The sequence below is a fragment of the Phaseolus vulgaris genome, chromosome 10 (assembly GCF_051622355.1).
Source record: "Phaseolus vulgaris cultivar YP4 chromosome 10, ASM5162235v1, whole genome shotgun sequence".
NCBI lineage: Eukaryota > Viridiplantae > Streptophyta > Magnoliopsida > Fabales > Fabaceae > Phaseolus > Phaseolus vulgaris.
In genome coordinates, this window is record NC_143507.1 from 5,739,932 (window position 1) to 6,019,380 (window position 279,449).

Genomic DNA, 279,449 nt, shown 5'->3' on the forward strand with positions numbered 1-279,449 from the left:
AATTTATTAATGATAATATTAGTACTTTTATTACTATTGTTAATATTGTAACTAATATTAATAATATTTTTAATATTTTATTAATATTTTTAATAATTTATTAATATTATTGAGATCACCTTTTTGAATCTCTTCGTGAATGTTTGGAGTGATTCATCTTTCTCTTGACAGAAGTTAACTAATGCAGTGTAGGTCAGGTGATGGGGTTGGCTTGTCACGAATTAGGTCTCAAACTTGGTTGTCTACGTGTTGAAACAATCAATTGATAACACTCGCAAGAGAGAGTGCCCCACCCTTCAAAAGATTTGGATAATACTTACTCATCATATAACATTATTTTGTGGTACAAATTCATTTGCGTCATATAAACGTCGATGAGTTCGTCGGGGTTAGCGATTTCGTTGTACCTATATATGATTAATCTCTTTCCGCTTGAGGCTAGTTGAACTTCCACTTTACTATCAACAAAGGAGGTTGTCGCAGACTCCTCCAACTTTTCCAAAGGTATGGGCTAAAGTGTTCAGCCCGAACTCGACCTTATGACTGTCGACCTATAGTGGTTTACGGGAAAAGCACAGGGAGTACTTTGGGATGGGGGTACCCTGGTCTGATTTGTTCTCGGGGTGCTTGTGTCCCCTCAGCCAGCTTCCTTTTTATTACTTCACTCTTGTCTAAGAGCTTGGTTTTCTTCCTTGTTCCACCATTTCATCTTTGTCATCTCACTCTGAAGAGCCAAAAGTAGAGTCACGTGATCAATCTCAACTACTATTGAATTTGTTGTTCTTTGTCCGCTAGTCATGTTTCTTGTAGATACCATAAAGTCTTCGACATCCTTCTCGATCCTATGTAAATTGTTCATGTATGGACCGGAAACTCAGGGATCATGTTCACCTACGTCTTCTCGTCTCTTCTTCGAATAGGTTTTGATAGTCGACACGCATGGGAGGTACTGCAAAAGATCATCAAATGCTCAAGTAAGGATTCCATGATTGTAGAAAATAAATGTTATTAAATGCGTTTTTGACTTGGATATGGTCAACCTATTTATAATGTCGAGTTGGGTTAATGAGATGTGGCATCTAATTAACACAAATATTGTGGAAAAGTCTTGTATTGATCTGACGTATAATACTTAATTGTGTTAAATTGATGATTAAGTCAAAAAGTACTTTCAAGAAATCGAGATATACTCGATCACATAACCAGAACGTCCTTAACATTGATGTAAACTGACACATCTCTAGAACATCCTTAACATTGATGTAGACCAACACATATGTAAAATTTACTTCTTTTATGTTTTGTTAACACTTTGAATCATTTAACTGTTAGTTTAAACATGAATAAACGTAAATTGAACACATACAATTATAATCACAAATAGATCTTATCATATCATGATTCTCACACAATCATACAATCAAGAAGGAATAGACACTTACCTTGATCCATGAGTGATCCTAATTGAGCAATTACTTTATTTTCTTTATCCCAATCTATCTCTTAGCAATTCCGTACTTGTCACACACTTTCGTGATGGTTAACAGTGAGACAACTATTATTTGCAGAGACAGAACCCTATAGCCTTTAGTTTCCAATCTCCATCATATGTAGGTTTTCATTAGGTATATCATCAGATATATATTTCTCATGTTAACCAATGGGCCCTTTATTCTATTATTATTATTAAATCATATTTGGGCCCAAAGCCCAAACTCTAAGTCATGTGAGTCACTTTATAGAAATTAATTTACATAATTTCTTACATTCTCCCACTTGACTCATATGAGTTATAATACTTTCATGATTTAATAATGACATAAATGCGCATTTAAAAGGCCTTACATAAATTGGTTCTATCATTAATCATAATCAAGGATACAGAAATAATAAGAGTCATGGCGGTTATATGTCATTTCAATCGACACATTTCCTTCCATGTACTACTATATCATCCTTTCTCCTTAATATGACTTTATAGTGAGAAATTCATAATAGGTTCAAACATAATGTCATTGTCATCAATAACATAATTTGTTTTCCACAACATAATAACATAATTTGCATGCATATACATAAAGTAGAAAACAACATAAATTTCAGAAACTTTATTTATCAATGAGCTCAAAGTGTCAAATAAGCATTAATAACAACATTCATAATTCACTAGTAACATAATGCCCATATTTACAACATGACCAGTAAATGTTTTGGGCGGTAACCCTTTTGTTAAAGGGTCAGCAATCATAAGATCAGTGTTAATACGTTCTATTGACACTTTATGTTTCTGAACTTCTTCTTTAACAGTAAAGTATTTCAATTCCATATGTTTAGCACCTTTGGAATACTTGTCATTTTTAGAAAAGAAGACTGCTGCGGAGTTATCATAATAAATTTTCAGCGGCTTGGCAATACTGTCAACAATTCCAAGTCCTGAAATAAAATTCTGCAACCAATTAGCCTGAACTGTGGCCTCAAAGCATGCCACAAATTCAGCTTCCATAGTGGACGCAGTAATGACTGACTGCTTCGCACTTTTCCATGAAATCGCTCCTCTGGCTAAAAGATACACATAACCAAAAGTAGACTTTCGTGTATCCACACAGCCAGCAAAATCTGAATCTGTATATCCAATCACGTCAAGATGATTAGATCTTTTATAAGTAAGCATGTGATCCTTCGTTCCTTGCAAGTATCTTAAAACTTTCTTTGCAGCTTTCCAATGATCCAATCCTGGATTACCCTGGTATCTTCCAAGCATATCAACTGCAAAACTAATATCTGGTCGTGTACAAGTTTGAGCATACATTAAACTCTCATCAATAGATGCATAAGGTATATTCTCCATTTCTTTCCATTCCAAGTCATTCTTTGGACATTGCATGAGACTAAATTTGTTTCCTTTCTGTATTGGAACAGAAGATGTCGAACATTTATCCATTCAGAATCTCTCTAAAACTTTATTAATATATGATTTCTGAGACAAACCTAACAATCCTTGTGATCTGTCACGGAATATTTCAATTCCTATCACATAGTATGCCTCACCCATATCTTTCATCTCAAATTTATTAGAGAGAAACTTCTTAGTCTCACTTAATAGACCAAGATCATTAGTTGCCATGAGAGTCACATATAGTCTTAAAGACCCATTTACACCCGACTCTCTTGCATCCTTCTGGCAATTCTATAAGGCCCCATATATCATTCTATGTCATTGATTTAAGCTCATATTTCATAGCATCTAACCACTTATCATAATTATCATCATTGATGGCGTCTGAAAATGAAACTGGATCATTATCAATACTTAAGTCATTTTCTGACTCTTGTAGATAAACCACATAATCATTCGAAACAACAGACTTTCTTTCTCTTTGAGATCTTCTTAATATTATTTCTTGTGGTTGTTCTACTACAGGTTCATTGTTTTCTTCATGATCATTAATTTGTTGTTCTTCTTCATTGTTGAGTGACTCAACTACATTAGGAACAACAATACTTGAAGTAAAGGTACTTGTACTCTAACTTCCTTAATCTCCACATTTTGCAAAGTATTACTCCCACTGGTTTCACCATTTTCAATGAACCGTGCATTTCCAGATTCAACAATTCTTGTGTTATGGGTAGGACAGTAAAACATATACCCTTTTGACTTTGCTGGATAACCAATGAAATATCCACTGATTGTTCTTGCATCCAATTTCTTCTCTTGCGGATTGTATATTCTGACTTCTGCCTGACATCCCCAAACATGCAAGTGTCTCAAACTAGGTTTCCTTCCTGTCCATAATTCAAAAGGTGTCTTTTGAACTGCCTTACTAGGAACCCTGTTCAACAGATGCTTGACAGTTTTTAAAGCATACATCCACAATGAAACGGGTGTCCCAAAAGTTTGTGCCACAAGAAAGCAGAACAATAATTCACTAAACTACATTTAGTGTCAACATTATGATGCAAGGTCATAAGAGTTTTAGCATATAGATTATCGAGATTCAATTTATATAATTCATCATAAAGAGTACCAAACCCTATCAAACAGGTACGTTGATATAAACTGAAACATTCCCAAATATAAAAGAGTATCCGGCATCATTAAGTTTAGACAATAAAACTAAATTCCTAGATATCCTAGGTACATAAAAAAGCATCCATCAAGTCTAAATAAAATCCAATGTCGAGGATTAAACGATAAGTCCCGACTGCTTCCATTGGAACCTTCTCTCTTTTCCCCATGAAGACAAACTTTTCATTTGGCTTTATGGTTCGGGTTAAAAGGAATCCTTGCATCATGTTAGAAACATGAGTTGTGCATCCAGAATCAATCCACCAAGAATTATGTCAAACTTCAGTTAAGTTTGATTCAAAACATACATAATAAGCATTATGCTTACCCTTCTTTTCGAACCAAGCCTTACGTTTCAGACAATCCTTTTGGAAATGTCCAGATTTCTTGCATAAATGACATTTGCCATTCTTCTTCTGGAGCTTAGTAGAGGACTCATTTATCTTCAGTGGTCCTTTACCCTTTCCATGTTTCTTGAAGACCTTCTTTCCAGCTCCCTGATTGTTCACATAATGTATAGAGTGGTTTCCTCGATTTTTCAATCTAGTCTCTTCCTGAACTAACATGTTATAGTTCTCATCCACTGCCATTCCAATAGACTTAAGTCTTGCCGCAATATTAGTCATTTCAATGACATGTTCGTGCATAGTACGAGAACCATCAAATTCCATGGTGGTTAATGTACTCATTAATGTCCCAACAAGAGACTTATCAGTAGTTTGGGAGCGCTCTTCCACAAATTCATAAATTCTTTTGCACTATCAGTTTTGGGAAGAGCCGACTTAATATTACTTGTTATGCTCATTCGCATAAAGATACAGGAACATATACTTGACCACACATGCTTAACATTAATACTTTGAGTCATAAACTAAACATACAATACAGATTCAGAAAACATTATATGTATACTAATGTTCTCCTTTGGGAGATTCATTAATACACAAAACATAATGATGCTAATAGTATTAACTTTATTTGGTAAGATATATGCATTAACTAGAAACACTTGTTATCTTTGGATATACAAGCAAAACTAATAACACATACTCACTACCAACAATCATATCCATTAATTATAAGGACAACTAATCAACCTTTGGGTGATCCATAATGCCCTATAATAATGAATTTCCATTTACCCATATATATAAATAATTTAGCATCCATTGTATAGGTAATTGGAATAAAATTTATCAGTAATCTGGAATTAAATAAAACTTAAAGATTTGATCACTTTGGTGATTAACAAATCTATCATACAAATAATTCCAGAAATTATATCATTAATTGAAATAAAAATTCATCCATAATTTGGAATTAAATAAAACTTAAAGATTTGATCACTTAGGTGATTACAAATCTATCATACAAATAATTCCATAAATAATATCATTATATGAAATAAAATTTCATCCATAATTTGAAATTAAATAAAACTTAAAGATTTGATCACTTTGGTGATTACAAATCCATCATACAAGTAATTCCAAAATTTCAATTTAAAATTAAATACATAAAGCGGAAATATAATTTTTCATTCCTCACTTTCAATCAATTAATTAAACTTTAATTTAATGTAAATTAAATTACATTATGACATAATAAAATTTCATTAAAACTTTAATTAAACTTTAATTTAATGCAAATAAAATTACATTAAAACATAATAAAATTTCATTAAATTTTAATTTAATGCAAATAAAATTACATTAAAACATAATAAAATTTCATTAAAACTTTAATTAAGCATTAATTTAATTCAAATAAAAGTACATTGTAACATAACAAAATTTCTTTAAAATTACATTACAAATATAATAAAATAAAATAAAAATAAAAAATTCATACATGATACTATTTTATTTTCCCGTAACACAAATGCAACCAAATTAGTTGATACTATTCACAATAATAGGTGCATCCAAAAGGATAGGTGCATCCAAAAGGGACGTAAGGTGCAGGGAAGAATATAACAAACACTTAAAATAAATTTTGATGAATAATGGGTCATTCCATACGGGTCAACTATTATTGTGAATTCAATAGGTGCAGGAACGAATTCACATGTGCAGTTTCATCCCTTACCTAGGCACCAAACGGTAGTTGATGTAAACCTTAATACATAAACCCTAATTTTAAAATTAGGGTTTTTCAATTGGGATTATTTTAAAATTAGGGCTCTTTGATTTTGATGGTTTAGGACAATTAGGGATCTATTATAGAGGAATGAAAACCTTAATCTATAAATCCTAATTTTAAAATTAGAGTTCTTAAATTGAGAATATTTTAAAATTAGGGTTCTTTGATTTTAGAGAAGCATTAATGGAGAATCACAACATGAGCAACGAGGCTCTGATACCACATGTAAGTTTAAACATGAACACATTCAATTATGTTCACAAATAGATCTTATCATATCATGATTCTCACACAATCATACAATCAAGAAGGAATAGACACTTACCTTGATCCATGAGTGATCCTAATTGAGCAATTACTTTATCTCTTTTATCTCAATCTATCTCTTAGCAATTCCGTACTTGTCACACACTTTCGTGATGGTTAACACTGAGACAACTATTATTTGCAGAGACAGAACCCTATAGCCTTTAGTTCCCAATCTCCATCAGATGTAGGTTTTCATTAGGTATATCATCATATATATATTTCTCATGTTAACCAATGGGCTCTTTATTCTATTATTATTATTAAATCATATTTGGACCCAAAGCAACTCTAAGTCATGTGAGTCACTTTATAGAAATTAATTTACATAATTTCTTACATTAATATCTCTAAAATAGTCTCTAAAATTGAAATCACTCCAGCAACAACAACCCATCAACCAATAACTAACCAACAAACTAAATCGAATATAGACATACTAAAGGATCAAGACACCAATCTGAAAACAAGAAGCAAGCTAATGGAACTTTAGAAGTGACCCAAGACCAAGTCTTCAGTTGAGACAAAAAGAAAATTTAAGAGTGATCCACCACACCGCCTTTGAAGATGACCTTATTCTTATGGCACCAAATCTCCCTCACCACCACCATCCACACACTTTCCAAAACTAAATTAACAGATTCAGATGCATTATAAATATTGAACTATAGGAGATGTGAGTAAAAACTTGGGGAGCAACCGACACCAACCTTAACCATGCAAAGCAAAGATTCCAAACAAGCCAAGAAAATCTACACCCAAAAAACAAGTGGTTAGTAGACTCCTCTTTTATCCCAAAAAAAAACAACAAAAAATACTATCAACCACAATTCCGCGTCTAGCCAAATTAACTTTAGAAGCAATCTTGTTTTCCAACACCCTCCAAGCTATAACGTGGGTCGAGGGTAAAGCCTTAATCCTCCAAAAGAATTTGAACCTACGTGATCTTTCCTCTTCCATCTCTCCCCTAGTTTGATTTGTTCTCGAGGGTGCCTGTGTCCCCTTGGCCAACTTCCTTTTTATTTCTTCATTCTCTTGTATAAGAGCTTGGTTTTCTTCTTTGTTCCACGATTTCATCTCTGTCATCTCCCTCTAAAGGGCCAAAAATAGGGTCACGCAATCATTCTCAACTACTATTGAATTTGTTATTCTTTGCTCGCTAGTCATGTGTCTTGTAGTTACCATAAAGTCTTCTACGCCCTTCTCAGTCCCAGGATATGCGTCAATCGTTCTTGTATGGACCGGAAAGGTCTCATCTCAGGGATCATGTTCACCTACGTCTTCTCGATCTCTTCTTTGAACAGGTTTCGATAGTCAACACGCATGGGAGATACCTACAAAAGATCATCAAACACTCAAATCAGTATTTAATATGCAGTGATTGTAAAAAATAAATGTTATTAAATACGTTCTTGACTTGAATATGTTGAACTTATTTATAGAATCAAATCAATGAGATGTGAAATCTAATTAACACAAATATCCCAACAAAATCTTGTATTAATCTAACATAAATACTTAATTAAATATGTTAAACTGATAATTAGATAAAAATATTTTTAAGAAACCGTGATATACTCGATCACATAATCCTTGAGTGACACATCTCTGACATGTAATTCTTTTATTTTTTGTTAACACTTTCAATCCTTTATATTATTCGATTATTCATTACATTTAATCGTTTTTAAACTTAAATTCAGTTTACTTTTATGTTTATTTATTTTTTTAAAATTTTGTTTTCATTAATTCACCTGTAATTATATATCGTAATCCTTGTACATTTACTTTTAATATCTTCTACATTGCTCTAAATATATGTGGTTTACAATTATTATTTTTCAATTAATCTTTACTATTTCTAACCATTCTTCCTGTTTTTTCGGCTGAATTTTCATTTTCGAATTCTAACATTTTTTATCATAAAATTTTAAAATAAAAAAATAGTTAAATTTTACTTACATCTTTTTAAATCCAAATGCTGAATTTCTAATAATCTTAAATATAAATTTTGACTCGTATACTAATGAATTAATTACTTCCTTTAAATTTATAAAAAAAAAATTAACTACAAATCAATTTTTTTTTAAAAAAAATTGTAATATATTATAAGCCTAAAAATGAATCGTTGATTTTTGGTTAAAATATATTATAACCGAAAACAGTAACTAAGAATTTTCCATTTTCTTCCGGGAATTTCATTTTTTATGTAAATTAATTCTACACAGTATTGTCTCAAAAAGTTGAAATTAAAAGTTAAAGTGCTTGAACCTTTTAGCTTCAAGTTAAATAGCACATAATAAAGATTAAAAAAGTGGTTTTCATAGCACGTTTTATGTTCTTTAATATTTTTATTCAATAGAATAAAAAAGTAACAAGGATTTAGAAAGACAGGTGGCTAGGATCTTTGTGATTTGTGAGTTGGCCCAAATTTCTTATTCTTATAAACCTGCATTTTCCTACTAGCTTTATATCCAAACTTAAAAACAACCATAAACATACTCATCCATCATCATCCACATGCTATATTCATTCCCAAAAAAGATAACCCTACTTCTCAAATCCTTCCTTGTGTTCAACATTTATCCATAAAATACATATAACTTTACCTTGCAAATTTCATAATTTATAAAAATAAATACATTCAAATATCTTACTTTAAATTATTTTAACTTTTAAATATTTATTTTGGATGATATAATTTTAAATAAAATATTTAATCATTAAAATATTATTTATATATTAGATATTAATAATTAAAAAATATTAATATTAATGACATTAATATTGACAAAATAATTTTAATTAATTTTTGTCAAAATTATCTTTAGTTAAATTTGATTATAACTATTTAATTAATTGGAGTTATTTTTATGGTATTGTTGGTTGAGGTGTTCTTACGCTGAATTTATAACCATTGCCAAAATAATATTGATGTAAATGGTAAAAAGATAATTGTAATCGACATGCAAAAGGTCAGGATTAACGTAAAAAAAAAGTAATTATTATAAACATGACACACAAGAAAAATACTAACTTTTATAAAGAAGTAATTCCAACTGAAATCAAACTGACTAAAGAATACCAAAAAAAAACATTAATTTAAAAATGTACAAAAAAATCATTTTTTATGAAATATAAAATTATCTAATTTTATGTAATATCACTATTTAGAATTATAAAAAAATTGAAAATCCCTTTCTTAAACAAAATATTTATCATAAACATTTTAAATTCTCTATAAAATTAAATTATTTTATTAAATTTTTTTTATTGAAACTCATTATTAATTAAACTGAAATTTTAAATGAAGGATTAACACAACAAAAAATACACACAAAATGTTAATATTTTTATTTAATATCATCATTTATATATTTATTATGAGTATATGAGCATTTAACATAATTCTTTTAATCAATAACTTTTTATTTTTATCTTTATCTTATATTCTCTTTGTTTTTAATTATAAATATTTAAAACAAATTTATAGTCAGACTATTTTAATTGCTTTTGGAATCACTGATTTTTTTTTCAAAAAGCTCTTCATCACTTCAGTTAATAGTTAATAAATTTTCAATTTTTTTGCTGTATGAAGATTTTATTAAAATAAGTTATGAATAATCAAATAATCCTACATTAATTATACTAGTCATTATAAATATAAAATATAATTTATATACATAAATATGTATTTTATTTTAAAATATAATTAATTTATATATTAAAAATATATTAATTACAAATAATAATTATACACAAATAAATACTATCAATAAGGTAGAGATACAGCAAATGTTACTTCAACTAATAGTTATATTACAGATGATATTTATTAGTTTCATATTAATTATAATAATTTTTTTAGAAAAAATAATATATTTAAATTTTGTGTTAAGAATATTAATGATTAATAATAAACATAATGAAAAGAAGTCCACAAGTTGTGTCTGATGACCTTCCGGTTCACTAAACGGCAACCCTATCCCCTCAAACGACCCCACCCTTCCTTCCCGTTACTACCTTATCCAACTACTGTCTCAATCAACTCACCACGTGCCACGCTCATGCAAGCTCACCTATAACTCGTGCACACATGGTGGAATCACGCTCTCACACGTCACGGGTGCAAGACTTGACCCGAATATAAGTGGATATGCCAAGCATCTCACAACAACCCCACATTCCCGTCATTCGGATCCTACCCGCATATCCCCATTTTAACTTCGCCAAACTTCAAATGAGTCAAATCACACACAACATTGAATCAAGATCACAGCAATCATTTTAAATCTGAAACTGTTTTCCACGAATATTCTCCAGAAAATTCCAGCGTTTTGTTCGTCTTTATAAGTAACTTCCACAGACACAAACCATTCTCAACCCAATCCATCACCAAATCTAGCAATTCATTATTAATTGATCCAAAAAATTTCAGAAAAATACGAATCAATGGTGGTTTTAGCAAGAAAGAAACGAGTTACTGACCCGTTCAACGACGAAGCCAAAGCTCGTCTCGTCGGAGGCGACCGCCGGCTACTAAGCTACATCAGCAGCGGGAGCGAACATTCCGGTGACGGCGACTCGCCGTGCCTCTCCGAACTCGTGCATGATTTCCTCGAGGACAATGACAACTCGGACGATAGCTCAGCGAAGAACGATATTGACTCGGACCGAGTCGACTCGGTCGCCGATTGCATCGACTCGGTGGATGAACTTCTAATGCTAAGCGAATCCAACGCTTCCGACTCATACAAAAACTTGCTTCTCGCGCACGCTTCGGAGGCCGCGGAGAAATTCGCGCTTTTGAAGGAACAAAACATTTCGACGTATCTGCGAAACGCGATGTCGTTTTTGCGGCAGAACGGACACAATGCCGCGATCTGCAAAACGCGGTGGGACTCTTCCGGTGGCAGCACAGCGGGTAGCTATGACTTTATCGACGTGGTGCGATCGGAACAGTCCACGTGGCATAAGAGGTACTTCGTGGACCTTGATTTCGTCGGCCAGTTCGAGATCGCACGGCCAACGAGTGAGTACCTAGAGTTTCTGACCTACGTTCCGAGAATATTCGTTGGAACCGCAGAGGAGTTGAAACGCACCGTTCGGATCTTGTGCGGTGTTGCTAAGCGTTGTTTTAGGAAACGAGGGTTAACTGTGCCTCCGTGGAGAAAAAACCGGTACATGCAGAACAAGTGGTTTGCTCCGTATCGGAGAACAACGAACCCTGTTCAGGGAAATCCGGTTCCCACCGTCGTCTCTGCGTTGAGTGGTGCAAAATGTAGGTTTGTGGGCTTCGACGACTCCGTTTCGGAGGCCAGACGCGGCAGTGTGGTTGTCCTTACGAGATGATTAATGATTTTTTTAAGTTTTTTTTTTTTTTTTAGTTTAGTTTAGTGTTGCATGTAAGATTTTGTAAAAAAGAAATAATAGTTTAAATTCACTGAAAATTATGGTTGTTGAGATATATTATTGCGTCTACTTTTTTTATATTATTGCGCATAAATACATTGAATTTATATGCGGCAAATGAACGTTGTTGTTTATTCTAAGCGGCGAATAGGATGTTATTTTAGAGGCGCATCTGACCATCCAGAGTGTAAAGAAACTTTTGTATAATTGAAAAAAAAACAATGTTTTGGATAATGAATTCGGAAGGGGACAAACACGTGAATGTTTTGGATTTTTAAAAGTCAGATTCCTAGGGGAAAAAACCTTCGTTGGAATAATAATAAAATAATGAGCAAAATACATTTTAAAATTAATAAATTAAATTAGAGATAAGTACATTTTGTTCATGATATTAATAAATTGAACAAAAGATTGAATTATTTGGTCCATGAAATTAATATAATGTTGACTCAAATCTTTCCTTTTTAAAGCGCAGATAATGTGGTCCTGCGTTTAGACAATGGTAGACATCGAATTGATTGCTGGTGTGATAGGTGTGAGCATATGGTGTTTCTTGCTATAATAAAGGGACAGTTGGCTTGAGAGAACAGGTTGTCGTGGAATCAAATATTTTTAGTTATTTGTTTTTCTATGGTGAAAAATTAGGATAGCGGGTCATCTCATTACTAGTTCATGATAGAAAGGTCACGTGATAACATGTGACTGATCTATTGACCAAGTCAGCAAGATTAACTCATAATTAAGAGTTGTTTAGCGTAATCTTAAACACAAACAAACATCCTAATCTGGCCCACCAACAAAGGTCCATTAAGGTAATATAAATAGCGCAGATTCTAAGAATCAAGTACATTATCTACAATACTCTGACAATCGAGTGTCGACATCCTTACTGACTTGATCGTCGGAGTGCCTTCTGCAGGTACCATCCGAGCCTGGGTCACCAGACGATCAAGAGGAGGAAGGCGAAGCAAGAAGCTGAGTGTAGAAGCGAGCGACCGAGTGGAGGAGCAAAGCAATCGTTCTCTAGGCCCCAACACCCGTTCGAGAACAATTTGTAAAATGTAGGTTGAGTTGGTCCATTTCGCGTAATGAACACAGGTTGTACTCTTTGTCCCGTCCTACATAAGGGTTAGCCCATGGGTTTGTGGGCTAGTTCGCATTCGTTTTTTTTAAAAAAAAAAATCAATAAAAATATTTTTTACTTTTTGCTCTTAAAAAATTGTCAAATTGAACCTATATTTGATAGTATCAAACATCAATATTTTTTCTTCCATTTCAAACATAGTCAAACATCAATAATTCAATTAAAATAAAAATCAAATATTAATATTCTTCCATTTCAAAAACATTAAAAATAGTTAATTCAAAAACATTAAACATAAACATCATTACAATAAACATAGTTGCAGCGTTGGAATGAAGGAATATGAATGGAAAAGGAAAACTTATTTTTTTCAGTTCAATTTGCCTTGTCATTGCTAAGTCAACACACAAACTTTTCTTTTTATGCTACCCAACAGGCCAGTCTGCCCTGCCCTGTAGTTGGCCCGCGCGGGATATGGATTATGTGGAGCGAGCTAAAGCGGGTCGATGAGTTGAAAAACTGAGTTTGTCCCGCATCTTTTACTAGTGAGACGCGGGATGGCCCGTATGACCTGTCCGGCTTTATCATCCTTGTGTAAAAGGAAGTGTGAAATGGAAGAAAAAGAATAAATAAAAAATGACATTATTTGTTATACAAAGGGATGAGAGAATCTTTTCCTAATTGAACAATTACTTTTCATCGAACTTTGTTTTCTATCTTTATTTTTTATTTTCAATATTGGGAGAACACTTGCTAAGGATGCTATGATACTTGAATAAATGTTTAATATTTCATACAAAATATACCTAATAATGACATATTTTTGTTTTTGTTGTTGCACTTATTTATATGACTCTAATGATGAGTTATGTTATTGTGTTGAGTTGAGATTCACATGCAAATCATGATTAAAAATATATTATCTAATTTTTTTTATGATTTAATTTTATTAATTATTTTTTTTTTTATTTTAATACATTTAAATATATCGATCTATACCAGATATTGAATAATCATCCACTCCAACTAGTACACGGTTAAAATAAGTAGAATAGAAAAGAAAATATTACAAACTTTGAATGAACTTGCTTGATTCTTTGATTATAAAAAAGAAAATGAGAATTATTATGGAATTACTATTATATTTTAAGTGACTTATTTTTAATTTTAAAATCAATTAATAATTGACTTTTCTAAAATTATCTTTGTATAATCATTATAGCATGTTTATATTTGATTATTTATATTTCTTCGTGTAAAATGTATATTACAACACCTATATAGTTATCATGATTTATGTATAATTAATTATGTTTTTGTATATAATTAATTATGCAGGTCTTTAGATTAATGTGGTTTTAGATTACTTGCATAATCAATTACGTGGGTATCTTACATCTTAAAATCAACATTTTATAATCATTTAAGTAGCTCATTCAAGATTAAAGGGCAATTAATTATATATAACCTTTAAAATTAAAAAGTGACGGAATAAAGGTATATAGTTTGTTTTTTTTATGAACTTTTTATGTGTAGTGGAGTAGAATACTTCAATAATTATTAATAATTATTAAGAAGTTTAAGTCTAATTTAATTTTATACTATTGATGTATAAGATGAGGTTTACATTCTGATAGTGTTCGATAGTCGGTGTAATAATAGGTTCAATAAATTCTCTTTATGATAAGTTCTAAATGAAACCGATATCGAATCGTTCATAAACATAGTCAAATACACAAATTGACAGTTTCGACATGATGGGATGTGATGAAAATCTCATATCAACTAAAAATAAAAACATTTTATAATATATAAATATGTACAAACCTAATTTATAAGGTTGAGTTAACTTAAAATTCATTTCATAATAATAAGTTAATAAATACATATATTAAAACAAAATCCATAAGAATAAAAATTTTGTTGCCCCGGATTGATTGACGTAACACTGAAGAATTTTGCAACCTATGCGATTAGGAAAAATTACTAGTCAACACATAAATATGACTTATTTTTTAATTTTTTTATCATATGTATAAATATATCTGTTTATTAATTTTTTTGAATTTATAGTATTTTAATAAATATTCATTTTAATTTTGAATAATTTATTTTGGAGATGAAATTTAAATTTTTATATAAGTTAATTAAATATAATTAAAATAATTTAATAATTTAGTTAGTTAAAGAGCTAAAAGTGAATTAATATTAAAACCTTTTAAAGAAAATATTTTGAAAAGGTCAAGAAAGAAATAAAAAAATAGAAAAATAATAATTGAGCAAAGAAAGTAATATGTATTTAAAAGTAAGTATAAATGAATGAGGAAAGAAAATTTGACAAAATTTATATGTCATTAAATTAAAATGAAATACAATTTTTTTTGGGTAAGTATACAATTGAAAGAGAAAATTATAACTCTGCAAATGTTATATAAAATATAAAATATTATACATATTTTAGAGATATAAATTTGACCTAAACTATTTAATGTAAAATTTAATGGATGTATTTAAAAATAAGAAAATAATTATTGTGGTAAGATGTGAATGCAAACTTAAGAAAAGAAAAATGCAAGCTAAAACCTTGTTTCGGTAACTTTAACAAAATATTGATCTCATAATATCTCTAGTCTATTGATCTCATAATATCTCTAGTCTATAATGGAACAACTTATTTTGAACCAAGATTTCCCTCTGATGTGCATGGTGGTTCAAAAAGAGGTGACTTCTTAGAAATGAAACACAAGTCCATTTTAAATATTTATCTACAAAGTATATAATACAAGCATTAATAGTGAGTGTAAGTCCATAGTTTATTCTTAATTACCCAAGTGTCCTAAGCTTCACCACATGTTCTATACATGCAAATTGAATATATAGCAGAATAATTCTTTAATTATGGGGCCTCTTTTTATTCTCTTATACAGGAACATGTGACTAATTCAAGAACAAGTGTGTTTTACCAGTCACCATGTTATACATAACATGCAATAATTGAAAATTTTCTCCTTTATATTAATAGTAATAAAAGAAATAAACAAAAAGAAAACATGAATTCTTATACTCATTGAATCTTACCTCCAAATGAATCACAAAATAGTTTAGTAAGTTTTGAGTCACGAAATGGCACATGTGCATTATTTCCTACAAGTACGTTAATCCATTTCCCTAATGCATTCAAGGACAAATTGATATATTTAGCTTCTTTTAATGTATGTCCTTCACTTCCTATTAAGTCAACAAAAAATGAAACGATCTTATTAAGCAACATAGATGGTATAGCACGTAAAATAATCCTGATTGCATGAATAATAGGTCTTTGCCATCTGGTGATTTTATCAAGCCTACCTCTTAAATATGCTATTGTTTTTATTTTGACTACTTAGAATATTTTTCTCCAAATTCTAAGAAGAAACATAATTGCATATCTTTTCATCTTGTGTAATCAACATTTACCTTGAGTGTGAATTACATCAATCAACACTTAGATTTCATATTTTTTTCAAAGTATTTATATATCAAGATATAAAATGTAAAGGAAAAAAAGGGAAGACAAATATGGATTGTTTCATTAAGTAAAGTCTTTGATAATTTGAAGTCACTAAAAATAAATGGATATAAAGAGATCACAAAATCACTTTATTAAATGTACAAACCTCACTTGTTAATTTGCTCTGAACCAACAAGATTAACCAGAATCAACTTGCCTTCCGAACAAGAATAAATATAGTGTCTTAAATATAAATTTAATAATTTTGGTTCCCAATTTTTCTCTCACTATTTTCATTTATGATATATTTGTAATTATTTGTAACTTTAAATTGTGAAATAAATTATGCTAAATATTTTTTTTTTATATAAAAGTTTTCATGTTAGACATCACTATGCAACTTGACATCTCAGCTAGGCTGACATCTCAGTTAACAACAATCATCTGCCATCACATGAAAAAAGATACATAGGTAGACCAAAACCCACATGTTAACAAAAACAATACATAGGTAGACTATACCTATTCATAAAGAATTCTAAGAACAGACTAGATGAAAGTCTATTATACCAATGAAATGATTCTCTATGAATGAACCCTAAATTAGCCAACTTATCAGCACATGCATTCCCCTCACGAAAAATATGAGTAACCCTAAACCTGATTGTCCCACAAAAATTAAGACAAGTATTCCATCGATTACGAAGCATCCACGGAACATTAGTCCTAACAGTAAACACAACACAAACCAAGGCAGAATCACATTTAAGCCTAACATTAGTAAGTCTCATCTTTTGAGCTTCCTCCATAGCATGTATAATTCCATAAAACTCAGCAACCAAAGCAGTCTAAACTTCAAGAAACACTGAAAAAGCACCAATAAATTCTCTCATACTCCCACGAAAAATACCTCCACAAGTAGCAAGACCAGGATACCCCCTAGCAGCCCCATCAATATTAATTTTAACCCAGCCTGGTGAAGGAAATTCCCATCTAACAGGAAGAGGACGAAGAACTTTCCCACTACGAGTCTTAATACAAAAAAAACTTAATCACGTTTAAATCCAACATATCATTCTTCATCGAAGCTTTAGACGAATTTCCCACTAGACAAGTTAAATCTTTAATTACCGAAATAGCCTTAGAAACCTCAATCTTATCCTGAAATCTAGCATAATTCCTCATACGCCATATCATCCATATAGAAAAGGTTGTCACAGCAAGCTTAATCAATTTAACCAAATGACTACCATCACTCTTAATAAAAGAAAGAAGATCATCCTTATTAGAGAAATGAGAAGTAAGAAAAATCTGTCGAACTTAACTCCAAATATGTAATGCATTAGAACATTCAAAAAATAGATGTTGAATAGATTCTTCATGCTTTTCACAAAGCGTACACATAAAACATATATGCAAACCCTTATTCTGAATATGCTGATCTGTAGGAAGTCGCCCATGAAAAATTTTCCAGAGTACTAGAGTTTTGGAAGGCAGAATAGATGAAGACCAAATGAGCTTACCCCAACCACATGGAACTCTTGGTTCCAAGAAAAAGTCCTAGCCGATTTAAGAGTGAAACAACCAGACTCATCTAGAATCTAATTAGGAATATTTTGTTCCTCTCTAACCATGATATGATTAAAAAAATGTGGCATCTGCTGTAAAGATAAGGGAATATTCCAATCATAGCCTAACAAAAATTGAGAGACTGTATCTGGAATGTTAGCCCCACCAGATAACCCTACAATATTTGCTAAAGAAGTAGTAGAGCACCATTTATCATTCCAGAAATTAATAAAAGAACCTGTACCAACAGTCCAAGAAGTATAATCAAGTATGATAGAATAAAATTGCTTAATTCCAAGCCAAAGAGAGGATGATCTATAAACCATTCTAAACTCGTATTTTGATTTAAGAAATCTAGCTTTCAAGAGTAAAGACCAAGGTTTGTTGCTATAAGCAAAGTTCCAAGTAAGCTTAAGAAGATATGCATTGTATTTTCATGATGAAGATTAATAATATTCAAGCTTCCATCCTCAAGAGGTGAACAAATTTTCGCCCAATTAACGATAGCGATACCTTTTTCATAATATCACCAATCCAAATTCCGGCACCACTGTTCAACTTGCTTAATAAGTGAAACAGGCCATTTATACATATTAAAACTATAAGCTAGAAATCCAGTAATCACTGTATTGACCATCTGGATCCGACCCATCATGCTAAGAGATTTACTTTTCCAAGATGCTAGCTTCAATTTGACTTTATCAGCCAAAAGTTGAAGAAATCGACACTTTGGAGCACCAACAAAGATAGACATTCCTAAATAATTGAAAGACAAACAACCATGACTACAAGAAAGAATATTTTGAATTTTGGTGACAAATCTTGGAGAATTATCCATGGTGAAGAAACTACTTTTAGAATTATTAATATATTGACTAGAAAAATCACCATATGTTTTAAGAAAAGTATTCAAATTTCGAAGAGACTTAATATCCCCTAAAAAAAATAAAAAATCTTAGTAAGTTTTATTTTCCACTCCAATGTTTAGTTTTATTTATTTATTTATTTATTTTGGTTGTATGAATTAAATATTTTTTTCTTAGACTTATAGTTGGTTTTATCAATATTTAAATAAATGTTCAAAATATTATGAAAATGATGAATTAAATATCCAATAAATTTTACTGATTTATTTAATTTAAAAGAATTTATAAAAATATTAATGTTAATGTAGTAAAACTATTAAATTATTATTTATTATATATTATTAATATTAATGATAATGTAGTAAAAATATTTATTAATTATATTTATTATGAAATTTTAGTTAATAAATTAAATAAAAGTAGTGATATGTGTTGGCTTAGCCGAGCTATAGACGCTGCTGGGAATGTGTTGGCTTGGCCGACATAAGTTTTATGTCAGGTTTTACGTTGTTTGCATCGGTATGAGCCGACACAAACTTATTAATAAATTTCAACTTCGTCTCCGTGCTTTCACTTTCCCCCAAAATAAAAATTGAAAACCTAGTTTTTTCTCTACGTAGCTCCCTCCTTCCATCTATCGCTTCCTCTCTCTGTCGCTACCTGCCTTCGCCGCTCTCTCCCTTCACTTCCTTACTTTGTCGCTCACTCTCTGCGACATGTTCTCCTCTCTCGTCACTTCCATCTTTCTCTTCTCTTCATTTCTTCTTGTATTTTTGTTTTATTTCAGCTCCATCTTCCTAGTGCATAGGTCGTCGCAAGCTTCCTCTTCGTGCGCGTATTGTCTCAAGCAAAGCTTGACGAAGTTCCGACAAAGCTTCAGTTTATACGTACTTTGATTTTGGTACTTTGATTTTGGATTACCAAGTAACTAATTCGATACCAATTTAGAAACTAATTTATAAATTTTTATTAATAATAGAAAATATTTTAAATACCAATAATTTTTTACTTTATAAAATAATATCTAATTAGCCAATATAGTAACTATAATTATTTTTTATCTATAAAATTAATTTTTATTTAGTATACTTACCAAAAACATATAAACTATTCATTTAGAGGACAACACTTTTATAACTTGCCATAATTGTTAGCTCCAAGATCATTTAACTTTTTCTTTCTTATATTTATCATCAGATTCCTCCTTTACTATCCACGTCCAATTTTGTTTGAGCAACCAAAAGAATTATTGAATAAAATAGAGTAAAATTTATTAAAAATAAATAAAAAGTATTAACATAAAATGTCACTGCTAAGTGCAAATTTGTTATAACACACTGTCAATAATTTTTTTTTTCTTTGACATGTGACTTCCAATCCTTTTTTCTTTGCTTCTACACAATTGTATTTTCTCAATATTGTCTTAATCTCTAGATTCCATAATAATAAATTAGTCCCATTAAACTTCTCTGTCTCATAATTTTTTCCATGACTTTAAAACCGGTAATAAATAGTATTGTCGAACTAATACATTATATAAGTTTAAAAGAAAAAGACGTGGATCACTAATATATACACTTAAATACCTATTTTTCTTCTTCTTTTATTAGATGCACTTTCACATTACCACATTCATAATTAAGCCCTAATATGGTAGACTTATCTTCTCACATGTTAGAGATTAAAAGAATGTGAGATTTGTTCTGGCTAAGATTTGAGAAAAATAACTCACATGTTAGAGATTAAAAGAACTTGAGATTTGTTTTGGCTAAAATTTGAGAAAAATAATAAACTTGATAAAAGATATATAGAATAGAGAATACATGATATTAATAGCATACTTTTTATTTATTTATAAAGATAAAAACATTTTTTTAAACATATTTTTCTATTTCAATTTTATTGAAAAGTTTAAATTCGTTACATAAACATTAATTAAGGTAAAATTAATATACTTTTGTTTATAAAAGATAAACAAGTTTTTTAAACATATTTTTTCTATATGAATTTTATTGAAAATTTAAATTCGTTAGATAAACATTAATTAAGACAATTTTTTTTTATATTTTTTCTCGATTTTTAATAAATTTTATTTTAAAAAAGAGAATGAGTTAAAAAGATTTGATTGTCATTATTTTCCCTGCAGCAGAGGACTCACCGTTCACACCATAACAGTGACATTAGAGTGTTCTTTCCATTTACATGTCCCTTCGCACTGTGGCAGCGTTCATGGGTCCTTCAACTTCTTCAATCAAACACACTTTGCTATGTAACTGTTACTCTCCAAGTCACTGAAATCTAGTTCACTCTTTACCCTCCTCTTCTGACTGTTTCAAAACGAAAAAAAATCGAAAAAAAAATTAAGGAAAACCCAAAATTTCAGCCCTGTTCTTGTTCCTCGTCTTCAACATTTTTCAACCGAAGCATTTACGGTCTCACTCTCATGCTTCGGTTTCTCGCAACTGGATCAAATATTTCTCATCCTTTTCCACACACAGCAGTTATAAAAGCTCTGCGAGTGTTCACATCCACCACCTGTTCGAGCATTTGCGTCACCCAAACCAAGGTTGAAGTTGAAGATGATAAAGGCAAATGGAGTGATGCTACTGAACTTTTGAGAAAATGGGGTTGCAGTGATGATGATTTGGTGAGAATATTCTCGCGCTGTCCCTCGTTGCGCAATGCTGATCCCACGCAGGTCCAATCTAAACTGTGCCTGCTTAGTGATTTGGGCTTGCGTGCTTCTGAACTTGTGAAGATTGTCAATTGTAGACCACGGTTTTTCCAGTCTCGGATTAACTCTTATTTAGAAGAGAGGATTGGACATCTCACATCATTGTTTGAGTCCAGGGAAGTGCTTCAGAAGGCCATTGTAAGGAACCCTTCATTGCTGCTATCGGATGGTCGCTATAATGTTAAGGCCACAGTTGAGCTCTATGAGAAGTTGGGTGTTAAGAAAGGGGACTTGGTTCAGATGCTGCTTTTGCGGCCCACGGTTATTTCAAGGACTTCCTTTGATGCTGAGAAGCTGGAATATTTAAGCAGGACTGGGCTTACTGTGGATTCAAAGATGTATAAATATGTGGTGACTTTAATTGGAATCTCTCGCGTGGAAACTATCCGGGAGAAGGTGGCCAATTTCGAAAAGTTTGGGTTTTCTGAAGAGGAGATATTTGGTCTTGTGGGGAGGTCTCCTAATGTTTTGACATTGTCGACAGACAAGGTTCAGAGGAACATGACTTTCATTTTGGGCACGATGAAGCTTGATGCTAAGATGGTTCTAAAGCAGCCGTATCTATTGTATGCCAATGTGGATACTGTTTTGAAGCCAAGAGTTCTACTAGCATTGAAGATTCAAGATATGGATTCAAAGTGGCAGATCATAGGACCAACGATAGTTAGTGTACTTAGGATGCAAGAGACGAGATTTTTGGACTTGTTTGTCAAATGCCATGGGGAGGATGTTGCCAATGAATTGATGGATTTCTATAAAAGGACAAAAGAGGTTAAGAGATTAGGAGAGTCATCAAAGAAGTGCAGTAGGAGAGGATTCCCTTTCTGAAATCTGAACTACTTATATGCTATAAAGTGATTTAGAGCTGAGATCCATATCCACTTTTTTGGTTATCTTGTTATTGGAAATTATTTTTGTGAAATTTACTATGCTTATTTCTCTCTATTTGATTTTTAATGAAGATTTTTCCTATCTAGAACAATTTTGTAATACAGGTGAGCGGCAAAGCTTCAAAATCAAGAAATAATGTAGGTAATTGATTTGCGTATACTATGTTTTAAAGAGTAACCTTACAGATATATTATTGATCCTCAGTGCCCTCATTTTTCATCAGGGTTCGGCCTTGGCCCTAAACAACATTCCTGATTTTTAGTTTAGAACTTTAGATTAATTTTCACATCAAAATAGCTTTCCCAGCTAGGAACTCACTGTGACTTTTCAATTACAATCTGTAAACTATTTTCACTTAAAATAAGTTTATCGAAACATTAAAATTTTCAGAGAATTTGCTTTCAATCCTTGACAAATACCATTAAAAAGATATCAAGAAGGACAATAACATTGCAGTAAAAACAATTTTGTTTCCCCCCCTGTTTTCAACATCTACTTCAACAATAAATTTCTGTTGCTTGATACTTCTGTCTGTTTTGTGCTGCTATCTGTTAACTTCTAATGCTTTCTATTCAAATTGAATTTCAGGTAAAATTTTGGTTGCTGTAAAGGAACTGAAATATGTCATTAACTTTGTTATTATTGGCTGTTGTATTCATTTTATGACTACATTAAGTGAAAACTAATTATCTCTCTTAATTTACCACAGATAAAACAATTATGTTTTTAGTTCACTTCAGTTCCGAATATCCCCAATTAAAACTAAAAGAAAATTTGATGGTTGAAAAAAAGACTTCGAGCAATCAAATGAAAAAAAAAATACATTCCTTAATCTACATTCATTTTCTCTTGGAAAAGGCAATGACAGAAGAATGTTTTTAATTATCTAAACATGAAATATTACGTAAAAAATATATAGATAGTAGAAATGTGAAAGCTCAAAGAATCAACCTTCTGCTACTACTGCACTCGTTGCTTGCTTGCTTGCTTCTAATTTCTAAGCCCTTACACTCTATGCATGACACTGTTGTATGATGAAGAGGAGAGTAGGCTCAATGACTCAAAATGAAGAGTATATGTCCAATATATAGAGCTCCAATCCAAAATGCATGTACATTATGAGATAATTGAATTAAATCTTTATTAAAAGTTGGACCATATTCATTAAAAATACTAAGATATATCTATTAACCCTAAACATATGATATGATTATTTATTAAATAAAGTTTATTTAAATCAAATTAATCACACAAAACACAAAATCCCTCACATTAACATCTACTATTCACAAATTAATTTGACATTACACTTACTTTCTAATAATCAATATAACATTAAGTTATAAAGTTCCCGGATCAATTTGTATTTCTTTTACAAGTAAATCATATTTTTTTTATAAATTATTAATTACAAATTTCGGTTTAGGTATGAAATGTATCATTTATCATCAAGGGAAAGAGACATATTTGAGTTTGACTATCTCATCATCGAAATAAATATTCATCTTCAATTTTATCCTTATACTTAATGGGTATGAAACTTTTGTTTGAACTTGACTATCTCATTTTGAAGTAAATATTCAACCTTATTTCTGTCCTCATACTCAACGGCATAAATTTTTTATCTCATGGCCATCTCCATTGAGAATGGGTATACTCGTACTATTTTAAATATTAATTAAATATTTTTTTATAACAAATAAAAATCGTAACAAAAGAATCATAATATTATCAAGTATTTAATGTTAAAAGAATACACAATTTCTTTCTCTCTAATGTCAAATATAAAGAATAGAAATTATAACTACATAACTGCATAAATAACAAATGAGAGTATCAAATAAAAATTTGATAAAAGTTAAATAATTACATAAAAGAGTAAAACTAATCAAATATATGACCTATAAATAAGTTACAAAACTAAGGACCAATTAAAAGTTAATATAAATTATTTAGATTACTTAATAAATTAAAGATATTTTAGTAATTTAAAATAGAAATGAGTATGGAAACAAGATATGTATTGGGACTAGTATGAGATATGACGAATATGCACATACCAATATGCATTCTCATACTTAATTAAAAAATCAAATATTACTTATACTCCTACTTCACTGATACGAAAATTTCTCATAAAAAATGTGACATATTCAATCAATATCCGTAGATGAATTCATTTGCCTAGCTAATCCTAAAAGTTACCCAGAGCCAATTTCTTAATGATTTGAAGAAAAATACAATTTATCATCTCCTATAATACGTGAAAATGAAATGGGTTAATTACATATTATTTCAGAAATTAATTATTTAAATATTTAGTGAAACAATAATTATAGGTATAATTCTTTTGCAATTAGTTGTAGTATTTATCGAAATCAATACCTAAGCGAGCTGAGTTTGACTGGCGAACATCTACCCTAAACAGGTAGTTTGGAAGCAACTTTTAATCATGCAATTTTTATAGTTTAATCCTTCAGATTTTTAATGTTTTATAGTTTATTAATTATATGTTTAGTTCTAGAATCTTATATGAGGCACATTTCCTTTGTTCTTCTTTTTATGGCATTATAATCTCTATAAGCATGTAAGACAAACACGTGTTGTGCATATGAAAGTTGAATAAGAGAGAGATTTTGTTTTTTTTTTCATTCCGACTCAGTTTTCTCAGTGTTTATTTTTCTTCCTCTGTTTTCTCAGTAAATCTTCTTCTTTAGTCATGAAAATCGTTATGGTAATAGAGCGGACATGTGTCACTCTGATAAATTTTTTTTTTCATTAGTACAAAATATCAAAATTACGATCCTATATTCAAGGCGTTTTTATGGTCAGATTCAAAACAAAATAACATTTTTTAAATTAACTTCCGGTAAGAGGGTGGTTATTTGGTATAGCAGCATTCTTAAACAAAGCGCTTTGTTTAAGAATGTGACTATATCAAATAGTCACCCTCTATACCATTTTTTTACTCTAATACTTCCTTTCTCTGACGCTTCATTTTCTCTTCTCTTTTACTCTGGTGCTTCCTCTCGTCTTCCTCGAGCCTGCATTGTCTTTTTCGTGCCATTAGTAAGTTTGTTTTGAGCTCTCTACTTCTTCTTCACCCTTAGTTTTTGTATTTTCTTCATTTCTCTTATTTGTTACTTTTCTGTCATTGCTCGAAGGCCACCACTGTTTCATTGCCACGCTGGTGTTTGAGTTTAAACTGTGCCCTATTTGCTCCGTCGCTGCTTGTGCTGCCGCTATTGCCGTTGTCGTGCCGCTCTTTACCACCATCGTTACCTTCACGCACAAGGTTGGTGGTGTTTTATTTTTTTTTTAATTTTTTCAATTTCTTTAATGTTATTAATTTGTTTACTTTTTTTTATTATAATTTTTATTTTTTTTAGGTTAAAATATAATTATTAAATTATTTGACGGTAGATAGATTTATTTTATTTAATATTTAAAATTAATTTAATAATTTTTAATTTGATATTTAGTATGTATTATAATTTGTATTTATTATTTAATTTATATAATGTTAGTTGTTAGATTATAATAGAATTATCGTGTTGGTATTGAGTTCGAGGATGTTCGACCTTCGACAATTGATACGTTTTGGTATTGAGTCTGAAAGTGTTTGATCCTCAGCAATTGATACGTGCTGGTATTGAGTCCGAAGGTGTTTCACCCTCGGCAAACATGAGATTTCACACTCATTAGTAAACACCTGAATGACTATTATAGAATATAATGGATCGAAATTGGATTAATTATGTTTGCATAAGCGATGAGTACAAAAGAGGAGTAGAAGAAGTTATACAATTTACACTACATAACGCGAATAATAGTGGTCATGATGGAGCAAAGATTAGGTGTCCGTGCGTTAACTGTTTGAATGGAAGGATACTGGATGTTAAGAAAATCAGGGAGCACCTTCTATGTGATGGGTTTCTTCGATCTTATACAACTTGGACATGGCGTGGTGAATCATTAAATTTACAATGGAGTCTCTGCATCGCTTGACATACTTCCATATTCATGCACTTCTGCAAAAGACTCAGCTCCCACATCACGAATCATGTCCTCCAATAGATCATCATCTACTTCACCATGTACTGCATCATTCATGGTGGACCCCACATATTCTTCATAGTTCACAACCTGTTTTACTAGTTATGTACAACTTACCTCCTAGATTGTGCATGAAGCAAAAATACATGGTGTTGTCTATGATGATATCTGATTCGTAAAAACCAGGAAATGTCATAGATGTTTATCTAAGTCCCCTAATTGAAGATTTACTTTATGTTAAATTATTATTGATTATGCTTTAACTAATAACTTGCAGGTTTTGCATGGAGTTTCTATCAATGATGGGAATGAAGATGTGTATGGATTCTTAGATCCCTCATATACTAATCCCATTGGAACAAAGAAAAGTGAAACTCAATCATACGCATCACTAACACCCTGGAAAAAGAGGGAAAACAAATTTATTTATGCTCTTATATTAATGAGTAAGTTTAATTATAAGTCATCAATTATTACTATTTCATGTTTTAAATATTTACTAACTCTTTTCATGGATGATATAAGGGTCATTGGCAGTTACTTGTCTTATTCACGGTTGATAAAACTGTTGTGTGGTTCTGTTCCCTACACAAGAAGCCATCCACACATATGAAGAATATGATTGATAAGTAAGTACACCATAAACTTAACTCCGTATGTTACTAATTAAGCATCTACTAACGCAATTTTTTGTATTAATGAGTTCATGGCGTGAATATAACATCCTAAAAGGTCAATCAAATTCAAATTTTCAAAATCTGAAGTGGATGACACTAAAGGTTTGTAATTTTTGTCTTTCTCTTTTTATTGTTTATCAATATTAACTTTTACTTTTTATTGGATTATAGTGTAATTGACAACCAGGAAGCTATGAGTGTGGCTATTGTGTTATGCAATGGATGGTTAACATTGTAAGACTAGGCCTTAAAAGTGATTGGGATCAGGTAACATATGATGGTAAATTATTTTTATAACTATTTAACATATATGTATCTTAACACTAATTTACGTGAACCTTATTTTGTAATGCAGTTCTTCACGGATGAGCAACCAATGTCTTCAGCCGCCATATAGTATGTGAGACATTCTTGGTCCACATATTTTCTAAATTTTTATAACTCTAGGATAGCTAATGAATAGTGTAGGAATTAGATAGATAGATATGAATATAGGTAAAGATATATTATTAGTGTTTGTAATACATTTTTATCAATATATATAAATTGAATCTATGAATTTATGTATTTGTCTGGCTAGATTATAATTGAACAGGTTAATTTAAATGAGAATTAGCATTAAACAAAATGTACTAAAAAAAGAACCATATACAACGACGAATATTTACCATAGCCGCATTCTTATATGCAGCACAAAGATTTGTACACCTCCCTTTTATAAATCATTCTAAAGCATATAAGAAGGCGACTATTTACCATAGCCGTCCTTATAAACCTGAATTTAAAAAGATGACTAGAAAGTCACCGTTTTACAATGAAAATAGCCGCCCTCTTTAAACCTTTATGCATCAGTGTCTTGTCTTTCTCTTCTTGCATTTCTTATTTTCTTTGTTCACCCTCACCATGTTTAGTGAGGACCCCTCACTGAATTCGACGAACCCTTACTATCTTCACACTGGAGAGAATTCAGGAATGGTACTGGTCACACTGCAACTTGGTAGCAATTATCACCATTAGAGTCGAGCAATGAAAATGGAACTACTCTCAAAGAAAAACTCAAGTTCATCATTGGGGAGATTCCAGAACCCACATAAGAGTCAACAATATGAAGCATGGGAGCGTTGTAACGTGATCGTGATTTTCTTGGATAACACGAAGCTTGACATCGCAGATAACGCAAATCACAATTTACATCGACAACATAAAAGATTTATGGGAAGACTTGTGGGAAAGATTCTCCAAAAGTAATCACTTCCGCATCTCAAATCTCCTTCAAGAAATGAATTTGATTAACCAAGGAGAAAGAAGCATCTTAGACTATTATAATGATTCCAAGATTTTGAGGGAGGAGCTGCATTCTCTCGGACCTATAGCCGTTTGTGTTTGTAGCGTGAAATGCGAATGCAAATTATCCAAAATCATTATTGAGTACACATAATCAAAAAGAGTAATGTAAACCTATAATAATGTGAAAACCCAGATTCTTCTTATGGAGCCTTTGCATGATATAAACAAAGTCTTCTCTCTCTCACTTTACAACAAGAAAGTCAAGAAAGGCACTTCAATGAGACAAAAACCATGGAGTCAAAGATCTTGATAAACAACACAAGTCAATCCAACCAAAACACAACTCAATTCCACCAAATGCACTACAACAAAAATGTTGATGGATGGAAAGGAACTGGAAGAGGCAGAGGAAAGAATTTTGGGAAGCAATGCTCATATTGCAACAAGATGAATCATACTGCAGATAAATGCTACTCCAAACATGGACATCCTCCCTAGATAAAGCAGAGAATTAGCCATGATGTAAATGTTGTTGAAAGCTTAGAAGATTAGATCAATGAAAGGAGTTCACCTCAAAATACGTCCTTAAATGATTATGCTTTATCTACTGAACAATTGCAAAAAATAGTTGATATCCTTCAAATGAATAATGACAAAGGAAAAACGAATAATGATATGACGGATCAACCACATGAGAAAGGTAAAACTCATAAAAAATCTTGGATTCTTGATACCGGGACAACTAATCATGTTGCTCGTTATATTTTCCTTTTTCTAAGTCATTATGAAATAAAACCTATGAGGGTGAGGCTTCCAAATAATGCTTAAATCATTGTTAGACATTGATAAATGCCATAACTTAGTAAGATTTATGCAAAAAAAGCTATCACTTATGGATTTAATTGTTAATAAAGTTATAATTCGACCTTAATTTGAGAAATTTGAATCTAATAACATATTTTTGATTATGATATGAATAAGAACTATTTATTCTCAATTTTGTGCTAATTTCAGGAATCTAAGAGAAGATGAAGACAAAGGGCTAGAGTAAGAATAGAAAAGTTAGAGATGAGGAGAAAAGACAAAGCTGAGCACCCAAGACTCGCTTAGACTTGCCCAACGAGATCACTGCAAAGGAAAACTTGCCCTCTGGACCAAACTCGCCCAAGCGAGATCACTCTAGAAGCAAACTTGCTCTTTGGACTCAACTCGAACAGAACTCAATCAGACTCACCCAAGCAAGAACGCTATAGAGGCAAACTTGCTCTTTGGGCCAAACTCGCCAAAGACTCGCCCTGACTCACCCAATACTCACCCAGGACTCGCTTAGGCTCGCTTGAGCGAGTTTGTTCTAGTGAAGTTGGTTTTTATTTTCTCTAAACTCGCTTGAGCAAGTAATATTTTGCTTGAGCGATATGTCACTTAACCTACACCCAATTAGGTTAAATAAGGGTGTGAGGCAGAGGAAAAGGGATACCAGGATGAAAATCAGAGATAGAAAACCCTAAAGGAGGTAGTCGTCAATGATAAATGCTCTGGATCTTCTTTTCTTACTTTCAATGCTTGTAATGGCCACCATGAGAGGCTAGTTCTTCCCTTTGGGTTTGAGAGTAATCTGTTCAAACTCTGATATATTGAGGTGATATTTATTTTAATATTTCTTTCTTGATTGATATTGGTATTATCATTTTATTCTCAAACCTTGAATTTTTATTCATGATTATGATTCTTGGATTTGACTGTAAAGTACTTCTGAGGATCTGACCTAAATGATAATGCTTGGCATATTTGAATGCTAGCAATATATTTGAAATGTTAATTTCTCTATAACATCTGCTTTTAATGATAAGAATGTTTTTCTAAATATGTGAGGAATCAATATTTAGGAGACAATCTTAATAATTTTATATGCGAGGAATCGATATAAATGACTTTATATGTGCACCAATGTCAATTACGTTAGAATATTGTATGCTTTTGTTCATCCAAAATACAAAAGAGTGAGAAAGATTAACCCCGTTTCCAGTTTTCTCAATTGAATTATTTTAATCATTTACGATGTTTTAAGTTAATTTCTCACGTAACTTTATAATGCAAATGACTTTTCAATCAAACTTTTGCACATCTTTTAATATTTAGTGAATATTGTACATTGAGATTTTAAAAGAATTGTTCCTTGTGGATTCGATATCTGTCCTTAGGAACAATTTATTTCTTTTGACTAAGTCACCAGACATGCAGAGACTGTGATCTTAACTTAAAGATTAATCATACATAGAGTTTTGTACATTCCTAAGTTTTCTTTAAATATTCTATCAGTCCAAAAACTTACCACTTCACTAAACTATAATTTTTGTTTCTCATGATGATGAGTGTCAGATTCAAGAAGCACTTACATCTAAGACGATTGGACAAGCTAAGCTTCTTGTAGAACTCTACAATCTCAACTTCTCAACAGAAAGAAGTGCAATTCTCTTCACTCAAACAAAAGACTATTTTCAATGCGACAAAAGCCTTGATGTATGGCATTGTAGGCTATGGCATCCTTCGAGTAAGGTGTTAGAATGCATGAATAAAACTTATCCCAATATACATTTTGATAAACATTTGTGCTCCTTGTCATTTTTCTAAAGAACATAGATTACCGTTTCTTATATGCAAAAGCACTTCTGATAACCCTTTTGATCTTGAGCATATTGATATTTGGGAACCCTTTGGTGTTCCATCTATACATGGGCATATATACTTTCTTACTGTTGTTGATGATCATACTAGATTCACTTGGATATATCTGATGAGAAGTAAAAATGAAACCAAAAATCTTTTATGTAGTTTTGTTGTTTTAGTTAAAAATATCAAAGCATAAGAAATGATAACAAACAAGAGTTTTATTGGAAAGACTTATATGAAAAATATGAAATTATTCACCAAACAACATGCTTTGAAATACCTCAACAAAACTTTGTGGTTGAACAAAAACATCAACACATCTTGAATGTGACTAGATGTCTCATGTTTAAATCCAAACACTCTCAAGTTTCCTTGTAATATGTTGTGGTGATTTTTTCTATTTCATTAACAAAATTCCTTCACTGGTCATTTTGAATAAAAGCCCGTATGAAAAAAATTATTCCACTGTGCCTAACCTTTATAATCTCATAATTTTTGGATGTTTGTGTTTTGCTTCTACTTTAGAAATGGAAGGAACAAACTTGATCCTAGAGCCAAAAAGTGCATATTTATGGGATTCAAGGCAGGGTGAAAAGGATACACTGTCATTGACACACAAACCAGAGAAATTTGTATCTTCAGAAATGTTCTTTTCTATGAGCGAACCTTCTACCAAGAGAGTAACAAGAACGAGCATATATGAAGTCAGTTATGATCAAGACTTCCTTGAATGCATATATGAAGTTCCACAAAACAGATAGGACTAATTCCAATGAAGAAGAAACTGAAGAATCAAGTGAAACTGGAAATCCTAGAAGATCTATAAGATCACGCAAAGCTCCTGCATACCTTGAAAGTCAACTTCTTTGTCTTTACAAACTGAACCACACACTTATGAGGATGCAATTCAATATAATGAATATAGAGTAGCCATAGACAATGAGATCAAAGCCCTTGAACAAGACTTGGAATTTAGTTGATCTTCCAACAGACAAAACACCCATTAGTGCAAGTGTGTATACAAAATCAAGAGAAGAGCAGATGGCAACATCGAGAAATACAAAGCATGCCAGTGGCAAAATGTTACATACAACGGGAAGGCATTGATTCTACTAATACCTACTCGCCCGTGGCAAAGTCAACTACGATTCGCATGATCCTTGTTGTTGTCGTTATCAAAGACTGGTATCTAGAACAACTTGACATAGACAATGCTTTCCTACATGGAGCCTCTCTGAAGAAGTTTATATGGAGGTTTTCCCTAGAGTCATCAATGAAAAACCAAGCCAGTCGACAGTGGTATGAGAAGCTTACTTCATATATTTTGACTATAGGTTTTATCCAATCATTAGTTGATAGTTCTTTGTTTATTAAGAAAACTAAAAATTCTTTTGTTGCCTTGTTATTATACGTGGACGTGGATGATATAATTTTAGTTAAGGATAATATATATGAAATAATATCTGTCAATAAATCCCTGAATTCTGTCCTCAAAATCAAGGACCTCAGAAAGCTAAAATAATTCCTCGATCTAGAGATTGCTCGAACAAAGAAAGGGATTCACATCTTCCAAAAGAAGTATGCTCTCGAAACTCTTGAAGATACAGGAATGCTGGGTGCTAAGCTTGCGTCTAATCCCATGCAGAAAAAAGCTGAGAACATGTTCGATCAAGAAGCTGATGTGCATGATCCTTCAAGTTTTAGAAGAGTTACTGGGCGGCTTTTATATCTGGTAAACACTAGATGTGATGTATGTTTTGCAGTGCAATTCGTCAATCAATTCATACAAAGGAAAACCATCCATCATCATCATCATCATGTTGTTCAACGTATATTACAGTACATAAAAGTTGCACCTGCACAAGGTTTGTCTTACTCTAGAATAAAAAGCCTGTAGTGATTCTGACTGGCGTCTTGTTCTATAACACGACACTCCACAACTGGATTTTGCATCTTTCTGGAAGAATCATTGGTTTCATGGAAAAGTAAAAAACAAAGTACAGTCTCAAGGTCATCCTCAAAAGTTAAATATCGTGCCTTAGCCTCTACATCTTGTGAACTACAATGGTTAACTTTCTTGTTAAAAGATCTCCACACCATCATCCCCAACATAACATGTCTCTATTGTGACTCACAATCTGCTAGACATATTGCTCTTAATAATAACTTTTATGAACGGTCCAAACATATTGACAACTGTCATGTCGTTCGAGACTCAAAACAAAATCTTTTTTACCTTTTCTCTATTTGCTCTTTAGAACAACCAGCTGATGTTCTAAACCGCTTGATCGAGAAGTTTTACAGAAATTCATCACCTAGCTTGGAGTACTCTGTATTCACACTCCACCTTGATAGGAGGGTTTTACAGTTTATTAATTATATACTTAGTTCTATAGAATATTATCTGAAACCTAATTATATCTGAAACCCATTTTCTTTTTTCTTCTTTTTATGGCTCTATGTAAGCATGTAAGACCAACACATGTTGTGCATATGAAAGTTGAATCATAGAGAAGTTTTTTCATTCTGGGTGTGTTTTCTTCTTCCTCTGTTTTCTCTATTATTTTCAAGCAATTTCAAATCAAAATATTTCTTCTTTTGTAATTTAGAGGCTCAATGGTTATTCTTTTTTTTTTAATTTGAAAATAATTTAAGCTGCATATTAAGTAGTTTAATCATTATTAAATAAGAAGTGTGGGTCTTACATATTATAAAAGACATATAAGAGTAGTGTGCAAGGCAAAGGTGGTTAGCACTAAGGATCATCATCATCATCTCTCAGTGTTTTCTGCATTATTGCTTTCTCTTCTAACCGTTGACCTCAACTCCTTTGATGGCATCCGCGTCTTCTTCTTCTTCTTCGTTTTTCTCAAAATCCAGAAATCGAGAGGAAGTGTTCATCCAATTTTTTGGAGAAGACATCCGTAAGAATTTCATTTCTCATCTCAGTTCTGCCCTTTTACAGGCTGGAGTAAAACCTTCCTTCCTTGCCGAGGGAATGATGCCGAGAATACTTTTGTCATCAATTGAAAGCTTTCAGATTGGAATAGTTGTTTTCGCCAAAGCATACAGTGAATCTTCTCGGTGTGTTCAAGAGCTTGTGAAAATCGTTGAATGTCACGAGACTCACGGCCTAATGGTTATGCCCGTGTTTTATGAAATTGACCCATCCGATGTAAGACATCAGAAGCCTTATATTCCAAAAACGGCAATTACACAAAACAATTTTTCAGGAAAACACCAGACCATTTGGCCCCTGAGGTGGAGACGTGCACTCACCAAAGCTGCAAATTTGCCTACTTGGTGGGATGGCAGCAAACACAGGTAAACCAATCCATACTTTGGAAACTTTTTCTTAAAACATTTTAAGCATAGAAAATAAAAAAAAATTTCTACACAATTATTTTTAATAAATACATAAAAAATTATCTGAACAAATTTTCTATACTATTTGGCGCTCATTTATTTGACATTTGTGTCTTTTGTATTTATTGAACGGGAAGGAATGATGCTGAACTAGTAGAGGAAATTGTTAAGTTTGTTCTCGCTAAACTTGTGCACCTTGAACACCCCTTGTCTATAACTAAATTTCCTGTTGGATTAGAACCCCATGTGGAAAAAGTGATGGGATTGTTTGAAAATCAACCCACCAAAGTTTGTATTATAGGGATATCAGGAATGGGAGGATCGGGTAAAACTACCGTAGCCAAAGCCATCTACAATCAAATTCCTCATACATTTGGTGATAAAAGTTTCATTCAAGATATTAGACAAGTTTGTGAAACAGATGGCATAGGCCTTGTTCATTTACAAGAACAACTTCTATCAGATGTCCTAAAAGCAAATGTGAAGATAGAGAGTGGTAGGATGGGAAAAACTATGATCGAGAACAGACTTTCTGAAAAAAAGTTATTCATTGTGCTTGACGATGTGAATGAGATAGACCAATCGAAACACCTATGTGGAAATGGTAAATGGTTTGGTCAAGGAAGTATAATAATCATTACAACTAGAGATTTAGACCTGCTTTGTCAACTTAATGTTGATTATGTTTATGAGATGGATAAAATGGACCAAACTGACTCCCTTGAACTTTTTAGTTGGCATGCTTTTAGAGAAGCAAAACCAAGGGAAGACTTCAATGAACTTGCAAGAGATGCAGTTGCTTATTGTGGTGGACTACCACTAGCTCTTGAAGTCCTTGGTTCTTATTTATGTAAAAGGTCAGAGAATGAATGGAGAAGTGTATTGTCGAAACTAAAAGTAATTCCCAATACTCAAGTTCAGAACAAACTAAGAATAAGCTTTGACGGTTTACGCGATGACATGGAAAAGGATATATTTCTAGATGTATGTTGTTTCTTTATTGGTAAGGAGAGAGGCTATGTCACAGAGATACTAAATGGGTGTGGACTACATGCTGATATTGGAATAACAATTCTCATAGAGCGTGGTCTTATAAAAATTGAAAAGAACAATAAACTTGGAATGCATCATTTGCTCCGGGATATGGGACGAGAGATTGTGCGCCAAAGTTCAACAATGCAACCTGGGAAGCGCAGTCGATTGTGGCTTTCCAAGGATGTAATTGATGTATTGACAAAGAATACTGTAAGTACATTCTTCATATAACATTTTGAAACTTCAAACTGTTTTCCTTTATGTTTCCTTTTCTAGTGAGCTAACAATAGTGATTTCCTAATTTGTTTATTTTCTCTTATCATTACAGGGGACAGAAGCTATTGAGGGATTGTCTCTGAACTGTCGGTCAACGAGCAAAGATTTCTTCGAAGCTTATGCTTTTGACAAAATGAAGAGGTTGAGATTCTTGCAACTTGATCATGTACAACTCACTGGAGATTATGGATATCTTTCTAAGCAACTGAGATGGATCTATTGGCAAGGATTTCCATTAAAGTACATACCTAACAACTTCTATTTGGAAGGTGCAATTGTGATGGATTTCCAACACAGTAATCTTAGACTATTGTGGGAAGAACCCAAGGTATATATTAAATCCAATTTTCTTTTCAGACTCGTAGGGTAATTAAAATTTTAAGAATTGCCTCTTATCACGGTTTCCTTTATTTTGTAAAAATACTATATTTTTTTGTAGGTTTTGCCGTTGCTAAAAATCCTCAATCTTAGTCATTCCAAGAACTTGATAGAAACCCCTGACTTTTCAAAATTACCAAGTCTTGAAAAGCTCATTCTCAAGCATTGTCCAAGTTTGCGCAAGGTACACCAATCCATTGGAGATCTCCACAATCTTCTACTTATAAATCTGAAAGGTTGTACAAACCTAAGCAATCTCCCAAGTGAGACATATAAGTTGAAATCTTTGAAAACTCTCATCCTATCAGGTTGTCTGAAGATTGACATCTTTAAAGAAGATATATTGCTCATGGAATCCCTGACAACTCTAATTTCTGAAAATATTGCTGTGAAACAAGTTCCCATTTCAGTAGTAAGCTCAAAAAGCATTGGATATATACTTCTAGACGGAAATAAAGGATTGTCACTTACTGTTTTTCGTTCTATCATTTGGTCTTGGATGTCACATACTATTAATCCCCTGTCTCGTATTCGTCCGTTTCGTGGCATTTCATCATCTCTAGTTTCCATGAATATCAAGAATAATGATTTGGGGGATCTAGCACCAATCCTAAGCAGCATTTTAAATCTGCGTAACGTTTTGGTGCAATGTGTCACGGAGAATGAAACAGCGACACAAGTAATAACAATTTTGGAGGAAGTTCGTGGTGTAAGTTTGAGTACATTAAAAATAAGACCATCTACACCAGAAATTTCAAAGCATCCCTTAAGACCATATTGGATTGAACTTGGAAGTTATCAAGAAGAAGTCTTCAATACTCTCCGCAAGAGCATATTTGAGGTTCCTTCTCTTTTTCTCATTATCTACTTACTTTTATTATTCATTTTAGCTGTTAATTTTAAGACCATGAAACATTCCCGTAAAAATAATTCAAAGTAACTTCAATCCTAACATTCCTTTAGCACCTTCCCCTTCTATAACCACCTGGCTTTATTTAAAAAATACCTTTTTCTAATACTCAACAAGGCGAGTGACGATGCTAAGCACTAGGAAGTTGATTTCCATTTTGGGCTTGCATTGCTTGCTTCATACTGGTCATATTCTCATAGATCATAAAAAATTATTTATGCGTTGAAAGCACATTATTATACACAACAAAACTATTAAAGCAAATTTGTCTAGATATGTTGGAAATTTTATATCAAATAGAGGTATGACCAAATTATGGTATATAAGTAAATTCAAAACTTCTATTACAAGTTGTTATTATAAAATTGAGTTAAGCCTGTTGGGCCCATAGGACCATCTGCTATTATATTTAGTGTCATGTTTGAAATATGCAGTCAGTGAGTTTGTTGGAAATTTCATATTAGTGAGAGATATGATTAAATTGTAATATATAAGTAGATAGAAGTTTTTCTAAGATTGAATTGGGTCTGAATCCACCTTTTAAGAGAAATAATTACGGGAACTATGTTCTAATTTATTCAATATGTAGTTATTCTCTTAAATTGTTTGTTTTGTACTTTGAAATGATAAAATGATTGAAGATGTCCATATGAACAGAACCAATACAAAATGACTAAGCTATTTTTCTCATTCTACAGGGATTGGAAACCAGTGAGTCTTGTGATGTTTTTCTCCCCAGTGACAATTATCCTTATTGGTTGGCTTATATGTCTGAGGAAGACTCAGTCTTTTTCACTGTGCCTGAAAATTTTAACATTGATGGAATGATTTTGTGTGTTGTGTATTTATCAACCCTTGAAAACACAACAACTGAATGTCTTATTAGTGTCTTAATGGTTAATTACACAAAGTGCACAATCCAGTTACTCAAGGGAGACCCGACAATTTCCTTTAATGATGTAGATTGGCAGGGCTTGATATCACATTTGGTATGTGGAGACAAGGTGGGGATTTTTGTTATTTTTGCAGATGGATTTGTAGTCGAGAAGACAGCTGTCTATCTAATGTGTGATGGATCAATTGACAAGGAATGATACGAAGGTAAAAACGAATAATGATCTGGAAAAAGTAAGAGTGGGAGGTCCCGTCGGACAAATAGACGACAAATAATTAGTTAGAGGTGGGGAACCGATGCCCTAGAGATCCATATGTGGGACTACGTAGGAGTGAAAGGTAAAGAAAATGAGATCTTACAGAGTATTGGCCAAATTAAGATATAATTGAGGAGAGTGAAGGCTTCTGGTCAAGATTGTACTCATCCTCTCTTATTGGCAGTTTCATCCTTTTCCTTAACATATTCTGTTTCTTTATACTCAATATGGTCATTTAAGAATATAACTTCCTTTCTTATTGTATGAAATCCACTTTTATTTATAACAAAGTACAAATAGTTTATTTTCATGGAGTTCTATTATTCCAATTCCGGTCCCTTACATATAGTGCTTTCATTGCTACCATTGCTCATAATACAAGATTGAAGGAATTACAACATGGCATGAGACAGATGATGGAAAGGATCAAGCATAAGTGTTCTAACCAAGAAGATGTCTCCCAAATAAAGCATTTAGTTTATTTAGAAATAGAAGTTTTCAGCCAAGTTGTTGTTCCTGTAGGGATATTGTGTGCGGAAGCGTGGAAAACCCCGTTAAATAGAGGTAAAAAAACACCGGCGAGAGAGCAAAAACTTCCACTATAATGGTATTGGGAGTACAATAAATTCCTCTCAGGCTAATAGATAAATAGCCCCAAAACAAATTCTCTCTATATGGGTTAAACACTTACATCCAAAAGCAGAAATAGAGAGTATGGAAAAGAGAGAGGAAGCAAGTGTGCGTATGTTGTGTCTTACATATATATAGTGGTTCTAGGAGACAACAATAATAAATACAATTAATGGTAATTAACCTCCCATTGATTGCAATTGATTGTGGCAATTAACCTCCATTTAATAACAATTAATTGTCAACGGTAAGTAACCTCCCATTTATGCCAAGATAACAGTAAAAGTGAGTCATAACCCACAAATCTCCACCTTGACTTGCCTTTGACTGGAACACTCTCTCGCCATGAAGCCTTGATTAAGTATGGATAATACCAGCTAAGTTCAGGCAATGATCGAACTTAGTCGATGGAAGTGGCTTGGTCAACATGTCTGTAGGATTTTCGGTCGTATGAATTTTTTCAACAATTATATCTCCTGTATCAACAATGTCTCGGATAAAATGGTGTTTAATTTCAATGTGCTTGGTCCTTGAGTGATACTTACTGTTCCTGGTCAAGTGGACAACACTCTGACTATCACAAAATATAACAAGAACATCTTGTTGAAGACCAAGTTCACTTATAGCCTCTTTCATACCTTCTGTAGCAGCGATATATTCTGCTTCAGTGGAGGACAAAAGCGCAATGGCTTGAACTGAAGAATACCAGCTGATAGCAGACCCACATAGGGTAAAGATGTAAGCTGAAAGTGACCTTCTCCGATCTAAATCACCACCATAGTTAGCATCAACATAGCCAACTACTCCTCCGGGATCGGCTCTATGTTGATCAAATACCAAACCAAGATCTGGAGAACCTTTCAGATAACGAAGTATCCATTTAACGGCTTCCCAGTGTGCCTTGCCTGGATTATGCATGAACCTGCTAACAATGCTAACAACATAAGCTAAATCAGGTCTAGTACATACCATTGGATACATGAGACTTCCAATTGCATTTGAATACGGGACATGTGACATGCGTCTTTTGTCCTCGTCTGATTTTGGACACTGATCTGATGACAACTTGAAGTGGGCGGCAATTGGAGTATTAACAACTTTGCAATCTCGCATTCCAAATTTGTCAAGCATTTTAAGAACATACTTCTTTTGTGATAGAAAAAGTTTTCCAGCTTGACGATCTTTGTTGATCTCCATTCCTAAAATTTTCTTGGTAGGACCTAAGTCCTTCATATCAAATTCACTGCTAAGCTGAGCCTTTAACTTGTTAACTAAAAATTTATCTCTTGCAGTAATCAACATGTCATCAACATATAGCAACAAGTATATAAATGACCCATCAGATGTCTTTTGAAAATAAACACAATTATCATAGCTACTTTTGGAGTATCCATGTCCAACCATGAAAGAATCAAACCTCTTATACCATTGTCTTGGTGATTGCTTCAAGCCGTAAAGAGATTTCTTCAAATGACATATATGGTCCTCCTTTCCAGAAACAACAAAGCCCTCAGGCTGCTGGATGTAAATCTCTTCCTCAAGATTACCATGAAGAAAAGCAGTTTTCACATCTAACTGTTCCAGCTCCAAATCATACAAGGCAACTAAAGCAAGTAATATACGTATTGAAGTATGACGAACAACAGGAGAAAATACTTCATTAAAGTCAATACCTTTCTCTTGATCAAAACCTCTTACAACAAATCTTGCTTTATTCCTTGTACTCTCAACACCAGGGATCCCTTCTTTTCTCTTAAAGATCCACTTGCAACTAATGACTCATTTTTCTTCTGGTAACTTCACCAATTCCCTTGTTTCGTTTTTGAGAAGACTCTCAACTTCTTCTTGCATAACAGCAATCCACTTTGTTGAGTTATCACTAGAGATAGCTTCTGAGTAATTCTTGGGTTCACCTTCTTCACCCATCTCTTGTGCAATAGTTAAAGCATAAGCAATGTTGGTAGATTCTGCAATTAATCTTTGAGTCGGTTTTCTTGGTCTCTGTTGTGGAAGTTCTTGAGCCATAGACCACGGCTGTGGTAATCCTTGTCGTTTAGGTGGACATTGTTCATGTGGACTCAAATGTTCACTTGTACCATCAATAGCAGTGACTTGATCATCTTGAGTACTGGAGGAATTGGGAACGTCTTCCTCATGAGCGGGTGTTTTAATCTCAAACTCCACCTTCTCTCGAGCCTCTTTCTGGCCACCTGTATCAATTGAGGAAATGACAGTATCTTCTACAGAAGAGAGCATAGCATTTTCATTAAAGGTCACATTCCGACTGTGAATTATTTTGTGAGATTCTGGGTCATACAAATGATAACCTTTAACCTCTGAGCCATAACCCAAGAAAATGCACTTCTTAGCACGAGGTTCTAATTTTCCCTTGTTTACATGAGAATAAGCAGGGCAACCAAATATTTTAAGATTAGAATAATCAACATGGTTACCTGACCAAACTTCTTCTGGAATATTGCAATCAATAGATCTGTTAAGAGAGCAGTTTATCAGATAACATGTCGTTGAAGCTGCTTTAGCCCAAAACGATTTGCTCAAACCAGAATGGGAGAACATGCAACGAACTCTCTCCAGGATAGTTCTATTCATTCTTTCCGCAACCCCGTTCTGTTGTGGAGTACTTGGGATGGTGAAGTGTCTGGAAATGCCTTCCTTCTTGCAGAAATCATTGAATTCATTCGAACAGAACTCAAGGCCATTGTCTGTCCTTAACCTCTTTATCTTCTTGCCAGTCTGATTCTCAATCAATAATTTCCACTCTTTAAAAGTGGAAAATGCTTCATTCTTATGTTTGAGAAAATACACCCACAGTTTTCGTGAGAAGTCATCAATAATTGTCATCATATAACGACATTTACCTCTGGAGGGAACTTTTGACGGACCCCAAAGATCCGAATGAATATAATCCAAAGTACCTTTGGTTATGTGTATGGCTTTAGAAAAACTAACCTTTTTCTGCTTACCAAAAATGCAATGTTCACAGAAATCAACCTTTCCAGTACAGTGGTTACCAAGGTGACCCTTCTTCTTGAGGATTAGAATTCCCTTCTCACTCATGTGGCCTAATCTCATATGCCACAACTTGGTGTTATCTTTGTTGGGTGAGGCAACAGCTGTAGAACCTGTAACTGTTGAACCCTGTAGCACATACAAACTATCACATCGAATTGCCTTTAGTAACACAAGAGCTCCTTTAGACACTTTTAAAACTCCACCTTCAGCTGAGTATCTACACCCATGAGATTCAAGGGTGCCTAAGGAAATAAGATTCCGTTTCAACTCAGGGACATATCTGACACCTGTTAAAGTTCTAACAATTCCATCATGTGTCTTGATTTTGATTGTTCCTTCACCAACAACTTTGCATTGAGCATCGTTTCCCATCAAAACAAGACCATTATAAACTGGTTCATATGTGGTAAACCAATCTCTATTGTAAGACATGTGAAAAGTACAACCAGAATTAAGAATCCATTCATTTTTAGACCTTTGTTCAGTGTTGGAAGCTACAAAACAATCCCCATCAGATTCAGTTTCAACAATACTAGCTTCGGCAAATTTTTCTGGTTGTTTACCATTTCCCTTATCTTCTCTATCTTGCTTATTTTTCAATTTATAGCATTCAGAGATCTCGTGTCCCTTTTTCTTGCAATAACGACAATATTTGGAGTTCTTGCCTCTAGATTTTGACCTAGATTTATACTTATTGTTCCTACCTTTCTCTTGATTTCTCCCTCTAACTACTAATCCTTCACCAGAACTTTCAGAATGAATTTGAGTATCAAATTTTTCTTTGGCTAGTAAATTAGTCTTGACATCATCAAAACTTAAGGTAAGATAATTACAGTATAACATAATTTTTTTGAATTGTCAATGCGAGGGTGGTAGAGAAATAATAAGTAGAACGACTTTATCCTCATCATCAATTTTAACATCCAAATTTTCCAAATCAATTATGATGGAATTAAATTCATCAAGGTGAGATTGGATGGGAGTACCTTCAGACATTCAGAGTGTAAAGAGTCGCTCCTTTAACCGGAGTTTGTTTGCAAGACTTTTGGTCATGTATAGAGACTCCAATTTACTCCATATGCCTGCTGTACTTTTCTCGTTGATGACCTCACGCAACACCTCACGGGACAAGCATAACTGGATTGCAGACAGTGCCTTTTCATCCATCTCATCCCACTGTTCCTCCGTCATAGTGGTTGGTCTCATCATTTTACCTTCCAGAACTTTCTTTAAACCATTATGGGTGAGAACAGCTAGCATCTGGGCTCGCCAGATAGCAAAGCTGATTTTACCATCAAATTTCTCAATATCCAATTTTGACATTATTGAACAACAGATCCTGGTTGAATTATCGAAAAGCTCTGATGCCAATTTGTAGGGATATTGTGTGCGGAAGCGTAATAATTTCAACCAAAGATTATGAGAAATTAAAGTAACAAGTAAAGTGAGAATGATACCAGAATTTTTTAGGTGGAAAACCCCTTTAAATAGAGGTAAAGAACCACCGGCGAGAGAGCCAAAACTTCCACTATAATGGTACTGGGAGTACAATAAATTCCTCTCAGGCTAATAGATAAATAGCCCCAAAACAAATTCTCTCTATATGGGTTAAACACTTACACCCAAAAGCAGAAATAGAGAGTATAGGAAAAGAGAGAGGAAGCAAGTGTTGTGTGTTACATTGCTTGAAGGAAGCCACTATATATAGTGGTTCTAGGAGACAACAATAATAAATACAATTAATGGTAATTAACCTCCCATTGATTGCAATTGATTGCGGTAATTATCTCATTGATTGCAATTGATTGTAGCAATTAACCTCCCTCCCTTTAATAACAATTAATTGTCAACGGTAAGTAACCTCCCTTTAAAGAAGATATATTGCTCATGGAATCCCTGACAACTCTAATTTCTGAAAATATTGCTGTGAAACAAGTTCCCATTTCAGTAGTAAGCTCAAAAAGCATTGGATATATACATCTACACGGAAATAAAGGATTATCATTTGCTGTTTTACGTTCTATCATTTCGTCTTGGATGTCACATACTGTTGATCCCCTGTCTCGTATTCGTCCGTTTCGTGGCATTTCATCATCTGAAGTTTTCATGAATATCAAGAATAATAATTTGGGTGATCTAGCACCAATCGTTAGCAGCATTTTAAATCTGCGTAATGTTTCGGTGCAATGTGTCACGGAGTGTCAAACATCGGAACAATTAAGAACAATTTTGGAGGAAGTTCGTGTTGTAAGTTTGACTACATTGAAAATAAGACCATCTACACCAGAAATTTCAAAGCATCCCTCAAGACCATATTGGATTGGACTTGGAAGTTATCAAGAAGAAGTCTTCGATACTCTCCGCAAGAGCACATTTGAGGTTCCTTCTCTTTTTCTCTTTGTCTACTTACTTTTACTGTTCATTTTAGCTGTTAATTTTAAGACCATGAAACATTCCCGTAAAAAAAATTCAAAGTAACTTCAATCCTAACATTCTTTTAGCACCTTCCCCTTCTATAACCACCTTGCTTTATTTAAAAAATACCTTTTTCTAATTCTCAACAAGCCGAGTGATGATGCTAAGCACTAGGAAGTTGATTTCCATTTTGGGCTTGCAATGCTTGCTTCATACTGGTTACATTCTCAAAGATCATAAATAATTATTTATGTGTTGAAAGATCTGTATGTAAACATAATGGGCTGATTTATACACAACAAAACTATTAAACCAAATTTATCGTTGAAAATCTTATATAAAATAGAGGTATGACAAAATTATAGTATATAAGTAAATTCAAAACTTATATTACAAGTTGATATTATAAGATTGAGTTAAGTCTGCTGGACTTGCTATCATATAATTATCGAATCATCTATAAATATTCAGCTTTATACTTGAGATAAGTGGTCATCGATGTAAATGAGTGTGTTGGAAATCTCATATTGATTAGAAATATGATTAAATTGTAATATATAAGTAGATATAAGTTTGAATTGAGTTCCTTCTAAGAGAACTAATTACGGGAGCTATGTTCTAATTTATTCAAGTTATTTTCTTAAATTGTTTGTTTGTACTTTGAAATGATAAAATGATTGAAGAAGTCCATATGAACAGAACCAATACAAAATGACTAAGCTATTTTTCTCCTGCTACAGGGATTGGAAACCAGCGAGTCTTGTGATGTTTTTCTCCCTAGTGACAACTATCCTTATTGGTCGGCTTATATGGCTGAGGGAGACTCAGTCTGTTTCACTGTGCCTGAAAATTTTAACTTTGAGGGAATGATTTTGTGTGCTATGTATTTATCAACCCTTGAAAAGACAACAACTGAATGTCTTACTAGTGTCTTAATGGTTAATTACACAAAGTGCACAATCCAGTTATTCAGAGGAGACACAATAATTTCCTTTAATGATGTAGATTGGCAGGGCTTGATATCACATTTGGTATGTGGAGACAAGGTGGGGATTTTTGTTATTTTTGCTGATGGATTTGTAGTCCAGAAGACAGCTGTCTATCTAATGCCTGATAGATCAATTGACAAGGAAATGGAAATGGGTGTAACGAGTCTCAATCATATATTGGAACGACTGAATTATTGACAACCCTATTTATTTTAATATTTTTTTATATCATTTTATTATAATTTTATTTTTTATTATATATATTTATATTTAAATTAATTACATTAAAAATTATAATTGTAATTTTTAAACCTGTCAAAATATCATTTTTAAAACGAATAATGATCTGAAAAAAGTAAAAGTGGGAGGTCACGTCGGACAAATAGATGACAAAGATTTAAGTGACGTGTACTTAGTGTACTCATCTTAAATTAATGTAATGGTGTTAAGTGACGTGTACTTAGTGTACTCATCTTAAATTAATGTAATGGTGTTAAGTGACGTGTACTATTTTAAATTTAAATTAATGTAATGGTGTTAAATGATATTAACTCATTTTATATAGAATTTGAAAATTGATAACTTTAAAAATTGTACGATTACATTAAAAAAATTATAAATATTAAGATAACAAATTATATTTAAAAAAAATTAATCTCATTGTTAAAAATTCCATAATATTTCCATTAACATTAATGGATAAATATGTATGGGACACATCTCGTCATCCTTTTACAAATATTTTTGTGGATATTTGTAAAATTTATTTATTCTTTATCATATATCATTTTTAGAGAGTAGTGAGGAGACTTTAATATTTTAAAGTAGTAAGGAGAGTTCAATCTAATTTCATATTTGATGTAAAAAAAATTATAATTTATCATGTATTAATCTAATCCAATAAAGTGAAAGTTATATTAATGATTGAATTTATATGACGAAATTTATTTTAGGATTAACAAAGTATGAACTTCACAAAACTTTGGTATATTTTAAAATTGAGTTTGTATTAATTTTTTTATCTATTAAGTACTTGAAATTTTATATTTTTCATCTTGAATTTATGTTTTTTAATTTTTTTTATTAATTAGATGACTTAATTATTATATCTCCGACATGATTGCTATCTTATCCCATCATTTTGCTTTTTATGAGTTAAGAAATCTGAGATTTTGTGATTAATATAAAATGATATTGATTTAACGTAGAACACCAAGTAATTTTTATGTTTTATTTTATGAAAAACATTTTAGATAACGAATGGTGACACTGATTATTACAGTACTGATGATATGAAAATCATAGAGAAGTTTGACTACTTCATTCGTCTTATATTAAACATAAAAGTTCACATTTTTAACATTATACTAATCAAGATGAAAGACAAAATAATAATCATATCCTTTAATTAATGAAAAAAATTAAATAATAGAAACTTAATGAAAAAATATAAAAATCATCCGGACTTAATAGACAAAATTGTTTTGTAAAAATCTTGAGAAGTTAATAACAACTTTTTGTAGGAACTCAGTTAAAATACTCAAATTTATGAGAAATTTGAAATTTAATTAAAAATTTATGAGAAATTTGAAATTTAATTAAAAATTTATTTTAAAGTTATTTATTTAAATATTTAATTAAAAATTAACAATTTAAGTATTTTTTTTCCATGGCAAAGGATGTAAGTATTTATTGAAATATATATTAAGACACTAGTTGAGCTGGAAGAGGGAGTCATCTTGTTTTCCAGTTCATTAAACTTTAAATATTTTAGTAAGCCTCAAAACTAATTTTATTTAAGTGAATTATTAACCATAAGGTTTTAAAATTATAATAATTCTTCGTTTCACTTTGGAAAAAATGTATTTAAAAATTTCAAAATAATTTAAGTTTTCCTAAATCAAAAAGTTGGGTAAAAATTATGTAAGGGTAAGGGTGGTAGAACTATCATTTCTCTCTGTATTCTGAATTATTGCTTTCTCTCCAAAGCGTTGACCCTAATTTCATTGATGGAAACGGAATCGTCTTCGCCATCATCCAAATCCGAATGGAAATACGACGTGTTCATCAATTTCAGGGGAGTAGACACCCGCCGGAAGTTCGTTTCTCATCTCCATTCTGCTCTCTCAAAAGCTGGAGTCAAAACGTTCCTTGACGAGGAGAATCTGCTGAAGGGAATGGAGCAGCAAGAACTATTGCGAGCAATACAAGTGTCTCAGATAGCAATAGTTGTTTTCTCCAAAAGATACGCTGAATCTAGTTGGTGTCTTGATGAGCTTGAAAAAATCTTTGAATGTCGCCAAACTTGTTGCCAAAAAGTTTTACCTGTATTTTACTATGTTCAACCATCCGAGGTACGAGAGCAGACGGGTGATTTTGGAGATGTGTTGAGAGCAGCTGCAGAAAATAGGTATGAAGATACGTTGTTGAGGTGGAGCCTTACACTCACCAAAGCTGCAAATTTGGCGGGGTGGGATGTCAGGAAAAGCAGGTAAATCAACCATTTAGAATTTATATGGAGAAAACTTCCTAACAATTATTTTAATTTTAAAAATAAACTAAATTTAATTTATAATAAGTTAAAAATCAGATTTAATAAAAAGTAATTTCAATTAATTAGTTTAAGGTTTAATTAAAGGTGTAGATCTGCTATTTCTGGCTTGATCTAATTTGAAGATTTTTTCCCCAAATATGAGTCTTGACCTAGTTTCTGGTACTAGTTTGAATTCTTTTAATAATACTTCGTTTATGTGATGAGATGATAGTTGAAATTTAGGATGCAGTCTAACTCAGATGTTAGTTTTCTATATCTAATTAAAACCTTTCATTAAAAAAATTAAGGCTTAATTTATATACACAGCAAGCTACTTTTATTTTTTTATAATTTTCTTAATGAAACATATATTTGAACTTCTTATGATTTAATTTGGTAATAAGTGGCATTCTGTTTTATCTCAAATTATTATTGCACTTGAAGGTCTGAAGCTGAGCTAGTGGGTGACATTGTTAAAGACGTTATTAACAAACTTGATTACAATGTCTTGTCTATCACGGAATATCCTGTTGGATTAGATCATCGAGTGCAAGAAGTGATTAGATTTATTGAAAGAACCAAAAATTCTTGTAGGATAGGGATATGGGGAATGGGAGGATCTGGTAAAACTACCATTGCTAAAGCCATCTACAATAAACTTCATCGTTTATTCGACAATAAAAGTTGCATTGAAGATATTAGAGAAGTTTGTCAAACAGAGAGAAGAGGGCTCGTTCGTTTGCAGGAAAAACTTCTTTCAGATGTCCTGAAAGCAAAGGTGGAGATTCAAAGCGTTGGAATCGGACAAAGTATGATTGACAACCGATTTATTGGAAAAAGGGCGCTTATTGTTCTTGATGATGTGAATGAGTTTGACCAACTAGAAGCTCTATGTGGAAATACTCAGTGGATTGGTGAAGCAAGTGTAATAATCATTACAACTAGCGATCTGCATCTGCTGAAGAGATTTGAAGTTGATTATGTTTATGAAATGAAGGAAATGGAAGCAAATGAGTCACTTGAGCTTTTTAGTTGGCATGCTTTCAGAGAAGCAAAACCAAGAGAAGATTTCAATGAACTTGCAAAAAAAGCAGTTGATTATTGTGGAGGACTACCACTAGCTCTTGAAGTCCTTGGTTCTTATTTGAGAAAGAGGACAGTGACTGAGTGGAGAAGTGTGTTGTCAAAGCTAAAAATAAGTCTCAATGCCCAAGTCCAAGCGAAACTAAGAATAAGCTTTGAGAATTTATTGGATCAAATGGAAAAGGATATATTTCTTGATGTGTGTTGTGTCTTTATAGGTAAGGACAGAGGCTGTGTGACCGAGGTACTAAACGGCTGTGGACTATATGCTGATATTGGAATAACAGTCCTCTTAGAGCGTAGCCTCATAAAAGTCGAAAAGAACAACAAACTCATAATGCATCCTTTGTTACGAGACATGGGAAGAGAGATTATTCGTGAAGGTTCAAGAAAAGAACCTGGGAAGTGCAGTAGATTGTGGTTTCAAGAGGATGTACGTGATGTATTGACAAATAGTACTGTAAGTACATTATTTACATACATTTTTAAACTTGAAAGAGTTTGCCTAAACATGTGAGCTAACAATAGTGTTTTCTCAATTATTCTCTGGTTTTTTCATCGCAGGGGACAGATGCTGTTGAGGGATTGGCTCTGAAATTGAATTTAACCAACAGAGAATGCTTTAAAGCAGATACTTTTGAGGAAATGAGGAGTTTGAGACTGTTGCAACTTCATCATGTAGAACTCACGGGAGATTATGGCTATCTTTCTAAGCAATTGAGATGGATCTATTGGCAAGGGTTTCCTTCAACATACATACCTAACAACTTCTATCTGGGAGATGCAATTGCAATTAATTTGAAACACAGTAATCTTAGACAAGTATGGAAAGAACCCAAGGTATGTAGTACATGCAATTTTCTCTTAAACTAAGGTTAATTAAAATTGTAACTGTTGTCACTTAAAATTATTTCCGTTTTTATTTTTTTTCCTTAATTTTTCTAAATATTATCTTTTTGTAGGCTTTACACATGTTAAAGTTCCTCAATCTTAGTCATTCCAAGAACTTGACAGAAACCCCTGACTTTTCTGGACTACCAAATCTTGAAAAGCTCGTTCTCAAATATTGTCCAAGTTTGTGCTGTGTACACAAATCCATTGGAGATCTCAGTAATATTGTGTTGATAAATTTGAAGGAGTGTACAAGCCTAAGCAATCTTCCGAGAGAGATATATAAGTTGAAATCTTTGAAAACTCTCATCCTATCTGGTTGTTCGAAGATTGACAAATTCGAAGAAGATATAGGGCAGATGGAATCCTTGACAACTCTAATTGCTGAAAATGCTGTTGTGAAACAAGTGCCCTTTTCAATAGTAAGCTCAAAAAGCATTGGATTTCTATTCCTACGTGGGAATGAAGGATTGTCGCATGATATTTTACGTCCTATTATTTGGTCCTTGATGTCACCGACAATGAATCCCCTGTCTCGTATTCTTCCGTTATGTGGCATATCAGCATCTCTAGATTCAATGAATATGCAGAATATTGATTTGGGTGACCTAGCACCGATCCTTACCAACCTTTTAAATCTTCGAAGTGTTTTGGTGCAATGTGACACGGAGTTTCAAATAACTAAAGTAAGAAAGTTTTTGAACGACGTACATGGGATACATTTCACTGAGTTAGAAATAGCACCAGGTACATTAGAAACTTCAGACAATTCCTTGAGATCTTATTTGATTGGAATGGGAAGCTACCGAGAAGAAGACTTCAATACTCTTAACAAGAGCATATCTAAGGTTCCTTCCTTTTCTATTTGTATGCTTACCTTCGCTATTACTTTTAGATATTAATTAAGAGAACATGAAAAAATCATAAGTATCTAAAGAAAACTTCAATGCTTAACAAGATACTAACTTGTTGGAGATCTCACATCAATTATAAAGATAAGAACATTTCATAGTATATAAGTGAGTACAAATTTTATCTTATAAGCCGGTTTTATGAGGTTGAATTAGGTTTAAAGTCCAGTTTATAATATGATATCAAAGTCATTTAAAGTCATAGTGAGAGTTTGTTGGTCGGTATTAAATACTTTATAAGGTTGAATTCAGCTTAAAGTCCACTTCTTATTATAATTGAAGTACATTTGAATAACACAATTGCATTAATGACTAATTAAGCTATTCTGCTAATAATGCTGCAGGAATTGGGAACTGGTGGATCTTGTAATGTTTTTCTGCCAAGAGACAATCATCCTTTTTGGATGGCCCATATGGGCGAGGAACATTCAGTGCATTTCACTGTGCCTCAGGATTGGGACAGGATGGGAATGGTTTTGTGTGTTGTGTATTTATCAACACCTGAAACCGTGGCAACTGACTGTCTTATTAGTGTCTTAATGGTTAATTACACAAAGTGTACCATACATATATACAAGCGAGACACAGTAATTTCCTTTAATGATGCAGATTGGCAGAGCATAATATCTCATTTGGGAGCTGGAGACAAGGTGGAGATTTTTCTGTCTTTCAGGAATGAATTGGTGATGAAAAGGGGAATTGTCTATCTCACGAATTATGAATTCATTGACATGGAAATGAAAGCTGTTAGTAAACCACCTGTTATGGAGATTTATAGTTTGAAGAGGAATCTTAAGGGTCAAGAAAGCAGCCGGAAGAGAAAATGGTAACAGAGTATTAGAGACAAAGATTTATTTATAATGACACTTATAAATTATAATAATCAGTAATTATCCGTTGATTCTTTACCAAATAAATTGTTTATGGTAGGCAAGGTATACACAACCTATATAATGCATTTTAATGGTTTGTTGAATTTCTAAATCATCTCTTCACATAAAAAACTTGACATTTTGAATAAGAGATTAAAAAAATTGAATTAGACCTAAACTCACTTATCATCAAAACTTATCTTAATGTAATTTATAAGATTTATCATTCAACCATCTACATATATCTAGTTTCATATTTATATGTCCAACCTCAACATAAAGATATCTGTCCAAGACTTCACCATGGGATAAATATATGACTAAATTGTATTAGATAAATAGAAATTCACTTTGTAACAACAAAAATGATTATGTGGAGAAATATCTGACATCTGATCTGAAGCTTATTTTTGGGAATAATATATAGTTTGACACTATAACCAATTGCTTAATCATAAATGTAATACAATGTCTGAGATAATTGAACAAAGAAGCCCTTGCAGTTTTGCTAACCCAGTGCTCACAACTGAACTCTAAGAAGGTGTTGAAAGTTGATTTTGCATTCCATGGCTAGATTTTCCCTCCACAAAATTCCCCCGACACCCTTTTCCGTTTTAAAAAATTTCAAAAAGATATCCTGGCAAATATATTATAGTCTCGAATTTATATATGATTCATTTAATAACTCTTTATAATATTGAATAATTAAGTCAATAACAACTTCCACAAATATTAAATAACCTTTTTAAATATTTAGAGTCATAAAAATAATTTTTAGCATAATAGTAAGCTGTCGTGATTGCCTTATTTTAAAATAGTATTAATATGTTGATAAGTATCTTAAAAGCATTGATTAAACAAACATTCATGATTGTATTTTTTTACTAGATAAGTGAAAGCGAAGTCCGTGATAGAAGTACAATCCCTTGGACGAGTTGTGCAAGGAGTAAAGTGTTTTCACTTTATGTCAAAGTTTTTTAAATCAATAAATTATTAATTAAATAAAGAAACATGGAACAAAGATAGTTATTATCTCAAGTATTGAATTAAGTTTTATTTGCAAAAGGTTGTCTTAACGTCAAGTTGAGAGTTTTAATTAAGAATAGTATAATGAAGAGAATTAAGAATGGTTGGGAAAATCAAGCTTTTGAAGGAAATGATATATGAAAAATAAAAGAAAAACTGAAATATTTAAAAAAGAGTATTAATACTTGGAATAAGGAGGTGTTTGGCTCACTGCACACAAAATTAATTGATCTTGACCAAATGATCAACCGCTTAGACACAAAAGACGAGCAAGGTGGATTAAATGAGGATGAAAGAAAAAGAAGGAATTTATTTGCTGATCTGAAATGTTTAATAGGAAGAAATCAAGAATTAAATAACTATAAGAAGGAGATTTAAATTGACAATTTTTTCATAACATTATAAAGTGGAGGTCAAATAAAAACATATTTAATGGGGTGTTTGTAGGGAATGAGTGGTGTGAGGAACTATCAAGGGTCAGGTGGAACTAAGGTTCTATAGAGAAAGATTCACGGGCTCAAGAGATAATTGTTGTTAGATAATGTTTCTTTTCAAAAAAATTAGCAGTGATGATAGGTTTTGATAAAGGCATCTATGGAAGAAGTGAAACAGATAGTGTGAGACTATGATAATAATAAATACCCCGAACCAGATGCATTTAATTTTAACTTTTTAAAGAATTTTGGAAGATTGTAAATACATAATTATATAATTATATAAAGTTGTATGTTGTTTTTATAAATGGGGAGATGACCAAAAGGATGTAATGTCTCTTTCATCACAATTATCCCCAAAATTGCTAACCCGGTGAGATTAGAGGACTTTAGACTAATCTCCTTAGTTGGCAGTTTTTACAAAATTATAGCAAAATTTTTAGCTAGAAGACTACAGAAAATCATGCATATAATCATTGATCATAAACAATCGACTTTAATTCAAGGAAAGGGTATCCTTTATAGTAATTGTGGAAAATGAAGTTATGAAGGAGGTAAGAAAAAAGAAGAGTAAGTGTATCATTGTTAAGGATGACTTTGAGAAAGCTTACGACTCTGTGGACTGGAATTTTCTATTTTATATGTTACAGAGGATGAGGTTTGGAAACACATGGATTAAATGGACCAAGAGTTACTTAGAATCATCATCTATATCCATACTTGTTAATGGTAGTCCTTCTGAGCAATTCCAACCTACAAAGGGTCTAAGGCAGGGTGACCCTCTAGCACCATCTCTATTTCTAATGCTGGCCGAAGGATTGGCTAGAGTCATGAGAGTGTCCCAACAAAAAAGACTCTATGATGGGATCAAAGTGGGAAATGATTAGATTGATGTTAGTATGTTACAGTTTGTTGATGATAGTATTTTTTTGTGAGGATAATGTGAAAAACATCACAACAATTAAATGTACTATGAGATGTTTTGAACTTGTGTCTAGGTTGAAGGTGACCTTTAGAAAAATTAAAATTGCAGGCATAGGTGTACAAAGAAAAATGTTTATTTGACACTCATACTCCACCCTACACCCCAATAAATATTAATATTGTTAATCATTTATAAAAATTTATATTTTTTTTAAAAATTTTGAAACATTTTCTATTCTACTTATATTTTCATTGAGAAGGTTTTTGCTTTTTTCTAATTTTTTTTATTATAAATATTAATATTTATTGTGGATGTAGGATGGAGTAAGGGTGTCAAAATATCATTACTCGTGTACAAAACACTGAAATTCTAAGAGACTTTGTGATTTTAAATTGTAATCAAATGCAAGTTCCTTTAAAATATCTAGGGATTCATGTGGGTGATAATAATAGGGAAAAAGTGTTTTGGAATGACATGATCTTAGAAATTAAAAGTAAGCTTACTAATTGGAAAGGAAAACATTTATCTTTTGCTCGAAGAGTTATTTTGATAAAATATGTCATCTTTGTTGTCCCTCTATATTACCTGTCTCTATTCAAAATGCCCACAACAATTGGGAAATTAATCACAAGATTACAAAGAGATCTTTTTATGGGGATGGGGAAGCGATAGAAAGAAAATAGCTTGGACCAAATGGGAATTCCTATGTCAATCCAAATCGGATGGAGGACTAGGAATTAAGGATGTAAACCTTTTTAATATGAATCTTCTTGGGAAATGGAAATGGAGACTTAGTTGTGAAAAGTCAGGACTTTGGAAATAGGTACTGGAATCTAAATATGGTTCTTGGAGAGGGTTGGATGATAGTGTTGTGTCAAATACTGAATGTTATTGGTGGAGAGATATCAAGAAGGTGTGTGAAGGAAACTCAAATTCCTATGTTTGATAATAAAAGAAGGTGGAAGGTAGGTGCAGGGAGTAATATTCTACTTTTGGCAGATTGTTGGGTAGGAATGACTCTTAAAAATAGATATCCCAGACTCTTTTCAAATTTAGTACTTAAAGAGGGATCTATAGATAAATATGGGGTATGACATGAAAACTAGTGGGTATGGCAAATAGAATGGAGAAGAGACTGGTTTTTATTGGAAACTGAAATTATAAATGCCTTTATGGATGAATTGAAGATTGTTAAAATAGATGCTTGTAGAAATGATGAGTGGATGTGGCTAGGTGATATATCAAATTCTTTTACTGTTAACTATGCTTATAAAATTCTTTTGCACCAAAATATTTTGCAGCCACATTTATTCTCTGCATTTAATTTTGATTATTTTAGGAGTCTAAAAGCTCTTCCATCAACACATTATTGCAAAATCGCAACCTATGATAATTTAATACATAGAGGAATTTAGGCTGGAGGGTGTTGGATATCTTGAAGATCCTACTCAACTTTTATGCTTGATGAATAAGTGTTTGATGAAGAAAATAAGCTTGGAGATGTATAAGTATGGATGCTCTCATAGGGAGTGTGTTTTATTGTCTTAGTTAGGATAGAGTTGCTTAAGTAACTTTTGCATTTTGACTCAGCTCCATATCACATAGCCGTGGTAATGATCTCAAGCACAAGGGCTTTTTAAAAGATGTTTAAAAACTATTACAGGTCTTTTTTAAAATCTGTTCAAGCTTTTCCAAATTGCTTGTACTGCACTAAAATTTTCAATTTGTTTTTTAGTGAAACAATTGATTTAATCTTACTGCACCAAAATTGTTTTGGTTTTTCAAAAATTTGTTTTGTTTCCAAAATTCAGTTTTTTTCCCACATACTCAAAGGTTGGTTATGTTTCCATCAAGTGCATTTTCAAAATATAATCTGTTCTTTAAGCTTTTAATCAACTATTTTTTAACAGTTTTTTAAACTGTTTTGGGAAATTTGTTATGATTTGAGTCCTATAGAAGGATTTTATCACAAAACAAATCATCCCTTGCAATACAAATTGTTTACTGTTATCAAGAGTTTTTTTTAGGTTCTCAAGTGAGTTTAGTTTTTAGAAAGTTTTTTTTGAAATTTTTTTGAAGTTCTTGTGCTATTTTTCACATTGGCTTGAGATTAGAAGTTTCATCAAAGTGCTGCAACTGTGGAGATCCAATTTGAGTCTCTAAAGTCTACATACACGGTGTTTTCTTTCCTAAAATCATTTTCTCTATAAAGGTGTATTCATTTGCTTCTTGATAGAGTTTCTTGAAGTAGGAAGTTGCTGAAATAGTGTTTTTCATATTGTAGTTTTTTGTTCTTGAAGGGTTCAAGAACTGGTCTTTTGTAGTTTTGTGAAAAAGATTAATTGTGTCTTAGTGGAATCCATCTTAGTGTGAGATGGGACTGAATGTAGCTCAATATTGAGTGAACCAGTATAAATGCTTGTGTGTTATTCTTCTTTCATAATCACTGCTTCTAAAATTGAAAAATCTGTAGAACTGTAATAAATTGAATATGTTCCTTTGAAATTGAACCTAATGTTTTACTGCCGTATTGATTTGGACTATATTCTGTTTTCAAGATTCTGAAACGAATTTAATCAAACTTAAAAATTGTAAGGCTCCCTTGATCTTTCACAGGTTCATACTTAAATTAAAGTCATTAATAAACAATCTTGGAATTGTTTTTAAATCTCATCATATTAAATATGGTTTTAAAATGGAATTCTGAAAAAAAATGTTTTACTATTTTTAATAGACTGTTATTGAAAGCTGATTTGAATCTTGGTTAACAATTTAAAAATCAAGCCTCTTATCAAAACACAATGTTGTAGAACTTATTTGAATCTAGTTTTTTTTTTTTTTATAGAAAACTATCTTTTTAATACAATGTGAAGCTTCTGAAAGATTCAAATTAAATCTGTTAAAGATTAACTCTCTGTTATGGCTTAAACTATTTCTGCTAATGTAAAGTCACTGTGAAATTAGAATATGTTGTTTTAAATTCTAATATGTTATTTTTATGTGATTGCACTTTGTTAAACAATTTTGAATCTATTATCTGTTGAAATAATCTATTCTTTATTGTCAAGTCTTGCTTAAAGATTGCATTTGCGAAAATTATCCTAAGTATAATTCACCCCCCTCTTGAATTTAGACTCCCATAAATTCAACGGAGGGGGGATGTGTGTTATGTGTGGGTATGAGTTTGAAACTGTAAATCATATTTTCTTCACATGTAAAGTGACTTCTAAAGTGTGGTATATGTCTGATGTTTGGGGATATAGAGTTTTTGTACATTGTGATAATGCTATTCAACCCTTTGAATAAATAAGTTTTACTGATCTAAACTACTTAAGAAATTGTATTTGGAAATGTATATGGATTGCCATTATTTGGAGAATTTGGAACCATAGGAATAGGATAATTTTAATAATGCAATGGTGGATCCTTTTGAAATTTTTGCTATGGCCCAAGTAAAGGCGTGGACATGGGTAACTTATAAACTCCCAACATCAAATTTCTCTTATTCTGATTGGTGTATTAATGTATATGAATGTTTAAAATTACAACATTGATGACTGATGATTTTTCTCTGCTTTTTCTCTGGTTTTTGTTTTGGATGAGAGGACTTTCCTTTGGGTACAACTATAGCCACAAGTGATGCGTGAGAAACTACAGTAGATAACAAGGAAGCAAATTTTTCCTTTGAGTACCATGCTTTATATCCTGGAATTGGACAAAGTTGATGGGTTTTTTGATAGATGTAGCTTGATATATATGTACCGATGTCTTGTTAAGAGGTTTAAGCTTACCAGATTTATATGTACAAAATATGACCATGTTTTAGCCATTTTTCTCTAGAAACCTCACCTCTCTAGCTTTGAGGATTTTTGTACATGAGTTAGAGTATTCTGAGTATTCCCATTTATTAATTTTTATTGTTGATTAAAAAAAGGAAGTGAATTAAAAATGAGTCACTTTGCTCAATTTCTACTTCCAATGCGATTTAGACTTGCAATGTGAGTTCAATTGATTTGGAGTGCGAATTGAAGTGAAATTTGAATTTTCCTTGTGCCGTTAGATTTTGTAGAGCTGGGTTTTGATTTGTTTGTTTGATTATGTTTTTGTTTCGATGTTGGGGTTTTTTAGGGTTAGAGTGTGGAAATGTTTGATTTGATGTTTTGATTGTTATATGTTGACTGAAGATGATTTTGTTTTTAAGGGTTTAACGTTTTTTTTTTCATTTTGGGTTTACAGGGTTGTACTGTCGTGGGTTTGTTTATTTTGAAATGTGTTTGTGCTCTTTGAATTTAGAATTTTTGTAGTTTTGGTTTTTGATTTGCATTTTGCAGTTATGGGTGTTTTAGGATTTAGGGTTGTACAATTGGTGATATGGTGTTTGTTTGTATTTGTTATTTATTGTGTTTTTTTTACCGTGTGTTTGTTCACTTTTTAAAGTGTGCAAAGATAATGATTTTTGTGTTGTTGTAGACTTGAACTGTGATATTCTTATATATTTGGTTTTAGAACAAGGAAAGAGAACCCAAACTTTATGCATGACAGAAAATTAAAAAGAAACAATTTTTATAAATAACAACAATAAAGCGGTTAAGTTTGGTTAAGACTTGTAGTAAAGTTTAGAAAACAATTAATGTTTTCTTAATAAACAATTGTCGAATTAATAAATTTTTCAGGATATATTGACAACTAAGGGAAGTGAAGATGTTGAAGTGGTTATGGAGCCAAATGTTTGATTGAAAACATTATTTCATTTTGAAGGCACACATGATTATATATTTGTTTTGTTATAAGTTTATATATTAAATTTATATGTATTTTATATGTAGGTGTTCAGGCATTATTGTAGGACAAAGTTTTTTGCTATTGTCAACAAGAACTTAAGTGTTGAACAAAAGTCTTATGTTCAGTCAACCCCGTTTGAATGACTTATGTTTTTGCGTAAGGAGGTAAAATTGAGTTGTGGACTTTTAAGTTAATAATGTAGTAGTTGGTTGGAGAGGAAACAAGGTTTTGCAATTAGGTGCGAAGTTTTCCCGTTCATGTTGTTAAATGTTTTTGTTTAGGTATAGGTCTAAGATTTGTGGATAAAAAAAGTTAATTTAACGAAAACAGGAAATAAATCTCGCAATAGGAGAGTATTTTTTAATAAAGTGATGTAAATGTGGAGATGATTTTTGATGAAATGTTCAAGCATCACAATGATGGTTGCGTCGAGAAATTTTGTAGGTTGTACATTTTGTAAGGATTTTCGGAGTTTTTATTGCTTAATAGAATTTGTTCAGTTCATTTTAAGTTATTTAGCGTTGTCGATGATGTAAGTCAACTGGGTAGGTATAATTAGAGGGGTTTAGTTTATGAGTTTTTGTTTGATAGTTTGTGTTTGGCTTCAATGTGTATGAGCAACGAAAGTAATTCGTCATCTATCCATGTGGGTGGTTCTGTGTACTTGTTGCAGGAAATATGAAATATTTTAACCTCATTGGTAACATATTTGTGTTTTGTCATTTGAAAAATCAATATTTTTTTAAACCTATCGTCATTACAACCCTGCATAAGACCTTATGCTTCATGTTTCTGATGTGATTTTGATATGAGAAAAATGAAAGGTAACTATGATTTGTTAGGATTCAATGGAAATTGAGAGAAAACACTTACTTGAGAAGAAATTCCTTAATAAAATTGTCATTTCATTGTTACATATGTTTATCTTAGAAAATTGATTATATTTATATCTTGCTACATTTGGAATAGGAAGCACCATAATTTTCTAATTATATTTGTTGTTTAATGAATGAAGTTGTTTAGAGAATTGAACCAGGGTTCGATTTGTCAGGATTTAGTTACTTTGCTTGAGGACAAGCAAGGTTCTAGGTTGGGGGAGTTGATAAGCGTCATTATTTAGTAATATTTGATACACAAAGGCTTGAGATATATGGATTTTAATTGTGATTAAGCTATGACTCAACCCTAATTTAAGAAGTTATAATTCAATACTATATTTTTTGAGTTATGTGATTAATGGAACTACTTAATCCCAATTTTATGATATTTTCAAGAATTTAAGAGAAGATGGAGCAAAGGGTTAGATGATGAATACAAAAGAGTTAGAAAAGAAAAGGATTGGACATTCAAGATTCACCTAAATTCTTTTAAGCAAGCCAAATTCGCCCAAGCGAAATTGTTCTAGAGACAAACTAACTCATTGGTCTAAATTCGCCTAAGTTCGCTCGTATCTCGCTTGTGTCTCACCCGTATCTCGCCAGGCTCGCTTGAGTGATATTGTTCTAGAGAAGAAGGCTTTTCTATTTTATTATCTCGCTTGAGTGAGATGTCACTTAAACCTAAGCCGAAATAGGTTAAATAAAGGTGTAGGGAAGACAAAAAAGGGATGAAAGATCCCTAGAGAGCATCTATCAAGGAGAAACGGTCTGAATCTTCTTATTTTGCTTTTCCACTATCTTTTGGTGCATGTAATGGTTACCATAAGTGTCTGGTTCCTTTCCTTTGGAATTGAATGTAATCATTTCAAACTCCTATGTATTAAGGTGATATTTATCTATAATATCATGTTCTTATTTGATATTGTTATTTTCATTTTATGCTTAAAGCTTGAATTTTTATTCTTGATTTAAATCTTTGGAAGTGACTAGAAGTATTTTTGATGATCTAACCTTAATGAAAATAGTTGATGTGTTTTAATACTAGGAATAGATTATAATATATATCAAATGTTTTGTAACATCTTTTCTTAATGATAAGAATGTTTCTAAATAGTTGAGGAATCAATGTTTAGGAGATAATCTAAATAATTTCATATTTAAGAAATCAATGTGAATGACTCTTTTTATTGTATTAATATCAAATAAGTAAGAATGTTGTATGATTTTATTTACTAAAATATAAATGAGTGAGAAAGATTAATTTCAATACCAATTTTATCAATCAAATTCTCATAATAATTTATTTTGCTTTTTATTTAAATTACAAGCACATTTTATTCAAACAATGTTCACATATCTTGAATAAGTTCATTGCACATATTTCAATATTTAGTGAGTTTTACACATTAAAATTTTAAGAGAACTATTCCTTATGGGTTCGATGTATGTCTTTTAAGACAAATTATTACTTCTGACTCAGTACACTTGCCGAGTTAGGCCAATAATACACTTCCTCAAATCCTCACACACCACCTCCCTAATCCAAACACACACTGAGAGATCATGATCTTTAATGCTACCCTCCATTTCCTTACACACTACTCTTATATGTAAGACGTAAACTTCTTATTTAATAATGATTAAACTACTTAATGTTCAACTTAAATTATTTTCCATTTTTCCATCAACCTCCTAATTAAACAAAAATAACCATTGAGCCTGTAAAATAATTTGACGCATTAAAAATCTTAAGGACTAAACTATAAAAATTGTATGACAAATTCTCCCTACACCTCTATATCTTCCTCTTACACCTCTATACTTTTTAAAATCCAACAATATCCTTTTAAGTATGTTGGAGAGTGTAGTGTCTTCTTTTTCATTTTCAAGTGGTGATAGTGGTTGCTTGTGGTGGCTGGTCGTTGATGGTTAAGGTAAGTTTTCTGATATGTTTACTTGTGGTGGTTGTGTTTCATTATCTTATATTTTTACATTTTTTCGGAAGCCACAAAACCCAAAAAAAAAAGAGTAAAGTAAAAAAAATGGAAGTACAAAAGTAAAAAAAAATATTTCGCAATGAGAAAAGTCAAATACAACAAATTTTCTTAACAACCCTTTTACACATTTAAATAATAAAATTGTTTCTCAAACATTACGACCGAAAAAGAATGAGAGTGATACATTGAAAAGAATATATGCATAAGAAAAATATGAAATTGTGGAGGTGCAACTGAAATTTTAAAAAATATAAAGTTATATTTTAAAATTGACTTTTTATAATTAGTATGAAAATAAAGAGAAGATGAATAGAGATGGTGGCAGAATTTGCCTTAGTCTTATCACACTCTATAGATGACTATTATCTTGCCCAGAGTTGAATGCGGTTATTATTACCGGCGGTACACTAAAAAATGGTGAAATCCAATCCTTTTCATAATTAAAACACTTATCAGACTGCTTTTATCTTGCACAAATTTTGACGACTTAATTATAGCCATACCTACTGCCAGCTTCATCTTACTTTTAGTTTTACTAAGAATATTCTTGTTCTTTGTTCATATTTTAAAGTTCGTTTTTTTTTTTCATTAAATTCACAAGTTTCTTTCAATACTTTCTTTATATTTGTTTTCTCTTTCCACGGTACCAAATAATAAAATATTCAATTTTATTCTGATGTATTTTTATTTTCCCATCATAGTTCTTTCTAATAGTAGCGATTCACTAGAAGACTGAAGTAAGAAGTGGCTCTGGGTCGTCATCTCTCAGTCTTTCTGCATTATTGCTTTCCCTTCTGGAACCGTTGACCTGAGTTTGTTTGATGGAGTCCGCATCTTCTGCGCCATCGTTCGCAAAATCGAAACACCAGCGGATACACGACGTCTTCATCAACTTCAGGGGAGAAGACACACGCAGGAAGTTCGTTTCTCATCTTCACTATGCCCTCTCAAATGCTGGAGTCAACACCTTCTTTGACGAGGCCAATCTTGTCAAGGGAATGCAGCTTCAAGAACTCATGCGAGCAGTGGAAGGATCTCAGATAGCGATTGTGGTTTTCTCCCAAACCTACACTGAATCAACTTGGTGTCTTGATGAGCTTGAGCAAATCATCAAATGCAACCAAACTCAAGGCCAGAGTGTTCTCCCTGTGTTTTACGAGATTGACCCTTCCGACGTGCGTCATCAGAAGGGTGATTTTGGAAAATCGTTGGAGGAAGCCGCGCAGAGAAGCTTTTCAGGAGAGCAACTGGAGCAGGCGTTGTCCAGGTGGAAGGGTGCGCTGAACAAAGCTGCGGGTATCAGTGGTTGGGATGTCAGAAATTTCAGGTAAACCAATGACTCCTTCATGCTTTGTTTGATTTGAGACTGAATGAAGCATATTTTTAGTGACAATTTTGTAATTGCTGTTGTTGACCTTGAAGGAATGAAGCTGAACTAGTGAAACAAATTGTTAACCGCGTTCAGACATTACTGGACTACGAAGTCTTGTCTATTACAGAATATCCTGTTGGACTAGAATCCCGTGCGCGAGAAGTGATTGGACGCATTGAAAAGCGTTCTACCCAAGTCTGCATGATAGGGATTTGGGGTATGGGGGGGTCGGGGAAAACTACCGTTGCCAAGGCCATCTACAATCAGATTCATCGTAGATTCATGGATAAAAGTTTCATTGAGAATATCAGAGAAACTTGTGAAATGCATGGTAGAGGGTATGTACCTTTGCAAGAACAGCTTCTTTCAAATATCCTAAAAACAAAGGTGGAGATACATAGTGTTGGGATGGGGACGACTATGATTGAGAAAAGACTTGCTGGAAAAACGGCACTCATTGTACTTGATGATGTTGATGAGTACAGCCAATTAAAAGCTCTGTGTGGAAATCGTAAATGGATTGGTCAAGGAAGTGTAATAATCGTTACAACTAGAGATTTTGGCCTCCTTAATAGACTAGAAGTTGATTATGTTTATCAGATGGATAAAATGGATGAAAACGAGTCCCTTCAGCTTTTCAGTTTTCATTGTTTTGGAGATGCAAAACCAAGAGCAGACTTTAGTGAACTTGCCAGTAACGTTGCTGCTTATTGTGGAGGACTACCTCTGGCTCTTGAAGTGCTCGGTTCTTATTTATTTGACAAGACGTCAACGAGAGTGTGGGAAAGTGTATTGTCGAAACTAGAAAAAATTCCCAATGATCAGGTTCAACGGAAATTAAGAATAAGCTTTGATAGTTTAAGCAATGACATGGAGAAGGATATATTTCTTGATGTATGTTGCTTCTTTATTGGTAAAGACAGAGGCTATGTCACGGAGATACTAAATGGTTGTGAACTATATGCTGATGATGGGATACCAGCTCTCATAGAACGTAGCCTCATAAAAGTAGAAAAGAACAACAAACTTGGAATGCATCCTTTGCTACAAGAAATGGGAAGAGAGATAATACGTGAAAACTCAAGAAAGGAACCTGGCAAGCACAGTCGATTGTGGTTTCAAAAGGATGTAGTTGAAGTATTAACAAAGAATGCTGTAAGTACATTTTCTATGGACGGTTTTCATTTTCTTTTGCAAGTGTCTTCTTTTTCCATGTGAAATATATAAGTTGAGTTAGGCTCAACTGAGCCAACAAAAAATACTTCTCAATTTATTTCCCTCTGCTCTTTTCATCACAGGGGACAGAAGCTATTGAGGGATTGGTTTTGAAATTGCATTTAACCAGCAGAGATTGTTTCGAAGCCGATTCTTTCCAGAAAATGGAGAGATTGAGACTCTTGCAACTTCATCATGTACAACTTGCTGGAAATTATGGGTTCCTTTCTAAGCAACTGAGATGGATCTCTTGGCAAGGCTTTCCTTCAAGTTGTCTGCCAATCAACTTTTGTATGGATGATGTAATTGCGATTGATTTAAAACACAGTCATCTTCGATTCGTCTGGAAACAATCCCAGGTATTTATAACATGCCTTTTTCTTGTAAAATTTATAGGTTGGTTCAAATAGAAATAGTACTTGTTTCCATTTACTACTAATTTAATTTTTTTATTTTATTCTCTAATATTTATCAAAAGAAAAAAAACTATCTTGTTGTAGGTTTTGAGGTGGCTAAAAGTCCTTAATCTCAGTCACTCCATGTACTTGACAGAAACCCCTGTCTTTTCGAGATTACCAAGTCTTGAGCAGCTCATTCTCAAAGACTGTCCCAGTTTATTAGAGATAGATAAATCCATTGGAGATCTGTGTAATATTTTATTGATAAATTTGAAGGATTGTACAGGCCTAAGAAATCTCCCCAAAGAGATATATAAGTTGAAATCTGTGAAAACATTCATTATATCTGGTTGTTCAAAGATTGACAAATTAGAAGAAGATATAGCACAGATGGAATCCCTGACAACTTTAATTGCTGATCATACTGCTGTGAAACAAGTCCCCTTTTCAATAGTAAGCTCCAAAAGCATTGGATATATATCCTTATGCGGATTTGAAGGACTGGCACGAAATGTTTTTCCTTCTATCATCCAGTCTTGGATGTCACCAACAATGAATCCTCTCCTTTATATTAGTCCGTTTTCTGGCACATCATGTTCTCTGGTTTCCATGAATACACAAAATAATACTTTGGGTGAGCTTGTACCAATTCTTAGAAGGCTTCCAGATCTTCGAAGTGTTTTGGTGCAATGTGAGACAGAGTTTCAACTGTCTAAACATGTTAAAACAATTATGGTTGAAGATGTTGTAAATTTTACAGAATTAGGAATTTCAAGGCATCACTTGAGGTCTTCTTTGATTGGAGTTGGAAGTTACAAAGAATTCTTCGATATTCTCAGCGATAGGATATCTGAGGTTAATTCCTTCTCTAGTTTTTACCTTTCTCTACTTTACCTTCACTGTTTATTTTAGCTACTAATTAAGAGAACTTGAAATAATCTTTATGATGTGTCTAAAAGAAAATTCAATAACCATATTCTAATTTAAAAGTACATGTTAAGCTGCAGCAATTTAATTTCCACTTTTTTCCACCCACACTTGTTTCGTGTTTGTTAGATTCCCATTGAACATAAAAAAAAGTTGAAAGATCTCTGAGACATAAACAGAAATGCATTTAAATTCATATTGATCTGCTGTTATATATACAGAACAAAACTATTAACCAAATTTATTTGAATTAGTTATCATTGCTGTGTTTCAATTTATGCAATAAGTGGTCAAGGATTCGATCTCCAGGCTTGTGTGTATAGAAAAATATTTGTTAAAAGATGCTAGTCTGATAAATGAATATCTTTCATTATTTAAAAAACTTAGTCCTGATTCTGTGATGACAAAACGGAAGTTTGGGGAAGGAGATGTAATTTAGGTTCTTTTAACTCAAAACTCTATAAATTCTTATAAAAAGAAAACTTAATTTTCTTTCTAAATTGGTGTATTCATGTTTTACAAATACATCCTTCTGTAGGGTTAAATTATGTGTCACTCTAGACAATCATAATAAGTCTCTCTAAATTCCACACTAATACCTAAGTAGTCTTTAAAGTCCACTAAGAATCTTTAATGTCTAATAGTAAGTAACTCCTACTAATCTAGCCTTAAATTCTCAGTATATGGGTCATTATTTTGCATTATGAGAACAAAAATGGTTCAGCTTTCTCTTGTGGTTTTTAATATTCCTATACGACAATTCAACCTCTTAATTAAAAATATAATAAAATTTACAAAGAAAAAATGCAAAATTATACTGACACTCTTGAAATCATAACAGTTTGCCTCCCCGAAGTTATACAATTCACTTTATTTTATTAAAAATGCTCATTTTGTAATTTTGGAATGATAAAAAAATTATTGTAGGGGTGACTAAGCTTGTTTTGTCATGTTGCAGGGATTGAAAACCAATGAGGCTTGTGAAGTTTTACTTCCAGGTGACAATGATCCTTATTGGTTGGCCCATACAGGTGAGGGACATTCAGTGTATTTCACTGTGCCAGAGGACTGCAGCATGAAGGGAATGGCTTTGTGTATTGTTTATTTATCAAACCCTGAAATCACGGCAACCGAAAGTCTTACTAGTATCTTAATAGCTAATTACACAAAGCGCACCCTGCAGATACACAAGCAAGACACAGTGATTTCCTTTAATGATGAAGATTGGCAGGAGATAATATCACATTTGGGAGGTGGAGACAATGTGGAGATTTTTGTGACTTTTGGTCATCACTTGGTGGTCAAGAAAACAGCTGTCTATCTGATGTATGGTGAATCAAATGATATAGAAATTGAGCCGCCTCAATGCGAATCGGATGATGTAGAAATTGAGACGAGGCCTTGTGAATCAAATGGTTTGGAAAGTAAGCCGAAGCATGGTGAATCAAAGGATATCGGAATTGTGTCCACGAACTGTGAATCAAATGATATCAAAATTGAGCCCAAGCCTTGTGAATCAAATGTCTTGGAAAAGAAGTCTGATGATCCTAAGCCAAATGGAAATGCTTTCACTAGATTATTGAAGAAATTTGCAATGTGTGACTGGTAAGTCATATTCATATCCCTTTTATGAGAACAATTCAGAATTGTGTTGTGGAATTAAATCCTAGTGTCCTTGATTGTATTTAATTTCCTTCCATCATTTTATTGTTTTTATTTTGAGTAGCTTGTAGTTGGAAAATTCACTTTATTTTCCCTTGTTTCTCAGTCTAAGCTTATGCCTCTTTGGTTGTCCTTGACCTGTTCATTGTATTTTCTTGGTGTTATTTATGAGAATATTTTTCGTGTAAATTGATTTTAATACTCAACAAGCCAGTGGTCATGCTCACCCACACGACTTCATGAATTGATGTCCACTTTTTTCCTTCTACCTTTTTCTAGAAAGAATGGGGTGAAGTAAAAGTTACCTTCATTTTATAAATTGTCAAACTGAATCTACCAAAAAAATAAAAAAACTTCATCTATAGGGTCTTGATTAAGATTATGTATATAACTATGTACATACACCCATATAAATCCTAATATAAATACTCATGAATGAACTTTACTACATGTTTGACCTACAGACATAAACTCAAAGAGAGTGAATTAGAGAATGTGGGACGCACAAACCTACAAAAACATTAATATAAAATTCATAAAAATATAACACAAATGTATCATAAAATGATGAAATTTCCAAAGAATATGTGTCCCACTTTTTTATATACTTATGAGATTATGTTTGTTCTTTTATTGATAAAAGTTCACCAAAAACATCTAGAAAATCAAGAAATTTAAATTTAATGAGATGTACCCTATAGGTTACAATGTTCTTGTTTAGTTGTTAGTTTGGCTGTGATTTGACCACTCCCTAGCTTAACCAATTAGAGAAAATGGGAACAATTACTTCATGTATGTAACTTCTTGTTGCACTCAATTCATAAAAAGTATCTAAAAGAGCATAAGGATCTGATCCTTTCTTGAAAACAAGTGCACTGAAACCATATTGAGAATGCTAGTTTAATTTCTGTTCCTCTTGCCTATAGTGGAATGACAAGTCTAGACGAATGTCTTGGATGTTCTCCTTGGAGATTAATTACTCTATCATCTCCTTGATTTGCCTCCACCATGGTCAACCATGTCACTTAATGTTCTCATAGTATGAGATGCTTGTGAATGTGAAAGAGAAGAATCCTTGATGCAATCCTATCTTGCATTGCTATGATTCTTTTGTTTTGTATTTTGAGGGTGCGGAATTTGGTGGGATTGGGTGGCTAAAATGAGTAAAAGAAATTGTGAAGTATTGGTGTATGGAGAATGATAATAAAGCTTAAGAGAGGTTAGGCCAACTCCTAAGAGGTTCCTTGCTAAAACACTTAGAAATAAGGCTAACAAAGAGTGAGCTAAGAGACTATTCAAAGCTAATTTACAAGGGGCCTAACACTTGTATTTATAGTGCTATGGGTAGCCAAGGTGCAAACTTTAACCCTAAAAACTCACCACTCATAGAAAGACAAATGACTGTCTCTAATTGGAGCAAATCCTCTCAAATTAGAGGTTGACAAGTGTCCTCCTCTAATTGGAGAGAGTGCTCTCCATTCCCATGAAGACAAATGTCCTTTTGGCATTGGTGAGAATTCTCTCCATTAAGGAAATGATATGTGGACCTTCATACCTTCCTTGCCACTTCATGAAGCACAATTGTAACTCTAGCTAGACCCTTTTTTCTATGAAAATTGGCCCAAATATGGCCCAAGAAAATGACCCAAATATTATTAATATTAATAATATTTTTAGTTATTTTTTAATTAAATTTGAAATAATTTACACACGGATTTTATCCGTATGTAATATTTTTAATTATTTTTTAATTAAATTTAAAATAAGTACATATGAATTTTATCCGTATGTAATAGTTTTTTTAATATTATAAATATTAATAATATTTTTAGTTATTTTTAAATAAATTTAAAATAAGTTACATACAGATTTTATTCATACTATTTATAGTTATTTTTTAATTAAATTTGAAATAAGTTACATACGAATGTAACAGTTTTTTTTTAATTAAATTTTTAATGTATTACATACGGACATAATCCGTATGTAATGCTTTTTATTATTTTTAATTAAATTTGAAATAAATACATATGGATTATATCATTATGTAGTAATTTATATTTTTTGAATTAAATTTTAAATATCTTACATACGAATTAGAATCCGTATGTAACATTAATTTTACATACGAATTTTTATTGGTATGTAATTCGAAATTTCCGTGTAGTCCCTGTACAAAGTTTATAAAACTAGCTAAAAATGGAAGAGCAGACAACAATTAATTTTCCTTGAGATTAGAATCTTTTGAGATCCTTTTCTTGCTTCCAATCTTTTTAGCCAAATGTTTCGAGGTTGGATGAGTTTTCATCAATGAGACTTGAAAACTAATTTGCATTTCTTGTTCACAGAGGCAGTAAATTATAAGTTCCCTTATTCCTTAAAGTCAAACCAAGTTGATTCCTTAATCTTGGTTATCAATAAATCTAATCATAATAATCAATTCCTCGACTCATGCATTAAAAGAATAACAATGATAGCTAAATACAACTACTCTATTCCCAACAGTTCAAAATCTTTGGTTGATTTAGTTTATTTTAAAAAAAGAAAATTTCCCAATAATATTCAAGCTCTTGGAGATCAAGTAAACGAATTCCTATATTGTCAAACATTAAGCTCAAAATTAAATCAATTAAGAACAAAATGTACTTGCATATGTAAATCAAGGAATCACATAAAAGTTATAATGAGATTCAATCCCAATAACATAGGATGTTAGCTACTCATTATGAGTAGGTTGATTCAATAAATACAATGATAACCTACAACTAAGGATATTACATTCTAAACTAACTTTAGTTCTCTTCCTCACCTGGACTAGTCCTTTCCTTTCTATTTATATTGCAACAAATTGGCCTCAAGTTTACTTCCCATACTCATGGGACCACCTTTCTTCATTTTGAGGGCTTCCCATGTTCTGAGTGCAACTATGTCTTGTTAAGCATATTTTGAGCTCAAATTGCACCCTTTTCTGTGGAATATGGTCGTTCTATTAGAATAGTGATAAATACCATAATTCAGTAACATTTCATACAAATACATAGGTACTTATGAACTTTATTTGATAAAATAGTTATAATTCAACCTCTAAATTAGGAATTTGAACACTTTTACATATTTTTGGATTATAAGATGAATATGAACGATTTATTCCCAAATTTGTGTTAATTTCAGGAATCTAGAAGAAAATGGAGAAAAAAGGACTAAAGGAGAATGAAAAAGTTAAAGACAAGATGAAAAGACAAAGCTGGAACTTTGAAAACTCGCCCAAGTAAGATCACTCCAGAGCAAATCGCCCAAGGCTCGCTTTAGCGAGTTAATTAACTCCAGTGAAGTTGGGATTTTTCTCATAAAACTCGCTTAAGTAAAGTAATAACTTGCTTAAGTGAGATGTCACTTAGCCCAAGCCCAATTAGGTTAAATCAAATTCGTGACGCATAACCCTAGACATCATTGGGAGGATATGGATAGATAGAAAATCCTAGAGGAGGAATCGTCAAGGAGAAACACTGAATCTTCTTTTCTTGTTTTCCATACTTGTAATTGCCAATATGAGAGACTAATTCTTTCCTTTGGTATTGAGAATAATTTGTTCAAACTCTTATGTATTGAGGTGATATTTAATTGTAATATTCATTTCTTGATTGATGATTGATATTATCATTTTATTCTCAAAACTTGAGACTATTAATGATTTTGATCCTTAGATTTGACTGGAAAGTACTTCTAAGTATCTGACCTAAATAATAATGCTTAACATATTTATATGTTAGGAAAACTCAATTAAATAAACTAATTGATTTACTAGTTCAATTTATTGTAAAAAGCACAAGAGCAATTTTATCAAAATATAAACTAGTTGTTTCGAGAATTCAATCAATTGATTTACATGCAAAACACTGTAAAGTAGACCATATACCAGATATCAGAGTAAGATAGATAGATAATGCACAAAAGATTTATATTGGTTCACTCTTAACCAAGAGCTACATCCAATCCTCAGCACACAACTGCAAATTCACTAAAAACAATTAAACAAGATTACACGAGAACAACAAAAAGTGTTGATTTTGAACCCCAAGAACATGAAACACTCTTAACCACACACAAAATTCAGAAACTCTATCTGAATCTGTTTACAACATAAAACAAGGAGAAAAAATAAAGTTCGAATACACTTGGGTTCAATACAAATGAAGAACAAAAGAATTGATAACCTTAAAACCTTCTTCACATCACAACAATGATCCAAGATACAAATGTAATCTCCCCACTTTCCTTCACCACCCAATGCAGTCAACCCAATTCACATCCAACAAACCTATTCTCAATCTCTCAGTGTAGCAATTGTTGTTTTCACCCAAACCTATTCTCAATTTGCTTGGTGTCTTCATCAACTTCAACAAATAATCAAATGACACCAAACTTATTTTCTTTTTCAGCAAAGAATAAAATTAATCCCAACCCGTATTAAAAAAGCAAGATATTTTCACCATGAATGGACAAAGGATTCCCACAAAAAAGCCCCAAAAACCAAAAGAGTTGCTGCCATAACAACACCTATAAAAAACACTTACAGCAGAACAAAAAACTGCACCTATATTCCTAAAAAAAACAGCTACATTCCTACATAAAACAACACCCAAAGAAGCATTTTACACTAGAAAAGGTTTTACCAACACCTCCAAGATCAACATCTGCGTGGTTCGGTTCAATTGTTCCCAGCTCCTACAAAGTTACCATTCATCATTATTTAGTGTTTGTAACAAAAACATGATCTTGGGACCATTCCAGTGATAGAGAAAGTAACATGGCATCTTCCTTTAAACCTGAATATTCCTTCAATTCTTACACTAAATAGAGTCTCGTAACCTTGGCAACACCAACATCATCAATCCTCCCCCAGCCAGCAACAAAACCAAACATAAAAAATCGGCCGCTGGACCTGTATTCTCTGTAAGAAATTATGTAAATTAATTTCTATAAAGTGACTCACATGACTTAGAGTTTGGGCTTTGGGCCCAAATATGATTTAATAATAATAATAGAATAAAGGCCCATTGGTTAATGTGAGAAATATATATCTGATGATATACCTAATGGAAAACCTACATCTGATGGAGATTGGGTACTAAAGGCTATAGGGTTCTGTCTCTGCAAATAATAGTTGTCTCACGGTTAACCATCACGAAAGTGTGTGACAAGTACGGAATTGCTAAGAGATAATTTGGGATAAGGAGATAAAGTAACTACTCAATTAGGATCACTCATGGATCAAGGTAAGTGCCTATTCCTTCTTCATTATATGTTTAATGTTTTGTGTGAGAATCATGATATGATAAGATCTATTTGTGAACATAATTGTATGTGTTCAATTTACGTTTATTCATGTTTTGACTTACATGTGGTATCAGAGCCTCGTTGCTCATTTTTTGTGATTCTCCATTAACGCTTTTCCAAAATTTAAAGAACCCTAGGATTTATAAATTAAGGTTTTCATTCCTCTATAATAATTCCCTAATTGTCCTAAGCCATCAATATTAGAGAACCCTAATTTTAATTAATCCCAATTGAAGAACCCTAATTTTAAAATTAGGGTTTATGCATGTCGTTAACGGCGTAAAACCCTATGAACCTATAAGTGGGATCGCAAGCCTTCGCCGCTGTCATCCTGCGTTTTTCCGTCACCACCCATAACTGCAGCGGTGCTAGTGGCACACGCGGTGCGGTGGCGGCATGGTGGCACACGCGGTGCCGTTGCGCTTGCGGCGTATCTTCGTTTTCTGACCTCCGCGCCCAGCGATGGTTCACGCGGTGGTTGCGCAGCGCGAGCGGTGGTCGCTGGACCTTGTTCGCGCGCAATGGCGTCGGGGTTGGAGAGAAAGAGCGACTGCGTCGCGCGGTGGTTCGGCGCGAGATAAAGGCTGGCAACGCGCGGTGGTCCTTGGCTGGTAGTTGCCGCATGATGCGTGGTAACTGTGATTGGATTTCATGATAAAGTGAAAGGTGGTGGCTGTGATTGGTTTTTAGGGTTTCATGAAAGGGAATTGTATTATAATATAAAATAATGATAATTGTATTATAATATAAAATAATGAAATAATATATAAATAAATAAAAAATAGTGGACCGTGTACGAGTAATTCTCTGCACATCATGTTTCTTTATTTCTATTTTATTTATTTTATTTTGATTAATGTTTAATTAAAATTTTAATTAAAATTTTTTTATGTTATTATTCTTAATTAATTCAATTTGAATTATATTAAAGTTTAATTAAAGTTTTAATGAAATTTTATTATGTTTTAATGTAATTTTATTTGTATTAAATTAAAGTTTAATTAAAGTTTTAATGAAATTTTATTATGTTTTAATGTAATTTTATTTGCATTAAATTAAAGTTTAATTAAAGTTTTAATGAAATTTTATTATGTTGATTAAATTAAAGTTTAATTAATTGATTGAAAGTGAGGAATGAAAAATTATTTTTCCGCTTTATGTATTATTTTTTTAAATTAAAATTTTGGAATTATTTGTATGATAGATTTGTAATCACCAAAGTGATCAAATCTTTAAGTTTTATTTAATTCCAAATTATGGATGATGAAATTTTATTTCAATTAATGATATTATTTATGGAATTATTTGTATGATAGATTTGTAATCACCAAAGTGATCAAATCTTTAAGTTTTATTTAATTCCAGATTACTGATAAATTTTATTCCAATTACCTATAGAATGGATGCTAAATTATTTATATATATGGGTAAATGGAAATTCATTATTATAGGGCATTATGGATCACCCAAAGGTTGATTAGTTGTCCTTATAATTAATATGATTGTTGGTAGTGAGTATGTGTTATTAGTTTTGCTTGTATATCCAAAGATAACAAGTGTTTCTAGTTAATGCATACATCTTGCCAAATAAAGTTAATACTATTAGCATCATTATGTTTTGTGTATTAATGGATCTCCCAAAGGAGAACATTAGTATACATAGAATGTTTTCTGAATCTGTATAGTATGTTTAGTTTATGACTCAAAGTATTAATGTTAAGCATGTGTGATTGCAGTATCTGTTCCTGTAGCCTTACATTCGCAGGTTACGTCTGTTCCAGACTTTAATGCTTATTATGTATGTTTTGAATCAAACTTAACTGAAGTTCCACATAATTCTTGGTGGATTGATTCTGGAAGCACAACTCATGTTTCTAACATGATGCAAGGATTCCTTTCAACCCGAACCATAAAGCCAAATGAAAAGTTTGTCTTCATGGGGAATAGAGAGAAGGTTCCAGTGGAAGCAGTCGGGACTTATCGTTTAATCCTCGACACTGGATTTTATTTAGACCTGATGGATACTTTTTACGTACCTAGTATATCTAGGAGTTTAGTGTCATTGTCTAAACTTGATGTTGCCGGATACTCTTTTAAATTTGGGAATGGATGTTTCAGTTTATATCAGCGTACCTATTTGATTGGATCTGGTACTCTTTATGATGGATTATATAGATTGAATCTCGATAATCTATACGCTGAAACTCTTATGACCTCGCATCATAATGTTGGCATTAAACGTAGTTTAGTGAATGAATGTTCTGCTTTCTTGTGGCACAAACGTTTGGGACATATTTCTAAAGAAAGGATGGAGAGATTGGTAAAGAATGAAATACTTCCAAGTTTGGATTTTACTGATCTAAATGTATGTGTGGATTGTATTAAAGGCAAACAAACAAAACACACAAAGAAGGGAGCCACAAGAAGTACTCAGCTTCTTGAAATTATACACACTGATATATGTGGACCTTTTGATGCAAGTTCTTTCAATAAAGAAAGGTATTTTATCACCTTCATTGATGATTTTTCACGTTATGGTTATGTCTATTTACTGCATGAAAAATCGCAAGCGGTGAATGCCTTGGAAGTTTATATAAATGAAGTGGAAAGGCAATTAGACAGAAAGGTGAAAATTGTCAGGTCAGATAGAGGTGGTGAATATTATGGAAAATATGATGAAAGTGGACAACACCCTGGTCCGTTTGCTAAGTTCCTTGAGAGACGTGGTATTTGTGCTCAATACACAATGCCAGGTACACCACAACAAAATGGTGTTTCAGAAAGGCGTAATCGAACCTTAATGGATATGGTTAGGAGCATGTTAAGTAAGTCAACTTTACCTGTTTCATTGTGGATGTATGCTTTAAAAACTGCCATGTATCTGTTGAACAGGGTTCCTAGTAAGGCAGTTCAAAAGACGCCTTTTGAATTATGGACAGGAAGGAAACCCAGTTTGAGACACCTGCATGTTTGGGGATGTCAGGCAAAAGTCAGAATATACAATCCGCAAGAGAAGAAATTGGATGCAAGAACAATCAGTGGATATTTCATTGGTTATCCAGCAAAGTCAAAAGGGTATATGTTTTACTGTCCTACCCATAACACAAGAATTGTTGAATCTGGAAATGCACGGTTCATTGAAAATGGTGAAACCAGTGGGAGTAATACTTCACAAAATGTGGAGATTAAGGAAGTTAGAGTACAAGTTCCTTTAACTAGTACCTTTACTTCAAGTATTGTTGTTCCTAATGTAGTTGAGTCACTCAACGATGAAGAAGAACAACAAATTAATGATCATGAAGAAAACAATGAACCTGTAGTAGAACAACCACAAGAAATATTATTAAGAAGATCTCAAAGAGAAAGAAAGTCTGCCGTTTCGAATGATTATGTGGTTTATCTACAAGAGTCAGAAAATGACTTAAGTATTGATAATGATCCAGTTTCATTTTCAGACGCCGTCAATGATGATAATTCTGATAAGTGGTTAGATGCCATGAAAGATGAGCTTAAATCAATGGCACATAATGATGTTTGGGACCTTATAGAATTGCCAGAAGGATGCAAGAGAGTCGGGTGTAAATGGGTCTTTAAGACTAAACGTGACTCTCATGGTAATATCGAACGTTACAAGGCCTGACTTGTTGCCAAAGGTTTTACTCAAAAGGAAGGCATTGATTATAAGGAGACATTTTCACCTGTTTCTAAGAAAGATTCCTTTAGAATTATCATGGCATTAGTAGCTCATTATGATCTTGAGTTGCATCAGATGGATGTCAAAACTGCTTTTCTGAATGGGGATTTAGAAGAGGATGTTTATATGGACCAACCAGTGGGGTTCATTGAAGAAGGAAAGGAACACATGGTGTGTAAACTTAAGAAATCAATATACGGGCTTAAACAGGCTTCTAGGCAATGGTATCTTAAGTTCAATGATACTATTGTGTCCTTTGGGTTTAAGGAAAACATTGTTGATCGGTGTATATACCTGAAGATCAGTGGGAGCAAGTTTATATTCCTGATTCTATATGTTGATGATATCTTGCTTGCAACTAATGATCTTGGTCTATTAAGTGAGACTAAGAAGTTTCTCTCTAATAACTTTGAGATGAAATATATGGGTGAGGCATACTATGTGATAGGAATTGAAATATTCCGTGACAGATCACAAGGACTGTTAGGTTTGTCTCAGAAAGCATATATTAATAAAGTTTTAGAGAGATTCAGAATGGATAAATGTTCGACATCTCCTGTTCCAATACAGAAAGGAGACAAATTTAGCCTCATACAATGTCCAAAGAATGATTTGGAACGGAAACAGATGGAGAATATACCTTATGCCTCTATTGTTGGGAGTTTAATGTATGCTCAAACTTGTACACGACCAGATATTAGTTTTGCAGTTGGTATGCTTGGTAGATACCAGAGTAATCCAGGATTGGATCATTGGAAAGCTGCAAAGAAAGTTTTAAGATACTTGCAAGGAACGAAGGATCACATGCTTACTTATAAAAGATCTGATCACCTTGAGGTGATTGGATATACAGATTCAGATTTTGCTGGCTGTGTGGATACACGAAAGTCTACATTTGGTTAAGTGTATCTTTTAGCTGGAGGAGCGATTTCATGGAAAAGTGCGAAGCAGTCAGTCATCGCTGCGTCCACTATGGAGGCTGAATTTGTGGCATGCTTTGAGGCCACAGTTCAGGCTAATTGGTTGCGGAATTTTATTTCAGGACTTGGAATTGTTGACAGTATTGCCAAGTCGCTGAAAATTTATTGTGATAACTCCGCAGCAGTCTTCTTTTCTAAAAACGACAAGTATTCCAAAGGTGCTAAACATATGGAATTGAAATACTTTGCCGTTAAAGAAGAAGTTCAGAAACATAAAGTGTCAATAGAACATATTAGCACTGATCTTATGATTGTTGACCCTTTAACAAAAGGGTTACCGCCCAAAACATTTACTGGTCATGTTGTAAATATGGGCATTATGTCTACTAGTGAATTATGAATGTTGTTAATGCTTATTTGACACTCTGAGCTCATTGATAAATAAAGTTTCTGAAATTTATGTTGTTTTCTACTTTATGTATATGCATGCAAATTATGTTATTATGGTGTGGAAAACAAATTATGTTGTTATTGATGACAATGACATTATGTTTGAACCTATTATGGATTTCTCACTATAAAGTCATATTAAGGAGAAAGAATGATATAGTAGTACATGGAAGGAAATGTGTTGATTCAAATGACATGTAACCACCATGACTCTTATTATTTCTGTATTCTTGATTATAAATAATGACAGAACCAATTTATGTAAGGCCTTTTAAATGCGCATTTATGTAATTATTAAATCATGAAAGTATTATAACTCATATGAGTCAAGTGGGAGAATGTAAGAAATTATGTAAATTAATTTTTATAAAGTGATTCACATGACTTAGAGTTTGGGCTTTGGGCCCAAATATGATTTAATAATAATAATAGAATAAAGGCCCATTGGTTAATGTGAGAAATATATATCTGATGATATACCTAATGGAAAACCTACATCTGATGGAGATTGGTACTAAAGGCTATAGGGTTCTGTCTCTGCAAATAATAGTTGTCTCACGGTTAACCATCACGAAAGTGTGTGACAAGTACGGAATTGCTAAGAGATAGATTGAGATAAGGAGATAAAGTAACTGCTCAATTAGGATCACTCATGGATCAAGGTAAGTGCCTATTCCTTCTTCATTATATGTTTAATGTTTTGTGTGAGAATCATGATATGATAAGATCTATTTGTGAACATAATTGTATGTGTTCAATTTACGTTTATTCATGTTTTGACTTACATTCTCTTCAACGCATGCACCTTTGTGATTCCTTTACATAGACTCATCCATCCTTCCTTCCATCAAGAGTGGCTTCCCATGGACTTTCCACACTCTTTCCCTCTGAATCAAGATTAGACAAATTCTTTGGTCATATTATCATTTTTATTATACTTATTATTATTAAGATAATTTATACATATTAATATAATTATTAATAATAATAAAAAAATAAATTATATTCATATTATTAATATTATTCATATTATTAATATTATTCCTATTATTAATATTTATTAATATTATATTCATATTATTCATATTATTAATATTTATTAATATTATTCATATTATTACTAATATTATTCATATTATTAATATTATTACTAATATTATTAATATTATTACTAATATTATTAATATTATTACTAATATTATTAATATTATTACTAATATTATTAATATTATATTCATATTATTCATATTATTAATATTATATTCATATTATTAATATTGTTAATATTATTAATAATTATAAGTATAATAATAATAATCATAATAATACTAAAGAATTTGCTTGGTGTGCATCATCTCTCATATCAAGCTCTTGTATAACTTCTCCATTTATTTTTAACAAAGTTGTCAAACTCCTTATCTTCCTGCCAAATGTCAAGAAACCTGAATGGTTTTGGTCCCCAATCTGTCATGTTTGATTTTAACACCAATGCACAGTGATGAAATATTTGTCTATCCAAGACATATTGTTTGCTGCCCGATCAATGTTGCAGCCATTCAAAGGTGGTTAAAAACCTATCAAGCCTGCTTTTAGCCTTGCCATTAGGTCTATACCAGGTATATTTCCTTTCAATACAGGGTATATCAACCATCTCCACACTATCAATGAAATTATTAAAACCTTGCATTTCTCTCTTATTATCACTGGCTTGACTCATCCCTCTTCGTTCCCCTTCACTTCTTATAGAATTGAAATCCCCCAATATGCACCATGAGTTACAAGGTTCCCTTTGTCTGATTTCTTTTAATTCCTCCCACATTTACAATTTCGTTTGAAGATTACATGAAGAATACACATTTGCAATGACAACAGGAATATTACTGTCCCTAAAAATCCCAAGAAACACTATGAACCATCTATTAATAATATGATTAGAACACTGGAAATTTTTTTTGTGCCATATTGTAAGAATACCACCTGCTCCATTAACTGGTTCACTGTATAGATAATCTATATCATTATCCCCCATAACTGACAACAATTGTTTAAACTGACATTTACCATTTTCACTTCTTGCAAGCATACCATTATGACACCTTCCTTCCTGATGATATCTTTAATATATCTCCACTTCACACGACTCCCGAATCCTCTCATATTTATAGAAAAGATTCTCATTGATAACCCATATTTTTCCCCCCTTCCCTTATTGCCGACATGTTTTGGCCATTTATTATAAAATTTAGCCATCTTATGTACGTCTTCAGAAAGGTGATTTTGAAAAAGCCTTCAAAGCAACTGCACACTAAACATTTTCAGGACAACTGGAGCATGGCATGTCCAGATGGAGCCACGCACTCACGAAAGTTGCAAATTTCTTTGAAGGAGTGATCTCGAACTAGTGGAAAAAATTGTTAAGGGCGTTCTTAGTTTACCAGTCTTGTCTGCTACTAAATTTCCAGTTGGATTACAATCCCGTGTGGAAGATGTGATTCGAACCATCAAAAATAAATTCACCCAATTTTTTACTATAGCGATATGTGGAATAGGAGGATAGGGTAAAATCACCCTTGCCAAAGTCATTTACAATCAAATTCATGGTACATTAACAGAGAAAAGTTTTATTGAAGATATTGCACAAGTTAGTCTAATAAGAGGGCATGCTCATTCACAAGAACATCTTCTTTCAGATGTCATAAAAGCAAAGGTGGATATACGAAGCATTGAGATGGTAAGAAGTATGATTTGGGAAAGACTTTATGGGAAAAGGGTGCTCGTGGTCTTGACGATGTGAAAGAGTTGGTCCATTACACCTATGGGTTAGTAGTTCATGGTTCAGTGAAGGAACTATAATGATCATTACAACAAGAGATGAATTTTTTTTGGATAAATCCAATGAACGCAAATGAGTCCCTTGAGCTTCTTAGTTGGTACACTAAGAATTTTTTTTGAATAAATCCAATGAACGGAAAATATTTGTTACTTGATGTATGTTGTTTCTTTGTTGGTAAAAGTAGATCCTGTCATAGAGCGTAGCCTCATAAAAGTTAAAAAACAACAACAAATTTGGAATGCATTATTTGCTAAGAGAAATGGGAAGAGAAATTATTCGTGAAATTTCAAGAAATGAACCTACCTGGGATTAACAGTCCATTGTGGCTTCAACAAAACATGCTCTGTCAGAGAATACTGTAAGAACATTCTTACTCCATGGTTTTGAAAACTTTTTTTGGATGTGTTTGCTTTCTCATGAGCAATATATTTGTTTTTCTTAGTTCTTTTCATCACAGGGGACAACACTCATTCAGAGATTTCTTCGAACGTTATCCTTTAAAGGTAAGAAACCCATCAAGACTGCTGAAACTAGCTGGAGATTCTGAGTACCATTATAAGAAACAGAGATGGGTCAGTTTGCAAAGGTTTTTTTCAAAATACCTACCTAACAACTTTTATCTGCATGATGCAATAGCGATTGATTTAAATCACAGTCTTCTTCTATTAGTCTGGAAAGAACCCCAGGTTTTTATTACGTGCCATTTTCTTTTAAAACTCAACTTAAAATAAAAATAAAAATAGTATTTGTTTCCACTAATAACTATTTTTTTCTTCATTTTCATTTCTAATACTTCTTGAAGGTTTTGGCGTGTCTAAAAGTCCTGGATTTAGTTACTCTAAGTACTTAGAAAAACCCCAGACATTTCGAGACTACTAAGTCTTGAACAGCTCATTCTCAACTATTATCATGAATTATGCGAAGTACACCAATCAATTGGATGTCTCTGCAATCTTATGCTGCTAAATTTGAAGGACTATACAAGTCTAAGCAATCTCCCCAGAGAAATATGTAAGTTGAAATCTTTGAAAACTCTCATTCTTTCTGATTGTTCGAAAATTGACCTATTGGAAAAGGATACAGAACAAGTGCAATCTTGAGAACTCTAATTGCTGAAAATACAGCTATGAAACAAGTGCCATTTTCAATTGTAAGCTCAAAAGGAATTGGATACTTATCCCTAAGTGGATTTGAGGGATCATCACATAATCTTTTGCCTTCTGTCATTCGGTCTCAGATGTCGCCACCAATGAATCCCCTATCTTATATTAATTCCTTCATGCACATGAAGGATAATAGTTGGGATGATATTGCACCATTGCTTAACAGCCTTGCAAATCTTCAAAGTGTTTTGGTGCAATGTGACGCCGAGTTTCAACTATCCGAGCAAGTAAAAACTATGTTAGTCGAATGTGGTGGAAACATTACAGAATCAGGAATTTCAAAGCAGCAGGTCTTCTCTAACTGGTGTCGGAAGATACAAAGAATTCTTCTATACGTGACTTGTACATAAATGAAAACTGTAAAGAAACTTATAAATGTAAATGAAAAAGAATTGATATATTTAAATAAAACAAATAGGATCAGTATAAATAACGAGAAATGAAATTAAACTTTGTTTATTTAGTCTTAAAGGAGTGAGGCTACGGTGCTTCTTATGTTGAAACAAAAACAGAGACTACAAAGCAGATAGCAAGGCAAAACACATAACAAATCATCGAACTGCAGCTATCTTTATTTCATAATGTAATATTTTTTACGAGAATTTCTAAAAGCAATATTATATGCTAAAAAGGGAAAAGAATTGAAAAAAGTAACAACCAGAAAGAGAATAAAATAAACAGCTCAAGTAAAGCCAAGGAAGCACAATGTATAGAAACAAGTAAGATAAACATGAATTTCTTATCTGTAAGTTATACTCAAAGAAAAACATGGAACGGAAGAGAAAAAATAAATTGCAATAAAGGGACACAAGGATTAATTCCATACCTCAAGGATCCTGCTGTTCTCAAAGAAGATAAATGAGCTACTAGAGAAGTCAAATTACAAATTTCTTTAGAAATCTAATGAGAGAATTTTTCTTTGGTGCAGGCTCCTTTTCTAAGTCATTTAATTCACTACATATTAGATACAGTTGTGTTCTTGACTACCAATCCATGACCGAAAGTCACAAAAATTTCCACCTTGTCTCCTGATCCTAAATTTGACTTTATGTCATGCCAATCTTCATCATTAAAGGAAATTAAAGTGCCATGGTTGTGTATCTGACATGTGCACTTTGTGTAATTAACAATTAACACACTTCTAAGACATTCAGTTTCCAGGCTTTCAGGGGTTGATGAATAAACGACACACAAAGCCATTCCCTTCACCTCATGATCTCGAGGTATTGTGAAAGAAACAGAATGTCCCTCACCCATATGGGTCAAACAATAAGGATCATTGTCACCTGGGAGAGAAACATCACACGACTCACTGCTTTCAAATACCTGTATCATGTCATAAACAAGGGCATGTTTAGTTAAACAAAAATGTTATACTTGATTAAAATGTATCATATGTAGTTTCTACTAGATATTTCATTAGGATTATTCTATTTTCTCTCAAATAATAGCTAAAATGATGACAAAGGTAATAAACAAAGGGAAAGTTAGAGAAGAACCTTAGGTATTCTATCGATCACAGTATTGAAGGATTCTTTGTATCTTCCAACACCAGTCAGAGAAGACCTGAGATCATGCTTTGTATTCTTGATTTTGTAATATTTGCACCATATTCGACCAGTATAGTTTTTACTTTCTCGGATAGTTGAAACTCGGCCTCACATTGCACCAAAACACTTCGAATATTTGCAAGGCTGGCAAGTAATGGTGCAATATCATCCCAACTATCATCCTCCATATCCATGTAGGAATGAATATAAGATAAGGGATTCATTTTTGGCGACATCCGAGACAGAATGATAGAAGGAAACAGATTATGTGACAATCCCTCACATTCACGCAGGGATATATATCCAATGCTTTTTGAGTATGCAATTGAAAAAGGCACTTGTTTCACAACTGTATTTTCAGCAATTAGTGTTATCAAAGATTCCATTTGCAATATATCTTTTTCCAATATGTCAATTTTTGGACAACCACAAAGAATTAGAGTTTTTAAAGATTTCAACATATATATCTCACTCGGGAGATTGCTTAGACCTGTACAGTCCTTCAAATTTAGCACTATAAGATAGCATAGACTTCCAATAGATTGGTGTACTTCGTGCAATCTTGGACAATCTTTGAGAATGAGCTGCTGAAGACTTGGTAGTCTAGAAAAGTCGGGGTTTCTATCAAGTACTTGGAGTGACTAAGATTAAGGACTTTTAGCCACGTCAAAAGCTTCATGAAGACAGTTTTCAATAAAATATTAGAGAAGAAAATGAGAAAACGAAATAGTTATAAGTGGAAACAAATACTAACTTAAAAAGAAAATGGTACGTAATAAAAACCTGGGGTTCTTTCCAAACACATCGAAGAAGACTGTGTTGTAAGTCAATCGCTACTGCATCATGCAGATAAAAGTTGTTAGGTAGGCATTCTGAAGAAAACCCTTGCAATTGGATCCATGTCAGTTTCTTAGAAAGATACTCAGAATCTCCAGCTAGTATCAGCAATCTTGATGGGTCTCTAACCTCTAAAGGATAAGGTTTGAAGAAATCTCTTCTACTAAAAAACATTTTCCCAGGCGATCTCTGAATGACATTTGTCCCCTGTGATGATAAGAGTAAGAAACAAATATATTCCACATGAGAAAGCAACCACTTCCAAAAGAAGTTTAAAAACCATAGATTAAGAATGTTCTTACAGTATTCTCTGACAGTACATATTCAAACCACAGTTCACTGTTCTCAGATTCCTTTCCTGAAATTTGACGAATAATTTCTCTTCCCATTTCTCGTAGGAACGGATGCATTTCTAATTTGTTGTTCTTATTAACTTGTATGAGGTTACGCTCTATGAGAAGTCTTATTCCACTATCGGCGGCGTCTATTCCACAGCCCTTTAGGATCTTCATAACTTTGGCTCTGCCCTTGCCAACAAAAGAAGAACATACATCAAGGAATAAATCTTTTTCCATTATTTGATTGCGTAAACCGTCGAAGCTTAGTCTCAATATATGATAAAATTCAAGCTTGGGAATTTTCTCTAATTTTAAGAATATTGTATTCCATTCTTCTTTCGTCCTTTCATATAAATAACTTCCAATGACTTCAAGAGCTAGAGGTAGTCCTCCGCAAACAGTAACTAGTGTTTTTGCAAGGTCATTGTATTCTTTTTTTGGTTTTGCTTCTCTAAATGCGTGCCAACTAAGAAGCTCAAGGGACTCGTTTGCGTTCATTGGATCTATGCGAAAAACAGAATCAACTATACTCTGTAGGTCTTCGTCTCTTGTTGTAATGATTATTACAGTTCCAGCACCGAACCATCCACGATTTTTCCTTAGGTCTAATAATGGATAGTACTCATGGATCATATCGTCAAGTACAATGAGCATCCTTTTCAGAGAAAGTCTTTCCCGAATCATACTTCTTCCCATCTCAACACTACTTATCTCCACCTTTGTTTTTAGGACATCCGAAAGAAGTTGTTCTTGTAAATGGACATGCCCTCTTGTTTGACTAACTCGTGTCATATCTTCAAAGAAACTTTTTTCCATGAATGTACCGTGAATTTGATTGTAGATGGCTTTGGCAAGGGTGGTTTTACCCGATCCTCCCTTTCCACATATCTCTATTGTAACATCTTGGGTGGATTTTTTTTTTTATGGTTCGAATCACATCTTCCACACGGGATTGTAATCCAACTGGAAATTCAGTAGCAGACAAGACTGGTAAATTAAGAACGGTCTTAACAATTTTGTCCACTAGTTCAGCATCACTCCTTCAAGGTCAATAACAATTATAGAACAAGTCATGTATTACAAAAGTTGAAGTACAAGCTTAGTGAATGAGTGATTTACCTGTAATTGCTCTCATCCCATCCAAAGAAATTTGCAGCTTTGGTGAGTGCGTGGCTCCACCTAGACATACCATGCTCCACTTGTTCTGCTGAAAACGTTTGGTGTGCAGTTGCTTTGAAGGCTTCACCAAAATCACCCATTTGAAGACGTACATCAGATGGCTGAATTTCGTAATAAACTGGCAGAACATGCCGGCAATAAGTTTCGTGCCATTTGATGATTTGTTGAAGCTGATGAAGACACCAAGCAGACTGAGAATAGGATTTGGTGAAAACAACAATGGCTACACGAGAGAGATTGAGAATAGGTTGTTGGATGTGAATTGGGTTGAGTGCATTGGGGTGGTGAAGCAAAGTGGTGAAGCCAAAGGCAGAGAGGGCAGAATCGAGGTGAGAAACAAATTTTCTTTGGATGTCTTCTCCATTAAAGTTTATGAGAACATCGTACATCTGCGGGAGTTTGGACGATGAAGACTCCAATTCCATGGAAGAAATTGATGACGTCATGAAGTGTTAGAAGAGAAAGCAAGCAATAATGGAACACAGTCAAAAAGATTATCTGTAGAGACACAAAACCATTCAAAGTAGCCAAAGATTAATGCATTTTTTTTTAGTCGTGGAAGCGCGTGAATCGCAGCACCCATTTTACTTTAGCCACTTAAGAAGTTCGACCAATCCACTCTGAACCACTGAAAAAATATTACACTAATAAGTATATTATTGTTCTAATTATATTCTGTTTTTTTTTTTTTTACTTTAGGCACGTATCTCTTTAAATATTAAAAGAATAAAAAATAAAGTTTTTTTCCACTTTACCTTGATGTATTTACACTAGTCGGTCAGATGACATTCGATACTGGTGTTATATGATCGTTTGGCCTCGATCGGTACATTTGCCTCCCAAGCTCAAGGGAAATCTTTCCAGAAGAGTCTAGATGTGCTCATTTTGTCCTTCGAGGTTGGAGGGAACAAGGCTAAACGTTTGTCTTTGCAAATTCGACGTTGATGGAACACTTTTCATGATGTTTCTTAAAAGTGAGAATTGTAATTGCCCCATGTGAATAGATCTGACGGTTCTACTATGTTTCAAGTCGGTACGGTTAGACCCATTAGATGTGAGTAGATCTAACGATTCTGAGGGGTACGACACTTCACGTTCCCGTGGTAGGACATCAATAAATAGTTGTTCCCTTCATGTGTGTATCTTTGTTAATTCTCTTTGACTCCAAATACCAAGTTATATTCCGAGTATTGAATTGTGGAGAGGTGTTTTACACTCTATTCAAAAGGTTAGTGATTTCTTCTTCTGAGTCTTCGTATTTGTCTTCCTCTTCATCTGGGGGGATTTGGTCGTGAAGGGGAACGACTTGAAACGGTTGTTTAGCCCAAGTGGGGCTATTGACCTTGATGGAAGAGGGCCCAAGCTCACCACACTATGAAAGCCAAAAGACTAAGACTAGCTTCACAAAGGAGCGTCTAGCCTCTCAAAGGAGCGTCTAGTCTTCCAAATGGAGCGTCTAGCTTCACAAGGGAGCGTCTAGCCATGGCTACATAAGGAGCATCTATGAAGAAGTCCTAGACCGTCTAGCTTCACACACACATGAGCCAAGCTACGGTTTAGGAAAAGAAGGCTTTGTTGCATAAAGGCCCATTAGGGGTACTTAGTAGATAGGATAGTGTAGAAAGCACTTTGTGAAGGAAACATTCTAGAAACTAGGTTAGTGTGGCCGGTCATTGCACATGGCACATGGCTTAGGTTTTACATTTAATTTTTGTTTTCTTTTCATTAGAAAGTAGCTTACCTTTTACGTCCAAGATGGCCTATAAATAGGAAGGCTATCTCATTGTATTTGACAAGTTTAATTGAGTATTGTTATGCTGCCAATTTTGTGCACTAGCTTTACTTCTCCTAGAAATCTAGGCTATAAACTTCAATCCTTCACCTTTCTCCCTTGAGCTGGCCGAACCTCTCAAACCCATACTCATCATGCACCTTCAAAGCCAACACAACTCCTAGGAGGGCTTTGTTTCACTCACCCATTGCTTCCGCATCACTTTCACTACTTTGATTCAAGAAGAACACATGAAAATGCCATCAGACCTTCTAGCCGATTGCCTCGTCGGGTTGGTTACGACTAGGTAGATCCTTGTGTAGTCGAGCATATCACATAGTACCGGGGCTTATCCTTGGTCGACTCCTTCGTGTCAAAAGTGTCTATGTTAAAGTCGGACACACCTTTAAACTTTGTTACAACCGACTGCTGCAACACCTCTAAAAGTGTTTGTCATGGTTGGAAGGGACGAGTCAAGAGTTTATTTATGTTTATTCTTGTCTTTTTGCCGACCTCCTGATAACTTTTGACGAGTTTACAATGGAGGCCTTAGGATTCTCAACGTGGTTCTGACCCAATTTTATTGTAATTTGTGGGACGCATTGCAAGCCTTTCGATTTATTTGTGATTTATTTAGACTGAAGTCGTCCCCTTAGTCTTTTCTCTTTTATTACAACTTCCATTCGGCCAATCCCTTGGGCCGGTTTTCTTTATCTAGTCGACGGGGCAATATTTTTTTTTGCCCCTTTTACCTCATCTTACAAAACTTTAAAGGTAGATTTTTTAAATTATTCATTGAACCGGAAGGGAAGCCGTATTCTTATATTGTTGATGGAAAACTAAAATTTCCATTTTATGGACTCGGTTTCCCATTTGGTATGAGTCTTGGTCGAGGTCATCTATGACTCCCCTAGACAAAGAAATTTTCTACGTTTTTGATTAACTACTGAAGAGTCTACCTAGAAGATTCTTGTGGTGTATTAATTCTCACACCGTTGGGTGAAATTTTCCGGTATGTAGAAATTTCTTTGAGTCTTATTTTCCTAAGATTTTTAATTGTGCTAAATTTAATTTTTTTCATAGGTATCATGGATGAAACAAATCCCATGGCTGGCAACATGATTAAGCAGCTCTGTCAGCAGGCTACATATTAACAGAAGAGCTCACTTGAGCTTGTAGCCAGGGGTTCGGCCACCCTTGTGATTGACTTACTTCCTTTGTCTAGCGGTGAAGGTAGAACAGAAAGGTCCCTCAAGAGGTTCTCTCGCCAGGCATCATCGGGTGTTGGTGCTAGTTCTTTCTCTCTATTTTAGAGAGAATCTTCAAGTTTCAAGGGGAGTGCAGGTTGCACTTACCCCTTTCGAGGAGGAGGTAATGAACTATCAGCGTCGATCAAATATATGATATCAGTTTGCATCGAGATGTTGAGCGGGTCCCTAGTTCTGACTAGGGTGATCAGAACCGAGGTGCAAAAGTCCTCCTTTGCTACGACTAAAAACTTAAAGGCAGAGTTAACTGACTTAACCAGCTCATTGGAGGCGAATACCTCTTTGGAAGAGGAGTCTCATCGGGCGAAGGCTGAGCTAGAAAATGCCTGATCATAAACTTCGATAGTTCAATTGACCATCCAATCATTCGTCATACTAAGTCAAGTTTAGCCATAATTTTCATGATAGGGTAATCCGATCATACAATTATCTTGTGATTTTAAATCCTTATTTGTCGGGAGATGATTACGAGTGCCAAGGCGATATTTTCTATCATATGATATCTAGTCTCGACACCATGTAAGATTCAATTAATGAAGTACATTGGCCATTTTTCTTTATTTACATCTTGGACAAGTGCATCATTGATGGCTTCGTCTCATACCAACAAATACATAATGATTTTTTGTTGGGGATCCAACTTTTGTATTACCGGGGGTGGTGCGAGGAATGTTTTGAGTTGAAGAAATATTTCTTAACATTTCGGATTCCACTTGAACTTGGCGGCCTTCCAGTAGCTGGACGATAGGTTTGGTTTTCTATGGATGTCTCGGGATAAATCTGGACAACGCCGTTAACCAATCGATCAGTTTGTGCCCCTCTTTTATATTTAGGGGCTTTTGATTGCTCTGCATTTTTTAGATTGGCTTCAATGCCACATTCGACCCCGAAGACACATTTTTCGAGGTCTACCCTCATTTCATGACTTCTCAATGCTTTAAAGACTTCTTGCAAGTCCTCTACATGTTGTACATAGGAGTTGGATTTGACACAATGTCATCTACACATACCTCGATATTCTAACCTAGCATCCCCTTGAAGAGTGGCCCCATGGTTTTTCAAACCCAATGACATGACTTCATAGTAGAAGTTAGCATAGTCAATCATAAAGTTTTTTTTCCTTGTCCCTTCGATGCATTTGAATCTGATTATACCCTAAATACGCATATAAGAAACTTAACACATGGTGGTCGGTCGCACCATCTACCAAGCGATCAATGCTCGACAACGAGTAAGCTTCCTTTGGGCAAGCTTTGTTCATGTCTATATAGTCCGTGCACATCCTCCACTACCCATTTTCCTTCTTCACCATCACCACATTGGCCAACCAAGTGGTGTACTGTAATTCACATATGAACCGTGCATTTAGCAACTTGTTGGTCTCGTCTTTCGCCACGTTACATTTTTTTCACCCATTTTCCTCCTTTTCTAGGAAACTAGTCGGGCTTCCTCGTACATCAATAACCCGTGTCTAATGATTTTAGGGCTCACCCTAGGCATGTCCGATGGAGTCCAGGAAAAGATATCATTATTCTTTACCAGTGTTCGACTTAAGATGTTAACATCTTTTGCGGACAACAACATTCGTACGTAAGTGGAGTGTTCAACATCTCGAAATGGGACAACCTTGATGTCTTCCCTTGGTTCCAATAGAACATCATTCATCTGGGGATCAAGGTCCACAAAGGTGATTGTATGCTCCCTCCTTAGAGCATGGGTTCAGAGTCCATCCTCCATTTGTTGGTTCTACCTTTATGCTAGTTGCATAACACTTCCTTACCACCTTCTAGTACATATGCACCATGGTCGATGGGAACTTCTTGGCTAAATGCTAAAACTATAGATCCATAATGGTTGAGAGATGGTCTTCCTAACAATGTGTTATAAGAGGTATTGCTTAAAATGGTAGAAATCTTATCTTGATAGTCCGACTCATATTTTTTCCCTCCCCGAGCGTGATGTAGAGGTTGATGTAACCCCGTGTGTCCACCCACTCTCCAAAAAATCCAATGATTTGGGCATCGTACAACTGAATTTTCGCCTCCGTTATCCTCATCTTTTTGAATGTTTTCTAGTAGAGTATATCTACCAAACTCCCTTGATCAACCAATATTTTCATGATTGCAAAGTTGTCGATGTCCACTGTGATGACCATAGAGTCATCCTGTCCTAGATCAATTGTTTTGAAATTCTTATCTGTGAAGGTGATGGGAGGCATCCTCGGTCGAGTTGTAGCAGAAGCCTAGTTCACAGGTTGCATGACAAAAAGGTGTTTCTTCTGGCGAAGCTTGAACATACTCTTCCGTGGAGCCACCTACTATTGTGTTAATGACTTCTTTGTTACTTCATTATGTTGATTCGTCCCTTCTTAGAGGTTACTCATCTAATGACGTTGTTCTTAGGGATAGAAATGCATGATGGGCCATGTGGGCCGGCCCGCAACCCGCTAGTGAAAAGTGCGAGGCGGACTCAGTAATTCAATCCGCCGACCCGTTTAAGCCCACCCCATAAAAACCGCAACCCACACGGGCCAACAGCGGGGTTGGACGGGTTGTCCCGCTAATCAACACAAAAAAAAGGCAAAGTTGAGCACTTATGTCAAACACATATGTTTGAATACATTCAAAATATAGAAAGAGAAGTATGCCAATAATGTTTTTTCAAATTAGACTGAACTAGTTGAACCATCATTTCTTTCTCCTTATTTATTGTGGGAGTAAGATCATATTTTATTTTTTAAGATGACCATACTGGTTGAACCATTAATTTTAATTATATGTTTATTCTATATTTTCTCATAGGATCTTAATTTGCAAATTTGATTGGAATGGATGAGGAATGTACTAACATGCATTCAATGTTATTGAAATGAAAGAATATTGATGTTTTTGAATTGACTATATTTAATGTAGTGGTGTAGTTGTTTGATGTTAGGGTATGTTTTGAAATAGAAGAATATTGATGCTTGATGTTTTATATCACTAACAAGCATAGGTTCAACTTTTTAATAAATTATAATCGATATATATTCAATTTTTTTATAATTATTGAATTTATTATTCAATTTTTTAGTAGCAATGCAAAAAGTAGCAAATATTTTGATTGAATTCTTTTATATTCAATTTTTCAGTAACCAACATTTTTATTGAATTTCCTTAAAAAAAATATTGTACACGGGCTGGCTCACAAACCCGCAGGTTGACCCTTTTGCGGGATGGGGTAGAGAAACCAACCCGCGTTAACTACGCAAGGCGGGCCAACTTGGCCCACATTTTGCGGACGAAACACGACAGGCCTATGTGGGGCGGGCCAACCGCATTGCCATTCCTAGTTGTTTTGGTTGCCTTTCTTCATGACTTTATTTGGGATCATAATCCCTATGCCCTTTATCTCTTTTTTATGACTCTTCAAGATGTTGGGGCGAATGGTTTGAACTACAGTTGTCTTCTTAAAGGAATCTGCGCAAGTGTCTGGCCTGGATAAGTTTCTCAATCTTGCTTTTTTCCCTTCCAATTATTCCCTTTCCTTTTTTCCTTTTCCTTATTTGCCCCAATCATGGTCCGAACTTGATTCCATTAGTCTCGAAGTTCTTTGCATGAACTTTGTTGCTCGTTGTCGCAATTCATCCATATTAGACACCGACTTCTTGCATAGGTGGTTAACAAAAGGTGTTAGCCGCAATGTCGTTATCATATGGTGCATAGCCACCTCTGGAATTAGATTCCGTATATTTAGTGATCTATAGCTAAACCTCTCCATGAACACCCTAAGTGGTTCTCCTTTATCTTGACGTACTTTCACGAGTGTTATGGAGGTTAGGTGATGTGGTTGACTGGTTGCGCACTACATCCCAAACTTGGACGTTAAGGTTTCAAAGTAATCGATGGAATATGGAGGAAGCGTTGTTAACCAGCTAGGGGCTCCTCCCTTGAGTGATGTAGTGAACACTCGACATAAGAATGAATCTTCGAATGTAAACAAACTCATATCAGTAGTGTAGATGTCCATATATTCGCCCGGATATGTGGTTCTGTTCTACTGATCCACATTCAGTCCCTTCTAGGAAGAAGGTAGTTGCCTCCTTGATCTCATCAGTAAAAGGATGTCTCCTAGGTTCACCCATAGTGTCAAACGTGTGAACAGATTTGTTTAATAGTGTGAGCGATAACATACTTAAAGTTCTTCTCTACCTTTCCCTTTGTTTATTACCTTCACTATTATTTTAGCTATTATTTGAGACAACATAAAATAATCCTAATCAAGTATCTAGTAAAAACTACAATACTGAACTTTTAGCACCCTTCGTTTCTATAGCCTCACGACTTCATATCTAAAAGTATCTGATTTTAATAATTAACCAACCAAGTCATTGTGCTTATACTCTGTAGCAGATTGATGATTGTTTTATTCCCAATGATCGGAGAAATATACATTATGAGAGAAAAAAACAGAAATGAATTCTAAATCCCTAAAGAAATGATGGTGATATATACACAACAAAACTATTAACAAGATTTGTTTTAACCACGTATAGCATTTGTTTTAACAAGATTTGTAGTTGGGAATATGGAGGAAGCGTTGTTAACCAGCTAGGGGCTCCTCCCTTGAGTGATGTAGTGAACACTCGACATAAGAATGAATCTTCGAATGTAAACAAACTCATATCAGTAGTGTAGATGTCCATATATTCGCCCGGATATGTGGTTCTGTTCTACTGATCCACATTCAGTCCCTTCTAGGAAGAAGGTAGTTGCCTCCTTGATCTCATCAGTAAAAGGATGTCTCCTAGGTTCACCCATAGTGTCAAACGTGTGAACAAATTGATTGAGTTGTGACTCACCGTTTTGGCTTTTTTTCCTAGTTGGACGGGTCGTGGTTGACGATTCCTCTGGGCTTTCCTTTTGTTGAGTACCCTCAGTCTCACTTGGTTGCTTCTCAGTTGACCTATATGTGACCAACTACTGCTTCTTCTCTTCGTTATCCCTTTGGAGGACACGTATCTCCTCCTCATTCTTTTGTCTTATCTCCACCATCTCCTTTTGTGGAGATAGAAGCAATACCATATGCTCAGCTTCAATCATCCGCTCGTTAGTCATGTTTCTTGTTGATACCATTTGCTTCTGTTACTTGTGCTACTCTCCCAGTCCCATGGTAAACGCCAATTGTACTTGTAAGGGGCTAAGACAGTACCTACTACCGACTGGACAACTGATTCCTCTCCCTCGACCGCACTTTCCTTTCCGTCTTCTCACGTTTGGGCTCTGGCTCTGGGTGGGAGTGCACCTAGAAAAGGTTCTCCGATGCTAAAATGAATATTCAGGATTTAGGTGCTATTAATGGTGTAATAGTGATGTATCTTTGCTTTGTCTAATGTGCTTATTTATACCGTTGTAAGAGACTCTATCATTGATGGGTCGTATTTAATGTATAATCATAAAGATAGAATTACCTGATTTATCACGTATTCCTTTTTACCTTGATGTTTTTACACTAGCCGGTTGTACGACATTCGATACCGAGTGTTTTAGGGTCGTCCAACCTCGACTGATACAGGTTTGATCCATCAAGAAGAGGTACAAGTCAGGACCCTAAATATAATCTTGTGGATATTCAAATGAGTTCAAGATACCAACCATTTGATCCATTTATTTTGGAACACAATGTCTGACAAGTGTATTATGTCCTATATCCAACATTTCGAGTAGACAAACATGGTAGGTGTATTGCAATTAAAACAAAACCTAAGGTCACGTTGACTCAAATGACATGGAAGAAAACGTTCCTTACCAAGTAGATCAAATGTCACATGCCAATAAAGTCATTAGAGTGGAAGGTATATTTTGATTACAGAGGAAGAAGAGAAAGCAAGAAGTTGATGATGATGATGATTGCGGAGGAGTAAGAAACAGGGTAAAATAAATGCTTGCGGCTATTATTAGATGATATACAGGCATCGTCTATGACTTATATATATATATATATATATATATTAAATTATATTTTTAAATTATACATAAAACAAATAGAATCAGTGTAAATAACGAGAAATGAAATCAAACTTTCTTTAATTTAATCTTTAAATAAAGGGATGAGGCTACGGTGCTTCTTATGTTGAAACAAAAACAGAGGGTACATAGCATATAGCAAGGCGAAACACATAACAAATTATCGAACCGCAGCTACCTTTATTTCATAATGCAATATTTTTTACGAGAATTCCTGAATGCAATATTATATGTTAAAAGGGAAAAGAATTGACAAAAGTAACAACGAGAAAGCAAATCCAATAAACAGCTAGAGTAAAGGCAAGGAAGCACAATGTGAGAAATGAGAAACAGGGTAAAATAAATATGAATCTCGTAACTATGAGCTCTACTCAAAAGAAAAACAAGGAAAGGATCAGAACAAATAAATTGCAATAAGGACACAATGATTAATTCCAGAAGTCACATTACAATTTTCTTTATAAATCTAATAAAGGAATTTTTCTTTGGCACAAGCTCCTTTTCTAAGTCATTTGATTCACTACATATTAGATAGACAGCTGTGTTCTTGACGACCAATCCATGACCAAAACTCACAAAAATCTCCACCTTGTCTTCTGATCCTAAATTTGACATTATGCCAGGCCAATCATCATCATTAAAGGAAATTAGTGTGCCATGGTTGTGTATCTGGCATGTGCACTTCGTGTAATTAACAATTAAGACAGTACTAAGTTCAGGTTCAATGATTTCGGAGGTTGATAAATAAACCACACACAAAGCCATTCCCTTCACGACACGATCTTGTGGCACAGTGAAAGAAACAGAATGTCCATCACCCATATGGGCCAACCAATAAGGATCATTGTCACCTGGGAGAGAAACATCACATGACTCACTGCTTCCAAATACCTGTATCATGTCATAAACAAGGGCATGTTTGGTGAAACAAAAATGCTATACGTGATTAAAACAAATCTTGTTAATAGTTTTGTTGTGTATATATCACCATCATTTCTTTAGGGATTTAGAATTCATTTCTGTTTCTTTCTCTCATAGTGTATATTTCTCCGATCATTGGGAATAAAACAATCATCAATCTGCTACAGAGTATAAGCACAATGACTTGGTTGGTTAATTATTAAAATCAGATACTTTTAGATATGAAGTCGTGAGGCTATAGAAACGAAGGGTGCTAAAAGTTTAGTATTGTAGTTTTTACTAGATACTTGATTAGGATTATTTCATGTTGTCTCAAATAATAACTAAAATAATGGTTAAGGTAATAAACAAAGGGAAAGCTAGAGAAGAACTTTAAAGTATGTTATCGCTCACACTATTGAAGAATTTTTTGTATCTTCCGACACCAGTGAGAGAAGACCTGAAATCATGCTTTGAAATTCCTGATTCGGTAATATTTCCACCATATTCTGCCAGTATGGTTTTTACTTGCTCAGATAGTTGAAACTCCGAGTCACATTGCACCAAAATACTCCGAAGATTTGCAAGGCTCTTGAGCAATGGTGCAATATCATCCCAACTATTATCCTCCATATCCATGAACGAATTAATATAAGATAGGGGATTAATTGTTGGCGGCATCCGAGACCGAACTATAGAAGGAAAAAGATTATGTGATAATCCCTCAGATCGAGGTAGGGATAAATATCCAATGCTTTTTGAGCATACAATTGTAAATGGCAGTTGTTTCACAGCAGTATTTTCAGCGATTAGAATTCTCAAGGATTCCATTTGCACCATATCTTTTTCTAATATGTCAATTTTTGAACAACCAGAAAGGATGAGAGTTTTCAAAGATTTCAAGTTACATATCTGTACGGGGAGATTGCATAGACTTGTACAGTCCTTCAAATTTAGCAGCATAAGATTGCAGAGATATCCAATAGAAGGGTGTACTTTGCGTAATCTTGGGCAATCTTTGAGAATGAGCTGTTCAAGACTTGGTAGTCCGGAGAAGTCAGGGGTTTCTATCAAGTACTTGGAGTGACTAAGATTCAGGACTTTTAGATACGCCAAAACCTTCAAGAAGAGTATTATAAAGAAAATGAAAAAATAAAATAGTTATATGTGAAAACAAATACTATTTCTATTTTAAGCATGAGTTTTAAAAGAAAATGGTACGTAATAAAAACCTTGGGTTCTTTCCAGACGAACCGAAGAAAACTGTGTTTTAAATCAATCACTATTGCATCATGCACATAAAAGTCGTCAGGAAGGTATTCCGAAGAAAACCCTTGCAAACTGATCCATCTCAGTTTCAGCGGTTCTCTTACCTCTACAGGATATTTTCTTGTGAGAGACAATCTCTCAATGACTTTTCTCTCCTGTGATCAAAAGAGATAAGAAAAACAAATACATTGCAAATGACAAAGCAACCACTTCCAAAAGAAGTTTCAAAACCATGGAGTAAGAATGTTCTTACAGTATTCTCTGACAGTGCATGTTTTCCATCGCTATCAAGCCGCAGTGGACTGCTCTTCCCATGTTCAAGAATAATTTCTCTTCTCATTTCTCGTAGCAAATTATGCATTCCAAATTTGTTGTTTTTTTTAATTTGTATGAGGCTACGCTCTATGAGAACTCTTATTCCACTATCAGCGTCTATTCCACAGCCATTTAGGATCTTCGTAACATAGCCTCTGTCTTTATCAACAAAGAAACGACCTACATCAAGAAATAAATCTTTTTCCATTTGATTACCTAAACGGTCGTAACTTATTTTCAATATCTGCGGGACTTCATGCGAGGGAATATTGTCTAATCTCAACAATACTCTATTCCATTCTTCTCTCGTCCTTTCATACAAATAACTTCCAATGACTTCAAGAGCTAGAGGTAGTCCTCCACAATAAGAAACTACTTTTTTTGCAAAGAATTGGTATTGTTCTTTTGGTTTTGCTTCTCTAAATGCGTGCCAACTAAGAAGCTCAAGGGACTCATTGGAATTCATTAGATTTATCTCAAAAACAGAATCAGCATGATGTAACCTAGGTAGATCTTCATCCCTTGTTGTAATGATCATTACACTTCCTTCACCGAACCATGGACTGATTTCCCATAGGTCTAATGGATCATACTTTTTCACATCGTCAAGTACAACGAGCACCCTTTTCCCATAAAGTCTTTCCCAAATCATACTTCTTCCCATCTCAGCGCTACTTATCTTCACCTTCGTTTTTAGGACATCTGAAAGAAGTTGTTCTTGTAAATGAACAAGCCCTCTTGTTTGACTAACTTCTGCAATATCTTCAATGAAACTTTTCTTCGTGAATGTACCATGAATTTGATTATAGATGGCTTTGGCAAGGGTGGTTTTACCCGATCCTCCCATTCCACATATCACTATCGTAAAAACTTGGGTGGATTTTTTTTTTATGGTTCGAATCACATCTTCCACACGGGAATGTAATCCAACTGGAAATTTAGTAGCGGATAAGACTGGTAAACTAAGAACGCTCTTAACAATTTTTTCCACTAGTTCAGCATCATTCCTTCAATACAAGAAGTCATTTTTTAACAAAATTGAATCACAAGCTTAAAATATGGTTGATTGAGTCAGTGATTTACCTGTGATTTCTCTCATCCCATCCAAAGAAATTTGCAGCTTTGGTGAGTGCGTGGCTCCACCTGGACATGCCATGCTCCAGTTGTTGTCCTGAGAATGTTTGTTCTGCAGTTGCTTTGAAGGCTTTTCCAAAATCACCCTTTTGAAGACGTACATCAGATGGCTCAATTTCGTAATAAACAGGCAGAACGTGTCGGCAATAAGTTTGGTGCCATTTAATGATTTGTTGGAGTTGATGAAGACACCAAGAAGATTGAGAATAGGATTTGGTGAAAACAACAATTGCTACATGAGAGAGATTGAGAATAGGTTGTTGGATGTGAATTGGGTTGAGTGCATTGGGGTGGTGAAGGAAAGTGGTGAAGCCAACAGCAGAGAGGGCAGAATCGAGATGAGAAACAAATCTCCTTTGGATGTCTTCTCCATTAAAGTTGATGAGCACATCGTACATCCGTGGAAGTTTGGATGTTGAAGAAGCCAATGCCATGGAAGGAATTGATGAAGTCAAGAAGTGTTAGAATAGAATCAATGATCAAACACCCGTTATGACCCGCACTGGGAAAAGAATTGAATTAGTGGTAGAATGAAGAATCAAAGAGATTGAAGATTGGAGAATATATAACAGTAAAAGGTAATGCATGATAGAGAATTAGATGCCTCAGTGATTGAACGAATCTGCGTAAGAATAACGCTTAATAGGGCAAAGATTTTACTGCAATGTGTGCATCTATATATATAACTTTGGCATGTGAACATCTAACCAGGCAAACCACACCCAAGGAAGTAAGGAAGGCTGGTTAGTATGTTGGCGGAAGTAAGGGGTGCAGGAAGGTATATGTCTTTTCTGCTGCAGTCACATTCTGTATTAGAAGGCACCAATGCTGTCTTATGTATTTTTGCTGCATAATTGATGCAGAAACGCTACAGTTCTGGTGCATAAACGGTGCAAATTTGTGGAGCCTAGACTTTGGTGTTTCTTGTCTAGCAGCTGTTTTGGCTTAGCTCTTTAGGTGCAGATTTATGCCTCTTGTTTTGTAGGAACACAATTTAGCTTTAAGATACAATTGTGTTATGTTAATGCAATTACCAAAGAAGCTTAGGCCTTTGTGCTTGTTAATTCTTTGGATTGTATTTGTAAAGATGAGTTTTTTTAATAAGGATTGAGAAGTGTCTCTTTTTAATTTATATAGTTCTTCCTGATAAAAAAATAATGAAGCAACACAGTCAAATAGATAAGTAGCCAGAGATTAATATTATTTCTATAGTATTGGAAGCGCGTTAAGACCATTGAAGAACCCTTTTTACTTTAACATTTAAGAAATTAGACCAACACCCACTTTGAACTACAGATAACACAATTAAACTAATAAGTATGAATATCTTTCTAATTATATATTTTTTTAATTTACATTAAGTTTACTTTTAATTTCAAAAACATTATATGATCTCTCGCATTTTATGTTAGGCACGTATCTCGTTAAATTTTAAAAGAATAAAATTAAAACATTTTGGGTTCTGCAAAGATCTCGATTGGTGATCTCAACCATGTGTTAATTTTTTCTTTATTACTTTTTTCATCATAATTATTATTAATTAGAAACAAACTACTGTGGGAGGGAGTCAAACCAAAGTCTCTTTTGAACTCAAGAAGCTTCGATCATTATACCATATAAATTTTGTTGTCATATTATAATTATTATTACACTAATTATGATTATACTTGTTATTATAATTATCAATATTATCAATACTAACATTATTAATATGATTTATATTACTTATATTTTTATATTAATAATGTTATAATATTATGAATACTTACCAATATCAATCCGTAGATAATATTGATGACTATTTTACGGCAAGTGTACCATATCATAAGTAATAATTTGTCTCTAAAGATGGATATTGAACTCATAAAGAATAGTTGAATTCTCAAGTATAATATTCACTAAATATAAGATAATTTGTAAAAGTTTGATGGAAAGTTGTTTGTATTATGAATTTGCAAGAAATTAAATAAAGCAAAGTAAAATATTTGTATGAGTCAATTGAAAAAATTGGGATTGGGGTTCATCCTTCTCACTCTTTAGTATTTTTTAAAAGACTATAATATTTAGTCTTGATTGGTATTAATGCATATATAAAAATAATTCATATCGATTCCGTGCATACAAAATTATTAAGAGAGTCTCCTAAATATTGATTCTTCGCATATTTATAAAAACTTCTTATCATTATGGATAGATGTTATAAAACAATTAACATTTCAAATCTATTCCTAGCACAAAAATATGTTAATCACTATCATTTAGGTCAGATGCTTAGTACTTTCTAATCAAATCTAGGAATCAAAATCATGAATAATTCAAGCTTTGAGGATAAAATAATAATAACAATCATCAATCAACAACTGAAATATTATAGATAAATATCATCTCAATACATAAGAGTTTGAACAAATTGCTCTCAATCCCAAAGAGAAAAATTAGTCACTTATGTTATCCATTACAAGCGTGGAAAAAAAAAGAAAAGAAAATCTAGGATGTTTCTCCTAGACGGTTGTCTCCTCTAGGGTTGCCTATCTCTCTTTATTCTCTAAATGATGTATAGGGTTATGTTGAAGATGGTTACTGCCCCTTCAAGATTGTGTTTGATGAAGGCTTATATGTAGTGTTTGATGAAGACTTATATGTACATTTCATTTGTTTTTTGCTTTGCTTTAAGTATGTCTTAGGTAGTGCTTAGAGGTTGTCTAAGAGTGGGCTTTTTGCTGAGTAACTCACCTCATAACCACTGGCCATGTGATAAGAACAAGCATAAGTTTTCTTAAACTGTTTTTCACATGTTTTACAAAAAACACGTTTACTGCATAAAAATAAATCTGTTCTTTTCTAAATAAACAGATTCATTTTTTACACTGATGCCTTGGCTTTGTCTTGTGAAAATTAGATTTTGTGCATCAGGTATTTTGACTAAGTCGTCTACCTTTCAAAACGACTGAGTTTTAAATGGTTAAACTTTCTCTGTTTTCGTTTTGAAAAATAAATCTGTTCATCTGTAAATGAATAGATTCTTTTTGTCTCTGGTGCCATGTCAAGCTTAAACGTTTTCAGTTTTATCTCTGCACCAGAATGGTTGACTAAGTCTCCTCACTTAACAGATTCTCTAACTGCTTTTTGAAAATAAATCTGTTCATTTTATTTTCTATCTGTTCATTTTATAACAGCTTTAACTGTTTTTCAAATATCTGTTATAAGTTGGTTCTCTATAAAATGCAAACTTGTTTTCTGAGTTCATTATCAATTCATCAATTCATACATTTGCAAAAACAAGTTTTGACAACAGAGAGTTAAGTGTTTACAAAGGATTAGCATTTGTTCTTCAAAGATTTCGAAAATCACAAAGTGCTTGTTCTTGGTTTGGTTCCAAAAGCTTGGTGTGAGGTGCAGCTACTGTTCTAGCAATCTTGCCTACTGGTTTAAGGCTGATCTTTGTATCCTCAATCAGGTGTAGTCGTTTCACTTCTTATTACTTGTAATAGTTTGGTTGAACACTCTTCTTGATAGGTGTTCTTGGAGAGTGGGTGTGTATGTGCTGAAATAGGTTTTTTTAGCAAGAGTACCTAAGTTCTTGTAGGTTTCAAGAACAGTGGGAATTGTACTTGCTTGTACTGTGTTTTAGTGATTTCCACCTGTTGTTGGTGAAGACTGGATGTAGCTCAGGTTGAGTGAACCAGTATAACTGCTTGTGTTCATTCTCTCTCACTCTCTGCAATTTCGTTTCTGCATAATTGATAAAACAGCAAAGAAATAAATCTGTTCAATTGAAAATAAATCTGTTCTTTCTGGGCACTGTGCATACTGTTCTTGATTTCTGAAAAAGTTGTTTGAATCTGATAAGAACATATACAATCTGCTAAAAGCCATTGGAACACAGTGACTGTGATAGGCTGCTCAAGAAACTGTCAAAGCTATTAATTGAACCTTAAACAAATTGCTGAAAGTTGAAGCTTGCTGTTCTGTGATTAATTGTTCTTAATTTCTGGAAAATTGCTTGACATAAAGAAGAACACTCATAGTCTGTTAAAAGCCACTGGAACAGGTTGTTTGCAAAGGTCACTCAATCAATTAGCATGCTATCAATTGAACCTTAATCACTTGCTTGAAATTGAAGTGTGCTGGTTTGTGTTTTACTGTTTTTTAATCTGATAACTGTGTGTGTGCATCTGGAAAATCTATCTGCATAGTCTAGTGATTAACCTTGCTGTATTAAAAGCGTTTCAAACAAAAACAGTGCTGAAATAAATCTGTTCATTTTCACATAAATCGATTTATTTTCTGTAAAACTGGGTTAAACACTGTTTCTGCGAGAAAGTTTTAAAAGGTTAATTCACCCCCCCTCTTGAACTTTGGCACTATTAAACCCTACAGGTTATACCTCACACCTTCTCTTTAACCTAGTTGGGCTTGGGCTAAGTGACATCTCACCGAAGCGAGTTATTACTTGCTTGAGCGAGTTCCTTTAGAGTGATTTTTCCTTGGCGAGTTTGGGCGAGTTTTGAGCGAGTTTCCAATGTTTTAACTTTTTCTTTTCATCTTGTCCATTCTCCTTTAACCCTTTCATATCCATTTTACCATAGAATCCTGAAATCTATACATAATACAAGTAGAACGCACAAAAAAAATGAAAAAGATTTTATATACCACAAATAGAAACTTGAGGTAACATGCGTGGCCCACTAAAACACTCCACATAGTGTTTTTTAAGCCTTTTCCTTCTCCTTTCTCATCCCCACTTTGCGTTGTCCTCTCTCATCCTCACTCTTTTGTTTTCCTCTCTCATTCGCACTTTGAAACACTCTCTGAAACCTTAATCTATCAATTTTTTTTCACAAGTTTGGCAACTGTGCACATCTCGTATACTAAAGATGTTTTTTTCTAATACTCCATTAAACATCTATTTCATTAATTGGCTTGTACTTTTGATATTTGAAATGGCAATGGCGATGGTATTTCACTATATATAGGGTGTTGTCTTCAACCATTCATTCATTCATTTCATTTTTTTTCTTTTCATTCTCCAAGGACTTGGTTACAGAAGCATTACCACGTAATCTTTGAACACCATGCCTGTTACAAATTTTTCTGTATGGTGTTATTATGTTCCAGTAATTTGTTCTCTATTTTTCGTTTTTTTATTCCCTTTCGCAAGACTCAATGGTGTTTTCACTACAAGAAAAAATGGTTTTAACCGAGGTTTATTTTTACATTATCTAGGGTTAAAACCTTTACTAAGTCATTTACCCAAGATTGCAAATTCCCCACTAAACCATCCCAGGGAACGTGTTCCTCGAGGTTTTTTTTAAACCTCAGGAAAATCCTTTCAGTACCCCTGTTAATTACCATGGGTTAACCTTCGTAAAATACCATGGGTTTCAAAACCTCTGTAAAATACTATGGGTATCAAAATATTTGCATGGGTTTAAAAACCTCTGTAAAATACCATGGTTTCAATAACCACCGTATAATACCATGAGCTTCAAAATTTATGTAAAATGACTTGCCGTTTGAAATATCCTTCAACCCCATTTCCACTATCTCTAACGATCCTTCTAACTTCTCTCTTCCACTGTAGACACATTGCTCTCTGGCACAGACTCAATGGCCGCTGACAACAGTCCTAGCTAGGAATCACAATTCAACCACACGTATGTCTATTATATCTAAGGAGAAGAAATACTAAATAAGTCACTTTCTTATTCTCACTCCAATATTGCTTCTTCCATCACCTTATTACTGCCCCAACTTAGGTCACAAGCCCTGTTACCTAGCTCGACAACAACTGATGTTTATCACTACTTTATATATCCTAAATAATTGGACTATCTGTCAGATGTGGGCTTTGGCTAAAGATTGCAAGAACATATTGTGAAGATAAATTAACTTTATTACTTCTCACTTTCACAGTGAATTAATTATTATATGCATTTTAAATTAAGGCCTTAATTTAAAATATTTCAAAATTATGAAAAATTAAATATTAACAACTATAACTAAAACTAGAACTGCACATAAAAATATATGTACATCAAAAGCTAAAACAAAATAAGTCATGTTTTTTGAAGTATGAGCTCGTAACAAAAGAAACTAGGAATTATATAAACCAACTATCATAAATGATAAGAAATATTCAAATAATGTTGAACTACTTATTATCCAATGTTATTTTACTGAGATTTTAGAATAAACCTTGGAACTTAACGGAAGTGAAAAAAACCTCTGTTAATAAAATCAATTCCCAGGGTTATATTAACCTTCGCTATATAACCTTCATTAAAACCCTTTTTCTTGTAGTGTTTAAACCGTGTTTTCGTTTTTCCTCCGCACCTAATGGTGTAAAACTGCAATACGTTATTAGTGTAATATTTGTCATTTTTGGAGATTTATTTTGATTTTCTCATCTAATTTCTGTTCAGTTTGTAATCCATATTTTAACTCCAATTTTGTATGTTATTCTTTGAGATTTATATTGTTTGCATCTGATATAGTGACTTATTGATCTCAATTTTATCACTTGGTATTCGAGTTTTTTAAGGTCATTTGTTCATCTCATTTTTGTTGAGTTTGTATTCCAATTGTTAACTCCATTTTTTGATCTTATTGTTTGGAGATGTATTTTGGTTGCATCTATTACTCTGATTTGAAGATGAACCTTGCATTTAGCAGCTTGTTGGTCTCGTCTTTCTCTGCATTATGTTTTTTCACCCATTTTCCTTTTTTTAGGCAACTAGTCAGGCTTCCTCGTACACCGATAACCTGTGTCTAATGCCTTCGGGGCTCACCCCGGGCATGTTCGATGCGGTCCAGACAAGAAATCAGTATTCTTTACTAGTGTTTGGCTTAAATGCTAACATCTTTTGTAGACAACGATGTTCCCATCTTAGTGGAGTGTTCGACATATTGTAATGGGACAACTTTGATGTCTTCTGCTGGTTCAAAGCGAACGTCATTCATCCGGGGATCAAGGTTCACAGAGGCGACAATATGCTCCCTCCTTGGAGCAATGGGTTTGAAACTGTTTTCCATTTGTTGGTTCTACCTTTAAGCTAGCCGCATAACGCTCACTTACCACCTTCTAGTCCACATGCACCATGATGATATCTCCAGAGGTCAATGGGAACTTCATGGTCAAATGTGGTGTTGAAACTATGGCTCCCTAATGGTTGAGAGATGGTCTTCCTAACAATATGTTATAGAAGGTATTGACTTGAACTATACTTATCTTGAGATTCTTTCCCTCCCCGTACGTAGTGTAGAGATCGGTGTAACCTCGTGTGTCCACCCATTCTCCATAAAATCCCCTGATTTTGGCATCATACAACTTGATTTATGCCTCTGTTATCCTCATCTTTTTTAATGTTTTCTAGTAGAGTATGTTTTCTATTTTGGAAGGTCCCAGAATAGAGAGATATTCTCGCTCAAGCGAGAATGCTCCAAGACTGTTTCAGAAATCGACGTCTTTCTCGCTCAAGCAAGAATTCCTCGCTCGAGCGCAAATGCATCAGACAGATTGGGCCTTTTTTATGTTTTATCACTTAGCCCATCAGCGTGACACAGGAAGTTACCTAATCCTAGTAAATTAGGTTAAATAGGGGGGCTAGAGGCACAACCCTTGTGTACCAAATTGAGAGGAAAACACCATAGAGTGAATTGTAACCCAATTGAGAGAATGGAAGGTGCTAGAAGTATGCATGGCTAATTCTACCCTTTGGGATTGGGAGTAATCTGCTTGAACTCTTATGTATTGAGGTGATATTTATATTATAATATTCAGTTCTTTATTGATTATTGGTATTATTGTTTTGTTTCTAAATTTTTGTGACAAATTGAGAATCTTAAATCTGACCGGAAAGTATTTTTAGGTTTATGACCTAAAAAATAATACTTAACATATTTGAGTGCTAGGAATAGACTTGAAATGTTAATTTCCATTAACATCTATGCTTGATTCTAAGTTGTTCTTATGCGAGGGATCGATAGTTAGGGAACATTCTTAAGGATTTTATATGCGAGGAATCGATATAAATGACTTTTATACGAGCATGAATTTCAATCAAAGAACTTAGTATTAACATGCTAATCAATAAAATACATGAGAGTGAGAGAGATGAAACCTAATCCCTATTTTTCCAACTTAAAGCAACTAATTCTTTGTCTTTTTTCGTATTGATCATTGCCAACACAATCACTTCAACACTTTTTTTAATTGTTCTGTTTTATATTTAGCGATTATTGTACTCGATAATTCATTGTTCCTTGTGGGATCGATATCCATCCTTAAGGACAATTATTATTTCTAACAACGCAGTGCACTTGCCGTAGAAAGTCAACACTGCCCCCTTGATCTAATTAGAAAAAGGGTGTCTCCTAGGTCAATCCATAATTTCAGACATGTGAATAGATTGATTGAGTTGCGACTCACTGTTCTGGCTTTTGTTCCTAGTCAAACGGGTCGTGGTTGACGGTTCCTCTGGTTTCTCCTTTTGTTGAGTACCTTCAGTCTCACTTGGTTGCTTCTCATTTGAGTTACCTACGACCAACTGCCGCTTCATCTCTTCGTTCTCCCTTTGGAAGATTATCTCGGCCATCTCCCTTTTTAAGGGATAAAAGCAAGACCACCTACTCAGCTTCAGTCATCCTCTCGTTAGTCATGTTTCTTATTGACACCATTTGCTTTTGTGACTTATACTACTCTCTCGGCCCCACAGTAGGCGCCGTTTGTATTTGTAAGGGGCTAAGACTGTACCTGCTAACGAATGGACAACTGATTCCTATCGCTCGGTCACGCTCTCATTCCTTTCCTTCTTCTCACGTTTGGGCTTTGGCTCTTGGCGAGAGTGCACTTGCAAAAGGTTCTCCGACTCTCAAGTGAGTAATCGGTACTTAGGTGCTATTAATGTTGTAATAGTAAAGTATATTTGCTTTGTCTAATGTGCTTATTTATATAAATGTAATGGACTCTATCAATGATAGGTTGTATCTAATGTTTATAATCATAAAAATGAAATTACCTGATTTATGATGTATTCCTTTTTACCTTGGTGTATTTACATTAGTCGGTTGGACGGCATTTGATATCGGGTGTTATAGGATCGTCCAACCTCGACCGATACAGGTTTGATCCATCAAGAAGAGATACAGAAGTGGACCCTAAATATAATATTATGGATACTGAAATGAGTTCAAGATACCAACCATATGATCCATTTATTTTGGCACACAATGTCTGGCAAGTGTACTATGTCCTATATCCAGCATTTTGAGTAAACAAACATGGTTGGTGTATTACAATTAAAACAAAGCCTAAAAGTCGCATTGACTCAAACTACATGAAGGAGAACGTTATAAATGTAAGAAAAAGTAAATGAAATATTTTTAAATAACGAGAAATGAAATCAAACTTTGTTTAATTTAGTCTTAAATAAAGGGATGAAGCTATGGTGCTTCTTATGCTGAAACAAAAACAGAGACTGCATAGCATATAGCAAGGCAAATACATAACAAATTATCGAACCACAGCTGTCTTTATTTCATAATGCAATATTTTTTACGAGAATTTCTGAATGAAATATTATATGCTAAAAGGGAAAAGAATTGACAAAAGTAACAACGAGAAAGCAAATCCAATAAACAGCTCCAGTAAAGCCAAGGAAGCACAATGTGATAAATAAGAAACAGGGTAAAATAAATATGAATCTCGTAACTATGAGCTCTACCCAAAGAAAAACAAGGAAAGGATCAGAAAAAACGAATTGCAATAAGGACACCAGGATTCATTCCATAACTCAAGGGATCCGGCTGTTCTCACATTACAATTTTCTTTATAAATGTAATAAAGGAATTTTTCTTTGGCACAGGCTCCTTTTCTAAGTCATTTGATTCACTACATATTAGATAGACAGCTGTTTTCTTGACTACCAATCCATTACCAAAACTCACAAAAATCTCCACCTTGTCTTCTGATCCTAAATTTGACATTATGCCAGGCCAATCATCATCATTAAAGGAAATTAGTGTGCCATGGTTGTGTATCTGGCATGTGCACTTCGTGTAATTAACAATTAAGACAGTACTAAGTTCAGGTTCAATGATTTCGGAGGTTGATAAATAAACCACACACAAAGCCATTCCCTTCACCACACGATCTTGAGGCACAGTGAAAGAAACAGAATGTCCCTCACCCATATGGGCCAACCAATAAGGATCATTGTCACCTGGGAGATAAGCATCACATAACTCACTGCTTGCAAATACCTGTATCATGTGATAAACAAGGACATCTTTAGTTAAACAAAAATGTTATACATGATTAAAACAGATCTGGTTAATAGTTTTGTTGTGTATATATCACTATCATGTCTTTAGGGTTTTAGAATTCCTTTCTGTTTTTTGTCTCTCTTAGTTTATATTTCTACGATCATTGGGAATAAAGCAATCATGAAGCTAGTAAAGCAAGAAATGGAAATCAATTTGGTAGTACTTAGTATAAGCCTAATCACTTGGTTAGTTGATTATTAAAATAAGATACTTTTACATGATAGTGAAGGGAAGATAGCTAAAAGTTCAGTATTTTAGTTTTTACTCTATACTTGATTAGGATTATTTTCTGTTCTCTCAAATAATACCTAAAATGATGTTGAAGGTAATACAAAAGGGAAAGCTAGAGAAGAACCTTAGGTATGCTATTTCGCACAGTATTGAAGAATTCATTGTATCTTCCAACACCAGTCAGAGAATACCTGAGGTGATGCTTTGAAGGTACTGATTCTATAATATTTTCACCATATTCAACCAGTACGGTTTTTAATTGCTCAGATAGTTGAAACTCGGCGTCACATTGCACCAAAACACTTCGAAGATTTGCGAGGCTGCTAAGCAAGGGTGCAATATCATCCCAACTATTATCTTCCATATGCATGAAGGAATGAATATAAGATAGGGGATTCATTGTTGGTGACATCCGAGACCGAATGATAGACGGAAAAAGATTATGTGACAATACCTCACACCCACTCAAGGATATATATCCAATGCTTTTTGGGCTTACAATTGTAAAAGGCAATTGTTTCATAAATCTATTTTCAGCAATTATAGTTATGAAGGATTTTATTAGCACTATATCTTTTTCCATTAAGGCAATCATCGAACAACCAGATAGAATCAGAGTTTTTAAGCATTTCAGCTTATATATCTCTCTGGGAAGATTGCTTAGACTTGTACAATCCTTCAAATTTAGCAGTATAAGATTGCAGAGACATGCAATAGAAGAGTGTATTTCACGCAATCTTGGACAATCTTTGAGAATGAGCTGTTCAAGACTTGGTAGTCTCGAAAAGTCAGGGGTTTCTATCAAGTGCTTGGAGTGACTAAGATTAAGGACTTTTAGCCACGTCAAAACCTTCAAGAAAAAAGTTTTTGATAAAATATTAGTGAAGAAAATGAAAAAACGAAATAGTTATAATTGGAAACAAATAATAATTTTAAAATAAAATGACAAGTAATAAAAACCTGGGGTTCTTTCCAAACGAATCGAAGAAGACTGTGTTTTAAATCAATCACTGTTGCATCATGCAGATAAAAGTCGTTAGGTAGGTATTCTGAAGAAAACCCTCGCAAACTGATCCATCTCAATTTCGCAGAAAGGTATTCTGAATCTGCAACCAGTTTCTGAAGTCTTGATGAGTCTCTTACACCTACAAGAGGAGAATCACTTCTGGAAGACCATCCCTAAATGAATCTTGTCCCCGGTGATGAAAAGAGCTAAGAGAAACAAATATATTCCACATAAGAAAGCAACCACTTCCAAAAGAAGTTTCAAAACCATAGATTAAGAATGTTCTTACAGTTGCATGCTTCATATCCTCATCAATAATTTCACCAATAATATTTCTTCCCATTTCTCGTAGCAACGGATGCATTCCTAATTTGTTGTTCTTATTAACTCGTATGAGACTACGCTCAATCAAAACTCTTATTCCACTATCAGCGTCTATTCCACAGCCGTTTAGGATCTTCGTAACACAGGCTCTGCCTTTACCAACAAAGGAACAACATAGATCAAGGAATAAATCTTTTTCCATTTGATTGCATAAACCGTCAAAGCTTATTTTCAATATCTGATCAAATTTAATAAACTCGGGAATTTTCTTTAGTTTTAAGAGTACTCTATTCCATTCTTTTTTCGTCCTTTGATATAAATAACTTCCAATGACTTCAAGAGCTAGAGGTAGTCCTCCACAATAAGCAACTACTCTTTCTGCGAGGAAAAGATAATCTTCTTTTGGTTTTGCTTCTCTAAATGCGTGCCAACTAAGAAGCTCAAGGGACTCATCTGTGTTCATTATTAGCTCTACCTGAAAAACAGAATCAGTTCGATATAGCATCGGTAGGTTTTTAGATGCTGTTGTAATGATTATTACACTTCCTCCTCTGAACCAATGACTGCATTTCCATAGTAATGTCGCATGAAACGTAGGCATATCGTCAAGTACAATGAGCACCCTTTTCCCAGAAAGTCTTTCCCGAATCATACGCCTTCGCATCTCAAAGGTACCTATCTCTACCTTTGCTTTTAGGACATCTGAAAGGATTTGTTCTAGTAAACCAAGATTCCCTCTTATTCTGCTAACTTGTCCAATATCTTCAATGAAACTTTTCTCCGTGAATGTACCGTGAATTTGATGGTAGATAGCTGTAGCAAGGGTGGTTTTACCAGATCCTTCCTCTCCACATATAGCTATCCAACAAACTTCCGTGGATTTATTTTTGATAGCTCGAATCAGATCCTCCATGTGCGATTGTAAGCCAACTGGAAATTTAGTGGCAGACAATAGTGGTAAATTAAGAACGGTCTTAACAATTTTGTCCACTAGTTCAGCATCACTCCTTCAAGTTCAATAGCAATTATGGAATAAGTCATGTCATGTATTACCAAAATTAAATGAGAAGCTTAAAAATTATGGTCACTGAGTGAGTGATTTACCTGTAATTGCTCTCATCCCATCCAAAGAAATTTGCAGCTTTGGTGAGTGCGTGGCTCCATTTGGACATGGCATGTTCCAGTTGTTGTCCTGAAAATGTTTGGTGTGCAGTTTCTTTGAAGGCTTTTCCAAAATCACCCTTCTGAAGACGTACATCAGATGGCTCAATTTCGTAATAAACTGGCAGAACATTTCGACAATAAGTTTCTTGCCATCTAATGATTTGTTGAAGCTGTTGAAGACACCAAGCAGATTGAGAATAGGTTTTGGTGAAAACAACAATTGCTACACGAGAGAGATTGAGAATAGGTTGTTCGATGTGAATTGGGTTGAGTGCATTAGGGTGGTGAAGGAAAGTGGTGAAGCCAACAGTAGAGAGGACAGAATCTAGATGAGAGACAAATTTCCTTTGGATGTCTTCTCCATTGAAGTTGATGAGCACATCATACATCGGTGAGATTTTGGATGTTGAAGAGGCCAATTTCATGGAAGGAATTGATGAAGTCATGAACTGTTAGCAGAAGAGAAATCAATGATGCAACACAGTCAAATAATATGCATAGACATAACCGTTAAGGACCCCAAAGATGAATAATACATTTTTTTTAGTCAAATAATATCACAGAACCCCTTTTACTTTAGCCTTTTAAAAAGTTAGACCAACGCACGCCAACTTTGAATCACTGAAAAAATAAATAATATACTAATTCCTATGAAATTTTCTCCAATATATTCCTTTTTTTTTATATTATGCGTCCATTTTTTTAAGTTTTAAAATATAACACAAGCATCTTTGTTTACATTACCCATTCACCTCGTTAACATAAATCATTGTAACAAAATAAAAGAAGTATAAATTAATATAATTTGAAAAAAATTACGACAGGTCATTTTTTATAAACAAGTAAAGGAATTGTGTGTCTCTTTATTAAAATATAAGATTTATTAAAAATATTAGTTAAATGAATGTCTGTTCGAAAATTACAGAACTTATAGTGTCATTTTATTAGAAAAAATGTTTTAATATTAGAGGAAATGTTCGCCTATAACTTGGGAAAAAAATACATGTAATTTTCTCTTTTATTTACAATACAGATTGTAAAAAAATAATGAAAGTGATAAATTTAATATAATTGTATTTATTACACTTTTTACACTATAAAATTGTATCCTTATATCCTTAGTGAAAAATCCATTCTTGATACCACTCTCTTCACCTTAAAAGCCATTTCTCGCATATGAGGAGGGTTTCAAAAGTATTTCATTTTAATCCAAACAACTTAAATTGGGTCTCCAAACATGGAATAGGGTAAGTACTTTCTTGGAAACCTCATACACACTCATGTAAAGTAAGTCAATTAAGTCAACTTTTTTTATGTTGAACTCCTACGTAAAAAAATATGGTAATATTTTCGTAAATATTTCAAACATGTTCATGTTCAGATGTTCTAGGGTCTCGTGTAAATATTCGTATATTTACGTCAGACTCTTAACTGTCTGACATAAAGTTGTTTAAATAAGAACACAATGCATCTTCTTCCTTGCATTTTGAACGCACATGAATCCCTCTTCTTCTCTGGCGAAGGCGACTACAACGCGAGTCTACATGTGGTCCATCACAACCAAACACACATGTTTTTTCCTCTATTTTTTCCTTTGTTTAGTGTGTTACGCAACTTTATCTTGTTGACGGTTTTGATCAAGGTGTAGCAACTGTTTTCTCATCTGCTGAACCTGCAGCAGGTCCAGTTTTCTTAGGACCGAGCCAGGTGCCTGAGAAGTTGCTGTATTGCTTTGTGGTGTAGAGTGTAGAGCGTTAGTGGCTTGCTTGGTGGTCCCTAGAGTGCAGGTAGCAAGTTATGCCTCTATGTAGTAGTAGGTTTTGTTTGTTGGTTTGAACCTGGTTTTGGGATTCTAAGGGCAGGGAAGGCTCCTTACATAGCTTTTTTGGAACTAAGTGGTGTGTCTCTTAATCTGCAAGTGGTGTGTCTCTTAATCTGCATATATTTGTAGGTAGCTTTATTAGGAGTTCTTTGTATACGGGTTAAGACACTCTTAAAGTGTTATTTTTTAATTAATTCATTGCTGATAAAAAAAATGACACGAGTCTGCACTTGTTGTTGGTCATCTCTAATTTCTACTTCCGTCTTTATATCTCATTTGTGGCAGCAGACGTTTCTCTATTGCATTGGAGCATTTGTGGTGAATATTTGTCATTAATGTTAGTTCTTTACATTTTCATTTTACTATTGAAATTGAAACTCTGGTTGTTTTTAGGATCTCAATCATGATAATATATGAATGTTTCCATTAGATTGTTGTTGGCTATCGTTGATATTGAAATTTTTGTTAAATTAAATGTGTTATTTAGTTGTTTAAATTTCAAATCTTGAAATTAATGTTTGTGTAATTTTGAATATTATAAGATGTTTAAAATTGTATTTTACACTTTAGAAATAGTCAAAATTATAAGGACTAATTATAGAAAATTTATAACATGTTTTGTAATTATAAGGAAAAATGTAATTTAGATTGATTGCAAAAGTAAGATATGCATTGTAGTATGTTTGAGTGATATATTTTGTTTTTGTTGTAATCAGCATACACAATAAATAAAAATAGTTCATAAGTTAGATTGTTTCAACTGCTTCAAATGTTATGAGTTACACGAAGGGTGCTACTCTTCCATGAATTGCCCATCAACCACGGTCTTGCCCAGACCAAGCTTAGAGAAGTCCATCTCATGATAAACACCTGAGGCTTGTGCAACAGCGTCCTCAAAGCCCACAGGATAGTACGTAGCGTCGTTGGTGAAGGCCTCTTTCTCTTTAGCCACCTCCTCATTTTTCCGCGTCAGTTCATCTCCTTGAGCCTCTCCACCTCAGCCAAGAGCTTTGCTCTCTCCTCAAATAAGCCTAAGGCCTCCTTGGATTTCTCAGTCAGGAGGGCCTCTGCTTCCTGTTGCCTAGTGTTTTGACTGTTGGAGTTCCTCTTGGAGTTTCGCCGTCTCTTGTTGAAGTTCTCCTTAAAGGTTCTCCACTCATTGATGGAGCTTAGCAGCCTCCTGAGACTTCTTGTCAGCTGATCCTCTCCAATCTTTCAGCTTAGTGACAACCAAACAGCTTGCAACAAGAGCTTGCCTCAGTTGTCTCATGGTCTCTTAAACAACACGGTCCTCCTCGAGGCGTATAAGATTCTCCTTCGCCTTGTTGGGCAGGAGAGCCTTCTCGAGAAAGGAGGGGACGTCCAGGCCTTGGTCCCATATCCCCTCTTCTTGGAAGCTCGTGCCCTTATCTTCTCGCACCACTATCATGTCGCGTGGCGGGGTTGGGCTTGGCGGAGGGGCATGGTTGGAAGGAGCGCACCCATTTGATTCGGAGTGCTCGGTAGGAGCAGCTGTTGTTTTCCTTCTCCTTTTGAAGATTGGCCTAGAGAAGGTCTCCTCGTTGTCCTCAGTAAAGGTTGGAACTATTATAGCAGGAGCTTTAAGTAAGAGATTTTGGGGCGCCTGGGCAGCCGCCCTCATGCTCTTGGCCCTCTCTGCCAGATCCTTCTTGTCAATCCGGGCCAACATGCTATCTACGAAAGAGGGTAAGAGTAAATTAGCAACAATATTAAAGTTAACACCATCAAGAGTAGAGAATGAAAAGTACTGATGTAAGCTTAGCCCCCTCTGCGGAGAACTCTTTGCTTATGAGAGTGGCAGTGTCGAAGACCACCTTTAAGCTTGAGAGGAACTGACAGACCTCCAGGTCACACTGGGGCATGTCTTCCAGGTGTCGAACACCTTGGAAGCGTGACTTTTTGGTCCAATACAGAGGAAACCCATCCAGGAGAGTTTGATCCCTCTTATTGCATCGTACCTTCAAGAATTTGCCTTTAAATCCCTTATAGGATTGTTGGAAAAGCGATAGCAATGCTCTCTCAACCACCCCATTGAAAGAGACCCAGAGTTGGCAGCGTAGGTGTTTGGCCTCAAAGAAATACATAAAGACTTCCACAGATGGTAAAAGGCCAAACTGCGTGCAAAGAATGGAGAAACCCCAAACAAAAGCCCAACTATTTGGATGTATCTAGGCAAGGGAAACATTGATCTCGGTAAGGAGCACTTTCTCAAAGTTGAACAGGGGAAGGCGAAGAAGGATTCTTTTGAATAAGGTGGCATAGAAGTAGCAAAAGGGACCCTCAGGGTCCGATGACTCTTCACAACATATGGGTTCATCTTCTCTACATGGGACTAACCTAAGGGCTATATCGTTTTCTCTGCCAAAATGGAACTTATTTTGGCACTTGTTTTTCCTAAGGGCCACTATTTGGTCACGAGAGGTATATATGGAAACTTCTTCTAATAGGTTCTAGGGTGCCCAGGGGTATAGAGCTTTGTAATCCATTGCAAGAGTATCTAAAAATACAAACACAAGCAAATACAAACACACATTCAGGCAAGGCAAACCACATGCAACGATGCCTTTTAGATTCAAGCAAAGCAATATAACTAGTAGAAATAGTGATAAGCATAAGCAGGAAAGAATAAATTCAGAACAGACCCAAATTAGGCAATATGATCGTAACAAATGTTTCAAACAGATAATGATGCAAATACAGAGTAATGATTTGAACGAAAGGAAGTACCTTGTTTCAGGGAGCGATTAAGGACGAGGAAGTTTCCTAGGTTTGTGAAGGAGACGTAGTGAAAATGAGAAAGGCGTGAAGGGTTTGCAACCAATAGGGAAATGAAACAGTGAATGGTAGGAGGGTTTTGAAATGGCAAGTGACAACACCTTTCCATCGTTGATGAGGATGCCAAGTGTGCGTCTAGGATTAGGTGTGTGGTGGGATGTCACCTCAGAAATGCTTCGTGCGCTGTGCCACACCTGTCCGTTGCGAGACTGACACGTAAACCGCCAGAGCACGCGAATAGTCTCTTTGCTTAGGCAAGCTCAGCTCAAGCCTGGAGGCCTTATGTACTGGACAAAGCGCTCGAGGCTCAGTACTTTGTGGTCAGATCTTGGTGCATGACACAGGCAGGTCAACTCGGTTGTTGGGCCAGTAAAGTGGGCCATGTGATTGGGCCATGTTTAGTTGGTAAACCCGTTGGGGCATAATTTAATATTTTATACAGCCACTAATAAAGGGTATTTTTGAACCTAGGGGTACATGTAGTACATGTGATGCCTAAATCAAGTAAGTGTTTCTTTTAACTTAAGTATGTATGTTCTAGGGCACATAGTAGTTAAGTTGCATACATGACAAAAGATAACGTTGCACCATGAGTAAGGTTTCCACCTAAGAGAAATATTCCCTTGATGTTGGTGCATGAGTTGGTGCCCTGCTAGCAGGTGATTGTTCTGTTATTATTTTATGCACTTCTTAGAGATAAGATTTCCTTCTATTGCAGTACCTTGAGAGGGCGCCCCTAAACAGAATGTTTTCCTAGTGATTACGCTTTTAGTTGAGATTAGATTCTTGTGAGAGAAAAATGTTACAAAAGATAAGCTATAAAAGGAGCTTGAGACCCCAAGTAAAGGTACGTTGTTTCTAAGACTAAAACTGAATACTTCTTAAATTTGAGTAAGCCCTTTACTGACTTGATCGTCGGAGTTTAATCAACAGGTAGGATTCTCTTTATTTCAATGGAGTCGTGTTCCAGTATAACACGACGTAGAACAAATTCCAGAAGAGACAGACCCGAGCTAGAGCTTGTCACCAGAGTCAACCGACGACAAAGTCAACTAGCAAGAACAATAAGCTTCGACGATTTACGTAATCAAATAGAAAAAGATTTATTCCTTGATGTGTTTTGTTTCTTTGATGGTAAAAGCAGAGCCTATGTTACCAAGATCCTAAATGGTTGTGGAGTAGACCCTGATAGTTGAATAAGAGTTTTCATAAAGCGTAACCTCATAAAAGTGAAAGAAAACAAAAAATTTGGAATGCATCATTTACGACGAGAAATGGGAAGAGAAATTATTCGTGAAATTTCAAGAAAGGAATCTGGAAAGAAAAGTCGACTGAGACTGGATGAGGATCTAAAACATGCATTGTCATATAGTACTGTAAGAACATTCTTAATTTATAGTTTTGAAACTTCTTTTGGAAGTGGTTGATTTCTCATGTGCAATACAATTGTTTTTCTTAGCTCTTTTCATCACCGGATAAAAAAGTCATTCAGAGATTGCCCACCGAAAGACATTTCTTTGAACGTAATCCTTTAGAAAGAGACCCATCAGGACTGCTAACACTTTTTGCAGATTTTGAGGACCATTCTAAGAAACGGAAATGGATCAGTTTGCAAGGGTTTCCTTCAGAATACCTACCTAACGACTTTTATGTGCATGATGCAATAGCCATTGATTTATAATACTCTCTTCTTCGATTTGTTAACAGATTTAACCAATTTTGTTATGTTTTCAAAAAATCAATCGATTGAAAGTGTGAATCAATCGATGAAAATGGCTTTGATTGTGAGGTCAACCAATTTCAAGTTTTTCAAATGCTTTCCAAAACTACCAAGTGTAAAACAACCGATTGAAACGACAAATCAACAAGTTGTTTTTTCACTTGCTTTGAAAAACACTTCTTCTTTATAGATCATGATTGATTTAGTTTTGGATCAAGTTAAGAGTGGATTGAAAAATTCTAATCTACCCAAAACCCATGCCCACAAGCAACAACCTAGTCCTCAAGCAAACTTCATAGATTTGGAGACATCAAAGCTTCATGTTCAACAATCTCCCCCTATTTGATGAAGAGAAATCCTTGGTTTTCTTGGGATGTTCTGTTTGAGTTTGACAATATCTGCTAAACACAAAATTTTCAAATACAAGAGGTAATCCCTTCCAGATTTCATCAACACCAAAGAACCATTTTTCACTTAGTGATTTCCATAAGGGAAACAAAATCAGTGTGAAAAGATAGTTAAAGAGAGGTGCAAATCAGAATTTTATGCAACAGAGGTTTATGCAGTAGTTTTAATCAAAGTAAGCAACATATAAACCAAGTTAAAACAAAATTTAAGCACACAATACAAACATACAAACCACAAAAACTTCTCCCCCTATTTTTCTTCACAAATAGACTTAAAGGAGAGATAAAAATAACACTTAAAATAGAGTTTGTAAGTCAAGAATTCCTAACTCATTTCTGAGAAAGAAAAACTTGTCCTTTGACAAAAGTTTAGTAAAAAAAATCTTCCAATTGCCTTTCCGTTGCACTGAACTTCACCTCACAGTCTCCATTACTCACATGATCTCTAATGAAATTGTGTCAGATCTCAATATGTTTTGTCCTAGAGTGCTGAACTTGATTTTTTGTGAGATTGATGGCACTTGTGTTGTCACATAGTAGGGGTACTTTGCTGACTTTTAATCTAAAGTCTTCAAGCTGTTGTTTAATCCACAAAATCTGAGCACAACAGATTCCTACAACAATGTATGTGATGAAAATATATTTATTAACCCACAATAGCATTAATCATAGATTATTGGACTATAATAATAAATAAATCCATTTTTTTAATTAATATTAATATAATTGGGTTTATTTGGGCCTTAACTATTATCTTTGGTAATTTTGTGTTTTTAGGGTAAATGATCTAAAGCATCTACCTTTATGAATGGGCCAAACATGCAAAAGTCCAAGTTGCTTCTTTGAATCAAAACAGAAAACAAATTCTGAGGAGAAGAAAGAGAAAATAAAAGCTACAAGATCCCAGAAACAGAATTGGAAGCAAATCTTCTGCAATAATAAAAAGAATTATGGAAAGTGGAAATTGTTTACAAAATCTAAACTGCAATATTTTCCCAAGATCCTTGGAGCAGAAAAGCCTATAAAAGAACACAAGCATCAAGGAGAAAAGAGAGAGTTTCATAGGGTTTTCTTAGTTTATTTTCTTCTTAGTAATTCTTTTGTTTTGCCTCCGCATGGAAGGCTAAACCTTTTTGGTTGATTCCTTTGTAATTTCCCATTGAGTTATGAGGTTTTGTTCAATAAAAGTTTCGATTTTTAATTCTCTATAGCAGTTGTTTTTATTGTCTAATCTCCTGGAAAACTAGATTTTGTGAGAGGTTGTACTTGAACGCATGATTGAGAGTCTTCCTTGTCTTAAACTTTGGTTTCTTAGTTAGTTCACATCGTTCTAATTAATTTCATGGGCGCATGATTCAAGAGAGAGGAGGTAAGCATTCCCATGGAGTATACGCATGGAACAAAGTGAGTATTGATTAAACCAGTAGACGCATGTTTTACTGGTGAGTTTCAGTTGAATTAGATTGGCGCATGTTCAATCTGGTTTAACTCTGTTGGAGGATTGAGAAAAGATTAATCTTTAGAGAACCTGTGAAGAATTCAATGGTGGAAGAACTTAGGGATCAATTTCTTTTTATTTTCTATTTCAATCTCTTTTATATTTTCTGCATAACTATCTTAACCCCCTTTTTATTATTATTGTTATTACTAACTTTTCATTACTTGTAGATAGATTTTGAATTCGGTTAACTGAATCACTATTGGATTCGTTGGGAGACGACTTGGGGTCATCTGACCACAATTATACTATCATCTCTCTAGTGTTAGACAAGTCTACGCTAGATTCATATTAATTTGACAGCAAAACGGCAGCTATCAGTATGTTACTTAAGTAGTGAAGAGTGTTACGCAGGCTTGCTTCTTGCTATGCCAAGAGATAAGGCTGGAGCCAAGACAAGTTCCACTTGTGCTTTTCCTATCTAGTTTGCATCCTGCAAAATTCGAATCAGAGTATCCAACTAAATGTACAGGAGAATGAGAGGGATACCATAACTGATAAGTGCCAATGTGTAGTTTTTATGATTGAGAAAATTGAACACTTTGGAACTTAATTGTTGCTTAATGTAAGAAAATTACCCTAATCTGAGAATTATTGAATCTGATTATATATTTTTTGAACCAAGAAACAAATGAAGAAATTTAATCTCAATTTTTGTGTAAATTGCAGATGAATATGAAGCATTGAAAGAATTATTCAAGCTGGCTTTGAAAGAAAAAAAAAAGTAAAAACTTAATTGGATCACAAGAAGATTTAGCTCAAGCTAGAGGATTTAGCTCAAGCTAAAACTATCCAGAATTGATTAAAGGTGCAGTAGAATTCTAGCCCAGGCTAGAATTGCTAGCTCAAGCTAAAACTGTCCAGAGCTGATTAAAGGTGCAGTACTGATCTAGCTCAGGCTAGAATCGCTAGCTCAAGCTAAAAATGCACCGAAAGATCTAGCTCAAGCTAAAACGGGCTAGCTTGAGCTAAAATTGATTATATAAATTCTGAAACATAACTCAAAACGAGCGGTGGAAAACAGATTAGGTTTTTTAGAAAGAGACTAGTGAGAGAAAGAGAAGAAACCTCTGTTCTTAGGAAAAGAACTTGCTCAAATAAGCCCTTCTTATGCAATCCAGATCAAGAATGAAGATTGGAGGAGCTGTCATGAGTGGCTAAGTTCTTTCTAACTTGGGATTGAATGTAATTTATCTTGATCAAATGTATTCTTGGTGATATATATATAAAATTCTCTTTTCTACTTGTTCTTGGTATTTTCGTTTTATGCTTATTGCTTGATTCTGTCTGATCAATAAAGTCTTGATTTTGATCCTTAAATTTAACTGGAAAGTACCTTTAAGGATCTGAAATAAACGAAAATACTTGATAACTTGTAATGCTAGGAATAGATTCCAGGTTATTGATTGCATTATAATTCTGTTCCTAAAGCTGGATGATTTGTTAAATATCTGAGGAATCAGTGTTTGAGAAATTATCTTATGAATTTCATCTGTGAGGAATCAAGATGAATGACTTTAAATTAAGCATCAAGAATAAATAGTTTTGAGTATTATATATTGTATTATTCAAAATACAGATGATTGAGATAAACGCAATTCAATCCCAAGTATCTTTCTCTATATTTGATAAGTTGGTTTTGTTACATCCAGAATCAAACCCTAAATCTTTGAGTTCTTGTGAAATCTTTAATTTGGTTATGAGCAAAGTCTCAAAATTATTTTCTATACTTAATGAGTTTTAAAACAGAACATCTTAATTAGAATTGTTCCCTGTGGGTTCGACATTCGTACTTTAAAGAGTACTATATTACAGTTGATTCGGTACACTTGCCGAGAAAGATCAACAAGTTTTGGCGCCGTTGCCGGGGAACAATTTCTTTTAAGAATTTCTGAAGTATAACTCATTGAGTATTGTGAATATTCTGTTTTCTTTGTGAATATACATTGGTTTATATCTTATTCTTTTATCCTGTGCTAATCCTTGCTTAAGTTGTCTTAGATACATGTTATTGAGAGGACAGGTTCCTGAAGATCAATTGGAATTTGATCCAGAAATTGAGAAGACAGCTAGAAAAAATCAGACAAGAAGAGAAAAGAAAAGAAGAAGCAAGGACAAGCAAAAGGAGAATCTTCCAACACTCTCAACTCACACAATCAAACAGAGTTCCAAATGGCTGAAAATAGACAAAATCCACGTAGAAGGACATTGGGAGACTATGCTATGCAACAAGGACCAAGGCATTTCTCCAGCATAGCCATACCTCCTGCCACCAAATCATTAGAAATGAAGCCAGCTTTTCTTAGCTTAATCAGCACTCATCAATTCACTGGAATGGATCATGAAGACCCTTATACTCATCTATCCACATTCTATGAGTTGGTTGGGACCATGGGCTTCGAGGAAAATGATATTGAATCTGTTTATCTGCGTCTATTTCCTTTCTCACTTGCAGGCAAAGCAAAAGAATGGTTAAAGTCGCATCCAAACCAGAGTCTAAGTAGCTGGAATGATGTAGAAGAGAAATTCCTACACAGATTCTTCCCACTCTCTCGGTATATCAAGGCTAAGTTTGATATCTCTATATTCGGGCAAGGGCCAGAAGAACCTTTTTGTGAAGCTTGGGAACGCTTTAAAGTGATGTTAAGAAGATGTCCTAATCATGGCTTTGGGGATATTGCTCAGTTGAACATATTCCACAATGGTTTGAGGCCTGATACTAAAATGATCTTGGATGCTGCAGCAGAACAATGATGAGTGTTGATGCAGAACAAGCTACAAGAATCATTGATGCCTTAGCCTCAACAGATTACCAAGCTCAACATGATAGATATTCAGTGCAAAAGAAAGGGGTGCTGGATCTTAGTACTTTAGATGCAATTTTAGCACAAAACAAGATTTTGACTCAGCAAATTGAGGCATTAACCAAGCAAATGTCAAAACTGCCTCAACAATTACATGCAGTAAATTCTCCTTCAATTCAGAATCAAGCTTTGAAGTGTGATTTTTGTGGGGGAGATCATCTCAATGGCCAATGCTCTTACCAAAATCCATCAGAGGAAGAGGTTCACTATATGAATAATCAAGGAAGGCAAGGTGGCTTTGCATATAATTATCCAAATAACATGACTCAAGGATGGAGGAACAATCCAAATCAAGGATTTGGGTGGAAGCAAGAGGCTGGATCATCCAACAGACAAGCTCCAATTCCTTATCAACAGTAACCACATTATCCTTCCATTCATGAGAGAACATAAAAATTGGAAGATACTTTTGAGAAGTTCATGCAAGCCTCTCTATTCAATCAAAAAAATACTGAAGCATCAATAAGGAATTTAGAAACACAGGTGGGGCAGTTGGCTAAACAGTTAGCTGATAATCAAGGAAGTCAATTTTCAGCCAATACACAAACCAATCCCAAGGAGCATTGCAATTCTATCACTACCAGAAGTGGGATAGTTATAGGAAAAGGAATTGGGAAAAACTTAGTTGTTGGGGAGGAGGTTTTAAAAGATAAAGAGAGTGAAAAAGAATAGATTGAGTGTGAGGGAGAAGAAAGAAGAAATAAGGAAGATGTTGTAGATATTGATGAGAAAATAGAAAAAAATGAAAAACAAGAGAGGAGTGTTCCTATAAAAGATGTACCTTATCCACATGCTCCTACAAAGAAATGCAAAGAAAGGCAATTTGCAAGATTTATGAATATTCTCAAAAGATTGCAAATTAACATTCCTTTTACTGAAGTTTTAAAGCAGATGCCTACATATGCTAAATTCATGAAGGAATTATTGACAAAGAAAAGAAAGTTCAATGACCAGGAAATAGTTGAATTGGAAGCTGGATGCAGTGCTATAATCCAAAAATCATTACCACAGAAATCCAGAGATCCTGGGAGTTTCACTTTGCCAGTTACCATAGGAAATCTAACTGTTAGAAAGGCATTATTGGATCTTGGAGCTAGTATTAATTTGATGCCTTTATCAATGCTGAAGAAAATTGGAGATGTAGAAGTGAAACCAGCAAGAATGACTTTGCAGTTGGCTGATAGATCAATCAAATATCCACATGGAATAGTTGAAGATTTATTGGTAAAGGTAGATAAATTTCTATTCCCAGTAGATTTTGTTGTAATGGATATTGAAGAAGATGTTGAAGTACCTTTGATATTGGGAAGACCATTCATGAAAACTGCCAAAGTTATAATTGATGTAAACAAAGGAAAATTGAAGGTTTGTGTTCTAGATGACAAAGTAAGCTTTAATGTTTTTGAAGCAAAGAAATATTCAAATGATCATAAAGAGTGTTTCAGAGTGGATATGAATGTTGTTGAACCTTCAATGATGTTAATCAGGCGTCAAGCTATATGACGTTAAACGAGCGCTTGCTGGGAGGCAACCCAGTGTTTTGTTCTGAAATGTGTCTTTAATTTTTGTTTTGAAATGTGTCTTTAATTTTTGTTTTGATTTAGTAGTATGTTTTAATATTTGATGTCTTTAAAACCAGTTTGATATGTGAAATGGTCATGTAGGTTTGAAATGTTAGGTGAAATGAATGGATGGAAGAAGGCTTAGAAAGGTTTGAAACTTTTGGCAAAGACAAAATGAAAATTTTCAAGAAAATTTCATTGCAGGGTAATTTTAGCTTAAGCTAGAACTTTTAGCCTAAGCTAGTTATGCAGAAAAAGAAGAAAAAAATTTGTTATGCAGCTTTCGCTTAAGCTAAAATGAGCTAGCTTGAGCTAGAAAACTCTGTTGCTCTCTGCCAAATTTTAGCTTAAGCTAAAAAGAGCTAGCTTGAGCTAGAAAACTTTGTTGCTCTCTGCCAAACTTTAGCTTAAGCTAAAACGAGCTAGCTTGAGCTAGAGCAAATTTGTTGCTCTCTGCCCAATTTTAGCCTGAGCTAAGAAGCTCTAGCCTAAGCTAGTGAGATTTCTAAAAAAAAAAAAAAAAACTGCAGCATTTTATAAAAATCACATTTTGAAAACCCTGCAACCTAACTCAATTTCAGAAGCACCCTCTGTTCTAAAAAAATCCCAAAGCTTCCAACTACATAATCATTCTCAAACAAACATTTCATCTACATTGCCATTATCAAGGTAAGTAATTACTCATCTCCATAATCATTTTCATTGTCATTTCCATTTCACAGTCCAGACATGCGTGTTTCTATTTCCATTTCACAGTTTCGTTTTTTAAATTGAAAGATTCAATCTTTTTGAAATTTCAATGTCTTGATGTAAAATAGGATTGTGGAATGGGATAATCAAAGTTAAGTACGGTTTCCATGGATTAAATACCAAAACAAAAATTACTCATTCAATGTCATTCTACATCATGCATACCAAGTGTTTGTTAAAATGTCAATCAAATAGAACACTTTGGTTTGAGAAATGTTTATTCTTACATATGCAGAAAAATGAGTCACACCAAATCCACAACTGGTATTAAATAATCCGTCGTTGACACGCACTGAATTTCATGATTAGCTATCTTGGCCTAGGGACATGCACAGTTTTTCAGGGGAGGCAAGAGAATTTGGAGTTGGGACTAGAGTTGAAGGTACACCAGAAATGGCAGCTGGACCATCTGGAGCAGCAGAAGATGAAGATCCAAACCAAGTTCAGAATGATGATGTTGGCACGGAGCGGAACAAAGTCATAAAAGGAGATTGATACTTCTCATGCACAATGAACAGAAAACTGGTTTTATCTTTTTGTTTAACTTTACTTTCAGTTTAATTTAGTAAGTTGACTTTAGTAGTTTGGTTTCATAATTCTTACTTTAGATTTTGTTGATGACAAGCTTAAGTTAGTATAATGGTTGATGTTTGCATATTTTGTGAAGTGAAATCTTGTATATAGATAGATGATGGTATAATTTTTTTGGAAAAAGAAATCAAACCATAGTTCTAAATTAGAACAACCAAATGGATTGATCAGGGACTTAATTTGAAAAAGAATTTGTGGTTGGAACCATCACTCAAATTGAGAAAGGATATTAATGTGTAAAAGTTGGAACAAGGTAAATAGTTGAAAGCAATGACTGAAAACAAATGAGGAATTGAAATTAGCCAACCAAGTGAGAGTGTGAAACCTTTAAACAGTTTGAGAGACTTTCAGTAGTGAAGAGTTAATTGAGGTTGCCTAATTTTCTAGTCAATTTGCATCACAAAATCAAATATGGAGATGATTGAGGCATGTTTAATAGAGTGGAGGTGAGAAAACTCAGAACCAAACAGCTAACCTTTGCAATATATGATGAAATGTGCAGAAAAATAACCCTTTTTGAGCCAAATTTGTTTTATTGCACCCTAGCTTCTGATATACATATATTGTCCTACCTTGTGGTATGCTAACAAAAGGAGAGCATAGGTGCAATTCAAATTTCTATAATTAAAAGAATTGGGTTTGGTGTGGCTGTTGGGATTTTGAGAATGAAAAAAAAAGAGAAAAAGAAAAAAAAAGGAAATGACAAAATTATCCAAATTCTCATTCTCTTTTCTAAAAAAAAAAAGAAAAAAAAAGAGAAAAAGAAAAACAAAGGGGATTACAAGAATATAAAAATAAGCAATGTGAATGAATCTTATGGAAGGGATAATGGATAACACAATTAGAAAGTGAATTGCAAATATGCTAATCTTTTGTTAACTGTGCATTTTGTTATCCTGGAAAAACCAAATTTTCTTTATAACCCAGCCTCATTACAACCTGAAAAGACCTCAAGCTCTATGTTTGTGAAAGTGTTTGTAATCAACTGGAAATGAAGGGCAACCTTAAATTAACTTGGAATTCAGTGAAAAAAAAAAGGGAAAACACTCACCAGTGAGGAATGAAGAGAGAAATTCTTTAGTTTGATTCTCAATGAAGAGTAACAATTGTTTACCTTGGAAATTGAATACATTCTTATCCTGTCTTGGTTTGAATTGATAGGAAACACCATAATTTTTTGTTGAATTATCTTGTGCTCTTTCCATGAAGTTGTTCTGATATTAAACTATAGATTTGATTTCTAAGGATTTTGGGGAAGAATGAATTCATATTTTTTGGGATTCAATTACTTTGCTTGAGGACAAGTAAGATTCTAGGTTAGGGGGAATTTGATAAGTGCCAATGTGTAGTTTTTATGATTGAGAAAATTGAACACTTTGGAACTTAATTGTTGCTTAATGTAAGAAAATTACCCTAATCTGAGAATTATTGAATCTGATTATATATTTTTTGAACCAAGAAACAAATGAAGAAATTTAATCTCAATTTTTGTGTAAATTGCAGATGAATATGAAGCATTGAAAGAATTATTCAAGCTGGCTTTGAAAGAAAAAAAAATGTAAAAACTTAATTGGATCACAAGAAGATTTAGCTCAAGCTAGAGGATTTAGCTCAAGCTAAAATTGTCCAGAATTGATTAAAGGTGCAGTAGAATTCTAGCCCAGGCTAGAATTGCTAGCTCAAGCTAAAACTGTCCAGAGCTGATTAAAGGTGCAGTACTGATCTAGCTCAGGCTAGAATCGCTAGCTCAAGCTAAAAATGCACCGAAAGATCTAGCTCAAGCTAAAACGGGCTAGCTTGAGCTAAAGTTGATTATATAAATTCTAAAACATAACTCAAAACGAGCGGTGGAAAACAGATTAGGTTTTTTAGAAAGAGACTAGTGAGAGAAAGAGAAGAAACCTCTGTTCTTAGGAAAAGAACTTGCTCAGATCAGCCCTTCTTATGCAATCCAGATCAAGAATGAAGATTGGAGGAGCTGTCATGAGTGGCTAAGTTCTTTCTAACTTGGGATTGAATGTAATTTATCTTGATCAAATGTATTCTTGGTGATATATATATAAAATTCTCTTTTCTACTTGTTCTTGGTATTTTCGTTTTATGCTTATTGCTTGATTCTGTCTGATCAATAGAGTCTTGATTTTGATCCTTAAATTTAACTGGAAAGTACCTTTAAGGATCTGAAATAAACGAAAATACTTGATAACTTGTAATGCTAGGAATAGATTCCAGGTTATTGATTGCATTATAATTCTGTTCCTAAAGCTGGATGATTTGTTAAATATCTGAGGAATCAGTGTTTGAGAAATTATCTTATGAATTTCATCTGTGAGGAATCAAGATGAATGACTTTAAATTAAGCATCAAGAATAAATAGTTTTGAGTATTATATATTGTATTATTCAAAATACAGATGATTGAGATAAACGCAATTCAATCCCAAGTATCTTTCTCTATATTTGATAAGTTGGTTTTGTTACATCCAAAATCAAACCCTAAATCTTTGAGTTCTTGTGAAATCTTTAATTTGGTTATGAACAAAGTCTCAAAATTATTTTCTATACTTAATGAGTTTTAAAACAGAACATCTTAATTAGAATTGTTCTCTGTGGGTTCGACATTCGTACTTTAAAGAGTACTATATTACAGTTGATTCGGTACACTTGCCGAGAAAGATCAACAATAACCCAATAGTGGATATGCCTTTTAGATACTTCATAATTCTTTTGGCAGCTTTAAGGTGTGATTCTTTCGGATTGGACTGAAATCTAGCACAAAGGCATACTGCAAACATAATATCTGGTATGCTGACTGTAAGGTAGAGCAAAGAGCCAATAAAATCCCTATATTTGGATTGATCTACTACAATTCCAACTGCATCAGCATCCATGTAGCAGCTTGTGGACATTGGTGTAGTTGCCTCTTTACACTGCTCCATTTCAAACTTTTTGAGGATTTCCTTGCAATACTTGGATTGACTTAGAAAGATGCCATCCTTTGATTATTGGACCTGCAGTCCCAAGAAAAAGGACAACTCTCCCATCATTGACATTTCAAGTTCTCCTTGCATAGCTGTCACAAATTCTTTACAGAAGTTATCATTAATAGCACCAAAAATAATGTCATCAACATAGACTAAAATAATGGAAGAAATTTGATTTTTTGATAAAGAGAGTTTTGTCAACCTTCCCTCTTTCATAGTCATGAGACAAGAGGAAATTACTTAACCTCTCATACCATTGCCTTGGAGCTTTCTTAAGACCATATACAAGACCTTTTTCAGCTTGTATACATGCTTGAGATGTTGATGACTCTACAAACCCGGGTGGTTGTGAGACAAAGACCTCTTCATTGATAACTTCGTTAAGGAAGGCACTCTTCACATCCATTTGTTACAATTTGAACCCATTCATGCAAGCAAAGGCTAGCAGTAACCTTACAGCTTCCAATCTGGCTACTAGTGCAAAGGTCTCGTCATAGTTTATCCCTTCTTCCTGATTGTACCCTTTTGCAACAAGTCTTGCTTTGTTCCTTGTTACCACCCTGATTCATCTACCTTGTTTCTGAACACCCACTTTGTTCCAATGATGTTCATCTGATCTATTTTGGGAACTAGGAGCCACACATCATTCCTGACAAATTGGTTTAGCTCCTCATGCATAACAGCAGTCCAATTCTCATCCTTGAGAGCTTCATCAACTTATTTGGGTTCAACTTGAGAGATGAAGGCCATGCTGCAGTAGTTTGCTATGGTTTTTCGTGTAGAAACTTCCTTATGAATTTGTCCAATTATGTTTTCCACAGAGAGGTCTCTTGGAATCCTTCATTCCTTGGGTAGCTCATCCTATTGCAGAATATCAATCGGTTGTTTTTCTAGACAGGTTTCTAGATTCTTTAGAAAGATGTTCTGCTCATCTTCTTTAGCACAATTCCTCAAGAAACTTTGTTCTGTAGGGTTAGTTTCATCAAATACAACATGTATAGATTCCTCTACAGTCATGAGTATTTTATTATAAACCCTATAATCATGACTAGATAAAGAGTAACCAAGAAAAATATCATTGTCTGCTTTCTCATCAAATTTTCCAAGATTTTCTTTACCATTATTCAAAAATATAACACTTACATCCAAATACCTTTAGATTACCTATATTGGGTTCCTTCCATTGAGCATTTCATATGGAGTCTTCTTCAAGATAGGCCTGATGAGAACCCGGTTCATCACATAACATGCAGTACTTACAACATCTGCCCAAAAGTATTTTGGCAAGGTTACATCTGGTAGCCACAGCCTTAATTGGTTGCTTCTCAATTGAGCTATATGCGACCAAGTGCCGCTTCATCTCTTTGTTCTCCCTTCGGAGGACATGTATCTCCTCCTCATTCTTCTGCCTTATCTCTGCCATCTCCCTTTGTGGGGATAGAAGCAAGACCATCTGGTCGGCTTCAGTTATCCTCTTGTAAGTCATGTTTCGTGTTGATATCATTTACTTCTATGACTTCTGCTACTCTCTCGGTCCCACGGTAAACACCAATTATACTTGTAAAGGGCTAAGACAGTATTTGCTACCTGTTTGACAACTAATTCCTCCCCTCGGTCGTGCTTTACTTACTTTCCTTCTTCTTGCATTCGGGTTTCGGCTCTTGACGGGAGTGCATCTACAAAAGGTTCTTCGACGCTCAAGTGAGTATTTAATATTTAGGTGTTATTAATGTTGTAATAGTGAAGTACCTTTGCTTTGTCTAATGTGCTTATTTATACCATTGTAATTGACTCTATCATTGATGGGTCGTGTTTATTGTGTATAATCATAAAAATGAAATTACCTAATATATCACGTATTTCTTTTTATCTTGATGTATTTACACTAGTCAGTCGTGCAACATCTGATACTTAGAGTTATAGGATCATCCAACCTCGACCAATACATGTTTGATCCATCAAGAAGAGGTGCAAGTGTTGAACTTAAATATAATATTGTGGATATTCAATGACTTCAAGATACTAACCATTTGATCCATTTAATCTGGCATAGATAAGTGTACTATGTCCTATATCCAACATTTCAAGTAGACAAACATGGTTGATATGTTGAATTAAAACAAGCCTAAGGTCACATTGACTCAAAGGTCACATTGACTCAAATGACATGGAAGAGAACGTCCCTTACCAAGTAGATCAAATGTCACGTGCCAATAAAATCATAAAATCATTGAAGTGGAAGGTATATTTGGATTACAAAGGAAGAAGAGAAAACAAGAAGTTGATGATGATGATGATGTGGAGGAGTAAGAAACAGGGTAAAGTAAATGCATGCGGCTATTAAGACAGTAGCATCGTCTATGGCTTATATATATATATATATATAACAATGCTTGCGGCTCATACATACCCATACATGCAGTTCATGTAACAAAACTTATAAATGTAAATTGAAAAAAAAATGAAATACTTTTAAATTATACATAAACATATATATATATATATATATATATATATATATATATAACAATGGCTTATATATATATATATATAACAATGCTTGCGGCTCATACATACCCATGCAGTTCATGTAACAAAACTTATAAATGTAAATTGAAAAAAAAATGAAATACTTTTAAATTATACATAAAACAAATAGAATCAGTGTAAAAAACGAGAAATGAAATCAAACTTTGTTTAATTTAGTTTGAAATAAAGGGATGAGGCTACGGTGCTTCTTATGTTGAAATAAAAACAGAGTACATAGCATATAGTAAGGCAAAACACATAACAAATTATTGAACGGCAACTATCTTTATTTCATAAGCAATACGAGGATTTCTGAATGTAGTATTATATGCTAAAAGGGAAAAGAATTGACAAAAGTAACAACGAGAAAGCAAATCCAATAAACAGCTAAGTAAAGCCAAGCAAGCACAATGTGAGAAATGATGAGAAACAGGGTAAAATAAATATGAATCTCTTTACTATGAGCTCTACTCAAAAGAAAAACAAGGAAAGGATCAGAAAAAATGAATTGCAACAAGGACACCAGGACTAATTCCATAACTCAAAGGATCCGGCTGTTCTCACATTACAAATTTCTTTATAAATCTAGTAAAAGAATTTTTCTTTGGCATTGATTCACTACATATTAGATAGACAGATGTGTTCTTGACTACCAATCCATTACCAAAACTCACAAAAATCTCCACCTTGTCTCCTGATCCTAAATTTGACATTATGTCAGCCCAATCTTCATTATTAAAGGAAATTACCGTGCCATGGTTGTGTATCTGGCATGTGAACTTCGTGTAATTAACAATTAAGACAGTACTAAGTTCAGGTTCAATGATTTCGGAGGTTGATAAATAAACAACACACAAAGCCATTCCCTTCACCACACGATCTTGAGGCACCGTGAAAGAAACAGAATGTCCCTCACCCATATGGGCCAACCAATAAGGATCATTGTCACCTGGGAGAGAAACATCACATGACTCACTGCTTTCAAATACCTGTATCATGTGATAAAAAATGACATGTTTAGTTAAACAAAAATGTTATACATGATTAAAACATATCTGGTTAATTTGTGTATATATCACTTTCATTTCTTTAAGGATTTAGAATGCATTTCTATTTTTGTCTCTCTTAGTTTATATTTCTATGATCATTGGGAATAAAGCAATCTTGAAGCTAGTAAAGCAAGAAAGTGGAAATCAATTTGGTAGTACTTAGTATAAGCATAATCACTTGGTTAGTTGATTATAAAAATAAGATACTTTTAGATGAATTCGTGGGGCTAGCGAAGCGAAGGGTGCTAAAAGTTCAGTATTGTAGTTTCTACAAGATACTTAATTAGGATTATTTTATGTTCTCTCAAATAATAGCTAAAATGATGGTGAAGGTAATAAACAAAGGGAAAGCGAGAGAAGAACCTTAGGTATGATATCGCTCACAGTATTGAAGAATTCTTTGTATCTTCCAACACCAGTCAGAGAATACCTTACGTGATGCTTTGAAAGAACTGATTCTCTAACATTTGCACCATATTCGGCCACTATGGTTTTTACTTGCTCAGATAGTTGAAACTCGGCGTCACATTACACTGAAACGCTTCGAAGATTTTCGAGGCTGCTAAGCAATGGTGATATATCATCCCAATTATTATCTTCCATATGCATGAAGGAATGAATATAAGATACGGGATTCATTGTTGGCGACATCCGAGACCGAATGATAAAAGGAAAAAGATTATGTGACAATCCCTCTAATCCACGTAGGGATATATATCCAATGCTTTTGGGGCTTACAATTGTAAAAGGCAGTTGTTTCATAGCTGTATTTTCAGCAATTGTAGTCATGAAGGATTTCATTCCCACTATATCTATATCCATTAGGTCAATCTTCGAACAACCAGATAGAATCAGAGTTTTTAAACATTTCAGCTTATATATCTCTCCAGGAAGATTGCTTAGACTTGTACAGTCCTTCAAATTTAGCAGTATAAGATTGGAGAGACAACCAATAGATTGGTGTACTTCGCGCAATCTTGGACAATCTTCGAGAATGAGCTGTTCAAGACTTGGTAGTCCCGAAAAGTCAGGGGTTTCTATCAAGTACTTGGAGTGACTAAGATTAAGGACTTTCAGCCACGTCAAAACCTTCAAGAATATAGTTTTTGATAAAATATTAGAGAAGAAAATGAAAAAACGAAATAGTTATAACTGAAAACAAATAATAATTTTAAAAGAAAATGACAAGTAATAAAAACCTGGGGTTCTTTCCAAACCAATCGAAGAAAACTGTGTTTTAAATCAATCACTATTGCATCATGCAAATAAAAGTGGTTAGGTAGGTATTCTGAAGAAAACCCTCGCAAACTGATCCATCTTAATTTCGCAGAAAGGAACTTAGAATCTGCAGCCAGTTTCAGAAGTCTTGATGAGTCTCTTACACCTACAGGAGAATCTCTTGTGGAAGGCCAACCCTGAATGACTCTTGTCCCCGGTGATGAAAAGAGCTAAGAGAAACAAATATATTTCGCATGAGAAAGCAACCACTTCCAAAAGAAGTTTCAAAACCATAGATTAAGAATGTTCTTACAATAGCAAGCTTCATATCCTCATCAATGATTTCACCAATAATTTTTCTTCCCATTTGTCGTAGTAACGAATGCATTCCTAATTTGTTGTTCTTATTAACTCGTATGAGACTACGCTCTATCAGAACTCTTATTCCACTATCAGCCTCTATTCCACAGCCATTTAGGATCTTCGTAACATAGGCTCTGCCTTTACCAACAAAGGAACAACATAGATCAAGGAATAAATCTTTTTCCATTTGATTGCATAAACCGTCGAAGCTTATTTTCAGTATCTGATCAAATTTAATAAGCTCGGGAATTTTCTTTAGTTGTAAGAGTACTCTATTCCATTCTCGTTTCGTCCTTTCATATAAATAACTTCCAATGACTTCAAGAGCTAGAGGTAGTCCTCCACAATAAGCAACTACTCTTTCTGCAAGGAAAAGATAATCTTCTTTTGGTTTTGCTTCTCTAAATGCGTGCCAACTAAGAAGCTCAAGGGACTCATCTGTGTTCATTAGCTCTACCTGAAAAATAGAATCAGCTTGAGATATCATCAGTAGGTTTTCATGTGTTGTTGTAATGATTATTACACTTCCTCCTCCATACCAATGACGGCATTCCCATAGTAATGTGGCATCAAACGGAGGCACATCGTCAAGTACAATGAGCACCCTTTTCCCAGAAAGTCTTTCCTCAATCATTCGTCTTCCCATCTCAAAGCTATCTATCTCTACCTTCGTTTTTAGGACATCTGAAAGGATTTGTTCTAGTAAACGAAGACCCCCTTTTATTCCGCTAATTTGTCTAATTTCTTCAATGAAACTTTTCTCCGTGAATGTACCATGAATTTGATGGTAGATGGCTTTAGCAAGGGTGATTTTACCAGATCCTCCCTGTCCACATATTGCTATCCTACAAACTTCCGTGGATTTATTTTTGATAGCTCGAGTAAGATCCTCCATGCGCGATTGTAATCCAACTGGAAATTTAGTAGCAGACAAGACTGGTAAATTAAGAACGGTCTTAACAATTTTGTCCACCAGTTCAGCATCACTCCTTCAAGTTCAATAGCAATCATGGAAGAAGTCAAGTAGTACCAAAATTAAATGAGAAGCTGAAAACATGGTGATTGAGTGAGTGATTTACCTGTAATTGCTCTCATCCCATCCAAAGAAATTTGCAGCTTTGGTGAGTGCGTGGCTCCATTTGGACATGGCATGTGCCAGTTGTTGTCCTGAAAATGTTTGGTGTGCAGTTGCTTTGAAGGCTTTTCCAAAATCACCCATCTGAAGACGCACATCAGATGGCTGAATTTCGTAATAAACGGGCAGAAGATGTCGACAATAAGTTTCTTGCCATCTAATGATTTGTTGAAGCTGATGAAGACACCAAGCAGATTGAGAATAGGTTTTGGTGAAAACAACAATAGCTACACGAGAGAGATTGAGAATAGGTTGTTGGATGTGCGTTTGGTTGAGTGCATTGGGGTGGTGAAGGAAAGTGGTGAAGCCAACAGCAGAGAGGGCAGAATCGAGATGAGACACAAACTTCCTTTGGATGTCTTCTCCACTAAAGTTGATGAGTACATCGTACATCCGTGGGAGTTTGGATGTTGAAGAGGCCAATTCCATGGAAGGAATTGACGAGGTCATGAACTTTTAGCAGAAGGGAAACCAATAATGCAACGCAGTCAAATATATATGTTTTAATCATATTTGTTTTATTTTTTAATATATATGTTTGCTGTGAGTGTGATGTCAAATAATTTTATTTTACAATTTTTATAGTCAAATGATATCACAGAACCTCTTTTACTTTAGCCATTTGTCCAACGCACGCAACTTTGAATCACTGAAAAAATAAATATTATACTAATACCTATGAAATTTTCTCCAATATATTCCTTTTTTTTTTATATTATGCGTCCATTTTTTAAGTTTTAAAATATAACAAATGCATCTTTGTTTACATCACCCATACACCTCGTTAACATAAATCATTGTAACAGAATAAAAAAAAAAGTATAAATATAATTTGAAAAAATTTACGACAGGTCATTTTTGATAAACAAAGTAAAGGAATTTAATGTCTCTTTATTAAAATATAAGAATGTTAACGTCATCATTAAAAATATTAGTTAAGTGAATGTCTTTTCTAAAATTACATTATAGTGTCATTTTATTATAAATTAAAAAAATGTTTTAATGTTAGAGGAAATATGTGCCTATAACTTCAAAAAAAAAAAAATACATGTAATTTTCTCTTTTATTTAAAATACAGATTGTAAAAAAATGAATGAAAGTGATAAATTTGATATAATTTTATTTATTACCAAAGTGATCAAATCTTTAAGTTTTATTTAATTCCAGATTACTGATAAATTTTATTCCAATTACCTATAGAATGGATGCTAAATTATTTATATATATGGGTAAATGGAAATTCATTATTATAGGGCATTATGGATCACCCAAAGGTTGATTAGTTGTCCTTATAATTAATGGATATGACTGTTGGTAGTGAGTATGTGTTATTAGTTTTGCTTGTATATCCAAAGATAACAAGTGTTTCTAGTTAATGCATACATCTTGCCAAATAAAGTTAATACTATTAGCATCATTATGTTTTGTGTATTAATGAATCTCTCAAAGGAGAACATTAGTATACATAGAATGCTTTCTGAATCTGTATAGAATGTTTAGTTTATGACTCAAAGTATTAATGTTAAGCATGTGTGATCAAGTATTGTTCCTATATCTTTATGCGAATGAGCATAACAATTAATATTAAGTCTGCTCTTCCCAAAACTGATGGTGCAAAAGAATTTATGAAATTTGTGGAAGAGCGCTCCCAAACTACTGATAAGTCTCTTGTTGGGACATTAATGAGTATATTAACCACCATGGAATTTGATGGTTCTCGTACTATGCACGAACATGTCATTGAAATGACTAATATTGCGGCAAGACTTAAGTCTATTGGATCTGGGACTCTTTATGATGGATTATATAGATTGAATCTCGATAAGCTATATGCTGAAACTCTTATGACCTCGCATCATAATGTTGGCACTAAACGAAGTTTGGTGAATGAATGTTCTGCTTTCTTATGGCACAAACGTTTGGGACATATTTCCAAGGAAAGAATGGAGAGATTGGTAAAGTATGAAATACTTCCAAGTTTGGATTTTACTGATTTGAATGTATGTGTGGATTGTATTAAAGGCAAACAAACAAAACACACAAAGAAGGGAGCCATAAGAAGTACTCAGCTTCTTGAAATTATACACACTGATATATGTGGACCTTTTGATGCAAGTTCTTTCAATAAAGAAAGGTATTTTATCACCTTCATTGATGATTTTTCACGTTATGGTTATGTCTATTTACTGCATGAAAAATCGCAAGCGGTGAATGCCTTGAAAGTTTATATAAATGAAGTGGAAAGGCAATTAGACAGAAAGGTGAAAATTGTCAGGTCAGATAAAGGTGGTGAATATTATGGAAAGTATGATGAAAGTGGACAACACCCTGGTCTGTTTGCTAAGTTCCTTGAGAGACGTGGTATTTGTGCTCAATACACAATGTCTGGTACACCACAACAAAATGGTGTTTCAGAAAGGCGTAATCGAACCTTAATGGATATGGTTAGGAGCATGTTAAGGAAGTCAACTGTACCTGTTTCATTGTGGATGTATGCTTTAAAACTGCCATGTATCTGTTGAACAGGGTTCCTAGTAAGGCAGTTCAAAAGACACCTTTTGGATCATGGACAGGAAGGAAACCCAGTTTGAGACACCTGCATGTTTGGGGATGTCAGGCATAAGTTAAAATATACAATCCGCAAGAGAAGAAATTGGATGCAAGAACAATCAGTGGATATTTCATTGGTTATCCAGCAAAGTCAAAAGTGTTGGGTCTATTAGTGTCTAAGTTCAAGAGGGGAGGGGTGAATTGAGCTTATAAATTTTTTGCAAGAACACACAATTTTCAGTATTCCAGAGGCAAAAAGAACAGATTGTTTTTATATGAAACAGATTGATTCTACAGAGCAGTCTTGGCACAGTTTGAATTTGTTCAATGTAAAATTGTGATTAACAGAGAATTATGACAGAATCAGATCAGCTTAATATTGTGAGGATGAAAGCTATGCTTAGGAACCACACAAAATTACTCAACACACGATTTTAAGACAAATGATTCTTTCTCAGATTTAATGAATGGGCAGTTTATTCACAAATCACTTAATCCATCATATACAACAACCTTATTTATGATCAGAGAACTTTAACAAACCAGGAAGAACAGTTTTCACTTAAACCTAGAATTAACAGATTCAATTTCAAGAGAACAGATTTAGTTCTTGACAGAATTCAGTAAAACCAGAAACGAGTGCAGGGATGAGAAGAAAAGGCACACAAGTTTTTATACTGGTTCACTCACACAGAGCTACATTCAGTCTCACCTTACCCCAAGGTGGAATTCACTAAAAACAGTACCAATTACTTACAAACACAGCAGTTCTTGAACCCTACAAGAACAACACAGTCAATGCTGAAAAACCCTATTTCAGCACACGTTGCACTCCAAGAAACCCTATCAAGAAGTGACTAACACTTACACCTTTACAAACAAGAATAAAGGAAAGATTACACCTGAAAAGAAGATGCAAGAACTCAAAACCAGTAGTTCAATTTGCTGCAGAACTGCACCAGCACCTTCACCAAGATCAAAGGTTTCCTAGAACAAGCACACTTGAAAATCTCTTTGGAAAACCTTTTGAAAATCTTTCAATCCTTCTCCTCACATGGAAAATGTTTGATCTCTGTCAAAAACGTAATTGCTCAGCTTACTTTCATGTGAGAAAGCCTTTTCTTTATATAGAAAACAGTTTCTAACTTCTTTTCAAAAAAAAAAACGGTTGAAAAGCAGTTATGAAAACAACAGATTCATTTTTGAACTTAACAGATTTATTTTGTGAAAAACAGCCAACTCAGCTTAACTGAAATAACTAACTAAGCCTTACCTGTGGTGCCCTAACAGAATTTTAGAAAAGCCTTTTAACAGAGAAGAAATAAACAGATTTTTTCTCCATGAAACAGATTTATTTTTGTACTGTTTTAAAATCTTTTAAGAGCACTTTTTAAAAGCTTTTCATAAACCTTTTAACAGAGAAGAAATAAACCGATTCTTTCTCTATGAAACAGATTTATTTTTGTACTGTTTTAAAACTTTTAAGAGCACTTTCAAAAGCTTCTCTGAGCAGACGGCGACCGTAGATGGCAATGCTCCACATGATCGCCGGTCGGTGGTCAGCATAGCTACTTGAAAAGACGGTGTATGATCGCCGGTCGGTGGTCAGCATAGCTACTTGAAAAGGCGGTGCATGATCGCCGGTCGATTTGAGGCAGAACACTTTCAAAAGCTTTTCAAAAACCATTTAACCACATCATGTGCTTGATCTAGGCTTGGTTAGGCATCTAGGGTGGGTTATATAGCAAAAGGCAACCTTTACACAATTACAAGCCTAATTACAAACTAATCTAAAAACCTATTACAATCTTCAAAGCACCCAAGCTATTTTCTTCATCAAACACACATCAAGCCTTGGTAGGGAAGAAGCTTCCTCCAGCTTCAACAAAAAGGGTATATGTTTTACTGTCCTACCCATAGCACAAGAATTGTTGAATCTGGAAATGCAAGGTTCATTGAAAATGGTGAAACCAGTGGGAGTAATACTTCACAAAATGTGGAGATTAAGGAAGTTAGAGTACAAGTTCCTTTAACTAGTACCTTTACTTCAAGTATTGTTGTTCCTAATGTAGTTGAGTCACTCAACGATGAAGAAGAACAACAAATTAATGATCATGAAGAAAACAATGAACCTGTAGTAGAACAACCACAAGAAATAGTATTAAGAAGATCTCAAAGAGAAAGAAAGTCTGCTGTTTCGAATGATTATGTGGTTTATCAACAAGAGTCAGAAAATGACTTAAGTATTGATAATGATGTATGGGACCTTATAGAATTGCCAGAAGGATGCAAGAGAGTCGGGTGTAAATGGGTCTTTAAGACTAAACGTGACTCTCATGGCAATATCGAACGTTACAAGGTCCGACTTGTTGCCAAAGGTTTTACTCAAAAGGATGGCATTGATTATAAGGAGACATTTTCACCTGTTTCTAAGAAAGATTCCTTTTGAATTATCATGGCATTAGTAGCTCATTATGATCTTGAGTTGCATCAGATGGATGTCAAAACTGCTTTTCTGAATGGGGATTTAGAAGAGGATGTTTATATGGACCAACCAGTGGGGTTTATTGAAGAAGGAAAGGAACACATGGTGTGTAAACTTAAGAAATCAATATACGGGCTTAAACAGGCTTCTAGGCAATGGTATCTTAAGTTCAATGATACTATTGTGTCCTTTGGGTTTAAGGAAAACATCGTTGATCGGTGTATATATCTGAAGGTCAGTGGGAGCAAGTTTACATTCTTGATTCTGTATGTTGATGATATCTTGCTTGCAACTAATGATCTTGGTCTATTAAGTGAGACTAAGAAGTTTCTCTCTAATAACTTTGAGATGAAAGATATGGGTGAGGCATACTATGTGATAGGAATTGAAATATTCCGTGACAGATCACAAGGACTGTTAGGTTTGTCTCAGAAAGCATATATTAAAGTTTTAGAGAGATTCAGAATGGATAAATGTTCGACATCTCCTGTTCCAATATAGAAAGGAGACAAATTTAGTCTCATGCAATGTCCAAAGAATGAGTTGGAACGGAAACAGATGGAGAATATACCTTATGCATCTATTGTTGGGAGTTTAATGTATGCTCAAACTTGTACACGACCAGATATTAGTTTTGTAGTTGGTATGCTTGGTAGATACCAGAGTAATCCAGGATTGGATCATTGGAAAGCTGCAAAGAAAGTTTTAAGATACTTGCAAGGAACGAAGGATCACATGCTTACTTATAAAAGATCTGATCAACTTGAGGTGATTGGATATACAGATTCAGATTTTGCTGGCTGTGTGGATACACGAAAGTCTACATTTCGTTATGTGTATCTTTTAGCCGGAGGAGCGATTTCATGGAAAAGTGCGAAGCAGTCAGTCATCGCTGCGTCCACTATGGAGGCTGAATTTGTGGCATGCTTTGAGGCCACAGTTCAGGCTAATTGGTTGCGGAATTTTATTTCAGGACTTGAAATTGTTGACAGTATTGCCAAGCCGCTGAAAATTTATTGTGATAACTCCGCAGCAGTCTTCTTTTCTAAAAACGACAAGTATTCCAAAGGTGCTAAACATATGGAATTGAAATACTTTGCCGTTAAAGAAGAAGTTCAGAAACATAAAGTGTCAATAGAACATATTAGCACTGATCTTATGATTGCTGACCCTTTAACAAAAGGGTTACCGCCCAAAACATTTACTGGTCATGTTGTAAATATGGGCATTATGTCTACTAGTGAATTATGAATGTTGTTAATGCTTATTTGACACTCTGAGCTCATTGATAAATAAAGTTTCTGAAATTTATGTTGTTTTCTACTTTATGTATATGCATGCAAATTATGTTATTATGGTGTCGAAAACAAATTATGTTGTTATTGATGACAATGACATTATGTTTGAACCTATTATGAATTTCTCACTATAAAGTCATATTAAGGAGAAAGAATGATATAGTAGTACATGGAAGGAAATGTGTTGATTCAAATGACATGTAACCGCCATGACTCTTATTATTTCTGTATTCTTGATTATGAATAATGATAGAACCAATTTATGTAAGGCCTTTTAAATGCACATTTATGTCATTATTAAATCATGAAAGTATTATAACTCATATGAGTCAAGTGGGAGAATGTAAGAAATTATGTAAATTAATTTCTATAAAGTGACTCACATGACTTAGAGTTTGGGTTTTGGGCCCAAATATGATTTAATAATAATAATAGAATAAAGGCTCATTGGTTAATGTGAGAAATATATATATCTGATGATATACCTAATGGAAAACCTACATCTGATGGAGATTGGGTACTAAAGGCTATAGGGTTCTGTCTCTGCAAATAATAGTTGTCTCACTGTTAACCATCACGAAAATGCGTGACAAGTACGGAATTGCTAAGAGATAGATTGGGATAAAGGAGATAAAGTAACTGCTCAATTAGGATCACTCATGGATCAAGGTAAGTGCCTATTTCTTCTTCACTTTATGTTTTGTGAGAATCATGATATGATAAGATCTATATGTGAACACATTATTGTATTTGTTTAATTTACGTTTATTCATGTTTTGACTTACATGACTGTGTTGCATTATTGCTTTCTCTTCTAAACACTTCATCAACTCATCACTTCCTTCCATGGAATTGGCGTCTTCATCATCAAAACTGCAAGAATGTACGATGTGCTCATAAACTTTAATGGAGAAGACATCCAAAGGAAATTTGTTTCTCATCTCGATTCTGCCCTCTCTGCTGTTGGCTTCACCACTTTCCTTCACCACCCCAATGCAGACAACCCAATCCACATCCAACAACCTATTCTCAATCTCTCTCGTGTAGCAATTGTTGTTTTCACCAAATCCTATTCTCAATCTGCTTGGTATCTTAATCAGCTTCAACAAATCATCAAATGGCACCAAACTTATTGCCGACATGTTCTGCCCGTATATTACGAAATTCAGCCATCTGAAGTACGTTTTCAGGAGGGTGATTTTGGAAAGGCCTTCAAAACAACTGCACACCAAACATTCTCAGGACAACAACTGGAGCATGGCATGTCTAGGTGGAGCCACGCACTCACCAAAGCTGCAAATTTATTTGGATGGGATGAGAGCAATTACAGGTAAATCACTCACTCAATCACCATATTTTAAGCTTCTCATTTCATTTTGGTAATGCATGAAATGACTTCTTCCATAATTGCTATTGAACTTGATGGAGTGATGCTGAACTAGTGGACACAATTGTTAAGACCGTTCTTAATTTACCAGTCGTGTCTGCTACTAAGTTTCCAGTCGGATTACAATCCAACGTGGAAGATATGATTCGAACTATCAAAAATAAATCCACGGAAGTTTGTAGGATAATGATATGCGGAGAGGGAGGATCTGGTAAAACCACCATTGCCAAAGCCATCTACCATCAAATTCATGGTACATTCACGGAGAGAAGTTTCATTGAAGATATTGAAGAAGTTAGCGGAATAAGAGGGGATCTTCATTTACAAGAACAACTTCTTTCAGATGTCCTAAAAAGAAAGGTGCAGATAGATAGCGTTGAGATGGGAAGAAGTATGATTCGGGAAAGACTTTCTGGGAAAAGGGTGCTCATTGTACTTGACGATGCGACTGAGTTTTTTGCATTATTCGACCTACGGGAATGCCATCATTGGTTCAGTGTAGGAAGTGTAATAATCATTACAACGAAAGATAAAAACCTACGGAGTATGCATGATGTTGATTCTGTTTTTCGCATAGATCCAATGAAGGCAAAGGAGTCCCTTGAGCTTCTTAGTTGGCACGCATTTAGAGAAGCAAAACCAAAAGAAGAATATCATTTCCTTGCAGAAAGAGTAGTTGCTTATTGTGGAGGACTACCTCTTGCTCTTGAAGTCATTGGAAGTAGTTTATTTGAAAAGACTAGAGAAGAATGGAATAGTGTGTTTATTAAATTAATGACAACTTCCATGCATGGTATTCTACATCAATTGAAAATAGGCTTTGACTCTTTACGCAATGAAAGGGAAAAAAATGTATTCCTTGATGTATGTTGTTTCTTTGTTGGTAAAGACAGAGCTTATGTTACGAATATACTAAGTGGGTGTGGAGTACACGCTGAGAGTGCAATAAGAGTTCTGATAGAGCGTAGCCTCATACAAGTTAAAAAGAACAACAAATTGGGAATACATCCTTTGCTACGAGAAATGGGAAGAAAAATTATTAGTGAAATTTCAAGAAAGGAATCTGTGAAGAGCAGTCGATGGTTCATTGATAAGGATGCGGAATATGTATTGACAGATAATATAGTAAGAAATTCTCTATATATGGTTTTGAAAGTTCTTTTGGAAGTGTTTGCTTCCTCATGTGCAAAACATTCATTTGGTTTACTTTGCTTCTTTCATCACAGGGGACAGAAGCCATTGAGGGATTCATTGTGAAACTGCGTTCCGCCAGAAGAGATTGGATCGAAGCATATCCTTTAGAGATAAGAGACATATCAAAACTGTTGCAACTCGTTGGGTATCGTTGTAAGCTCAAAATACATTGGATATATATACCTACGTGGATTTGAGGGATCGTCACATAATCTTTTTCCTACTATCATTCGGTCTTGGATGACACCAACAATGAATATAATTGTTGGGTTTTTAGAATATTTCAGAGGAAGATATTTTATTATCTTTGCTAACAATTACATTTATAGTAACTGCAGTAACAAACTCTTAACTAATTTTATGAGCAGTTACCTAGAAATATTAAATCAACAATTAAAACAGAATAACAAACAGTTAAAAAATCATAATTTCCAACACTCCTCCTTGATTTTTTGAACTGCAACTTCCAATCTTCTGTCTTGAGAACTCAAACTTGTTGGTTGGAAGTGGCTTGGTAAACAAATCTGCAATTTTTATTTTTTTCATCCTCGCTTTGCTTAATCTCCATTCAACACCTTTTGATTTGACATAAGGTGCAGATTCTAAAAGACTTTTGTCAAAGCCTAAGCTGATAAGATAACATTTGTCTTCTTTTCCTTCCACAATGAGACCTTTAGGTTGCTCAACAGAAATTTTCTCTTCAAGAAATCCATTTAGGAATGTTGACTTGACATCCATTTGATGCACCTTTCTATCTCGAAGTATGTTAACAAGTTCCCGAGTTTTGTTCTTCTCACTCATATATACCTCTTCCTCCATTGCCTTTGGGCCGTTGATAACTTTTTTGTGATCAACAGGTTCTTTGTGATCCGCAGCTTCTTTGTGATCCACAGGTTCACATATTGCAACGTTATATCTATGATATATGTCAGAGAGTAATCGATTGCCTTTAATTGGTGGATCGTCTTCTATTTCAGATTTTTGCATCTTGAGAAGTCCTTGATTAGACGGCTCCTCCTGAAATAGATCTAATGAGAAATTTTTGCCTTTCATTTGTACCTTGAACAAATCTTGTCCTGTAGCATCCTTGATCGAACAGTGGTTATCTTCAAAAAACACCTTGAAGCCTTTTTGCAGCAACTGACCAACACTCAATAAATTTTGGTCTATGTTAGGTACATATAACACATCAGTAATAGTTTTAGTACCTGAATGTGTTGTTACAACAATGGTTCCTATTCCTTTTACTGAAATGTGACCCCCATGGCCTATCTTGACCTTTGAAATTTTTGAAGGCTTCAACTCCTTGAAATTTTTTTTGTCATAAGTCATGTGATTTGTGCTTCCACTATCAATTAACCACGATGCACTTGAAATATTGTTGGAGAATCCCCCTCCACATTTGCAAATTGAGCATCTACGTCTTTTTGCTCACTTTGGTTTACATCTTGTTGCTCACTTTGGTTTCTACAAATGACTGCTTCATGCCCAAGTTGATTGCACTTGTTGCACTTCGCATCAGGTCTTCTCCAACACTTAAACGGTGGATGACCTAACTTGTTGCAATGCTTACAAGGAGGGTAATTTCTCCTTTTGTTGTTATTGTGTGCAACAACTTCTCCATTTTCTTGCTGGTTCTGCTTGATCTGACTACCTTTGTTTCTCCAACCACCTTTATGGTTGGCTGTTAAGGCTCCTTCTATTGCTCCATCTTGTCTCATAGCTCTTCTTTGTTCTTGTGCTTGTAAAGCATTTCATAGCTCTGCAAGAGAAATTTTTGATAGGTCCTTTGTGTTCTCTATGGTTGTTATGGTGGCTTCAAACCTCTCTGGAATCGTTACAAGCAGTTTTTCCACAATTCTTCAATCTTTTAAGACAGATCCAAGCAATCTCACTTTGTTGGCAATGCTTAGAAGTCAGTCAAAATACTCTTTTACGGTTTCTGACTCCTCCATTCTCTGCAGTTCAAACTCCCTGATTAGATTCAGCACTTGCATTCCACAAATCCTCTCATCACCTTCATATTCGGCCTTGAGGTAATCCCAGATTTCTTTTGCTGACTTCAATGACATTATCCTTGTGAATACCATAGGAGATACAACTGCAAATAGACATGTTTTTGCCTTTGTACTTTTCATCTTTTGTTCCTTCTGTGATTTCATTTGTGCCACAGTAGGGTTTTCTGGAAGAGACTGAATTTCCTCTTCTGCAGCTTCCCATAAATCCAATGCTTCTAGGTAGGTCTCCATACGAACAACCCACATTTGATAATTGTCTCCATTAAAGACAGGTGGTGCCATTGCTGAAAAATTGAAACCTCCTTCCATTGATGCAATCTACTAACCTCACTGATCCCTCAAGAAGATAACTCTGATACCAATTGTAGGTTTTTGAGAATAATTCAGAGGAAGATATTTTATTATCTTTGTGAACAATTACATTTATAGTAACTGCAGTAACAAACTCTTAACTAATTTTATGAGCAGTTACCTAGAAATATTAAATCAACAATTAAAACAGAATAACAAACAGTTAAAAAAACAGATTTTTCAACAGAATCCCCCATCTTATTTTCATTCGTTTTGCACGGATATGGAGGATAATAATTGGGATTATATTGCGCCATTGCTTAGCACGCTTGCAAATCTTTGAAGTGTTTTGGTGCAATGTAACTCTGAGTTTCAACTATCTAACCTCTACAAAAACTTGTGAAATTTCGCCCTAATATCTGAAATTTTATTCTGGGTTCATATTGCGCTGAAAAAATTCACACAACTACTTTCATATGTTGTTTGCACCCAGGTAAGGAGGCACGTCCATAAACAAATCACAAAAAGAAGATACGGGGGAGAAAAGCCAGGACGTTTTGTTTTCCGAAAACCAGTTTTGTTCACTCTCGGTCTGGGACTTAGTACGCCTTATTCCTTAGGTATTTTGTTTTGAAATTTTTACCAGATGTTCGTCACTGTATCTACTGAGTTTTGGCTGAGATTTGAGCCCCAGTTTCGTTTCACGAGACTGTCAATAAATTATTTTTGATCACTGCCATGGCTAAGAGGATGGTTCGGTTGTGTGTGAAACTGTTTGATTTTTTCACGGGTGAATACTCATCCGTTTGACCTGGAATTTGTTGCATTTTGTCCCAAATTCAGTGGAGATTCTTACGTGAAGTTTCAGAAAAAACTAATTCCGAGAATTTTTCAGAAATTTCGTGCAAACCAAGGCTATCCTCTACCAAAACCTGTGAAATTTCGCCCAAGTATTTGAAATTTTATTGTGGGTCCGTATTGCGCTGAAAAAATTCACACAAGTACTTTCAAATGTTGTTTGCACCCAGGCAAGGAGGCACATCCATAAAGAATTCACAAAAGGAATATACGGGGGAGAAAAGCAAGGACGTTTTGTTTTAGGAAAACCAGTTTTGTTCACTCTCGGTTTAGGACTTACTACGCCTTATTTTTTGAGTATTTTGGTCTGAAATTTTTACCAGACGTTCATCACTGTGTCTACAGAGTTTTGGCTGAGATTTGAGCGCCAGATTCGTTCCACGAGACTATCAATAAACTTTTTATTCATCAGTGCCAGAGCTGAGAGGAAGGTTCGTGTGTGTGTGAAACTGTTTGATTTTTTTCGTGGGTGAATACTCATCCGTGTGACCTGAAATTTGTCGCATTTTGTCCCAAATTCATCGGAGATTCTTACGTGGAATTTGAGGAGAAAACTATTTCAAGACAATTTTTCAGAAATTTCGTGCAAACCAAGGTTATGCTCTACCAAAACTTGTGAAATTTTGCCCAAGTATCTGAAATTTTATGGTGGGTCCGTATTGCGCTGAAAAAATTCACACAAGTAATTTCAAATGTTGTTTGCACCCAGGCAAGGAGGCACGTCCATAAAGAATTCACAAAAGGAATATATGGGGGAGAAAAGCAAGGCCGTTTTGTTTTCGGAAAACCAGTTTTGTTCACTCTCGGTTTGGGACTTACTACGCCTTATTCCTTGAGTATTTTGGTTTGAAATTTTTACCAGACGTTCGTCACTGTGTCTACTGAGTTTTGGCTGAGATTTGAGCCCCAGATTCGTCCCACGAGACTATCAATAAACTTTTTATTCATCAGTGCCAGAGCTGAGAGGAAGGTTCCTTTGTGTCTGAAACTGTTTGATTTTTTTCGTTGGTGAATACTCATCCGTTTGACCTAGAATTTGTTGCATTTGATCCCAAATTCAGTGGAGATTCTTACATGAAATTTCAGAAAAAACTATTTTCGGAGAATTTTTCATAAATTTTGTGTAAACCAATGTTATACTCTACCAAAACTTGTGAAATTTCTTCCTAGTATCTGAAATTTTATTCTGGGTCCGTACTGCGCTGAAAAAATTCACACAAGTACTTTCAAATGTTGTTTGCACCCAGGCAAGGAGGCACGTCCATAAAGAAATCACAAAAAGAATATACGGGGGAGAAAAGCTAGGATGTTTTTGTTTTCGGAAAATCAATTTTGTTCACTCTCGGCCTGGGACTTACTACGCCTTACTCCTTGGGAATTTTGGTCTGAAATTTTTACTAGACGTTCTTCACTGTGTCTACTGAATTTTGGCTGAGATTTGAGCCCCAGATTCGTCCCACGAGACTATCAATAAATTTTTTATTCATCAGTGTCAGAGCCTAGAGGAAGTTTCGTGTGTGTGAAACTGTTTGATTTTTATCGTGGGTGAATAATCATCCGTGTGACCTTAAATTTGTCGCATTTTGTCCCAAATGCATCGGAGATTCTTACGTGGAATTTCAGGAAAAAACTATTTCGAGAGAATTTTTCAGAAATTTTGTGCAAACCAAGGCTATCCTCTACCAAAACTTGTGAAATTTCGCCAAAGTATCTGAAATTTTATTCTGGGTCCGTATTGTGCTGAAAACATTCACACAAGTACTTTCAAATGTTCTTTGCACCCAGGCAAGGAGGCACGTCCATAAAGAAATCACAAAAAGAATATACGGGGGAGAAAAGCCAGGACGTTTTGTTTTCGGAAAACCAGTTTTGTCACTCTTTGTTTGGGACTTACTACGCCTTATCCCTTGGGTATTTTGGTTTGAAATTTTTACCAGACGTTCGTCACTGTGTCTACTGAGTTTTGGCTGAGATTTGAGCCCCAGATTCGTTTCACGAGACTGTCAATAAATTGTTTTTGATCACTGCCATGGCTAAGAGGAAGGTTCGTTTGTGTGTGAAACTGTTTGATTTTTTTCATGGGTGAATGCTCATCCTTCTGCTGTTGCTGTTTTAATTCTGATGTAATCAAAACAATATCTTGTTTTATCTCTTATCTTTGTCTATTTGTGAAGACAAATAGGGGGAGATATATGCTGTGTTTCTAGTTTGTTTTAAGTTTCTGTTTTTCAGTTGATAAAACAGTTTGGAATATGTAATATATCTCTGATATTAGATGTTTTAAGCTTTAAACTGTTTATCTGTATGCTAACAAAATATCAGAAGTTCAATGTATTGCTCAAAGTTCTATTGCAGGAACTGCTTCATTTAATCAGGTACAACACAAGCATCAGGGATTTGTCTTCATCAAATAGGGGGAGATTGTTGAACCAAGTGGTGTTCAATGTTTTGAAGAATCCAAATCCTTTGAAGGATGTTGAAGCATCTGCTTTGCTTGATGTTGCTGTGCTGGTTTAAGCTTTGTTCTGGGGTAGTTTATATGTTGTAATCAACCCTTCGATTAAATCTCAAGCAATTAGCATCTCAATCTTTATGAAAATAAAATGTTTTTCAAACTAAGTTGAAACAACCAATTGTTTTGTCGAAACAACCGATTGTTTATACTTAGGTGTTTTGAGAAAGATTGAAAACTGTTTTTGAATGGTTGAAACTGTTAAGTACCAAAACAACCGATTGATTCGAGGAAGCAACCGATTGTTTGTTTTGGAATCATAATAGAAAAACTGTTTTGTGTTTGATTGAGCTTTAAATGCTTTAACTGTATATGCTCTAGTCATTAAATGCTTTGACCAATCTTTTAATGCAATTTAAGAGTTTGTTAAGATTTGATAACAAACTACATCTTTGAATATATTAAGAAAAACATATTTGAGAATTAAGAATCTTTGACAAAGTTTTTCTAAAGAGTTTTTCAAAGAGTTGAGATTGCTAAGAGTTTGTGATTGATCAAGGTGCTGGAATAGGATTCTACTTGTATTGATTTCAGATATTCATTTGTAACAAGTGTAATCTTTGTACTCTGTTTAACAATTTGTTTTTGTGCTTGCTGAGATTGGCTATGTGTTCTTGAGGTGTTCAAGATCAGCAATCTTAGTGTTGGCCAAGGAGAGTGTGTTTCTTGAGGTGTTCAAGGTCATTCTCTTGGTTGATTGTGTAAGTGATCAAGGTGTGGTTGCTTAGTGGATATCCTCAGGATTTCTGGAAGACTGGATGTAGCTCTGGTTTGGAGTGAACCAGTATAAACAACTGTGTACAATCTCTCTATCCCTAACTCTTTAAATTCAGTTTATTTGTTGTTTGCTGGTATAAACAGCCGATTGTTTCTACGAAACAACCAATTGTTTTTCTGGTACTACAACTTTTGCTTGCTGTTTTGGCTAACTGAATTGCTGAATCAATTGGTTTCTAAGATAAATTCATTCTAGTGTTTGAAGATTTTGCGAAAACCCTTTTAAACTATTCACCCCCCTCTAGTTTAAAGCCATCTTTTCTAACAACTATTTCGAGACAATTTTTCAAAAATTTTGTGCAAACCAAGGCTATCCTGATGAGAATCAAATAAAGGAGGCTTTTATTATTGAAGGAAGAGGTCATTCACCTACACATTTGAAGTTCTTCCTTCTAGTCTTCTCAAAATTAAAAGAAGATATAAAATAAAGAGAGGATCAAGCCTAAAGCCAAAGAAGTCTACAGGCTTTCAAGAATAGGCTTCATTTAAATATCTCTCTTTATAGTTTCTTTTGTATAAAATTGTAGATAATATAGAAAAGTGTTTAGGAAGGTGCTTATAGGAAAACCATAGATACCTCTTTTGTAAAGCATCTTTAGGCTTTAGTTTAGAATTTTCTAGAAGGTGACTCTTCATAAGTCACTATAGGCGTTAGCTTAGGAGACTTTTGGGTAGCTTGTGGTACAAGCTTTGTAAGCTTCATGACCAGCCCTTGCTCCTATAAAAGGAGGGCTTAGGTCCTTCATAATGCAAATTTGGAATTTGTAGTATCAAAACTCTCCCAAATTGGTGATTGAGTGTAGTGAGAACTTGTCTTCTCCTCTTCCTAGTCTCATCTTGAGTGCCTTGGTTCTCTCAAGTGGCGGCATTGCACACTTATCTTGGAGCATTCACACTTCAAGTGGTGTGTTCATCAACCAAGAACTACAACCACATAAGTCCTCTTTCTTCTCCATCTTCTCATTCCATTTCCGTGCCTATTTGAATTCCTAAACATGTCTTAGGTTCCTTTCTTGCTTTCTATTCGGTGTTCTTGCTTATTTTCATGTTTCAATCGGTTCATCTTCTTTCTCCTTGGATTTGTTCTGTCCATTTCAGTTTTGAAGCATTTTAATCGGTTCATTTCATTTGTTATGCAATTTAATCGGTTCATTTGCATTTCTACATCTTTTAATCGGTTCAATTGACAAGAAATGGAACTTCCATGTGAGTTTGGGTTTTGGTACTAGTTTTGGTGAGTTCTTCATTATAGAACATTGATCCAATTCTATTAAAAGTTCCTATTCAATCTCCAACTCAAGTTGATTCCATAGAATGTCAAAGAATCATCTCTTCTTTGCTATTGGATTCATATCATATCCTCTACCAAAACTTGTGAAATTTTGCCCTAGTATATGAAATTTTATTCTGGGTCCGTATTGCGTTGAAAAAATTCACACATGTACTTTCAGATGTTGTTTGCACCCAGGTAAGGAGGAACGTCCATAAACAAATCACCAAAAGAATATAAAGGGGAGAAAAGCCAGGACGATTTGTTTCCGGAAAACTAGTTTTCTTCACTCTCGGTCTGGACTTACTACGCCTTACTCCTAGGGTATTTTGTGATGCAAATTTTACCAGACGTTCGTCACTTTGTCTACTGAGTTTTGGCTGAGATTTGAGCCCCATATTCGTCCCACGAGACTGTCAATAAATTTTTTATTCATCACTGTCAGAGCTGAGAGTGAGGTTCGTTTGTGTGTGAAACTGTTTGATTTCTTTCATGGGTGAATACTCATCCGTTTGACCTGAAATTTGTCGCGTTTAGTCCCAAATTCAGTGGACATTCTTACATGGAATTTCAGGAAAAAACTATTTCAGGAGAATTTTTCAGAAATTTTGTGCAAACCCAGGCTATCCTCTTCCAAAACTTTTGAAATTTCACCCTAGTATCTGAAATTTTATTCTAGGTCCGTATTGCGCTGAAAAAATTCACACAAGTACTTTCAAATATTGTTTGCACCCTGGCAAGGGGGCACATCCATAAACAAATCACAAAAATAATATATACGGGGGAGAAAAGGCAGGACGTTTTGTTTTCGGAAAACCAGTTTTGTTCACTCTCGTTCTAGGACTTACTACGCCTTACTCCTTGAGTATTTTTGGTCTGAAATGTTTACCAGACGTTCGTCACTGTGTCTACTGTGTTTTGGCTGAGATTTGAGCCCCAGATTCGTCCCACGAGAGTGTCAATAAACATTTTATTCATCACTGCCAGGGCCAAGAGGAAGGTTCGTTTGTGTGTGAAACTGTTTGATTTTTTTCGTGGGAGAATACTCATCTGTTTGACCTGAAATTTGTCGTGTTTTGTCCCAAATTCAGTGGAGATTCTTACGTGGAATTTCAGAAAAAGTCTATTTTAGGAGAATTTTTCAGAAATTTTGTGCAAACCCAGGTTATCCTCTTCCAGAACTTTTGAAATTTCGCCCTAGTATCTGAAATTTTATTTTAGGTCCGTATTGCGCTGAAAAAATTCACACAAGTACTTTCATATGTTGTTTGCACCCAGATAAGCAGGCTTGTCCATAAACAAATCACAAAAAGAAGATACGGGGGAGAAACGACAGGACGATTTGTTTTCGGAAAACCAGTTTCGTTCACTCTCGGTTTTGGACTTACTACGCCTTACTCCTTGGGTATTTTGGTCTGAAATTTTTATCAGACCTTCGTCACTGTTTCTACTGAGATTTCAGCCCTAGATTCGTCCCAAGAGACTGTCAATAAATTTTTATTCATCACTGTCAGGGCTGAGAGGAAGGTTCGTTTGTGTGCAAAACTGTTTGATTTTTTTCATGGGTGAATACTCATCCGTTTGATCTGAAATTTGTTGCATTTTGTCCCAAATTCTGTGGAGATTCTTACGTGAGATTTCAGAAAAAATTATTTCCGGAGAATTTTTCAAAAATTTTGTGTAAACCAAGGCTTTATACTCTACCAAAACTTGTGAAATTTCGCCCCAGTATCTGAAATTTTATTTTGGGTCCGTATTGCGCTGAAAAAATTCACACAAGTACTTTCATATGTTGTTTGCACCCAGGTAAGGAGGAACGTCCATAAACAAATCACCAAAAGAATATAAAGGGGAGAAAAGTCAGGACGATTTGTTTTCGGAAAACCAGTTTTGTTCACTCTCGGTCAGGGACTTACTACGCCTTACTCCTAGAGTATTTTGTGATGAAAATTTTACCAGACGTTCGTCACTGTGTCTACTGCGTTTTGGATGAGATTTGAGCCCCAGATTCGTCACATGAAACTGTCAATAAATTTTTTATTCATCACTGTTAGGGCTGAGAGGAAGGTTCGTTTGTGTGTGAAACTTTTTGATTTTTATTAGGGATGGCAAAGCGGGGCGGGCCGTGCGGGCCGGCCCGCGGCCCGCAGGTAAAAAACGCGGTGCGGGTTAACCTTTTCAACCCGCTAACCCGCATTAGCACGCCCCGCATTAGCTCGCAACCCGTGCGGGCTGGCCTGCAAACCCGCAAGAAAAAAAAATTGGCACTTAGTAGCAGCAGGGCAACGTAATTAGGTTTTCACAAAATTTCAAAGAAAGAAACACAACACAATCGCGCTCACATCTCACAGGGGCTCAGTTGCTGCTCCCAAACGGTCCACACACAAACGCTTTCGGCAACACCGCTGCGACTCCGCTTGCTCACGCCGCTACTGCTCCATTGCGTCGCCTCTGATCACTTCCGCACTGCACCATTGCTGCAGCTACTGCCGCCACTCCTTCTCCACCACACAAGGCAAGTTTTTTTCTACAAATTAATTGGAGATTTATGTTTATGTTGTTTGAAATTTTGATATAAATTGGGGATTTATGTTTATTTGATTTGAAATTTTGATATAAATTGGGGATTTATGTTTATTTGATTTGAAGTTTTGATAGAAATTGGGGATTTATGTTTATTTGATTTGAAGTTTTGATATAAATTGGGAATTTGTGTTTATTTGTTTTGAATTTTTTTATGTAAATTGGGGATTTGTGTTTATTTTGTTTGAAATTTTGATATAAATTGGGGATTTGTGTTTATTTGTTTTGAATTTTTTATGTAAATTGGGGATTTGTGTTTATTTTTTTTGAAATTTTGATATAAATTGGGTATTTGGGTTTATCTGCATATAAATTAGGGATTCTATATTTTCCAACAGGATCTTAATTTGCAAATTGATTGTAATGGATGAAGAATGTAACATGCCTCTTTGTGACTTTGAAGATGATAATACTGAGAAACAATCTGAAACTGTTGAACCTGAAAAAAAGAAAAGGGATAAGACTAGCACATCTGATTGTTGGAGGTATTTTACTAGGATTAAGGAGGGAAAGGATGGAAAAGAAAGGGCAAAGTGCAATAGCTGCAACAAAATATATATAACTTGCGGAAGAAAATATGGGACTTCTCATTTAAATCGTCATATTATGAAATGTGTTAAAAGAAAATCTGAAGATGTGGGTCAAATGATTTTGGATATGCAGGGAAAGTTGAAGGCAAAAAAAATAGATCAAGTTGTACATCGGGAATTGTTGTCTAATCTAGTTATTAGCCACAATTTGCCTTACAAATTTGTTGAGTATCCCGAACTTAGGACTTGGATAAACTACTTGTGTCCTGATGCAATTATGATTTCTAGAAACACTGTTAAGGCTGATATTGGGAGAATGTATATGAAAGAAAAAATAATGCTTAAGGAATTGATTGCTTCCATTCCTAGTAGGATATGCTTAACTTCTGATTTATAGACATCTATTAATACTGAGGGTTTCATATCATTGACTGCACATTTTGTTGACCTGAATTGGAAGTTAAATACCAAGCTACTAAACTTTTGTCATATGCCTCCCCCTCACATAGGTTTTGAGTTGTCTAAGAAAATTAATGAATTTTTACAAGATTGGGGACTAGAGAAAAAGATTTTTTCTCTGACTTTGGATAATGCTTCTGCTAATGATGTTCTCCAAAATACTTTAAAAAGGCAACTTATTTTTCAAAATGGTTTGATATGTGGTGGTGAATTCTTTCATGTTCGTTGTTGTGCACACATATTGAATTTAATTGTTCAAGAAGGATTAAAGGTGCTTGGTGATGCTTTGGACCAAATTAGAAATAGCATCAAGTATGTGAGGGGTTCGGAAAGTAGAATGGTGAAATTTAAACAATGCCTTGAAAGGTTTAGTGATATTGATGCATCATCTGGGTTGTGTCTTGATGTCCCTACAAGATGGAACTCCACATATTTGATGATTAATAGTGCTCTTAAATATCAACGTGTTTTTGGAAGCTTGCATTTGGTTGATGAATCTTATAAATATTGCCCTACAGAGGAAGAGTGGGAGAGAGCTAGAAAAATTTGTGAGTTCTTGTTACCCTTTTATGAAATCACTAACTTGATTTGTGCTACAAGTTATCCTACTTCCAACTTGTATTTTTTACAAGTTCGGAGAATTCAGCGTTTATTGATGGAAAATGTGAAGGATGAAGATGTACTAATTAAGAACATGGCTAAATTGATGATAGTAAAGTTTGAGAAATATTGGGATGAATAAAGCGTTGTACTTGCATTTGGTGCAATTTTAGACCCAAGGATGAAGTTAGAAACATTGGGATTTTGCTTTGAAAAAATTGAATCACTTACTTGGGAACTAAAATTGAAAAAGATCAAGGAAAAATTATACAAACTTTTTGCTGAATATTCTACCAAAGGTTTCACAACATCATCAAGTGTTCAAAAGCAAAGGCAAGGACAATCTTCATTCTCATCATCTATGTCTAAACCAAGTCTTTTTGATGTAAGTTATTTACTTTAATAATACTTATTAATGCACTTTAATTCATTTTTAATTTTTTTACAGCAATCCATTATACTGACTTATTACATCATTATAGGAATTAAAAATGCGCAAGCTTCAAGTAGCTAATAAAGCTGGAAGGTCACAACTTGACACTTATTTGGATGAACCAACTTTGGATTTTGACTATTCAGAGGAGATGGATGGGTTAGATTGGTGGAAAAATAATAGTCAACGTTTTTCTGATCTTGCTTTAATGGCTAGAGATTTGTTGAGCATCCCTATAACCACAGTTGCATCAGAATCTGCATTTAGCATTGGTTCTCGAATTCTTAACAAGTATAGGAATCGACTTTTGCCTGAAAACTTGGAAGCAATCATTTGTACTTCTAGTTGGAAGCATGGATTTTCTGAAGGTAATTCGATTATTTTATTTTATTTTATTTTTATTGTTTTTTTTTATCAGCAATAAGGATTGAATAACAGGAACCACTTAAGGGGTGGTTCAACCCTATACATACCTATATAATATGAATCAAATCTCAGGTCTCCCAAACCAATAAGATGAGAGAGACAAAAAAATCTACCACTAAAAACCCGTTCAAACCCGTACAAACCCGTACAATCCCGTACAAACTCAAAACAAACCCAATACAAACTCACTGCAACCATAACAAGGGCCAAAAAGAACAACAACCCTTATCCACCAACCCAATAGCCCACAAAAACCAACAACCATCGAAATAGAGATACCTATCACCCTAAACTGGGTCATGCCAATTAAATCGATTTCAAACACGATAAAGGAACAAGACACCAGTCAGAAAAGGAGAAGCAAACAGAGGGTATTTTAGAAGTTACCCATGACCAAACCTTCAATTGAGCCAAAAGTTATCTTATTTTTATGAAAAATTAATTAATTAATTGTCATTGTTTTAATATATGCAGATGACGGGGAAGATTATAATTATGAAAAAATGGATGAAAGTTCTTCTAAGGTGGCATCCAATGTTATTGAGATGGAAGAATGTCAATAATGTTTATGTTTAATGTTTTTGAATTAATGTTTATGTTTAATGTTTTGGAATTAGGTATTTTTAATGTTTTGGAAGTGGAAGAATAGTGATATTTGATATTTATTTTAATGTTTAATGTTTTGACGTTTGACTATATTTGAAAAGGAAGGAAAAAAAATTAGGTTTGATAATAATAAATATATAGGTTTAATTTGACAATTTTTTAAGAACAAAATGTAAAAAAAAAAGAACGCGGGCTGGCCAGCAAACCCGCGGGCTGGCCAGCAAACCCGCGGGCCTGCTCTTATGCGGGGCGGGTCGGGAATTCTAGCCCGCAATAACTTTGCAGGGCGGGAAACCCGTCCCGCATTTTTGTGGGCCAAGCGCGGGGCGGGCCAATGCGGGGCGGGCTGGCCCGCTTTGCCATCCCTAATTTTTATCATGGGTGAATACTCATTCGTCGCACGAGACTGTCAATAAATTTCTTATTCATCAATGCCAAGGCTGAGTATATGGTTCGTTTGTGTGTGAAACTGTTTCATTTTTTTCGTGGGTGAATACTCATCCGTGTGACCTGAAATTTGTCGTGTTTTGCCCCAAATTCATCGGAGATTCTTACGTGGAATTTCAGGAAAAAACTATTTCGGGATAATTTTTCAGAAATTTTGTGCAAACCAAGGCTATCCTCTACCAAAACTTGTGAAATTTCGCCCAATATCTGAAATTTTATTGTAGGTCCATATTGCGCTGAAAAAATTCACACAAGTACTTTCAAATATTGTTTGCACCCTGGCAAGGGGGCACATCCATAAACAAATCACAAAAATAATATATACGGGGGAGAAAAGGCAGGACGTTTTGTTTTCAGAAAACCAATTTTGTTCACTCTCGGTTTGGGACTTACTACGCCTTACTCCTTGGCTATTTTTGTTTGAAATTTTTACCAGACGTTTGTCACTGTGTTTACTGAGTTTTGGCTGAGATTTGACCCCCAGATTCGTTCCACGAGACTGTTAATAAATTTTTATTCATCACTGTCAAGGCTGAGAGGAAGGTTCGTTTGAGTGTGAAACTGTGTTGATTTTTTTTATGGGTGAATACTCATCCGTTTGACTTGAAATTTGTAGCATTTTGTCCGAAATTCAGTGGAGATTCTTACGTGAAATTTCAGAAAAAAGTATTTCCGGAGAATTTTTCAGAAATTTTGTGTAAAACAAGGTTATACTCTACCAAAACTTGTGAAATTTCTCCCTAGTATCTGAAATTTTATTTTCGGTCCGTATTGCGCTGAAAAAATTCACACAAGTATTTTCATACGTTCGTCACTATGTCTTCTGAGTTTTGGCTGAGATTTGAGCCTCAGATTCGTCCCATGAGACTGTCAATAAATTTTTTATTCATCAGTGCCAGAGCCTAGAGGAAGGTTCGTGTGTCTGTGAAACTGTTTGATTTTTATCGTGGGTGAATACTCATCTGTGTGACCTTAAATTTGTCGCGTTTTGTCCCAAATTCATCGGAGATTCTTACGTGGAATTTTAGGAAAAAACTATTTCGGGAGAATTTTTCTGAAATTTTAAAATTTCGCCCTAGGATCTGAAAATTTATTCTAGGTCCGTATTGCGCTGAAAAAATTCATACAAGTACTTTCATATGTTGTTTGCACCCAGATAAGCAGGCACGTCCATAAATAAATCACAAAAAGAAGATACGGGGGAGAAACGCCAGGACGATTTGTTTTCGGAAAACAAGTTTTGATCACTCTCGGATTTGGACTTACTACGCCTTACTCCTTGGGTATTTTGGTCTGAAATTTTTACCAGACGTTCGTCACTATATCTACTGGGTTTTGGCTGAGATTTCAGCCCCAGATTCGTCCCAAGAGACAGTCAATAAATTTTTTATTCATCATTGCCAGGGCTGAGAGTAAGGTTCGTTTGTGTGTGAAACTGTGTCATATTTTTCGTGGGTGAATACTCATCCGTTAGACCTGAAATTTGTCGCGTTTTGTCTCAAATTCAGGGGAGATTCTTATGTGGAATTTAAGGAAAAAACTATTTCGGAATAATTTTTCATAAATTTTGTGCTAACAAAGACTATCCTTTACAAAACTTGTGAAATTTCGCCCTAGTATCTGAAATTTTATTATAGGTCCCTATTGCGCTGAAAAAATTCGCACAAGTACTTTTATATGTTGTTTGCACCTACGTAAGCATGCACGTCTATAAACAAATCACAAAAAGAAGATACGGGGGAGAAAAGCCAGGACGTTTTGTTTTCGGAAAACCAGTTTTGTTCACTCTCGGTCTGGGACTTACTACGCCTTACTCCTTGGGAATTTTAGTCTGAAATTTTTACCAGACGTTCGTCACTGTGTCTACTGAGTTTTTGCTAAAATTTGAGCCCCAGATTCGTCCCACGAACCTGTCAATAAATTTTTTATTCATCACTGTCAGCGTTGAGAGGAAGGTTCGTTTGTGTGTGAAACTGTTTGATCTTTTTCGTGGGTGAATACTCATCCGTTTGGCCTGAAATTTGTCACATAGTGTTCCAAATTCAGCGGAGAATCTTATGTGGAATTTCAGGAAAAAACTATTTCAGGAGAATTTTTCAGAAATTTTGTGCAAACCAAGGCTATCATCCTCTACCAAAACTTGTGAAATTTCGCCATAGTATCTGAAATTTTATTCTGGGTCCGAATTGCGATGAAAAAATTGACACAAGTACTTTCATATGTTGTTTGGACCCAGGCAAGGAGGCATGTGCATAAAGAAATCACAAAAAGAATATACGGGGGAGAAAATCCATGACGTTTTGTTTTCGGGAAACCAGTTTTGTTCACTCTCGGTATAGGACTACTAGGCCTTACACCTTGGGTATTTTGGTCACAAATTTTTACCAGACTTTTGTCACTGTGTCTACTGAGTTTTTGCTTAGAATTGAACCCCAGATTCGTCCCACGAGACTGTCAATAAATTTTTTATTCATAACTGCCAGAGCTGAGAGGAAGGTTCGTTTGTGTGTGAAATTGTTTGATTTTTTACGTGGGTGAATATTCATCCGTTTGACCTGAAATTTGTCGCGTTTTGTCCCAAATTATGTGGAGATTCTTACGTGGAATTTAAGGAAAAAACTCTTACGGGAGATTTTTTTCATAAATTTTGTGCAAACCAAGTCTATCCTCTACCAAAACTTCTTAAATTTCTCCCTAGTATTTGAAATTTTATTCTAGGTCCGTAATCCGCAGAAAAAATTCACACAAGTACTTTCATATGTTGTTTGCACCCAGGTAAGGAGGCACGTCAAAAAACAAATCACAAAAAGAAGATAATGGGAGAAAAGCCAGGACGTTTTGTTTTTGGAAAACTAGTTTTGTTCACTCTCGGTCTCAGACTTACTACGCCTTACTCCTTGGGTATTTTAGTGTGAAATTTTGACGAGATGTTCGTCACTGTATCTACTGAGTTTTGGCTGAGATTTGAGCCTTAGATTCATCCTACGAGACTGTCAATAAAATATTTATTCATCCCAGTCAGGGCTGAGAAGAAGGTTCGTTTGTGTGTGAAACTGTTTGATTTTTTTCGTGGGTGAATACTCATCCGTTTGACCTGAAATTTGTCGCCTTTTGTCCCAAATTCAGTGGATATTCTTATGTGGAATTTCAGGAAAAAAATATTTCGGGAGAATTTTTCATAAATTTTGTGCAAACCTCTACATATAAACTTGTGAAATTACGCCCTAGTATCTGAAATTTTATTTTGGGTCCGTATTGCGCTGAAAAAATACACACAAGTACTTTCATATGTTGTTTTCACCCAGGCAAGGAGGCACGTCCATAAAGAAATCACAAAAAGAATATACGGGGGAGAATAGCCAGGACGTTTTGTTTTCGGGAAACTAGTTTTTTTCACTCTCGGTCTGGGACTTATTATGCCTTACACCTTCAGTATTTTGGTCATAAATTTTTACCAGACGTTCGTCAATGTGTCTACTGAGTTTTGGCTGAGATTTGAGCCCCAGATTTTTCTCACGAGACTGTTAATAAATTTTTTATTCATCACTGCCAGGGCTGAGAGGAATGTTCGTTTGTGTGTCAAATTGTTTGGCTTTTTTCGTGGGTGAATATTCATCCGTTTGACCTTAAATTTGTCGCGTTTTGTCCCAAATTTAGTGGAGATTCTTACGTGGAATTTCAGGAAAAAAGTATTTCGCGAGAAGTTTTCAGAATTTTTGTGCAATTTCGCCCTAGTATATGAAATTTTATTCTAGGTCCGTATTGCACTGAAAAAATTTACACAAGTACTTTCATATGTTGTTTGCACCCAGGTAAGGAGGCACGTCCAAAAAAAAATCACGAAAAGAAGATACTGGGGTGAAAAGCCAGGATGTTTTTGTTTAGGAAAACCAGTTTTGTTCACTCTCGGTCTCGGACATACTACGCCTTACTCCTTGGGTATTTTGGTTTGAAATTTTTACGAGATGTTCGTCACTGTGTTTACTGAGTTTTGGCTGAGATTTGAGCACCAGATTCATCCAACGGGACTTACAATAAATATTTTATTCATCACTGTCAGGGCTGAGAGGAAGGTTTGTTTGTATGTGAAACTATTTGATTTTTTTCTTGGGTGAATACTCATCCGTTTGACCTGAAATTTGTCGCCTTTTGTCCCAAATTCAGTGGAGATTCTTACGTGGAATTTCAGGAAAAAACTAATTTGGGAGAATTTCTTAGAAATTTTGTGCAAACCTCTACCAAAACTTGTGAGATTTCGCCGTAGTATCTGAAATTTTATTCTGGGTCCGTATTGCGCTGAAAAAATTCACAAAAGTACTTTCATATGTTGTTTGCACCCAGGATAGGGGGCACGTCCATAAACAAATCACAAAAAGAATATACGGGAGAGAAAAGCCAGGACGTTTTGTTTTCGGGAAACCAGTTTTGTTCACTCTCGGTCTGGGACTACTACGCCTTACACATTGGGTATTTTGGTCAGAAATTTTTACCAGACGTTCTTCATTGTGTCTACTGAGTTTTGGCTGAGATTTGAGCCCCAGATTCGTCCCCCGAGACTGTCAATAAAATTTTTATTCATCACTGGTAGGGCTGAGAGGAAGGTTCGTTTGTGTGTGAAACTGTTTGATTTTTTTCGTGGGTCTATACTCATTCGTTTGACCTGAAATTTGTCGCGTTTTGTCCCAAATTCAGTGGAGATTCTTCTGTGGAATTTCAGGAAAAAACTATTTCCAGAGTATTTTTCAGAAATTTTGTGCAAACCAAGGCTATCCTCTACCAAAACTTTTGAAATTTCGCCCTGGTATCTAAAATTTTATTCTGGGTCCGTATTGCGCTGAAAATATTCACACAAGTACTTTCATATGTTGTTTGCACCCAGGTAAGGAGGCACGTCCATAAACAAATCACAAAAAGAAGATAAAGGGGAGAAAAGCCAGGACGTTTTGTTTTCGGAAAACCAGTTTTGTTCACTCTCGGTCTGGGACTTACTACGCCATACTCCTTGGGTATTTTGGTCTGAAATTTTTACCAGACGTTCGTCACTGTGTCTTATGAGTTTTGGCTGAGATTTGAGCCCCATATTCGTCCCACGAGACTGTCAATAAATTTTTATTCATCACTGCCAGGACTAAGAGGAAGGATCGTTTGTGTGTGAAACTGTTTGATTTTTTCGTGGGTGAATTTTTTCTGGAAACTCTATGTTTTGTTTAAGTGATCTTTATTCTGCTGCTTTACTGCTGATGTTTTGGGGTTTTAGCTGCTACTTTGTTTAAGCAAAACATAAGTTTTGTTTTACTGCTCTAACCTCTCCCATATATGTTGTACTTTGCTTAAACTTTGCTTTGCAGGAACTGCTTCAGATTCAATCAAGTCCAACACAAGCAACCAGGGATTTGTCTTCATCAATTAGGGGGAGATTGTTGAATCAAGTGTGTTCAAGCTTTGAAGAATCCAAATCGTAGTGTTTGATGTAAAGCTGGAGGTGCTCTTTGATGTTGTTGTGCTTTAGAATAGGATCTGGGGTAGATTATATTTGTAATCCACTCTTTGTTGAATATAAAGCTTAAGTGTTTTCAAATCTTTTAAGTTTAAAGTGTTTTTCAAACTAAGTGAAAAACAACTTGTTTAGTCGAAACAACCGATTGTTTTATACTTAGGTGTTTTTGAAATTGTTGAAAACTGTTTTGGATGGTTGACTTGCTGTCAAACCAAAACAACCGATTGATTCGCTATTTCAACTGATTGTTTGTTTGAAATCCTAACAAAAATAGTTTTGTTAGTTAAATGAGCTTTAATTGATTTTATAACTGAATACGCTCCTGCTTTAAATGTTTTAACCAAGATTTGAATACTATAAATAGTTCGTTAATGTTTTATAACAAACAAGAAGAAAGAAAAACAAATTTGAGTTTTTCAAAGAGCTTTTCAAAGATTTGAGTTTTCACTTTGAGCTTTGGTTATTCAAGAGAGAAGTGGAATATGATTACTCTATATTGATTTCAGTTGATTCTGTAACAGTGTAATTCGTTCTAAAGAGTTGTGTGCTCTTGAGGTTGTTAACATCAACATTCTTGGTGTGTGTGCTGAGCCAAAGGAAGTGTGTTTCTTGAGGGGATCAAGGTCACTTCTTTGGTGGTGTGTGTATGTAATCTGGATTTGATTACCTAGTGGATTCCCCAGTGGTTTCTAGGAAACTGGATGTAGCTCTTGGGTTAAGAGTGAACCAGTATAAACTGTTTGTGCATTTCTCTCTTCCTTAAACTCTTTAATTTCATTTTTTGTTATTTTTACTGGTATATACAACCGATTGTTTTTCTGGTGCTTTACTGGTTTGAGCTTTGTTCTTGGCAAACTGAGTTCCTAAATCTGGTTTCTTGCAAAGAATTTCATTCTATCTTAAAAAGTTTGCGTAAACCTCCTTTAAACCATTCCCCCCCCCCCCCCCCCCCCCCTTCTAGTTTAAAGCCATACATTCTAACACAAGGGAAGTGGAGTGAGTGAGGCCAACAAAAGATGTACCTGAATGTGCAACAAAAGTCGTGGAACTAGGGTTCTGATCCTCATACCATTTAAGAAATTCATTGAAAATAGCAGGTTGGCCTGAGGTATCAATTAAAGTATGGTCCATAGTAGAAGGTTGCACAGGGGCAGTTTGTGCAACCGCAACAGATTTAGGAGGACGACCATGTAAGGAATAACATCTGTCAATTTTGTGGCCAAGTTTGCCACAATGGTCACACTTGTGACGCCCTTTGCCCGGCTTGTGAGGGCGAGGACGATCATTATGCTGAGAGACTAAAGCAGAAGAATCATCAACATGAGACGTTATATCAGTGGTGTGTTTACCTGGCACACACAAAAGGGTAGAACAAGTGTAAGTAAAATTGGGCACAATAGGAGATCCCAAAATTTGATCACGAACATGATAATAATCATTAGGAAGGCCATGTAAACCCAATAACATGAAGAACTTGGATCTTTGTTCTAGTTCTTGAGAAGGAGTGGGAGCATGAGGTAATAACTCATTAAAATCATGAAGAAAAGCATGAAGTTTACCCAGATATTATGCCATTGTACCATCAAGACATTTGGAAGCAACAATTGTGAGAAGATTTTGACACACACCATAAAGACGTTGAGTATCATTGGTGTATAATAATTTTGCTTGTTCCCAAACTTCTGAACATGTCTCATAGGTACGAAATATTTGCTTTAAAGATGAGTGAATGGTAGATTTTATAACAGTGCATAATTGAGCATAAATTTTCAACCAACGGGAAACCTCATTTTCAGCAACAGTAGGATGGGAAAGATGATCAACATAACCTTGACTCTTAAGCCATAATTTAATATCTGATGCCAAAGTGTCATAATTGGTTCCATCCAATTTGTCAATGGAGAGATGAACATTGATGTAATTAGTATAAATAGATGGATTCGGCATAATGACTGCGAAAGAAGCCACAGTGGTAGCGGCAGCGGAAGAAGCCATAGTGGCAGCGGAAGCGGAAGAAGCCATAGAGGATAAGGACAAATCAAGTCACTTGTTAATTGGCGACAACAACAAAGATGAAGGCTCTGGCAGCGTCTCTGGCGGAGGCTCCGGTGAGATTCTGGCGGCGACTCTAGTGAGATTCTAGCGACAGCTCCGGCAAGGTTCTGGCGAGGTTCCAGTAGCGGCTCTAGCGAGGTTTCGACGGCGACTCCGGCGAGGCGGTGGGGCAGTGGCTGGAAAATTCCAATGAATAGTGGGTTCACCAAAAATTGAACCCTAACCCTATGCTTTGATACCATATTAAAGGAAAAGAAAGAATAGGGTAAATCCCTTGTGTATATTGAACACATAGGGTTATGTTTATATAAGAAAAGAAACATATGGGTTAAGCCCATTACATAAATATGAAATATCTAACAATATCTATAATATATAATAATATCTAATTATATCTAATAATATGTAATAATACCTAACAATAATAAAAATTTATGCAATAAGTTTGAGTTATTAGAAAATTAATATATTTCTCCTTTTTAAAATTGTCTTACAATCGTGCTAGAATTGTCAGAAATCCAACAAATATTTTTTGAATTGGACACTTCACCGATACGTGTCCCACAAGTGTCGTACGAGTCTCAGTGTCCAATACAGGTGTCTGACATGGACACACCATTTAAGAGGAGTGTTTGAGCCTTATAGGACACAACAGCAAGTTTGGTCTCCCAAACCTTGCATACTACTTACTTCCTTTCCTCAACGACAAATTTCCCCACCTTTACTATTGAGACGGATTTAAGTCGACCTTTTCATTGGTTTTGTATCTGTACAGATCATCTTTTTGACTATGTTGCATTATTGTTTCTCTTCTTCTAACACTTCATCAACTCATCAATTTCTTCTGTGGAATCGTCATCTTCATGATCAAATCTGCCATGGATGTACGATGTGCTCATCAACTTTAATGGAGAAGACATCCAAAAGAAATTTGTTTCTCATCTCGATTCTGCCCTCTTTGATGTTGGCTTTACCACTTTCCTTCACTACCCCAATGCACTCAACACAACGCACATCCAACAACCTATTCTCAATCTCTCTTGTGTAACAATTATTGTTTTCAGGAAATCCTATATTCAATCTGCTTGGTGTCTTCATCAATTTCAACAAATCATTAAATGGCACAAAACTTATAGTCTACATTATTAAGGAAATAATGATTATCAAATTATACGCAATTAACTTGATAATGATAGAATCTCACGATTATTGGATCACAAAATCCCATGATTAGTGGACTACCACATATGGAGTGTTGTAAATACACACAAGAATATAAGAAATTACCATTTTCTTATATGGTATCAGAGCATCGATCTTGGTGCTTTAATAACCTCTCCATTTTTATCCGCTAAATAAGAGATCATGTCTGATAAGGAAGACACAGTAACGCCGCCAAGTCGGCTGCCATGGAACCAACCAATCCCTACTATCTTCATCATTCGTACAAACCTGGACACATGTTGGTGTTGACCAAATTGAACGACACCGATTATCAATCCTGGAAGACAACAATGATGCACACACTCACAGCGAAGAAGAAACCTATTTATAGTAGAAACAATAAGTAAGAAATGAATTGAGTTAAAAAGGATCAAGACTTTGAATCTTATACCACACCTGTTATATATGTTATCATAATTATTATTAATGTTAGAAAACAGTGGACGAAACTTGAAGCCAATTTCCTTGAGTGACCAAAGAAGCTTTAACCACCACACCAGACCAGTTCTTTTTGTCATATTATGATTTTTATTATACTTATTATTATTATTAATATCATTTATATTATTAATATTATTCATAATATAACTATTATTAATATTATGAATATCATTTATATTATTAATATTATAAACATTATAAATATAATTAGTATTAATAGTATTATTAAATTTATTATTATTATTATTAATATTAATATTAATATTATCATTAATATTAGTATTGTTATTATTAATATAAATAAAAATATTAATATCAATATTATCATTAATATCAATATTATTATTATTACAATTATTAAAAATATTTTTTATGTAATACTTTATATTTGGATACATGTAATATTCCCGTTTCATACGCTTCATGCAACACCTAATTTTATTTTTAGTTTTTTAATGGGCTGCAACACATATGGTGGAATTAGAAAAAAGGTGTTATAATTCTAATTGAATTTAGATGGAGATAATCAATATGAAATATTATTATTGATACCAATACTTATGTTATTTTTTCATTTTTTTTAATTTTAATATTATAAATTTTTCTTTAATTAAATTAAAAGAATAATTAAACTAAAATTACTTTTTTAATTTATTTATAACAACGTAATACATCTTAAAATTATTTCAATTCCATGTAACCTTCTTTTATATTTTCATTTTTAATTTTTTTTTTATTTTAGTTAGAACTATATGAATCTAAATGCTATGTAAAAATCCGTATGTAATGCTCACTTTACATATGGATCTGGATCCGTATGTAAAAATCGATATGTAACACTTACTTTACATATGAATCTGGATCCGTATGTAGCTAACTTTACATACAAATTTGGATTTGTATGTAAAAATCGGTATGTAACAATTACTTTACATACAAATCTGGATCCGTATGTAAAAATCCGTACGTAACGCTGATAAGTGCCAATGTGTAGTTTTTATGATTGAGAAAATTGAACACTTTGGAACTTAATTGTTGCTTAATGTAAGAAAATTACCCTAATCTGAGAATTATTGAATCTGATTATATATTTCTTGAACCAAGAAACAAATGAAGAAATTTAATCTCAATTTTTGTGTAAATTGCAGATGAATATGAAGCATTGAAAGAATGTATTCAAGCTGGCATTGAAAGAAGAAAAAGTAAAAACTGAATTGGATCACAAGAAGATTTAGCTCAAGCTAGAGGATTTAGCTCAAGCTAAAACTGTCCAGAGTTGATTAAAGGTGCAGTACAATTTTAGCCCAGGCTAGAATTGCTAGCTCAAGCTAAAACTGTCCAGAGCTGATTAAAGGTGCAGTACTGATCTAGCTCAGGCTAGAATCGCTAGCTCAAGCTAAAAATGCACCGAAAGATCTAGCTCAAGCTAAAACAGGCTAGCTTGAGCTAAAGTTGATTATATAAATTCTGAAACATAACTCAAAACCAGCGGTGGAAAACAGATTAGGTTTTTTAGAGAGAGACTAGTGAGAGAAAGGGAAGAAACCTCTGTTCTTAGGAGAAGAACTTGCTCAGATCAGCCCTTCTTATGCAATCCAGATCAAGAATGAAGATTGGAGGAGCTGTCATGAGTGGCTAAGTTCTTTCTAACTTGGGATTGAATGTAATTTATCTTGATCAAATGTATTCTTGGTGATATATATATAAAATTCTCTTTTCTACTTGTTCTTGGTATTTTCGTTTTATGCTTATTGCTTGATTCTTTCTGATCAATAGAGTCTTGATTTTGATCCTTAAATTTAACTGGAAAGTACCTTTAAGGATCTGAAATAGACGAAAATGCTTGATAACTTGTAATGCTAGGAATAGATTCCAGGTTATTGATTGCATGATAATTCTGTTCCTAAAGCTGGATGATTTGTTAAATATGTGAGGAATGAATGTTTAAGAAATTATCTTATGAATTTTATCTGTGAGGAATCAAGATGAATGACTTTAAATTAAGCATCAAGAATAAGTAGTTTTGAGTATTATATATTGTATTATTCAAAATACAGATGATTGAGATAAACACAATTCAATCCCAAGTATCTTTCTCTATATTTGATAAGTTAGTTTGGTATTTGGTTGAATCAAACCCTAAATCTTTGAGTTCTTGTGAAATCTTTAATTTGGTTATGAACAAAGTCTCAAAATTATTTTCTATACTTAATGAGTTTTAAAACAGAACATCTTAATTAGAATTGTTCCCTGTGGGTTCGACATTCGTACTTTAAAGAGTACTATATTACAGTTGATTCGGTACACTTGCCGAAGAAATAATCAACAAACGCTCACTTTACATACGAATTATCCGTATGTAAAAATCCATATGTAATGTTCACTTTACATACGGATTCAGATCCTTTTCAGTATGTAAATAACAGTTATGTAGTGTTATACCCTATATAATGGCGCTGAAATCCTTTTCAATGAATTAAATTGTGACAGTTATGACTGACACTATTTACATATAAAAATCGGCATTTTAAACAAAGTGTTAAATTGGCGGGTGTTGCGGAAGGTAGCTTAAGACTGCCACATTAAACTTTGTGGTGGCCAATCCTATGATGGTTTGGGAAACCATCACACGCGTATATTGTGGTGTTTATAAACGCTAGTTTATACGAAAATAATTGTCGCATTATACACCTTTTTTTGTAGTGATTGTTTTAAGAAAAAGAAGTATAATAAAAATAAATTTGCAATTTAATTATGTGAAAAATTATTAAAATAACATTAGTAAGAGTTGTTTTATGGGTGTAAAATAAAATTTCGGCAATGTTTCAGGAGATATATATCAGAGAGAAGCAACCTGATTTAATCTGAACACATTAATACCATGTTAGAATAAGCTCGAGAAAACAATTTTTTTTATGAAGTTTAGGAGAGATGAATATTCATTTCAAATAAGACAGAAAAAGGGAGAATCAAAACAAAATATGTCTTTTTTTTTATATAACCATGCCTAAAGCAGTGCAACATAAAAGTATGCAGCAGAGCAAAATGCAAAAACAGAATGAGTCATCAATATAATATACATGTGTACCTACAAAATATGTTTTTTTGTTTCTTTATTTTAATTTAAAATAATAATTTAATTGTTAAAAAGTAACTGTAAAATTTTATTGTTTTTAATATGTAAAGGATAAAATTGAAAAATTAAATGTATATGCAAAAGAGGAAAATTCTATTGTTATAGACTAATATTAATAATATTATTATTAAGTTAATATGATGGCTAGCATGGGTTTTTTTGAAAAATGGGTCTATTGGATCAAAGAATACCTCAAATATGTTGAAGATGAATGAAGCTTAGTCTCTACCTAGCCTTAGTGTGTTTGATGTAGAATTTAGCTAGTTTGCTTTGAAGGTTGCAATGTGTCTTAGATGATCTTGTACTTTAGGTTTGTGTATGTTCAAGGTTGCTTTTTGCTACATGACCCATCCTAGATGCCAAATCAAGGTAGTAAGATCAAGCACATGATGTGGTTAAATGGTTTTGGAAAAGTTTTTTAAAGTTTTCTTAAAAGGTTTGACTCAGTACAAAAATAAATTTGTTTACTTGAGAAACAATGGGTTTATTTTTGCTCTATTGAAAGATTTTTCGAAATTCAGTTAGGGCACCAAAGTTAAAGCTCAGTCTGTTATTTCAGTTAAGGTGAGTTGGCAGTTTTGTTAACATTTAACCTGTTGTTTTTAGAATAAATCTGTTGTTTTTAAAACTGCTTTGAAACTGCTTTTTGAAAAGTGGTTAGAAACTGTTCTCTATAAAATAAAATGCCCTTCTCACATAAAGAGAGCTGAGCAATCACAGTTTTAACAGAGATAAAACACTTCTTGTGTGAGAAAGAGAATTGAAAAGGTTTTGCAAAGGTTTTTTAGTAGGAAAATAGATGTGTGCTTGTTCTTGAAGAACCTTGTGCTGGATGAAGGTGTTGGTACTGTCTTGAAGCAAATAGAACAACTGGTATATGTTCTTGCATCACTTTTCAAGTGTAATCTTTCCGTTATTCGTTCTTGTAATAGGTGTAAGTGTTAGTCACTCTTGATAAGATTTCTTGGAGTGCAAGGTGTGCTGAAATAGTGTTTTTCAGCCTTGTTTGTTGAAGTTCTTGTAGGGTTCAAGAACTGTTGTGTATGCTGTAATTGATTGTATCTGTTTTAGTGGATTCCACCTTGGAGTAAGGTGAACTGGACGTAGCTCTTGATGAGTGAACCAGTATAAAAATTCTCTTGTGTTTCTCTTCTCATCCCTGCACTTATTTATGAGTTTTCACATAATTTGTCAAGAAAGGAATCTGTTCTTTTAAATCTAAATTTGTTAACTCTAGACCTGATAAAATCTGTCATTCTAACTTGTTAATCAATCTTCTAAACATAAATCAAGCTACTGTGTGAATCTGTAATATGGCTAAAGTGTGAATTGTTTTCCTTGACTGAACTGTGGCATTTGTTCATTCTCCTAGATGCTTTGTGTTAAGTAAAATTGATTAATCTTGTGATATAATCTGCAATTTGTAAGTTGTAAAAGTTAATCAATTTGTTTCTGCTATTCTTGCTGGTTGATCTAAATCTTGTTGATCAAGTTCTGTTTGTGCTAAAGTCATTTGGAAAATCAATCTGTTTCATTTAAAATCAATCTGTTCTTTTCATCTCTGTCACACTGTAAATCAGTTTCTTTTGCGAAAATTTGATAAGCTCAATTCACCCCTCCCCTCTTGAACTTAGACGTTGTTTAACTCTAACAGAATCTTCTTCTATCTTTGTTTTAGTTAATGAAAGTCCATCTAAGTAATTCAAACCGTCTAGAGGTCTAAGACAAGGGGATCCAATTGCACCGTTCTTATTCATAATTGTGGCCGAAGGCCTATCAAGTTTATTAAATCAAGGGCTACAAAGGAAGTGTTTTCTGAATTAAAAGTCAGTGCAAAAAATATAGAGGTGAAATTACTTCCTTTTGCAAATGACACTTTGATCATGTGTAAATCTAATATCCAAAATATTAGTGGTATTAAAGGGATCCTTAAATGTTTTGAAATTTGCTCAGGGCTTAGAATAAACTTCTTTAAGAGAAAAATTGGAGTTATAGGAGTGGACAAAAATGTGTTAGGATCTTTCTTTGAGGTTCTCCATTGCAACATTATGAATATTCCTTTTTTATATCTTAGTTTACCTATTGGGGGAAATTCTACTAAGGTTTCTTTTTGTGACCCAGTGCTTACAAAGGTTAAGAAGAGGCTATCTATGTGGAAAGGTAAAAATCTATCATTTGCAGGTCGTGTGTGCTTCATTCATTTTGTGTTGAATGCAACCCCTTGTATTATCTCTCTTTCTTCAAAGCTCCATCATCTATATGCAAAAAGATTACAAAGTTACAACGTAAGTTCTTGTGGGGCTGGGATATTGAGGGAAGGAAAATTGCTTGGATTAAATGGGATAATTTATGTAAACCTAAAGCGAAAGGTGGGTTAGGCATAAAGCAGATAGACATTTTCAACAAAGCTTTACTTGGCAAATGGAAATGGAGACTTGGGTCTCTTGAGAACTGTTTATGGAAAGATATTCTTGCTTCTAAATATGGTTCTTGGAGAAATTTATCTGAATCTAAAGTTTCAAAGCATGCTTCAAGATGGTGGTTCCATTTAAACAAAGTGTGTGAGGATGAGCAGGGCATCAATTGGTTTGATTCTAATATGGAATGGGCGGTTGGGTCTAGTGAAAAAGTTAAGTTGTGGGAAGATGTTTGTGTTTATATTGTTTGGGTTTATAACTGTCAATTGAAAGCTAGATTCCCAAGGTTGTTTAATAACTCTCTCATCATAGATAATTCCTTGTGTCGCTTTGGTAATTGGAACAGAGACAACTGGGTTGAGAATTAAAGTGGAGAAGAGAGTGGTTTAAATGGGAGAAGGTCCAAGTAGATGAATTTATGACTATGCTAGAAGGTCAGACCTTGAAAATAGGTAAGGAGGATAAATGGTTATGGAGAGACCCGCAAACCTGTAAGTACTCTGTCAAATCTGCATATGCATTCGTTTCTAATCCTATCCCAAGTGCATCTAAGGATATGTATAGGGTTATGTGGGGCTTGTTAGTCTCACCATCGGCCCAATGTTTTGTTTGGAGAGCATTGCAAAACAGGATCACCAAAAAGCAAAATCTGATTAGAAGGTCGGTCCACCTTGCGGATTCATTATGTGTTTTATGTGGGATCGAGGAGGAAATGTCCTCACACCTTTTCTTAAGTTGTCAGATTGCGAGCGTTGTTTGGAATTGCTGTAGTAAATGGATTGGGGTTAGATCTGTAAATCATTTTGCTCTGAAGGAACACTTTGAACAATTTCATTGCCCTTAGCTTAGCAAAGAAGGCAATAAGTTGTGGAAATGAGTGTGGGTATCTATCATCTGGTGCATTTGGAAACATAGGAATGAGATTGTGTTTAACCAAGCAAAAGTGGATGCGGGTGAAATCTTTGGCCTGACCCAAATGCAATTGTGGGCTTGGTTAAAAATACAAGACTTCAATGACGCTTTTTTCTTTTTCCGACTGGGTCCAATGTCCGAATACTTGCATTAATATAACAGTAAAACGTTGATTTTGTGAGGATAGAGAGGTTGTATGTATTGATTGGTTTTTGTTCCTTTTTTAGGATGTTTTGAGAGTATGTAATGTACCCTTAAAGTGTATAAGGGTTGGAGCACCCCTTTGTGCTCCTTTTCTATTAATTTATTTTTTTGCCAATTAAAAAAAAAGTTTACAAAGGATGTTAACCATATTAATTAATTCAATTCGTCTGCCTATATATTACGCATATCTATATGAGTACTTAAGAGTGAAATATTAAATAAATTTATTTTCCCTTCCACTCATTCTCTTTCTTATTAATATATTACTCTATAAATAGGTTGATATTTCTTATGTATAGTGTTCTTTGCACACACATTCCAACTAAGAGTACCTCCTGATAGAAGGCATGAAGATCTCATCTACGCTTTGAAAAGAAAGATTATATAAGATAATCTCCACTCGTGTAAGAAAGAAAAGTACAATGTATTTTTTTAGTTCTTGCAAATATAATACTTTTGTTATACATGTCAATTTTTATTTTAAATCCAACCACATTAGTTTCATGTTATTATCCCCAGTCACTTCAAAAAAATTAACAGAAGCTAAAAACAACTTTTTAAAAGTACAGAACTAAGATAAGAATAAAAGTGCATGGATCAAAAATAAAAATATAGTTAAGAGGGAAAATATTTAACCGTGACAAAGGTTTTAAAAAGAGGTGACAAGATGCATTAGAGAAGTAGAATAAAACTTTCACTTATTTTTTACGCCATGATTAAATTAGTAAATAAAAAATTGATTAAATTGTTGAAAGTTATATAACTTTTAACGTTTTTCATGAGTTTAGACATGCTAAACTAGAAATGTAGAATTCAAAATCAATATAAATAAAAGAAAAAGAAAATATTTGCTTAATGATTTTAACAAAATGACATTGAAATAATGTTATAAACTGATTATAGATAAACTGAATGTTTTTCTAAACTGTGTTTATACCTACATTAACCTGTTTTAGATATACATGTGTAATGTGAAAGATGATAATGTTATAAGCTTTTAAAACTTTAAGCGATATTTGCATTATCTCTTCCACGACCACTAAAAAAGTACTTTTATTATTGTGTCTGTAGAGATCATCTCTTTGACTGTGTTGCATTATTGCTTTCTCTTCTAAACACTTCATCAACTCCTTCCATGGAATTGGCGTCTTCATCAACCAAACTCTCAAAGATGTACGACGTGCTCATCAACTTCAATGGAGAAGACATCCAAAGGAAATTTGTGTCTCATCTCGATTCTGCCCTCTCTGCTGTTGGCTTCACCACTTTCCTTCACCACCCCAATGCACACAACCCAATTCACTTCCAACAACCTATTCTCAATCTCTCTCGTGTAGCAATTGTTGTTTTCACCACAACCTATTCTCAATCTGCTTGGTGTCTTCATCAGCTTCAACAAATCATCAAATGGCACCAAACTTATTGCCGACATGTTCTGCCTGTTTATTACGAAATCCAGTCATCTGATGTACGTCTTCAGATGGGTGATTTTGGAAAAGCCTTCAAAGCCACTGCACAACAAACATTCTCACCACAACAACTGGAGCATGGCATGTCCAGATGGAGCCACGCACTCACCAAAACTGCAAATTTCTTTGGATGGGATGAGAGCAATTACAGGTAAATCACTCACTTACTAAGCTTGTACTTCAATTTTGGTAATACATGACTTGTTCAATAATTGTTATTGACTTTGAAGGAGTGATGCTGAACTAGTGGACAAAATTGTTAAGACCGTTCTTCATTTACCAATCTTGTCTGCTACAAAATTTCCAGTTGGATTAGAATCCCGTGTGGAGGATGTGATTCGAACCATAAAAAGTAAATCCACCCAAGTTTTTACTATAGCGATATGTGGAATGGAAGGATCGGGTAGAACCACTCTTGCCAAAGCCATCTACAATCAAATTCATGGTACATTCACGGAGAAAAGTTTCATCGAAGATATTGCACAAGTTAGTCAAACAAGAGGGTATGTTCCTTTACAAGAACAATTTCTTTCAGATGTACTAAAAACAAAGGTGGAGATAAGTGACGTTCAGATGGGAAAAAGTATGATTTGGGAAAGACTATATGGGAAAAGGGTGCTTCTTGTACTTGACGATTTGAATGACTATGGCCAATTAGGCCTCTGGGGAACTAGTTCATGGTTCGGTGAAGGAACTGTAATAATCATTACAGCGAGAGATGAAGTAGACCTGCCGAGTATGCTTGAAGTTGATTCTGTTTTTCAGATGATTCCAATGAACGCAAACGAGTCCCTTGAGCTTCTTAGTTGGCACGCATTTAGAGAACCAAAACCAAAAAAAGAATACCGTGTACTTGCAAAAAGAGTAGTTGCTTATTGTGGAACACTACCTCTAGCTCTCGAAGTCATTGGAACTTATTTATACAAAAGGACGAAAGATGAATGGAATAGAGTATTGATAAGATTAGACAATATTCCCCAGCATGAAGTTCCACAGATATTGAAAATAAGTTTTGACGGTTTAGCTAATCAAATAGAAAAAGATTTATTCCTTGATGTATGTTGTTTCTTTGTTGGTAAAAGCAGAGCCTATGTTACCAAGATCCTAAATGGCTGTGGAGTAGACTCTGATAGTGGAATAAGAGTTCTCATAAAGCGTAACCTCATCAAAGTTAAAGAAAACAACAAATTTGGAATGCATCATTTGCTACGAGAAATGGGAAGAGAAATTATTAGTGAAATTTCAAGAAAGGAATCTGGGAAGAACAGTCGACTGTGGCCTCATGAGGATCTAAAACATGAATTTTCAGTGAATACTGTAAGAGCATTCTTAATCTATGATTTTGAAACTTCTTTTGGAAGTGGTTGATTTCTCATGTGCAATACAAATGTTTTTCTTAGCTCTTTTCATCACCGGGTAAAAAGGTCATTCAGAGATTGTCTAGCGGAAGAGATTTCTTCGAACGTTATCCTGTAGAGGTAAGAGACCCATCACCGGATACAAAAGTCTTCGAACTCGCTGGACTGCTGAAACTCGCTGGAGATTCCGACGACCATTCTAAGAATACCTACCTAACGGCTTTAATCTGCATGATGCAATAGCGATTGATTTAAAACACACTCTTCTTCGATTCGTCTGGAAAGAACCCCAGGTTTTTATTACGTGCCATTTTCTTTTAAAACTCAGCTTAAAATACAAATATTATTTGTTTCCACTTATAACTATATTATTTTTTCATTTTCTTTTCTAATATTCTTGAAGGTTTTGGCGTGTCTAAAAGTCCTGAATCTTAGTCACTCGAAGTACTTGATAAAAACCCCTGACTTTTCGAGACTACCAAGTCTTGAAGAGCTCATTCTCAAAGATTGTCTTAAATTGCGCGAAGTACACCAATCTATTGGATGTCTCTGCAATCTTATACTGCTAAATTTGAAGGACTGTACAAGTCTAAGCACTCTCCCCAGAGAGATATGTAAGTTGAAATCTTTGAAAACTCTCATTATATCTGGTTGTTGGAAAATTGACCTATTGGAAAAAGATATAGTGCAATTGGAATCCTTGAGAATTCTAATTTCTGAAAATACAGATGTGAAACAAGTGCCTTTTTCAATTGTAAGCTCAAAAAGCTTTGCATATTTATTCCTACCTGCATTTGAGGGATTATCACATAATCTTTTTCCTTCTGTGATTCGGTCTCTGATGTCGCCAACAATGAATCCCTTATCTTATATTCATTCCTTCATGGATATGGAGGATAATAGTTGGGATGATATTTCACCATTGCTCAGCAGCCTTGCAAATCTTCGAAGTGTTTTGGTGCAATGTGACGCCAAGTTTGAACTATATGAGCAAGTAAAAACTATATTGGTCGAATATGATGCAAATATTACAGAATCAGGAATTTCAAAGAATAATTTCAGGTCTTCTCTGACTGGTGTTGGAAGATACAAAGAATTCTTCAATACTGTCAGCGATAGCATACCTAAGGTTCTTCTCTAGCTTTCCCTTTGTTTATTACCTTCACCATCATTTTAGCTATTATTTCTGAGAACATAAAATAGTCCTAATGAAGTATTAGTAGAAACTACACTACTGAACTTTAAGCACCTTTCGCTTCTATAGCCCCACGACTTCATCTAAAAGTATCTGAGTTGAATAATCAAATAACCAAGTCATTATGCTTATCCTAAGTACATGCAAATTGATTTCCACTTACTAGTTTACTTCATGGGTTTTTTATTCCCAATGATCGTATAAATATAAACTAAGAGAGACAAAAATAGAAATGCAAAATGATGGTGATATATACACAACAAAACTATAAACCAAATTTGTTTCGATCATGTAACTAAACATGCCCTTGTTTGTCCCATGATACAGGTATTTGCAAGCAGTGAGTCATGTGATGTTTCTCTCCCAGGTGACAACGATCCTTATTGGTTGGCCTATATGGGTGATGGACATTCTGTTTATTTCACTGTGCCTCAAGATCGTGTGGTGAAGGGAATGGCTTTGTGTGTTGTTTATTTATCAACCTCCGAAATCATTGAACCTGAACTTACTACTGTCTTAATTGTTAATTACACGAAGTGCACATGCCAAATACACAACCATGGGACAGTAATTTCCTTTAATGATGAAGATTGGCCTAATATAATGTCAAATTTAGGATCAGGAGATAAAGTGGAGATTTTTGTGAGTTTTGGTGATGGATTGGTGGTCAAGAACACAGCTGTCTATTTGATATGTGGTGAATCAAATGAGTTAGAAAAGGAGGCTGTGCCAAAGAAAAAATCGCTCCTTAAATTCATAAAGAGAACTCTAATGTGAGTTCTAGTAAGTCATTTATATTTGAGAACTTTGAGTTATGGAATTAATCCTTGTGTCCTTCATTGCAATTTATTTTTTCTGATCTGTCCTTGTTTTTCTTTGAGTATAGCTCATAGTTACGAGATTCATATTTATTTTACCCTGTTTCTCACTCCTCACATTGTTTACTTGAACTGTTTATTGTATTTGCTTTGTTGTTGTTACTTTTTGTCAATTCTATTCCCTTCTTAGCATATAATATTGCATTCAGAAAATCTCGTAAAAAATATTGCATTATGAAATAAAGATAGCTGCGGTTCGATAATTTGTTATGTGTTTTGCCTTGCTATATGCTATGCAGTCTCTGTTTTTGTTTCAACATAAGAAGCACCGTAGCCTCATCCCTTTATTTTAAGACTAAAACAAAGTTTGATTTCATTTCTCCTTATTTACACTGATTATATTTTTTTATGTCTAATTTAAAAATATTTAAATTTTTTCAATTTACATTTATAAGTTTCATTACAGTTTTCAGTTATGTAAAGTCACCAAATTATTTTAAATTTTAAATTTTCAACTAATTTTTTTCAAATATAGTCATGATCTTTCAAAATATTTTAATCTGTTATAAATTGTTTTAAAATTAATTCTTATAAATTAATATTCATTTGATATGTGCAAATATAATCTTTAAAAAATTCAAAAAATAACCATGTAGACAAATACCGCTAATAGTTAAAAAAAATTCAAATGTGTACTTTTTATTGACAATTAGTTTAGGCTTTTATGTTTCAAATATAAAGTTAAATGTTCAACTGTATTACAAAACAAAAAGATATTCATACAAAATCTCCATTCTATGATCCTCACCAGAAAAAAGCATTGAAAGATATGATAGCACTTGATCCACCATGATGATAGCACTTGATCCACCAACACCAATCCTGCTACAATGTTCATACCTTCACTGCTACAATGTAGTAGGCACGTACCTGCATCAAACCACCCCTCTCAACCTTAAACTGTATAACTTACCATAATTCTCCTTTCCTTCATAATCCAATAAACCATTTCCCATTATATTTCACAACACATATTAATAACATATCCGTACTAGTCAAACAACTCTTCACTTCAAAAATAAATAAATGACATATTGTCTCATCATCCTCCCCACGCATAGTTCCAAAACTCACCATGTTGTGGTATATGATGAAGAGAGTGCCTTAATCCTCTAAAAATTCTCGTACATGGACATGCCTTCCCCCTTCTACTTCGCCCTTTAAGATTCTATATGCTGATTTAATCGTATAATTTGATGTTTCTCCTTCCTTCCTTACCCACTTATCGTCTTTTTCCATGTTTAAACTTGTGTCTTCCAAAACATGTGCGAATTGATGCGCTTGGTTATTTTCCCACTCAAATAAATTCCTTCTCCATTCTAACTTCTATAACCAATTGTTATTATTCCACTCCCTAACCTAATACAACTTAAAATCTCTGTTTGTGCTTAAACAAAATAATCTCAGAGAACTTATTTTTTAGTTCTTCATTATCCGCTCATTTATCTTCCCAAGAACTAATCTCCATCCCATTTCCTGCCTCCCAAGTTACAATATCATCAAATTTACTTTCCCATGAAGCCCATGCTATTTTCCTACCCTCCGAACATCAATCCCATAAAAATTTTCTTTGCAATTTCACTATCTCCTTTGTCACCATTATTGGCATTTTATATAAAGATAAATGAAATAGAGGGAGAGATGAAAGCACTGATTTAATTAAGCATATCCTACCTGCCGTAGATACAAATTTATCATTCCATCTACCTAATCTATTCCTCATTCTTTCCACCACATCCTCTAGAATTTATCTCTTGTGGCACCCCCCCAACTAACATTCTCAGATATTTAAATGGTGTTTTCATCACATCACAATTAAGAATTTCCGTAAAATATTGAATCAGATTGTGATTGACTCCCACCCCTCCAATTTTACTCTTTAGAAAATTTACCTTAAAGCCAGATGCTAATTCAAAGCAGTTTTAGATTACCTTTATAATAAACACACTTTGAGTATTGACTTTACAGAAAAATAGTGTATCATCCGCGTATTGTAACATATTCACCTTAACCAACTTATCCCCAATCTCCATACTTTCTATCATATTTTTCTTAACTGCTTTTCTTACACCCCGTACTAATCCTTCTACCACTATAAGAAACAAGAAATGTGCTAAGGGACTCCTTGTCTCAGCCCCTTCTGTGGTTTAAATTCCTAAGTTGGACTCCCACTCACTAATACTGACACCGAAGATGATTCTAAACATGCTTTTACCCAAACTATCCATCTTTCACAAAGAACCTAACCTTCCTAACATATAGTAGATGAACTCCCATCTTAATGACTCATAAGACTTCATTGGCCACAAGCACACTATCCATTAACCCCTTACCTTCTAAAAGCGTTGACTGCCAAAGATCAATAACTTTATGTGACTATATATATTCTTCTTGATCTCTTCCTAACAAATTTTATAAAACCAAAATTAAAGTCGTCACAACATTTCATCTTCTATAATACTTCCTACTAACATTTCATCTTCTCCATAAATAGTTTTAAAATTTGTATTATCTAACCTGACTTTTCCTTAACAACCACTTGATCCTCACACCATTGGCCATTCTCTAGCAAACCATTAATCCCATTTCTTGACCTTCACCATTTAGTTATAGAGTGAAAAAAATTGGTATTAAGATCACCTTGCTTCAACCACCTATGACGAGCTTTCTGTTGCATTATAGCTTCTTGTTTAAAATTATTTTTACTATGCTAACAAACACAAACTTACTTTCCTCTCTTCCTTCCTAATCTAACTCATTCTTGTCATTTGTTGCATCTAACTCTTGATTTTTTCTTTGTTCCATATTTTTAAATCAAATTTTAGTTTTTTCAATTTTTATTTAAAAATAAACACCTTGCTACCTTGCACCTCATATCTATTCCATTTATTCCATATGAAGTCTTTGAATCTGCCATCTCTTTGCCAGATGTTCAAACACCTAAACAGTTTCGGACCCTAATTCTTACTCATGTCTTTTAACACCAATGTACGATGACCGAACATTGATTTATGTTAACATATTTAGTTTTTTCTATTTTAACTTATTGGACTTTGTTTGTTTGGCCCAACTTTCCTTTTCTGTTTCAGCCAGGTCTTAGTCTTTTTCTTATATATACACAATTTATTTTATTCTCTAATACACAAGTAAATAAGAATTTCTTTTGTATTTTCTTTTCTTTGTTTTTCTCTTTGATCTTTATTTCCCCCTTTGTTGTTCTTGGTTATCTTTTATGTTCTCTTTCAAAATCTTGATTGGGTTTCAAAATCTCTTAGGCAATGTCTAATGAAAACCATAGTCTTAATAGTAGCCACACTATTACATGCAATTTATGTGGTAAATACGGTCATATTGAGGCTGTTTGTTTTCGCAAAGTGGGTTTTCCTTCTAGTAATGTTAAAACCTCAAAGTTTTTTTCTACTAGAAAAGTCTGCACTTTTTGTAATCATATTGGCCACACTACCGACACCTGTTATAAAAAGCATGGGTTCCCTCCTGGCTACAAATTCACCAATTGGACATCCCTAACCAATAATATGATTACTACTGACACTTTTTTTGAGCTTTTTCCTAAAGAACAAGATGTAAAGGGGATTCAACTTACATCACAACAGTGTCAATTCTTGACCAACATTTTGCGTCAGCAAAACCTTGAGGATCCTGCCCCTCACACTCAAATTAATCAAGTTGACACCTTCTCTGCGGATGAAATCCCCAATACTGAGCAATCTTCAATATGTAAGTTTCTCTCTTCACTATCTGCTATAAAAGAATCTTGGATTATTGATTCTGGTGCCACATATCATGTTTGCCACAATTTGAACATTTTTACTACTTATACTAAAATTAAACCTGTCTTAATTAGTCTTCCAAATGACCAAACTGTTTATGCCACATATTCTGGTTTAGTACGTTTTTATGATAAGTTTTATTTGTCTGATGTGTTATATGTGCCTCATTTTCAATTAAACTTAATATCTGTTTCTAAACTCACACACCAACTTAAATGCACTTTAACTTTCACTTCAACCCACTGCAGTATACAAGACAATCTCACCCAAGAGAGGATTGGTATAGTTAAAGCCACTGCTAGCTTGTACCTTGTCACTACCTTGCCTGTTTCTAGCCATTTTAAACCACATTGTTTTGCTCCTTTTATTAATTGTAATATCATGGACAAAACACTGTGGCATTATAGACTAGGACACCGTTCACTTGAAAGATTACATGTCTTAAGCGAACAATACTCTTTTATTACTGTTGATACTCATCATGTATGTGACACTTGTAGTCGTTTAAAGCAGAGAAAACTTCCTTTCACTTTAAGTAATATTGTTACCTCTGCTATTTTTGATCTTGTACACTTTGATATTTTGGGACCATGTTCCATAACTTCTATGCAAGGTTTTCGTTATTTCTTGACTATTGTTGATGATTACTCGCGTTATACTTGGGTTATTTTGCTGCATAACAAATCTGAAGTGCGTCAGCATATCATTAACTTCACTATTTTCATTCAAAATCATTTCAAAACTAATATCAAAATGATTTGTACTGACAATGGTGTTGAGTTTGCTATGTCAAATTTTTATGCTTCAAAGGGAAATATACATAAAAAATCTTGTCTTGAAACACCATAGCAAAATGGCATTGTAGAATGTAAACATCAACACATACTAAATGTAACCTGAGCTTTACTTTTTCAAGCAAATCTTCCTCCTATTTTTTGGGAATTTGCTGTAAATTATGTTGTTTTTTTAATAAATGTTATTCCTACTCCATTACTTAATAATATCACTCCTCATGAAAAGTTGTTTGGAAAACTGTATGACATTTCCTTTTTAAAAGTGTTTGGTTGTCTTTGTTATGCTAGTACCATTACTGCACATAGGACAAAAATTAGATGATAGATCTATCAAAGGTATTTTTCTTGGCTTCCCGCAAAATACAAAAGGTTATATTATCTTAAATTTAAAGTTTCATAGCATAGAGATATCAAGACATGTAATCTTTCATGAAAACCACTTTCCATATAAATTGGACAGTGGCTTGCCTAGGGACCCGAATACTTTATCTCTCCTTATTTCTAATGCATATAATTATGCTTTTGATTTTTTTTTTTTTTGATATTGCACTTCCTGCCGAGCCATGTACCTCTACTCCTACACCTAATATTGTCCCTCCACCAACCTCATTATCCTCTGATCTTTCAGCAAATAATGTCTCTGCTCCTGCATCCAACATTGCACCTCCACCAGAATTATCAATGCCTGCACCTCCAGGAAGCACTTCACCCCAATTCCCAAGAAGATCAGTCTGTCTTCACTGACAACCTGCCCATCTTGCAAATTTACACACTGCAACCAACATTGTGGGTAGTAGATATCCTATTCATAATTACTTGTCTTACAATTCCTTATCTTCCAATTTTAGGAATATTATTTCCTCTATCAATTCTCATCATGAACCTCTGACCTATAACGAAGCCTCCAAACATGCTTCTTGGCAATCTGCCATGCAAGATGAGTGTCAAGCTCTTGCTGCTAACAATACTTGGCAACTTACCTCTCTCCCTCCAGGAAAGAAAACTATTGGTTGTAAATGAGTATATAAAATCAAATACCATTCTAATGGCACTGTTGAGCGCCACAAAGCTAGAGTTGTTGCCAAAGGGTTCATCCAACTTGAAGGACTTGATTTCTTAGACACTTTTGCACCTGTTGCTAAACTCACTACCCTCTGTCTTCTCCTTGTTGTTGCCACTACCAAAAATTGAATTTTAAAACAACTTGATGTTTATAATGCCTTTCTTCATGGTAATCTCCATTAAGAGGTATACATGACCCCCCACCTGGCCTCTCTCTTCCTTCTCCCAAGCATGTCTGCAAGCTTCAACGGTGTTTGTATGGCCTTCGTCAAGCTGGTTGCCAATGGTACGCCAAGCTTTCTACTTTTCTTTTATCAAATTATTACTCTATTTCTGCTACTGATCACTCTCTTTTTCTTAAATATAATAACGATAAACTCACTGTTATTCTTGTTTATGTTGATGATTTGGTCTTAACTGGTGATGACACGGTGGAAATCAATACAATTACTGCATCCTTTCACATCACTTCAAGATAAAAATATTTAGGTCATCTCACTTACTTTTAGGGACTGGAAATTGCTCGCAACAGTTATGGTCTTCATTTAAGTCAACGCAAGTATACTCTTGATCTTCTTCACGAAACTGGCATGCTTGACTCTGCACCTGTGGCCACTCCTTTTGATGTTGATGCAACTTCCCAAATACAGAAGACTCCTTGGACGTCTAATCTACTTAACCAACACGCGGCCAAACATCGCCTTCACTGTCCACAATTTAAGTCAATTCATATCTGCACCCACAACTCATCATCAACAAGTTGTCTCACGTCTTTTGCGTTACCTCAAGGGCACCCCTGGTGAATGACTATATTTTTCTCATAATAGCTCACTTCACCTTTGTGGTTTTAGTGACTCTGATTGGACAACATGGCATACCACACACAAATTTGTCACTGGATATTCCATGTGTTGAACCAAGTGGTGTTCAAGCTTTGAAGAATCCAAACCCTTTGAAGGTTGTTGAAGGCTTGGTTGTGCTTGCTGTTGCTGAGCTGTCTTAGACAGGATCTGGGGTAGTTTGTTTATGTAATCCACTCTTGATTGAATCTAAAGCATAGGCACTCTCAATCTTTGCCCTACCAAATGCAACCGTGGGCTTGGTTAAAAAACAAGGCTCCAATGACGCTATTTTCTTTTTCCAACTGGGTCCAATATCCGATTACTTGCATTAATATGACAATAAAACGTTGATTTTGTGAGGATAGAGAGGTTGGTATGTATTGGCTAGTTTTTCTTCCTTTTTTAGGATGCTTTGAGAGTATGTAATGTACCCTTAAAATGTATAAAGGTTGGAACATCCCTTGTGCTCCTTTTCTACTAATTTATTTTTTTGCCAATTAAAAAAAAAAGTTTACAAAGGATGTTAACCATATTAATTAATTCAATTCATCTGCCTATATATTACGCATATCTATATGAGTGGTTAAGAGTGAACTATTAAATAAATTTATTTTCTCTCTACGCCTTCCACTCATTCTCTTTCTTATTAATAGATTCCTCTATAAATAGGTTCATACTTCCACTATTCTCTTTCTTATTAATAGATTCCTCTATAAATAGGTTCATATTTCTTATGTATAGTGTTCTTTGCACACACATTCCAACTAAGAGTACCTCCTGATAGAAGGCATGAAGATCTCATCTACGCTTTGAAAAGAAAGATTATATAAGATAATCTCCACTCGTGTAAGAAAGGAAAGTACAATGTATTTTTTTAGTTCTTGCCAATATAATACTTTTGTCATACATGTCAAATTTTTATTTTAAATCCAACCACATATTAGTTTCATGTTATTATCCCCATTCACTTCAAAAAGTTTAACAGAAGCTAAAAACAACTTTTTAAAAGTACAGAACGAAGAGATAAGAATAAAAGTGCATGGATAAAATAAAAAATATTAGGAGGGAAAATATTTAACCGTGACTAAGGTTTAAAATAATAGTTGGGATGATATTTCACCATTGCTTAGCAGCCTTGCAAATCTTCGAAGTGTTTTGGTGCAATGTGACGCCAAGTTTGAACTACATGAGCAAGTAAAAAGTATATTGGTCGAATATGATGCAAATATTACAGAATCAGGAATTTCAAAGAATAATTTCAGGTCTTCTCTGACTGGTGTCGGAAGATACAAAGAATTCTTCAATACTGTGAGCGATAGCATACCTAAGGTTCTTCTCTAGTTTTCCCTTCGTTTATTACCTTCACCATCATTTTAGCTATTATTTCTGAGAACATAAAATAATCCTAATGAAGTATCTAGTAGAAACTACACTACTGAACTTTAAGCACCTTTCGCTTCTATAGCTTCCACTTTATTGCTTTACTAGCTTCATGGTTTTTTTATTCCTAATGATCGTATAAATATAAACTGAGAGACAAAAACAGAAATGCAAAATGATGGTGATATATACACAGCAAAACTATTAACCAGATTTGTTTTAATCATGTATAACATTTTTGTTTCACTAAACATGCCCCAGTTTGTCACATGATACAGGTATTTGCAAACAGTGAGTCATGTGATGTTTCTCTCCCAGGTGACAACGATCCTGATTGGTTGGTCCATATGGGTGATGGACATTTATAAGAATGGCTTTGTGTGTTGTTTATTTATCAACCTCCGAAATCATTGAACCTAAACTTACTACTGTCTTAATTGTTAATTACACGAAGTGCACATGCCAAATACACAACCATGGCACAATAATTTCCTTTAATGATGAAGATTGGCATAACATAATGTCAAATTTAGAATCAAGAGACTAGGTGGAGATTTTTGTGACTTTTGGTCATGATTTGGTGATTAAGAACACAGCTGTCTATCTGATATATGGTTTGCCAAGGAAAATTCCCTCATTAGATTCATAAAAAAAATTGTAATGTGACTTTTCGGGTAAGTCATTATCTCCTTTTTGAACAGGAAGGTCATTTTTTCCCCATCTTTTCCTTTCTTTATAGTGTAGCTTATAGTTAAAAAATTCATGTTTATTTTACCCTGTTTCTCACTCCTCAGTGGTGCTTCCTTGGCTTTGCTTAAGCTGTTTATTGTATTTGTTTTCTGGATTTTACTTTTTTCAATTATTTTCCCTTTTAGCATATAATATTTCAATAGGAATCCTCTTAAAATAAGACATTGCATTATGATATAAAGACAGCTGCAGTTTGATATTTTGCTAAGTGTTCTGTTTTGCTATCTTGTAGGTAGTCTCTGTTTTCGTTTGAACATAATAAACATTCAAAGGATATGTATAGACACAACCATTCAAAGGACACCAAAGATGAGTACATTTTTTTTATAGTGGTGCAAGCGCGTTTAAAAAATTCGACCAACGCACGCCAACTTTGAACCACTGGAAAAATAAATATTATACTAATACAGTTGAAATTTTCTCCAATATATTCCTTTTTTCTATATTATGCGTCCATGTTTTTAAGTTTTAAAATATAACACATGCTTCTTTGTTTACATTACCCATCTCGTTAAGATAAATCATAAACAAAAAAAATGTATAAATCTAGTTTGAAAAGAATTACGACAAGTCATTTTTTATAAACAAGAAGAAACAGGGTAATATAAATATGAATTTGTTAACTGTAAGCTATACTCAAAGAAAAACAAGGATAGGATCATAGGATTAATTCCATAACTCAAGGGTTCCTACTGTTCTCAAAGAAGATAAATTACTTACCAGAAGTCACATAGGGATATATATCCAATGCTTGTTGGGTTTACAATTGAAAAAGGCATTTGTTTGACAGCTGTATTTTCAGCAATTATAGTTATCAAGGATTTCATTCACACTATATCTTTTTCTATTAGGTGAATCTTCCAACAACCAGATAGAATCAGAGTTTTTAAGGATTTCAACTTATACATCTTTCTGGGGAGATTGCTTAGATTTGTACAGTCCTGCAAATTTAGCAATGTAAGATACAAGAGGCATCCAATAGATTGGTCTACTTCCCTCAATCTTGGACAATCTTTGAGAATGAGTTGTTAAAGACTTGGTATCGGAAAAGTCAGGGGTTTCTATTAAGATTAAGGACTTTTAGCCACGTCAAAACCTTGAAGAAGATAGTTTTTGATAAAATATCAGAGAAGTAAATGAGAAAACGAAATAGTTATAAGTGGAAACAAATAATGATTTTAAAAGAGAATGACACGTAATAAAACCTTGGGTTCTTTCCAAACGAATCGAACAAGACTGTGTTTTAAGTCAATCTCTATTGCATCATGCAGATAAATATTGTTTTATAGGTATTCTTATAAAACAGGTACCCCTAAAGTATCCCTCTTAATTTAATTCATTCATTGCTGATAAAAAAAAAAAAATAGGTATTCTTATAAAGGTACTCGGAATGTCCAGCGAATTTCAGCAGTCTTACCTCTAAAGGATAACGTTCCAAGAAATCACTTGCGGTAGGCAATCTCTGAATCACTTTTGTCCTTTTAGATGAAAAGAGCAAAGAAAAAGAAATATATTGCTCATGAGAAAGCAACCACTTCCAAAGAGAAGTTTCAAAACCATAGATAAAGGGTGTTCTTACCGTATGCTCTGACAGTGCATATTCTGCATCCTTATTAAACCACAGTTGACTGTTCTTCCCTGAAATTTGACGAATAATTTATCTTCCCATTTGTCTTCCTAATTTGTTGTTCTTATTATGAGACTACGCTGTATGAGAACTCTTATTCCACTATCAGCATCTATTCCACAGCCATTTAGGATCTTAGTAACGTAGACACTGTCCTTACTAACAAAGGAAATAACATACATCAAGGAATAAATCTTTTTCCATTTGATTGTGTACACCGTCGAAGCTTGTTTTCAGTATTTTGTAAAATAAATATGAATTTAACTATGAGCTATACTCAAAGAAAAACAAGGAAAGGATCAGAAAGATAAATTGCACTAGAGGACACAAGGATTAATTCCATAACTCACGGGATCATGCAAAAAAAAGTGGTTAGGTAGGTAAAACCCTCGCAAACTGATTGATCTTAATTTCGCAGGAAGGTACTCAGAGTCTGCAGCTAGTTTCAAAAGTCTTGATGAGTCTCTTAGACCTACAGGAAAGTTTCAAAAGTTTCGATATTATGTTGTGTTTAGTTTAGCTATCTGTTTGGTAGTGTCTGTTTTTGTTTCTACATAATAAGCACCGTAGCCTCTATTCATGAACCTAGGTTCTATTGTGATGATCCATCATAGCCAGATAGTAGAACATATTTTACCATCCCCCAAAAATCCAGTTTTAAAGCCCGGTCATTGAAATTGCCAGATCTCACCAAAATTGTATTACTGAGCATCATATGATGTGGTCGGCAAAAGTTGTATTGGTCCAAAGAAAGCTTCATGAAACGTACCATCTGACACAACCTATGAAGCATATTGACACAGACACTGATATACAACACAGACACGAAAATACGTATAATCTCTAAAATGTAGGATACGGGGACACGATTTATATATTATATAATCATGAATTATATAAATTAATAATAAAGATTTATGTGCAAAGTATGTTTGAGTTATTTTTGGAACAAAAAGATTTTCTCATAGCTGGTTCAAAAGGATTTGTTCTTTATTTTTATAATCATAATACGGGTAGAACGTATACCTTTACGGATAGCAATAGGAAGATCAAGTTCAACTGTTGGAGGTTCAACTGTCGTTGGATGAGGAAATAAAATAGAATGAGGAATTTTGTTATCTAAAACTGAAGATGGCATGCGATTAATGAGATAACATGCACTAAGAACAACATCACCCCAAAAACACTGAGGAACATCACCATGGATTAAAATAGTACGAGTTGTTTTAACCAGATGTCTATTCTTGCGCCCAGCTACCCCATTTTGTTAAGGTGTATAAGCACATGAAGTTTGATGAAGAATACCATGAGAAGCCATACAATTTTGGGGATAATAAGTGAGACGACTGGATAATAAGTTAAATGGAGACCCAAAAACATAAAGAACATTATCAATAGATAAAGTATGAAAAAGATTAATAGTACCAACACCATGTGATGGTAGCCTATATTCATTGGCCATGGTAACCGAAGGTAAATAACCCGTAGTTGTACTTGTAAAGGGCTAAGACAGTATTTGCAACCGGTTGGACAACTAATTCTTCCCCTTGGTCACGCTTTACTTACTTTCCTTCTTCTTGCATTCAGGTTTCGGCTCTCTACGGGAGTGCACCTACAAAAGGTTCTTTGATGCTCAAGTGAGTATTCAATATTTAAGTGCTATTAATGTTGTAATAGTGAAGTACCTTTGCTTTGTCTAATGTGCTTATTTATACCAGTGTAATTGACTCTATCATTGATGGGTCATGTTTATTGTGTATAATCATAAAAATGAAATTACCTAATATATCACGTATTCCTTTTTACTTTGATGTATTTACACTAGTCAGTTGTGCGACATCTGATACCAAGTGTTATAGGATCATTCGGCCTCGACCGATACATGTTTGATCAATCAAGAAGAGGTGCAAGTTTTGACCCTAAATATAATATTGTGGATATTCAAATGAGTTCAAGATACCAACCATTTGATCCATTTAATCTAGCACAGATAAGTGAACAATGTCCTATATCCAACATTTCAAGTAGACAAACATGGTTGATGTGTTGAATTAAAGCCAGCCTAAGGTCACATTGACTCAAATGATGGAAGAGAACGTCCCTTACCAAGTAGATCAAATGTCACATGCCAATAAAATCATTGAAGTGGAAGGTATATTTGGATTACAGAGGAAGAAGAGAGAACAAGAAGTTGATGATGATGTGGAGGAGTAAGAAACAGGGTAAAGTAAATGCATGCGGCTATTATTAGATGACCTACAGTGGCATCGTCTATGGCTTATATATATATATATATATATATATATAACAATGCTTGCGGCTCATACATACCCATACATGCAGTTCATGTAACAAAATTTATAAATGTAAATTGAAAAAAAAATGAAATACTTTTAAATTATACATAAAACAAATAGAATCAGTGTAAATAACGAGAAATGAAATCAAACTTTGTTTAATTTAGTTTGAAATAAAGCGATGAGGCTACGGTGCTTCTTATGTTGAAATAAAAACAGACTACATAGCATATAGTATGGCAAAACACATAACAAATTATTGAACCGCAACTATCTTTATTTCATAAGAAATACGAGGATTTCTGAATGAAATATTATATGCTAAAAGGGAAAAGAATTGACAAAAGTAACAACGAGAAAGCAAATCCAATAAACAGCTAAGTAAAGCCAAGCAAGCACAATGTGAGAAATGAGAAACAGGGTAAAATAAATATGAATCTCGTAACTATGAGCTCTACTCAAAGAAAAACAAGGAAAGATCAGAAAAAAGAATTGCAATAAGGACACCAGGATTCATTCCATAACTCAAGGGATCCGGCTGTTCTCACATTACAATTTTCTTTATTAATCTAATAAAAGATTTTTTTCTTTGGCACAGGCTCCTTTTCTAAGTCATTCGATTCACTACATATTAGATAGACAGCTGTGTTCTTGACTACCAATTCATTACCAAAACTCACAAAAATCTCCACCTTGTCTTTTGATCCTAAATTTGACATTATGTCAGCCCAATCTTCGTTGTTGAAGGAAATTACTGTGCCATGGTTGTGTATCTGGCATGTGCACTTTGTGTAATTAACAATTAAGACAGTACTAAGTGCAGGTTCAATGATTTCAGAGGTTGATAAATAAACCACACACAAAGCCATTCCCTTCACGACACGATCTTGAGGCACAGTGAAAGAAACAGAATGTCCCTCACCCATATGGGCCAACCAATAAGGATCATTGTCACCTGGGAGATAAGCATCACATAACTCACTGCTTTCAAATATCTGTATCATGTGATAAACAAGGATATGTTTAGTTAAACAAAAATGTTATACATGATTAAAACAGATCTGGTTAATAGTTTTGTTGTGTATATAGCACTTTCATTTCTTTAAGGATTTAGAATGCATTTCTGTTTTTGTCTCTCTTAGTTTATATTTCAATGATCATTGGGAATAAAGCAATCATGAAGCTAGTAAAGCAAGAAAGTGGAAATCAATTTGGTAGTACTTAGTATAAGCATAATCACTTGATTAGTTGTTTATTAAAATAAGATACTTTTATATGAAGTCGTGGGGCCATCGAAGGGAAGAGATATAAAAGTTCAGTATTTTAGTTTGTACTATATACTTGATTAGGATTATTTTCTGTTCTCTTAAATAATACCTAAAATGATGTTGAAGGTAATAAAAAAGGGAAAGCTAGAGAAGAACCTTAGGTATGCTACTGCTCCCAGTATTGAAGAATTGTTTGTATCTTCCAACACCAGTCAGAAAATACCTGAGGTGATGCTTTGAAATTACTGATTCTGTAATATTTGCACCATATTCGGCCAGTATGGTTTTTACTTGCTTAGATAGTTGAAACTCGGCGTCACATTGCACCAAAACACTTCGAAGATTTGCGAGGCTGCTAAGCAATGGTGCAATATCATCCCAACTATTATCTTCCGTATGCATGAAGGAATGAATATAAGATAGGGGATTCGTTGTTGGCGACATCCGAGACCGAATGATAGAAGGAAAAAGATTATGTGACGATTCCTCAAATCCACGTAGGGATATATATCCAATGCTTTTTCGGCTTACAATTGTAAAAGGCAATTGTTTCATAACTGTATTTTCAGCAATTATAGTTATCAAGGATTTCATTCGCACTCTATCGTTTTCCATTAGGTCCATCTTCGAACAACCAGATAGAATCAGAGTTTTTAAACATTTCAGCTTATATATCTCTTCGGGGAGATTGCTCAGACTTGTACAATCCTTCAAATTTAGCAGTATAAGATTGCAGAGACATCCAATAGATTGGTGTACTTCACGCAATCTTGGACAATCTTTGAGAATAAGCTGTTCAAGACTTGGTAGTCCGGAAAAGTCAGGGGTTTCTTTTAAGTACTTTGAGTGACTAAGATTAAGGACTTTTAGCCACGCCAAAACCTTCAAGAAGATAGTTTTTGATAAAACGGTAGAGAAGAATATGAGAAAACGGAATAGTTATAAGTGGAAACAAATAATAATTTTAAAACAAAATGACACGTAGTAAAAACCTGGGGTTCTTTCCAAACGAATCGAAGAAGACTGTGTTTTAAATCAATCACTATTGCATCATGCAGATAAAAGTCGTTAGGTAGGTATTCTGAAGAAAACCCTTGCATACTGATCCATCTCAGTTTCTTAGAATGGTACTCGGAATGTCCAGCGAATTCCAGCCGTCTTGATGCGTCTCTTGCCTCTAAAGAATAACGTTCCAAGAAATCACTTCCGATAGGCAATCTCTGAATCACTTTTGTCCCCTTAGATGAGAAGAGCTAAGAAAGAAATATATTACACATGAGAAAGCAACCACTTCCAAAAGAAGTTTCAAAAGCATAGATAAAGGATGTTCTTACCGTATTCTCTGACAGTACATATTCTGCATCCTTATCAAAACACAGTTGACTGTTCTTCCCAGTTTCCTTTCTTGAAATTTGACGAATAATTTCTCTTCCCATTTGTCGTAGCAACGGATGCATTCCTAATTTGTTGTTCTTATTAACTCGTATAAGACTACGCTCTGTCAGAACTCTTATTTCACTATCAGGGTCTATTCCACAGCCATTTAGGATCTTGGTAACATACGCTCTGCCTTTACCAACAAAGGAACAACATAAATCAAGGAATAATTTTTTTTCCATTTGATTGCATAAACCGTCGAAGCTTATTTTCAATATCTGGTCAAATTTACGGTCGGGAATTTTCTTTAATTTTAAGAGTACTCTATTCCATTCTTCTTTCGTCCTTTCATATAAATAACTTTCAATGACTTCAAGAGCTAGAGGTAGTCCTCCACAATAAGCAACTACTCTTTCTGCTAGGAAACGATAATCTTCTTTTGGTTTTGCTTCTTTAAATGCGTGCCAACTAAGAAGCTCAAGGGATTCATCTGAGTTCATTAGCTCTACCTGAAAAATAGAATCAGTTTGATATATCATCGGTAGTTTTTCAGGTGTTGTTGTAATGATTATTACACTTCCTCTTCCATACCAATGACGGCATTCCCATAGTAATGTGGCATCAAACGGAGGCACATCGTCAAGTACAATGAGCACCCTTTTCCCAGAAAGTCTTTCCCGAATCATACGTCTTCCCATCTCAAAGCTATCTATCTCTACCTTTGTTTTTAGGACATCTGAAAGGAGTTGTTCTAGTAAACCAAGATCCCCTCTTATTCCGATAACTTGTCCAATATCTTCAATGAAACTTTTCTCCGTGAATGTATCATGAATTTGATGGTAGATGGCTTTAGCAAGGGTGGTTTTACCAGATCCTCCCTGTCCACATATCGCTATCCTACAAACTTCCGTGGATTTACTTTTGATAGTTCCAATCAGATCCTCCACTTGGTATTGTAATCCAACTGGAAATTTAGTAGCAGACAACACTGGTAAATTAAGAACGGTCTTAACAATTTTGTCCACTAGTTCAGCATCACTCCTTCAAGTTCAATAGCAATTATGGAAGAAGTCATGTCATGTATTACCAAAATTAAATCAGAAGCTTAAAATATGGTGATTGAGTGAGTGATTTACCTGTAATTGCTCTCATCCCATCCAAAGAAATTTGCAGCTTTGGTGAGTGCGTGGCTCCATTTGGACATGGCATGTTCCAGTTGTTGTCCTGAAAATGTTTGGTGTGCAGTTTCTTTCAAGGCTTTTCCAAAATCACCCTTCTGAAGACGTACATCAGATGGCTCAATTTCGTAATAAACGGGCAGAACATGTCGACAATAAGTTTCTTTCCATCTAATGATTTGTTGAAGCTGGTGAAGACACCAAGCAGATTGAGAATAGGTTTTGGTGAAAACAACAATTGCTACACGAGAGAGATTGAGAATAGGTTGTTGGATGTGAATTGGGTTGTGTGCATTGGGGTGGTGAAGGAAAGTGGTGAAGCCAACAGCAGAGAGGGCAGAATTGAGATGAGACACAAATTTCCTTTGGATGTCTTCTCCAGTAAAGTTGATGAGTACATCGTACATCCGTGGGAGTTTGGATGTTGAGGAGGCCAATTCCATGGAAGGAATTGATGAGGTCATCAACTGTTAGCAGAAGAGAAACAAATGATGCAACGCAGTCAAATAATATGCACAGACATAACCGTTAAGGACACCAAAGATGAATAATACATTTTTTTATAGTCAAATGATATCACAGAACCTCTTTTACTTTAGCCATTTTAAAAGTTAGACCAATGCACGCCAACTTTGAATCACTGAAAAAATAAATATTATACTAATACCTATGAAATTTTCTCCAATATATTCCTTTTTTATATTATGCGTCCAGCTTTTTAAGTTTTAAAATATAACATGCATGTTTACATTACCCATTCACCTCGTTAACATAAATCATTGTAACAAAGTAACAAAATAAAAAAAAAGTATAAATATAATTTGAAAAAATTTACGACAGGTCATTTTTTATAAACAAGTAGCGATGAAGTTCGCGCACATCAATGGAGAAGGAAAGGTGTCAGTGAAAGGGTAGCTTTGTCAAATGAAATAATTGGTTTCAATTGGTTCGTTGACAAAAATTTCTTGCTAGATTTGCCTATTATTGGCAAGAAGTGCACATGGTTCAAATCAAATGGATCAACTAAGAGCAGGTTAGATAGAGTGCTTGTGAACAATGATTGGTTACAGAATTGGTCAGGGTGTAAACAGCAGGTAGTGTTTGATCACTATGTTTTAGTGGTGAAGTTTATGGTAAAAGACTGAGATCCTAAGCCATTCAGAACTATCGACGCATGGCACATGGAGAGGGGATTCAAGGAGCTGGTGCAAGAGAAATGGATGTCATACTCTACACAAGGGAATGACATGATCAAACTCAAAGATAAGTTGAAGATGCTAAAGAACGACCTAAAAGTCTGGAACATGGATGTGTTTGGTAATATTGACTTAAAAAAGAGTAGAATCTTGAAGAGAATAGAAGAAGTTGACTGTCAAGATGCATATGGCAAGCTGGAGGGAAGTTCTAGGCTTGAAAGAATGGAACTCGTTAGCCAATTGAGGGTGACAAATAAAAGGATATAATCTCTCACTAGTCAAAAGACGAGAGTAAATTGGCTAAAGCATGGGGATTCATGTTCAAGATACTATCACTCAATTCTAAGGTGGAGAAGACTTAGGAATGAAATCAAAAGAGTTGAGGTCGGAGGTGAGTGGTGCGAGGAGCCTGAAGTTGTTATAAAAGAAGCAAAAAAGTTGTTCCAAGACAAATTTGTGGCTACTAAAGACGTCGGGGTTAGAATTGGTGCGGCTAAGTTTAAAACCCTCTCTGTGGAAGGAAATCTTATCCTTATTGTTGAGTTCACTAAGGAAGAAGTGCAGGAAGCGGTGTGGCGATGTGATGGCTCAAAGAGTCCTGGTCCATATGGATATAACTTTAACTTCATCAAGAAAAGTTGGGATGTTATTAAAAGTGACATTGTAGCAGTGGTGGCACAGTTCCATGATTCAAGTAGCATACCAAAAGGATGTAATGCTTCGTTTATAGCCTTGGTCCCTAAAGTTAGTGACCCTTTGAAGCTTGATCAGTATAGACCAATCACCTTAGTGAGTGCTCTATATAAAATCATATCGAAGGTGTTGTCTTGTAGAATCAAGTCTGTTCTGCCATCGGTGATAGATGGGAGTCATTCGGCCTTTTTGATGGATAGAGGGATGCTGGATAGCGTACTAATGGCGAATGAAGTGGTAGAGGAGCTCAGGAGGGATGGGAGGAGTCTCCTATTTTTAAAGGTGGACTATAAAAAGGTGTACCACTCGGTCAAGTGGGATTTTCTTTATCATATGATGCAAAGGTTGGGGTTTCACTATAAATGGATTTTATGGGTCAGAGAATGCTTGGTTTTTGCTTCGGTCTCGATTTTGGTTAATAGAAGTCTACTGAAGAATTTAAACCGACGAGAGGGTTGAGGCAGGGTGATCATCTAGCACCATTCCTATTTATCATAGTAGCTGAAGGCCTTGCTGAGTTAGCCAAACAAGCTATAAAGGCCAATGCGTTATCAGGCTTGAAGATTGGTAGGAATGCGGTAGAGGTGTGCGTGCTTCAATTGGCTGATGATACACTTTTTCTATGTGAAGACTCCTTTAGAAATGTAATCACTATGAAGGCTATATTGAGGGGCTATGAACTTGCATCAGGCTTGAAGATTAATTTCCATAAGTCGAAGGTTGCAGGCATAAATGTTGAAAGGAATGCCCTGGATCTCTACGCTAAGACCTTAAATTGTACGCAGATGTCGATTCCTTTCAAGTATTTGGGGCTTGAAGTGGGTGGTAACCCTAGGAAGATAATGTTTTGGGAGCCAATCCTAAGGAAACTTAAAGCAAAACTCAGTGCGTGGAAAGGGAGATTCTTGTCATTGGCAGGAAGAATATGTTTAATTAAATTTGTCCTCTCAGCTTTGCCTCTCTTCTATCTAGCATTCTATAAAGCGCCAGAATTCGTATTAGCATCACCAGCATCCAAAGGAGGTTCTTGTGGGCGTGGGGGAAGGAAGAAAGAACAATATCATGGGTAAGATGGGAGGATGTGTGTAAACCTAAAGAGGAAGGTGGGTTGGGTGTTAAAGACATTAGAAAGTTTAACCAAGCTCTTCTGGCTAAATGGAGGTGGTGTTTACTGATTGGAGAGAAAGGCAAATGGAGAGACTTGCTGGTGTCAAAGTATGGCTCGGCTGCTAGTACGCCAGTGAAGCTCCAATCATGGTGGTCGGGGGACCTGTCCAAAGTTTGTCATGGGGGAGGAGGTGGTGGATGGTTTCAGGAAGCAACAAGTTTGAAAATAGGAGCTAGTGATAAGGTTAGATTTTGGAAGGATGTGTGGGTTGGAAATCTGAACCTCAAAACAGTATTCCCTAGGTTGCATTCTTTATCCTTGAACCAGGGAGAAAAGGTAGGTGAGGCTGGCGTGTGGGTAGGATCAGAATGGCGGTGGAGTCTAAGGTGGAGATGTGCTAGGTTTGTGTGGGAATCTATTATGGAGGAAGATCTTTTAAGGCTCATATCTCAAACCAATCTGTATAAAAAGGTGAAGGGCTACCAGGTGTGGAGGAATGAAGAATCAGGGATGTTCTTAGTGAAATCGGCGTATGATCACTTAACTAATCCTGTAAGAGGTCCTCACAATGACCTCTTCAAGTGATTTTGGAAGATAAAAGCGCTACCCAACGTGTTGTTTACGGCCCGGATGGTCTTATTGGATAGAATTCCAACAAGAGTAGCATTAAGTAGGAGAGGAGTGTCAGTGCCTACTCCCTTATGTGCTGTGTCAGGCTAAGGAGGAGTCAAGTCAACATTTATTCATAGAATGCATGATTGCCTAGAAGGTTTGGCCTACATGTTTTAGATGGATTGGTATTCTATCGGTGCAACACAATGAATTGAAGTGCCATTTTGAGAATTTTCATCTGGAACAGGTGAATAGCAATCAAAACTTGGTATGGAAAGGTATTTGGGCAATCATAGTGAGGTGTATTTGGGATCATAGAAACAACGTTATTTTCAAACAAGGAGCAGTTAATGCGGAAGAGATTTTCCATATGGTACAACTTATGTCTTGGTTGTGGATGAAGTATAGGACTCCTTCTTTCAATCACTCCTACACGGGTCCTGAATCCCCTTCCATGTATTAGAAGTTATAGGTAAGGGGAAGGAATATAGGAAGCAATTATGGAGGGAAAGGTTGAATGTAGGGTAGCTATAGTACTCGAAGGAAACTATCACGTGAAGGGTGTTTAGTAGGCTGGGAGAGTTCAGGTAGGGGCAGCACAAAGTAGAGCAACCTTATCAATGCTGATGCAGTTCTAAGGAGTTGCAGGAATTAATAGTAGCAGCAGAGGTGTTGAGCCTCTCCCCAAGGATTCCCCAGTTTCCATTTCATTATGAGACTGGTGTAGAAGTAGGATGTGGACTTTATGTAGCTCTGCTACTGGTGCTGGTCCAGAAGCATAGTTCTCAAGGTAAAGGTGTCGGTAAATACTAAAGGCAAGTTTTTAATGCTTACTTGAGGGGCGCCAGGGTAAGCTATGCAGGTTGTTTTGGTTGCATAACTGACGACTAGACTGTGCTTTTGAACTATTGGTGTATCAGCTGTTGGGAGAAAGCCTGTGCTGGCCAGTCTATGAGAAGCAGAACATACTCACTTCAGTTTTGAGTGCACCAATAAATCTGCATAATTTAGGTGGTATAAATGCTACACTTCAGATGCTAATTACGGTACTCTGATGAGACTTTTAATCATAAAGCGCAAGTTGCACAATGATGGAAAAAGAATTTTAATTTCAACTAGAAGGCTGTTATTAAGGTGCGAAACAGAACAACTCTGTAGCATTTGAAGCAAAAATGTCAAAGGTCTATAGGTTCTGCTTTGTGGACCCTTAGGAGGAGAAAATGAAATGCCTGGATGAGGTAGCAGGAGGCATTAGCTTGCTGATTTTGAGGAGCTGAAGGGGTCAGTAAAGTCTGAGGTGAGTAGAGGTATCGGGCAGATTTAAGAGATTGGGTGAGAAGCCTCTTAGAGGGTGCAAAGCTGGGTTAGTATGTAGAAAGTTGTGAAGGGAAGGTGATGCGAGAAGTACTCAATCCCAATGCAGGAATTTGTTTGAACCTGGAAGTGGAGGGATTGGTTTAAATGTTGAACTAGCTTTAGAGAACAATTGAGGAGGCTTAAGGAGAAAGTGTTCGTTTTTTGAGAAATAAGCACCAGTACTCTCCAAGTCAATTTTCTAGCCTTTATTAGAATCTCTTAAGGAAAGTTAGAAAATGCTGCAGCCAATTTGTTCGAGAGTTCAGTTTCTGCTTGAAGATTATGCTTGAAGTACTGTGCCGGTAATTGCTATGTCCATGAGTAGAATGGCTTGAGAAGATTCTGCTGCAGCCATTAGATAACCATGCAGTTTGACTCTCTGAGGAAGAATGGTGGAAATAAGGTAGAATGAAAGGTGCATGAAAATAGGCGTGATGATGCAGTTAAGGCAGCAAAAGAGCCTCTTTGCTGTTGTAAAGGTTGGCCAGAGTTTTTTTCAATACTTGCATTTATGTTGGTGTGTGGTAGAGAATTTTATGGAAAGTGCTTCTCTGCTGTATAAGGTGCTGTTATCAACATTGAGATATCTGCAGTCTCATGCTTACTGCATAAGTTTGAAGGTCTAGGACCTAATTGTTTGTGGAGGATGCTTAGTCTTTAATATGTAGCCTTTTTTTGGTGATGGCAACTTTTCAATGGTTCCGTTTGTAGGAAAGTTGCTTAGAGTGTTTGTTGTTGTATAATGGTTGGACACTTCTAAAATATCTTTTTTAATTTATTAATTTTTTAATAATTAAAAAATAAACAAGTAAAGAAATTGTGTCTCTTTATTAAAATATAATAATTATTAAAAATATTAGTTAAATGAATGTCTTTTCTAAAATTACTGAGCTTATAGTGTCATTTTATTAATAAAAAAATTAATATTAGAGGAAATGTTCGCCTAGGGAAAAAAATACATGTAATTTTCTCTTTTATTTACAATACAGATTGTAAAAAAAAAATGAATGAAAGTGATAAATTTAATATAATTTTATTTATTACACTTTTTACATTATAAAATTGTATATATCCTTAGTGAAAAATCCATTCTTGATACCACTCTCTTCGCATGAGGAGAGTTTCAAAAGTATTTCATTTTAAAACAACTTAAAGTGGGTCTCCAAACATGGAAAAGGGTAAGTACTTTCTTGGAAATTCCTCATACACAATCATGTAAAATGAGTCAATTACGTCACCTATTTTTATGTTGAACTCCTACGCAAAAAAATATGGTAATATTTTCGTAAATATTTCAAACATGTTCAGATGTTCTAGGGTCTCATGTAAATATTCATATATTTACGTCAGAAGTTGCTTAAATAAGAACACAATGCATCTTCTTCCTTGCATTTTGAACGCACATGAATCCCTCTTCTTCTTCTCTGACGAAGGCGACTACAACGCGAGTCTGCACTTGTTGGTCATCTAAATTCTACTTCCGTCTTTATGTCTCATTTGTGGCGGCAGACCTTTCTCTCTAATTGCATTATTGGAGCATTTGTGGGTGAATGTTTGTCATTCATGTTAGTTTTTTCACTAGTATAAAATGATGAAAATAATACTCTTATTAAGTGCGGCTTTGCGTTCAAACGCATTCGTAAAAAATACGGTGACATTTTTTAAATTAATTTGATTTACAAATGCGGCTATTCAAATAGCCGCATTTGTAAATCTTTTTTTACCCTAAAATTTAAATTGCACACACTACTTTCATATTTTCTTCTCCACTTTGCCTTTCGTTTTCACTGTTCCTCCGCTCGCGTACGCTTGCAGTTCTTCTCTTCTTCTGCATCTTCATTAATTTGTGTCATTGTGAGTTTCTTGAATTGCTTTCTTTCTCTGCATCTTCACTACGTATAAATCTTTTTCGTTTTTCCTTATATTTGTTTTTTCTCCTTGCATTGTGGTCAAACTGTTCCATTGGCATTCTCATCTCCATCGCTACTCTGCAACCGCTTCCGCTGTCGTTGCTGGCGCTCCCCTGCCACTCTTCACCACCAACGTCGGTTCACACACAAGATTAGTGTTCTGTTTTAAATTTTTTGAATTTTTCTTTAATATTTTGAATTTATTTTTTTATGTATTATAATTTGTATATTATTTATAAATAATTTGTACATTGTGGGTTACATTTGAACATATTTATTATTATTTTTATTTACTGAAGCATATACAAGTGCGGCTAAAAGTCGCACTTGTAAATTGTATTTATAAATGCGGCTATATAACCGCATTTGTATCTCTTCGATTTACAAGTGAGTGTTGATCAAATGCGACTATATAGCCACATTTATATATTCAAAATAGCCGCACTAGTTGTGTGTTTTTGCACCAGTGTTTATATCTTCTTTTTACTATTGAAATTGAAACTCTGGTAGTTTTTTAGATCTCAATCATCATGATAATGCATGAATGTTTCCATTGAATTGTTGTTAGTTATTATTGATATTGAAATTTTTGTTAAATTAAATGTGTTATTTAGTTGTTTATATTTCAAATATTAAAATTAATGTTTGTGTAATTGTGAATATTATAAGATGTTTAAAATTGTATTCTACACATTAGAAATAGTCAAAATTATAGGGATTAATTATAGAAAAAGGCATTTGTTTGACAGTTGTATTTTCAGCAATTATAGTTATCAAGGATTTCATTCGCACTATATCTTTTTCCATTAGGTCAATCTTCCAACAACCAGATACAATCAGAGTTTTTAAGAATTTCAACTTATACATCTTTCTGGGGAGATTGCTTAGATTTGTACAGTCTTGCAAATTTAGCAATGTAAGATACAAGAGGCATCCAATAGATTGGTGTACTTCCCTCAATCTTGTTCAATCTTTGAGAATGAGTTGTTCAAGACTTGGTATATGAAAAGTCAGGTTTCTATCAAGTACTTGGAGTGACTAAGATTAAGGACTTTTAGCCACGTCAAAACCTTCAAGAAGATAGCTTTTGATAAAATATTAGAGAAGCAAATGAGAAAACGAAATGGTTATAAGTGAAAACAAATAATGATTTTAAAAGAGAATGGCACGTAATAAAAACCTGGGGTTCTTTCCAAACGATACGAAGAAGACTGTGTTTTACGTCAATCACTATTGCATCATGCAGATAAATATCTTTAGATAGGTATTCTTAGAAAGGTACTCGAAATGTCCAGCGAATTTCAGCAGTCTTGATGGTCTCTTACCTCTAAAGGATAACGTTCCAGGAAATCACTTGCGGTAGGCAATCTCTGAATCACTTTTGTCCTTTTAGATGAAAAGAGCAAAGAAAAAGAAATATATTGCTCATGAGAAAGCAACCACTTCCAAAAAGAAGTTTCAAAACCATAGATAAAGGGTGTTCTTACCGTATGCTCTGACAGTGCATATTCTGCATCCTTATTAAACCACAGTTGACTGTTCTTCCCTGAAATTTGACGAATAATTTATCTTCCCATTTGTCGTAGCAACGGATGCATTCCTAATTTCCTGTTCTTATCATGAGACTACGCTATATGAGAACTCTTATTCCACTATCCGCGTCTATTCCACAGCCATTTAGGAACTTAGTAACATAGACTCTGTCCTTACCAACAAAGGAAAGAACATACATCAAGGAATAAATCTTTTTCCATTTGATTGTGTAACCCGTCGAAACTTGTTTTCAATATTGTGTAAAATAAATATGAATTTAACTATGAGCTATACTCAAAGAAAAACAAGGAAAGGATCAGAAAGATAAATTGCACTATAGGACACAAGGATTAATTCCATAACTCAAGGGATCCTGCTTTTCTCAAAGAAGATGAATGAATTGTAATAAGGACACACGGATTGATTCCATAACTCAAGGGATCCTGTTATGTTCTCAATGAAGAACATTAACTCAGCAGAAGTCACACATTACCATTTTCTTAAAGAATTTAATTAAGGTATTTTCCATTGGCTCAAGGCAAGAATCCATTTCCAAGTCATTTGATTCACCATATATCAGATAGGCAACTGTGTTATTGACCACCAATCCATAACCAAAAGTCACAAAAATCTCCACGTTGTCTCCTGATCCTAAACTTGACATTACGCCATGCCAATCTTCATCATTAAAGGAAATTACTGCGTCATGCTTGTGCATATGTAACGTGCAGTTTGTGTAATTAACAATTAAGACAGTAGTAAGTTTGGGTTCAATGATTTTGGAGGTTGATAAATAAACAACACACAAAGGCATTCCCTTTATCTCACGATCTCCAGGTACAGTGAAAGAAACAGAATGTCCCTCACCCTTATGGGCCAACCAATAAGGATCATTGTCACCCGGGAGAGAAACATCACAAAACTCACTGCTTACCAATACCTGCACAATGAGATGAAAAGCTTAGTCAATTATGTAATTTTTCAATTCAAACTGTCTTCTGCAATTATTATTTTATAATTCAAATTACAAAATGAGAATTATAATCAAATAATGTAACTCATAATTAAGAAATACCACTGATAATTAATTTAAACAAATCTGGCTAATAGTCTTGTGTATATATATAACACCATCATGTCCTTAGGACTTAGAATGCATTTCTGTTTTCGTCTCTTACAGTTTATAATTCTACGATCATTGGGAATAAAACAATTATGAAGCAAGTAAAGCAAGAAAGTGGAAATCAATTTCCTATTAAATAGTATAAAAAAGTATAATCACTTGGTTAGTTGATTATTAAAATTAGATACTTTTAGATGAAGCTGTGTGATAATAGAAGTGAAGAGGTCTAAAAGTTTCATATTGTAGTTTCTGTCAGATACTTCATCAGGATTATTTAATGTTCTCTTAATAATAGCTAGAATGATAGTGAAGGTTATAAACAAAGGGAAAGCTAGAGAAGAACCTTAGATATGCTATCGTTCACAGTATTGAAGAGTTCATTGTATCTTCCAAAACCAAGGAAAGAAGACCTCAACTGATGCTTTGAAATTCCTGATTCTGAAATATTTGCACCATATTCGACCAGAATAGTTTTTACTTGCTTAGATTGCTGAAACTCGGTATCACATTGCACCAAAACACTTCGAAGATTTCAAAGAATTTTAAACAACGGTGCAATATCATCCCGACTACTATCCTCCTCATCCATGCAAACCAAATGAATATAAGATAGGGGATCCATTGTTGGTGACATCCAAGACCTAATGATAGAAGGAAAAAGATTATGTGACAATCCCTCAAATCCACTTAGGGATATATATCCAATGCTTTTTGAGTATACAATTGAAAAAGGCACTTGTTTGACAACTGTATTTTCAGCAATTAGTGTTATCAAGGATTCCATCTGCACTATATCTTTTTCCAATAGGTCAATCTTCGAACAACCAGAAAGAATGAGAGTTTTCAAACATTTCAACTTATATATCTTTCTGGGCAGATTGCTTAGACTTGTACAATCCTTCAAATTTAGCAGTATAAGATTGCAGAGACATCCAATAGAAGGGTGTACTTCGCGCAATCTTGGGCAATCTTTGAGAATGAGCTGTTCAAGACTTGGTAGTCCCGAAATGTCAGGGGTTTTTGTCAAGTACTTGGAGTGACTAAGATTAAGGACTTTTAGCCACGCCAAAACCTTCAAGAAGATAGTTTTTTGATAAAATATTAGAAAAGAAAATAAAATAGTTATAAATGAAAACAAATAATGCTTATTTTAAGCTGAAATTGAAAAGAAAATGGTACGTCATAAAAACCTGGGGTTCATTCCAGACGAATCGAAGAAGACTGTATTTTAAATCAATTGCTATTGCATAATGCAGAAAAAAGTCATTAGGAAGGTATTCTGAAGAAAACCCTTGCAAACTGAACCATCTCAGTTTCATATAGTGGTACTCATAATTTTCTGCGAATCTCAGCAGGCTTGATGTGTCTCTTACCACTAAAGGATAACGGTGGAAGAAATCTTTTGTTGTTAAAAGCATTTTCAAAGGCAATCTCTGAATGGGCTCATTGGATTTATCCGAAAAACAGAATCAACTTCATGAATCCTCAGTATGTGTTCATCTCTCGTTGTAATGATTATTATAGTTCCTCCACTGAAGCAACGGCGGCATTCCCATAGGTCGAGTAATGCACAAAACTCAGGCACATCATCAAGTACAATGAACACCCTTTTCCCAGAAAGTCTTTCACGAATCATTCTTTTTCCCATCTCAACGCTGCTTATCTTCACCTTTGTTTTTAGGACATCTGAGAGAAGTTGTTCTTGTAAACGAAGATCCCCTCTTATTCCACTAAATTGTCCAATATCTTCAATGAAACTTTTCTCCGTGAATGTACCATGAATTTGATTATAGATGGCTTTTGCAAGGGTAGTTTTACCACATCCTCCCTGTCCACATATCGCTATCCTACAATCCTCCGTGGATTTACTTTTGATAGTTCTAATCAGATCCTCCACTTGGTATTGTAACCCAACTGGAAATTTAGTAGCAGACAAGACTGGTAAATTAAGAAGGCTTTTAACAATTTTGTCGACTAGTTCAGCATCACTCCTTCAAGTTCAATAGCAAGTATCGAAGAAGTCATGTATTACCAAAATTAAATCTCAAGCATAAAATTTGGTCATTGATTGAGTGATTTACCTGTGGTTGCTCTCATCCCATCCAAATAAATTTGCAGCTTTGGTGAGTGCCTGGCTCCATCTGGACATGCCATGCTCCAGTTGTTGTCTTGAGAATGTTTGGTGTGCCGTTTCTTTGAAAGCTTTACCAAAATCACCCATCTGAAGACGTACATCAGATGGCTCAATTTCGTAATAAACGGGCAGTTTGGATGTCGAAGACAGCAATTCCATGGAAGGAATTGATGAGGTCATGAACTATTACAAGAAGAGAAAGCAATAATGCAACAAAGTACGCCGAAGATTAAGACTTTTTCTTTTTATACTTGTGGAATCGAGTTAAGACCATAAGAGACCCTTCTTTACTTTAGCATTTAAGATATGGCTAATTCTTTATGCAAGTGAAGTAAATTGAAAAAGTAAATCTTGAAAAGATTCTTGTATTCTTAAATTGTAAAATCAAAATCTCATTTTGAAAAAAATATTATAGAATCAAAAATACATTTTAGAAAATAAATTTTGGAAAACAAAATCCATAAAGTTATATAATGGAATTAAAAAAGTGTTCTAAAAATCTAAATCTGAAAATGTATTATAAGAGGTTCCAAAATGTATTTTGATCCACTCCCCCTCTTTATTTAAGGGTATTTTTGTCTTTTCAGATAAAAATCGGATGTAAGTTCAAATTTCATTGGGTGGAAGAAGTAATTGCCTTAAGATAATAGGCTAACACTCACTTTGAATCATAAAAAAGAAAATATCAATAATTACAAAAAAAATTGTAATTATATTTTTATACTTTTTAATTTAAGAACATTACATTATCTCTTCTTTTATTTTAGTCATATATCCCTTTTAAGTTTAAAAAATAAAAAAATACATTATATTTTTTTTCATATTTGTGTATATCTAAAGAGGTCATTGTAATATAGATCACAACCTTCAAGAAAACACTCAAACTGCTGAGCACTTCTATCATACACTGAACGAATTGAGGCCAAAAAAGTTAAGAGATCCAAATGTCAAAGGACTGAGCGAATCCAAAAAGGTTGAGCGCAAAGATTCATTCACCATGAAGAAAGCCAAAATTTGCTCACGAAAGACTTGAAGTCATCATGCACCAAAATTAGAAGGAAAAGGATTTCGCTTGAAGCAAAGCCCAAGCAAAAATCACTTCATGGCTAAGAAAGAGAAAGTGTTGGGCTCAGGTTGGAATGAATCCTTGATAGATAGATCCTTAAATCTAAGAATCCCAAGAAGCCCAAGAACTTGTCTTGAAGCCCAAAGATTACTCTAGCCTAAACATATGTGCTATATTGTTATTGTTAGAATTAGTGGCCTAAACAAGAGGGGAAGTGAATTATTTTCATAAGATTTTTGCAAAGATTGGAAATAGAGTGAAAAGTTCTAAATCAACCAATTGATTTTCTGTTCAACTGGATAAAAATTTAGTTTTAATGTTCTTTACAGAAATTCAACCGGTTGTTTTCTCGAAACAAGAGGTTGGTTAAACCAGTAGAAAAAGAACAATTATTAAAACAATATAAAAGAAAAGGGATAGAGAGATTCACGCACAAAGGTTTATACTAGTTTACTCTTAACCAAGAGCTACATCCAGTCCTCAACTAACCAATGAGAATTCACTATGTAATCAAACCTAGATTACAAACCACACACCAAGAAACCACACACCAAGAGTGATATCTTGAACCCCTCAAGAATCACCACCTTGGCAACACCACAATTTTCATAAACACCTTTTTGAAACTACCTTTCACCAAATACACCGAATTATAGTGTTCAAAGTGAAGGAAAAGAATACACATGGGCTTTACAAAGTAGAAGAACATAAGTATACAAAGACCCAGTCCTATTCCACACACAAGTGATGATCCAAAACTCTTGAACTCTTGAAAAACGTTTTTCATCATCTTTCTTTCTTTGGTTCTTGAAAAGAATATCAAATAACCTTTATATAGACTTAAGCAAGTGGTCAAAGTTGTTAGATCATAAATCAAAAGAAGTTGGAATCATTTAAAAACAGTTCAAAACACTTCATAAAATTTTGTTATAAAAACAACAAATTGACAGCAAAGCCAAAACAAAGCAAAGTTTTCCCAAATCATTTTAAAAACCACTAAGTGTCAAACAACCAATTGTTTCGACAATTCAACATGTTGAAATTTCACGACTTTTTAGAAAACACTTCTTTTCAAAAAAGATAAAGAATCAAGTGAGCTTGGATCAATACAAGGAGTGAATTAACAAGTAAAAAACTACTAGACAACACACACACATAGCAGCAGGGTCTTCAAGCTTTTCACATAGATTTGGAGACATCAAATCATCTTGTTCAACAGTTATTCTTTTACTTTCAATATCTTGTTAATAGAGTAAGTGGAAAGTATTTTTAAAAAGGGTAAAATAATATTTTCCAAATATGATGAGGTGCAGGAAGAAACATTCTTAAAATTAACATCAATAAAAAAATAGTAACTCTATGACCATCATTGTACCAACAACACAGGCTTTCCCCAAATTTTTTATTGTATATCTAAAGCTGAGCTTACTTAGATTATCCAAGGCAAGTTTCTCATTAGATATCTAGTCAGCCAAAACGTGCAACAATTTATTTTGAATGCCAATAAGAGCAACTTGTTTATTTTAATTACCTTTTTCGTCTCTACATTTAGATTCAATAGTGAATTTAATACCGTGGTTTTTAAAAAAATCAATTTGATTCCTAAGTTTTTTAAAATGTATTCAAAATAATCATTTCTGTTAAATTTTTACCAACGACATTAACAGTTGATGACGTGGCACACAGTATATAAGTCTAGGCACGTGACATATACGTGTCACATAAGACGTTGAGACTATAGTCTTTTACCGTTCAACCTTGCGCCGGTCACATTCACCGCCATTCAGATGATTTTTGGAGTAACCGTGGCTATCATACTTGGAGGCAAGGAATCTCACCAAGGAGGAGTACGTCGCGAATCATCCCGTCGGCAAGATCGGGAAGAGTCTCATCTTTAAGGTCCTTTTTTTATTCATTTGTATCTGTGTTTGAAGGATTTGTATAAAACAAGAAGGATTAAAAAACAAAGCAAATGTGAAGGCCAAGAGTATGAAGAAAAGTTTAGGTAGTTTGGTGAGTTGTTCCACTGTGTAGTGTAAGAGAAAGAGAGAGATAGTGACTCTGATTCACTCGCCAAACCATCTGCACAACATAATTCATTATACAGATCGCTCTTTCCTCATTTCTCCCTTAACGGACAAATATACCCCTCCCCTCTCCATATCATTTATATAATTCATTCATATTAAAATAATAATCTACATCTATATTATTTTTCTAAAGTGAAATGGGTGCTGCAATTCACGAGCTTCCACGACTATGAAAAATAAATGTATCTTTGGCTACTTTGAATGGTTTTGTGTCTTTTTGACTGTGTTGCATTATTGCTTTCTCTTCTTCTAACAGTTGACCTCATCAATTTCTTCCATGGAATCGTCATCTTCATTATCAAATCTGCCACGGATGTACGATGTGCTTATCAACTTTAATGGAGAAGACATCCAAAGGACATTTGTTTCTCATCTCGATTCTGACCTCTCTGCTGTTGGCCTCACCACCTTCCTTCACCACCCCAATGCAGTCAATCCAACGCACATCCAACAACCTATTCTCAATCTCTGTCGGGTAGCAATTGTAGTTTTTACCAAATCCTATTCTCAATCTGCTTGGTGTCTTAATCAGCTTCAACAAATCATCAAATGGCACCAAACTTATTGCCGACATGTTCTGCCCGTTTATTACGAAATTCACCCATCTCATGTACGTCTTCAAAAGGGTAATTTTGGAAAAGCCTTCAAAGCAACTGCACACCAAACATTCTCAGGACAACAACTGAGGCAGGGCATGTCTAGATGGAGCCACGCACTCACCAAAGCTGCAAATTTCTTTGGATGGGATGAGAGAAATCACAGGTAAAACACTGACTCAATCAACCATATTTTAAGCTTCTGATTTTATGTTGGTACTACATGACTTCTTCTATGATTGCTATTGAACTTGAAGGAGTGATGCTGAACTAGTGGACAAAATTGTTAAGATCGTTCTTCATTTACCAATCTTGTCTGCTACAAAATTTCCAGTTGTATTAGAATCCCGTGTGAAAGATGTGATTCAGAGCATAAAAAATAAATCCACCCAAGTTTTAACTATACTGATATGTGGAAGAGAAGGATCGGGTAGAACCACTCTTGCCAAAGCCATCTACAATCAAATTCATCATACATTCACGGAGAAAAGTTTCATTGAAGATATTGCAGAAGGTAGTCAAACAAGAGGGTATGTTCATTTACAAGAACAACTTCTTTCAGATGTACTAAAAACAAAGGTGGAGATAAGTGACGTTGAGATGGGAAGAAGTATGATTTGGGAAAGACTATATGGGAAAAGGGTGCTTCTTGTACTTGACGATTTGAATGACTATGGCGAATTAGATCTCTGGGGAAGTAGTTCATGGTTCGGTGAAGGAACTGTAATAATCATTACAGCGAGAGATGAAGTAGACCTGCCGAGTATGCTTGAAGTTGATTCTGTTTTTCAGATGATTCCAATGAACGCAAACGAGTCCCTTGAGCTTCTTAGTTGGCACGCATTTAGAGAACCAAAACCAAAAAAAGAATACCGTGTACTTGCAAAAAGAGTAGTTGCTTATTGTGGAACACTACCTCTAGCTCTCGAAGTCATTGGAACTTATTTATACAAAAGGACGAAAGATGAATGGAATAGAGTATTGATAAGATTAGACAATATTCCCCAGCATGAAGTTCCACAGATATTGAAAATAAGTTTTGACGGTTTAGCTAATCAAATAGAAAAAGATTTATTCCTTGATGTATGTTGTTTCTTTGTTGGTAAAAGCAGAGCCTATGTTACCAAGATCCTAAATGGCTGTGGAGTAGACTCTGATAGTGGAATAAGAGTTCTCATAAAGCGTAACCTCATCAAAGTTAAAGAAAACAACAAATTTGGAATGCATCATTTGCTACGAGAAATGGGAAGAGAAATTATTAGTGAAATTTCAAGAAAGGAATCTGGGAAGAACAGTCGACTGTGGCCTCATGAGGATCTAAAACATGAATTTTCAGTGAATACTGTAAGAGCATTCTTAATCTATGATTTTGAAACTTCTTTTGGAAGTGGTTGATTTCTCATGTGCAATACAAATGTTTTTCTTAGCTCTTTTCATCACCGGGTAAAAAGGTCATTCAGAGATTGTCTAGCGGAAGAGATTTCTTCGAACGTTATCCTGTAGAGGTAAGAGACCCATCACCGGATACAAAAGTCTTCGAACTCGCTGGACTGCTGAAACTCGCTGGAGATTCCGACGACCATTCTAAGAATACCTACCTAACGGCTTTAATCTGCATGATGCAATAGCGATTGATTTAAAACACACTCTTCTTCGATTCGTCTGGAAAGAACCCCAGGTTTTTATTACGTGCCATTTTCTTTTAAAACTCAGCTTAAAATACAAATATTATTTGTTTCCACTTATAACTATATTATTTTTTCATTTTCTTTTCTAATATTCTTGAAGGTTTTGGCGTGTCTAAAAGTCCTGAATCTTAGTCACTCGAAGTACTTGATAAAAACCCCTGACTTTTCGAGACTACCAAGTCTTGAAGAGCTCATTCTCAAAGATTGTCTTAAATTGCGCGAAGTACACCAATCTATTGGATGTCTCTGCAATCTTATACTGCTAAATTTGAAGGACTGTACAAGTCTAAGCACTCTCCCCAGAGAGATATGTAAGTTGAAATCTTTGAAAACTCTCATTATATCTGGTTGTTGGAAAATTGACCTATTGGAAAAAGATATAGTGCAATTGGAATCCTTGAGAATTCTAATTTCTGAAAATACAGATGTGAAACAAGTGCCTTTTTCAATTGTAAGCTCAAAAAGCTTTGCATATTTATTCCTACATGCATTTGAGGGATTATCACATAATCTTTTTCCTTCTGTGATTCGGTCTCTGATGTCGCGAACAATGAATCCCTTATCTTATATTCATTCCTTCATGGATATGGAGGATAATAGTTGGGATGATATTTCACCATTGCTCAGCAGCCTTGCAAATCTTCGAAGTGTTTTGGTGCAATGTGACGCCAAGTTTGAACTATATGAGCAAGTAAAAACTATATTGGTCGAGTATGATGCAAATATTACAGAATCAGGAATTTCAAAGCATAATTTCAGGTCTTCTCTGACTGGTGTTGGAAGATACAAAGAATTCTTCAATACTGTCAGCGATAGCATACCTAAGGTTCTTCTCTAGCCTTCCTTTGATTATAACCTTCACCATAATTTTAGCTATTATTTTTTAGAACAGAAAATAATCCTAATGAAGATTTAGTAGAAACTACACTACTGAACTTTTAGCACCCTTCGCTTCTATAGCCCCACGACTTCATCTAAAAGTATCTGAGTTGAATAATCAAATAACCAAGTGATTATGCTTATACTAAGTACTTTGAAATTGATTTCCACTTTATTGCTTTACTAGCTTCATGGTTTTTTTATTCCTAATGATCGTATAAATATAAACTAATAGAGACAAAATCAGAAATGCAAAATGATGGTGATATATACACAACAAAACTATTAACCAGATTTGTTTTAATCATGTATAACATTTTTGTTTCACTAAACATGCCCTTGTTTGTCACATGATACAGGTATTTGCAAGCAGTGAGTCATGTGATGTTTCTCTGCCAGGTGACAACGATCCTTATTGGTTGGCCCATATGGGTGATGGACATTCTGTTTCTTTCACTGTGCCTCAAGATCGTGAGGTGAAGGGAATGGCTTTGTGTGTCGTTTATTCATCAACCTCCGAAATCATTGAACCTAAACATACTATTGTCTTAATTGTTAATTACACGAAGTGCACATGCCAGATACACAACCATGGCACAGTAATTTCCTTTAATGATGAAGATTGGCATGGCATAATGTCAAATTTAGGATCAGGAGACAAGGTGGAGATTTTTGTGACTTTTGGTCAGGATTTGGTGATTAAGAGCACAGCTGTCTACCTGATATATGGTGAGCCAAGGAAAAATTCCCTCATTAGATTCATAAAGAAAATTGTAATGTGACTTTTCTGGTAAGTCATTTATCTTCTTTTTGAACAGCAGGATCATTTTTTTCCCATCTTTTCTTTTCTTTATAGTGTAGCTTATAGTTAAGAAATTCATGTTTATTTCACCCTGTTCTCACTCCTTAGTGGTGCTTCCTTGGCTTTTCTTGAGCGGTTTATTGTATTTGTTTTCTGGATTTTACTTTTGTCAATTCTTTTCCCTTTTAGCATATAATATTTCAATAGGAATCCTCTTAAAATAAGACATTGCATTATGATATAAAGACAGCTGCAGTTTGATAGTTTGCTATGTGTTTTGTTTTGGTATCTGGTAGGTAGTCTCTGTTTTCGTTTGAACATAATAAACATTCAAAGGATATGTATAGACACAACCATCCAAAGGAGACCAAAGATGAGTACATTTTTTTTATAGTGGTGCAAGCACGTTTAAAAAATTCGACCAACGCACGCCAACTTTGAACCACTGGAAAAATAAATATTATACTAATACAATTCAAATTTTCTCCAATATATTCCTTTTTTTTATATTATGCGTCCATTTTTTTAAGTTTTAAAATATAACACGTCCATCTTTGTTTACATTACCCATTCACGTCGTTAAGATAAATCATAAACAAAATAAAAAAAAAAGTATAAATCTAATTTTAAAAAAATTACGACAAGTCATTTTTTATAAACAAGAAACAGGATAAAATAGATGAATTTGTTAACGACAATCTTTGAGAATGAGTTGTTCAAGACTTGGTATCGAAAAAGTCGGGTTTATATAAGTACATGGAGTGACTAAGATTAAGAACTTTTAGCCAGGCCAAAACCTTGAAGAAGATAGTTTTTGATAAAATATTAGAGAAGTAAATGAGAACACGAAATAGTTATAAGTGGAAACAAATAATGATTTTAAAAGAGAATGACACGTAATAAAAACCTTGGGTTCTTTCCAAACGAATCAAAGAAGACTGTGTTTTAATTCAATCTCTATTGCATCATGCAGATAAATATCGTTAGATAGGTATTCTTATAAAGGTACTCGGAATGTCCAGCGAATTTCAGCACTCTTGATGGTCTCTTACCTCTAAAGGATAACTTCCGGTAGGCAATCTCTGAATCAATTTTGTTCTTTTAGATGAAAAGAGCAAAGAAAAAGAAATATATTGCACATGAGAAAGCAACCACTTTCAAAAGAAGTTTCAAAAGCATAGATAAAGGATGTTCTTACCGTATTCTCTGACACTGCATATTCTGCATCCTTATTAAACAGCAGTTGACTGTTCTTCCCTGAAATTTGACGAATAATTTATCTTCTCATTTGTCGTAGCAACGGATGCATTCCTAATTTCTTGTTCTTATTATGAGACTACGTTATATGAGAACTCTTATTCCACTATCAGCGTCTATTCCACAGCCATCTGTCCTTACCAACAAAGGAAAGAACATACATCAAGGAATAAATCAAGCTATTATTTCGCAGAAAGGTACTCGGAGTCTGCATCCAGTTTCAGAAGTCTTGATGAGTCTCTTACACCTACAGGAAAGTTTGCAAATGTAATACTTTTGTTTTAAATTATGTAAATATGTCAATTTTGATTTTAAATCCAATCAGATAGTTTGATGTATCATTTGTCACTTCAACAGGTTTGTGCTGAAAGAAGTGGTGAGGAAATCAGTAGGAATGCTGAAAGCCAACAATGCTGGTGCGAGGGGACCTATGTTATATATGCAGATTTTTTACAAGCAGATGAAGTGATTGGTTCTTTGGAAAGTGCATATTTGTTCCTGTCCAAGTAAGAAGGTAAACCCGACATGCTGGCTTAGATCTTGTGATGTGCAAGAGCAGAGAAAAAAGTTTGTTTGAGTGTAAAACTGTTTGATTTTCTTCGTGGGTGAATACTCATCCGTTTGAGTGTGAAACTGTTTGAAATTTGTCGCGTTTTGTCTAAAATTCAGTGGAGATTCTTACGTGGAATTCTGGGAAAAAACTATTTTGGGAGAATTTTTCAGAAATTTTGTGCAAACCAAGGCTATCCTCTACAGAAAACTTGTGAAATTTCGCCCTAGTATCTGAAATTTTATTTTGGGTCCGTATTGCGTTGAAAAAATTCACACAAAAACTTTCATATGTTGTTTGCACCCAGGTAAGGAGGCACGTCCAAAAAAAAATCACAAAAAGAAGATACTGGAAGAAAAGCCAGGACGTTTTGTTTGCAGAAAACCAATTTTGTTCACTCTCGGTCTGAGACTTACTACGCCTTACTTCTTGGGTATTTTGGTCTGAAATTTTTACCAGAAGTTCGTCACTGTGTCTACTGAGTTTTGGCTGAGTTTTCAGGCCTAGATTCGTCCCACGAGACTGTGAATAAATTTTTTATTCATCACTGTCAGCGTTGAGAGGAAGGTTCGTTTGAGTGTGAAACGTTTTGATTTTCTTCATTCGTGAATACTCATCCGTTTGACCTGAAATTTCTCGGTTTTGTCCCAAATTATGTGGAGATTCTTACGTGTAATTTCAGGAAAAAACTATTTCGGGAGAATTTTTCATAAATTTTGTGCAAACCAACTCTACCAAAACTTGTGAAATTTGCCCTAGTATTTGAAATTTTATTCAGGGTCCGTATTGCGCTGAAAAAAATTCACACAAGTACTTTCATATGTTTTTGGCCTCTAGGTAAGGAGGCACGTCTAAAAACAAATCACAAAAACAAGATACGAGGGAGAAAAACGAGGACATTTTGTTTTCAGAAAACCAGTTCTGTTCACTTTTGGTCTGGGACTTACTACGCCTTACTCCTTGGGTATTTTGGTCTGAAATTTTGACCAGACGTTCGTCATTATTTCTACTGAGTTTTGCCAGAGATTTGAGCCCGAGATTCGTCTCACGAGACTGTCAATAAATTTTTTATTCGCGTCAGGGCTGAGATGAAGGTTTGTTTGTGAATGAAACAGTTTGATTTTTTTCGTGGGTGAATACTCATCCGTTTAACCTGAAATTTGTCGAGTTTTGTCCCAAATACAGTGGAGATTCTTACGTGGAATTCTAGGAAAAAACTATTTCGGGATAAGTTTTCAGAAATTTTGTGCAAACAAAGGCTATCCTCTACCTAAACTTGTGAAATTTCGCCCTAGTATCTGAAATTTTATTCTAGGTCCGTATTGCGCTGAAAAAATTCACAAAAGTACTTTCATATGTTGTTTGCAACCAGGTAAGGAGGCACGTCCATAAACAAATCACAAAAAGAAGATACGGGGGAGAAAAGCCAGGATGATTTGTTTTGGAAAACCAGTTTTGTTCACTCTCGGTCTAGGACTTACGACGCCTTACTTCTTCGGTGTTTTGGTATGAAATTTTTACCAGACGTTTGTCACTGTGTCTAATGAGTTTTGGCTGAGATTTGAGCCCCAGATTCGTCCCACTGTGTCAATAAATTTTTTATTCATCACTGTCAGGGCAGAGAGGAAGGTTCGTTTGTGTGTGAAACTGTTTGATTTTTTTCGTGGGTGAATAGTCATCCATTTGACCTGAAATTTGTCGCGTTTTGTCTCAAATTCAGTGTAGATTCTTACGTGATATTTGAGGAAAAAAACTATTTTGGGAGAATCTTTCAGAAATTTTGAAATTTCGCCCTAGTATCTGAAATTATATTATGGGTCCGTATTGCGTTGAAAAAAATCACACAAGTACTTTCATATGTTGTTTTCACCCAGGTAAGGAGGCACATCCATAAACAAATCACAAAAAGAAGATACGGGGGAGAAACACCAAGACGTTTTGTTTGCGGAAAACTAGTTTTGTTCAATCTCCGTCTGGCAATTACTACGCCTTACTCCTTGGGTAGTTTGGTCTGAAATTTGTAGCAGACGTTCATCACTGTTTCTACTGAGTTTTGGCTGAGATTTGAGCCCCAGATTCGTCCCACTAGACGGTGAATAAATTTTTTATTCATCACTGCCAGGGTTGAGAGGAAGGTTTGTTTCTGTGTCAAACTGTTTGATTGTTTTCGTGGGTGAATACTCATCCGTTTGACCTAAAATTTGTCGAATTTTGTCCCAAATTCAGTGCAGATTCGTACATGAAATTTCAGGAAAAAACTATTTCGGGAGAATTTTTAAAAAATTTTGTGCAAACCAACTCTACCAAAAACTTGTGAAATTTGCCCTAGTATTTGAAATTTATTCAAGGTCCGTATTGCGCTGAAAAAATTCACACAAGTACTTTCATATGTCGTTTGCACCCAGGTAAGGAGGCACGTCCAAAAACAAATCAGGAAAAGAAGATACGGGGGAGAAAAACCCGGACGTTTTGTTTTCGGAAAACCAGTTTTGTTCAATATTTGTCTGGGACTTACTACATCTTACTCCTTGGGTATTTTGGTCTAAAATTTTGACCAGACGTTCGTCACTGTGTCTACTGAGTTTTGGCTGAGATTTGAGCCCTAGATACGTCCCACGAGACAGTGAATAAAGTTTTTATTCACCACTGCCAGAGTTGAGAGGAAGGTTTGTTTGTGAGTGAAAGTGTTTGATTTTTTTCGTGGGTGAATAATCACCCATTTGACCTTAAATTTGTCGCGTTTTTTCCCAAATTCAGTGGAGATTCTTACGTGGAATTTCAGAAAAAAACTATTTTGGGAGAATTTTTCAGAAATTTTGTGCAAACAAAAGCTATCCTCTACCAAAACTTGTGAAATTTCGCCCTAGTATCTGAAATTTTATTCTTGGTCCGTATTGCGCTGAAAAAAATTCACAAAAGTACTTTCATATGTTGTTTGCAACCAGGTAAGGATGCACGTCCATAAAGAAATCACAAAAAGAAGATACGGGGGAGAAAAGCGAGGACGATTTGTTTTCGGAAAACCAGTTTTGTTCACTCTCGGTCTAGGACTTACTACGCCTTAATTCTTGGTTATTTTGGTATGAAATTTTTACCAGACGTTAGTCACTGTGTCTAATGAGTTTTGGCTGAGATTTGAGCCACAGATTCGTCCCACTGTGTCAATAAATTTTTTATTCATCACTGTCAGGGCTTAGAGGATGGTTCGTTTGTGTGTGAAACTGTTTGATTTTTTTCGTGGGTGAATATTCATCCGTTTGACCTGAAATTTATCGCATTTTGTCCCAAATTAAGTGCAGATTCTTACGTGATATTTCAGGAAAAAAACTATTTTGGGAGAATTTTTCAGAAATTTTGTGCAAACCAAGGCTATCCTCTACCAAAACTTGTGAAATTTTGCCCTAGTATCTGAAATTATATTATGGGTCCGTATTGCGTTGAAAAAAATCACTCAAGTACTTTCATATGTTGTTTTCACCCAGGTAAGGAGGCACGTCCATAAACAAATCACAAAAAGAAGATACGGGGGAGAAACACCAAGACGTTTTGTTTGCGGAAAACTAGTTTTGTTCACTCTCCGTCTGGCAATTACTACCCCTTACTCCTTGGGTAGTTTGGTCTGAAATTTTTAGCAAACTTTCGTCACTGATTCTACTGAGTTTTGGCTGAGATTTGAGCCCCAGATTCGTTCCACTAGACTGTGAATAAATTTTTTATTCATCACTGCCAGGGCCTAGACGAAGGTTTGTTTGTGTGTCAAACTGTTTTATTGTTTTCGTGGGTGAATACTAATCCGTTTGACCTGAAATTTGTCGCGTTTTGTCCCAAATTCAGTGCAGATTTTTACGTGGAATTTCAGGAAAGAACTATTTCGGGAGAATTTTTCATAATTTTTGTGCAAACCAACTCTACCAAAACTTGTGAAATTTGCCCTAGTATTTGAAATTTATTCAGGGTCCGTATTGCGCTGAGAAAATTCACACAAGTACTTTCATATGTTGTTTTCACCCAGGTAAGGAGGCACGTCCAAAAACAAATCAGGAAAAGAAGATACGGGGGAGAAAATCCAGGACGTTTTGTTTTCGGAAAACCAGTTTTGTTCAATATCTGTTTGGGACTTACTACGCCTTACTCCTTGGGTATTTTGGTCTGCAATTTTGACCAGACGTTCGTCACTGTGTCTACTGAGTTTTGGCTGAGATTTGAGCCTAAGATTCGTCCCACGAGACTGTCACTTATGTTTTTATTCATCACTGCCAGGGCTGAGAGGAAGGTTTGTTTGTGAGTGAAACTGTTTGATTTTTTTCGTGTGTGAATAATTACCCATTTGACCTGAAATTTTTCGCGTTTTTTCCCAAATTCAGTGGAGATTCTTACGTGGAATTTCAGGAATAAACTATTTTGGGAGAATTTTTCAGAAATTTTGTGCAAACCAAGGCTATCTTCTATGAAAACTTGTGAAATTTCGCCCTAGTATCTGAAATTTTATTTTGGGTCGGTATTGTGCTGAAAAAAGTCACACAATTACTTTCATATGTTGTTTGCACCCAGGTAAGGAGGCACGTTCATAAACAAATCACAAAAAGAAGATAAGGGGGAGAAAAGCCAGGACGTTTTGTTTCGGAAAACCAGTTTTGTTCACTCTAGGTATGGGACTTACTACGCCTTACTGCTTGGGTATTTTAGTCTGAAATTTTTACCAGACGTTCGTCACTGTCTCTACTGAGTTTTCGATGATATTTGAGCCCCAGAGTTGTGTGTGAAACTGTTTGATTTTTTTCGTGGATGAATACTCATCCGTTTGACCTGAAATTTTTTGCATTTTGTCCCAAATTCAGTGGAGATTTTTAAGTGGAATTTCAGGAAAAATATATTTCGGGAGAATTTTTCAGAAATTTTGTGCAAACCAAGGCTATCCTCTACCAAAACTCTTGAAATTTCACCCTAGTATGTGAAATTTTATTCTGGGTTCGTATTGCGCTGAAAAAATTCACACAAGTACTTCATATGTTGTTTGCACTCAGGTAAGGATGCACGTCCATATAGAAATCACAAAAAGAAGATACGGGGGAGAAAAGCCAGGACGTTTTCTTTTCGGAAAACCAGTTTTGTTCACTCTCGGTCTGGGACTTACTATGCCATACTCCTTGGGTATTTTGGTATGAAATTTTTACCAGACGTTCGTTACTGTGTCTACTGTGTTTTGGCTGAGATTTGAGCCCAACATTCGTCCCACAAGACTATCAATAAATTTTTTATTCATCACTGCCAGGGCTAAGAGGAAGGTTCGTTTAAGTGTGAAATTGTTTGAATTTTTTCGTGGGTGAATAGTCATCCATTTGACCTGAAATTTATCGCGTTTTGTCCGAAATTCTGTGGAGAATCTTACGTGGAATTTCAGGAAAAAACTATTGTTAGAATATATGACCTTAAACGAGAGGGGGGTGAATTGTTTAAGAGGGATTTTCGCAAAATTTGAAGGTATAATGAAAATCAATGCTGAATTACAAAGAAAAGAATCAAGGAAACAAATACCCAAAACTGTTTTAAGATGATATCAGAAAAACAATTGGTTGTGTTGTCGAAACAATTGGTTGTTTTTATCAGCAGTTTATAAAAACAACTTAAAAACAGAATTTAAAGAGTTAAGGGAAAGAGATAAGCACACAGGCAATTTATACTGGTTCACTCTTACACCAAGAGCTACATCCAGTCCCCAGAAACCACTGGGTATTCCACTATGCAATCAAAATCAGATTACAAACACCACACACCAAATTTATACTTTCTTATGTTATTTGCATCCAGGTAAGGAGGTACGTCCATAAACAAATTACAAAAAGAAGATACGAGGGAGGAAAGTCAGGACGTTTTTTTTTTTCGGAAAACCAGTTTTGTTCACTCTAGGTGTGGGACTTACTACGCTTTACTCCTTGGGTATTTTGGTCTGAAATTTTTACCAGACATTCGTCACTGTGTCTACTGAGTTTTGGCTGAGATTTGAGCCCCAGATTCGTCCCACGAGATGACAATAAATTTTTTATTCATCACTGCCAGAGCTGAGAGGAAGGGTCGTTTGTGTGTGAAACTATTCGTTTGTATAATGTCTGATGATTAGATTTGGACTTGGACATTTTTATAATGGTTGAGACACTCTTGAAGTGTCGCATTTTAATTTTATTTATTCATTGATGATAAAAAAACATCTCATAAAATTATAACCCACCTAAAAAGTAAGAGAATATTATATACTAAGATTATTTTTGGACTTTTTATAAGTGTTTTCATTTTAACCCACGTAGTGAATGAGCTTTCTAGGTTAAGTACAAAATGCAAACTTTTTAAGGTGGGTTATTCGCCTTAATGGTTGTTTTTTGAGTTATTTTTTAAAGGATTATATGTTTAATTTATAAGAACTAACTTTAAAACATTTTTAACATAATTAAAATATTTTGTAAGATCATGACTATATTTGAAAAAAAAAACTTGTTGAAAACTTGAAAAATTACATATAATGAAAACACTAAACTGAAAGCTATAAATGTAAATTGAAAAAAAAAATTGATATATTTAAGATTTGTTTCATTTAGTCTTAAATAAAGGGATGAGACTGAGGTGTTTATTATGTAGAAACTAAAACAGACACTACCAAACAAATAGCAAAACTAAACACAACATAATATCGAAGAGCTGTGTTTATTTCATAATGCAATGTCTCATTTTAAAAGGTTTTCTTAATGAAATATTACATGCTAAACAACGAAAAAAATACAATAAACAAATAATGTAAAGCCAGGAAGCACAGTGGGGAGTGAGAAACAGGGTAATTCTATAAACATTAATTTTTCAAAGTCATTTGATTCACCATATATCAAATAGACATTTGTGTTCTTCACTCCTGATACATAACCAAAAGTCACAAAAATCTATACCATGTCTCCAAATCCTAAATTTGACATTATGCCATGCCAATCTTCATCATTAAAGGAAATTACCGTCCTTCGGTTGTGTATCAGGCACGTGCACTTTGTGTAATTAACCATTAAGACACTAGTAAGACATTCAGGTTCAATGATTTCAGAATTTGATAAATAAGCAACCCACAAAGCCATTCCCTTCATGTCACGATCTCGAGCTACAATGAAACAAACAGAATGTCCCTCACTCTTATGGCTCAACCAATAAGGATCGTTGTCACCCGGGAGAGAAACATCACTCGACTCACTGCTGACAGTTAAGAATTCATTGCATGTTCCAACACCAATAAAAGAAGACCTAGAGTGATGCTTCAAAATTCTTGATTTTATAGTATTTAGACCATATTCCACCAGAATACTTTCTACTTCTGTTTGACCTAAAATTTGTCGAATTTTGTCTCAAATTCAGTGGAGATTCTTACGTGGAATTTCAAGAAAAAACTATTTCGGGAGGATTTTTCAGAAATTTTGTGCAAACCAAGGCCATCATCCTCAAAATAAACTTGTGAAATTTTGCCCTTGTATCTGAAATTTTATTTTGGGTCCGTATTGCGCTGAAAAAATTTACACAAGTACTTTCATATGTTGTTTGCACCCACGTAAGGAGACATGTTCATAAACAAAACACAAAAAGAAGATACGGGGGAGAAAAGCTAGAACGATTTGTTTTCGGAAAACCAGTTTTGTTCACTTTCGATCTGGGATTTACTACGCCTTACTCCTTGGTAATTTTGGTCTGAAATTTTTACCAGACGTTTGTCACTGTGTCTACTGAGTTTCGTCTGAGATTTGAGCCCCACATTCGTCCCACGAGACTGTCAATAAATATTTTATTCATCACTGTCAGAGCTGAGAGGAAGGTTCGTTTGAGCGTGAAACTATTTGATTTTTTTCGTGCGTGAATAGTCATGCGTTTGACCTGAAATTTATCGCGTTTTGTCCCAAATTCAGTGGACATTCTTACGTGGAATTTTCAGGAAAAAATAATTTCGGGAGAATTTTTCGGAATTTTCGTGCAAACCAAGGCTTTCCTCTACCAAAATTTGTAAAATTTCGCCCTAGTATCTGAAATTTTATTCTAGGTCCGTATTTCCCTGAAAAAAATCATACAAATACTTTCATATGTTGTTTGCACCCAGGTAAGGAGGCACGTCCATAAACAAATCACAAAAAGCTGATACGACGGAAAAAAGCCAGGACGTTGTGTTTTCGGAAAACCAGTTTTGCTCACTGTCGGTCTGGGACTTACTACGCCTTACTCCATGGGTATTTTGGTCTGAAATTTTTACAACACATTTGTCACTGTGTCTAATGAGTTTTGGCTGAGATTTGAGCCCCAGATTCGTCCCACGAGACTGTCAATAAATTTTTTATTCATCACTGCCAGGACCGATAGGAAGGTTCGTTTCTGTGTGAAACTGTTTGATTTTTTTCGTGGGTGAATACTCATCCCTTTAAGCTGAAATTTGTCACATTTTGTCCCAAATTCAGTGGATATTCTTACGTGGAATTTCAGAAAAAACTATTGCAGGAGAATTTTTCAGAAATTTTGCGCAAACCAAGGTTATCCCTCAACCAAAACTTGTTAAATTTGGCCCTAGTATCTGAAATTTTTTTTTGGGTCCGTAATGCACTGAAAAAATTCACACAAGTATTTTCATATGTTGTTTGCACTCAGGTAAGGAGGCATGTCCATAAACAAATCACAAAAAGAAGATACGGGGGAGAAAAGCCAGGACGTTTTGTGTTCGGAAAACCAGTTTTGTTCAATATCTGTCTAGGACTTACTACGCCTTACTCCTTGGGTATATACGTTCATCACTGTGTCTACTGAGTTTTGGTTGAGATTTGAGCCCCAGATTTGTCCCACGAGACTGTCAATAAATTTTTTATTCATCACTGTCAGGGCTGAGAGGAAGGTTCGTGTGTGTGAAACTATTTGATTTTTTTCGTGGGTTCATACTCATTCGTTTGACCTAAAATTTGTCCCATTTTGTCCCAAATTCAGTGGAGATTCTTACATAGAATTTCAGGAAAAAAAGTATTTCGGGAGAATTTTTCAGAAATTTTGTACAAACCAAGGCTATCCTCTACCAAAACTTGTGAAATTTCGCCCTAGTATCTGAAATTTTATTCTGGGTCTGTATTGCACTGCAAAAATTCACACAAGTACTTACATATGTTATTTGCACCTAGGGATGAAGGCACGTGATGAAGATCAAGATCAAGAAGAGAAAGAAGCCGAAGATGAAGATGCTCAAAGGATTATTAGCTCATCATCCTTTTTACCTCAAAGGATTACAAGGAGCAAATTTAAAGAATTAGGAAGTAGTGGTAAAATGTTTTATCTTTTTGTAGTATCTTTTGTATAAAATTTAAAAATGCTTAATATAGTGTTTAAGAAGGTTCTAAGAGGGAAACTTAAAGATACCTCTTGTGTAAAGCATCTTTAGATATTAGCTTTAGAAAATTCTAGAAAGGTATCCCTTCCTCGTTCACTTTAGGGGCTAGAAGTGGAAGAGTTACAAGGGAACCTTAGTTAGCTTCTTTTGTAAGCCTCTTGTACTTTCATGACCGGTCCTTCTCCTATATAAGGAGGGCTTGATTCTTTCTAAATTCAGATTTGATATTTTGAGTACAGAAATTCTCCAAAATTGGTGAGTGATTGAGAGACTTGTGTCTTCTCTTGTTCTAATCTTATCTTGAGAGCAATCTTGGAACCTCAAGTGGCGGCATCTACACTCATCTTGAAGATTTGCATCCTTCAAGTGGCGTCTTCCTTTCCAAGGACTCCAACCACATAAGTTCTCTTCTCCTTTCCATCTTATTCATCCATTTCCATTCCCAAATAAACTCTAAAAACATGTCTTAGGATTTTCTAATCTTTGTAATCGGTTCATTTGCTTTTTCTTACACTTTTGTTCGGTTCATTTGATTCCTATCATGTTTTGTTCAGTTCATTTCATTCCTTAATTGTTTTAATTGGTTCATTAGCTTTCTTTCATGCTTTTGTTCGGTTAATTTGCTTTCTAGATAGTTTTAATTGGTTCTTTCGCTTCCTTGTTCATTTTAATTGATTCATTTGACAAGAAATGGGTTTCTACATGGGTTTTGGCTTGGTTGCTTAAGATTTGGTGAGTTCTTGAATGAAAGAACATTGATCCAATTCAAGATGACTCCAGAACATGTCTATGAAACATCTCTATCTTCTTATTGGAATCATATCAGCACATCCATAAACAAATCACAAAAAGAAGATACGGGGGAGAAAAGCCAGGACGTTTTTTTTTTGGAAAACCAGTTTTGTTCACTCTTGGTCTGGGACTTACTAAGTCTTATTCCTTGGGTATTTTGGTCTGAAATTTTTACCACACGTTCTTCACTGTGTCTATTGAGTTTTGGCTGAGATTTGAGCCCCACAATCGTCCCACGAGACTATCAATAAATTTTTTATTCATCACTGTCAGGGGCTGAGAGGAAGGTTCATTTGTGTGTGAAACTGTTTGATTTTTTTTTTATTGAATAGTGATCCGTTTGACCTGAAATTTATCGTGTTTTGTCCCAAATTTAGTGGATATTCTTACTTGGAATTTTAGGAAAAAACTATTTCGGGAGAATTTTTTAAAAATTTTGTGCAAACTAAGGCTATCCTCTACCAAAACTTGTGAAATTTCGCCCTAGTATCTGAAATTTTATTCTGGGTATGTATTGCGCTAAAAAAATTTACACAAGTACATACATATGTTATTTGCACCCAGGTAAGGAGGCACATCCATAAAGAAATCACAAAAAGAAGATACGGGGGAGAAAAGCCAGCACGTTATTTTTTCGGAAAACCAGTTTTGTTCACTCTCGGTCTGGGACTTCCTACGCAATACTCCTTGGGTATTTTAGTATGAAATTTTTACCAGTCGTTTGTCACTGTGTCTACTTAAGTTTGGATGAGATTTGAGCCCCAGATTCGTCCCACGAGACTGTCAATAAATTTTTTATTCATCACTGCCAGAGCTGAGAGGAAGGTTCGTTTGTGTGTGAAACTGTTTGATTTTTTTCGTAGGTGAATACTCATTCGTTTGACCTGAAATTTGTCGCGTTTTGTCCCAAATTCAGTGGAGATTCTTACGTGGAATTTCTGGAAAAAATAATTTCAGGATATTTTTTCAGAATTTTTGTGCAAATCAAGGCTATCCACTACCAAAACTTGTAAACTTTCGCTCTAGTATCTGAAATTTTATTCTGGGTTCGTATTGTGCTGAAAAAATTCACACAAGTACTTTCATATGTTGTTTGGACCCAGGTAAGAAGGCACATCTATAAACAAATCACAAAAAAAAGATATGAGGGAGAAAAGCCAGGACGTTTTTTTTCGGAAAATTAGTTTTGTTCACTCTCGGTTTGGGACTTACTACGCCTTACTCCAAGGGTATTTTGTTCTGAAATTTTTACCAGACGTTCTTTACTCTGTCTACTAAGTTTTGGCTGAGATTTGAGCCTCAGATTCGTCCCATGAGACTGTCAATAAATTTTTTAATCCTCACTGCCAGGGCTGAGAGAAAGGTTCGTTTGTGTGTCAAACTATTTGATTTTTTTCGTGGGTAAATACTCATTCGTTTGACCTAAAATATTTCGCGTTTTGTCCAAAATTCAATGGTGATAATTACAAGGAATTTCAGGAAAAAAACTCTTCCGGGAGAATTTTTCAGAAACTTTGTGCAAACGAAGGCTATCCCCCTACCAAAACTTGTGTAATTTCGCCCTAGTATCTGAAATTTTATTCTAGGTCCGTAATGCACCGAAAAAATTCACACAAGTACTTTCATATGATGTTTGCACCCAAGTAAGGAGGCACGTCCATAAACAAATGAAAAAAAGAAGATACGGGGGAGAAAAGCCATGATGTTTGTTTTTTCTGGAAAACCAGTTTTGTTCAATCTCAGTCTAGGACTTACTACGCTTTACTCCTTGGGTATTTTGGTCTAACATATTTACCAGACATTCGTCACTGTATCTACTGAGTTTTGGCTGAGAATTGAGCCCCAGATTCGTCCCACGAGACTGTAAATAAATTTTTTATTCATCACTGCCAGTGCTTAGAGGAAACATCGTTTGTGTGTGAAACTGTTTTATGTTTTTTGTGGGTGAATACTCATCCGTTTGATCTGAAATTTCTCGCCTTTTGTCCCAAATTCAGTGGAGATTCTTATGTGGAATTTATTGAAAAAGAAATTTCGTGATATTTTTTTCAGAAATTTTGTGCAAACAAAGGCTATATCCACTACCAAAACTTGTGAAATTTCGCTCTAGTATCTGAAATTTTATTATGGGTGCGTATTGCGCTGAAAAAATTCACACAATACTTTCATATGTTGTTTGCACCTAGGTAAGGAAGCACGTCCATAAACAAATCACAAAAAGAAGATACGGGGGAGAAAAGAAAGGAGGTTTTTTTTTTGGAAAATTAGTTTTTTTCACTTTCGGTCTAGGACTTACTACGCCTTACTCCAAGGGTATTTTGGTATGAAATTTTTACCAGACATTCTTTACTGTGTCTACTGAGTTTTGACTGAGATTTGAGCCTAAAATTCGTACCACAAGACTGTCAATAAATTTTTTAATCCTCACTGTCAGAGCTGAGAGGAAGGTTCGTTTGTGTGTGAAACTGTTTGATTTTTTTCGTGGGTTCATACTCATTCGTTTTACCTAAAATTTGTCGCGTTTTGTCCCAAATTCAGTGGAGATTCTTACATGGAATTTAAGGAAAAAAACTCTTCCGGGAGATTTTTCAGAAATTTTGTGCAAACCAAGGCTATCCCCTACCAAAACATGTGAAATGTCGCCTTAATATATGAAATTTTATTCTGGGTCCGTAATGCGCTGAAAAAATTCACACAAGTACTTTCATATGTTGTGCATCCAGGTTAGGAGGCACGTCCATAAACAAATCACAAAAAGAAGATACGGGGGAGAAAAGCCACGATGTTTTTTTTCCAGAAAACCAGTTTTGTTCACTCTGGGTCTGGGATTTACTACGCTTTACTCCTTGGGTATTTTGGTCTGAAATTTTTTCCAAACGTTCGTCACTGTGTCTACTGAGTTTTGCCTGAGAATTGAGCCCCAGATTCGTCCTACGAGACTGTCAATAAATTTTTTATTCATCACTGCCAGGGCTGAGAGGAAGGTTTGTTTGTGTGTAAAACTGTTTGATTTTTCGTGTGTGAATACTCATCCGTTTGACCTAACATTTGTCGCATTTTTTCCCAAACTCAGGAAAAAACTATTTCGAGAGAATTTTCAGAATTTTTGTGCAAACCAAGGCTACAAAAATTTGTGAAATTTCGCCGTAGTGTCTGAAATTTTATTCTAGGTACGTATTGCGCTGAAATTTTATTCACACAAGTACTTTCATATGTTGTTTGCAACCAGGTAAGGAGGCACGTCCATAAACAAATCACAAAATGAAGATATAGGAGAGAAAAGACAGGACGTTTTGTTTTTGCAAAACCGGTTTTGTTCAGTCTCTGTCAGGGACTTACTACGCTTTACTCCTTGGGTATTTTGGTCTGAAAATTTTACCAGACATTCGCCACTGTGTCTACTGAGTTTTGGATCATATTTGAGCCCCAGATTCGTCCCACGAGACGGTGAATAAGTTTTTTATTCATCACTGCCAGGGCTGAGAGGAAGGTTCGTTTGTGTGTGAAACTGTTTGATTTTTTTCGTGGGTGAATACTCATTTGTTTGACTTAAAATTTGTCGCGTTTTGTCCCAAATTCAGTGGAGATTCTTACATGGAATTTCTGGAAAAAACTCTTCCTGGAGAATTTTTCAGAAATTTTGTGCAAAATTGTTCAGAAATTTTGTGTGAATACTCATTTGTTTGACCAAAATACCCAATAATTTTTCATATTCTTACCAAAACTTGTGAAATTTTACCCTAGTATCTGAAATTTTATTATGGGTCTGTATTGTGCTGAAAAAAATTCACACAAGTACTTTCATATGTTGTTTGCACCCAGGTAAGGAGGCACGTCCATAAATAAATCACAAAAAGAAGATACGAGGGAGAAAAGCCAGGACATTTTGTTTTCGGAAAACCAGTTTTTTTCACTATCGGTCTGGGACTTACTACGCCTTCTTCTTGGGTATTTTGGTCTGAAATTTTTCACAGACAATCGTCACTGTGTCTACTGAGTTTTGGCTGAGATTTGAGCCCCAGATTCGTCGTACGAGACTGTCGTACGAGAGGAATTTTCGTTTGTGTGTGAAACTGTTTGATTTTTTTCTTGGGCGAATACTCATTCGTTTGACCTAAAATTTGTCGCGTTTTGTCGCAAAATTAGTGGAAATTCTTACATGGAATTTCAGGAAAAAACTCTTTCGGGATAATTTTTTAGAAATTTTGTGCAAACCAAGGCTATCCCCTACCAAAACTTGTGAAATTTCACCCTAGTATCTGAAATTTTATTTTGGGTCTGTAATGCGCTGAAAAAATTCACACAAGTACTTTCATATGTTGTTTGCACCCAGGTAAGGAGGCACGTCCATAAACAAATCACAAAAAGAAGATACGGGGGAGAAAAGCTAGGATGTTTTTTTTTCGAAAAACCAGTTTTGTTCACTCTCGGTCTAGGACTTACGACGCTTTATTCCTTGGGTATTTTGGTCTAAAATTTTTACCAAACGTTCGTCACTGTGTCTACTGAGTTGTGGCTGAGATTTGTGCCCCAGATTCGTCCCACGAGACTATCAATAAATTTTTTATTCATCACTGGCAGCGCTGAGAGGAAGATTCGTTTTGTGTGAAACTGTTTGATTTTTTTCGTGGGTGAATACTCATCCGTTTGACCTGAAATTTTTCGCCTTTTGTCCCAAATTCAGTGGAGATTCTTACGTGGAATTTTTGGAAAAAACAATTTCAGGAGATGTTTTCATAAATTTTGTGCAAACCAAGGCTATCCTCTACCAAAACTTGTGAAATTTCGCCCTAGTATCTGAAATTTTATTATGGGTCCGTATTGCGCTGAAAAAATTCACACAAGTATTTTCTTATGTTGTTTGCACCCAGGTAAGGAGGTAGGTGCATAAACAAATCACAACAAGAAGATACGAGGGAGAAAAGTCATGACGTTTTTTTTTTCGTAAAACCAGTTTTGTTCTCTCTAGGTGTGGAACTTACTACGCTTTACTCCTTGGGTATTTTGGTCTGAAATTTTTACCAGACGTTCGTCACTGTGTCTACTGAGTTTTGGATGAGATTTGAGCCCTAGATTCGTCCTACGAGACTATCAATAAACTTTTTATTCATCACTACCAGAGTTGAGAGGAAATTTCGTTTGTGTGTGAAACTGTTTGATTTTTTTTGTGGGTGAATATTTCCTCAAACTCTATGTTTTTTTAAGTGATCTTTATTTTGGTTCTTTACTGCTGATGTTTTGGGGTTTTAGCTGCTGCTTTGTTTAAGCAAAACATAAGTTTTGTTTTACTACTCTAACCTCTGCCATAGATGTTGTACTTTGCTTAAACTTTTCTTTGCAGGAACTGCTTCAGATTCAATCAAGTCCAACAAAAGCAACCAAGGATTTGTTTTCATCAAATAGAGGGAGATTGTTGAATCCAAATCCTAGTGTTTGATGGAAAGCTGGAGGTGCTTGTTGTTGTTGTTGTGCTTGAGAATAGGATTTGGGGTAGACTATATTTGTAATCCACTCTTTGTTGAATCTAAAGCTTAAGTGTTTTCAAATCTTTTAAGTTTAAAGTGTTTGTCAAACTAAGTGAAAAACAACTTGTTGTTTAGTCGAAACAACCAATTGTTTTATACTTGGGTGTTTTTGAAATTGTTTGAAAACTGTTTTGGATTGTTGACTTGCTGTCAAACCAAAACAACCGATTGATTCGTTATTTCAACCGATTGCTTCTTTGAAATCCTAACAGAAACAATTTTGTTAGTTAAATGAGTTTTAATTGATTTCATAACTGAATATGCTCCTGCTTTAAATGTTTTGACCAAGATTTGAATACTATAAATAGTTTGTTAATGTTTTATAACAAACAAGAAGAAAGAAAAACATATTTGAGTTTTTCAAAGATTTCAGTTTTCACTTTGAGCTTTGGCTATTCAAGAGAGAAGTGGAATATGATTACTTTGTATTGATTTCAGTTGATTCTGTAATAGTGTAATTCGTTCTAAAGAGTTGTGTACATTTTGGTGTTGTAAAACCAAGAAGGGTTGTGTGCTCTTGAGGTTGTCAAGATCAACATTCTTGGTGTGTGTGCTGAGCCAAAGGAAGTGTGTTTCTTGATGGGATCAAGGTCACTTCTTTGGTGGTGTGTGTATGTAATCTGGATTTGATTACCTAGTGGATTCCCAGTGGTTTCTGGGAAACTGAATGTAGCTCTTGGGTTAAGAGTGAACCAGTATAAACTGTGATGGAGATCAAGTAAGAGAGGATTTCACTAATGGAGGAAGAGGCCATCCACCCAAGCATTTAAAGTTCTTCCTTCTAGTCTTCTCAAAAATTAAAGAAGAATTAAATAAAGAGAGGACCAAGCCTAAATCCAACAAGAAGACTACAAGCATTCAAGAATGGGCTCCAATTAATATCTCTCTTTATAGTTTCTTTTGTATAAAATTTGTAAATAATATAGAATAGCTTTAGGATGTGCTAAAGAGGGAAACCTTAAAGACACCTCCTTTGTATAGCACTTTAGGCGCTAGTTTTAGGAAAAATCTAGAAAGGTGCCTTTTCACTCTTCTTTAGGCGCTAGAATAGGAAGAGTTAGAAGATCACCTTTCAAAGCTTCTCTTGTAAGCTTCCTTTGTACTTTGTGACCAGCCCTGTCTATTATAAAAGGGGTACTTAGGTCTTTGAAATAATAAGATTGATTTTTGAGAGTAAAGAACCTCTACCAATTTGGTGAGTGAGAGAGAGAGACTTGTGTCTTCTTCTCTTCTAGTCTTATCTTGAGTGAATTCTTGGGCTCTCAAGTGGCGGCAACAACACTCATCTTGAAGCCAACCATCCTTCAAGTGGCGTGCACATTCCAAGAGCTTCATCCACATAAGTCCATTTTCCCTTCATTCCAAATTACCCATTTTTGTTCTACTTGTTTGTTTTCACTTTCAATCGGTGCAATCTCTTCCTTATGATGTCCTCTTTCATTAGCTGCACTTATATTCAATTTTAATCGGTGCAAATTGGTTGTTCTTGTTGTTTTGGTCACGTCCTCCATGGGTATAAATGCTATATGTTGTGTTCTTGAGTTTCTATCCATGGGTTTGTTGTTCAAAATGGGTTTCTATGTGAGTTTGGCTTGATTTTTGTGTTTTGGTGAGTTCTTGAATGTTAAGAATATTGATCCAATTCTTAAAAAGTGTCTAATCATATTCCAACTCTTGTTGAATCCATAACATGTTCATATCATATCCATATCATGTTATTGGAATCATATCAAACTGTTTGTGCATTTCTCTCTTCCTTAAACTCTTTAATTTCATTTGTTGTTGTTTTTACTGGTATAAACAACCGATTGTTTATGCGAAACAATCGATTGTTTTTCTGGTGCTTTACTGGTTTGAGCTTTGTTCTTGGCAAACTAAATTCCTAAATCTGGTTTCTTGCAAAGAATTTCATTCTATCTTAAAAAGTTTGCGAAAACCTCCTTTAAACCATTCACCCCCCCCCCCCCCCCTCTAGTTTAAAGCCGTACATTCTAACACAAGGGAAGTGGAGTGAGTGAGGCCAACAAAAGATGTACCTGAATATGCAACAGAAGTCGTGGAACTAGGGTTCTGATCCTCATACCATTTAAGAAATTCATTGAAAATAGCAGGCTGGCTTGAGGTATCAATTAATGTATGGTCCATAGTAGAAGGTTTCACAGGGGCAGTTTGTGCAACCACAACAGATTTAGGAGGACGACCATGTAAGGCATAACATCTGTCAATTTTGTGGCCAAGTTTGCCACAATGGTCACACTTGTGACGCCCTTTGCCTGGCTTGTGAGGGCGAGGACGATCATTATGTTGAGAGACTAAAGTAGAAGAATCATCAACATGAGACATTATATCAGTGGTGTGTTTACCTGGCACACACAAAAGGGTAGAACAAGTGGAAGTAAAATTGGGCACGATAGGAGATCCCAAAATTTGATCATGAACATGATAATAATCATTAGGAAGGCCATGTGAACCCAATAACATGAAGAACTTGGATCTTTGTTCTAGTTCTTGAGAAGGAGTGGGAGCATGAGGTAATAACTCATTAAAATCATGAAGAAAAGCATGAAGTTTACCAGATATTATGCCATTGTACCATCAAGACATTTGGGAGCAACAATTGTGAGAAGATTTTGACACACACCATAAAGACGTTGAGTATCATTGGTGTATAATAATTTTTCTTGTTCCCAAACTTTTGAACATGTCTCATAGGTACGAAATATTTGTTTTAAAGATGAGTGAATGGTAGATTTTATAACAATGCATATTTGAGCATAAATTTTCAACCAACGGGAAACCTCATTTTCAGCAACAGTAGGATGGGTAAGATGATCAACATATATAACCTTGACTCTTAAGCCATAATTAAATATCTGATGCCCAAGTGTCATAATTGGTTCCATCCAATTTGTCAATGGAGAGATGAACATTGATGTAATTAGTATAAATAGATGGATCCGGCATAATGACTGCGGAAGAAGCCACAGTGGTAGCGGCAGCGGAAGAAGCCATAGTGGCAGCGGAAGTGAAAGAAGCCATAGAGGATAAGGACAAATCAAGTCATTGGTTAATTGGCGACAACAGCAAAGATGAAGGCTCTGGCAGCGTCTCTGGCGAAGGCTCCGGTGAGATTCTGGCGGCGACTCCAGTGAGGGTCTGGCGACGGCTCCGGCGAGGTTCTGGTGGCGGCTCCGGCGAGGTTCCGACGGCGACTCCGACAAGGCAATGGGGCAGTGGCTGGAAAATTCCTGTGAATAGTGGGTTCACCAAAAATTGAACCCTAACGCTATGCTTTGATACCATTTTAAAGGAAAAGAAAGAATAGGGTAAATCTCTTGTGTATATTGAACACATAAGGTTATATAAGAAAAGAAACATATGGGTTAAGCCCATTACATAAATATGAAATATCTAACAATATCTATAATATCTAATAATATCTAATAATATCTAATTATATATAATAATATGTAATAATACTTAACAATAATAAAAATTTATGCAATAAATTTGAGTTATTAGAAAATTAATGTATTTTTCCCTTTTAAAATTGTCTTACAATCATGCTAGAATTGTCAGAAATCCAACAAATATTTTTTGAATTGGACATTTCACCAATACGTGTCCCACAAGTGTCGTATGAGTCTTAGTGTCCAATACAGGTGTCTAACATGGACTGATGTGATTCCAATAGCATAGAAGAGAATGATTCTTGACATTCTTGGGAATCAACTTGAGTTGGACAAATGTTAGGCACTTTTTCTTAGAATTGGATCAATGTTCTAAGTCAAGAACTCACCAAAACTAGCACCAAATCCAAACTCACATGGAAGTTCCTCATATTGTCAAATTGAACCAACAAAAAGAGGTAAAACTTAAAATCACCGAACAGAATTGGACAAGGAACAAACTGAACCGAACAAAATGAAATTAAAAGGCAAAGAACTGAAAATGATTGCTGGAAAATAAGAACAATCGAACCAAAAACTCAAGAACACAAGACAACATGAACAATGAGAAGGAAGGAAGGAGAAGAGAATGCTCATGAAGATGGATGCAAGGTTGGATGATCACGCCACTAGAAGGATGGTTGCTCCTAGATGAGTGTGCTCCCGCCACTTGAGGACACCATGGATCCTTCAAGATAAGACTAGAGAAGAAGGCTCAAAAGCTCTCCAATGCACACTCAAAATTTGAGTATAGTTTCTTTACTATTAATTCCAATCTGAATTTTACAAAGGGAGCACCTCTATTTATAGCCTAAGGTGCTGAAATGCAAGCTGCACAAATTCAAAAACTCCCTCCTAAAAGCTTCTAGAAATTGGCGCCTAAAATAATGCATGAGGAAGGTGTGACCTCTTCCTTCATTTTGGCACCTCCTATTCTACTCCTACACCTATCTACTAACGCACCCCCCGTAAGACTCCTAACTAAAGACTAAAAGATGCTTTAACAATAGAGGTTTCTAATGTTTCCCTCTAAGCACCTTCAACAATATTCTTTATTATTTAATACTTGGCCTTGCCCTTCATAGGATGGACTTGGGTTTGGGCTTGGGCTTTGGGCTTGGGCCTCTCTTTATTTTATGTCTTCTTTTAATTTTGAGAAGACTAGAAGGAAGAACTTCAAGTGTGATGGTGAATTGCCTCTTCCTTCATTAATAGAAACCCCCTTTACTTGACTCTCATCATGGGCACACCATTTAAGAGGAGAGTTTGAGCCTTACAGGACACAACAGCAAGTTTGGTCTCCCAAACCTTGCATACTACTTACTTCCTTTCCTCAACGACAAATTTCCTCACCTTTATTGTTGAGACAGATTTAAGTCGACCTTTTCATTAGTTTTGTATTTGTACAGATCATCTCTTTGACTGTGTTGCATTATTGTTTTCTCTTCTTCTAACACTTCATCAACTCATCAATTTCTTCTGTGGAATCGTCATCTTCATCATCAAATCTGCCATGGATGTACGATGTGCTCATCAACTTTAATGGAGAAGACATCCAAAAGAAATTTGTTTCTCATCTTGATTCTGCCCTCTTTGATGTTGGCTTCACCACTTTCCTTCACTGCCCCAATGCACTCAACACAACGCACATCCAACAACCTATTCTCAATCTCTCTCGTGTAACATTTATTGTTTTCACCAAATCCTATACTCAATCTGCTTGGTGTCTTCATCAATTTCAACAAATCATTAAATGACACAAAACTTATAGTCTACATTATTAAGGAAATAATGATTATCAAATTATACGCAATTAACTTGATAATGATAGAATTATACCCCACCTATTATATATGTTATCATAATTATTATTAATGTTAGAAAAGAACTACAGTGGACGAAACTCGAAGCCAATTTCCTTGAGTGACCAAAGAAGCTTTAACCACCACACCAGACAAGTTCTTTTTGTCATATTATGATTTTTATTATACTTATTATTATTATTAATATTATTAATATTATTAATATTAATATTAATATCATTTATATTATTAATATTAATCATAATATAACTATTATTAATATTATGAATATCATTTATATTATTAATATTATAAACATTATAAATATAATTAGTATTAATAATATTATTAAATTTATTATTATTATTATTAATATTAATATTATCATTAATATTAATATTGTTATTATTAATATTAATAAAAATATGAATATCAATATTATCATTAATATCAATATTATTATTATTACAATTATTAAAAATATTTTTTATGTAATACTTTATATATGGATACAATCTGTATGTAATATTCCCGCTTCATACGCTTCATGCAACACCTAATTTTATTTTTAGTTTTTTAATGGGCTGCAACACATACGATGGAATTAGAAAAAATGTGTTATAATTCTAATTGAATTTAGAGGGAGACAATCAATATGAAATATTATTATTGATACTAATATTTATGTTATTTTTTTCATTTTTTATTTTTTTTATAATTTTAATATTATAAATTTTTCTTTAATTAAACTAAAATTACTTTTCTAATTTATTTCTAACAACGTAATACATCTTAAAATTATTTCAATTCCATGTAACCTTCTTTTATATTTTAATTTTTAATTTTTAATTTATTTTAGTTTGTCCATTGCTTTTATTTCCCATCAAGAACTATACGAATCTAAATCTAAACCCTAAACCCTAAACGAATCTAAATCTTAGTTTTTAATATATTTAATCTTATGTAATGCTCACTTTACATATGGATCTGGACCCGTATGTAAAAATCAATATGTAACACTTACTTTACATACGAATCTGGATCCGTATGTAAAAATTCGTATGTAATGCTAACTTTAGATACAGATTTGGATCTGTATGTAAAAATCGGTATGTAACACTTACTTTACATACAAATCTGGATCTGTATGTAAAAATCCGTACGTAACGCTCACTTTACATACGAATTATCCGTATGTAAAAAACTGTATGTAATGTTCACTTTACATACGGATCTGAATCCGTATGTAATAATCGGTATGTAAATAACAAATTTCTTGTAGTGTTATACCCTATATAATGGCGCTGAAATCATTTTCAATGAATTAAATTGCGACATTTATGACTGACACTATTTACATATAAAAATCGTCATTTTAAACAAAGTGTTAAAGTGGCAGGTGTTGCGGAAGGTAGCTTAAGACTGTCACATTAAACTTTGTGGTGGCCAATCCTATGACGGTTTGGGAAACTATCACACGCGTATATTGTGACGTTTATAAACGCTAGGTTATACGAAAATAATTGTCGCATTATACATCTTTTTTTTAGTGATTGTTTTAAGAAAAAGAAGTATAATAAAAATAAATTTGTAATTAAATTATGTGAAAAATTATTAAAATAACATTAGTAAGAGTTGTTTTATGGGTGTAAAATAAAATTTCGGCAATGTTAGAATAAGCTCGAGAAAACAATTTTTGTTATGAAGTTTAGGAAAGATGAATATTCATTTCAAATAAGACAGAAAAAGGGAGAATCAAAACAAAATATGTTTTTTTTATATAACCATGCCTAAAGCAGTGCAACATAAAAGTATGCAGCAGAGCAAAATGCAAAAATAGAATGAGTCATCAATATAATATATATGTGTACCTACAAAATATGTTTTTTTTCTTTATTTTAATTTAAAATAATAATTTAATTGTTAAAGAGTAACTGTAAAATTTTATTGTTTTTAATATGTAAAGGATAAAATTGAAAAATTAAATGTATGTGCAAAAGAGGAAAATTCTATTGTTATAGACTAATATTAATAATATTATTATTAAGTTAATATGATGGCTAGCATGGGTTTTTTTGAAAAATGGGTTTATTGTATCAAAGAATACCTCGAATCTTCTTCTATCTTTGTTTTAGTTAATGAAAGTCCATCTAAGTAATTCAAACCGTCTTAGAGGTCTAAGATAAGGGGATCCAATTGCACCGTTCTTATTCATAATTGTGGCTCAAGGCCTATCAAGTTTAGTAAATCAAGGGCTACAAAGGAAGTGTTTTCTGAATTAAAATTCGGTGCAAAAAATATAGAGGTGAAATTGCTTCCGTTTGCAAATGACACTTTGATCATGTGTAAATCTAATATCCAAAATATTAGTGGTATTAAAGGGATCCTTAAATGTTTTGAAATTTGCTCAGGGCTTAGAATAAACTTCTTTAAGAGAAAAATTGGAGCTATAGGAGTGGACAAAAATGTGTTAGGATCTTTCTTTGAGGTTCTCCATTGCAACATTATGAATATTCTTTTTTTATATCTTAGTTTACCAATTGGGGGAAATTCTACTAAGGTTTCTTTTTGTGACCTAGTGCTTACAAAGGTTAAGAAGAGGCTATCTATGTGGAAACGTAAACATCTATCATTTGCAGGTCGTGTGTGCTTCATTCATTTTGTGTTGAATGCAACCCCTTGTATTATCTCTCTTTGTTCAAAGCTCCATCATCTATATTGAAAAAAGATTACAAAGTTACAACGTAAGTTCTTGTGGGGCTGGGATACTGAAGGAAGGAAAATTGCTTGGATTAAATGGGATAATTTATGTAAACCTAAAGCGAAAGGTGGGTTGGGCATCAAGCAAATAGACATTTTCAACAAAGCTTTATTTGGAAAATGGAAATGGAGACTTGGCTCTCTTGATAACTGTCTATGGAAAGATATTCTTGCTTCTAAATATGGTTCTTGGAGAAATTTATCTGAATCTAGAGTTTCAAAGCATGCTTCAGGATGGTGGTGCCATTTAAACAAAGTGTGTGAGGATGAGCAGGACATCAATTGGTTTGATTGTAATATGGAATAGGCGGTTGGGTCTGGTGAAAAAGTAAAGTTGTGGGAAGACGTTTGTGTTTATATTGTTTCGGTTTATAATTGTCAATTGAAAGCTAGATTCCCAAGGTTGTTTAATAACTCTCATAGATAATTCCCAAGCTAGATTCCCAAGGTTGTGGTAAATGGAACAGAGACAACTGGGTTGGGAATTAAAGTGGAGAAGAGAGTGGTTTAAATGGGAGAAGGCCCAAGTAGATGAATTTATGACTGTGCTGGAAGGTCAAACCTTGAAAAAAGGTAAGGAGGATAAATGGTTATGGAGAGACCCGCAAACCTGTAAGTACTCTGTCAAATCTGCATATGCATTCGTTTCTAATTCTATTCCAAGTGCATCTAAGGATATGTATAGGGTTATGTGGGGCTTGTTGGTCCCACCATCAGCACAATATTTTGTTTGGAGAGCATTGCAAAATAGGATCACCAAAAAGCAAAATTTGATTAGAAGGTCAGTCCACCTTGCAGATTCATTATGCATTTTATGTGGGACGGAGGAGGAAACGTCCTCACACCTTTTCTTAACTTGTCAGATTGCGAGCGTTGTTTGAAATTATTGTAGTAAATGGATTGAGGTTAGATCTGTAAATCATTTTTCTTTGAAGGAACACTTTGAACAATTTCATTGCCCTTGGCTTAGCAAAGATGGCAATAAGTTCTGGAAATGAGTGTGGGTATCCATCATCTGGTGTATTTGGAAACATAGGAATGAGATTGTGTTTAACCAAGCAAAAGTGGATGCGAGTGAAATCTTTGCCCTGACCCAAATGCGATCATGGACTTGGTTAAAAAACAAGGCTCCAATAGTGCTTTTTTCTTTTTCCGACTAGGTCCAATGTCCAAATACTTGCATTAATATGACAGTAAAACGTTGATTTCGTGAGGATAGAGAGGTTGGTATGTCTTGGCTGGTTTTTCTTCCTTTTTTAGGATGCTTTGAGAGTATGTAATGTACCCTTAAAGCGCAGCGTATAAGGGTTGAAGCCCCTTTGTGCTCCTTTTCTACTAATTTATTTTTTTGCCAAATAAAAAAAAAAGTTTACAAAGGATGTTAAGCATATTAATTAATTCAATTCATCTACCTATATATTACGCATATCTATATGAGTGGTTAAGAGTAAAATATTAAATAAATTTATTTTCTCTTTTCTCTCAATGCCTTCCACTCATTCTCTTTCTTATTAATAGATTACTCTATAAATAGGTTGATATTTATTATGTATAGTATTCTTTGCACACACATTCCAACTAAGAGTACCTCCTGATAGAAGGCATGAAGATCTCATCTACGCTTTGAAAAGAAAGATTATATAAGATAATCTCTACTCGTGTAAAAGAAAAGTACAATAATATTTTTTACGGCATGATTAAATTATTAAATAAAAAATTGATTAAATTAGTAAATAAAAAATTGATTAAATTTTTGAAAGTTATATAACTTTTCACGTTTTTCATGAGTTTAGACATGCTAAACTAGCAAGGTAGAATTCAAAATCAATATAAATAAAAGAAAAAGAAAATATTTGTTTAATGATTTTAACAAAATGATATTGAAATAATTTTATAAACTGATTATAGATAAACTGAATGTTTTTCTAAACTGTATTTATACCTACATTAACCTGTTTTAGATATACATGTGTAATGTGAAAGATGATGATGTTATAAGCTTTTAAAACTTTAAGCGTTATTTGCATAAAATAAAAAGGTTCGGCGATGGTGTGAACGCGCTTCCACGACCACTACAGAAGTAAGTTTTGTGTCTGTACACATCATCTCTTTGACTGTTGCATTATTGCTTTCTCTTCTTCTAACAGTTGATCATGAAGGAAATTTGTGTCTCATCTCGATTCTGCCCTCTCTGCTGTTGGCTTCACCACTTTCCTTCACCACCCCAATGCACTCAACCCAATTCACATCCAACAATCTATTCTCAATCTCTCTCGTGTAGCAATTGTTGTTTTCACCACAACCTATTCTCAATCTGCTTGGTGTCTTCATCAACTTCAACAAATCATTGAATGGCACCAAACTTATTGCCGACATGTTCTGCCCGTTTATTACGAAATCCAGCCATCTGATGTACGTCTTCAGATGGGTGATTTTGGAAAAGCCCTCAAAGCAACTGCACAACAAACATTCTCACCACAACAACTGGAGCATGGCATGTCCAGGTGGAGCCACGCACTCACCAAAACTGCAAATTTCTTTGGATGGGATGAGAACAATCACAGGTAAATGACTCACTTAATCAATCATATTTTAAGCTTGTAATACAATTTTGTTAGTACATGACTTCTTCTATAATTGCTATTGAACTTGAAGGAGTGATGCAGAACTAGTGGACAAAATTGTTAAGATCGTTCTTAATTTATCAATCTTGTCTGCTACTAAATTTCCAGTTGGATTACAATCCCGTGTGGAGGATGTGATTCAAACCATAAAAAGTAAATCCACCCAAGTTTTTACGATAGCGATATGTGGAATAGGAGGATCGGGTAAAAGCACCCTTGCCAAAGCCATCTATAATCAAATTCATGGTACATTCACGGAGAAAAGTTTCATTGAAGATATTGGACAATTTAGTGGAATAAGAGGGGATCTTCGTTTACAAGAACAACTTCTTTCAGATGTCCTAAAAACGAAGGTGAAGATAAGCAGTGTTGAGATGGGAAAAAAAATGATTCGGGAAAGACTTTCTGGGAAAAGAGTGTTCATTGTACTTGACGATGTGAATGAGTATGGTCCATTAGACCTATGGGGAAGTAGTTCATGGTTAGGTGAAGGAACTGTAATAATCATTACAGCGAGAGATGAAGACCTACCGAATATGCTTCGAGTTGATTATGTTTATCCGATGATTATGATGAACGCAAACGAGTCCGTTGAGCTTCTTAGTTGGCACGCATTTAGAGAACCAAAACCAAAAAAAGAATACTATTTACTTGCAAAAAGAGTAGTTGCTTATTGTGGATCACTACCTCTAGCTCTTGAAGTCATTGGAACTTATTTATATAAAAGGACGAAAGAAGAATGGAATACAGTATTGATAAGATTAAACAATATTCCCCATAATGAAGTTCCACAGATATTGAAAATAAGCTTCGACGGTTTACGTAATCAAATAGAGAAAGATTTATTCCTTGATGTATGTTGTTTCTTTGTTGGTAAAAGCAGAGCCTATGTTACCAAGATCCTAAATGGCTGTGGAGTAGACCATGATAGTGGAATAAGAGTTCTCATAAAGCGTAACCTCATCAAAGTTAAAGAAAACAACAAATTTGGAATGCATCATTTGCTAAGAGAAATGGGAAGAGAAATGATTCGTGAAATTTCAGGAAAGGAATCTGGAAAGAACAGTCGACTGTGGCTTGAGGAGGATCTAAAACATGCATTGTCAGAGAACACTGTAAGAACATTCTTAATCTATGGTTTTGAAACTTCTTTTGAAAGTGGTTGATTTCTCATGTGCAATACAAATATTTTTCTTAGCTCTTTTCATCACCGGGCACAAAAGTCATTCAGAGATTGTCTAGCGGAAGAGATTTCTTCGAACGTTATCCTGTAGAGGTAAGAGACCCATCAAAACTGCTTAAACTCGCTGGAGATTCTGAGTACCCTTCTAAGAAACTGAGAGGGATCAGTCTGCAAAGGTTTTCTTCAGAATACTTACCTAACGACTTTAATCTGCATGATGCAATAGCGATTGATTTAAAACACAGTCTTCTTCGATTCGTCTGGAAAGAAACCCAGGTTTTTATTATGTGCCATTTTCTTTTAAAGCTCAGCTTAAAATAGAAATATTATTTCTTTCCACTTATAACTATTTTATTTTTTTCATTTTCTATTTTAATATTCTTGAAGGTTTTGGCTTGTCTAAAAGTCTTGAATCTTAGTCACTCGAAGTACTTGACAAAAACCCCTGACTTTTCGAGACTACCAAGTCTTGAACACCTCATTCTCAAAGATTGTCCTAGATTGCGCGAAGTACACCAATCTATTGGTTGTCTCTGCAATCTTATACTACTAAATTTGAAGGACTGTACAAGTCTAAGCACTCTCCCCAGTGAGATATGTAAGTTGAAATCCTTGAAAAATCTCATTATATCTGGTTGTTTGAAAATTGACCTATTGGAAAAAGATATAGTGCAAATGGAATCCTTGAGAACTCAAATTTCTGAAAATACAGATGTGAAACAAGTGCCTTTTTCAATTGTATGCTCAAAAAGCTTTGCATATTTATTCCTACCTAGATTTGAAGGATTATCACATAATCTTTTTCCTTCTGTGATTCGGTCTCTGATGTCGCCAACAATGAATCCCTTATCTTATATTCATTCCTTCATGGATATGGAGGATAATAGTTGGGATGATATTTCACCATTGCTTGGCAGCCTTACAAATCTTCGAAGTGTTTTGGTGCAATGTGACGCCAAGTTTGAACTATATGAGCAAGTAAAAACTATATTGGTCGAATATGATGCAAATATTACAGAATCAGGAATTTCAAAGCATAAGTTCAGGTCTTCTCTGACTGGCGTTGGAAGATACAAAGAATTCTTCAATACTATCAGCGATAGCATACCTAAGGTTCTTCTCTAGCCTTCCTTTGCTTATAACCTTCACCATCATTTTAGCTATTATTTTTTAGAACAGAAAATAATCCTAATGAAGTATTTAGTAGAAACTACGCTACTGAACTTTTAGCACCCTTCGCTTCTATAGCCCCGCGACTTCATCTAAAAGTATCTGAGTTGAATAATCAAAGAACCAAGTGATTATGCTTATACTAAGTACTTTGAAATTGATTTCCACTTTATTGCTTTACTAGCTTCATGGTTTTTTTATTCCTAATGATCGTATAAATATAAACTAAGAGAGACAAAAACAGAAATGCAAAATGATGGTGATATATACACAACAAAACTATTAACCAGATTTGTTTTAATCATGTATAACATTTTTGTTTCACTAAACATGCCCTTGTTTGTCACGTGATACAGGTATTTGCAAGCAGTGAGTCATGTGATGTTTCTCTGCCAGGTGACAACGATCCTTATTGGTTGGCCCATATGGGTGATGGACATTCTGTTTCTTTCACTGTGCCTCAAGATCGTGAGGTGAAGGGAATGGCTTTGTGTGTCGTTTATTCATCAACCTCCGAAATCATTGAACCTAAACATACTACTGTCTTAATTGTTAATTACACGAAGTGCACATGCCAGATACACAACCATGGCACAGTAATTTCCTTTAATGATGAAGATTGGCATGACATAATGTCAAATTTAGGATCAGGAGACAAGGTGGAGATTTTTGTGACTTTTGGTCAGGATTTGGTGATTAAGAGCACAGCTGTCTACCTGATATATGGTGAGCCAAGGAAAAATTCCCTCATTAGATTCATAAAGAAAATTGTAATGTGACTTTTCTGGTAAGTCATTTATCTTCTTTTTGAACAGCAGGATCATTTTTTTCCCATCTTTTCTTTTGTTTATAGTGTAGCTTATAGTTAAGAAATTCATGTTTATTTCATCCTGTTTTCACTCCTTAGTGGTGCTTCCTTGGCTTTGCGTGAGCGGTTTATTGTATTTGTTTTCTGGATTTTACTTTTGTCAATTATTTTCCCTTTTAGCATATAATATTTCAATAGGAATCCTCTTAAAATAAGACATTGCATTATGATATAAAGACAGCTGCAGTTTGATAGTTTGCTATGTGTTTTGTTTTGTTATCTGGTAGGTAGTCTCTGTTTTCGTTTGAATATAATAAACATTGAAAGATGAGTACATTTTTTTATAGTGGTGCAAGCACGTTTAAAAAATTCGACCAACGCCCGCCTACTTTGAACCACTGGAAAAATAAATATTATGCTAATACCAATGAAATTTTGTCCAATATATTCCTTTTTCTTTATATATTATGCGTCCACTTTTTTAAGTTTTAAAATATAACACAGGCATCTTTGTTTACATTACCCATTCATCTCGTTAAGATAAATCATTGTAACAAAATAAAAAAAAGTATACATATAATTTGAGAAAAAATACGACAGGTCATTTTTTATAAATAAGAAGAAACAGGGTAAAATAAACATGAATTTGTTAACTGTAAACTATACTCAAAGAAAAACAAGGATAGGATCATAGGATTAATTCCATAATAAGGCAGTTGTTTGACCGTTGTATTTTCAGCAATTACAGTTATCAAGGATTTCATTCGCACTATATCATTCGACAGAGTTTTTAAGGATTTTAACTTATATTTCTTTCTGGGAAGATTGCTTTAAAACGAGATGGTTATAAGTGGAAACAAATAATGATTTTAAAAGAGAATGGCACGTAATAAAAACCTGGGATTCTTTCCAAACGAAACGAAGAAGACTGTGTTTTAAGTCAATCACTATTGCATCATGCAGATAAATATCGTTAGATAGGTATTCTTATAAAGGTACTCCGAATGTCCAGCGAATTTCAGCAGTCTTGTTGGGTCTCTTACCTCTAAAGGATAACGTTCCAAGAAATCACTTCCGGTAGGCAATCTCTGAATCACTTTTGTCCTCCTAGATGAAAAGAGCAAAGAGAAAGAAGTATATTGCACATGAGAAAGCAACCACTTCCAAAAGAAGTTTCAAAACCATAGATAAAGGATGTTCTTACCGTATTCTCTCACAGTGCATAGTCTGCATCCTTATTAAACAACAGTTGACTGTTCTTCCCTGAAATTTGACGAATAATTTATCTTCCCATTTGTCTTCCTAATTTGTTGTTCTTATTATGAGACTACGATATATGAGAACTCTTATTCCACTATCAGCGTCTATTCCACAGCCATTTAGGATCTTAGTAACATAGACTCTGTCCTTACCAACAAAGGAAAGAACATACATCAAGGAATAAATCTTTTTCCATTTCTTTGTGTAACCCGTCGAAGCTTGTTTTCAATATTGTGTAAAATAAATATGAATTTAACTATGAGCTATACTCAAAGGAAAACAAGGAAAGGATCAGAAAGATAAATTGCACTAGAGGACACAAGGATTAATTCCATAACTCAAGGGATCCTGCTTTTCTCAAAGAAGATGAATTGTAATAAGGACACAGGGATTGATTCCATAACTCAACGGATCCTGTTATGTTCTCAATGAAGAACATTAACTTAGCAGAAGTCACACATTACCATTTTCTTAAAGAATTTAATTAAGGTATTTTCCTTTGGCTCAGGCCAAGAATCCATTTCCAAGTCATTTGATTCACCATATATCAGATAGGCAACTGTGTTATTGACCACCAATCCATGACCAAAAGTCACAAAAATCTCCACGTTGTCTCCTGATCTTAAACATGAAATTACGCCATGCCAATCTTTATCATTAAAGGAAATTACTGCGTCATGCTTGTGCATATGTAACGTGCACTTTGTGTAATTAACAATTAAGACAGTAGTAAGTTTGGGTTCAATGATTTTGGAGGTTGATAAATAAACAGCACACAAAGCCATTCCCTTTATCTCACGATCTCCAGGTACAGTGAAAGAAACAGAATGTCCCTCACCCTTATGGGCCAACCAATAAGGATCATTGTCACCCGGGAGAGAAACATCACAAGACTCACTGCTTACCAATACCTGTACAATGAGATGAAAAGCTTAGTCAATTATGTAATTTTTCAATTCAAACTGTCTTCTGCAATTATTATTTTATAATTCAAATTACAAAATGAGAATTATAATCAAATAATGTAACTCATAATTAAGAAATAGCACTGATGATTAATTTAAACAAATCTGGCTAATAGTCTTGTGTATATATATAACACCATCATGTCCTTAGGACTTAGAATGCATTTCTGTTTTCGTCTCTTACAGTTTATAATTCTACGATCATTGGGAATAAAACAATTATGAAGCAAGTAAAGCAAGAAAGTGGAAATCAATTTCCTATTAAATAGTATAAAAAAGTATAATCACTTGGTTAGTTGATTATTAAAATTAGATACTTTTAGATGAAGCTGTGTGGCAATAGAAGTGAAGGGTTCTAAAAGTTTCATATTGTAGTTTCTGTCAGATACTTGATCAGGATTATTTAATCTTTTCTTAATAATAGCTAAAATGATAGTGCAGGTTATAAACAAAGGGAAAGCTAGAGAAGAACCTTAGATATGCTATCGTTCACAGTATTGAAGAGTTCATTGTATCTTCCAAAACCAAGGAAAGAAGACCTCAACTGATGCTTTGAAATTCCTGATTCTGAAATATTTGCACCATATTCGACCAGAATAGTTTTTACTTGCTTAGATTGCTGAAACTCGGTATCACATTGCACCAAAACACTTCGAAGATTTGAAAGAATTTTAAACAACGGTGCAATATCATCCCAACTACTATCCTCCTCATCCATGCAAACCAAATGAATATAAGATAGGGGATCCATTGTTGGTGACATCCAAGACCTAATGATAGAAGGAAAAAGATTATGTGACAATCCCTCAAATCCACTTAGGGATATATATCCAATGCTTTTTGAGTATACAATTGAAAAAGGCACTTGTTTGACAGCTGTATTTTCAGCAATTAGTGTTATCAAGGATTCCATCTGCACTATATCTTTTTCCAATAGGTCAATCTTCGAACAACCAGATAGAATGAGAGTTTTCAAAGATTTCAACTTATATATCTTTCTGTGCAGATTGCTTAGACTTGTACAATCCTTCAAATTTAGCAGTATAAGATTGCAGAGACATCCAATAGAAGGGTGTACTTCGCGCAATCTTGGGCAATCTTTGAGAATGATCTGTTCAAGACTTGGTAGTTTCGAAATGTCAGGGGTTTTTGTCAAGTACTTGGAGTGACTAAGATTAAGGACTTTTAGCCACGCCAAAACCTTCAAGAAGATAGTTTTTTGATAAAATATTAGAAAATAAAATAGTTATAAATGAAAACTAATAATGCTTATTTTAAGCTGAGTTTGAAAAGAAAATGGTACGTCATAAAAACCTGGGGTTCATTCCAGACGAATCGAAGAAGACTGTATTTTAAATCAATTGCTATTGCATAATGCAGAAAAAAGTCATTAGGAAGGTATTCTGAAGAAAACCCTTGCAAACTGATCCATCTCAGTTTCGTATAATGGTACTCAGAGTTTCCTGCGAATCTCAGAAGTCTTGATGTGTCTTCTACCACTAAAGGATAACGGTCGAAGAAATCTTTTGTTGTTAAAAGCATTTTCAAAGGCAATCTCTGAATGACTTTTGTCTCCTGCGACGAAAAGAGCTAACAAGAACAAACATAATGTGCATGAGCAAGCAACCCCTTTGAAAAGAAGTTTCAAAACCATTCATTAAGAATTTTCTTACAGTATTATCAGATAGTGCATGTTCTATGTCCTCATCAAGTCACAGTCGACTTCTCTTCCCAGGTTCCTCAGGTCCCTTTCCTGAAATTTGACGAATAATTTCTCTTCCCATTTCTCGTAGCAAATGATGCATTCCAAATTTGTTGTTTTCTTTAACTTTTATGAGCTTACGCTTTATGAGAACTCTTATTCCACTATCATGGTCTACTCCACAGCCATTTAGGATCTTCGTAACATAGGCTCTGCTTTTACCAACAAAGAAACAACATACATCAAGGAATAAATCTTTTTCCATTTGACTATGTAAACCGTCAAAGCTTATTTTCAATATATGTGACATTTCATGCTGGGGAATATTGTCTAATCTTAACAATACTCTATCCCATTCTTCTTTCTTCCTTTCATATAAATAACTTCCAATGACTTCAAGAGCAAGAGGTAGTCCTCCACAATAAGCAACTACTCTTTTTGCAAGAAAATGGTATTCTTCTTTTGGTTTTGGTTCTCTAAATGCATGCCAACTAAGAAGCTCAAGGGACTCGTTTGGGCTCATTGGATTTATCCGAAAAATATAATCAACTTGATGTCTCCTCAGTATGTGTTCATCTCTCGTTGTAATGATTATTATAGTTCCTCCTCTGAACCAATGGTGGTATTCCCATAGGTCGAGTAATGCACAAAACTCAGGCACATCGTCAAGTACAATGAACACCCTTTTCCCAGAAAGTCTTTCCCGAATCATTCTTTTTCCCATCTCAACGCTGCTTATCTTCACCTTTGTTTTTAGGACATCTGAAAGAAGTTGTTCTTGTAAACGAAGATCCCCTCTTATTCCACTAAATTGTCCAATATCTTCAATAAAACTTTTCTCCGTGAATGTACCATGAATTTGATTATAGATGGCTTTTGCAAGGGTGGTTTTACCACATCCTCCCTGTCCACATATCGCTATCCTAAAATCTTCCGTGGATTTACTTTTGATAGTTCCAATCAGATCCTCCACTTGGTATTGTAATCCAACTGGAAATTTAGTAGCAGACAACACTGGTAAATTAAGAAGGCTTTTAACAATTTTGTCGACTAGTTCAGCATCACTCCTTCAAGTTCAATAGCAAGTATCGAAGAAGTCATGTATTACCAAAATTAAATCTCAAGCATAAAATTTGGTCATTGATTGAGTGATTTACCTGTGGTTGCTTTCATCCCATCCAAATAAATTTGCAGCTTTGGTGAGTGCCTGGCTCCATCTGGACGTGCCATGCTCCAGTTGTTGTCCTGAAAATGTTTGGTGTGCCGTTTCTTTGAAAGCTTTACCAAAATCACCCATCTGAAGACGTACATCAGATGGCTCAATTTCGTAATAAACGGGCAGAACATGTCGGCAATAAGTTTCGTGCCATTCAATGATTTGTTGAAGTTGATGAAGACACCAAGCAGATTGAGAATAGGTTTTGGTGAAAACAACAATTGCTACACGAGAGAGATTGAGAATAGGTTGTTGGATGTGCATTGGGTTGAGTGCATTGGGGTGGTGAAGGAAAGTGGTGAAGCCAACATCAGAGAGGACAGAATCGAGATGAGAAACAAATTTCTTTTGGATGTCTTCTCCAGTAAAGTTGATGAGCACATCGTACATCAGTGGGAGTTTGGATGTCGAAGACAGCAATTCCATGGAAGGAAATGATGACGTCATGAACTATTACAAGAAGAGAAAGCAATAATTCAACAAAGTACGCCGAAGATTCTTTTATACTTGTGGAATCGAGTTAAGACCATAAGAGAACCTTCTTTACTTTAGCATTTAAGATATGGCTAATTCTTTATACAAGTGAAGTAAATTGAAAAGGTAAATCTTGAATAGATTTTTGTATTCTAAAATTGGAAAACAAAATCCATAAAGTTATTATGGAATTAAAAAAGTGTTTAAATACATATATATTTAATGTAACAAAATAAATATATATATATATAAATACATATTTTTTGGTTATACATTTGTACGACTACAAATTAAATATTAAATATAACTACAAAAACTATAGCTATATATTTGGATATATTCTATTTAATATTTTTCTATATTTTATTTCCTTAATTCATTTGGTTAATCAGATCTTGATTGTAATGGTCTTATAAGTAAATAACGTGTCATGTTAAATAAATTAATAACATTGTTTTAATAAAAGAGAATAAATATAAGAATAATATTTTTTATGTTATATTATGTTACTTGAATTATTATTAATCGAGTCAACTATCGAATAAATGTGAATCTCATTCTTAGAGTAACATTTGTTATTTGAATAGTGTTCGAATCTTTTTTTTATAAGTCTTATTTTTTTTATATGATTTTGTTTTTCTTCATTCAATGGTCATTCTTTATTTTTTATTTGCACCATTACGAAATTTGATAAATTTTTGGATTGGTGCTTTCAGTAAAATTTTGGATTGACGCGTTCGATAAACTTCCAGATTGGTACTATCTATCGGTAGTACATGAATGATAGTGTTAATCCAAAATAAAAAAACAGAACATCCATAATTAAAAAAACCATTATGGATCCGCTAATCCGTAATTCAAAATATGCATTTCGGATTCAGAAATCCATAATTGAAAAAAATCATTCCATATACATCATTCCATAATAGAAATCAAGCTTCTAGATTCAACAATCTGAAAATAAAAAATTTATGCAAACTTTGCTTCCAGAACACCTCCTCGTCTAGAAAGCAGCATGATGAATCCATAGCACACTCCTAGATTCCAATTTCAAATAAAAAGTGTAGGTCAATTTCGAGATTTATAAAATTATAGGGGTGCAGGAAGAAAAATGTAGGAGTGCAATAAGAAACTACCATAATTGATGTAAACTGGAATGAAAAAATATAACCATGTTTCAGGAAATATCTCAGAGAATACCATGTTAGAATAAACTCGAGAAAACAGAAATTTTTTATGAAGTTTAGGAAAAATGAATATTCATGTTCAAATAAGACAAAGAAAAGGAGAATCAAAACAAAATATGTCTTATTGATATAACCATGCTTAAAGCAGTGCAACATAAAAGTATGAAGCAGAGCAAAAGTGCAAAAACAGAATGAGTCATCAATATAATATGTGTACCCACGAAATATCAACATTATTGATATAAAACAAAAGTATCAACATTACAATTTTCATAAATTATTATCATAATTACTTTTAATATTATGATTATTATTATTATCATCTTTATTATTATTACATCAATTTATTAAATTAATTTTTTATTATGTTATATATTCATATAAAATAAAATTATTAGTATTATAATTATAAATAAATATTTTTAAGATTAAGAAAATTATATTATTATTATTATTATTAAAAATAATATTTGAATACAGAGAACTGATAAACATGATCAATGGTTCAAGAAACAAGCACAAGAACCACCATAAGAACAACAAAGCAAGTGGATAAGAAAACCCATTTGTGAGGAGTTCCTTCATAAACTTAACATAACATATGTTGACATTTTTTGCTTAAAAGGAATGATAATTTTCAATCACTTTAATATGCCCATGAATTGTGTTAATGACCTTTCCTTATCTTTCTTTATTACGATAGGTAAACTCTTCAATTGTGGTATCTGATCTTTCACCTTTTTCTTTTTCTTTTCTATTATTACGATAGGGAATATATTGTGTTAAATTTTAGAAATAGTTTAACAATAATAATATTAAAAATAATAATAATTTTATCATTATTATTACACACAAAACTAAGAGAATGAGCAACTAGAAAGGAAATACAATAAACAACTTAAGCACAGGCAATGCGAGAAGTGAGAAACAGGACAAAATAAACGTTGAATTTCTTAACTATAAAAAACTACTCAACAGGTTCTTTTTCCAAGTCATTTGATTCACCACATATCAAATAGAGAGCTGTGTTCTTGACCAGCAATCCATCCCCAAAAGTCATGAAAATCTCCACCTTGTCTCCGGATCCTAAATTTGACATTATGGCATGCCAATCTTCATCATTGAAGGAAATTACTCTGCCATGCCTGTGCATATGTAATGTGCACTTTGTGTAATTAACCACTAAGACACTTGTAAGACATTCAGTTGCCACGATTTCAGGGGTTGATAAATAAACAACACACAAAACCATTCCCTTCAGTTCACAATCCTGAGGCACATTGAAACAAACTGAATGTCCCTCACCCACATTCGCCAACCAATAAGGATGGTTGTCACCTGGAAGAGAAATATCACAAGACTCCCTGCTTGCCAACCCCTGTACAAGGAGATAGGCTTAGTCATGTTTATAAGTTTGCTATTCAAATGATCACCTACAATCACCATTTGATAATTCCAAATCACAAATATGGGCATTTTTAATTCAAATTACAATGTAATACACAGATCAAATTTAACCAAACTGATAATAGTTTGCTGTTTATTTCTAAATCATGTGTAGCATGATCGTTTGGTGTGTCGATCATTAAAATCAAGTACTTTTAGATGAAACATTACGACTATAGAAACGAGTTGCAAAAAGGTAAGTAATGTAGTTTCTTTTAGATATTGTATTAGGATCATTTCATGTTGTCTTAACTGATAGCTAAAATGAAGGGTGAAGGTATGTAAACAGAGGTAAAGAGCTAGAGAAGGAACCTCAGAAACGCTATTGCTGAGAGTATTGAGGAATTCATTGTAACTTCCAACACCAATCAAAGAAAACCTCAAGTGATGCTTTGAAATTCTTGATTCTGTAACATTTACACCGTATTCAACAACAATTGTTTTCACTTCATTAGATAGCTGAAACTCCGTGTCACCTTGAACCAAAATACTGCGAAGATTTGCAAGGCTGCTATGAAATGGTGCAAGGTCACGCCAATTATTATTCTCCATATCCATGCAAAACGGACTAACAAAAGATTGGGGATTCAGTGTTGGTGACATCCAAGACCGAATGATAGAAGGAAAAATACTAGTTGACAATCCTTCAAATCCACGTAGGGATATATATCCAATGCTTTTTGAGATTACAATTGAAAAGGGCACTTGTTTCACAGCTGTATTTTCAGCTACTAGAGTTATCAAGGATTTGATCTGCGCTATATCTTCTTCCAATATGTCAATCTTGAAACAACCAGAAAGAATGAAAGTTCTTAAAGATTTCAACTTATATACCTCTCTGGGAAGATTGCTTAGACTTGTGCAGTCTTTCAAATTTATCAGTAGTAGATTGCGGAGATCTCCAATGGATTGGTGTACCTTGCACAAACTTGGGCAATCTTTTAGAATGAGCTTTTCAAGACTTGGTAGTCCTGAAAAGTCAGGTGTTTCTCTCAAAAACTTGGAGTGACTAAGATTAAGGAATTTTAACCACTTTACAACCTACAAAGATAGTTATTTTGCAAAAGATTAGAAAGAAAATAGAAAATTGCAATAGTTATAACAAGAACCAATTATACTATAACATGTGAGTTTTAAAACAAAAAAGCATGTAATAAATACCTGGGGTTGTTTCCAGACGAGTTGAAGATGACTATGTTTTAAATCAATTGCAATTACATTTTCCATATGAAAGTTATTTGGTACGTACTCAAAACGAAACCCTTGCCAAGAAATCCATCTCAATTGTTTAGAAATGTACCCATAATCTCCAGTAAGTTGTACATGATCCAGTTGTAGCAGTCTTAATCTCTTCATTTTCTTGAAAGCACGAGCTTTGAAGCAATCTCTGCTGGTTAAATGTAGTTTCAGGGACAATCCCTGGGTAGCTTCTGTCCCCTGTGATGAATATAGAGAACAGGTTAACAACAAATGCATTGCACTAGAAAAAGAAAATAAATACAAAATAAGTTTCAAAATCATATAAAGAATGTTCTTACAGTATTCTTTTTCAGTACATCTTGTACATCATCCTGAAACCATAATCGACTCCTTTTCTCTGGTTCGTTTGGGCAACTTTGACGAATAATTTCTCTTCCCATTTCTCGTAACAAAGGATGCATTTGAAGTTTGTTGTTCCCTTCAACTTTTATGAGACCACGCTCTATGAGAACTCTTATTCCAATATCAGCATGCAGTCCACATCCATTTAGTATCTCTGTCACATAGCCTCTATCTTTACCAATAAAGAAACAACATACATCAAGAAATATATCCTTTTCCATGTCATCGCACAAACCGTCAAAATTTAATCTCAATATTTTCTGAACTTGAAGCTTGGGAATTACTTTTGCTTTTGGCAATACTCTTTCCCACTCTTCCATTGTCTTATCACATAAAAAGGAACCAAGGACCTCGAGAGCTAGTGGTAGTCCTCTACAATAAGCAACCGTGTTTCTTGCAAGTTCATTAAACTGTTTTCTTGGTTTTGCTTTTCTAAAGGCATGCCAACTAAAGAGCTCAAGGGACTCATTTTCATTCATAACATCTATTTTATAAACATAATCAACTTTGAGTCGGCTCAGTACGTGAACATCTCTAGTTGTAATGATTATCACAGTTCCTTGACCGAACCATTCACGATTCCCGCATAGGTTTTCTAATTGTTCAAACCCATTCACATCATCAAGCACAATCAGCAACTTTTTTTGAGAAAGTCCATTCTCGATCATAGTTCTTCCCATCCCAACGCTTTTCACCTCAGGCTTGGATTTAAGGACACCATAAAGAAGATTTTCTTGCAAATCAACATGCCTTCTATCTACTCGATCCCAAACTTGTCTAATATTTATAAAACTCTTACCGATGAATGGACGATAAATTCGATTATAGATGGCTTTGGCTATGGTAGTTTTACCCGATCCTGCCATTCCCCATATTCCTATCATACAGACTTTGGTGGAATGATTTTCAATACATTCAATTACCTTTTCCACGCGGGTGTCTAATCCAACAGGAAATTGGGTATTAGACAAGTCTTCATAGTCCAGCAATTCAAGAATGCGGAAAACAACTTTCTCCACAAGTTCAGCATCATGCCTTCAAGATGAAGGGTAATGTATTACCAAAAGTAAATAACAAGCTTAACATATGTTCATTCAGTCTCAAACAGAAAAAAGTACCAAGAATTCATTTGTTTACCTGAAATCTCTGACATCCAAACCACTGATACCTGCAGCTGTGGTGAGTGCACGGCTCCATCTGGACAATGCATGCTCCATTTGCTCTCCAGAATAGCTTTTGTGTGCAGCTTCTTCCAACGCTTTTCCGAAATCATCCTTCTGATAACGTACATCCAATGGGTCAATCTCGTAAAATATGGGTAGAAATATTTGACCAAAAGTTTCGTGGCATTCAATGATTTTTTCAAGCTGAAGAAGACAGCAGGTAGATAAAGGGTATGATTTGGAGAAAACGATTATTGCAATCTTAGAGGCTGCTATTGCTCGCATGTGTTCTTCCAGCTCCATTCCCTCCTGCAGATTCTTCCTTAATCAAAGTTTTGACTTGAGCTTGTAAAAGGAGAGAATGGAGATGGGAAACGAACTTTTTACCGATGTCTTCTCCCCAAAAGTTGATAAAGACATCGTATCTGAACTGGGGTTCTGATTTTAAGAAGGATGAAGACGATGATGATGATGATGGATAAGAAGAAGCAAACTCCATCAAAGGAATTGAAGTCAACTCTTCAGAAGCAATAATGTTAAGATGTTAAAATTACAATTGTTTATGGACTTATCATCTCATCTAAGAGTCTGGTAAGAAATTTCAGGATAAAAAAGTTATATAAACGGTGGCGTCTTGGAGGAAACGGAGAATATTCTCCTCGGGTGAATCCAAAACACACCTCTGTATATTCAGCCTAGTTACCAACGAATCCACACTCATTTCCACGCAACCATGAACAAGGTCTGCGGCCACCACCACCACACTCATTCTCCTCCGCCACGTATTCGCGGCCATGCTTGGCTTTATCTTAATCATCTGGATCATCCTCTGTTTGAAATTCAAAAAAATCTAATTTTCAATTAATTTTTTACTAAACTATTCTCTCAATCTACATTACTACACCTAACACCTCGTACACACCCAATTCCACTTTTATCTACATTAACAGCACACATATGATGTGGTAAAGTGTCACTTAAAAAAAAAATTAATTTGTATATATTTTAAAAAAATATAAGGATTCAATTTATTTTTTTAATTTTTTTTTATATTAAATTAAATATAACTCTAAATATACAACGAATAAAGTAATTATATTTTATTTAAGAAAAAAGATGGTGAAAAGATAATAAACTCTATTATATTAAAAAAACAGGTTAGTGCTGCAAAGAATAATATTTTTTATATGTAATCTCGAAGTGCGTTATGACCCACCCTCAATCACTCTATTTTAAATTCCATATATTTTTATTGATTAAAGTGCTTAGCTCAAGCAAAAATATATTTCCGGGCATTAAATTTTTAATGGAAGGTTTATCTCCGGTAGGTTATTTTTTATATTGTTTATGTTTTTTGTAATGCAGTGATAAGGAGTTTATCATTGTTTTAATTAGGTGAAAAGCTACCTCTGTTAGATAACAGACTGCTACCTTAAAAGCCATTTTAAACCCATAGATGATTACAATTTATAACAAAAAAAAAAATTGAGATGATGAACAAATGAGAAAAAAAAAGACAAAGAATATAAAAAAGAATATTTTATTTATTTATTTTCTTTTTCTTACTTAAATCCAAGTAAAGAGTCTGAATATATACTAGTATACTCATTATAGGTTAAACTAAAGAGATATAATGTAAAATAAAGAGTCTATAAAGGCTATAATAAGAAAAGATAAAATAAAAGCTACACATATATACAAAGAGAAAAGAAACTACCAAAAATTAGAAAAGACAAAATTAATATTAGCTTCCTTCTAGAAATCTTGTATTCATATCCTTTGTTAGCTCCCACAATTTGGAGAGCAAATATTGATAAAACCCAACTTGGAACAAATACTCTTGAAAGATTGAGGACTGAAGACTTTGGTATAAATTTCAGTCAGTTGTTTTGTGGTAGAAATGGAAAACAAATGTGAGACACTTCTTCATTTTTTTCCAGAAAATGTAACAATCTATTTTACGTGTTTCGTACGCTCATGAAACACTGGATTTGATGCAATATATATGGCTGAGTCATTGTCGCAGTATAAAAGAGATGGTTTCTCAAAAGGAACTTTGAAATCTAGGAGATAAGTTAGCCATTGAATTTCACATGTAACAATGGTCATTGCCTTGTATTCAACTTCATAATTAATAACTCTTTGATATTGTTCCTTTCTGTTAGTGTTGAGGGAATAAAACGGAGCAAGATATTTGTGAACAGAGAATATATATTTTATTTCACTACTACTTTTCAAATAAGAATACAATCTCCTAAATCGTCTTACAATAGACTTCTCAAATTCTACATTCTCTCTCATAAAACCTATACTGTAATTTACATTTAACTCAGTATAAATTACATTCAAAACTAGAATTAAAGATAATAATTATTGACTATTCAAATGCTAAAATAAAACTGATGACGACTTTGAGTTTAATGCTAAAATATCCTCCTCAAATTCAAACCTTTCATATTATTCATTCAGATTTCTTTTCTGAGTGTCATCACTTCCAAATTTATATTTTTCCTTACCCCAACTGCCCTCTAGTAGTCACCATACTATTCTGGATTGGAAGCAACTTTAGTTTTCTTCACTGCATCAATCCGTGCAGAATTTTGTATTGAATTACTTTTAATTTTCCAAACAAAATCTTCTTCACTTTCACCCTTTGAATTAAAAGGATTTAAGAAAGAAAATGACTTCAATGAGCTTTGAACATAATGATTAGACCATATATCCCTTTCAGATGATGTCTCAACACCATTCCATTTATGGTCTTCTCCTAAATCAAAACCACTATTTTCAAGTAAAACACATGAACCAAAAGGGACTTTTAATTTGAATTGTAATTCATTCACCTTTTATTTTTGTGCCAAAAGCAACAAATGAAGTTCTTCAACTTGATTGAATCTAGCTTCCTTGTCTTTCTCCATATCAACATATTTTTCTTCCAATTTTGTAAACCTTTTTTCTAGATTATCAAATTTTGCTTCAACGCTCTCCAATAATTGTCCCACACTGAGAATATTACTTTTCAAGTCAGGTACATAAATTTCAGTGACACTTTATTTGGATTTAAAGGCCATGTGCTCCTCCTCCATTGGATTGAGAGCAAAACTTTTTCCCTTCATTTCAACTTTAAACAAATCTTTGCCATCAACATCTTTGATTAAGCAATGTTTATTTTCAAACATCACTTTATAGCCTTTTTCCAACAATTGACCAACACTCAAAAGATTTTGATCAATCTCTGGCACAAAAAGAACATATGTAATGATTTTATACCTTTATAGCTTGTGATAGCTACTGTGCCTTTTCCTTTTACTACCAGGTGTTCACCATTTCCAATCCTCACCCTTTTAATCTTAGTAGTTCTCAATTCTTTGAAGAGTTCTTTGTCATGTGTCATGTGGTTGGTGCAACCACTGTTAATTAGCCGAGATGCACTTGAAATATTGTTGCAAAAACCAGTTGCAACGAAAAGTACATCCTCCTTCTCATTTGCAATTTGAGCATGTACATCTTGTTGCTTACTTTGGTTTCTACAAATGACTGCTTCATGCCCAAGTTGATTGCACTTAGCATCAGGTCTTCTCCAGCACTTAAACGGTGGATGACCTAACTTGTTGCAATGCTTATAAGGAGGATAATTTCTACCTTTGTTTCTCCAACCACCTTCATATTTGGTTGGTAAGGCTCCTTCTACTACTGCTCCATCTTGTCTCATGGCTCTCCTTTGTTCTTGTGCTTGTAAAACATTTAAGAGCTCTGCAAGAGAAATCTTTGATAGGTCCTTTGCATTCTCCAGGGTTGTTATGGTGGCTTCAAACCTCTCTAGAACTGTTACAAGCAGTTTTTCCACAATTCTTGAATCTTTTAACACAGATCCAAGCAACCTCACTTTGTTGGCAATGCTTAGAAGTCTGCCAGAGTACTCTTTTACAGATTCTGACTCCTTCATTCTCTGCAATTCAAACTCCCTGATTAGATTCAAGGCTTACATTCCACGAATCCTCTCATCACCTTCATATTCTACCTTGAGGTAATCCCATATTGCTTTTGTTGACTTCAAGGACATTATCCTTGTGAATACCATAGGAGATACAGCTGCAAATAGGCATGTTTTTGCCTTTGACCACTTCATCTTTTTTTCCTTCTGTGATTTTATTTGTGCCACCGTAGGGTTTTCTGGAAGGGACTGAATTTCATAGTCCTCTTCTATAGCTTCCCATAAATCCAATGCTTCTAGGTAGGTTTCCATACGAACAACCCACATTTGATAATTGTCTCCATCAAAGACAGGTGGTGTCATTGCAGAAAAATTTGATCCTCCTTCCATTGGTGTACTCTACTAACCTCACATGTCCCTCAAGAAAATAGCTTTGATACCAATTGTTGGTGTTGAGGGAATAAAACAGAGTAAGATATTTGTGAACAAAGAATATATATTTTATTTCACTACTACTTTTCAAATAAGAATACAATCTCTCTAAATAGTCTTACAATAGACTTCTCAAATTCTACATTGTCTCTCATAAAACCTATACTATAATTTACATTTAAATCATAGTATAAATGACATTCAAAACTAGAATTAAAGATAATAATTATTGGCTATTCAAATGCTAAAATAAAAGATGACGACTTTGCGTTTAATGCTAACACTTTCTTCTTTGATTTCGAGGATATGAGGGAATTCCCAAGATACACACTAAAACAAGTCACTAATTGTCTTGAATCACTAAAGGTGCCCCAATCACTATCACAAAGGCTTTTAAATGAGCAGAAGTGTTGGAAGAGAAAAATAAACCAAGACTCGAAGCTCCTTTAATATATTTGAGAATTCTAATTGCAGGCTCAACAAGAATTTGAGAAAGTTGTTGCACAAAAAAGTTATGTCAAGTCGAGTATTAGTGAGATACACAAGTCTTCCAATCAATCTTCTGTAGGCGTGAACATCTATGAAAGGAACACTTTCAGTAGAAGATAATTTTGCATGATTATCAATTGGAGTAAGTGCAGTGCAGGTTTGCTGGCTAAAAGACCTGCATCTACTAACAATTCCAATGCATATTTCCTTTCATTCATCATTATCCCTTTCTTACTTGTTGCTATTTCAACAGCAAGAAAATATCTTAAACCCCAAGATCCTTAATCTTGAATGTTTGATTCAAGGCTTGTTTGATTCGCTCAATCTCCTATTTATCATTTCCTGCCAATATTATCCACATACACCAATAATGTTGTAAAAAATCCTTTAGAAGAAGAATTAATGAACAAGGTATGATCATTCATAGATTTTGTATATCCCATAGAAAACAAAAAGGATAACAATTTGGAAAACCACTCTCTGCTAACTTGGTTAAGGCCATATAAAACCTTTTCTAATTTACAAACTTGTCGTGGTTGAATAGAAGTCAATCCAGGAGGAGCAACCATGTATACATCTTCTTCCAACTCTCCATGTAAAAAGGCATTGTTTATGTCTAATTGTTTCAATTCCAATTATAGATAGAAGTTAGAGAAAGAAACAACCTTATGGTGATCATCTTTGCTAATGGAGAGAAAGTATCAAGGTAGTCAATGCCTTCTGTTTGTGTGTATCTCTTTGCTACTAGCCTTGCTTTATACCTTTCAACTGTCCCATTAGCCTTATATTTTATTTTGAATATCTATTAATATCTATTTTATTTTATTTTACTTAGCTAGAATAATAGTCTCCCATGTTTGATTTGACTCCAAAGCAGTTATCTCACATTGTATAACTTTTCTCTAACAGTCATGTTTCACAGCTTCTCAGAATAAAATCAAAGTATCAACATTACAATTATCATAAATTATTATCATAATTATTTTTAATATTATGATTATTATTATTATCATCTTTATTATTATTACATCAATTTATTAAATTAATTTTTTTATTATGTTATATATCTATATAAAATAAAATTATTAGTATTATAGTTATAAAAAAATATTTTTAAGATTAAGAAAATTATTATTATTATTATTATTATTATTAAAGAGAATATTTGAATACAATGGAGAGAACTGATAAACATGATCAATAGTTCAAGAAACAAGCACAAGAACCACCATAAGCACAACATAGTAAGTGGATAAGAAAACCCATTTGTAAGGAGTTCCTTCATAAACTTAACATAACATATGTTGACATTTTTTCCATTGCTTAAAAGGAATGTTAATTTTCAATCTCTTTAATATGCCCATGAATTGTGTTATTGACCTTTCCTTATATTTCTTTATTACGATAGGTAAACTCTTCAATTGTGGTATCTCATCTTTCACCTTTTTCTTTTTCTTTTCTATTATTAGGATAAGGAATATATTGTGATAAACTTTATCATTAGTTTAACAATAATAATAATAATAAATTTATCATTATTATTACACAAAACTACGAGAATGAGCGACTAGAAAGGAAATACAATAAACAACTTAAGCACAGGCAAGAAGGTATAATCACAGGACAAATTTTTTTTTTTTTTATCAGCAAAGAATAGAATTTAATTAAAGGGGATACAAAAGGGTTATCCCAACCCTTTTACACCAACATACTGAAGATATACATATTCTATCTTCTGAAACAAGCTACTGTTACAACAAGGTGACCCTACTGTACTGTGTGTCCTGCCATTACTATGCTGCTTTAGAATTTACCATCTATGCTTTTGGACAGCAGCTCCTCCGTGATATGGCTCCACCAAGGTGTAAGCACCATTCACATTTGATTCTCTATCATTCAGAACCACATCATCATGACCATTCATTCTTCATTCCATAACAGCACCCTCCAAAAAAGTAAATGACACAAGCTCCTTCAGCCAATCACTCATTCATAAGCACAGGACAAAATAAACATTGAATTTATTAACTATAAATTACTACTCAACAGGTTCTTTTTCCAAGTCATTTGATTCACCACATATCAAATAGAGAGCTGTGTTCTTCACCACCAATCCATGACCAAAAGTCACGAAAATCTCCACCTTGTCTCCAGATCCTAAATTTGACATTATGCCATGCCAATCTTCATCATTGAAGGAAATTACTCTGCCATGCCTGTGCATATGTAATGTGCACTTTGTGTAATTAACCACTAAGACACTTGTAAGACATTCAGTTGCCACGATTTCAGGGGTTGATAAATATACAACACACAAAGCCATTCCCTTCATGTCACAATCCTGAGGCACATTGAAACAAACTGAATGTCCCTCACCCACATTCGCCAACCAATAAGGATAGTTGTCACCTGGAAGAGAAACATCACAAGACTCACTGCTTGACAATCCCTGTACCAGGAAATCAAGGCTTAGTCATGTTTGTAATTTTGCTATTCAAATGATCACCTACAATCACCATTTAATCATTCCAAATCACTAATATGGGTTTTTTTAATTCAAATTACAATGTAATACACAGATCAAATTTACCCAAACTGATAATAGTTTGCTGTTTATTTCTGCTTAAGTATTACAGCTCTTTGAATCTTGTGTAGCATGATCGTTTGGCTTGTCGATCATTAAAATCAAGTACTTTTAGATGAAACATTCCGACTATAGAACGAGTTGAAAAAAGGTAAGTAATGTAGTTTCTTTTAGATATTGTATTAGGATCATTTCATGTTGTCTTAACTAATAGCTAAAATGAAGGGTGAAGGTAAGTAAACAGAGGTAAAGAGCTAGAGAAGGAACCTCAGAAACGCTATTGCTAAGAGTATTCAGGAATTCATTGTAACTTCCAACACCAATCAAAGAAAACCTCAAGTGATGCTTTGAAATTCTTGATTCTGTAAAATTTACACCGTATTCAACAAGAATGGTTTTCACTTCATTAGATAGTTGAAACTCCGTGTCACCTTGAACCAAAATACTGCGAAGATTTGCAAGGCTGCTATGCAATGGCGCAAGGTCACGCCAATTATTATTCTCCATATCCATGCAAAACGGACTAACAAAAGATTGGGGATTCAGTGTTGGTGACATCCAAGACCGAATGATAGAAGGAAAAATACTAGTTGACAATCCTTCAAATCCACGTAGGGATATATATCCAATGCTTTTTGAGATTACAATTGAAAAGGGCACTTGTTTCACAGCTGTACTTTCAGCTACTAGAGTTATCAAGGATTTGATCTGCGCTATATCTTCTTCCAATATGTCAATCTTCAAACAACCAGAGAGAATGAAAGTTCTTAAAGATTTCAACTTATATACCTCTTTGGGGAGATTGCTTAGACTTGTGCAGTCTTTCAAATTTATCAGTAGTAGATTGCGGAGATCTCCAATGGATTCGTGTACCTCGCACAAACTTGGGCAATCCTTTAGAATTAGCTTTTCAAGACTTGGTAGTCCTGAAAAGTCAGGTGTTTCTATCAAGAACTTGGAGTGACTAAGATTAAGAAATTTTAGCCACTTTAAATCCTACAAAGAAGAAAATAGAAGAATGCAATAGTTATGACCGGAACCAATTATACTATATCTATTTTAATTAACCTACCGATTTAAAACAAAAAAACACGTAATAATTACCTGGGGTGTTTTCCAGATGAGCTGAAGATGACTATGTTTTAAATCAATTGCAATTACGTTTTCCATAGGAAAGTTTTTTGGTATGTACTTAGAACGAAACCCTTGCCAACAAATCCATATCAATTCTTTGGAAAAGTATCCATAATCTCCAGTAAGATGTACATGATCCAGTTGTAGCAGTCTTAATCTCTTCATTTCCTTGAAAGCATGAGCTTTGAAGCTACCTCTGTTGGTTGAATGCAGTTTCAGGGACAATCCCTGGGTAGCTTCTGTCCCCTGTGATTAATATAGCGAAGAGAAACAATTCAGAAATCTCTCAATATCTGTTGATCATTTACTTAATGCTGAGCCTAACAGGTTAACAACACATGCATTGCACTTGAAAAAGAAAATAAATTCAAAATAAGTTTCAAAATCATATAAAGAATTTTCTTACACTATTCTCTTTCAGTACATCTATTACGTTATCCTGAAACCATAATCGACTCCTTTTACCCGGTTCTTCTGGCGAACTTTGACGAATAATTTCTCTTCCCATGTCTCGTAACAAGGGATGCATTGCAAGTTTGTTGTTCTTTTTAACTTTTATAAGACCACGTTCAATGAGAACACTTATTCCAATATCAGCATGTAGTCTACATCCATTTAGTATCTCTGTCACATAACCTCTCTCTTTACCAATAAAGAAACAACATAAATCAAGAAATATATCCTTTTCCGTGTCATTCCATAAACCGTCAAAACTTATTCTCAATATTTCCTGAACTTCATCCATGGGAATTCTTTTTAGTGTTTCCAGTACACTTTCACACTCTTCCACTCTCTTTTTATATAAAAAGTAACCAAGGACATTAAGAGCTAGTGGTAGTCCTCCACAGTAAGCTACTATGTTTCTTGCAAGTTCATTGAAGTCTTTTCTTGGTTTTGCTTCTCTAAAGGCATGCCAACTAAAAAGCTCAAGGGACTCGTTTTCGTTCATATCATCCATTTTATAAACATAATCAACTTTGAGTCTGTTCAGTACGTCAACATTTCTAGTTGTAATGATTATCACAGTTCCTTGACCGAACCATTCACGATTCCCGCATATGTTTTCTAATTGGTCAAACTCATTCACATCATCAAGCACAATCAGCAACTTTTTTCGAGAAAGTACGTTCTGGATCATAGTTCTTCCCATCCCAACGCTTTCCACCTCAACCTTGGATTTTAGGACATCATAAAGAAGTTTTTCTTGCAAAGGAACACGCCTTCTAAATACTCGATTCCAAACTTGTCTAATATTTTCAAAAAAACTCTTACCGATGAATAGACGATAAATTCGATTATAGATGGCTTTGGCTATGGTAGTTTTACCTGATCCTCCCATTCCCCATATCCCTATCATACACACTCTCGTGGAATGATTTTCAATACATCTAATCAGCTTTTCCACCTGGGAGTCTAATCCAACAGGAAATTCGGTAATAGGCAAGTCTGCATAGCCCAACAATGTCTGAACGCGGCCAACAATTTGCTCCACAAGTTCAGCATCATGCCTTGAAGATGAAAGGTAATGTATTACGAAAAATAATCACAACCTTAACATAAGTTTCATTCAGTCTCAAACAGAATAATTCATTTGTTTACCTTAGATCTCTGACATCCCAACCACTGATACCTGCAGCTTTGGTGAGTGCACGGCTCCACATTAACAATGCATGTTCCAGTTGTTCTCCTGAATAGATTTTGTGTGCAGCTTCTTCCAACGCTTTTCCACAATCATCCTTCTGATCACGTAAATCCAATGGGTCAATCTCGTAAAATATGGGCAGAACTATTTGGCCAAAAGTTTCTTGGCATTCAATGATTTTTTGAAGCTGAAGAAGACAGCAGGTAGATTCAGTGTATGATTTGGAGAAAACGATTATTGCAATCTTAGAGGCTGCTATTGCTCGCATGTGTTCTTCCAGCTCCATTCCCTGCAGATTTTCCTCCTTGATCAAAGTGTTGACTTTAGCTTGTAAAAGGACAGAATGGAGATGAGAAACCAACTTTCTACCGATGTCTTCTCCCCAAAAGTTGATGAACACATCGTATCTGAACTGGGGTTCTGATTTTAAGAAGGATAAAGACGATGATGATGATGAAGAAGAAGCGAATTCCATCAAAGGATTGAAGTCAACTCTTCAAAAGCAATAATGTTAAGATGTTCAAATTACAATTGTTTATGGACTTATCATCTCATCTAAGAGTCTGTTAAGAAATTTCATATTTCTTTTGTTTATGTTTTTTTTGTAATGCAGTGACAAGGAGTTCATCATTTTTTTAATTAGGTGAAAAGCTACCTCTGTTAGATAACAGACTGCTACCTTAAAAGCCATTTTAAACCCATCAATTCTCCATCTTTAAGCATGATAACAATTAATGAATATTTGATAACATAATTTAAAGATACTAAAATCTGACTTTAAACAATAAATGTATAAACCAAGCAGCATAATACAACACATATTATTGAGAAATACAGGAGCAGTTTCAACATTGAGGCATACAAGTTCAACAACAAAATTTAATTAAAAAATGGAACATAATTTACCATGAGTGAGAAAAGTTAAAAATTCTGATAAAATCTGTGGTTATTCAAATGGATACTTTTATTTTTGTTGATCTTTACACTGGAATATGGAACTTAGGCCAATTCATCCCTCCATTCCTTGCATATATAGTTCTCTTGTAATAGAGGACATTCACTGATGCTAAGGAAAGAAAGAGAATGAGGGAGCAATTCCATTTGTGGCAACAACTTAAGGTTCAAACAATTTGCAATCTATGGATTTTCAAGAGAGATCAAATCTTGAAGTCCCACACCATTAAAGAAAGAAATGTCTTTGATGCACAGTGACAAAAGAGAAATTTGAAGCAATTGCTTTTTCATCAAGTCATGTACCACATCATCTCCTCCTATGGTTACTATTTTCAAATGAGGTTGGAACCAAGAGAACTATTCGGGTCCTCCTTCGATTGGTCTGCACCTTTTTCCTTTTCGGTCGAACCTTCCCACTCGCTCTTCCACTCCTCCTTGCTTGCTTCGGACTCAAATGGTACCCGCAAAAGGCACTCCGACACTCAAGTTAATCTTCAACACTCGACACTCAGTATTTAGGATTAGATGAATGCCTGATCCCTTGCGATCTGTGCTAATTTATATTATTGTTATGGGCCCATTGTTATTAATGGGCCTAATAAAAGGGGATTATCCAATGTTAGGTCATTAGCTAGTCTCACTGTTGGTCATGTCAGTCGGTTTGGACCGGGTGCTGAGTCATAGTCCCGGTCGTGCTGATCGGACCGGTACACTTGCCCCCCAGATTCGAGGATGTCTAATCTGAAGAGTCTTTATTTGGGGTTGGTGTGACGGTTGGGATTCCCGAGGTGGTATGTGACGTTGGCAGCGCCGAATGCATGATATGACCTGTAATGATGAATTAAAATTTTGGCGTCATTCGTTGAGGGTCGTTGGATCAAGGGAGATCTAACGGTTGAAATGTAATGTTGCTTACAACGGGAAGACCCATTGTGGCCTTTCCAAACTCTATTTTAATACCAGTGCAGTGAATGAATGAGAAAGACATTTCATTTTTCTTAGAATCCTATCTTAGTTTTTAGGTTTTAGTGTTACTATAGCGAAAACCTGTCAGGCAATGTTCCAGAGATATCTCAGAGAATACCATGTTAGAATAAACTCGAGAAAACATAAATTATTTAAGTAGTTTAAGAAAAATGAATATTCATGCTCAAATAAGACATTGAAAAGGAGAATCAAAACAAGATATGTCTTGTTGATATAACCACGCTTAAAGCAGTGCAACATAAAAGTATGCAGCAGAGCAAAAATGCAAAAACAGAATGAGTCATCAATATAATATGTCTATCCACAAAATATCAACATTACAATTATAAATTATTATCATAATTACTTTTAACATTGTTATTATTATTATCATCTTTGTTATTATTACATCAATTTATTAAATTAAATTTTATTATGTTATATATCAATATAAAATAAAATTATTAGTATTAATATTATAAAAAGATAGGGGCTTACCACTGAAGTTATGGAATTCATAATGTTTCAAGCACATAGCAGCGTTACTGGGAACCCCTGTCGAGATTGACGAGGCAACTTTGGCATTGGAAGAGCTCGAGTATGCAAGGTTCAGAATTAGAGTTTCAGTGGGATGTGAGGCGAAGATAACCAGTTATATGAAGATTAACGAGGTTCTGTATCAGGTTTCGGTGGAGGAAGAGTGTACTGTCCCAGACTATAAACTGTGTCAATGCCATTGGAGCGAAGAATCTGAAGGCATGGAAACAGAGGTGGGCTCAACTGCATCAAATGCTTCAACGCGCTCGGGGAGTAGGGATTTCGAGGACGTTAGAAAGGTGGAGGAGGAGAATATGATGGCGGAAATGCGAAACGTCCAGCCACCGCCGATGCAAGGCCACCGGAGATCGGAACCTATTGTATCGGTGGGTGGTGGCGAGTCTACCTCGGTTAGACCAATAGGCCCTCTCTCTGCACCTATTTTCAGTACTATCATAGGAAAGGATGTCCTAGAGGCTAATTCTCCAACGGCTCTAAGTAGGGCTGATGTGGACAATAGGTTTGGGCCTTCAGTAATGGCCCAAGAAGGGCTGGTCTTCGCAACCTATGTGGAGAAGGAAGGGAGGTGCAGAAGTAAAAATCTTATTGAGGCCCCGTCGAAATCTGGCCCAGCTGTTTGTGGAGAGGAGAAGCTTTGGAACGGGTCGCTGGGAAGGCAACTCATATCTGGAAATTTTATTTCTCTCAATGAATCAGAACAAGGAGGCCTTAGCGGGAAAGACAAAATCACCTCACACTATGGGAAAGCACGAAACAAAGCAACCACCGCGCCCCCTTCTAAATTGTTTAAGGTTACGAAGGAGAATAGGAGGAGTTTTCCGTGCACGGTGAGACCGGAAGTGAAAGGAACAGAGGATTTATCCTCTCAAACATCGTCGACGGTGGAAGGGAACAAGGGGGGAGTTCACGTTTCATCTAAGTCTGTATCGAGGGTGGAGGATTCGTTACGAGAGTCACAAGAGGGGAAGGTAAACGAATCTTCTAAGCTACTCTCCCTTGTCGTCGTAAAGACTAAGCACAAGCAATGCCATTTTCAATCGGATTCAAAATCAAGCAGAATCAAAGACACTTATCTTCCGTTTGACAAGCAAAAGAAAAAGGGGACCCAACTGATTGAGGATGAAGTGGACTACCTAAAAAAGCAAGTCCACAATTCGTTCACCTCTAATTCGTCTGCAACAATGGAGAGGAGAGTGTTATGGGTGGGAGAATCAAGCAAAAGTAGCAAGCGGGATGAACGCAAGAATATAAGGTCAGTTCTTTCTCAAATTAGTAATTTTGTTTCTGACACGGCCATTGATAACTGCAATCGCTTATTTTGGTTGAAACATGGGAGCCTTGAAACAATTAGAGTGTGGGAGTTGGGCAAACAGTTAGGGGCTTCTTGTGGGGAAGAAGGAAAAGTTATGGTAAGATAAGAAGAATTAGAAAAAAGGGACAGGTTTATGAAACTTAAAAGGGAAGAGGGGGAGGTTTTAGGTTGTTTATGAGAATCCTTTCTTTAAACGTGAAAGGGTTTGGGAGCCCTGTAAAGTGGAGGTATGTAAAGGAAATTATTAGAAAGGAAGGGATTAAATTGTTCTGTTTGCAAGAAGTAAGAATGAATAACTTCAGTTTAGATTTATGTTGTAAGTTATGGGGAGACAATGACATTGATTTCTTATATAGTGAGCCAGCAAACGGGTCAGAGGGTATTCTTATGGCTTGGCACAAAATGTTCTTTTAGTGCACTAGTAACATTATTAATAGACGGTTCATTGTGTTCTCTGGGTTATCTAAGGAGAAAAATATCCCTGTTATTATTGTAAATGTGTATTCTTCCTGTATTATACATGAGAAAACACAGATGTGGTCAGAGTTATTGGAGGTTAGGCAAAGGGAACCTTGCTGCTCTTGGTGTATATTGGGGGATTTCAACTCTATAAGAAATGAGAGGGAACGAAGGGGGGTTAATAGAGAGAGATGCAAGGTTTTAATAACTTCATTGATAATATGGAAATGGTGGATATACCCTGCATTGGAAGAAAATACACTTGGTATAGACCTAACGGTAAAGCAAAGAGTAGGCTTGACAAGTTTTTTATGTCCTTTGAATGGTTACAACACTGGCCAAGTAGTAAGCAATACGTTGCAAAGAGACAAATATCTGATCACTGTGCGATAGTGTTAAAATCAAATGTGGCAGATTGGGGCCCAAAACCTTTTAGGTTTCTTGACATTTGGCAGGAAGATAAAGAGTTTGTTAATTTTGTTAAAAGCAAGTGGGAAAGTTACTTGGTTCAAGGTAACAAAATTTTGGTATTAAAAGAGAAACTGAAAATGCTAAAGAGTGACCTGAAAGGTTGGAACAAAGATGTTTTTGGGTACACTGATAAGTTAAAACTTGAGATCTTGAGGAAAATACAAGTGTTGGATTCGAGAGATGATGAGGAAGGTTTGAACGAAAACATGATCATTGAAAGAAGAGAACTTCTAAGTCAGTTACAGGTTTTAAAAAATGAGAGAATCGAATCTCTATTACAACAAAAGTCAAGAGCATTGTGGATTAAGCAGGGGGATTTAAACTCTTAATTTTTTTCATGCTTCAATCAAATGGAGGAGGATGAGGAATGAAATAAAAGGTGTTAATTGTAATATATCCGGGAACTGGGTGGAAGAACCAAACAAGGTAAAAGAGATGGTTTTGGAATTTTACAAAAACAAGATGTCGGCTACCGAAGATATCAGAGTTAGGTTGGACAATGTGGTTTTCAAGGAGATATCTGATTCTGAAAACAGGTTCTTGACAGATCCGTTTGATGAAAAAGAAATAAAGGAAGCCATCTGGAATTGCGATAGCCATAAAAGTCCTGGCCCAGATGGAGTAACATTCAGCTTCATTAAAAATAATTGGAATATCTTAGAAAAAGACATGTTGGGAGTTGTAAAATTCTTTCATAAAGAGGGGATGATACCGAAGGGTTGTAATGCTTCCTTTATAACGTTGATCCCAAAATCGGAGAATCCCCAATCCCTTGAAGAGTATAAACCTATATCTCTTGTGGGTTGTCTATATAAGATTCTGACGAAAGTGCTAGCTAATAGGATTAAAAGGGTCATTGCGAATGTGATTGACAGGTCACAATCTACTTTTCTGTCTAATAGAGGTTTGCTAGACAGTGTTCTCGTTATGAATGAGGTGGTGGACGATTTGAAAAAAAGGAGAAAGAGTGGGGTGATCGTGAAACTTGACTTTGAGAAGGCATATGATTCGGTAAGTTAGGAGTTTTTATTTTACATGATGGGAAGGCTAGGCTTCTGCGGGAAGTGGATTCAATGGATTAGAGCCTGCCTTGAATCAGCTACAGTCTCGATTTTGGTAAATGATATTCCGACAAAGGAATTCAAACCAACTAGAGGCCTTAGACAAGGGGATCCGTTGGCGCCGTTCTTGTTCTTGATTGTCGCACAAGGATTAGCTGGGTTAGCAAAGCAAGCGACAAGAAAAAACTTGCTTTCAGGTATCAAAGTAGGGGGTAAGAAGGAGGAGGTGAATTTACTACAATTTGCGGATGATACCCTTTTCGTATGTGAACCAAATGTGAAGAACATCATGTGCATCAAGGCTATTCTAAGATGTTTTGAGTTAAGCTCTGGCCTCAAAGTAAACTTTCACAAGAGTAAGATCGGGGCAATCGAAGTAGATAGGTACGAGGTGAAAATGTATTCTGAAATTCTCCATTGTGGTCTAATGGATATTCCGTTCACTTACCTAGGCTTACCTAAAGGCGGCAATCCATCTAGGTGTTCTTTATGGGAACCAGTGTTAGTAAAGATAAGAAAGAAGTTGTCTCTCTGGAAGGGAAGAAATTTATCTTTTGCGGGAAGAGTCTGCCTTATAAAATTTGTTATCAATGTTGTTCCACTATTTTTTCTATCCTTTTTTAAAGCCCCAACTGGAGTGTGTAAAGAAATTGCTAAGCTACAGAGAAAGTTTTTGTGGGGATGGGGAAAGGAAGGGAGGAAAATCGCTTGGACTAGTTGGGAAAATATTTGTAAAGCGAAGGAGGAGGGTGGTTTAGGCATTAGACGTATTGATTCGTTTAATAAGGCTCTTTTGGAAAAATGGTTATGGAGGTTAGAGTCCAATGAGTGTGGACTTTGGAAGGAGGTTTTGGAATCTAAGTACGACCTGAGGAGGTTGTCGATTTCATGTGCACCGAAACGAAATAAGTTTACATCTAGATGGTGGAATGATTTATTTAAAGTTGGTCGCTTAGACCAAGGTGACAACTGGTTCAATCAGAATACAACCTGGAAAGTTGGAACAGGGGAGAAGATCAAATTTTGGGAAGACGAATGGCTAGCTATTGGCCAACTCAAAGCAAGGTATGAAAGAATATACAACAACTCTGAGCTTAAAGACAAGACTATCAGAAGTTTTGGCAGGTGGAATACAGGCAGGTGGGAGTGGAAGTTCAGTTGGAGAAGAGAATGGTTCGAATGGGAGAAGTCTATGGTAGAGGATTTTATGTCGGTAATATCACTGGTGTCAGTTCAACCTGAGTACGAGGATGTAAGGTTATGGAACGACCCTCCATCAAACACTTTCTCGGTTAAATCCGCTTATAATAAGCTAGTTAATTACAGGCAATGGGGGAAATCAGTGTTTGGTACTCTCTGGAATCTGAAGGCCATGCCTTCAGCCTTGTTCTTTGTGTGGACAGCCTCTCGAAGAGGATCGCGACAAAACAAAATTTGTATAAGAGGGGAATGCCATTAAGGGATACTTCATGTGCTTTATGCGGAAGGGAAGAGGAGACATCTACACATACCCTTCTTTTATGTAGGGAATCAAGTGAAGTGTGGAATATGTGCTTTATCTGGTTGGGAATAAGTTCAGTGAACCACAATGTGTTGACTAATCATCTCGATCAATTCTATAGAATTTGCTTTAATAAGGAAGGCAATAGACTTTGGAAGAGTCTTTGGGTCTCAATTGTATGGAGTATATGGAAGCATAGAAATAGGGTCACTTTCAATCATGCAAAGGTAGATGCAGAGGAAATTTTCACCATGGCACAAGTACAATCATGGATATGGATGAAACATAAAGATAAGAAAGTCACTTTCTCCTTTTCAGACTGGATTTTATCACCTTTAACCTGTATCAATATGGTAACACGGTAAGTGCGGAGTTTTTAATTCTGTTAATTCTGTTAATTTTGTATTTTGTTTTTTTCAATCTCACACATACTTCTGTTAGTAAATTAAAGGAGTTCTTACAACCTTCTATATAAGATGTTTGCATGGCTGGACGTGGTGTAATTTGTTTGTAGAAGTCATCTGTCTTGATTCTTTGTGTTAGATTTGTGTGGTGGGAAGGTTGTTTCTCTTGATGCAGGTCCAGCCGTGGGGATCATGATTTATTCCTTTAAGGGGAGCAGGGTTTATTCCAGTAAAAGGAGTAGGAAGACAGAAAGTACCTTGAAGGAAGACGGTCGGAATTACGTCTTTAAAGTTACGCAAGATTGTGGGAGAAAGAATCACTAGTTGTGGGGAGGTTTTGGCAGGAAGCTGAAGACTAAGTCGGAAGCGTTTTTAAGCTCATGTTCTACCAAGCACTTTCCCAAACTGGAGTAACCACGAAGGACTACTTCAATGTATGCTTCGGTGCTAAATCATTACTTGGGTTGGTGGAGTACAGTTTCTTTTGAAGTGGTTAAAAGAGAATGGAAATGGTTGATGTGTGTATCCTTAAGGCTTCATTGGTTAACAGGTAACCTTTATGTGGAGTGATCTGTGAGTTTTTTATGTGAAGTTTGTCTTGTAGGTTGTTGGGGTTGTTTTTTTTTTTTTTTTGAACCAATGTGTGTTTGGTTAAGTAGGCTAATTTAATCTTTTGGTAGAATAGGTTTTATGTTTTATTGTATAAGGGTTGGGACACCCCTAAAGTGTCCTTAATTTAATTTAATTAATTCTTTGTGAAAATAAAATATTTTAAAGATTAAGAAAATTATTATTATAGAGAATATTTGAATACAATGGAGAAAACTGATAAACATGATCAATGGTTCAAGAAACAAGCACAAGAACCACCATAAGCACAACACAGTAAGTGGATAAGAAAACCCATTTGTAAGGAGTTCCTTCATAAACTTAACATAACATATGTTTGCATTTTTTCCATTGCTTAAAAGGAATGTTAATTTTCAATCTCTTTAATATGCCCATGAATTGTGTTAATGACCTTTCCTTATCTTTATTTATTACGATGGTAAACTCTTCAATTGTGGTATCTCATCTTTCACCTTTTTCTTTTTCTTTTTCTTTTCTATTATTAGGATAGGGAATATATTGTGTTAAATTTTAGCAATAGTTTAACAATAATAATATTAAAAATAATAATAATTTTATCATTATTATTACACACAAAACTAAGAGAATGAGCAACTAGAAAGGAAATACAATAAACAACTTAAGCACAGACAAGAAGGTATAATGCGAGAAGTGAGAAACAGGACAAAATAAACATTGAATTTCTTAACTATAAAAAACTACTCAACAGTTCTTTTTCCAAGTCATTTGATTCACCACATATCAAATAGAGAGCTGTGTTCTTGACCACCAATCCATGACCAAAAGTCACGAAAATCTCCACCTTGTCTCCAGATCCTAAATTTGACATTATGGCATGCCAATCTTCATCATTGAAGGAAATTACTCTGCCATGCCTGTGCATATGTAATGTGCACTTTGTGTAATTAACCACTAAGACACTTGTAAGACATTCAGTTGCCACCATTTCAGGGGTTGATAAATAAACAACACACAAAACCATTCCCTTCATGTCACAATCCTGAGGCACATTGAAACAAACTGAATGTCCCTCACCCACATTCGCCAACCAATAAGGATGGTTGTCACCTGGAAGAGAAACATCACAAGACTCACTGCTTGCCAATCCCTGTACCAGGAAATCAAGGCTTAGTCATGTTTGTAATTTTGCTATTCAAATGATCACCTACAATCACCATTTAATCATTCCAAATCACAAATATGGGCATTTTTAATTCAAATTACAATGTAATACACAGATCAAATTTAACCGAACTGATAATAGTTTTGCTGTTTATTTCTACTTAAGTATTACAGCTCTTTGAATCATGTGTAGCATGATCGTTTGGCTTGTCGATCATTAAAATCAAGTACTTTTAGATGAAACATTACGACTATAGAAACGAGTTGCAAAAGGGTAAGTAATGTAGTTTCTTTTAGAAATTGTATTAGGATCATTTCATGTTGTCTTAACTAATAGCTAAAATGAATGGTGAAGGTATGTAAACAGAGGTAAAGAGCTAGAGAAGGAACCTCAGAAACGCTATTGCTGAGAGTATTGAGGAATTCATTGTAACTTCCAACACCAATCAAAGAAAACCTCAAGTGATGCTTTGAAATTCTTGATTCTGTAAAATTTACACCGTATTCAACAAGAATTGTTTTCACTTCATTAGATAGTTGAAACTCCGAGTCACCTTGAACCAAAATACTTCGAAGATTTGCAAGGCTACTATGCAGTGGCGCAAGGTCGTGCCAATTATTATTCTCCATATCCATGCAAAACGGACTAACAAAAGATTGGGGATTTAGTGTTGGTGACATCCAAGACCGAATGATAGAAGGAAAAATACTATCTGACAATCTCTCAAATCCACGTAGGGATAGATATCCAATGCGTTTTGAGCTTACAATCGAAAAGGGCACTTGTTTCACAGCTGTATTTTCAGCAATTAGAGTTATCAAGGATTTGATTTGCGCTATATCTTCTTCCAATATTTTAATCTTGAAACAACCAGAGAGAATGAAAGTTCTTAAAGATTTCAACTTATATACCTCTCTGGGGAGATTGCTTAGACTTGTGCAGTCTTTCAAATTTATCAGTAGTAGATTGCGGAGATCTCCAATGGATTGGTGTACCTTGCACAAACTTGGGCAATCTTTTAGAATGAGATTTTCAAGACTTGGCATTCCTGAAAAGTCAGGTGTTTCTCTCAAAAACTTGGAGTGACTAAGATTAAGGAATTTTAGCCACTTTAAAACCTACAAAGATTATTTTGCAAAATATCAGAAAGAAAATAAAAAAATGCAATAGTTATCACAAGAATCAATTATACTATATCTATTTTAATTAACCTACGAGTTTTAAATCAATTGCAATTACTTTTTCCATATGAAAGTTATTTGATATGTACTTAGAAGGAAACCCTCTCCAATAAATCCATCTCAATTGTTTAGAAAAGTACCCATATTTTCCAGTAAGTTGTACATGATCCAGTTGTAGCAGTCTTAATCTCTTCATTTCCTTGAAAGCATGAGCTTGGAAGCGATCTCTTCTGGTTGAATGCGGTTGCAGGGACAATCCCTGAGTAGCTTCTGTCCCCTGTGATGAATATAGCGAAAAGAAACAATTGAGAAATTTCTCAATATCTGTTGATCATTTACTTAATGCTGAGCCTAACAGGTTAACAACACATGCATTGCACTTGAAAAAGAAAATAAATTCAAAATAAATTTCAAAATCATATAAAAAGAATGTTCTTACATTATTCTCTCTCAGTACATCTTTTACATCATCCTGAAAAAATAATCCACTCCTTTTCCCCGGTTTCTTTGGCCAACTTTGACGAATAATTTCTCTTCCCATGTCTCGTAACAAAGGATGCATTTCAAGTTTGTTGTTCCTTTCAACTTTCAGAAGACCACGTTCTATGAGAACTCTTATTCCAATATCAGCATGTAGTCCACAACCATTTAGTATCTCTGTGACATAACCTCTCTCTTTACCAGTAAAGAAACAACACACATAAAGAAATATATCCTGTTCCATGTCATTTAAACCGTCAAAACTTATTTTTAATACCTCTTGAACATTATCAATGGGAATTATTTTTAGTTTTGACGGTTCAATTTCCCACTCTTCCATTCTCGCTTCAAAAAAAGAAGAACCAAGGACCTTAAGAGCTAGTGGTAATCCTCCACAATAAGCAACTATGCTTCTTGCAAGTTCATTAAAGTCTTTTCTTGGTTTTGCTTCTCTAAAGGCATGCCAACTAAAGAGCTCAAGGGACTCATTTTCATTCATAACATCCATTTTATAAACATAATCAACTTTGAGTCGGTTCAGTACGTGAACATCTCTAGTTGTAATGATTATCACAGTTCCTTGACCGAACCCTTCACGATTCCCGCATAGATTTTCTAATTGGTCAAACTGATTCACATCATCAAGCACAATCAGCAACTTTTTTCGAGAAAGTCCGTTCTCGATCACAGTTCTTCCCATCCCAAAACTTTTCATCCCGGGCTTGAATTTTAGGATATCATAAAGAAGATTTTCCTGCAAAGGAACACGCCTTCCAAATACTTGATCCCAAACTTGTCTAATATTTTCAATAAAACTCTTACCAATGAATTGACGATAAATTCGATTATAGATGGCTTTGGCTATGGTAGTTTTACCTGATCCTACCATTCCCCATATTCCTATCATACACACTTTGGAGGAATGATTTTCAATACATCCAGTCACCTTTTCCACGTGCGAGTTTAATCCAACAGGAAATCGGGTAATAGACAAGTCTGCATAGCCCAGCAATATCTGAACGCGGCTAACAATTCGCTCCACAAGTTCAGCATCATGCCTTGAAGATGAAGGGTAATGTATTACGAAAAATAAATCACAAGCTTAGCATATGCTTCATTCAGTCTCAAACAGAAGAAAGTACGAAGGATTTATCTGTTTACCTGAAATCTCTGACATCCCAACCACTGATACCTGCAGCTGTGGTGAGTGTACGGCTCCACCTGGACAATGGATGCTCCAGTTGGTCTCCTGAATAGCTTTTGTGTGCAGCTTCTTCCAACGCTTTTCCACAATCATCCTTCTGATCATGTACATCCAATGGGTCAATCTCGTAAAATATGGGCAGAACTATTTGGCCAAAAGTTTCGTGGCATTCAATGATTTTTTCAAGCTGAAGAAGACGGCAGGTAGATTCAGTGTATGATTTGGAGAAAACGATTATTGCAATCTTAGAGGCTGCTATTGCTCGCATGTGTTCTTCCAGCTCCATTCCCTCCTGCAGATTCTCCTCCTTGATCAAAGTTTTGACTTGAGCTTGTAAAAGGACAGAATGGAGATGAGAAACCAACTTTCTACCGATGTCTTCTTCCCAAAAGTTGATGAACACATCGTATCTGAACTGGGGTTCTGAGTTTAAGAAGGATGATGAAGAAGAAGAAGAAGAAGAAGAAGAAGAGGCGAACTCCATCAAAGGAATTGAAGTCAACTCTTCAAAAGCAATAATGTTAAGATGTTAAATTAAAATTGTTTATGGACTTATCATCTCATCTAAGAGTCTGATAAGAAATTTCATATATCTTTTGTTTATTTTTTTTGTAATTCAATGACAAGGAGGTTATCATTTTTTTTAATTAGGTGAAAAGCTACCTCTGTTAGACAACAGACTACTACCCTAAAAGCCATTTTAAACCCATCAATTCTCCATCTTTAAGCATGATTGCAATTAATGAATATTTGATAACATAATTTAAAGATACTGAAATCTGATGCTAAACAATAAATGTATAAACCAAGCAGCATAATACAACACATATTATTGAGAAACAGAGGAGCAGTTTTGAACATTGAGGCGTACAAGTTCAACAACAAAATTTAATTAAACAAATGGAACATAATTTACCATGAGTAAAAAAAGTTAAAAATTCTGATAAAATCTGTGGTTCACCAGTACAAAAAGGTAGATTAACAATGATTAAAATTAACATTTAAAGACGATTTCAAAATCGTCGTTATTGTGGGCGTCGTTAAAAGGTGGGGGTTTTCACGACGTCATCGTTAAAACTAAGACTTATAACGACGGTTGTGAAAACCGTCGTTAAAGGTGGCTTGTGATTTTTTTTAAAACGAAAATTAAGGAACTTTTAAAGACGGTTTCCAGAGAAATCGTCGTTGTAAGTAGGCCTTTATTAAAGACGGTTCCGTGGAACTGTCGTTATATGTAGTGATTAAAAAAAACATAATTTTTTTTTTTAATTTTTTTTTTTTTATCAGCAAAGAATTAAATAAATTAAAGGGGAT

General features: G+C 34.5%; 26 protein-coding genes, 1 long non-coding RNA gene and 4 pseudogenes across 44 annotated transcripts; 17 read left to right on the forward strand and 14 right to left on the reverse strand.

The window, feature by feature from the left end:
• Positions 1-10,667: 10,667 nt before the first annotated feature.
• LOC137818627 (uncharacterized) lies at positions 10,668-11,981 on the forward strand. Its single transcript, XM_068622157.2, has one exon. The coding sequence runs from the start codon at positions 10,967-10,969 to the stop codon at positions 11,864-11,866; it is 900 nt and encodes a 299-aa protein (XP_068478258.1). The 5' UTR covers positions 10,668-10,966; the 3' UTR covers positions 11,867-11,981.
• A 9,101-nt stretch (positions 11,982-21,082) lies between these two features.
• Positions 21,083-22,719, forward strand: LOC137818625 (Mitochondrial transcription termination factor family protein). Its single transcript, XM_068622155.2, has one exon. The coding sequence runs from the start codon at positions 21,379-21,381 to the stop codon at positions 22,495-22,497; it is 1,119 nt and encodes a 372-aa protein (XP_068478256.1). The 5' UTR covers positions 21,083-21,378; the 3' UTR covers positions 22,498-22,719.
• An 11,222-nt stretch (positions 22,720-33,941) lies between these two features.
• LOC137818622 (TMV resistance protein N) lies at positions 33,942-38,693 on the forward strand. Of its 2 annotated transcripts, none has more exons than XM_068622147.2 (5): positions 33,942-34,574; positions 34,754-35,861; positions 35,980-36,255; positions 36,367-37,146; positions 37,914-38,693. In XM_068622147.2, the coding sequence occupies exons 1-5, from the start codon at positions 34,084-34,086 to the stop codon at positions 38,307-38,309; spliced, it is 3,051 nt and encodes a 1,016-aa protein (XP_068478248.1). In that variant the 5' UTR covers positions 33,942-34,083; the 3' UTR covers positions 38,310-38,693. The 2 variants fall into 2 exon arrangements, with proteins under 2 accessions (XP_068478248.1, XP_090152788.1); XM_090296662.1 differs by having other exon boundaries at positions 38,179-38,340.
• Positions 38,694-43,877: 5,184 nt separating this feature from the next.
• On the forward strand, positions 43,878-45,648 carry LOC137818626 (uncharacterized). Its single transcript, XM_068622156.2, has 2 exons — positions 43,878-44,408; positions 45,185-45,648. Exons 1-2 carry the CDS (start codon positions 43,917-43,919, stop codon positions 45,629-45,631), a joined length of 939 nt encoding a protein of 312 aa, XP_068478257.2. The 5' UTR covers positions 43,878-43,916; the 3' UTR covers positions 45,632-45,648.
• Positions 45,649-47,330: 1,682 nt separating this feature from the next.
• On the forward strand, positions 47,331-51,797 carry LOC137818620 (disease resistance protein RPV1). Its single transcript, XM_068622146.2, has 5 exons — positions 47,331-47,924; positions 48,411-49,509; positions 49,614-49,889; positions 50,012-50,788; positions 51,196-51,797. Exons 1-5 carry the CDS (start codon positions 47,443-47,445, stop codon positions 51,679-51,681), a joined length of 3,120 nt encoding a protein of 1,039 aa, XP_068478247.1. The 5' UTR covers positions 47,331-47,442; the 3' UTR covers positions 51,682-51,797.
• A 10,490-nt stretch (positions 51,798-62,287) lies between these two features.
• Positions 62,288-70,982, forward strand: LOC137818619 (disease resistance protein RPV1). 2 transcript variants are annotated; one of them, XM_068622145.2, is made up of 6 exons: positions 62,288-63,092; positions 63,188-64,292; positions 64,436-64,711; positions 64,853-65,605; positions 66,636-67,282; positions 70,511-70,982. In XM_068622145.2, the coding sequence occupies exons 1-6, from the start codon at positions 62,587-62,589 to the stop codon at positions 70,551-70,553; spliced, it is 3,330 nt and encodes a 1,109-aa protein (XP_068478246.2). In that variant the 5' UTR covers positions 62,288-62,586; the 3' UTR covers positions 70,554-70,982. The 2 variants fall into 2 exon arrangements, with proteins under 2 accessions (XP_068478246.2, XP_090152787.1); XM_090296661.1 differs by lacking the exon at positions 70,511-70,982 and having other exon boundaries at positions 62,356-63,092; positions 66,636-67,539.
• Positions 69,990-99,172, reverse strand: LOC137818623 (disease resistance protein Roq1). Of its 2 annotated transcripts, none has more exons than XM_068622150.2 (5): positions 98,252-99,172; positions 97,107-98,175; positions 96,817-97,008; positions 95,999-96,703; positions 69,990-70,307 (listed from the first exon to the last, which is right to left on the reverse strand). In XM_068622150.2, exons 1-5 carry the CDS (start codon positions 98,734-98,736, stop codon positions 70,200-70,202), a joined length of 2,559 nt encoding a protein of 852 aa, XP_068478251.1. In that variant the 5' UTR covers positions 98,737-99,172; the 3' UTR covers positions 69,990-70,199. The 2 variants fall into 2 exon arrangements, with proteins under 2 accessions (XP_068478251.1, XP_068478250.1); XM_068622149.2 differs by lacking the exon at positions 69,990-70,307 and adding an exon at positions 95,009-95,575.
• On the reverse strand, positions 82,533-86,186 carry LOC137818624 (disease resistance protein RPV1). Its single transcript, XM_068622151.2, is given in 9 exon segments — positions 82,533-82,708; positions 82,710-83,062; positions 83,236-83,318; positions 83,321-83,905; positions 83,908-83,959; positions 84,070-84,330; positions 84,426-85,382; positions 85,384-85,501; positions 85,581-86,186. Coding segments are annotated over 9 exon segments (3,012 nt in total). The 5' UTR covers positions 86,087-86,186; the 3' UTR covers positions 82,533-82,611.
• LOC137818628 (uncharacterized) lies at positions 99,018-99,351 on the forward strand. Its single transcript, XR_011082110.2, has 2 exons — positions 99,018-99,080; positions 99,166-99,351. It is a non-coding gene; the product is annotated as an uncharacterized LOC137818628 (long non-coding RNA).
• Positions 99,352-108,063: 8,712 nt separating this feature from the next.
• Positions 108,064-111,902, reverse strand: LOC137819496 (disease resistance protein Roq1). Of its 4 annotated transcripts, none has more exons than XM_090296664.1 (5): positions 111,294-111,883; positions 110,096-111,196; positions 109,820-110,024; positions 108,984-109,709; positions 108,064-108,565 (listed from the first exon to the last, which is right to left on the reverse strand). In XM_090296664.1, the coding sequence occupies exons 1-5, from the start codon at positions 111,797-111,799 to the stop codon at positions 108,116-108,118; spliced, it is 2,988 nt and encodes a 995-aa protein (XP_090152790.1). In that variant the 5' UTR covers positions 111,800-111,883; the 3' UTR covers positions 108,064-108,115. The 4 variants fall into 4 exon arrangements, 2 of the variants coding, with proteins under 2 accessions (XP_090152790.1, XP_090152789.1); XM_090296663.1 differs by having other exon boundaries at positions 109,820-109,995; positions 110,073-111,196; XR_016516375.1 differs by lacking the exon at positions 108,064-108,565 and having other exon boundaries at positions 109,317-109,709; positions 109,820-110,071; positions 110,155-111,196; positions 111,294-111,902.
• Positions 111,903-121,601: 9,699 nt separating this feature from the next.
• On the forward strand, positions 121,602-123,963 carry LOC137819182 (uncharacterized; annotated as a pseudogene).
• Positions 122,160-122,265, reverse strand: LOC137819899 (small nucleolar RNA R71; annotated as a pseudogene).
• A 7,357-nt stretch (positions 123,964-131,320) lies between the features above and the next one.
• On the reverse strand, positions 131,321-135,145 carry LOC137819446 (disease resistance protein RPV1). Its single transcript, XM_090296665.1, is given in 5 exon segments — positions 131,321-131,864; positions 132,288-133,013; positions 133,124-133,411; positions 133,462-134,494; positions 134,585-135,145. Coding segments are annotated over 5 exon segments (2,982 nt in total). The 5' UTR covers positions 135,091-135,145; the 3' UTR covers positions 131,321-131,435.
• Positions 135,146-141,765: 6,620 nt separating this feature from the next.
• On the forward strand, positions 141,766-143,930 carry LOC150024169 (disease resistance protein RUN1-like). Its single transcript, XM_090296600.1, has 3 exons — positions 141,766-143,485; positions 143,587-143,707; positions 143,923-143,930. Exons 1-3 carry the CDS (start codon positions 142,502-142,504, stop codon positions 143,928-143,930), a joined length of 1,113 nt encoding a protein of 370 aa, XP_090152726.1. The 5' UTR covers positions 141,766-142,501.
• On the forward strand, positions 141,855-142,307 carry LOC137819185 (disease resistance protein ADR2). The gene has a single exon (XM_068622959.2). The coding sequence runs from the start codon at positions 141,855-141,857 to the stop codon at positions 142,305-142,307; it is 453 nt and encodes a 150-aa protein (XP_068479060.2).
• An 18,726-nt stretch (positions 143,931-162,656) lies between the features above and the next one.
• LOC150024170 (uncharacterized) lies at positions 162,657-164,808 on the reverse strand (annotated as a pseudogene).
• Position 164,809: 1 nt separating this feature from the next.
• Positions 164,810-172,502, forward strand: LOC137819189 (uncharacterized). The gene is made up of 3 exons (XM_068622963.1): positions 164,810-164,969; positions 171,671-171,877; positions 171,964-172,502. Exons 1-3 carry the CDS (start codon positions 164,810-164,812, stop codon positions 172,500-172,502), a joined length of 906 nt encoding a protein of 301 aa, XP_068479064.1.
• A 1,763-nt stretch (positions 172,503-174,265) lies between these two features.
• On the forward strand, positions 174,266-178,353 carry LOC137819582 (disease resistance protein RUN1). Its single transcript, XM_090296666.1, is given in 6 exon segments — positions 174,266-174,870; positions 174,950-176,036; positions 176,120-176,276; positions 176,279-176,370; positions 176,481-177,206; positions 177,600-178,353. Coding segments are annotated over 6 exon segments (2,997 nt in total). The 5' UTR covers positions 174,266-174,385; the 3' UTR covers positions 178,050-178,353.
• Positions 178,354-191,193: 12,840 nt separating this feature from the next.
• Positions 191,194-195,096, reverse strand: LOC137819585 (disease resistance protein RUN1). The gene is given in 6 exon segments (XM_068623479.2): positions 191,194-191,279; positions 191,281-191,688; positions 192,118-192,843; positions 192,954-193,214; positions 193,296-194,379; positions 194,475-195,096. Coding segments are annotated over 6 exon segments (3,027 nt in total). The 5' UTR covers positions 194,981-195,096; the 3' UTR covers positions 191,194-191,237.
• Positions 195,097-195,697: 601 nt separating this feature from the next.
• On the forward strand, positions 195,698-199,080 carry LOC137819190 (uncharacterized). The gene is made up of 7 exons (XM_068622964.1): positions 195,698-195,943; positions 196,265-196,702; positions 196,828-197,471; positions 197,567-198,065; positions 198,373-198,498; positions 198,774-198,915; positions 199,046-199,080. Exons 1-7 carry the CDS (start codon positions 195,698-195,700, stop codon positions 199,078-199,080), a joined length of 2,130 nt encoding a protein of 709 aa, XP_068479065.1.
• A 3,075-nt stretch (positions 199,081-202,155) lies between these two features.
• On the reverse strand, positions 202,156-206,422 carry LOC137819588 (disease resistance protein RUN1). 2 transcript variants are annotated; one of them, XM_068623485.2, is made up of 7 exons: positions 206,129-206,422; positions 205,238-206,038; positions 204,391-205,119; positions 202,879-203,864; positions 202,717-202,777; positions 202,572-202,621; positions 202,156-202,461 (listed from the first exon to the last, which is right to left on the reverse strand). In XM_068623485.2, the coding sequence occupies exons 1-2, from the start codon at positions 206,359-206,361 to the stop codon at positions 205,468-205,470; spliced, it is 804 nt and encodes a 267-aa protein (XP_068479586.2). In that variant the 5' UTR covers positions 206,362-206,422; the 3' UTR covers positions 202,156-202,461; positions 202,572-202,621; positions 202,717-202,777; positions 202,879-203,864; positions 204,391-205,119; positions 205,238-205,467. The 2 variants fall into 2 exon arrangements, with proteins under 2 accessions (XP_068479586.2, XP_068479587.2); XM_068623486.2 differs by having other exon boundaries at positions 205,238-205,961; positions 206,129-206,416.
• Positions 203,022-205,366, reverse strand: LOC150024171 (uncharacterized). Its single transcript, XM_090296601.1, has 5 exons — positions 205,238-205,366; positions 204,689-205,119; positions 204,391-204,568; positions 203,418-203,864; positions 203,022-203,096 (listed from the first exon to the last, which is right to left on the reverse strand). The coding sequence occupies exons 1-5, from the start codon at positions 205,364-205,366 to the stop codon at positions 203,022-203,024; spliced, it is 1,260 nt and encodes a 419-aa protein (XP_090152727.1).
• A 3,169-nt stretch (positions 206,423-209,591) lies between the features above and the next one.
• LOC137819589 (disease resistance protein RPV1-like) lies at positions 209,592-213,460 on the forward strand (annotated as a pseudogene). Its single transcript, XR_016516376.1, has 5 exons — positions 209,592-210,099; positions 210,191-211,277; positions 211,361-211,611; positions 211,722-212,447; positions 212,860-213,460. The product of XR_016516376.1 is annotated as a disease resistance protein RPV1-like (transcript).
• A 25,814-nt stretch (positions 213,461-239,274) lies between these two features.
• Positions 239,275-239,908, forward strand: LOC137819192 (uncharacterized). The gene is made up of 2 exons (XM_068622966.1): positions 239,275-239,597; positions 239,752-239,908. Exons 1-2 carry the CDS (start codon positions 239,275-239,277, stop codon positions 239,906-239,908), a joined length of 480 nt encoding a protein of 159 aa, XP_068479067.1.
• An 873-nt stretch (positions 239,909-240,781) lies between these two features.
• Positions 240,782-244,816, forward strand: LOC137819586 (disease resistance protein RUN1). 8 transcript variants are annotated; one of them, XR_016516377.1, is made up of 6 exons: positions 240,782-241,380; positions 241,472-242,555; positions 242,639-242,899; positions 243,011-243,221; positions 243,541-243,736; positions 244,150-244,816. XR_016516377.1 is itself a non-coding variant. In XM_090296670.1 (6 exons), the coding sequence occupies exons 1-6, from the start codon at positions 241,241-241,243 to the stop codon at positions 244,570-244,572; spliced, it is 2,520 nt and encodes an 839-aa protein (XP_090152796.1). In that variant the 5' UTR covers positions 240,782-241,240; the 3' UTR covers positions 244,573-244,816. The 8 variants fall into 8 exon arrangements, 6 of the variants coding, with proteins under 6 accessions (XP_090152796.1, XP_090152794.1, XP_090152795.1 ...); XM_090296670.1 differs by having other exon boundaries at positions 243,336-243,736; XR_016516378.1 differs by having other exon boundaries at positions 240,883-241,380; positions 241,549-242,555.
• Positions 244,817-246,175: 1,359 nt separating this feature from the next.
• Positions 246,176-250,225, reverse strand: LOC137819587 (disease resistance protein RUN1). The gene is given in 5 exon segments (XM_090296667.1): positions 246,176-246,772; positions 247,299-248,027; positions 248,141-248,416; positions 248,500-249,595; positions 249,686-250,225. Coding segments are annotated over 5 exon segments (3,075 nt in total). The 5' UTR covers positions 250,192-250,225; the 3' UTR covers positions 246,176-246,304.
• Positions 250,226-252,326: 2,101 nt separating this feature from the next.
• Positions 252,327-256,522, reverse strand: LOC137818102 (disease resistance protein RUN1-like). Its single transcript, XM_090296265.1, has 5 exons — positions 255,591-256,522; positions 254,390-255,488; positions 254,013-254,288; positions 253,164-253,892; positions 252,327-252,783 (listed from the first exon to the last, which is right to left on the reverse strand). The coding sequence occupies exons 1-5, from the start codon at positions 255,917-255,919 to the stop codon at positions 252,373-252,375; spliced, it is 2,844 nt and encodes a 947-aa protein (XP_090152391.1). The 5' UTR covers positions 255,920-256,522; the 3' UTR covers positions 252,327-252,372.
• Positions 256,523-258,666: 2,144 nt separating this feature from the next.
• LOC137819193 (uncharacterized) lies at positions 258,667-259,940 on the reverse strand. The gene is made up of 3 exons (XM_090296602.1): positions 259,638-259,940; positions 258,941-259,565; positions 258,667-258,851 (listed from the first exon to the last, which is right to left on the reverse strand). Exons 1-3 carry the CDS (start codon positions 259,938-259,940, stop codon positions 258,667-258,669), a joined length of 1,113 nt encoding a protein of 370 aa, XP_090152728.1.
• A 2,533-nt stretch (positions 259,941-262,473) lies between these two features.
• Positions 262,474-266,370, reverse strand: LOC137819568 (disease resistance protein RUN1). The gene is made up of 5 exons (XM_068623451.2): positions 265,789-266,370; positions 264,596-265,697; positions 264,160-264,435; positions 263,323-264,051; positions 262,474-262,920 (listed from the first exon to the last, which is right to left on the reverse strand). The coding sequence occupies exons 1-5, from the start codon at positions 266,304-266,306 to the stop codon at positions 262,510-262,512; spliced, it is 3,036 nt and encodes a 1,011-aa protein (XP_068479552.1). The 5' UTR covers positions 266,307-266,370; the 3' UTR covers positions 262,474-262,509.
• Positions 266,371-270,301: 3,931 nt separating this feature from the next.
• LOC137819194 (uncharacterized) lies at positions 270,302-270,880 on the forward strand. The gene has a single exon (XM_068622968.1). The coding sequence runs from the start codon at positions 270,302-270,304 to the stop codon at positions 270,878-270,880; it is 579 nt and encodes a 192-aa protein (XP_068479069.1).
• A 3,927-nt stretch (positions 270,881-274,807) lies between these two features.
• On the reverse strand, positions 274,808-278,697 carry LOC137819532 (disease resistance protein RUN1). 3 transcript variants are annotated; one of them, XR_016516199.1, is made up of 6 exons: positions 278,093-278,697; positions 276,891-277,989; positions 276,592-276,728; positions 276,182-276,388; positions 275,660-276,063; positions 274,808-275,255 (listed from the first exon to the last, which is right to left on the reverse strand). XR_016516199.1 is itself a non-coding variant. In XM_068623410.2 (5 exons), the coding sequence occupies exons 1-5, from the start codon at positions 278,617-278,619 to the stop codon at positions 274,836-274,838; spliced, it is 3,018 nt and encodes a 1,005-aa protein (XP_068479511.1). In that variant the 5' UTR covers positions 278,620-278,697; the 3' UTR covers positions 274,808-274,835. The 3 variants fall into 3 exon arrangements, 1 of the variants encoding a protein (XP_068479511.1); XR_016516198.1 differs by having other exon boundaries at positions 275,660-276,388; XM_068623410.2 differs by having other exon boundaries at positions 275,660-276,388; positions 276,486-276,728.
• Positions 278,698-279,449: the final 752 nt, after the last annotated feature.

Bases quoted from the DNA above. Each gene is read 5' to 3' on its own strand.
- LOC137819190 (XM_068622964.1), top strand. From the start codon at position 195,698: ATGGAGAGGGGATTCAAGGAGCTGGTGCAAGAGAAATGGATGTCATAC. The intron at 197,472-197,566 runs GTAAGATGGGAG...GGCTAAATGGAG, and splicing joins AAGAAAGAACAATATCATGG to GTGGTGTTTACTGATTGGAG. The intron at 198,066-198,372 runs GTAAGAGGTCCT...CATCTGGAACAG, and splicing joins ATGATCACTTAACTAATCCT to GTGAATAGCAATCAAAACTT.
- LOC137819194 (XM_068622968.1), top strand. From the start codon at position 270,302: ATGGAAATGGTGGATATACCCTGCATTGGAAGAAAATACACTTGGTAT.
- LOC137819192 (XM_068622966.1), top strand. From the start codon at position 239,275: ATGGAACAGAGACAACTGGGTTGGGAATTAAAGTGGAGAAGAGAGTGG. The intron at 239,598-239,751 runs GTCAGTCCACCT...TTTTCTTTGAAG, and splicing joins AAGCAAAATTTGATTAGAAG to GAACACTTTGAACAATTTCA.
- LOC150024169 (XM_090296600.1), top strand. From the start codon at position 142,502: ATGATTCGAACTATCAAAAATAAATCCACGGAAGTTTGTAGGATAATG. The intron at 143,486-143,586 runs GTAAGAAATTCT...CTTTCATCACAG, and splicing joins ATGTATTGACAGATAATATA to GGGACAGAAGCCATTGAGGG.
- LOC137819185 (XM_068622959.2), top strand. From the start codon at position 141,855: ATGTACGATGTGCTCATAAACTTTAATGGAGAAGACATCCAAAGGAAA.
- LOC137819586 (XM_090296668.1), top strand. From the start codon at position 241,241: ATGGGTGATTTTGGAAAAGCCCTCAAAGCAACTGCACAACAAACATTC. The intron at 241,381-241,471 runs GTAAATGACTCA...TTGAACTTGAAG, and splicing joins TGGGATGAGAACAATCACAG to GAGTGATGCAGAACTAGTGG. The intron at 242,556-242,638 runs GTAAGAACATTC...TATTTTTCTTAG, and splicing joins ATGCATTGTCAGAGAACACT to CTCTTTTCATCACCGGGCAC.
- LOC137818622 (XM_068622147.2), top strand. From the start codon at position 34,084: ATGGCATCCGCGTCTTCTTCTTCTTCTTCGTTTTTCTCAAAATCCAGA. The intron at 36,256-36,366 runs GTATATATTAAA...ATTTTTTTGTAG, and splicing joins TATTGTGGGAAGAACCCAAG to GTTTTGCCGTTGCTAAAAAT. The intron at 37,147-37,913 runs GTTCCTTCTCTT...CTCATTCTACAG, and splicing joins TCCGCAAGAGCATATTTGAG to GGATTGGAAACCAGTGAGTC.
- LOC137819189 (XM_068622963.1), top strand. From the start codon at position 164,810: ATGACTGCGAAAGAAGCCACAGTGGTAGCGGCAGCGGAAGAAGCCATA. The intron at 164,970-171,670 runs GTGAGATTCTGG...AAATTTGCTCAG, and splicing joins CGTCTCTGGCGGAGGCTCCG to GGCTTAGAATAAACTTCTTT. The intron at 171,878-171,963 runs GTAAAAATCTAT...CTTTCTTCAAAG, and splicing joins GAGGCTATCTATGTGGAAAG to CTCCATCATCTATATGCAAA.
- LOC137818627 (XM_068622157.2), top strand. From the start codon at position 10,967: ATGGTGGTTTTAGCAAGAAAGAAACGAGTTACTGACCCGTTCAACGAC.
- LOC137818620 (XM_068622146.2), top strand. From the start codon at position 47,443: ATGGAAACGGAATCGTCTTCGCCATCATCCAAATCCGAATGGAAATAC. The intron at 47,925-48,410 runs GTAAATCAACCA...TTGCACTTGAAG, and splicing joins TGGGATGTCAGGAAAAGCAG to GTCTGAAGCTGAGCTAGTGG. The intron at 50,789-51,195 runs GTTCCTTCCTTT...ATAATGCTGCAG, and splicing joins TTAACAAGAGCATATCTAAG to GAATTGGGAACTGGTGGATC.
- LOC137818102 (XM_090296265.1), bottom strand. From the start codon at position 255,919: ATGGAGCTGGAAGAACACATGCGAGCAATAGCAGCCTCTAAGATTGCA. The intron at 255,489-255,590 runs GTAAACAAATGA...TTCATCTTGAAG, and splicing joins TTGGATGTCAGAGATTTCAG to GCATGATGCTGAACTTGTGG. The intron at 254,289-254,389 runs GTAAGAACATTC...TATTCATCACAG, and splicing joins ATGTACTGAAAAAGAATACT to GGGACAGAAGCTACCCAGGG.
- LOC137819568 (XM_068623451.2), bottom strand. From the start codon at position 266,306: ATGGAATTCGCTTCTTCTTCATCATCATCATCGTCTTTATCCTTCTTA. The intron at 265,698-265,788 runs GTAAACAAATGA...TTCATCTTCAAG, and splicing joins TGGGATGTCAGAGATCTAAG to GCATGATGCTGAACTTGTGG. The intron at 264,052-264,159 runs GTAATTATTACG...TCTTCTTTGTAG, and splicing joins TCATCTGGAAAACACCCCAG to GATTTAAAGTGGCTAAAATT.
- LOC137819532 (XM_068623410.2), bottom strand. From the start codon at position 278,619: ATGGAGTTCGCCTCTTCTTCTTCTTCTTCTTCTTCTTCTTCATCATCC. The intron at 277,990-278,092 runs GTAAACAGATAA...TTCATCTTCAAG, and splicing joins TGGGATGTCAGAGATTTCAG to GCATGATGCTGAACTTGTGG. The intron at 276,389-276,485 runs GTAGGTTAATTA...TAATCTTTGTAG, and splicing joins TTGCAATTGATTTAAAACTC to GTTTTAAAGTGGCTAAAATT.
- LOC137819496 (XM_090296664.1), bottom strand. From the start codon at position 111,799: ATGACTTCATCAATTCCTTCCATGAAATTGGCCTCTTCAACATCCAAA. The intron at 109,710-109,819 runs GTTTTTATTACT...TTTTTCTTGAAG, and splicing joins TCGTTTGGAAAGAACCCCAG to GTTTTGACGTGGCTAAAAGT. The intron at 108,566-108,983 runs GTTCTTCTCTAG...CACATGATACAG, and splicing joins TGCGAAATAGCATACCTAAG to GTATTTGCAAGCAGTGAGTT.
- LOC137818619 (XM_068622145.2), top strand. From the start codon at position 62,587: ATGGAGTCCGCATCTTCTGCGCCATCGTTCGCAAAATCGAAACACCAG. The intron at 63,093-63,187 runs GTAAACCAATGA...TTGACCTTGAAG, and splicing joins TGGGATGTCAGAAATTTCAG to GAATGAAGCTGAACTAGTGA. The intron at 64,293-64,435 runs GTAAGTACATTT...TTTTCATCACAG, and splicing joins AAGTATTAACAAAGAATGCT to GGGACAGAAGCTATTGAGGG.
- LOC150024171 (XM_090296601.1), bottom strand. From the start codon at position 205,366: ATGAAACTGAGATGGTTCAGTTTGCAAGGGTTTTCTTCAGAATACCTT. The intron at 203,865-204,390 runs GTTCTTCTCTAG...CTCATTGTGCAG, and splicing joins TGAACGATAGCATATCTAAG to GTATTGGTAAGCAGTGAGTT. The intron at 203,097-203,417 runs GTAATGTGTGAC...TTTGTTGGTAAG, and splicing joins TTAAATTCTTTAAGAAAATG to GACAGAGTCTATGTTACTAA.
- LOC137819588 (XM_068623485.2), bottom strand. From the start codon at position 206,361: ATGACCTCATCAATTCCTTCCATGGAATTGCTGTCTTCGACATCCAAA. The intron at 206,039-206,128 runs GTAAATCACTCA...TTGAACTTGAAG, and splicing joins TGGGATGAGAGCAACCACAG to GAGTGATGCTGAACTAGTCG.
- LOC137818626 (XM_068622156.2), top strand. From the start codon at position 43,917: ATGGAATCCCTGACAACTCTAATTTCTGAAAATATTGCTGTGAAACAA. The intron at 44,409-45,184 runs GTTCCTTCTCTT...CTCCTGCTACAG, and splicing joins TCCGCAAGAGCACATTTGAG to GGATTGGAAACCAGCGAGTC.
- LOC137819193 (XM_090296602.1), bottom strand. From the start codon at position 259,940: ATGGAAGGAGGATCAAATTTTTCTGCAATGACACCACCTGTCTTTGAT. The intron at 259,566-259,637 runs GTAGAATATGAA...TTTGAATTGCAG, and splicing joins CAATATGGGATTACCTCAAG to AGAATGAAGGAGTCAGAATC. The intron at 258,852-258,940 runs GTGAACACCTGG...TTTTTGTGCCAG, and splicing joins AAGGGTGAGGATTGGAAATG to AGATTGATCAAAATCTTTTG.
- LOC137818623 (XM_068622149.2), bottom strand. From the start codon at position 98,736: ATGGCATTGGCTTCTTCAACATCCAAACTTCCACGGATGTACGATGTG. The intron at 96,704-96,816 runs GTTTTTATTACG...CTCTTCTTGAAG, and splicing joins TCGTCTGGAAAGAACCCAAG to GTTTTGGCGTATCTAAAAGT. The intron at 95,576-95,998 runs GTGAGCGATAAC...GACATGATACAG, and splicing joins ACAAAAAATTCTTCAATAGT to GTATTTGGAAGCAGTGAGTC.
- LOC137818625 (XM_068622155.2), top strand. From the start codon at position 21,379: ATGCTTCGGTTTCTCGCAACTGGATCAAATATTTCTCATCCTTTTCCA.